At 43.7% G+C, this 288,358-nt stretch overlaps 3 protein-coding genes across 7 annotated transcripts in view; 2 read left to right on the top strand and 1 right to left on the bottom strand.

Annotated features, from left to right (window-relative positions):
* The window catches only part of cabcoco1 (ciliary associated calcium binding coiled-coil 1), a 106,794-nt gene extending 94,413 nt beyond the window's left edge, over window positions 1–12,381 (top strand). For all 3 annotated transcript variants that reach the window (XM_068053314.1, XM_068053315.1, XM_068053316.1), the window contains exon 8: window positions 9,654–12,381. In XM_068053314.1, the coding sequence (XP_067909415.1) occupies window positions 9,654–9,728 (75 nt within the window). In that variant the 3' untranslated portion in view covers window positions 9,729–12,381. The remainder of the gene's footprint in view (window positions 1–9,653) is intronic.
* A 99,088-nt stretch (window positions 12,382–111,469) lies between these two features.
* On the top strand, window positions 111,470–243,705 carry arid5b (AT-rich interaction domain 5B). The gene is made up of 10 exons (XM_068052444.1): window positions 111,470–111,651; window positions 111,914–112,168; window positions 120,443–120,677; window positions 150,842–151,093; window positions 197,032–197,150; window positions 197,942–198,146; window positions 208,395–208,447; window positions 212,734–212,831; window positions 226,336–226,534; window positions 239,413–243,705. The coding sequence occupies exons 1-10, from the start codon at window positions 111,631–111,633 to the stop codon at window positions 241,603–241,605; spliced, it is 3,630 nt and encodes a 1,209-aa protein (XP_067908545.1). The 5' UTR covers window positions 111,470–111,630; the 3' UTR covers window positions 241,606–243,705.
* Window positions 243,706–254,117: 10,412 nt separating this feature from the next.
* Window positions 254,118–288,358, bottom strand: part of rtkn2 (rhotekin 2) — an 80,200-nt gene continuing 45,959 nt past the window's right edge. For 2 of the 3 annotated variants that reach the window (XM_068052443.1, XM_068052442.1), the window contains exons 2-11: window positions 285,715–285,773; window positions 284,506–284,559; window positions 284,303–284,420; window positions 282,481–282,681; window positions 281,287–281,381; window positions 278,565–278,671; window positions 272,090–272,221; window positions 267,332–267,497; window positions 265,509–265,616; window positions 254,118–259,088 (exon numbers count right to left, since the gene is read on the bottom strand). In XM_068052443.1, the coding sequence (XP_067908544.1) occupies window positions 258,532–259,088; window positions 265,509–265,616; window positions 267,332–267,497; window positions 272,090–272,221; window positions 278,565–278,671; window positions 281,287–281,381; window positions 282,481–282,681; window positions 284,303–284,420; window positions 284,506–284,559; window positions 285,715–285,757 (1,581 nt within the window). In that variant the 5' untranslated portion in view covers window positions 285,758–285,773 and the 3' untranslated portion in view covers window positions 254,118–258,531. Of the gene's footprint in view, window positions 259,089–265,508; window positions 265,617–267,331; window positions 267,498–272,089; window positions 272,222–278,564; window positions 278,672–281,286; window positions 281,382–282,480; window positions 282,682–284,302; window positions 284,421–284,505; window positions 284,560–285,714; window positions 285,774–286,409; window positions 286,610–288,358 lie in introns of all 3 variants that reach the window. The other variant, XM_068052441.1, reaches the window with a different exon arrangement.

Raw genomic sequence — 288,358 nt, 5'->3', positions numbered from 1 at the left:
ATAGAACTTAATTCTAGGTGGCTGCATGCCTCTAAATTTTTCCAAGCAGCGTGCTCCCCGCCCCTTAGTGACACTCTACATGCAAGCCCTCAGTAGCACCTCTAGTGTGTTTAAATGAGATTGATGAGCTGACTTGCAGCATCCAAAAAGGCCATCGCTTCACAAGTCTGTGCCTTGGGCCTTGCATTGGGCTGTTTCTACATCGCTGAATCAGGCATTAGTAGACAGGCCATGTTTCCTAATTGTACTTTTTTTTAAATGCTCCTTCAGCTCACAGCTGCAGAAAACAGTTAGTTGGAGGACTGCTGCCCTCCTTGGAAAGCTTATACTCTCTTTCACTCTGGATCACTACCTAAAGAAACAGAACATAATACCATTTTCAATTTGTGTGTCTTTGAACAACTCTTTGGATCATTGCCTAGAATGTAGTAGATTTATCCAAAGCTGACTAGTTACTGTAACTCAGCTGTAGTTTTTCTTTTTATTAACCTGTCCATCAGCCCCTTCCTAATATTGAGCCTCTCATTTAAAATTATTTTCCTTTTGTTCAAATCCCTCCATGGCTTCACCCTTCTATATCTTTGTAACCTCTTCAAATCCAATAAACTCCTCACCCCTCCCCCATTCCCTCTCTCCATCCTGTCCTCAACCTCTTGTGCATTTCCTCTCCCATAGCCCTAGCTACCTAAGCCCCATGCTCTGGAATTTCCTCTCTATCATCTCCATTGGGTATGCTATATAAATGCGAGCCGCTCTGAAGATCTGTTACAATAAAATGTTTGTGTGCTAAATAAGGCTTCACCATCAAAGGGTTCCATTCAAGACATGTACACGTACATACTAATTATGACAAAGATTAAAGATTTGCTTTCCATGAACTTCAGTTTTATTTCACAATATGGTATTTGCAAAGGAAGAAAAAGAAACATAGGTTTTACTTGAAAATTTGGCAGCCGGCAATGTATTTTGGGTATATGCTGTATAGCCAAAATAAATTGAAATGGGTTTTTATTGGATACTGTGCAAAGCTACAAATTAAATAAGCTGCCAATTAGTTGCAACTCTTAGCATATTTACTAAATGTAGTTGTATTATCTGCCAAAGTATTTCCTAATCTATTTAACCCATCCAACTTCCATGTTCATTTCATTTCTCATGCACTGTGAAGTAGCAAAAGTTTCTACTTGTTAGATGAGGTTAAATTAGCCAAGTCTTCTGCTCTCAGTCGCGAGCTGCATTCAAAGGGGCACAGGTTGGAGAATTGGTGCTACAATGTTGTAGTTCCATCTCTGACCTACAGCATGGCTCCCTGTTGCAAGCAAGGATTGTGGATTTACCCAATAGGATTTTTTTTTCACAAGTGTTGCCAACTGACTTGCGTTTATAAAGTGCCTTTAACATAGAAAAGCATCCCGAGGTACTTCACAGAATTATAAGCAAAAAAATGGATGCCCAGCCTAAGAAGTGGAGATGAGGAGGGATAACCCATAGTTTGATTAAAGTGGTGGGTTTTGAGGAGATGCCTAAATGAGGATTGGAAGGAGAAGAGCCAGAGGAGGTTTAGCGAAGGAATTTTAGAGTGTGGGTTCTTGGGCTGAAAACATGGCTGTCAATGGTGGGTTGTAAGGAGGGGTTGATTGCACAAGAGTCAGGAGTACAAGAAAGGGAGAGTTGCATGGGAGGTGACGTGCTCAAGGAGGTTACAGGGTTAGAGAGGCCATGGAGCAATTTAACCACAAATTTGAAATTGAAATTAATAGTTACTCTGCACATTTCATTAGTATTTTTCATGTTCAGTCACATCCAACTCCAGCTCCATTGGTTGTACTGCATTTTTACTTCTGCGGATCTACAGTTCCAGCAGTTATCACTCCTCCGATCTCCACTTTATTTATTCTCAATTGATTACCTTAATCTGCACTAAGTAAAGAAGGGCACAGGCATGTTCTTTATGTGCTTATCTCCAACACCATAGTTAAAGTCACTTGAGTCACTTCATGCCCAGCTTGTTCTTCTAAGTCTTAAGAAGCATATGGTTCATGTTGAAACAAATAAGAATTGGTCTCTGAAACTGGTCTATGGACATTGTGGAGGCCCCTCAGTCGACAGCAGGTATGGTAACAAGCGTGAGTGGATCTCTGAAAACTGCCAGGTGGCTATATTTGTGCCTATTTCTTATGTTCTTATTAACATGTGGTCAGGACCCCTCATATTGTCCACTCCTAAAATTGTCCAAACTCATTTGTTTCACGCAACACCTTACACAAAGGAAGTATTAACCACCAAATATAGTCTCTATTTTAGACTCCAAACCAAGAAAGAATTAACTTGCATTTATGTAGTGCGCATCCTCAGAACATCCCAAAAGATTTTCAAAGCCAATGGATCACTTTGAAAGTGTAGTCACTATTATGTAGCAGATGCAGTAGCCAATGATTGGCCAGTAAAACATTTTTGGTGGTGTTGCTTGAGGGATGAATGTTGGCCAGCCTGGATTATGTGATCAAACTGAACTGTCCTTACCCAGATACTGTCCAATTTTTCTTATTTCTACACTGCGTTTAATGATCGGACTGCACTCCTCTCTATTCAGCAATGCCCTCATACCCATGTAATAGGGGCACAGTTGGACCCAAAGCCTCTTAAGCCATTATATCCTTGTGTCTCTGTGGCAACAAGGATGGTCTTTCCTTCTCTTTTTGTTGAAAGTTCAGCTTCATGACTTTTACACTGACCGATCTCACTCAGCCTTAGCAAAGAACCACCTCTGGGTATTGGCCGTGGTACTCTTAACACAGTAGGTTAGTGCTCCAAAACAGCCTGCTGCTCAATGCAGTTGCTAACTGAAGTGCCCACAAACTTCACAAATGTAATTGGGCCTCCGAACTCTCATTGTTATTTTTAAACAGATGTTATTTCTTACCTTTGTAGTCAGTAGAAGATGGGAGCCTTGTAAGGGATGACCTGATTTCGTTGAATTTGGTTTTATATCACAGTATCCCTGAAAACACATGAACTCATTTCAGTAATTTCAAGATCCTATTCAATGGGCTCCTCAGCAATTATATCAGAAGACTTGGTATATCAAATATTAGTTCTGTACTTGTACTTCCACTTGCCTTTCCACCTGTGGCTGGTGTCAAAGAGTAGCTAAGTCCAGTCTCCCTCCATCTCGAAAGCTGTGCCACAGAATCCACTCGGTTTCCTGTTCTGCCAGAGCCAGTTTTTCACAAACCAGGCTACTTCCTCTGAAACGAGCCACTCCCTCCGCTATTCGTATTGTGACTGACCCAAGCTAAAACGGAACATAGAATCACTAGGAACAGGAGGAGGCCATTCAGTGCCTGGAACAGTTAGAACATGGTTTTACAGCTACAACACTGGCATCTACCCTGTAATATGGAAAATTGCCCAGGTATGTCCTGTACACAAAAAGCAGGACAAGTCCAACCCGGCCAATTACCGCCCCATCAGCCTATTCTCAATCATCAGTAAAGTGATGCAAGGCGTCATCAACAGTGCCATCAAGCTGCACTTGCTTAGCAATAACCTGCTCAGTGACGCTCAGTTTGGGTTGCGCCAGGGCCACTCAGCTCCTGACCTCATTACAGCCTTGGTTCAAACATGGACAAAAGAGCTGAACTCAAGAGGTGAGGTAAGAGTGACTTCCCTTGACATCAAGGCAGCATTTGACCGAGTATGGCATCAAGGAGCCCTAGCAAAACTGAAGTCAATGGGAATCAGGGGGAAAATTCTTCGCTGGTTGGAATCATACTTAGCGCAAAGGAAGATGGTTGTGGTTGTTGGAGGTCAATCATCTGAGCTCAGGGCATCACTGCAGGAGTTCCTCAGGGTAGTGTCCTAGGCCCAACCATCTTCAGCTGCTTCAACAATGACCTTCCGTCAATCATAAGGTCAGAAGTAGGGATGTTCGCAGATGATTGCACAATGTTCAGCACCATTCGCGACTCCTCAGATCCTGAAGCAGTCCCTGTAGAAATGCAGCAAGACCTGGACAATATTCAGGCTTGGGCTGACAAGTGGCAAGCAACAGTCGTGCCACACAAGTGCCAGGCAATGACCATCTCCAACAAGAGAGAACCTAACCATCTCCCCTTGACATTCAATGGCATTACCATCACTGAATCTCCCACTATCAACATCCTAGGGGCTACCACTGACCAGAAACTGAACTGGAGTAGCCATATAAATACCGTGGCTACAAGAGCAGGTCAGAGGCTAGGAATCCTGCAGCGAGTAACTCACCTCCTGACTCCCCAAAGCCTGTCCACCATCTACAAGGCACAAGTCAGGAGTGTGATGGAATACTGAAACACAAACAAGAAATGCTGCACAGTGGCGCAGTGGTTAGCACCGCAGCCTCACAGCTCCAGCGACCCGGGTTCAATTCTGGGTACTGCCTGTGTGGAGTTTGCAAGTTCTCCCTGTGTCTGCGTGGGTTTTCTCTGGGTGCTCCGGCTTCCTCCCACATGCCAAAGACTTGCAGGTTGATAGGTTAATTGGCCATTATAAATTGCCCCTAGTATAGGTAGGTGGTAGGGAAATATAGGGACAGGTGGGGATGTGGTAGGAATATGGAATTAGTGTAGGATTAGCATAAATGGGTGGTTGATGGTCGGCACAGACTCGGTGGGCCGAAGGGCCTGCTTCAGTGCTGTATCTCTAAACTAAACTAAACTAAACTACTCAGCAGGTCTGGCAGCAGCTGTGGAGAGCGAAGCAGAGTTAACGTTTCAGGTCAGTGACCCTTCATCAGAACTGGCAGATATTAGTTCACTTGCCTGGATGGGTGCAGCTTCAACAACACTCATGAAGCTCAACACCATCCAGGACAAAGCAGCCTGCTTGATTGGCACCCAGTCCACAAACATTCACTCCTTTCACCACCGACGCACTGTGGCACCATCTACATGATGCACTGTAGCAACGCAGCAAGGCTTCCTCGACAGCACCTTCCAAACCCACGCCCTCTACCAACTAGAAGGACAAGGGCAGAAAATACATGGGAATACCACCACCTGCAAGTTCCCCTCCAAGTCACTCACCATCCTGACTTGGAACGATATCGCCGGTCCTTTACTATCGCTAGGTCAAAATTCTGGAACTCCCTTCCTAACAGCACTGTGGGTGTACCTACCTCCCGTGGACTGCAGCGGTTCAAGAAGGCAGTTCACCACCACCTTCTCGAGGACAACTAGGGATGGGCAGTAAATGCTGGCCTCGCCAGCAATGCCCACATCCTATGAATGAATTTTTAAAAAACATTTTAAACTCATTTATCAGCCTTTGCTGCATATCCCTTGATACTCTTGCCTAACAAAAATCTATCAATCTCAGTCTTGAAAGCTCCAGTTGTTCCCCTATGCTCATAACCTTTTGGAGGAGAGAATTCCAAATTCAGATGGAAAAGTGATTCCTGATTTCACTCCTGACCTAGCTCTAATTTTACAATTATGCACCCTCGTTCTTGATTTCCCACCAGAGCAAATATTTTCTCTGTATCGACTTGAATCATTTTAACATTTTAAACACCTCAATTGGATCATCCCTTAATGTTGTGAACTCAAGGAAATGCAAGCCTAATCTATGGAAGCTGTTGCCATAATTTAACCTCCAAGCCCCAGTATAAATCTAGTGAATCTGCACTCTATCCCCTCCAAGGCCAACTTTTCTTTCCTGACATGCAGTTGCTAGAATTTGAATGTTGCCTGACAAAGACAATAACTTTCCAACATTGCATTGATGGCGCACTTTCAATTTAACACTGGAGTACCAGCTAACTTCACCAGCCCAATCTCCCTAAGTTGATGCCAATTCAGGAGAAGACATTTGGGTATAACGTTGAGCAGAATGAAGTAGTAACTCCTGTTACGCACTGAAATTTGCAGAATAAATATGCTGCTAAGAGCAAAGCTGGAATTCTTGTCAGTGGGAAAACAGAGAACAGAAATATTTTGCAATAATAACTAGCAATAGTATATTGTGAGATAGCTGTTAATGATTTTAGTAAATAATGCCCCATCTATGATCTCAGTGAGGGATACTGAGCTAATCAGAGAATCTGACAGCTGCATTTTGTATGAATTCACTTGACCCTGACTCCAGTATAAAATCTGTTGTATTAGTCACTACTCACATTATCTTAAGAAATTTGTGAAATAAATATTGGCCTGGAGTTTGTGGTGGTAATGATGGCAAAAACTGTCAGCACTTACTCACCGTTGCTACGCCACTGAAACTGACAGCAACTTCTGACAGCAACCACACATGCGCAAAATAATCTTGAATTCCAGAAGTTGCTGTCAGTGATTCTATGCTTCTCCGGAGGGTGCGATGTTGAGGTACCCCCAGACTGTATTCAAATGGGAAATCAGTTGAATTGATGTGAATTTCCACTCTTAAACTGTTAGTACACCGTTTTAAAACTTTTTAAATGGTGTACTAAATTCACAATTACTGCTAAACATTATCTATGGCCCTGAGAAACTAACTATATTTATGAAATGTCAAACTTCTCCTCAATAAAAAAAATCCTTTCAAAAATATATTTCTATTAAAGTTTGTTTATCTTCACTTTAGCTTCCATCTTAATCCAATCATCATCATTTATTTCGCTCTCTGAAAATTTAAATTAAAAGTGAAGGGTTTCATTACTTTTAACTTCTTGATTGCTGACTGTGAGAATACTTCAATGTAATTGGCTGCTAACCCTGATTGCTGACATCACTATTGTTGGGCCCCTGGTACTTCCATTGATTTGGTACTAGATTTAAACTGCCACTGGGAAAGGGGGAATGCACCCAACAGCAATCACTAGATCTTGTGGGCAGCTTTCTTCGATGAGCATTGGTGCTTCACCGCTGATGACAAAATCCACTTCACAAAGTCAGGCAAGTGAAATCAGCAACCATTGTTGGAGTCTGAGATATATTTATTGAAAATATATGTGCTTAAGAAACAGTATGAAGAACATCAAAACCACCACTTCCACCGAGCACATACAAACCTACTTATCAGGTACTCTATACAGTTTGACCTTACCTGGTACAACAACAACAGCTTGCATTTATATATCACCTTTAATGTAGTAAAACGTCCTAAGGAACTTTACAAGTGTCATCTTGTAAACAAACTTTGACACCAAGCCACATAGGAGATATTGGGGCAGATGACAAAATGCTTGGACAATGAGTTATGTTTTAAGGAAGGTCATAAAGGCGGAAAGAAAGGTGGAGAGATTTAGGGAGGGAATTCCAGAGCTTAGGGCCCAGGCAGCTGAAGGCACAGCCACCAGTGGTGAACCAAATAAAATTGGGGATGCTCAAGAAGCCAGAATTGGTGAAGCACAGAGATCTCAGGGAGCTGTAAGGCTGGAGGGGATCACAGGGATAGGCAACAGCCCCTGGCCACAGTCTAAGATTAAACCAGTCAGTTTGCAACCTTGGTGTCACATTTGACCCTGAGGTGAGCTTCCGACCTCATATTTGTCTGTTGCGCACAAGAAGTGTGATGATACAAATTATGGACAAAATCTGAAGAGTTATAAAAACGAACTTTGTCTTTAAAAGAATCGACCTTTCTATTAAAAAATGAACACTGCTCCAAAATGGCCACAGAAGATTCAAACTGTCTGACAAAGACAAAGAAAAATCTTCAAACTAAGAGGTGTCAATTGCATCCATCCTACACCCATCCTAAAATATTCCAGAATTGAATGGGTTCTTCTGAAACAGAGAAGGTGTGAAGTAACCACGTCCTGGGCCATTGTGTGATCACTATGGGGGAGAGACCAAAGTGTCTCCTAACCAGAGGCGAGAGGTAACACAGCTTTACCTTAAAAAGCAGCCCAGAGAGGGACACCAAAAAAGAAAACAGCATCCAGAAGCTTGTTTCCAGCAAACCAGAAGGCACGTGCCCTGCTGTAGAGTTCTGTATTTACTCAGCAGTGAACTAGAAGTTATCTACTAACATCAACTGAAGTCCTGATTAAGAGAGAAATCTACAAATCTACATCAGGCCTGAAATCAATGAGAACTTGATTTCCAGGAGAATTCAGCAGGTTTACGATGACCTCCCCTGAAACCTACTTGCCATTTATAGTCGCTTACCCCTTTTTTCCTCTCTATCTGTCTGTGTGTGTGTGTGTGTGTGTGAGAGAGCAAGCGAATGTATAAGTGGATGTGGTTGTGACAATTTCGGGATAAGGTGTATTGATCAATAAAGAATTGATTTTCTGTTTTAAACTTACGAGAAAACCTGTCATGGTCTGTTTATTTGACCAGTATAACACCAAGGGGCTAAACCCTAATAACAAAACATACTTGCTGCAGTCAGGTGGGAGTTGAACAGTGGGAACCACCCAAATCTCACCATGTGGCCGTAATACATGCCATCACTTAGACCACCTATTTCCACCTCTGTAACATCGTCCGACCACCCCTGTCTCAGCTCATCTCCTGCTGAAGCCCTCCTTCGTGCCTTCATTATCTCTAGATTTGACTTTTCCAACGTACTGCTGGCTGGTCTCCCACATTCTACCGTAAACTTGAGGTCATCCAAAACTCAGCTTCCTGTGTTTTAACTTGCACCAAGTCCCGTTCACCTATCACCCTGTGCTCACTAACTTACATTGGCTCCTGATCAAACAACGTCTTGATTTTAAATTCTCACCCTTTTCAAATCCCTCCATGGCCTCAGCTCTCCCTATCTCTGTAATCTCCTCCTACCCCACAACCCTCCAAAATATCTGCGCTCCTCTAATTCTGGCCTCTTGTACATCCCTGATTTTAATCATTCCACCAATTGCCTAGGCCGTAAGTTCTAGAGTACTTTCCGTCTAGCACTCCACCTCAATTTCCTTCTTTATAACACTCCAAACCCCAAAGACACATAAGCATAGTTTGAGAATCCAATCAGTACAACCAGCAGTTTTACTTTAGCAGCTGTCAATTTATAATTGTGCTGTGCTCATGTGTCTTTGGGGTTTGTCGGAGTTTAATAGCTGAGCACAGTACAGTCTACCCCTGTTAATTCAAAGTGTTTTTTGATCACTAAAAAATTAAATTTAACAGTAGCTTAAATTAAGTGATTTGAATAAAACAACACAGGTGGAGTTTGTTTTGCACTATTTTGATTCAAATTAACAGATCAGTTGAATTAAGCAACTTTGAATTAAACTGAGTAGGCTGCATGGCTACTATCATATATTTGAAGGGCATGCACTCAGAACATAACATTCACATGCTTTTCTTTCAAACCCTATTGTGCTTGGACATGTAATCTCTGACTATTTGCAGTGATTTGTTGTCTTTGAGTTGCCAGACCCAGCCTGAATATCAGTTAGCACATGCATATCTCTCCTTTAAAGTATATGAGTAATAGTTAATCTGAACATTCACTTCCTTGTACCGCCTGCTCATAATAGATATAATATACATTCGGGGGGTGTAAACTGTAAGATAAACGGTTATCACATACATAGAGACAGGGCCACCTCCTCCAAGAGTGAAAAACAGGAAGCTGGAAGGGGAAAGGCTGTCAACTGCTGTAAGCCTATGACTCAACCCAAATGTAAATGAAACGGTGCGATATATGGTGGTCTCTTTATTAACCCTTTCCTGTCGTCTCCACAGAGTGAGATAAATGAAAAGCTTCAAAAACAGGAAGAGGCATACAGTGCGAGAATCAGCAAACTGATAAAGCAATGAGCTGTGTGACAGGAGAAGCTGTCGGCATTTCCCTGAAGACTGCTGGCCAACAAGACATGCTGCTTGTTGAGCCGATTATTTGTTTTGAATGTAGGTGATAGCGAGGGTCTTCATTTTGTTCAGGAAAAAGTGTTTGGCACTTTGGGGAGGATCAGGAGCCATGCATCATGCTTTTTGAGTTTGTGTCATGTGATGTGTTCTTATTTTGTGTATGTAAACAAACTATGGCTTATTTTCTGAAGATGGTGTCCTTGTCCTGTTAGAACATTTCGGTATGTTAAAGGAACTATATAAATGCAAGTTGTTCTTTTGTTCATAGTTCAGGTATAAATATTAAAATCATTTTCATAGTTCCGCAGCACTTCCTGTGCAAAGAGTTATTTTGTTGTTTTGCTCTTCCTGATATCTCCGCACCATCTCCAAGCGAGAGGACAAGATGCAGCCCTGCTCACCAGGCTCTGCCAATATCACTCTATATAGTGCTCCTCATGCGAAGGACAAAGATTCAGACTGGTTTACAATGAGGAGGAAAGAATTGAATGCAAAACATGAGAGCTGGAAATGGGCAGGGATGACTGCATTGGAAAACTCACAGGCTGAGGAAACCTGGGTAGAAATCCATTTTTAAAATTCACTCTCAGGATGTGGGTGTCAGTGGCAAGGCCTGCATTTAGTGCCCATCCTGTTTGATACAACTGAGTAGCTAGCTTGGCCAGAGGGCAGCTCAGAGTCAACCAATATGGAGTCACATATAGACCAGACCATGTGAGAACAGAATATTTCCTTCCCTAAAGACCTGGACAACATCCAGGCTTGCGCTGATAAGAGGCAATTAACAATCGCACCACACAAGTGTCAGGCAATGACCATCTCCAACAGGAGAGAATCTAACCATCTCCCCTTGATGTTAAATGACATTACCGTCGCTGAATTCCCCGCTATCAACATCCTGGGGGTTACCGTCGAGCAGAAATTGAATTGCACCAGTCACATAAATACTGTGGCTACAACAGCAGGTCAGAGGCTGGGAATTCTGTGGCGAGTAACTCACCTCCTCTCCCCAAAGCCTGTCCACCATCTACAAGGCACAAATCAGGAGTGTTGGAATACTCTCCACCTGCCTGGATGGGTGCAGCTCCAACAGCAGTTAAGAAGCTCAGCACCATCCAGGACAAAGCAGTCTGATTGATTGGCACCCCATCCACCATCTTCAACATTCATTTCCTTCACCACTGATGCACAGTGGCAGCAGGGTGTACCATCTACAAGATGCTCCTTAGATAGCACCTTCCAAACCCACAACCTCTACCACCTGGAAGGACAAGGGCAGCAGACGCATGGGAGCACCACCTCCTGCAACTTCCCCTCCAAGTCACACACTATCCTGACTTGGAACTTTATCGCCGTTCCTTCACTGTCACTGGGTCAAAATCCTGGAACTCCCTTCCTAACAGCACTGTTGGTGTACCCACACCCCAAGGACTGCAGTGGTTCAAGAAGGGAGCTCATAACCACCTTCTCAGTGGCGCAGTGGTTAGCACCGCAGCCTCACAGCTCCAGCGACCCGGGTTCGGTTCTGGGTACTGCCTGTGCGGAGTTTGCAAGTTCTCCCTGTGACCGCGTAGGTTTCCGCTGGGTACTCTGGTTTCCTCCCACAGCCAAAGACTTGCAGGTTGATAGGTAAATTGCACTTAGTGTAGGTAGGTGGTAGGAGAATTGTGGGGATGTTGTAAGGAGTATGGGATTAATGTAGGATTAGTATAAATGGGTGGTTGATGGTTGGCACAGACTCGGTGGGCTGAAGGGCCTATTTCAGTGCTGTATATCTCTCTCTCTCTATATATATATATAATTAAGGATCGGCACTAAATGCTGGCCTAACCAGCAATGCCCTTATCCCATGAATGAACCAACTCCCCATTGCCATAAGCAATTGATCACTTTTACTGGTAGATTTTTTTTAAGGGAATTTAAATTCTTGAACTACCATTGTGAGATCACATTATCCAGACTATTAGTCCAAGGCTCTGTATTACCAGCCTAGTAACATTACAGCTATACTAGTGTCTTTTGAATGTTGGCTGCAAGGGTGCCTGCATTTTGTGTGTAATTTTTGACATACGAATCTGTCAACATTTAACGAAACTAGAGATTTTCCATCATGGCATGGGTCAGGGGCACTTGGGAAATTGCATGACCTCCAGTCCTCGATATTTTGTCTGTTTATCTTAGGGACACCCGCAAGCAGTGCTCAAGCAGAAACTCTCCCCTTATACCGTGGCTAAAGACATGAGGGTCATATTGTTCCAGCTTTAAGTGATTTATCATAGAAATATTTATTTTTTTCTACACATTTTGCAGGTTTCAATGGTTAATTTGGTTTGATAAACACAGAATAGACAGTTATAATTTAACAGCATCTAATCATGGGTTTCAACTGATGGAGGGTGAATTTTCCATGTTCGCACTCCCAGCTGAGATCCTTGCCCAGCTTGACCACACACTGGGAAATCACACCCTCTGTGACTTTGTTTATTGCTGTGCCTGTGATTTGCTGATGTGCAATTCCACATGGGAAACCTCAAGCAAAAAATTCACTCATAATTCAAACCAAGATTATTTTACAAGCTTGAAAATTACGACCAGTGTTCTGTTAAATCTACCAAGATGCTCCATTGTAGGCATATAATTATACAAGTTTACTTTCTTTAACATGAATTCTGTAAAATACTTTTTTAATGTATGTAGCTAAAATTTAGCTCAATAAACTTCATATGAAACCAAGTCTTAATGAAATTAAAATTCATCTTGTGTAAATTGCCAGGCGCACGATTCAACTTTAAATCATCATGAGTACATCTCAGAGGTAACCGGACTGAGAATGGGGGTTCTTCATATCTCATATCCTACGATGCACATTAGCACACTTGCACAATGGATACCTTGTATTAACCACAACAAAATAATTTTACAAATCAACAACAATAATTTCTATTTATACAGCACCTCTAACATAGTAAAACGTCCCAAGGAGTTGCACAGGCGTGTTATCAGAATTTGATACCAAGGCACATAAGAGATATTGAGACAGGTGACAAAGTTTGGTCAAAGAGATAGGTTTGGTTTTCAGAAGTGTCTTAAAGGAGGAGGGGGAGGCAGAGAGCAGTACAAGTAAATTGCCATTTCAGGTGGAAGGAGTGTTAGAGAGGGAATTCCAGAACTTAGGGCCTAGGCAGCTAAAGCATGGCTAACAATGGTGGTGCAACAGAAATCAGAGATTCACAAGAGGTCGGAGTTGGAGGAGTGCAGATATTTCAGAGGGTTGTAGGGATAGAAGATGTTACAGAGATAGGGAGGGGCAAGGCCTTGGAGGGATTTGAACATATACATGAGAATTTTAAATATAGATCAGCAAGCACGTGGGTGATGGATGAACAGGGCTTGGTGCGAGTTAGGATGTAGGCAGCAGAGTTTCAGATGTGTTTAGTTTACGGAAGGTGGAAGAGGGAATCAGTGTGATGAGTAGGTCAGCATCACAGCATGTGGGTGCACCTATTTACTCCACCCATAGAGTACAGGGTAGCAGCTCTATATCAACATGATAAATTCCCATGTCCCTCCCGCTCATATCTCCATCAGCAGTTAGTGGGGTCAAAAACATCACCTGAAATGTCCCAGGAGTCATTCACTTTTCTGTCAGCTGCTAAACCCTGCAGTCGTATTGGTTATACTTACACTGTGCCTCCACTTGACAGAATAACTGATGAAAGAGGAGGAATTAAGGAAATGTAGTTCCAAGCTCACACTACAGATGGCTAGAACATTTGCGTCCCGACTGCGCCCAAGCAACTCTGAACGTTATGTGTCAAATCATCTATCATTCGAGATATGACTGGATTGTCCAGGGCTGCATCACCATTCCTGCAGTGAAGGTGCTGTAATGGTGCCATCTGCTGCTCATTTTGATGATTGCAGTGAAAAAATGAAATTGATTAAATATTTGGGACGCGATCATTTATTTACAATTGAGGCTTTAGTTTTAAATTGAATCCACTTACACATGGCAACTTCCTTTGCAAACGCAAGAGATGCAACACCTGCTCTTTTACCTCCTCTCTTCCTACCATCTAGGGCCAAAACCAGGGCCTTCCAGGTGAAACAGCAATTTACTTGTACTTCTTCAAATTTACAACAACTTGCATTTATTTGGCACCTTTAACATAGTAAAACATCCCAAGGTGCTTCACAGGACATAAGAATATAAGAAATAGGAGCTGGAGTAGGCCATTTGGCCCTTCAAAAAGACCATGGCTAACCTTCCACCTGAATTCCACCTTCCTGTACTATCCCCATATCCATTATTTCCTTTAGTACCCAAAATTCTACCAACTTCTGTCTCGAATATACTCAACAACTGAGCATCCACAGCTCTCTGGGGTAGAGAATCCAAAGATTGTTAGTGGCCTGCATGGTACCTTACGAGTTGCTGAACATCCACTGGTGGATATTACAGAAATATGGAGGGGAGAGGCCATAGAGGTTTTGAAAACACGAATGAGTATTTTAAAATCGAGGCATTGCTTAACCAGGAGCCCATGTAGGTCAGTGCACACAGGGATGATGGCTGAACGGGTCTTGGTGCAAGTAAGGATTCGGGGCAGCAGTTTTAGATGACCTCAAGTTTACAGAGGGTAGAATGTGGGAAGCTGGCCAAGAGCACATTGGAATAGTCAATTCTGGAGGTAATAAAAGCATGGATGAGGGTTTCAGCAGCAGAAGAACTAAGGCAAGAGCCGAGTCAGGCATTGTTACAGAGGTGAAAATAGGTGCTTTTAGCAATGGGGTGGATATGTGGTTGGGAGTTCATCTCGGGGTCAAATATTTAGTAATATTAATTTGGAGCAAATTTCTGTTTATCCAGTACTGGATGTCAGACAAGCAGTCTGATCATTTAGAGACAGTGGAGGAGTCGAGAGAGGTGGTGGTGAGGTAGAGCTGGGTGTTGTCAATGTACATGTGGAAACTAAGTTTTTGGATGATGTCGCCGAGGGGCAGCATGCAGAGAAATAGGAGGGGCCAAGGATAAATCCTTGGGGGACACCAGAGATAATGGTGTGGAGGTAGGAAGAGAAGTCATTGCAGGTGATTCTATGGCTAAGGTTCAATAGACAAGAATGGAACCAAGCAAGAATAATTCCACCCAGCTGGAAGACGGAGAGGCGTTGAAGGAGGATGGTGTGGTCAACTGTATATTGTATCAGTATACTGTAGTCGCTGCTCACGATGTGGTCTCATTTACATTGGGAGACGAAATACAGACTGGATGATTCCTTTGTGATCTCCAATCAGTCTGCAAGCATGACCCTGAACTTCTGGTCGCCTGTCACTTTAATTCTCTGTCCCACTACCACTCTGGCCTTTCTGTCCTTGATCTCCTACACTTCTTCTAATGAAGCTCAACATAAGCTTGAGGAATAGCACCTCATCTTTTGATTAGGCACTTTACAGCCTTCCAGGCGTAACATTGAGTTCAACTAGAAGGACAAATCTAGCAGCAAATACATGGGTACACCACCACCTGCAAGTTCCCCTCCAAGTCACACACCATCCTGACTTGGAACTATATCGCCGTTCCTTCACTGTCGCTGGGTCAAAATCCTGGAACTCCCTTCCTAACAGCACTGTGGGTATACCTACCCCAACTGGACTGCAGCGGTTCAAGAAGACAGCTCACCACCACCTTCTCAAGGGCAATTAGGGATGGGCAATAAATGCTGGCCTGGCCAGCGACGCCCACATCCCATGAATGAATAAAAAAAAATTCAGATAATAATCACCACTCCTATATTTTTGGACAGAAGATGCTGTAATAATTCTGCTGTTGCCATTTACACCTCCTCTCGACCCAACTTTTGATTTTTTTTACTTGTCCCATTATCATCTTTTGCCTTACACTATCGTCCCTTTTCTCATTTAATCTGTCTTACCTTCCACCCTATCACAGACCTTCCCTTTTGTTCCTTCCTCCCCTACCCCCTTTCCCTGACTCTGTACTTACTTAAAAGCTGATGCATCTCTAAATTTTTCCAATTCTGATGAAAGGTCATCGACCTGAAGCGTTAACTCTGTTTCTCTCTCCAAAGATGATGCCTAACCTACTGAATATTTCCAGCATTTTCTGTTTTTATTTCAGGTATCTAGTGTCCATAGGCTTTTACTATTGTGCTGAAATTATTTAATGTGTTTTTATATATATTTGATTTGAATGTTGCACATTTTAATTAAACCAGTAATATAAAAGCAAAATACTGCAAATCAAAACAGAGTGCTGGAAATGCACAGCAGTTCTGGCAGCATCTGTGGTGAGAAACAGTTAATGTTTCAGGTCTGTGTCTTTTTATCAAAGACATAGAGAGATACAGCACTGAAACAGGCCCTTCAACCCACTGAGTCTGTGCTGACCAACAACCACCCATTTATGCTAATCCTACATTAACCCCATATTCCCTACCACATCCCCACAATTCTCCTACCACTTACCTACACTAGGGGCAATTTACAATGGTCAATTTACCTATCAACCTGCAAGTCTTTGGCTGTGGGAGAAAACCAGAGCACCCGGCAGAAACCCACACGGTCACAGGGAGAACTTGCAAACTCCGCACAGACAGTACCCAGGACGCTGGAGCTGTGAGGCTGCGGTGCTAACCACTGCGCTGCTGTGCCACCCCAGAACCAATATTGATTTAGATTATATAGTGAATGTAATTTTGGGGAGAGGGTCTTTATACATTATTTCCCTATTATTTATCCTATGTTTTCCCCTCTGTTTAGTCCCCCACAATAGTTCTGTATTTTGGTTGAAAAGCCTTGATGGTTTGCTCTGAAGTCTTTGTAGCTGGGGTCCATGCCGCTCCTTGGTCTAGCCACCAAGAGGCATGCTAGAGCAATGCAGGATATCAGATTTGCCGTTCACTCTTCCACAGACCAGACAGACATATTATCTTATTCCCTGGGAACAGCTGAATGGGAAGTCAGTCTAGACTGGGACTCAGACACAGATCTCCTTATATTAATTACATTGTAGATTAGTAAAATATTGTGTAATGTAAAAGTGTTTTTTTTTCTTGCATTGCGCTGTTTTGTGGTTAGCAAATGCTGCATTGTAAATCTATATGGTAAATTAGAATGTGAGATTATGACCAGATGGTGAATGTGTAATATTTAATGGGATGCAATGTGAGAGGAGGGAACATGTGTGAAGACAAGCCACCTCCCAGTTCTCATATTGAGCCCAATACTCAGCTGTGGGGCAGTAGGAGCACTCTTGCCTCACAAGGTTGAGAGTTCAAATCCTGCTTCAGAGCTTGAGCGCATAATCAGGGCTGACACTGCCAGTATAGTATTGAGGGAAGAGCCATGTTTTAGGTGAGATGTTAAACCGAGGCCCAGTCTTCCTTCTTGGCTGGATGTTAAAGATCATACAGAATTATTTTGAAGAAGAGCAGGGGCATTCTTCCCAGTGTACTGGCCAATATTAATCCCTCAACCAACATCACTAAAATAAATAATCTGGTCGTTATCATATAGCTGTTTGTGGGATCTTGCTGTGTGCAAATTGGCTAACAGGATTCTCATATTACAACAGTGATGACACTTTAAAGGTACTTCATTGGCTGTAAAGCACTTTGGGATGTCCTAAGGTTGTGAAAGGCACTACATAAATGCAGGTCTTTATTTTTCTTTATAGGACATCTCAGTGCTGTGTATCCCTTATCACTAGTTAAAGAGCTACTGAGGCAAGACACCTCGTCTCCATTTGCCAAAGAAGCATGGGTGGTTTAAGTAGGAATTTGGATTGGATAGCCTAGTGGTTATGGCACTGGGCTAGCACCTTAGAAGTCATGAGTTCAAATCTCAGCATGGAAAGTGGATTTGAACCCATGACCTCTGTGCTATTGCAGTCTATAAATCTGGTACTTTGTGAGCTGGCACCAGATAATATAACCACAAAAACTACTGGAATGCTATAAGAATCCAACCAGTTCACTTCTGTCCTGCAGGGAAGGGAGCCAGTCACCTCTACCTAGTCTGGCCTACACTTGACTCCATTCTCGCCCTATGTGGTTGGCTCTTGACACCCTGAACTAGGAACTGGCAGTAAACACTGCCTGGTCACTGTTGCTCAAGTTCCAAGATCAAATAAAAAATTTGTAAAATGGGTTGTGTTTCAACTCAACTGAGAAATGCAACCTTCAGAATAAGCTTGTATGTTATGGTTTGGTGGATCTATGAAATGAATCATAATTGTGACCACACAAAATAACTTGAGAATCCTTCTCGATATGGACTCTAACTTTTTCTGTGGTTAATTGGTGGTCACTGACCACATGGGTCTTTCACTACCAGATAAACATTTTACTAAAATTTACAGGGTTTTTTTTTAGATTATCTTGTTTTCATTCATTAACAATGGGCGGGAAACACAAGAAAATGGTGCTCTGGGACTAAAAGAAGACTTTGAAGTATCGCTGATGTTTGAGGAAGAAACGTTGGAAGATCTCATTCAGAATCTTAGCACCCAGTTGAAAAAGGGATATTTTAGAAAACATTGTAAATCAAACAGCAATTTTACTGTGATGTTGAGGAGATGCAAATGATTTTGAGGCTGCATTACTGAGTGTCAGTTTAATGCAGAAAAGGAAATAAATTTTATACAGTGCCTTTCCCAACCTGCAATTTTAGTCTGCGAGATGGATAAAATCAGTGGCAAAGAAGCAAAGTTTGTGGCAAGACCCAAAGATAATAGCTTTGGTATTTCCGTAGTTAAACTTGAGGTAATTAAGTCTTACCCAAGACTGAATGTTGGGCACGTAGTTTGGCACTTGGAGGCAGCTGAGGGATCAGAAGAGGTAGAGGTAGAGGTCAGCTGCATAACGTGGGAACTGATTTCATGTGTGTGGGTGATGTTGTCAAGGATCAGCATGTTGATGACGAGGAGACAGCCTAGGTTAAATTTTTGAGGGACTTTATAATTGATACGGTGGGGTGGGAAGAGGTTGCCATTTTTTGAGATGCTCTGGTTCCTTTTGGATAGAGGTGTCGCCTTGCAAAGATATTCCCAGAGAGATGACAATGGATAGAGGCAGCAGAAGAAAATAACATGGTCAATTATACTAAATGTGCTGGAGAAATGAAGGAGCATTACGGCATGCCGCTCGACTAGTCATCTAGGTGTCCAAGAGAAGTAGCCAGCCTGGAAAAGTGTGGAGCTTGACCGAGTATATCTTGGCATCCAGAATCATCATCTACTGCAGTACTGATGTAGGGTTTGAAGCTCAGCTCAGGACGAAATAGTCAACTAAATTGGGGAGTTGCTGGCAAAATTAGAACATTTTGTCAAACATTTTTAAGTAAGTTGAGTTCATGGATTGGCAGGCCCACATCCACACAGATTGTCAGACAGACATCCACAGAGACCGAGCAACCCACATCCACACAGACATAGAGACGCACAATCACACAGATTGACAGATCCACATCCACAAGGATTGACAGACCCACATCTAAAAGGATTCACTGACCCACATCCATGCAGATCAACAGGCCCACAAGCATTCAGATCGACAGACCCACATCCACATAGATTGACAGACCCACATCCACACAGATCGACAGACTCACATCCACACAGATTGGCAGACCCACATCCACTCAGATTGATAGACCCACATCCACTCAGATTGACAGACCCACATCCACACAGATTGACAGACCAACATCCATATAGTTGACAGACCAACATCCACACAGATTGACAGACCTACATCCAAAAAGTTGACAGACCCACATCCATTCAGATTGACAGACCCACATCCACACAGATTGACAGACTCACATCCATATAGTTGACAGACCCACATCCACACAGATTGACAGACCCACATCCATGTAGTTGACAGACCCACATCCACACAGATTGGCAGACCCACATCCACTCAGATTGACAGACCCACATCCACACAGATTGACAGACCCACATCCATATAGTTGACAGACCAACATCCACACAGATTGACAGACCTACATCCAAAAAGTTGACAGACCCACATCCATTCAGATTGACAGACCCACATCCACACAGATTGACAGACCCACACCCATATAGTTGACAGACCCACATCAACACAGACTGACAGACCCACATCCACTCAGATTGATAGACCCACATCCATTCAGATAGACAGACCCACATTCACACAGATTGACAGACCCGCATCCATATAGTTGACAGACCCACATCCACACGGATTGACAGACCCACATCCACTCAGATTGATAGACCCACATCCACTCAGATTGACAGACCCACATCCACACAGATTGACAGACCCACATCCATATCGTTGACAGACCCACATCCACACAGATTGACAGACCTACATCCAAAAAGTTGACAGATCCACATCCACACAGATTGACAGACCCACATCCACACAGATTGGCAGACCCACATCCACTCAGATTGATAGACCCACATCCACTCAGATTGACAGACCCACATCCACACAGATTGACAGACCCACATTCATATCGTTGACAGACCAACATCCACACAGATTGACAGACCTACATCCAAAAAGTTGACAGACCCACATCCATTCAGATTGACAGACCCACATCCACACAGATTGACAGACCCACATCCATATAGTTGACAGACCCACATCCACACAGATTGACAGACCCACATCCACTCAGATTGCTGGACCCACATCCATTCAGATTGACAGACCCACATCCACACAGATTGACAGACCTACATCCATATAGTTGACAGACCCACATCCACACAGATTGACAGACCTACATCCATATAGTTGATAGACCCACATCCACACGGATTGACAGACTCACATCCACTCAGATTGATAGACCCACATCCACTCAGATTGAGAGACCCACATCCACACAGATTGACAGACCCACATCCATATAGTTGACAGACCCACATCCACACAGATTGACAGACCCACATCCATATAGTTGACAGACCCACATCCACAGAGATTGACAGACCCACATCCACTCAGATTGACAGACCGACATCCACTCAGATTGACAGACCCACATCCACACATATTGACAGACCCACATCCAAATAGTTGACAGACCCACATCCACACAGATTGACACACCCACATCCACTTAGATTGATAGACCCACATCCACCCAGATTGACAGACACACATCCACACAGATTGACAGTCACCCACATCCATACAGTTGACAGACCCACATCCACCCAGATTGACAGACACACATCCACACAGATTGACAGTCACCCACATCCATACAGTTGACAGACCCACATCCACACAGATTGACAGACCCACATCCATATAGTTGACAGACCCACATCCACACAGATAGGAAGACCCACATCCACTCAGATTGATAGACCCACATCCACTCAGATTGACAGACCCACATCCACACAGATTCACAGACCCACATCCATATAGTTGACGGACCCACATCCACTCAGATTGACAGACCCACATCCATATATTTCACAGACCCACATCCACACAGAATGACAGACCCACATCCACACAGATTGACAGACCCACATCCACACAGAATGAGACCCACATCCATATATTTCACAGACCCACATCCACACAGAATGACAGACCCACATCCACACAGATTGACAGACCCACATCCACTCAGATTGACAGACTCACATCCACACAGATTGACAGACCCACATCCATATTATTGACAGACCCACATCCACACAGATAGGAAGACCCACATCCACTCAGATTGATAGACCCACATCCACTCAGATTGACAGACCCACATCCACACAGATTGACAGACCCACATCCATATAGTTGACAGACCCACATCCACTCAGATTGACAGACCCACATCCATATATTTCACAGACCCACATCCACACAGAATGACAGACCCACATCCACACAGATTGACAGACCCACATCCACACAGAATGAGAGACCCACATCCACACAGATTGACAGACCAACATCCATATAGTTGACTGACCTACTTCCACACAGATTGACAGACCCACATCCACACAGATTGACAGACCCACATCCACTCAGATTGACACACCCACATCCATATAGTTGACAGACCCAAATCCACTCAGATTGCTAGACACACATCCACACATATTGACAGATCCTCATCCAAATAGTTGACAGACCCACATCCACTCTGATTGACAGACCCACAACCATATAGTTGACAGACCCACATCCATATAGTTGACAGACCCACATCCACACAGATTGACAGACCTACATCCAATCAGATTGACAGACCTACATCCAAAAAGTTGACAGACCCACATCCATTCAGATTGACAGACCTACATCCAAAAAGTTGACAGACCCACATCCACTCAGATTGGTTGACTCACATCCACTCAGATTGACAGACCCACATCCAATCAGATTGACAGACCTACATCCAAAAAGTTGACAGACCCACATCCATTCAGATTGACAGACCCACATCCACACAGATTGACAGAACTACCTCCATTCAAATTGACAGACCCACATCCACATAGATTGACAGACCCACATCCATATAGTTGACAGACCCACTTCCACACAGATTGATAGACCCACATCCACTCAGATTGATAGACCCACATCCACTCAGATTGACAGACCCACATCCACACAGATTGACAGACCTACATCCAAAAAGTTGACAGACCCACATCCACACAGATTGACAGACCCACATCCACACAGAATGACAGACCCACATCCACACAGATTGACAGACTGACATCCATCTAGTTGACAAACCCACATCCACACAGATTGACAGACCCACATCCACACAGAATGACAGACCCACATCCACACAGATTGACAGACCCACATCCACACAGATTGACAGACCTACATCCACACAGATTGACAGACCCATATCCACTCAGATTGGTTGACCCACATCCACTCAGATTGACAGACCCACATCCACACAGATTGACAGACCCACATCCTCACAGATTGACAGACCCACATCCATGTAGTTGACAGACCCACATTCACACAGATTCGCAGACCCACATCCACTCAAATTGACAGACCCACATCCACACAGATTGACAGACCCACATCCACTCAGACTGGTTGACCCATATCCACTCAGATTGACAGACCCACATCCACTCAGATTGACAGACCCACATCCACACAGATTGACAGACCTACATCCAAAAAGTTGACAGACCCACATCCACACAGATTGACAGACCCACATCCACACAGAATGACAGACCCACATCCACACAGATTGACAGACTGACATCCATCTAGTTGACAAACCCACATCCACACAGATTGACAGACCCACATCCACACAGAATGACAGACCCACATCCACACAGATTGACAGACCCACATCCACACAGATTGACAGACCTACATCCACACAGATTGACAGACCCATATCCACTCAGATTGGTTGACCCACATCCACTCAGATTGACAGACCCACATCCACACAGATTGACAGACCCACATCCTCACAGATTGACAGACCCACATCCATGTAGTTGACAGACCCACATTCACACAGATTCGCAGACCCACATCCACTCAAATTGACAGACCCACATCCACACAGATTGACAGACCCACATCCACTCAGACTGGTTGACCCATATCCACTCAGATTGACAGACCCACATCCACACAGATTGACAGACCTGCATCCAAAAAGTTGACAGATCCACAACCATTCAGATTGACAGACCCACATCCATATAGTTGACAGACCCACATCCACACAGATTGACAGACGCACATCCACTCAGATTGATAGACCCACTTCCACTCTGATTGACAGACCCACATCAACACAGATTGACAGACCCACATCCATATTGTTGACAGACCCACATCCACACAGATTGACAGACGCACATCCACACAGATTGACAGACCCACATCCACACAGATTGACAGACCCACATCCATATCTTTGACAAACCCACATCCAAATAGTTGACAGACCCAAATCCATTCAGATTGACAGACCCACATCCACTCAGATTGATAGACCCACATCCACTCAGATTGACAGACACACATCCACACAGATTGACAGACACACATCCACACAGATTGACAGACCTACATCCAAAAAGTTGACAGACCCACATCCATTCAGATTGACAGACCCACATCCACACAGATTGACAGAATTACATCCGTTCAGGTTGACAGACCCACATCCACATAGGTTGACAGACCCACATCCATACAGATTGACAGACCCACATCCACTCAGACTGATAGACCCACATCCACTCAGATTGACAGACACACATCCACACAGATTGACAGACCCACATCCACACAGAATGAGAGACCCACATCCACACAGATTGACAGACCCACATCCATATAGTTGACTGACCTACTTCCACACAGATTGACAGACCCACATCCACACAGATTGACAGACCCACATCCACTCAGATTGACACACCCACATCCATATAGTTGACAGACCCAAATCCACTCAGATTGCTAGACACACATCCACACATATTGACAGATCCTCATCCAAATAGTTGACAGACCCACATCCACTCTGATTGACAGACCCACAACCATATAGTTGACAGACCCACATCCATATAGTTGACAGACCCACATCCACACAGATTGACAGACCTACATCCAATCAGATTGACAGACCTACATCCAAAAGGTTGACAGACCCACATCCATTCAGATTGACAGACCTACATCCAAAAAGTTGACAGACCCACATCCACTCAGATTGGTTGACTCACATCCACTCAGATTGACAGACCCACATCCAATCAGATTGACAGACCTACATCCAAAAAGTTGACAGACCCACATCCATTCAGATTGACAGACCCACATCCACACAGATTGACAGAACTACATCCATTCAAATTGACAGACCCACATCCACATAGATTGACAGACCCACATCCATATAGTTGACAGACCCACTTCCACACAGATTGATAGACCCACATCCACTCAGATTGATAGACCCACATCCACTCAGATTGACAGACCCACATCCACACAGATTGACAGACCTACATCCAAAAAGTTGACAGACCCACATCCACACAGATTGACAGACCCACATCCACACAGAATGACAGACCCACATCCACACAGATTGACAGACTGACATCCATCTAGTTGACAAACCCACATCCACACAGATTGACAGACCCACATCCACACAGAATGACAGACCCACATCCACACAGATTGACAGACCGACATCCATATTGTTGACAGACCCACATCCACACAGATTGACAGACCTACATCCACACAGATTGACAGACCCATATCCACTCAGATTGGTTGACCCACATCCACTCAGATTGACAGACCCACATCCACACAGATTGACAGACCCACATCCTCACAGATTGACAGACCCACATCCATGTAGTTGACAGACCCACATTCACACAGATTCGCAGACCCACATCCACTCAAATTGACAGACCCACATCCACACAGATTGACAGACCCACATCCACTCAGACTGGTTGACCCATATCCACTCAGATTGACAGACCCACATCCACACAGATTGACAGACCTGCATCCAAAAAGTTGACAGATCCACAACCATTCAGATCGACAGACCCACATCCATATAGTTGACAGACCCACATCCACACAGATTGACAGACGCACATCCACTCAGATTGATAGACCCACTTCCACTCTGATTGACAGACCCACATCAACACAGATTGACAGACCCACATCCATATTGTTGACAGACCCACATCCACACAGATTGACAGACGCACATCCACACAGATTGACAGACCCACATCCACACAGATTGACAGACCCACATCCATATCTTTGACAAACCCACATCCAAATAGTTGACAGACCCAAATCCATTCAGATTGACAGACCCACATCCACTCAGATTGATAGACCCACATCCACTCAGATTGACAGACACACATCCACACAGATTGACAGACACACATCCACACAGATTGACAGACCTACATCCAAAAAGTTGACAGACCCACATCCATTCAGATTGACAGACCCACATCCACACAGATTGACAGAATTACATCCGTTCAGATTGACAGACCCACATCCACATAGGTTGACAGACCCACATCCATACAGATTGACAGACCCACATCCACTCTGATTGATAGACCCACATCCACTCAGATTGACAGACACACATCCACACAGATTGACAGACACACATCCACACAGATTGATAGACCTACATCCAAAAAGCTGACAGACCCACATCCATTCAGATTGACAGACCCACATCCACACAGATTGACAGAATTACATCCATTCAGATTGACAGACCCACATCCATATAGTTGACAGACCCACTTCCACACAGATTGATAGACCCACATCCACTCAGATTGATAGACCCACATGCACTCTTTTTGACAGACCCACATCAACACAGATTGACAGACCCACATCCATACAGTTGACAGACCCACATGCACACAGATTGACAGACCTACATCCAAATAGTTGACAGACCCACATGCACACATATTGACAGACTGACATCCAAATAGTTGACAGACCCACATCCATATAGTTGACAGACCCACATCCACACAGATTGACAGACGCACATCCACTCAGATTGATAGACACACGTCCACACAGATTGACAGACCCACATCCATATAGTTGACAGACCCACATCCACACAGATTGACAGACCTACATCCAAAAAGTTGACAGACCCTCATCCATTCAGATTGACGGACCCACATCCACACAGATTGACAGACCCACATCCACACAGATTGACAGACGCACATCCACTCAGATTGATAGACCCACTTCCACTCTGATTGACAGACCCACATCAACACAGATTTACAGACCCACATCCATATTGTTGACAGACCCACATCCACACAGATTGACAGACCAACATCCACACAGATTGACAGACCCACATCCACACAGATTGACAGACCCACATCCATATCTTTGACAAACCCACATCCAAATAGTTGACAGACCCAAATCCATTCAGATTGACAGACCCACATTGACACAGATTGACAGACGCACATCCACACATATTGACAGACCCACATCCACTCAGATTGACAGACACACATCCACTCAGATTGACAGACACACATCCACACAGATTGACAGACCTACATCCAAAAAGTTGACAGACCCACATCCATTCAGATTGACAGACCCACATCCACACAGATTGACAGAATTACATCCATTCAGATTGACAGACCCACATCCACATAGATTGACAGACCCACATCCATATAGTTGACAGACCCACTTCCACACAGATTGATAGACCCACATCCACTCAGATTGATAGACCCACATGCACTCTTTTTGACAGACCCACATCAACACAGATTGACAGACCCACATCCATACAGTTGACAGACCCACATGCACACAGATTGACAGACCTACATCCAAATAGTTGACAGACCCACATGCACACATATTGACAGACCTACATCCAAATAGTTGACAGACCCACATCCATATAGTTGACAGACCCACATCCACACAGATTGACAGACGCACATCCACTCAGATTGATAGACCCACGTCCACTCAGATTGACAGACCCACATCCATATAGATGACAGACCCACATCCACACAGATTGACAGACCTACATCCAAAAAGTTGACAGACCCTCATCCATTCAGATTGACAGACCCACATCCACAAAGATTGACAGACCCACATCCATATAGTTGACAGACCCACATCCACACAGATTGACAGACGCACATCCACTCAGATTGACAGACCCACATCCACACAGATTGACAGACCCATATCCACTCAGACTGGTTGACCCATATCCACTCAGATTGACAGACCCACATCCACACAGATTGACAGACCCACATCCATATAGTTGACAGACCAACATCCACACAGATTGACAGACCTACATCCAAAAAGTTGACAGACCCACAACCATTCAGATTGACAGCCCCACATCCACATAGTTGACAGTCCCACATCCACCCAGATTGACAGACCCACATCCACACAGATTGACAGACCCACATCCATATAGTTGACAGACCAACATCCACACAGATTGACAGACCTACATCCAAAAAGTTGACAGACCCACATCCATTCAGATTGACAGACCCACATCCACACAGATTGACAGACCCACATCCATATAGTTGACAGTCCCACATCAACACAGATTGACAGACCCACATCCACTCAGATTGATAGACCCACATCCATTCAGATAGACAGACCCACATTCACACAGATTGACAGACCCGCATCCATATAGTTGACAGACCCACATCCACACGGATTGACAGACCCACATCCACTCAGATTGATAGACCCACATCCACTCAGATTGACAGACCCACATCCACACAGATTGACAGACCCACATCCATATCGTTGACAGACCCACATCCACACAGATTGACAGACCTACATCCAAAAAGTTGACAGATCCACATCCACACAGATTGACAGACCCACATCCACACAGATTGGCAGACCCACATCCACTCAGATTGATAGACCCACATCCACTCAGATTGACAGACCCACATCCACACAGATTGACAGACCCACATTCATATCGTTGACAGACCAACATCCACACAGATTGACAGACCTACATCCAAAAAGTTGACAGACCCACATCCATTCAGATTGACAGACCCACATCCACACAGATTGACAGACCCACATCCATATAGTTGACAGACCCACATCCACACAGATTGACAGACCCACATCCACTCAGATTGCTGGACCCACATCCATTCAGATTGACAGACCCACATCCACACAGATTGACAGACCTACATCCATATAGTTGACAGACCCACATCCACACAGATTGACAGACCTACATCCATATAGTTGATAGACCCACATCCACACGGATTGACAGACTCACATCCACTCAGATTGATAGACCCACATCCACTCAGATTGAGAGACCCACATCCACACAGATTGACAGACCCACATCCATATAGTTGACAGACCCACATCCACACAGATTGACAGACCCACATCCATATAGTTGACAGACCCACATCCACAGAGATTGACAGACCCACATCCACTCAGATTGACAGACCGACATCCACTCAGATTGACAGACCCACATCCACACATATTGACAGACCCACATCCAAATAGTTGACAGACCCACATCCACACAGATTGACACACCCACATCCACTTAGATTGATAGACCCACATCCACCCAGATTGACAGAAACACATCCACACAGATTGACAGTCACCCACATCCATACAGTTGACAGACCCACATCCACCCAGATTGACAGACACACATCCACACAGATTGACAGTCACCCACATCCATACAGTTGACAGACCCACATCCACACAGATTGACAGACACACATCCATATAGTTGACAGACCCACATCCACAGAGATAGGAAGACCCACATCCACTCAGATTGATAGACCCACATCCACTCAGATTGACAGACCCACATCCACACAGATTGACAGACCCACATCCATATAGTTCACAGACCCACATCCACTCAGATTGACAGACCCACATCCATATATTTCACAGACCCACATCCACACAGAATGACAGACCCACATCCACACAGATTGACAGACCCACATCCACACAGAATGAGAGACCCACATCCATATATTTCACAGACCCACATCCACACAGAATGACAGACCCACATCCACACAGATTGACAGACCCACATCCACTCAGATTGACAGACTCACATCCACACAGATTGACAGACCCACATCCATATAGTTGACAGACCCACATCCACTCAGATTGACAGACCCACATCCATATATTTCACAGACCCACATCCACACAGAATGGCAGACCCACATCCACACAGATTGACAGACCCACATCCACACAGAATGAGAGACCCACAGCCACACAGATTGACAGACCAACATCCATATAGTTGACTGACCTACTTCCACACAGATTGACAGACCCACATCCACACAGATTGACAGACCCACATCCACTCAGATTGACACACCCACATCCATATAGTTGACAGACCCAAATCCACTCAGATTGCTAGACACACATCCACACATATTGACAGATCCTCATCCAAATAGTTGACAGACCCACATCCACTCTGATTGACAGACCCACAACCATATAGTTGACAGACCCACATCCAACTAGTTGACAGACCCACATCCACACAGATTGACAGACCTACATCCAATCAGATTGACAGACCTACATCCAAAAAGTTGACAGACCCACATCCATTCAGATTGACAGACCTACATCCAAAAAGTTGACAGACCCACATCCACTCAGATTGGTTGACTCACATCCACTCAGATTGACAGACCCACATCCAATCAGATTGACAGACCTACATCCAAAAAGTTGACAGACCCACATCCATTCAGATTGACAGACCCACATCCACACAGATTGACAGAACTACATCCATTCAAATTGACAGACCCACATCCACATAGATTGACAGACCCACATCCATATAGTTGACAGACCCACTTCCACACAGATTGATAGACCCACATCCACTCAGATTGACAGACCAACATCCACTCAGATTGACAGACCCACATCCACACAGATTGACAGACCTACATCCAAAAAGTTGACAGACCCACATCCAAACAGCTTGACAGACCCACATCCACACAGAATGACAGACCCACATCCACACAGATTGACAGACTGACATCCATCTAGTTGACAAACCCACATCCACACAGATTGACAGACCCACATCCACACAGAATGACAGACCCACATCCACACAGATTGACAAACCGACATCCATATTGTTGACAGACCCACATCCACACAGATTGACAGACCTACATCCACACAGATTGACAGACCCATATCCACTCAGATTGGTTGACCCACATCCACTCAGATTGACAGACCCACATCCACACAGATTGACAGAATTACATCCATTCAGATTGACAGACCCACATCCACATAGATTGACAGACCCACATCCATATAGTTGACAGACCCACTTCCACACAGATTGATAGACCCACATCCACTCAGATTGATAGACCCACATGCACTCTTTTTGACAGACCCACATCAACACAGATTGACAGACCCACATCCATACAGTTGACAGACCCACATGCACACAGATTGACAGACCTACATCCAAATAGTTGACAGACCCACATGCACACATATTGACAGACCTACATCCAAATAGTTGACAGACCCACATCCATATAGTTGACAGACCCACATCCACACAGATTGACAGACGCACATCCACTCAGATTGATAGACCCACGTCCACTCAGATTGACAGACCCACATCCATTCAGATTGACAGACCCACATCCACACAGATTGACAGACGCACATCCACTCAGATTGATAGACCCATTTCCACTCTGATTGACAGACCCACATCCACACAGATTGACAGACCCACATCCATATAGTTGACAGACCCACATCCACACAGATTGACAGACGCACATCCACTCAGATTGACAGACCCACATCCACACAGATTGACAGACCTGCATCCAAAAAGTTGACAGACACACAACCATTCAGATTGACAGCCCCACATCCACATAGTTGACAGTCCCACATCCACCCAGATTGACAGACCCACATCCACTCAGATTGATAGACCCACATCCACTCAGATTGACAGACTCACATCAACACAGATTGACAGACCCACATCCATATAGTTGACAGACCCACACCAAACAGATTGATAGACCCACATCCACTCAGATTGACAGACACACATCCACACAGATTGACAGACCCACATCCACACAGATTGACAGAATTACATCCATTCAGATTGACAGACCCACATCCACATAGATTGACAGACCCACATCCATATAGTTGACAGACCCACTTCCACACAGATTGATAGACCCACATCCACTCAGATTGATAGACCCACATGCACTCTTTTTGACAGACCCACATCAACACAGATTGACAGACCCACATCCATACAGTTGACAGACCCACATGCACACAGATTGACAGACCTACATCCAAACAGTTGACAGACCCACATGCACACATATTGACAGACCTACATCCAAAAAGTTGACAGACCCACATCCATTCAGATTGACAGACCCACATCCACATAGATTGACAGAATTACATCCATTCAGATTGACAGACCCACATCCACATAGATTGACAGACCCACATCCATATAGTTGACAGACCCACTTCCACACAGATTGATAGACCCACATCCACTCAGATTGATAGACCCACATGCACTCTTTTTGACAGACCCACATCAACACAGATTGACAGACCCACATCCATACAGTTGACAGACCCACATGCACACATATTGACAGACCTACATCCAAAGAGTTGACAGACCCACATCCATATAGTTGACAGACCCACATCCACACAGATTGATAGACCCACATCCACTCAGATTGATAGACCCACGTCCACTCAGATTGACAGACCTACATCCAAAAAGTTGACAGACCCACATCCATTCAGATTGACAGACCCACATCCACACAGATTGACAGACGCACATCCACTCAGATTGATAGACCCATTTCCACTCTGATTGACAGACCCACATCCACACAGATTGACAGAATTACATCCATTCAGATTGACAGACCCACATCCACATAGATTGACAGACCCACATCCACTCAGATTGATAGACCCACATGCACTCTTTTTGACAGACCCACATCAACACAGATTGACAGACCCACATCCATACAGTTGACAGACCCACATGCACACAGATTGACAGACCTACATCCAAATAGTTGACAGACCCACATGCACACATATTGACAGACCTACATCCAAATAGTTGACAGACCCACATCCATATAGTTGACAGACCCACATCCACACAGATTGACAGACGCACATCCACTCAGATTGATAGACCCACGTCCACTCAGATTGACAGACCCACATCCATTCAGATTGACAGACCCACATCCACACAGATTGACAGACGCACATCCACTCAGATTGATAGACCCATTTCCACTCTGATTGACAGACCCACATCCACACAGATTGACAGACCCACATCCATATAGTTGACAGACCCACATCCACACAGATTGACAGACGCACATCCACTCAGATTGACAGACCCACATCCACACAGATTGACAGACCCATATCCACTCAGACTAGTTGACCCATATCCACTCAGATTGACAGACCCACATCCACACAGATTGACAGACCTGCATCCAAAAAGTTGACAGACACACAACCATTCAGATTGACAGCCCCACATCCACATAGTTGGCAGTCCCACATCCACCCAGATTGACAGACCCACATCCACTCAGATTGATAGACCCACATCCACTCAGATTGACAGACCCACATCAACACAGATTGACAGACCCACATCCATACAGTTGACAGACCCACATCCACACAGATTGACAGACCTACATCCAAACAGTTGACAGACCCACATGCACACATATTGACAGACCTACATCCAAAAAGTTGACAGACCCACATCCATTCAGATTGACAGACCCACATCCACACAGATTGACAGAATTACATCCATTCAGATTGACAGACCCACATCCACATAGATTGACAGACCCACATCCATATAGTTGACAGACCCACTTCCACACAGATTGATAGACCCACATCCACTCAGATTGATAGACCCACATGCACTCTTTTTGACAGACCCACATCAACACAGATTGACAGACCCACATCCATACAGTTGACAGACCCACATGCACACAGATTGACAGACCTACATCCAAATAGTTGACAGACCCACATGCACACATATTGACAGACCTACATCCAAAGAGTTGACAGACCCACATCCATATAGTTGACAGACCCACATCCACACAGATTGATAGACCCACATCCACTCAGATTGATAGACCCACGTCCACTCAGATTGACAGACCTACATCCAAAAAGTTGACAGACCCACATCCATTCAGATTGACAGACCCACATCCACACAGATTGACAGACGCACATCCACTCAGATTGATAGACCCATTTCCACTCTGATTGACAGAGCCACATCCACACAGATTGACAGACCCACATCCATATAGTTGACAGACCCACATCCACACAGATTGACAGACCCACATCCACTCAGATTGACGGACCCACATCCACTCAGATTGACAGACCCACATCCACACAGATTGACAGACCCACATCCATATCGTTGACAAACCCACATCCACACAGATTGACAGACCCACATTGACACAGATTGACAGAACAACATCCATATAGTTGACAGACCCACATCCACACAGATTGACAGACCCACATCCACTCAGATTGATAGACCCACATCCACTCAGATTGACAGACCCACATCCACATAGATTGACAGACCCACATCCATATAGTTGACAGACCCACTTCCACACAGATTGATAGACCCACATCAACACAGATTGACAGACCCACATCCATATAGTTGACAGACCCACATGCAAACATATTGACAGACCTACATCCAAATTGTTGACAGACCCACATCCATATAGTTGACAGACCCACATCCACACAGATTGACAGACCCACATCCACTCAGATTGATAGACCCACATCCACTCAGATTGACAGACTCACATCAACACAGATTGACAGACGCACATCCATACAGTTGACAGACCCACATGCACACAGATTGACAGACCTACATCCAAATAGTTGACAGACCCACATGCACACATATTGACAGACCTACATCCAAATAGTTGACAGACCCACATCCATATAGTTGACAGACCCACATCCACACAGATTGACAGACCCACATCCACTCAGATTGATAGACCCACGTCCACTCAGATTGACAGACCCACATCCATATAGTTGACAGACCCACATCCACACAGATTGACAGACCTACATCCAAAAAGTTGACAGACCCACATCCATTCAGATTGGCAGACCTACATCCACACAGATTGACAGACCCACATCCATATAGTTGACAGACCCACATCCACACAGATTGACAGACGCACATCCACTCAGATTGATAGACCCACTTCCACTCTGATTGACAGACCCACATCCACACAGATTGACATACCCACATCCATATAGTTGACAGACCCACATCCACACAGATTGACAGACCGACATCCACACAGATTGACAGACCCACATCCATATAGTTGACAGACCCACATCCACACAGATTGACAGAACTACATCCATTCAGATTGGCAGACCCACATCCACGTAGATTGACAGACCAACATCCATATAGTTGACAGACCCACTTCCACACAGATTGATAGACCCACATCCACTCAGATTGATCGACCCACATGCACTCAGATTGACAGACCCACATCAACACAGATTGACAGACCCACATCCATACAGTTGACAGACCCACATGCACACAGATTGACAGACCTACATCCAAATAGTTGACAGACCCACATCCATATAGTTGACAGACCCACATCCACACAGATTGACAGACCCACATCCACTCAGATTGATAGACCCACATCCACTCAGATTGACAGACCCACATCCACACAGATTGACAGACCCACATCCATATAGTTGACAGACCCACATCCACACAGATTGACAGACCTACATCCAAAAAGTTGACAGACCCACATCCATTCAGATTGACAGACCCAAATCCACACAGATTGACAGACCCACATCCATATAGTTGACAAACCCACATCCACACAAATTGACAGACCCACATCCACACAGATTGACAGACCCACATCCACACAGAATGACAGACCCACATCCACACAGATTGACAGACCGACATCCATATAGTTGACAGAACCACATCCACACAGATTGACAGATCTGCATCCAAAAAGTTGACAGACCCACATCCACACAGATTGACAGACCGACATCCATATAGTTGACAGACCCACATCCACACAGATTGACAGACGCACATCCACTCAGATTGATAGACCCACTTCCATTCTGATTGACAGACCCACATCCTCACAGATTGACAGACCCACATTCATGTAGTTGACAGACCCACATTCACACAGATTCGCAGACCCACATCCACACAGATTGACAGACCCATATCCACTCAGACTGGTTGACCCATATCCACTCAGATTGACAGACCCACATCCACACAGATTGACAGACCTGCATCCAAAAAGTTGACAGACCCACAACCATTCAGATTGACAGCCCCACATCCACATAGTTGACAGTGCCACATCCACCCAGATTGACAGACCCACATCCACTCCGATTGATAGACCCACATCCACTCAGATTGACAGACTCACATCAACACAGATTGACAGACCCACATCCATATAGTTGACAGACCCACACCAAACAGATTGATAGACCCACATCCACTCAGATTGACAGACACACATCCACACAGATTGACAGACCCACATCCACACAGATTGACAGAATTACATCCATTCAGATTGACAGACCCACATCCACATAGATTGACAGACCCACATCCATATAGTTGACAGACTCACTTCCACACAGATTGATAGACCCACATCCACTCAGATTGATAGACCCACATGCACTCTTTTTCACAGACCCACATCAACACAGATTGACAGACCCACATCCATACAGTTGACAGACCCACATGCACACAGATTGACAGACCTACATCCAAAAAGTTGACAGACCCACATCCATTCAGATTGACAGACCCACATCCACACAGATTGACAGAACTACATCCATTCAAATTGACAGACCCACATCCACATAGATTGACAGACCCACATCCATATAGTTGACAGACCCACTTCCACACAGATTGATAGACCCACATCCACTCAGATTGATAGACCCACATCCACTCAGATTGACAGACCCACATCCACACAGATTGACAGACCTACATCCAAAAAGTTGACAGACCCACATCCAAACAGATTGACAGACCCACATCCACACAGAATGACAGACCCACATCCACACAGATTGACAGACTGACATCCATCTAGTTGACAAACCCACATCCACACAGATTGACAGACCCACATCAACACAGAATGACAGACCCACATCCACACAGATTGACAGACCGACATCCATATTGTTGACAGACCCACATCCACACAGATTGACAGACCTACATCCACACAGATTGACAGACCCATATCCACTCAGATTGGTTGACCCACATCCACTCAGATTGACAGACCCACATCCACACAGATTGACAGAATTACATCCATTCAGATTGACAGACCCACATCCACATAGATTGACAGACCCACATCCATATAGTTGACAGACCCACTTCCACACAGATTGATAGACCCACATCCACTCAGATTGATAGACCCACATGCACTCTTTTTGACAGACCCACATCAACACAGATTGACAGACCCACATCCATACAGTTGACAGACCCACATGCACACAGATTGACAGACCTACATCCAAATAGTTGACAGACCCACATGCACACATATTGACAGACCTACATCCAAATAGTTGACAGACCCACATCCATACAGTTGACAGACCCACATCCACACAGATTGACAGACGCACATCCACTCAGATTGATAGACCCACGTCCACTCAGATTGACAGACCCACATCCATATAGTTGACAGACCCACATCCACACAGATTGATAGACCTACATCCAAAAAGTTGACAGACCCTCATCCATTCAGATTGACGGACCCACATCCACACAGATTGACAGACCCACATCCATATAGTTGACAGACCCACATCCACACAGATTGACAGACGCACATCCACTCAGATTGACAGACCCACATCCACACAGATTGACAGACCCATATCCACTCAGACTAGTTGACCCATATCCACTCAGATTGACAGACCCACATCCACACAGATTGACAGACCTGCATCCAAAAAGTTGACAGACACACAACCATTCAGATTGACAGCCCCACATCCACATAGTTGACAGTCCCACATCCACCCAGATTGACAGACCCACATCCACTCAGATTGATAGACCCACATCCACTCAGATTGACAGACTCACATCAACACAGATTGACAGACCCACATCCATATAGTTGACAGACCCACATCCACACAGATTGATAGACCCACATCCACTCAGATTGACAGACACACATCCACACAGATTGACAGACCCACATCCACACAGATTGACAGAATTACATCCATTCAGATTGACAGACCCACATCCACATAGATTGACAGACCCACATCCATATAGTTGACAGACCCACTTCCACACAGATTGATAGACCCACATCCACTCAGATTGATAGACCCACATGCACTCTTTTTGACAGACCCACATCAACACAGATTGACAGACCCACATCCATACAGTTGACAGACCCACATGCACACAGATTGACAGACCTACATCCAAACAGTTGACAGACCCACATGCACACATATTGACAGACCTACATCCAAAAAGTTGACAGACCCACATCCATTCAGATTGACAGACCCACATCCACACAGATTGACAGAATTACATCCATTCAGATTAACAGACCCACATCCACATAGATTGACAGACCCACATCCATATAGTTGACAGACCCACTTCCACACAGATTGATAGACCCACATCCACTCAGATTGATTGACCCACATGCACTCTTTTTGACAGACCCACATCAACACAGATTGACAGACCCACATCCATACAGTTGACAGACCCACATGCACACAGATTGACAGACCTACATCCAAATAGTTGACAGACCCACATGCACACATATTGACAGACCTACATCCAAAGAGTTGACAGACCCACATCCATATAGTTGACAGACCCACATCAACACAGATTGATAGACCCACATCCACTCAGATTGATAGACCCACGTCCACTCAGATTGACAGACCTACATCCAAAAAGTTGACAGACCCACATCCATTCAGATTGACAGACCCACATCCACACAGATTGACAGACGCACATCCACTCAGATTGATAGACCCATTTCCACTCTGATTGACAGACCCACATCCACACAGATTGACAGACCCACATCCATATAGTTGACAGACCCACATCCACACAGATTGACAGACCCACATCCACTCAGATTGACGGACCCACATCCACTCAGATTGACAGACCCACATCCACACAGATTGACAGACCCACATCCATATCGTTGACAAACCCACATCCACACAGATTGACAGACCCACATTGACACAGATTGACAGAACAACATCCATATAGTTGACAGACCCACATCCACACAGATTGACAGACCCACATCCACTCAGATTGATAGACCCACATCCACTCAGATTGACAGACACACATCCACACAGATTGACAGACCCACATCCATACAGTTGACAGACCCACATCCACACAGATTGACAGAACTACATCCATTCAGATTGACAGACCCACATCCACATAGATTGACAGACCCACATCCATATAGTTGACAGACCCACTTCCACACAGATTGATAGACCCACATCAACACAGATTGACAGACCCACATCCAGACAGTTGACAGACCCACATGCAAACATATTGACAGACCTACATCCAAATTGTTGACAGACCCACATCCATATAGTTGACAGACCCACATCCACACAGATTGACAGACCCACATCCACTCAGATTGATAGACCCACATCCACTCAGATTGACAGACTCACATCAACACAGATTGACAGACGCACATCCATACAGTTGACAGACCCACATGCACACAGATTGACAGACCTACATCCAAATAGTTGACAGACCCACATGCACACATATTGACAGACCTACATCCAAATAGTTGACAGACCCACATCCATATAGTTGACAGACCCACATCCACACAGATTGACAGACCCACATCCACTCAGATTGATAGACCCACGTCCACTCAGATTGACAGACCCACATCCATATAGTTGACAGACCCACATCCACACAGATTGACAGACCTACATCCAAAAAGTTGACAGACCCACATCCATTCAGATTGACAGACCTACATCCACACAGATTGACAGACCCACATCCATATAGTTGACAGACCCACATCCACACAGATTGACAGACGCACATCCACTCAGATTGATAGACCCACTTCCACTCTGATTGACAGACCCACATCCACACAGATTGACATACCCACATCCATATAGTTGACAGACCCACATCCACACAGATTGACAGACCGACATCCACACAGATTGACAGACCCACATCCATATAGTTGACAGACCCACATCCACACAGATTGACAGAACTACATCCATTCAGATTGGCAGACCCACATCCACGTAGATTGACAGACCAACATCCATATAGTTGACAGACCCACTTCCACACAGATTGATAGACCCACATCCACTCAGATTGATCGACCCACATGCACTCAGATTGACAGACCCACATCAACACAGATTGACAGACCCACATCCATACAGTTGACAGACCCACATGCACACAGATTGACAGACCTACATCCAAACAGTTGACAGACCCACATCCATATAGTTGACAGACCCACATCCACACAGATTGACAGACCCACATCCACTCAGATTGATAGACCCACATCCACTCAGATTGACAGACCCACATCCACACAGATTGACAGACCCACATCCATATAGTTGACAGACCCACATCCACACAGATTGACAGACCGACATCCAAAAAGTTGACAGACCCACATCCATTCAGATTGACAGACCCAAATCCACACAGATTGACAGACCCACATCCATATAGTTGACAAACCCACATCCACACAAATTGACAGACCCACATCCACACAGATTGACAGACCCACATCCACACAGAATGACAGACCCACATCCACACAGATTGACAGACCGACATCCATATAGTTGACAGAACCACATCCACACAGATTGACAGATCTGCATCCAAAAAGTTGACAGACCCACATCCACACAGATTGACAGACCGACATCCATATAGTTGACAGACCCACATCCACACAGATTGACAGACGCACATCCACTCAGATTGATAGACCCACTTCCATTCTGATTGACAGACCCACATCCTCACAGATTGACAGACCCACATTCATGTAGTTGACAGACCCACATTCACACAGATTCGCAGACCCACATCCACACAGATTGACAGACCCATATCCATTCAGACTGGTTGACCTATATCCACTCAGATTGACAGACCCACATCCACACAGATTGACAGACCTGCATCCATATAGTTGACAGACCCACATCCACACAGATTGACAGACCGACATCCAAAAAGTTGACAGACCCACATCCATTCAGATTGACAGACCCAAATCCACACAGATTGACAGACCCACATCCATATAGTTGACAAACCCACATCCACACAAATTGACAGACCCACATCCACACAGATTGACAGACCCACATCCACACAGAATGACAGACCCACATCCACACAGATTGACAGACCGACATCCATATAGTTGACAGAACCACATCCACACAGATTGACAGATCTGCATCCAAAAAGTTGACAGACCCACATCCACACAGATTGACAGACCGACATCCATATAGTTGACAGACCCACATCCACACAGATTGACAGACGCACATCCACTCAGATTGATAGACCCACTTCCATTCTGATTGACAGACCCACATCCTCACAGATTGACAGACCCACATTCATGTAGTTGACAGACCCACATTCACACAGATTCGCAGACCCACATCCACACAGATTGACAGACCCATATCCATTCAGACTGGTTGACCTATATCCACTCAGATTGACAGACCCACATCCACACAGATTGACAGACCTGCATCCAAAAAGTTGACAGACCCACAACCATTCAGATTGATAGACCCACATCCATATCGTTGACAAACCCACATCCACACAGATTGACAGACCCACATTGACACAGATTGACAGAACAACATCCATATAGTTGACAGACCCACATCCACACAGATTGACAGACCCACATCCACTCAGATTGATAGACCCACATCCACTCAGATTGACAGACCCACATCCACATAGATTGACAGACCCACATCCATATAGTTGACAGACCCACTTCCACACAGATTGATAGACCCACATCAACACAGATTGACAGACCCACATCCAGACAGTTGACAGACCCACATGCAAACATATTGACAGACCTACATCCAAATTGTTGACAGACCCACATCCATATAGTTGACAGACCCACATCCACTCAGATTGATAGACCCACATCCACTCAGATTGACAGACTCACATCAACACAGATTGACAGACGCACATCCATACAGTTGACAGACCCACATGCACACAGATTGACAGACCTACATCCAAATAGTTGACAGACCCACATGCACACATATTGACAGACCTACATCCAAATAGTTGACAGACCCACATCCATATAGTTGACAGACCCACATCCACACAGATTGACAGACCCACATCCACTCAGATTGATAGACCCACGTCCACTCAGATTGACAGACCCACATCCATATAGTTGACAGACCCACATCCACACAGATTGACAGACCTACATCCAAAAAGTTGACAGACCCACATCCATTCAGATTGACAGACCTACATCCACACAGATTGACAGACCCACATCCATATAGTTGACAGACCCACATCCACACAGATTGACAGACGCACATCCACTCAGATTGATAGACCCACTTCCACTCTGATTGACAGACCCACATCCACACAGATTGACATACCCACATCCATATAGTTGACAGACCCACATCCACACAGATTGACAGACCGACATCCACACAGATTGACAGACCCACATCCATATAGTTGACAGACCCACATCCACACAGATTGACAGAACTACATCCATTCAGATTGGCAGACCCACATCCACGTAGATTGACAGACCAACATCCATATAGTTGACAGACCCACTTCCACACAGATTGATAGACCCACATCCACTCAGATTGATCGACCCACATGCACTCAGATTGACAGACCCACATCAACACAGATTGACAGACCCACATCCATACAGTTGACAGACCCACATGCACACAGATTGACAGACCTACATCCAAATAGTTGACAGACCCACATCCATATAGTTGACAGACCCACATCCACACAGATTGACAGACCCACATCCACTCAGATTGATAGACCCACATCCACTCAGATTGACAGACCCACATCCACACAGATTGACAGACCCACATCCATATAGTTGACAGACCCACATCCACACAGATTGACAGACCTACATCCAAAAAGTTGACAGACCCACATCCATTCAGATTGACAGACCCAAATCCACACAGATTGACAGACCCACATCCATATAGTTGACAAACCCACATCCACACAAATTGACAGACCCACATCCACACAGATTGACAGACCCACATCCACACAGAATGACAGACCCACATCCACACAGATTGACAGACCGACATCCATATAGTTGACAGAACCACATCCACACAGATTGACAGATCTGCATCCAAAAAGTTGACAGACCCACATCCACACAGATTGACAGACCGACATCCATATAGTTGACAGACCCACATCCACACAGATTGACAGACGCACATCCACTCAGATTGATAGACCCACTTCCATTCTGATTGACAGACCCACATCCTCACAGATTGACAGACCCACATTCATGTAGTTGACAGACCCACATTCACACAGATTCGCAGACCCACATCCACACAGATTGACAGACCCATATCCACTCAGACTGGTTGACCCATATCCACTCAGATTGACAGACCCACATCCACACAGATTGACAGACCTGCATCCAAAAAGTTGACAGACCCACAACCATTCAGATTGACAGCCCCACATCCACATAGTTGACAGTCCCACATCCACCCAGATTGACAGACCCACATCCACTCCGATTGATAGACCCACATCCACTCAGATTGACAGACTCACATCAACACAGATTGACAGACCCACATCCATATAGTTGACAGACCCACACCAAACAGATTGATAGACCCACATCCACTCAGATTGACAGACACACATCCACACAGATTGACAGACCCACATCCACACAGATTGACAGAATTACATCCATTCAGATTGACAGACCCACATCCACATAGATTGACAGACCCACATCCATATAGTTGACAGACCCACTTCCACACAGATTGATAGACCCACATCCACTCAGATTGAAAGACCCACATGCACTCTTTTTCACAGACCCACATCAACACAGATTGACAGACCCACATCCATACAGTTGACAGACCCACATGCACACAGATTGACAGACCTACATCCAAAAAGTTGACAGACCCACATCCATTCAGATTGACAGACCCACATCCACACAGATTGACAGAACTACATCCATTCAAATTGACAGACCCACATCCACATAGATTGACAGACCCACATCCATATAGTTGACAGACCCACTTCCACACAGATTGATAGACCCACATCCACTCAGATTGATAGACCCACATCCACTCAGATTGACAGACCCACATCCACACAGATTGACAGACCTACATCCAAAAAGTTGACAGACCCACATCCAAACAGATTGACAGACCCACATCCACACAGATTGACAGACTGACATCCATCTAGTTGACAAACCCACATCCACACAGATTGACAGACCCACATCAACACAGAATGACAGACCCACATCCACACAGATTGACAAACCGACATCCATATTGTTGACAGACCCACATCCACACAGATTGACAGACCTACATCCACACAGATTGACAGACCCATATCCACTCAGATTGGTTGACCCACATCCACTCAGATTGACAGACCCACATCCACACAGATTGACAGAATTACATCCATTCAGATTGACAGACCCACATCCACATAGATTGACAGACCCACATCCATATAGTTGACAGACCCACTTCCACACAGATTGATAGACCCACATCCACTCAGATTGATAGACCCACATGCACTCTTTTTGACAGACCCACATCAACACAGATTGACAGACCCACATCCATACAGTTGACAGACCCACATGCACACAGATTGACAGACCTACATCCAAATAGTTGACAGACCCACATGCACACATATTGACAGACCTACATCCAAATAGTTGACAGACCCACATCCATACAGTTGACAGACCCACATCCACACAGATTGACAGACGCACATCCACTCAGATTGATAGACCCACGTCCACTCAGATTGACAGACCCACATCCATATAGTTGACAGACCCACATCCACACAGATTGATAGACCTACATCCAAAAAGTTGACAGACCCTCATCCATTCAGATTGACGGACCCACATCCACACAGATTGACAGACCCACATCCATATAGTTGACAGACCCACATCCACACAGATTGACAGACGCACATCCACTCAGATTGACAGACCCACATCCACACAGATTGACAGACCCATATCCACTCAGACTAGTTGACCCATATCCACTCAGATTGACAGACCCACATCCACACAGATTGACAGACCTGCATCCAAAAAGTTGACAGACACACAACCATTCAGATTGACAGCCCCACATCCACATAGTTGACAGTCCCACATCCACCCAGATTGACAGACCCACATCCACTCAGATTGATAGACCCACATCCACTCAGATTGACAGACTCACATCAACACAGATTGACAGACCCACATCCATATAGTTGACAGACCCACATCCACACAGATTGATAGACCCACATCCACTCAGATTGACAGACACACATCCACACAGATTGACAGACCCACATCCACACAGATTGACAGAATTACATCCATTCAGATTGACAGACCCACATCCACATAGATTGACAGACCCACATCCATATAGTTGACAGACCCACTTCCACACAGATTGATAGACCCACATCCACTCAGATTGATAGACCCACATGCACTCTTTTTGACAGACCCACATCAACACAGATTGACAGACCCACATCCATACAGTTGACAGACCCACATGCACACAGATTGACAGACCTACATCCAAACAGTTGACAGACCCACATGCACACATATTGACAGACCTACATCCAAAAAGTTGACAGACCCACATCCATTCAGATTGACAGACCCACATCCACACAGATTGACAGAATTACATCCATTCAGATTGACAGACCCACATCCACATAGATTGACAGACCCACATCCATATAGTTGACAGACCCACTTCCACACAGATTGATAGACCCACATCCACTCAGATTGATTGACCCACATGCACTCTTTTTGACAGACCCACATCAACACAGATTGACAGACCCACATCCATACAGTTGACAGACCCACATGCACACAGATTGACAGACCTACATCCAAATAGTTGACAGACCCACATGCACACATATTGACAGACCTACATCCAAAGAGTTGACAGACCCACATCCATATAGTTGACAGACCCACATCAACACAGATTGATAGACCCACATCCACTCAGATTGATAGACCCACGTCCACTCAGATTGACAGACCTACATCCAAAAAGTTGACAGACCCACATCCATTCAGATTGACAGACCCACATCCACACAGATTGACAGACGCACATCCACTCAGATTGATAGACCCATTTCCACTCTGATTGACAGACCCACATCCACACAGATTGACAGACCCACATCCATATAGTTGACAGACCCACATCCACACAGATTGACAGACCCACATCCACTCAGATTGACGGACCCACATCCACTCAGATTGACAGACCCACATCCACACAGATTGACAGACCCACATCCATATCGTTGACAAACCCACATCCACACAGATTGACAGACCCACATTGACACAGATTGACAGAACAACATCCATATAGTTGACAGACCCACATCCACACAGATTGACAGACCCACATCCACTCAGATTGATAGACCCACATCCACTCAGATTGACAGACACACATCCACACAGATTGACAGACCCACATCCATACAGTTGACAGACCCACATCCACACAGATTGACAGAACTACATCCATTCAGATTGACAGACCCACATCCACATAGATTGACAGACCCACATCCATATAGTTGACAGACCCACTTCCACACAGATTGATAGACCCACATCAACACAGATTGACAGACCCACATCCAGACAGTTGACAGACCCACATGCAAACATATTGACAGACCTACATCCAAATTGTTGACAGACCCACATCCATATAGTTGACAGACCCACATCCACACAGATTGACAGACCCACATCCACTCAGATTGATAGACCCACATCCACTCAGATTGACAGACTCACATCAACACAGATTGACAGACGCACATCCATACAGTTGACAGACCCACATGCACACAGATTGACAGACCTACATCCAAATAGTTGACAGACCCACATGCACACATATTGACAGACCTACATCCAAATAGTTGACAGACCCACATCCATATAGTTGACAGACCCACATCCACACAGATTGACAGACCCACATCCACTCAGATTGATAGACCCACGTCCACTCAGATTGACAGACCCACATCCATATAGTTGACAGACCCACATCCACACAGATTGACAGACCTACATCCAAAAAGTTGACAGACCCACATCCATTCAGATTGACAGACCTACATCCACACAGATTGACAGACCCACATCCATATAGTTGACAGACCCACATCCACACAGATTGACAGACGCACATCCACTCAGATTGATAGACCCACTTCCACTCTGATTGACAGACCCACATCCACACAGATTGACATACCCACATCCATATAGTTGACAGACCCACATCCACACAGATTGACAGACCGACATCCACACAGATTGACAGACCCACATCCATATAGTTGACAGACCCACATCCACACAGATTGACAGAACTACATCCATTCAGATTGGCAGACCCACATCCACGTAGATTGACAGACCACCATCCATATAGTTGACAGACCCACTTCCACACAGATTGATAGACCCACATCCACTCAGATTGATCGACCCACATGCACTCAGATTGACAGACCCACATCAACACAGATTGACAGACCCACATCCATACAGTTGACAGACCCACATGCACACAGATTGACAGACCTACATCCAAATAGTTGACAGACCCACATCCATATAGTTGACAGACCCACATCCACACAGATTGACAGACCCACATCCACTCAGATTGATAGACCCACATCCACTCAGATTGACAGACCCACATCCACACAGATTGACAGACCCACATCCATATAGTTGACAGACCCACATCCACACAGATTGACAGACCTACATCCAAAAAGTTGACAGACCCACATCCATTCAGATTGACAGACCCAAATCCACACAGATTGACAGACCCACATCCATATAGTTGACAAACCCACATCCACACAAATTGACAGACCCACATCCACACAGATTGACAGACCCACATCCACACAGAATGACAGACCCACATCCACACAGATTGACAGACCGACATCCATATAGTTGACAGAACCACATCCACACAGATTGACAGATCTGCATCCAAAAAGTTGACAGACCCACATCCACACAGATTGACAGACCGACATCCATATAGTTGACAGACCCACATCCACACAGATTGACAGACGCACATCCACTCAGATTGATAGACCCACTTCCATTCTGATTGACAGACCCACATCCTCACAGATTGACAGACCCACATTCATGTAGTTGACAGACCCACATTCACACAGATTCGCAGACCCACATCCACACAGATTGACAGACCCATATCCACTCAGACTGGTTGACCCATATCCACTCAGATTGACAGACCCACATCCACACAGATTGACAGACCTGCATCCAAAAAGTTGACAGACCCACAACCATTCAGATTGACAGCCCCACATCCACATAGTTGACAGTCCCACATCCACCCAGATTGACAGACCCACATCCACTCCGATTGATAGACCCACATCCACTCAGATTGACAGACTCACATCAACACAGATTGACAGACCCACATCCATATAGTTGACAGACCCACACCAAACAGATTGATAGACCCACATCCACTCAGATTGACAGACACACATCCACACAGATTGACAGACCCACATCCACACAGATTGACAGAATTACATCCATTCAGATTGACAGACCCACATCCACATAGATTGACAGACCCACATCCATATAGTTGACAGACCCACTTCCACACAGATTGATAGACCCACATCCACTCAGATTGATAGACCCACATGCACTCTTTTTCACAGACCCACATCAACACAGATTGACAGACCCACATCCATACAGTTGACAGACCCACATGCACACAGATTGACAGACCTACATCCAAAAAGTTGACAGACCCACATCCATTCAGATTGACAGACCCACATCCACACAGATTGACAGAACTACATCCATTCAAATTGACAGACCCACATCCACATAGATTGACAGACCCACATCCATATAGTTGACAGACCCACTTCCACACAGATTGATAGACCCACATCCACTCAGATTGATAGACCCACATCCACTCAGATTGACAGACCCACATCCACACAGATTGACAGACCTACATCCAAAAAGTTGACAGACCCACATCCAAACAGATTGACAGACCCACATCCACACAGAATGACAGACCCACATCCACACAGATTGACAGACTGACATCCATCTAGTTGACAAACCCACATCCACACAGATTGACAGACCCACATCAACACAGAATGACAGACCCACATCCACACAGATTGACAGACCGACATCCATATTGTTGACAGACCCACATCCACACAGATTGACAGACCTACATCCACACAGATTGACAGACCCATATCCACTCAGATTGGTTGACCCACATCCACTCAGATTGACAGACCCACATCCACACAGATTGACAGAATTACATCCATTCAGATTGACAGACCCACATCCACATAGATTGACAGACCCACATCCATATAGTTGACAGACCCACTTCCACACAGATTGATAGACCCACATCCACTCAGATTGATAGACCCACATGCACTCTTTTTGACAGACCCACATCAACACAGATTGACAGACCCACATCCATACAGTTGACAGACCCACATGCACACAGATTGACAGACCTACATCCAAATAGTTGACAGACCCACATCCATACAGTTGACAGACCCACATCCACACAGATTGACAGACGCACATCCACTCAGATTGATAGACCCACGTCCACTCAGATTGACAGACCCACATCCATATAGTTGACAGACCCACATCCACACAGATTGATAGACCTACATCCAAAAAGTTGACAGACCCTCATCCATTCAGATTGACGGACCCACATCCACACAGATTGACAGACCCACATCCATATAGTTGACAGACCCACATCCACACAGATTGACAGACGCACATCCACTCAGATTGACAGACCCACATCCACACAGATTGACAGACCCATATCCACTCAGACTAGTTGACCCATATCCACTCAGATTGACAGACCCACATCCACACAGATTGACAGACCTGCATCCAAAAAGTTGACAGACACACAACCATTCAGATTGACAGCCCCACATCCACATAGTTGACAGTCCCACATCCACCCAGATTGACAGACCCACATCCACTCAGATTGATAGACCCACATCCACTCAGATTGACAGACTCACATCAACACAGATTGACAGACCCACATCCATATAGTTGACAGACCCACATCCACACAGATTGATAGACCCACATCCACTCAGATTGACAGACACACATCCACACAGATTGACAGACCCACATCCACACAGATTGACAGAATTACATCCATTCAGATTGACAGACCCACATCCACATAGATTGACAGACCCACATCCATATAGTTGACAGACCCACTTCCACACAGATTGATAGACCCACATCCACTCAGATTGATAGACCCACATGCACTCTTTTTGACAGACCCACATCAACACAGATTGACAGACCCACATCCATACAGTTGACAGACCCACATGCACACAGATTGACAGACCTACATCCAAACAGTTGACAGACCCACATCCACACATATTGACAGACCTACATCCAAAAAGTTGACAGACCCACATCCATTCAGATTGACAGACCCACATCCACACAGATTGACAGAATTACATCCATTCAGATTGACAGACCCACATCCACATAGATTGACAGACCCACATCCATATAGTTGACAGACCCACTTCCACACAGATTGATAGACCCACATCCACTCAGATTGATTGACCCACATGCACTCTTTTTGACAGACCCACATCAACACAGATTGACAGACCCACATCCATACAGTTGACAGACCCACATGCACACAGATTGACAGACCTACATCCAAATAGTTGACAGACCCACATGCACACATATTGACAGACCTACATCCAAAGAGTTGACAGACCCACATCCATATAGTTGACAGACCCACATCAACACAGATTGATAGACCCACATCCACTCAGATTGATAGACCCACGTCCACTCAGATTGACAGACCTACATCCAAAAAGTTGACAGACCCACATCCATTCAGATTGACAGACCCACATCCACACAGATTGACAGACCCACATCCACTCAGATTGATAGACCCATTTCCACTCTGATTGACAGACCCACATCCACACAGATTGACAGACCCACATCCATATAGTTGACAGACCCACATCCACACAGATTGACAGACCCACATCCACTCAGATTGACGGACCCACATCCACTCAGATTGACAGACCCACATCCACACAGATTGACAGACCCACATCCATATCGTTGACAAACCCACATCCACACAGATTGACAGACCCACATTGACACAGATTGACAGAACAACATCCATATAGTTGACAGACCCACATCCACACAGATTGACAGACCCACATCCACTCAGATTGATAGACCCACATCCACTCAGATTGACAGACACACATCCACACAGATTGACAGACCCACATCCATACAGTTGACAGACCCACATCCACACAGATTGACAGAACTACATCCATTCAGATTGACAGACCCACATCCACATAGATTGACAGACCCACATCCATATAGTTGACAGACCCACTTCCACACAGATTGATAGACCCACATCAACACAGATTGACAGACCCACATCCAGACAGTTGACAGACCCACATGCAAACATATTGACAGACCTACATCCAAATTGTTGACAGACCCACATCCATATAGTTGACAGACCCACATCCACACAGATTGACAGACCCACATCCACTCAGATTGATAGACCCACATCCACTCAGATTGACAGACTCACATCAACACAGATTGACAGACGCACATCCATACAGTTGACAGACCCACATGCACACAGATTGACAGACCTACATCCAAATAGTTGACAGACCCACATGCACACATATTGACAGACCTACATCCAAATAGTTGACAGACCCACATCCATATAGTTGACAGACCCACATCCACACAGATTGACAGACCCACATCCACTCAGATTGATAGACCCACGTCCACTCAGATTGACAGACCCACATCCATATAGTTGACAGACCCACATCCACACAGATTGACAGACCTACATCCAAAAAGTTGACAGACCCACATCCATTCAGATTGACAGACCTACATCCACACAGATTGACAGACCCACATCCATATAGTTGACAGACCCACATCCACACAGATTGACAGACGCACATCCACTCAGATTGATAGACCCACTTCCACTCTGATTGACAGACCCACATCCACACAGATTGACATACCCACATCCATATAGTTGACAGACACACATCCACACAGATTGACAGACCGACATCCACACAGATTGACAGACCCACATCCATATAGTTGACAGACCCACATCCACACAGATTGACAGAACTACATCCATTCAGATTGGCAGACCCACATCCACGTAGATTGACAGACCCACATCCATATAGTTGACAGACCCACTTCCACACAGATTGATAGACCCACATCCACTCAGATTGATCGACCCACATGCACTCAGATTGGCAGACCCACATCAACACAGATTGACAGACCCACATCCATACAGTTGACAGACCCACATGCACACAGATTGACAGACCTACATCCAAATAGTTGACAGACCCACATCCATATAGTTGACAGACCCACATCCACACAGATTGACAGACCCACATCCACTCAGATTGATAGACCCACATCCACTCAGATTGACAGACCCACATCCACACAGATTGACAGACCCACATCCATATAGTTGACAGACCCACATCCACACAGATTGACAGACCTACATCCAAAAAGTTGACAGACCCACATCCATTCAGATTGACAGACCCAAATCCACACAGATTGACAGACCCACATCCATATAGTTGACAAACCCACATCCACACAAATTGACAGACCCACATCCACACAGATTGACAGACCCACATCCACACAGAATGACAGACCCACATCCACACAGATTGACAGATCTGCATCCAAAAAGTTGACAGACCCACATCCACACAGATTGACAGACCGACATCCATATAGTTGACAGACCCACATCCACACAGATTGACAGACGCACATCCACTCAGATTGATAGACCCACTTCCATTCTGATTGACTGACCCACATCCTCACAGATTGACAGACCCACATTCATGTAGTTGACAGACCCACATTCACACAGATTCGCAGACCCACATCCACACAGATTGACAGACCCATATCCACTCAGACTGGTTGACCCATAACCACTCAGATTGACAGACCCACATCCACACAGATTGACAGACCTGCATCCAAAAAGTTGACAGACACACAACCATTCAGATTGACAGCCCCACATCCACATAGTTGTCAGTCCCACATCCACCCAGATTGACAGACCCACATCCACTCCGATTGATAGACCCACATCCACTCAGATTGACAGACTCACATCAACACAGGTTGACAGACCCACATCCATATAGTTGACAGACCCACACCAAACAGATTGATAGACCCACATCCACTCAGATTGACAGACACACATCCACACAGATTGACAGACCCACATCCACACAGATTGACAGAATTACATCCATTCAGATTGACAGACCCACATCCACATAGATTGACAGACCCACATCCATATAGTTGACAGACCCACTTCCACACAGATTGATAGACCCACATCCACTCAGATTGATAGACCCACATGCACTCTTTTTGACAGACCCACATCAACACAGATTGACAGACCCACATCCATACAGTTGACAGACCCACATGCACACAGATTGACAGACCTACATCCAAACAGTTGACAGACCCACATGCACACATTTTGACAGACCTACATCCAAACAGTTGACAGACCCACATCCATTCAGATTGACAGACCCACATCCACACAGATTGACAGAATTACATCCATTCAGATTGACAGACCCACATCCACATAGATTGACAGACCCACATCCATATAGTTGACAGACCCACTTCCACAAAGATTGATAGACCCACATCCACTCAGATTGATAGACCCACATGCACTCTTTTTGACAGACCCACATCAACACAGATTGACAGACCCACATCCATACAGTTGACAGACCCACATGCACACAGATTGACAGACCTACATCCAAATAGTTGACAGACCCACATGCACACATATTGACAGACCCACATCCATATTGTTGACAGACCCACATCCACACAGATTGATAGACCCACATCCACTCAGATTGATAGACCCACGTCCACTCAGATTGACAGACCCACATCCATATAGTTGACAGACCCACATGCACACATATTGACAGACCTACATCCAAAGAGTTGACAGACCCACATCCATATAGTTGACAGACCCACATCCACACAGATTGATAGACCCACATCCACTCAGATTGATAGACCCACATCCACTCAGATTGACAGACCTACATCCAAAAAGTTGACAGACCCACATCCATTCAGATTGACAGACCCACATCCACACAGATTGACAGACCCACATCCACACAGATTGACAGACGCACATCCACTCAGATTGATAGACCCACTTCCACTCTGATTGACAGACCCACATCCACACAGATTGACAGACCCACATCCATATAGTTGACAGACCCACATCCACACAGATTGACAGACCCACATCCACTCAGATTGACGGACCCACATCCACTCAGATTGACAGACCCACATCCACACAGATTGACAGACCTACATCCAAATAGTTGACAGACCCAAATCCATTCAGATTGACTGACCCACTTTGACACAGATTGACAGAACAACATCCATATAGTTGACAGACCCACATCCACACAGATTGACAGACCCACATCCACTCAGATTGATAGACCCACATTCACTCAGATTGACAGACACACATCCACACAGATTGACAGACCCACATCCATATAGTTGACAGACCCACATCCACACAGATTGACAGAACTACATCCATTCAGATTGACAGACCCACATCCACATAGATTGACAGACCCACATCCATATAGTTGACAGACCCACTTCCACACAGATTGATAGACCCACATCAACACAGATTGACAGACCCACATCCATACAGTTGACAGACCCACATGCAAACATATTGACAGACCTACATCCAAATTGTTGACAGACCCACATCCATATAGTTGACAGACCCACATCCACACAGATTGACAGACCCACATCCACTCAGATTGATAGACCCACATCCACTCAGATTGACAGTCCCACATCAACACAGATTGACAGACCCACATCCATACAGTTGACAGACCCACATGCACACAGATTGACAGACCTACATCCAAATAGTTGACAGACCCACATGCACACATTTTGACAGACCTACATCCAAATAGTTGACAGACCCACATCCATATAGTTGACAGACCCACATCCACACAGATTGACAGACCCACATCCACTCAGATTGATAGACCCACGTCCACTCAGATTGACAGACCCACATCCATATAGTTGACAGACCCACATCCACACAGATTGACAGACCTACATCCAAAAAGTTGACAGACCCACATCCATTCAGATTGACAGACCTACATCCACACAGATTGACAGACCCACATCCATATAGTTGACAGTCCCACATCCACACAGATTGACAGACGCACATCCACTCAGATTGATAGACCCACTTCCCCTCTGATTGACAGACCCACATCCACACAGATTGACAGACCAACATCAACTCAGATTGACGGACCCACATCCACTCAGATTGACAGACCCACATCCACACAGATTGACAGACCCACATCCATATCGTTGACAAACCCACATCCACACAGATTGACAGACCTGCATCCAAATAGTTGACAGACCCAAATCCATTCAGATTGACAGACCCACATTGACACAGATTGACAGAACAACATCCATATAGTTGACAGACCCACATCCACATAGATTGACAGACCCACATCCAGATAGTTGACAGACCCACTTCCACACAGATTGATAGACCCACATCCACTCAGATTGATAGACCCACATGCACTCAGATTGACAGACCCACATCAACACAGATTGACAGACCCACATCCATACAGTTGACAGACCCACATGCAAACATATTGACAGACCTACATCCAAATTGTTGACAGACCCACATCCATATAGTTGACAGACCCACATCCACACAGATTGATAGACCCACATCCACTCAGATTGACAGACCCACATCCACACAGATTGACAGACCCACATCCATATAGTTGACAGACCCACATCCACACAGATTGACAGACCTACATCCAAAAAGTTGACAGACCCACATCCATTCAGATTGACAGACCCACATCCACACAGATTGACAGACCCACATCCATATAGTTGACAGACCCACATCCACACAGATTGACAGACGCACATCCACTCAGATTGATAGACCCACTTCCACTCTGATTGACAGACCCATATCCACTCAGATTGACAGACCCACATCCAGACAGATTGACAGACCTGCATCCAAACAGTTGACAGACCCACAACCATTCAGATTGACAGCCCCACATCCACATAGTTGACAGTCCCACATCCACCCAGATTGACAGACCCACATCCACTCAGATTGATAGACCCACATCCACTCAGATTGACAGACTCACATCAACACAGATTGACAGACCCACATCCATATAGTTGACAGACCCACATCCACACAGATTGATAGACCCACATCCACTCAGATTGACAGACACACATCCACACAGATTGACAGACCCACATCCACACAGATTGACAGAATTACATCCATTCAGATTGACAGACCCACATCCACATAGATTGACAGACCCACATCCATATAGTTGACAGACCCACTTCCACACAGATTGATAGACCCACATCCACTCAGATTGATAGACCCACATGCACTCTTTTTGACAGACCCACATCAACACAGATTGACAGACCCACATCCATACAGTTGACAGACCCACATGCACACAGATTGACAGACCTACATCCAAACAGTTGACAGACCCACATGCACACATATTGACAGACCTACATTCAAAAAGTTGACAGACCCACATCCATTCAGATTGACAGACCCACATCCACACAGATTGACAGAATTACATCCATTCAGATTGACAGACCCACATCCACATAGATTGACAGACCCACATCCATATAGATGACAGACCCACTTCCACACAGATTGATAGACCCACATCCACTCAGATTGATAGACCCACATCCACTCAGATTGACAGACCCACATCAACACAGATTGACAGACCCACATCCATACAGTTGACAGACCCACATGCACACAGATTGACAGACCCACATCCACACAGATTGACAGACCCACATCCATATAGTTGACAGACCCACATCCACACAGATTGACAGACCCACATCCACACAGAATGACAGACCCACATCCACACAGATTGACAGACCGACATCCATATAGTTGACAGAACCACATCCACACAGGTTGACAGATCTGCATCCAAAAAGTTGACAGCCCCACATCCATTCAGATTGACAGACCCACATCCACACAGATTGACAGACTTACATCCAAAAAGTTGACAGACCCACATCCATTCAGATTGACAGACCCACATCCACTCAGATTGACAGACCCACATCCACACAGATTGACAGACCCACATCCTCACACATTGACAGACCCACATCCATATAGTTGACAGACCCACATCCACACAGATTGACAGACCCACATCCACTCAGATTGATAGACCCACATCCACTCAGATTGACAGACCCACATCCACACAGATTGACAGACCCACATCCATATAGTTGACAGACCCACATCCACACAGATTGATAGACCCACATCCAAAAAGTTGACAGACCCACATCCATTCAGATTGACAGACCCACATCCACACAGATTGACAGACCCACATCCATATAGTTGACAGACCCACATCCACACAGATTGACAGACCCACATCCACACAGAATGACAGACCCACATCCACACAGATTGACAGACCGACATCCATATAGTTGACAGAACCACATCCACACAGGTTGACAGATCTGCATCCAAAAAGTTGACAGCCCCACATCCATTCAGATTGACAGACCCACATCCACACAGATTGACAGACTTACATCCAAAAAGTTGACAGACCCACATCCATTCAGATTGACAGACCCACATCCACTCAGATTGACAGACCCACATCCACACAGATTGACAGACCCACATCCTCACACATTGACAGACCCACATCCATATAGTTGACAGACCCACATCCACACAGATTGACAGACCCACATCCACTCAGATTGATAGACCCACATCCACTCAGATTGACAGACCCACATCCACACAGATTGACAGACCCACATCCATATAGTTGACAGACCCACATCCACACAGATTGACAGACCCACATCCAAAAAGTTGACAGACCCACATCCATTCAGATTGACAGACCCACATCCACACAGATTGACAGACCCACATCCATATAGTTGACAGACCCACATCCACACAGATTGACAGACCGAAATCCACACAGATTGACAGACCCACATCCATATAGTTGACAGACCCACATCCACACAGATTGACAGAACTACATCCATTCTGATTGACAGACCCACATCCACATAGATTGACAGACCCACATCCATATAGTTGACAGACCCACTTCCACGCAGATTGATAGACCCACATCCACTCAGATTGACAGACCCACATCAACACAGATTGCCAGACCCACATCCATACAGTTGACAGACCCACATGCACACAGATTGACAGACCTACATCCAAATAGTTGACAGACCCACATCCATATGGTTGACAGACCCACATCCACACAGATTGACAGACCCACATCCACTCAGATTGATAGACCCACATCCACTCAGATTGACAGACCCACATCCACACAGATTGACAGACCTACATCCAAAAAGTTGACAGACCCACATCCACACAGATTGATAGACCCACATCCACACAGAATGACAGACCCACATCCACACAGATTGCCAGACCGACATCCACACAGATTGACAGACCCACATCCACTCAGATTGGTTGTCCCACATCCACTCAGATTGACAGACCCACATCCACACAGATTGACAGACCCACATCCTCACAGATTGACAGACCCACATCCATGTAGTTGACAGACCCACATTCACACAGATTCGCAGACCCACATCCACTCAGATTGACAGACCCACATCCACACAGATTGACAGACCCACATCCACTCAGATGGGTTGACCCATATCCACTCAGATTGACAGACCCACATCCACACAGATTGACAGACCTGCATCCAAAAAGTTGACAGACCCACAACCATTCAGATTGACAGACCCACATCCACACAGATTGACAGACCCACATCCATAAAGTTGACAGACCCACATCCACACAGATTGACAGACGCACATCCACTCAGATTGATAGACCCACTTCCACTCTGATTGACAGACCCACATCCACACAGATTGACAGACCGACATCCATATAGTTGACAGACCCACATCCACACAGATTGACAGACCCACATCCACTCAGATTGACGGACCCACATCCACTCAGATTGACAGACCCACATCCACACAGATTGACAGACCCACATCCATATCGTTGACAAACCCACATCCACACAGATTGACAGACCTCCATCCAAATAGTTGACAGACCCAAATCCATTCAGATTGACAGACCCACATTGACACAGATTGACAGAACAACATCCATATAGTTGACAGACCCACATCCACTCAGATTGACAGACCCACATCCACTCAGATTGATAGACCCACATCCACTCAGTTTGACAGACACACATCCACACAGATTGACAGACCCACATCCACTCAGATTGACAGACCCACATCCACACAGATTGACAGACCCACATCCACTCAGATTGATTGACCCACATCCCCTCAGATTGACAGACCCACATCCACACAGATTGACAGACCCACATCCATAAAGTTGACAGACCCACATCCACTCAGATTGACAGAACCACATCCACACAGATTGACAGACCCACAACCATATATTTCACAGACCCACATCCACTCAGATTGACAGACCCACATCCATATAGTTGACAGACCCACATCCACACAGATTGACAGACGCACCTCCACTCAGATTGATAGACCCACTTCCACTCTGATTGACAGACCCACATCCACACAGATTGACAGACCCACATCCATATAGTTGGCAGACCCACATCCACACAGATTGACAGACCGAAATCCACACAGATTGACAGACCCACATCCATATAGTTGACAGACCCACATCCACACAGATTGACAGAACTACATCCATTCTGATTGACAGACCCACATCCACATAGATTGACAGACCCACATCCATATAGTTGACAGACCCACTTCCACGCAGATTGATAGACCCACATCCACTCAGATTGACAGACCCACATCAACACAGATTGCCAGACCCACATCCATACAGTTGACAGACCCACATGCACACAGATTGACAGACCTACATCCAAATAGTTGACAGACCCACATCCATATGGTTGACAGACCCACATCCACACAGATTGACAGACCCACATCCACTCAGATTGATAGTCCCACATCCACTCAGATTGACAGACCCACATCCACACAGATTGACAGACCTACATCCAAAAAGTTGACAGACCCACATCCACACAGATTGATAGACCCACATCCACACAGATTGACAGACCGACATCCACACAGATTGACAGACCCACATCCACTCAGATTGGTTGACCCACATCCACTCAGATTGACAGACCCACATCCACACAGATTGACAGACCCACATCCTCACAGATTGACAGACCCACATCCATGTAGTTGACAGACCCACATTCACACAGATTCGCAGACCCACATCCACTCAGATTGACAGACCCACATCCACACAGATTGACAGACCCACATCCACTCAGATGGGTTGACCCATATCCACTCAGATTGACAGACCCACATCCACACAGATTGACAGACCTGCATCCAAAAAGTTGACAGACCCACAACCATTCAGATTGACAGACCCACATCCACACAGATTGACAGACCCACATCCATAAAGTTGACAGACCCACATCCACACAGATTGACAGACGCACATCCACTCAGATTGATAGACCCACTTCCACTCTGATTGACAGACCCACATCCACACAGATTGACAGACCGACATCCATATAGTTGACAGACCCACATCCACACAGATTGACAGACCCACATCCACTCAGATTGACGGACCCACATCCACTCAGATTGACAGACCCACATCCACACAGATTGACAGACCCACATCCATATCGTTGACAAACCCACATCCACACAGATTGACAGACCTACATCCAAATAGTTGACAGACCCAAATCCATTCAGATTGACAGACCCACATTGACACAGATTGACAGAACAACATCCATATAGTTGACAGACCCACATCCACACAGATTGACAGACCCACATCCACTCAGATTGATAGACCCACATCCACTCAGTTTGACAGACACACATCCACACAGATTGACAGACCCACATCCACTCAGATTGACAGACCCACATCCACACAGATTGACAGACCCACATCCACTCAGATTGATTGACCCACATCCCCTCAGATTGACAGACCCACATCCACACAGATTGACAGACCCACATCCATATAGTTGTCAGACCCACATCCACTCAGATTGACAGAACCACATCCACACAGATTGACAGACCCACAACCATATATTTCACAGACCCACATCCACTCAGATTGACAGACCCACATCCACATAGATTGACAGACTGACATCCACACAGATTGACAGACCCACATCCATGTTGTTTGACAGACTCACATCCATACAGATTGACAGACCCACATCCACATAGATTGACAGACCAACATCCACACAGTATTACAGACCCACATCCATGTAGATTGACAGACCCACATCCACACATATTATCAGACCCACAACCAAACAGATTGACAGTCACACATCCACATAGACTGACAGACCCACATCCATATGATTGGCATACCCACATCCACACAGACCGACCGACCCACTAACACACAGATTGACACACCCACATTCAGACAGATTGACAGACCCACATCCACTCAGATTGACAGACCCAAACCCACATTCACACAGATTGACAGACCCACATCCACTCAGATTGACAGACCCACATCCACACAGACTGACCAGCCCACAACCACACAGATTGACAGACCCACATCCATACAGACTGACAGAGCCACATCCACAATGACCGACAGAGCCACATTCACACAGATTGACAGACCCACATCTGCACAGACATGCGGGGAAGGGGACATGCAAGGAGCAACAACTGAGCCCTGGACCCATCCACCACCCTGAGCCACTAACTGCATGATGAGTTCTATTCGAACTTGCGATAGCTGATGGGCATTCTCATCCAGGTAAAAATTTCACATTCGATTGTTTTTTAGGGACATGCCCTTCCGTCCAAGTATTCAGGTCGAGCCATGTGCTACCAGCATCTTTATTGTCTATGTTTAGATTAGAGATACAGCACTGAAACAGGCCCTGCGGCCCACCGAGTCTGTGACGACCATCAACCACCCATTTATACTAATCCTCCACTAATCCCATATTCCTACCAAACATCCCCACCTGTCCCTATATTTCCCTACCACCTACCTACACTAGTGACAATTTATAATGGCCAATTTACCTACCAACCTGCAAGTCTTTTGGCTTGTGGGAGGAAACCGGAGCACCCGGAGAAAACCCACGCAGACACAGGGAGAACTTGCAAACTCCACACAGGCAGTACCCGGAATCGAACCCGGGTCCCTGGAGCTGTGAGGCTGCGGTGCTAACCACTGCGCCACTGTAAGAATAGTCGCATTTGCGCGGTTTTCTTTTTCTGTCCCACACTTTGGCCCTTAGTTTCCTGGAACTGTTCAGTGTAATAATGCCATCAGAGTGGTGCAGCATCTTGTTTTGTGAGGAAATTTGCCAAGGTGCGTGTACTACCACTGAGCCTAGCCTCACAGCTTTGAGGGATTATGGGGTTGCAGCAATTGCAGTCAAATACTGTGTGGAAAGGAAACTTTATCCAAATACTACATTGATTAAAGAAAATCAATACTGCTGACAAAACCTGACCTAGCTGTCTTCTCCTTCACAATGTGACAAGACATTACCGTGTAACAGACCACACTGTTCGTCTACCTTATTGGAACTCAAACCAAATTGGAAACAAAGCCCATGGTGGAACCAGGTGACAAATGTGTCATTCACAAGTATCTTTTATAGCAATAACAATGTAAACCCTGGATTCTGTAACGGTTGAATTCTGCACAACAGAAAGCAAGAAAACATAATGAGGCCGATAATACATCCCCTCCCAAGCCACAAACACCTGTGCACAAGACTTCACTGACTAAAGCAAGCTTATCTCATTTGCATAATTTTGTACCTGTCTCTCATGGTTGGCTATGCTTAGGGTAGATAAGTCACCTAGTCCAGATGACTTGTATCCCAGGTTGCTAAAGGAAGTGGGGATGGAGATAACAGAAAGGCTTGCCATAATCTTCCAATCTTCCCTAGATACAGTGGGGAGCTGCCAGAGGATTGGAGAGTGGCAAATGTGACAACCTTATTCAAGAAAGGTCATTCCTATCAACTACAGGCCCGTTAGTTTAACGTCAGTGGTGGGTAAGGTTTAGAAACAATAATAAGGGGAAAAAATCAACAGGCATATGGAGAGGTTTGAGTTAATTAAGGATAGCCAGCTCGGAATTGTAAAAGACAGAGGATGCTTGACTAATCTAATTAAATATTTTGATGAAGTAACAGAGAAAGTTGATGAAGGGAATATGGTGGTGTTGTCTATATGGATTTTAAGAAAGTGATTTACAAGGTACCACATAAAAGTCTGATTACAAATCTGAGGCTCATGGAATAGCAGGGTCTGTGTCCAACTGGTTATAAATTGGCTTAAGGAGAGAAAACAGCGAGTTGTGGTAAATGGTTGTTTTTCAGACTGGAAGATGGTAGACAGTGGTGTTTCCCAAGGGTCAGTGCTTTTTTTTGCTATATATAAATGTCTTGGATCTTGGAATACAGAGTATAATTTCAAAATTTGCCGATGAAACCAAACTTGGAGGTGTGACAAACAGTGAGGATGATACGAACCACCTGCAACAGGACACAGATAGGCTATATGGGCAGGCAAGTGGCAGATGGAATTTAATACAGACAAGTGCGAGGTTGATGCATTTTTGCAGAAGGGATAGGGAGAGGCAATATAGATTTAATGGCACAGTTCTAAAGAGTGTGTTGGAATAGAGGGACCTGGGGGTGCATGTACATTGATCTTTGAAATGGCAGGACATTTTGAGAGTGGTTAGTAAAGCATATGGGATCTTGGGCTCCATAAATAGAGGCATAGAGTGTAAAAGCAGGGAAGTTATGTGGCACAGTGGCGCAGTGGTTAGCACCGCAGCCTCACAGCTCCAGCGACCTGGGTTCAATTCTGGGTACTGCCTGTGTGGAGTTTGCAAGTTCTCCCTGTGTCTGCGTGGGTTTCCTCCGGGTGCTCCGGTTTCCTCCCACATGCCAAAGACTTGCTGGTTGATAGGTTAATTGGTCATTATAAATTGCCCCTAGTATAGGTAGGTGGTAGGGAAATATAGGGACAGGTGGGGATGTGGTAGGAATATGGAATTAGTGTAGGATTAGTATAAATGGGTGGTTGATGTTCGGCATAGACTTGGTGGGCCGAAGGGCCTGTTTCAGTGCTGTATCTCAAACTAAACTAAACTAAACTAAGCTCTTATTCGGCCCCAATTAGTGTATTGTGTCCAGTTCTGATCACCACACTTTAGGAAGGATGTGAGCGTCCTTGAGAGGCTGCAGTGGAGATTTATCAGAATAGTTTCAGAGATGGGGTTTTAGTTACAAAGTTAACTTGGAAAAGCTGGGGTTTTCTCCTTAGAACAAAGGAAATTGAGGGGAGATTTGATAGCGGTGTGCAAGATTATGACAGGTTTAGATAAGTTAAACAAGGAAATACTGCTCCCATTAACTAATGGTACAAGGACTAGGGGGCACAGATTGAAGGATTTGGGCAAGAGATACAAGGGGAATGTGAGGAAGAACATTTTTATGCAGCGGTTGGTATTGACCTAGAACTTGCTGCCCCGAAGTGTGGTGGATGTGGAGATAATCAATGATTTCAAAAGGAAATTGGATGGGTACTTGAAGGAAATAAGCTTGCAGGACCATGTGGATCGAATGGGATAGGGACTGACTGGATTGCTCTGCAGAGAGCCAGCATGGACTCAATAGGCTGATCAGCCTCCTTCTGTGCTGTGACTCACGACAATTTTTTTTTTTATTTCCAAAACATACTTTATTCATAAAAATCTGTGAAAAATATATTACCGAACAGTTTCAAACAGCACCAAGTCAAAAAATACAAACAGTGCAAGGGTGATCAGTTTCCTTCAGTACAATCATGTGTTGCCTCACAACCCTTCCATTTCATTTGTCATGCCATCGACATTTTTACATTTTACAGCAAACAAAAATTTTCCCGATACAGTTCAAGGGGTTTCCCATGGATCCAGCCCCTCAGTTCAGCTTGGTGGGGGGACCTTACACAGTGGTCTTTCCCCATTGAGCCTTTGCTGCGGCTGCCCCAAGCTTTAGTGCGTCCCTCAGCACGTAGTCCTGGACCTTGGAATGTGCCAGTCTGCAACATTCAGTCGTGGACAACACTTTGTGCGGAAGACCAGCAAGTTTCGAGCAGACCAAATGGCGTCTTTCACCGAATTGATAGTCCTCCAGCAGCAGTTGATGTTTATCTCGGTGTGTGTCCCTGGGAACAGCCCGTAGAGCACAGACTCCTGTGCTACAGAGCTGCTTGAGATGAACCTTGACAAAAGACCACTGCATCTCTTTCCACATCTTTGCAAAGACACATTCCAGAAGGAGGTGGGCAGCCGTCTCTTCCTCACCACAGCCACCGCGAGGGCATTGTGCGGAGGTGGTGAGACTTCGGGTGTGCAGGAAGGATCTGACGGGGAGGGCTCTTCTCACCACCAGCCAAGCTACATCTTTGTGCTTGTTTCAAAGTTCTGGTGATGAGGCATTCAGCCAAATGACTTTGGCGGTCTGCTCGGGGAACCATCCGACAGGATCCACCGTCTCCTTTTCTCGTAGGGCCTTGAGGACATTTCGTGCAGACCACTGCCTGATAGATCGGTGGTCGAAGGTGTTTTTCTGCAGAAACTGCTCCACGAAGGATAGGTGGTACGGCACAGTCCAACTGCATGGAGCGTTCCGCGGCAATGTGACCAGGCCCATCCTTCGCAACTCCGGGGACAGATAGAACCTCAGCACGTAGTGACACTTGGAGTTTGCGTACTGGAGGTCTACACACAGCTTGATGCAGCCGCACACGAAGGTACTCATCAGGATGAGGGCGACATTGGGTACATTTTTCCCGCCCTTAGCCAGAGGTTTGAACATCGTGTCCTTCCGGACCCGGTCCATTTTAGATCCCCAGATGAAGCGGAAAATGGCTCGGGTGACCACCACAGCACAGGAGTGGGGTATGGGCCAGACCTGCCCCACGTACAGCAACAACATGAGCGCCTCGCACCTGATGACCAGGTTATTACCCACAATGGAGAGAGATCGCTGCTCCCACATGCTCAGCTTGTGTTGTACCTTGGCTACTCGCTTGGTTGAGGGAAGGGCATGATTGGCAACTAAATATCCCAGGATATCGATGCTTCAGGCGGGATAGAGAGGGAGGTAAAAGGGGTGGAGGAGTTGCATTACTGGTCAAAGAGGATATCACAGCTGTGCTGAAGGAGGGCACTATGGAGGACTCGAGCAGTGAGGCAATATGGACAGAACTCAGAAATAGGAAGGGTGCGGTAACAATGTTGGGGCTGTACTACAGGCCTCCCAACAGCGAGCGTGAGATAGAGGTACAAATATGTAAACAGATTATGGAAAGATGTAGGAGCAACAGGGTGGTGGTGATAGGAGATTTTAATTTTCCCAACATTGACTGGGATTCGCTTAGTGTTAGAGGTCCAGATGGAGCAGAATTTGTAAGGAGCATCCAGGAGGGTTTTCTAGAGCAGTATGTAAATAGTCCAACTCGGGAAGGGGCCATACTGGACCTGGTGTTGGGGAATGAGCCCGGCCAGGTTGTTGAAGTTTCAGTAGGGGACTACTTTGGGAATAGTGATCACAATTCCGTAAGCTTTAAAATACTCATGGACAAAGACGAGAGTGGTCCAAAAGGGAGAGTGCTAAATTGGGGGAAGGCCAACTACACCAAAATTCGGCAGGAGCTGGGAAATGTAGATTGGGAGCAGCTGTTTGAAGGTAAATCCACATGTGATATGTGGGAGGCTTTTAAAGAGAGGTTGATTAGCGTGCAGGAGAGACATGTTCCTGTGAAAATGAGGGATAGAAATGGCAAGATTAGGGAACCATGGATGACAGGTGAAATTGTGAGACTAGCTAAGAGGAAAAAGGAAGCATACATAAGGTCTAGGCGGCTGATGAAAGACGAAGCTTTGAAAGAATATCGGGAATGTAGGACCAATCTGAAACGAGGAATTAAGAGGGCTAAAAGGGGTCATGAAATATCTTTAGCAAACAGGGTTAAGGAAAATCCCAAAGCCTTTTATTCATATATAAGGAGAAAGAGGGTAACTAGAGAAAGGATTGGCCCACTAAAGGACAAAGGAGGAATGTTATGCTTGGACTCAGAGAAAATGGGTGAGATTCTAAACGAGTACTTTGCATCGGTATTCACCGAGGAGAGGGACATGACGGATGTTGAGGTTAGGAACAGATGTTTGATTACTCTAGGTCAAGTCGGCATAAGGAGGGAGGAAGTGTTGGGTATTCTAAAGGGCATTAAGGTGGACAAGTCCCCAGGTCCGGATGGGATCTATCCCAGGTTACTGAGGGAAGCGAGAGAGGAAATAGCTGGGACCTTAACAGATATCTTTGCAGCATCCTTAAACACGGGTGAGGTCCCGGAGGACTGGAGAATTGCTAATGTTGTCCCCTTGTTTAAGAAGGGTAGCAGGGATAATCCAGGTAATTATAGACCGGTGAGCCTGACGTCAGTGGTAGGGAAGCTGCTGGAGAAGATACTGAGGGATAGGATCTATTCCCATTTGGAAGAAAATGGGCTGATCAGTGATAGGCAACATGGTTTTGTGCAGGGAAGGTCATGTCTTACCAACTTAATAGAATTCTTTGAGGAAGTGACAAAGTTGATTGATGAGGGAAGGGCTGTCGATGTCATATACATGGACTTCAGTAAGGCGTTTGATAAGGTTCCCCATGGCAGGCTGATGGAGAAAGTGAAGGCGCTTGGGGTCCAAGGTGTACTAGCTAGATGGATAAAGAACTGGCTGGGCAACAGGAGACAGAGAGTGGCAGTAGAAGGGAGTTTCTCAAAATGGAGGCGTGTGACCAGTGGTGTTCCACAGGGATCCGTGCTGGGACCACTGTTGTTTGTGATATACATTAATGATTTGGAGGAAAGTATAGGTGGACTGATTAGCAAATTTGCAGACGACACTAAGATTGGTGGAGTAGCAGATAGTGAAGGGGACTGTCAGAGAATACAGCAGAATATAGATAGATTGGAGAGTTGGGCAGAGAAATGGCAGATGGAGTTCAATCAGGGCAAATGCGAGGTGATGCATTTTGGAAGATCCAATTCAAGAGTGAACTATACAGTAAATGGAAAAGTCCTGGGGAAAATTGATGTCCAGAGAGATTTGGGTGTACAGGTCCACTGTTCCCTGAAGGTGGCAACGCAGGTAAATAGAGTGGTCAAGAAGGCATACGGCATGCTTTCCTTCATCGGACGGGGCATTGAGTACAAGAGTTGGCAGGTCATGTTACAGTTGTATAGGACTTTGGTTCGGCCACATTTGGAATACTGCGTACAGTTCTGGTCGCCACATTATCAAAAGGATGTGGATGCTTTGGAGAGGGTGCAGAGGAGGTTCACCAGGATGTTGCCTGGTATGGAGGGTGCTAGCTATGAAGAGAGGTTGAGCAGATTAGGATTATTTTCATTAGAAAGACGGAGGTTGAGGGGGGACCTGATTGAGGTGTACAAAATCATGAGAGGTATAGACAGGGTGGATAGCAAGAGGCTTTTTCCCAGAGTGGGGGTTTCAATTACTAGAGGACACGAGTTCAAAGTGAAAGGGGAAAAGTTTAGGGGGGATATGCGTGGAAAGTTCTTTACGCAGAGGGTGGTGGGCACCTGGAATGCATTGCCAGCGGAGGTGGTAGATGCGGGCACGATGGAGTCTTTTAAGATGTATCTAGACAGATACATGAATGGGCAGGAAGAAAAGAGATACAGAACCTTAGAAAATAGGCGACATGTTTAGAGAGAGGATCTGGATCGACGCAGGCTTGGAGGGCCGAAGGGCCTGTTCCTGTGCTGTAATTATCTTTGTTCTTTGTTCTTTGTTCCTCCCAGGTTTTGGTGCACACCCCGGCCCTTCCGAACCATATCCCCAGCACCTTCAGGTAGTCTGACCTGATGGTGAAGGGGACAAAGGATCGGTCAGTACAGTTGCCAAAGAACATGGCCTCGCTCTTGCTGTGGTTACCTTTGGCTCCTGAGGCCAGTTCGAACTGGTCGCAGATGCTCATCAGTCTGCGCACGGACAGAGGATCCGAGCAGAAGACGGCGACGTCATCCATGTACAGGGAGGTTTTAACCTGAGTGCCTCCGCTGCCTGGGATTGTCACCCCTCTTATGCTCGCATCCTTCCTAGTAGACTCAGCAAAGGGTTCAATACAGCAAACAAACAAGACCGGGGAGAGAGGACAGCCCTGTCAGACTCCAGATTGGATCGGGAAACTTTCCGATTCCTACCCATTGATTGAGACTGTGCTACTGATGTTTGTGTAGAGCAGTTTGATCCAATTGCAAATTCCCTCCCCAAACCCCATTTTGGAAAGCACGTCCATCATGTAGGTGTGCGATATCCTGTCAAAAGCCTTCTCCTGGTCCAGGCTGATGAGGCAGGTGTCCACCCTCCTGTCCCGTACATAGATGATCGTATCCCTGAGTAGCGCGAGGCTATCAGAGATCTTCCTGCCGGGTACAGTACAGGTCTGATCAGGGTGAATCACCAACTCCAGAGCAGACTTGACTTGACTGGCTATGACTTTGGACAGAATCTTGTAGTCAGCATTAAGCAGTGAGATGGGCCCCCAATTTCTGATTTCTGCCCTCTCCCCCTTCCGCTTGTAGATGAGGGTGATGATGCCTTTCCTCATGGATTCTGACATGCTGCCAACCAGGAGCATACTCTAGTATACTTCCAGCAGGTCCGGGCCGACTCAGTCCCACAGCGCCAAATACAACTCAACCGATAAGCCATCGCTGCCAGGAGTTTTACTTGTCTCGAAGGACTCAACGGCCTTTGTCAGCTGGTCCAGAGTTTGCGGTTTGTCCAGTCTCTCCCTCGTGCTGTCATCTAAGACCTCTGTGATAGATGACAGGAAGGACTGGGAGGCTGTGCTCTCTGTGGACTTCGCGTCATACAGCCCAGCATAAAAGATTTGCTGATCCTTAGTATGTCGGACTGCGAAGATGTTACCGAGCCATCCTCTTCCTTCAGGCTGCTGATCACAGAGTTCTCTCTGTTCACCTTTTGGATGAAGTAACGCGAGCACATCTCATTCTGCTCAATGGAGCGGACTCTGGACCGGAAGATGATCTTGGAGGCCTCCGTGGCAAAGAGCGAGGCCTGCTGGCTCTTCACCTCTTGGAGGTCCTCCTTGACCTCGACCTGCATCGACTGCAGCCGGAGCAGATTTTGCATTCTTTTCTGGAGTCAGGACATTTCCCTCTGTTCCTCTCTCTCGCCCTCTGAACACCTTTGAGGATAAAGAACCTCTTGATTTCCTCCTTGATCGCTTCCCACCAGTGAACTGGAAACTCAAAGAGGGGTTTCACAGTCCTCCAACCTATGTAATCCCTTTTGAGTTCCTCAATGTTCTCTGTGGTTAGCAGTGTAGCATTGAGCTTCCACGTCCCCCTGCCAACCCGCTGGTCATCCTGTAAGTGACAGTCGGCCAGTAAGAGGCAGTGGTCGGAGAAGACCACCGGCTTGACGTCGGTGGATCTGACCATGACAGCACGGGACACAAACAGGAAGTCAATCCTGGAACGGGCAGACCCGTCCGATCTTTACCATGTGTATCTACGCTGCACTCCGTCTGCAGGTTTGCTGAAGACGTCGTGCAGTTTGGCATCTTTAACCTTTTCTATTAGGAATCTGGATGTAGTGTCCAGTTTGCTGTTGTCTCTGCCGGATCGTCCAGCTGCATCAATGATGCAGTTGAAGTCACTGCCTAGGATGACTAGCCTGGACATCAGGATTTCCCCAGCACTGGATATTCCGACGTGACGTTCAAGAATGTGGCGGGATGCATCAAGTTCCTGAAGGCGTTCAAGGAGAAAGGCGCCGCTGTCGATCCTCACAGTGGAGCCGCTCTTCACGCTTCCGTCACAACGTGACCGGGTGGTGACAATTCACCTCTACAACCCCCCATGTTCCTGTGGTGGATGTACTCACCTTTCTCGCCAGGTACGTTGAGGTGGCCGGCAGCAGCACTGATGTCAAGGACCTCTTTGAGATTTGGACCAGCAAGCGGTAGGTCAAGGTGACCTCGAAGGTCGATGCCAATGGAGCCATTATCCATCCTCCCTCCAGCTTCGCTATCGGGGGGAAGTCGAGGCTTCTTAGTCTACGCTGGGCAGCCCAGAGTTTGTCGCACCTGTGGCAAATCTGGTCACGTGGCAGCTAACTGTAGCACGGTTGTCTGCAAGAACTGCAAGGACTGTAAGCAGACTAAGTGTTGCAACTTGTGCGGTGCGGCAGGCCATCTCTACAAAACCTGCCCCAAACGCTTCCTCAGTTATGCTCAGGCGGCAAGGTCCAAGGAAAGGCCGGGAGAAGGTACGACGAAGGCGTCTGGTGCTGGAAAGGAGACAAGCAACCCTCTCCGCAGCGAGGAAAGTATACCTGAGAAGGAGAAGAAAGGGGAGGCAGCTGAAACAAAGAAAAGACCTCCAAAAGCAGAACAGGCCACCACCCAAACCAGTGGCAAGAGGAGGTTACCGTCTGAGACAGACTACAGCAGCTCCTCATCACTAGACGAGGAAGTGCTGGAACGACGGCCCCTTCAAAAGAGGCGGCAGAACTCAAAGGAGCTGGAAGATAAAGCCCCCCAGCCCCCGGGCACTGGAAGCTGTGATGGGCCCAGCGTGCCCCAACCCCAAAGCACCAAACCTAACGACATGGCCAGCGCATCCCAGCTCCGGGACACCGAGAGCAAAGACACATCTGGCGCACCTCAGCTGCGGGAAGCCAAGAGCAGTGACGTTTTCGAGGAGGAACGGAGGGGAACAGCAGAGGACAACCCAATCCTTGCTGCCTACAAGACCCCCCTGATGTCATCCCAGCGGAACAAACCCTGCATGAAAAACCAGGAGGGGTTTCTGAGCCCAACGAACGTGAAACAGCTTGCGCACACTATGGGTATGCAGGAACATCCCGAAGGACTGGGGCTAGCAAGGACAAATGGTATGGGAAGCAACAAATAACTTTTAAAAAATGAGTATAAGGATTGCTTCAATTAATGTGCGTAGCATTAAATCCACTACGCGATGTGTTTCAACCTTGGACCGCCTCGCCAAGGTCAAAGCCGACCTACTGTTTCTGCAGGAGTGTGGAATACCACACCTCAGCACCTACAGGCCATCAATCTGGTCAGGGGGTAATGATTGCCGTTCCTCCAGCCTGGGTATTCTGCTGCGGGGAGGTAACTTCACCATCTCCAAAGTTAAGGAGGTGGTGGGCGGTCGCCACCTCGTAGCAGATGTAATGTACAACAACGCTCCGCTCCGGTTGATCAACGTGTACGCCCCGGTTCAATGCTGTGACTCATGACATGCTCGGAATGCCGGTGCTGTACTTTTCGGCATCAGCAACTGGTAAGGGGCTGGCTACCCATAGTGTACCAAGCACTTTCCTGGTATGGAAGGAATGGATTCCAGCACAGCAAAAGAGCATTGGCGAATGGTGGGGGGTGGGGTGAACCAGGCATAAAAAAGAGGATCAGAGATACTGTGCGCAGGAGGGACAAAGAGCCCTGGTGCTTAAATGGAAGTTCATTATTTCAGGTGCATCAGTGTATTATGGATCAGGTGTCTAATTTGCATGTAATTTGCATGCTACACTTCCAAATTACTCATACACTTAATCACGTAGAATTTACAGCACCACAGCAGGCTATTCAGCCCAACTGGTCCATGCCGGTGTTTATGTCCACACCAGCCTCATCCCACCCTTCTTCTTCTCACCCTATTGGTATACTCTCCTATTCCTTTCTCCCTCATGTGTTTATTTAGTTTTCCCTTAAATACTCTAAAATGCTATTCACCACAACTACTCCTTGTGGTAGCAGATTCCACATTCTCACCACTCTCTGAGTAAAGAAGTTTCTCCTGAATTCTAGATTGGATTTATTGGTAACTATCTTGTATGTATCCCAAATTATTATTTTCTCATGCACCTCCTGCTTTTATCAGGTTTTAGGATATTCTTCTTCACATACGAACATACAAACTAGGAGCAGGAATAGGCCATTCAGCCCCTCGAGCCTGCTACCCCGATACCCTTTGACTCCCTTGTTTGTCAAGAATCTGTCTACCTCTGCCTTAAAAACATTCAATGACTCTGCCTCCACTGTTCTCCAGGGAAAAGAGTTCCACAGACTCATGATCCTCTGAGAGAAAAAATTTCTCCTCATTTCTGTCCTAAATGGGTGACCCTTATTTTAAACTATGTCCCCTAGTTTTACTCCCCCTACAAGGGGAAGCATCCTTTCCACATCCACCCTGTCAAGTCCCCTCAGGATCTTATATGTTTCATAAGATCACCTCTCATCCTTCTAAACACCAATGAATACAGACCCAACCTGTCCAACCTTTCCTCATAAGATAACCCTCTCATCGCAGGAATCAGTCAAATGAACCTTCTCTGAACTGCTTCCAATGCATTAATATCCTTTCTTAAGTAAGGAGACCAAAACTGTACATAGTATTCTGGATGTGGTCTCACGAATGCTCTGTACAACTTTTATATCCCATTCCCCTTGCAATAAACGACAACATTGCATTTGCCTTCTTAATCACTTGCTGTACCTGCATATTAACTTTTTGTGTTTTGTGTACTGGGACCCAGATCCCTCCGCATCCAGAGTTCTGTAACCTCTCTCCATTTAAATAATATATTGTTTTTCTATTCTTCTGGCCAAAGTGGACAAGTTCACACTTTCCCACATTTATACTTTATCTGCCAAATCTTTGTCCACTCACTTAACCTATGTATATCCCTTTGCAGATTCCTTATGGCCTCTTCTCAACTTACTCTCCATCTGCCATTTTTTGCCCACTCACCTAACCTATCTATATCTCTTTGTAGACTCTTTACCTCCTCTTGACAAATTACTTTCCTTCCTATCTTGGTGTCATCAGCAAATTTAGCAACCATACATTCTGCCCCTTCATCCAAGTCATTGATATAGATTGTAAATAGTTGAGGCCCCAGCACTGATCCCTGTGGCACTCCACTAGTTACAGCTTGCCAACATGAAAACGACCCACTCTCTGTTTCCTGTTAGCTAACCAATCCTCTATTCATGCTAATATGTTACACCCTATACCATGAGCTCTTATTTTGTTTAGTAACCTTTGATGCAGCACCTTGTCAAATATCTTCTGGAAATCCAAGTACCCTTTATCCATGTTGCTTTTACTTCCTCAAAGAACTCTAATAAATTAGTCAAACATGATTTCCCTTTCACAAGACATAGGGAGTTATCAACACGTGGAATAGACTTCCAGATGGAAAAGTGCAGGCAAAATCCTGGAACCTTTTAAGAAACAACTGGTTGGTACAATGTTGGGTGATTTAGGATCTCTCTGCATGGGTTAGTCAAGCTGGACCGAAAGACCTTCCTTATCCGTAATTATCTTGTCATCTCAAAAACCTTGTATTCTGGAATTATTTCAACATTTAAGATTTAAATTGCAACCATTTGTAAAATTGGTTAATAAAATGGTGTACTGTTCTTGCAACCAGACCTGACAGCAGTTGAATGTTACCCTAGAAACCAGATTGAATCAGCTCTGCATTTTCTTGTTCTCTTGTTGGATAATGCCCTGCTATGAATGCTGGGAACTGTAGAGTAATTAAGCAAAATAGGAGACTTTACTACAGCAATTGTATGATGTAACTATTGATGTGATATTTTAATTTTGTCTTTCCTATAGTTCACCACTCAACCCTCTGAGTAACTGAGGCCACACGCGTTAGTTGATTTTGAACAAAAATGCTATGCAATTCTTTTAAAAGGCCAATGTACTGTTCTGGGCATAAATTATTGTCATGACCGCAGTAAGTGAGCAGGCACACTTCTCTATTCAGATTCCAACTACTTGGCTAGAAGCTCTGCTCTTCACACAGTGGTTTGAATTGACTTGCAATATTTAATATACTGAAATAATTTCACAGCAACAAAAAGACAGGTGACAGACAGATCCTGAGTAAAACTTGTTTAATATGAAAGGACAAGAGTTAAGGCAAATTTTCCTAATGGGATAGATTTTAGCATTGAGAAGTGCAAAGGTTTAGAAACTGTCAATACGTCAGAAAGCCAGCTCCAACCCTCCGACATCTGGGCACTTGTTCTGACTAGTATCATCACAGACAAAGTGGATGAGATTGCGGCTCTGGTTGGTTGTGTGCACCTGACCCCCGCTCTGGAGAGGCAGTGATACTTTAACAGGCATTTAAATTTAACGGTTCTTCCAGCTTCCTGAAACGTGCCATTGAAACCAAGATGAGAAGTGAACAGAAATTCGTAGGGTTCATTAAAAATCAGGAATACGGACATCAATAAACACTCAATGCTCACAGCTTCTTTCTTAAGGATAGGGTGACTGAATTAAAGAGAGGGTGACTGAACACCTTGAAAATCTTCAGCTGATCAGAGAGAGCCAGGATGGATTTGTACCTGACTGAATTTTTTGAAGAAGTGACTAAAGACAGGGAAATATATATGAATGCTATTTATAGGGACTTCCAGAGGCGTTTGATGAAGTCCTTCATAGCAGACAGTTAGCTAAAGTTGACATTCAATGGCATTTTGATTGCTGAATGCCCCACTATCAACATCCTGGGGGCTTACCATTGACCAGAAACTGAACTGGAGTAGCCATGTAAATACCGTGGCTACAAGAGCAGGTCAGAGGCTAGGAATCCTGCGGCAAGTAACTCAGTTCCTGTCTCCTCAATACCTGTCCACCATCTACAAGGCACAAGTCAGGAGTGTAATGGAATACTCTCCACTTGCCTGGATGGGTGTAGTTCCAACAACACTCAAGAAGCTCGACACCATTCAAGACAAAGCAGCACGCTTGATTGGCACCCCATCCACCACCTTCAGCATTCACTCCCTCCACCACCGAGGCACAGTGGCAGCAGTGTGTACCATCTACAAGAAGCACTGCAGCAACGCACCAAGGCTTCTTAGACAGCACCTTCCAAACCCGCGACCTCTACCACCTAGAAAGACAAGGGCAGCCAATGCATGGGAACACCACCACCTGCAATTTCCCCCCCAAGCCACACACCATCCTGACTTGGAACTATATCGCCGTTCCTTCACTGTCGCTGGGTCAAAATCCTGGAAACTCCCTTCCTAACAGCACTGTGGGTGTACCTACCCTACATGGGCTGCGGCGGTTCAAGAAGGCAGCTCACCACCACCTTCTCAAGGGCAATTAGGGATGGGCAATAAATGCTGACCTGGCCTGAGACGCCCACATGCCATGAACGAATTTTTAAAAAGCTAATGGAATTGAATGCAAATTATTGGAAATTGGCTAAGCAGTAGGAGATAGGTAGGTACACAGATCATTAAAATGTCTTTTTTTTTAAATTGCCCCTAGTATAGGTAGGTGGTAGGGGAATATAGGGACAGGTGGGGATGTGGTAGGAATATGGGATTAGTGTAGGGTTAGTATAAATGGGTGGTTGATGGTCGGCACTGACTCGGTGGGCCGAAGGGCCTGTTTCAGTGCTGTATCTCTAAATAAATAAATACAGCACTGAAACAGGCCCTTCGGCCCACCGAGTCTGTGCCGACCAACAACCACTCATTTATACTAACCCTACATTAATCCCATATTCTTTACCACATCCTCACCATTCTTCTACCACTTACCTACACTAGGGGCAATTTACAAAGGCCAATTTACCTATCAACCTGCAAGTCTTTTGGAGGTGAGAGGAAACCGGAGCATCCGGCAGAAACCCACGCAGACACAGGGAGAACTTGCAAACTCCGCACAGGCAGTACCCAGAACTGAACCTGGGTTGCTGGAGCTGTGAGGCTGCGGTGCTAACCACTGCGCCACTGTGCCACCCATAGCAGAACAAGAAATAATCAAAAAGGCTAATCGAATGCTGGCCTTTGTATCTCGAGGACTGGATTACAAGTGGGTAGGAGTCATGCTTCAGCTATACAAAGCCCTGGTTAGACTACACTGATAGGACTGTGAGCAGAACTGGGCACCACATCTTAGGAAAGGGAGTGCCTTGGAGGGAGTGCAGCATAGATTTACCAGAATGATACCTGGACTCCAAGGGTTAAATTACAAAGAGAGATTATGCAAACTAGGGTTGTACTCTGTGGAATTTAGAAGGGCAGATAGAGATAAACAATTTCCTCAGGTTGGGGAATCTAGGACTAGGGGGCATAGTCTAAAAATTAGAGCCAGACTTTTCAGACGTGAAATTAGGAAGCACTTCTACACACAAAGGGGGGAATTTTATTCTCCCACCCATGTCAACTTTGGAGGCAAGGAGAGCATATAATCAGTGGGATGGTGGCCGAGAGGGACCCAGCCACCTTCTCAATTCCACCCAAATTGAGTATGGGTCGGGAACGCCGATGGACAGCCTTCCTGCCCCTCCACCAATTGAGGCCCTTAAGTGGGCAACTAATACCCAATTAAGGGCCTCATCCCATTGCTGCCACAATTAATCTAGCGGTGGGCGGTTCTGTCACTGCGTGGTCAGCACGCCAAGCAAACCCCTGTGTGTTGCTTGCCGGCTTCAGCGTGGTTGGTGGGGTGGGGGGGGGGGGGGGGGTGGGTGTCTCATTAAAAGGCACTTAGTGCCTGATTAAGGGACCCAGCATCGGGAAGGAGGGGTCCACTGAGAGCCAAACCCCACCCTTGCTGCCGACCCTACTACACCCCTCCCCTGCGACCCCTACCCCGCGGAACCGCTCCTGCCTTGTCTCACCAGTGGCCTGGGTCCAGCGCCTCCAGTGAGTCCAATACCTGCAGCAGCCACCGCCTCCATGGTGGCACTGCTCAGTAAAACAGCTGCCAGCCTTTAATTGGTCAGCAGCTCTCAGCAGGCGGGATTTCCATCACCAGGGTCCTCAATCTTGGGTAAGGCCCGCCGCTGCCCACTTAAGTGCCTAATTGGTATGTAATGCAGAGGGTCTTTCCCAGAGGAGGCGGCACATTGCTCTCGCCAGTGCTTTAGCCAGTGGCCAAGACCCTCGTCGCACAGATAAAATCGCGGCCAAAGGTTAGTAGAAGTTTGGAATTCTCTTCTGCAAATGGCAATTGATGCTAGATCAATTGTTAATTTTAAATCTGAGATTGTTCGATTCTTGTTATTTAAAGGTATTAAATGATAGTGAGGCAAAAGCCCATATGGAATTCAGTTGCAGATCAGCCATGATCTCATCGAATGGCAGAACAGGCTCAAGGGGCTGAATGGCCCATGTCTGTTCCTATGTTCCTACCTCCCACTGGGAAAGGGTTTGTTGAGATTCCTTGTTTTGACAGGTTTGTAGGTATTGAAATTTGGAGCAGAAACCATGGTTGCCATAGATTGGACCTGGGACAAGGAGCAAGATGGCCATCAGCAACAGCAACAACAACAACAGCAACAGCAGCTGTCTGCTGTGGAGAGAACTGTATCTGATCAGCAGAGAGGGAAACAGCAGAGAGAGGGGAGCAGAGAGGGGGGCAGCAGAGAGGGGGTAGCAGAGAGGGGGGGCAACAGAGAGGGGGTAGCAGAGAGAGGGTAACAGAGAGGGGGCAGCAAGGACGGGGGAGCAGAGGGGGGAGCAGTGACGGGAGCTGCAGAGAGCAGGGCAGCGGAGATGGGGCAGCAGAGAGGGGGACAGCAGAAAGGGGAGCTGCAGAGAGGGGAGTTGTAGAGAGGGGAGTTGCAGAGAGGGGAGCTGCAGAGAGGGGAGTTACAGAGGGATTAAGGTCGCAGGTGGCACTACTCACAACGCTGGCTGTACAGGCAGCGGGTTCAGCTACCTTGACCTCTCAGTACATCCGGAGGTTGAGGTTGGCATGTCAGGTGGTGACAGACATTTGCAGTCTGCTGCAGGCAGAACTGCTCACTGCTGGACCTGGTGGCCTCTGCATCCTTCCAGGGTGCTGACAGTGACATATCCAGGTGCTCCCAGTCGGATGCACATAAATGCATTAGACAGGTCACTGATAGATTGACAGAATTATGAATGGCTCCAATGGTTTGTGTTCACCCAATGGATAGATGCATTTGATGAGGGGACTATCACGGAGAGACATGAAATTGCATAAGGATGAGGCTAAGTGGCAATGGTGAATGGATAGATGGGGATGTGAGGAAGTGCATAGAAAGAGAACGAATGCAAGGTAAGTGGGTGTGAGCAGTCAAGTGATAAGAGTAGACTTGACAAGGCAGACTGACATGAGGAGGGTGACGTGCACAACAGGATGTAGCTAAATGTGCAACTTTCCTGATCTGGTTAGGCCTTTTTTTTTTCAAAAATGTACTTTATTCATAAAAAATTGCAAAAATACATTACAAAATGGTTCAAAACAGTTCAAATTTCACATTTAAAAAAGTACAATAGAGATTAGATTTATTCGATACAGAAACATGAAGTGCCTCACAATTCTTGCCATTCCATTTTAAATGCAATGTACATTGGCAATACACAGTAAATAAAACATTTTGGTGTATACAGCCCAAGGGGTTTCACAGGAGTTCCGGTCCCTCTGTTCACTACGGTGGGAGGACCTTACACAGTGGCCTTTTCCCATTGAGCTTTTGCAGCGGCTGCCCCAAACTTTAGTGCGCCCCCCACATAGTGCTTTCGGGCAGACCAAAGTGCATTGTTCACCAAATTGATGGTCGTCCAGCAGCAGTTGATGTTTATCTCAGTGTGCGTCCCTGGGAACAGCCCGTAGAGCACAGACTCCTGTGCTACGGAGCTGCTTGGGATGAACTTTGACAAAAACCACTGCATCTCTTTCCAGACCTGCTTTGCAAAGACACATTCCAGGAGGAGGTGGGTAACAGTCTCTTCCCCACCACAGCCACCTCGAGGGCAGCGTGCAGAGGCAGAGAGACTCCGGTCATGCAGGAAGGCTCTGACGGGGAGGGCCCTTCTCACCATCAGACAAGCTATGTCTTGGTGCGTGTTTGAAAGCTCTGGTGATGAGGCATTCTGCCAAATGACTTTGGCAGTCTGCTCGGGGAACCATCCGACAGGATCCACCATCTCCTTTTCCCGCAGGGCCTTGAGGACATTACGTGTAGACCACTCCCTGATGGATTGTGGTCAAAGGTGTTGTTCTGCACAAACCTTTCCACGAAGGATAGATGGTACAGCACGCTCCAACTGAATGGAGCGTTTCACGGCAATGTGGCCAGACCCATCCTTCGCAACACTGGCGACAGATAGAAACCCAGCACATAGTGACACTTGGTTAGGTCTTTAAAGAGCTTCCTTCACTGAATACAGGAGGATGACACAATGCTCCTGCTGCTGACCTCCTGAGCCACCTCCAGCCATGTCTTCTTTGTGGCAGCAGCAGGTTTCTCCCTCCCACAGATGGGGAAGAGAATCTCTCTCCGAGTCCTCATTGGCAGTACATCAAGCGAGACGTTGATAAAGTGGGCTGTAGCCTATGAGTGTTCTGAGTCCATCTTGAACAATTGCTGTCTATATGCAAAACCTCCACATTTCATTTTTGGATTGATCCTTTAAATAATCCAGTGGAGATTGCACCATGTGGGGCTGCACCACTGCTGTTACCAGACGTTTGAAGCCAAACCCAGAAGTAATACTGGAACTGGTAGTAATAAATGTAATGCCATTCTGATTTCAGAGATACCCCCCTCCAGATTTCAGTAACAGTACCCCTCCCAATTTCAGAGCTGCACCCTCCGCCCCCGCCTCGATTCCCACTGGTTGCTGCAGGTGAAGTCACCGAACTGGGTGGAGGATGATAGAGACACTGCAGTGGTAAATTTAAATTGCTTATTTCACGGGCGGCTGGAGCCAGCGCTCGGGTTAGGAATCACCGATTGCGGGAGAATCCTGATCATTCCAGGAGGGTAGGGAACCCAAACCATGAAAGCAAGAAGCTTGGACATCTCTTCCTGTTTTAGAGACTGCAAAGAAAAAAAAATAAGCTTGAAAAGAAATGGATTTAAAGAAATGATTTTGCAGTTTTATTTCAATTTTGCAGTTCTTTTCTTGGTATTGACAAAGACAAACAGCTTTTATTATGGAAAAAGCATATAATCTTATGACCTGTAATAAAGGATGCTTTATATTCCAACCAAATAAAGGCAGTGCACTGTAAAAGTGATATTCTATTGAGCACATTCACCGATCCCATGCTCCCAGCGGGGAAACACAATCAAAGGGAGGTGGAGGAACAATCCTTTCTCACTGATTCTTCTAACCCATTGCCTTGGGAGTGTGGGATCGGTGAATTTATACTATAGTTTTACTTTCTAATTCCACAAGATTTGATTTAACCTGCCCTGTAAACCATTCATAGAACCATACAGCACAGAAAGAGGCCATTCAGCCCATCATGCCTGTGCCAGCTCTTTCAAAAAGCTGTCCCAGCTCTTTTCTCATAGCCTTGCAAGTTTTTTCCCTTCCAAGAATTTATTCAATTCCCTTCTGAAGGCTACTATTGAATCTGCTTCCATCACCCTTTGAGGCAGTGCATGCCAGATCCCAACAACTCGCTGTATAAAAACATTTCTCCTCATCTTCCCTCTGCTTCTTTTGCCAATTATTTTAAATCTGCGTCCTCTGGTTACCAACCCTCCTGCTAACAGAAGGGTTTTCCCTATTTACTCAATCAAAAACACCTCTATTCAACCTCCCCTTAACTTTCTCTCCTCTAAGAACAATCCCAGCTTCTCTCGTCTCTCAACATAACTAAATCCCCTCATTTCAAGTACCATTCTAGTAAATCTCCTCTTTCTCCAAGGTCTTCACATCATTCCTATAGTGTAATACCAATAATTGCACACAATATTCCAGCTGAGGCCTAAATAGTGATTTATAAAGGTTTAGCACTAAATTCTAATTGAAAATCATATTGCTGTGCCTCATTCTTATTTTATTCTTTTTGACCAGTCAGTCCTTAATGGGAACGAATTTGTTCTTTTCGTAACACATGTTGCAAAAAATGTTGTGGAATCTCGTCATTGACTGGGAGACAGCTCACAGATTAGATTGTCTGCTGCTTATTGAAGTCATTGTAGCTGAAATGTTTTAGTGTGTTAAAGTCACATTAATGTAAAAAATATGTTTGATCACCATGACAGCAATTCTAATTTAAAATACATTGGAACTGCTTTAAATAAAAAACAGACGACACCCTAATAGCCATTGTCTTGCCTCTGGCTGGGGATGATTAAGCAGTCAATTCTGGGCTGTACATGCCTGTACGACATAGGCCTGAATGCTTTCATGGGATTTGATAAAAATTTCCTGATATAATTGATTTGATCAAATTCTTGCTTCCTTTTGAATCTTCATTAAAAGGAAGATTCAAGGAAACAGCTCGTAGTAAAATTTCTATCTCACCATCCAGACTAGGGCAACCAACTTTGTTTGGGTCGATTTGTGGAGGTTTCATCATTTGATCTCCTGCCCCAACAGCCCAACCAATCAAACTGACCTTTACCTATTTCGAATAATTAATCAATAAGACAGTTCATAGAAAGTGAAAAAACATCCCTTTTCTAATGCCCCATGGACTTTTCTCCTAGGCTGCTTGCAGCAGTGTCCTGGAGATTAAGCCTTTAATTCCTGGAGGCTGCAGGATAATCCTGAAAGATTGGCAGGCCATGTCTAGAGAGCCCTTAGTGGTGATGTGGTTTGTCTGCTCAGAGATGTCCTGGATGCCAATATTCTGTTTGGATGCCAGGAGCTGGGGTTGAGGATCATGAGATGCTTCTTTCCTTTTCTGGAACAGGCACGCACCATGTGTGAATAGAAGTTACGACAAGGGAGCAGGTCTTGACTTGACAAGTCCATGTTGGTGTTTTCCCTCCATGCAGGCAGTAGTTTGAATTCCATGTATCCGCCTTGTGCCCATATCCCTCTGTACCACTGATCTAACTCATTCCTAAACAAGAATATAAAGAACATCTCTCTAGACCTCAGGACACTCCCAAAGCATTTTACAGCCACTATGTACTTTTTGAAGTTGGTCACTGTTGTAATGTAGGAATCACAGCAGTGAATTTTCATATAGCAATATGGTAATGACCAGATCATCTACGTTACTGATACAAATAAATATTGGCCAGGACAATGCAGAGAGCTCCCCTGCTATTTTGTGAAATAGCAACAGGGCATCTTTTCTGACTCTGGAGAGGGCAAACAGGACCCCATCTTAATGTCTCATCCGAAAGCTGGCACCTCCAACAGTGCAGCACTCCCCCAGTACTGCACTGAATTGTCAGCCTAAATTACGTACTTAAGTGTCTCCACTGGGATCTGAATCCACTACCTGCTGGTTCAGAGATAAGAGTGCTAGCCACCGAACTAGAACTGACAGGGTTTCTGCTTTAATCATTAACTCCGGCCCTGTATTCTGCAGCCTTGTGACTCCCCCCACCACACCCCCACCCCCTGCACTTTTGTCAGGCGGATGGAGATGAGGTAGCAGCAGTTTCTGAATTTGAGCTGAGTGTGTCAGGGAACCAGGTAAGAATAGGCCAAGAGCCTGGGGACTATGGTGCCTGCTCAGTGTGAACAGCCAGGACTTCACCGTTTCACAAACTGCCCTGCAGAAACCCAGCCGACTGGAGGTTGGGGGAGCTAGCTGAAGCACAGGAAGGCTGACAGGTGGGAGAGGTGATGGCACATGGAGGAAAAGAGAGAACAAAGCAGTGTCAGGCATGGCTCAGTTGTAGCACTCTTACCTCTGAGTCAGATGGTTGTGGGTTCAAGCTACACTCCACAGACTTCAGGACAAAATCCTGCCTGATATACCCAGAGCAGCACTGAGGGAGTGCTGCACTGTCAGAAATGCTGTATTTTAGATGACTCATTAAATCAAGGCTCCATTCGTCCTCTCAGATGGATGTAAAAGATCCCCTGGTGCTATTTGAAGACATTTTTTATTCATTCGGGGGATGTGGGCGTCGCTGGCCAGGCCAGCATTTATTGCCCATCCCAAATTGCCCTTGAACAAGTGGTGGTGAGCTGCCTTCTTGAACCGCTGCAGTCCCTGTGGTGTAGGTACACCCACAGTGCTGTCAGGGAGGGAGTTCCAGGATTTTGACCCAACGACAATGAAGGAACGGCGATACAATTCCAAGTCAGAATGGTATGCTGTTTGGAGGGAACTTGCAAGTGGTGGTGTTCCCATGCCTCTGCTGCCCTTGTCCTTCTAGGTGGTGGAGTTTGTGGGTTTGGAAGGTGCTGTCAAAGGAGCCTCAGTGAGTTACTGCAGTATATCTGGTAGATGGTACTGCTGCCACTTTGCGTCGGTGGTGAAGGGAGTGAATGTTTAAGGTGGTGGATGGGGTGCCAATCAAGTGGGTTGCTTTGTCCTGGATGGTGTTGAACTTCTTGAGTGTTGTTGGAGCTGCACCCATCCAGGCAAGAGGGTAGTATTACATCACACTCCTGACTTGTGCCTTGCAGATGGTGGACAGGTTTTGGGGAGTCAGGAGGTGAGTTACTCGCCACAGAATTCCCAGCCTCTGACCTAGTCTTGTAGTCACAGTATTTATGTGGCTGCTCCACTTCAGTTTCCGGTCAATGGTAACCTCCCAGGATGTTGATTATAGAGGATTCAGTGATAGCGATGCAGTTGAACATCAAGGGGAGATGGTTAGATGCTCTCTTGTTTGAGATGGTCATTGCCTGGCACGTGTGATGCAAATGTTACTTTTCACTTATCAGCCCAAGCCTGAATATTGTCCCGGTCTTGTCCAGTGCAGGCATGAACTGCTTCAGTATCTGAGGAGTTGCGAATGGTACTGAACATCGTAAATCATCAGCGAACATCCCCACTTCTGACCTTATGATGGAGGGAAGGCCATTGATGAAGCAGCTGAAGATGTTTGGGCCTCGGACACAACCCTGAGGAATTCCTGCAGTGATGTCCTGGAGCTGAGATGATTGGCCTCCAACAACCACAACCATCTTCCTTTATGCTAGGTATGACTCCAACCAGTGGAGATTTTCCCCCTGGGTTCCTATGAGTTCAGTTTTGCTAGGGCTCCTTGATGCCACACTCAGTCAAATGCTGTCTTGGTGTCAAGGGCAGTCATTCTGACCTCACCTCTTGAGTTCAGCTCTTTTGTTCATGTTTGGATCAAGGCTGTAATGAGGTCAGGAGCTGAGTGGCCCTGGCAGAACCTAAACTGAGCATCAGTGAGCAGGTTATTTGCTGAGTAAGTGCCATTTGATAGCACTGTCGATGACACATTCCATCTCTTTGCTAATGATTGAGAGTAGACTGATGGGGTGGTAATTGGCCGGGTTGGATTTGTCCCGCTTTTTGTGGATAGGACATACCTAGAATTAGAATTAGAATTAGAATATTACAGCGCAGTACAGGCCCTTCGGCCCTCGATGTTGCGCCGATCATCTGACCTACACTATTCCATTTACATCCATATGTCTATCCAATGACCACTTAAATGCCCTTAAAGTTGGCGAGTCTACTACTGTTGCAGGCAGGGCGTTCCACGCCCCTACTACTCTCTGCGTAAAGAAACTACCTCTGACATCTGTCCTATATCTTTCACCCCTCAACTTAAAGCTATGTCCCCTTGTGTTTGCCATCCTCATCCAAGGAAAAAGACTCTCACTATCCACCCTATCTAACCCTCTGATTATCTTGTATGTCTCTATTAAGTCACCTCTCCTCCTCCTTCTCTCTAACGAAAACAACCCCAAGTCCCTCAGCCTTTCCTCGTAAGACCTTCCTTCCATACCAGGCAACATCCTAGTAAATCTCCTCTGCACCCTTTCCAAAGCTTCGACATCCTTCCTATAATGCGGTGACCAGAACTGCACGCAATACTCCAGGTGCGGCCTCACCAGAGTTTTGTACAGCTGCATCATGACCCCGTGGCTCTGAAACTCGATCCCCCTACTAATAAAGGCTAACACACCATATGCCTTCTTAACAGCCCTATTAACCTGGGTAGCAACTTTCAGGGATTTATGTACCTGGATACCAAGATCTCTCTGCTCATCTACACTACCAAGAATCTTCCCATTAGCCCAGTACTCTGCATTGCTGTTACTCCTTCCAAAGTGAATCACCTCACACTTCTCCGCATTAAACTCCATTTGCCATCTCTCAGCCCAGCTCTGCAGCCTATCTATGTCCCTCTGTACCCTACAACACCCTTCGACACTATCCACAACTCCACCGACCTTCGTGTCATCCGCAAATTTACTAACCCACCCTTCTACACCTGGGCTGTTTTCTACATTGTTGGGTAGATGCCAGTGTTGTAACAGTACCGGAACAGCTTGGCTACGGACATGGCTAGTTCTGGAGCACAAGTCTTCAGTACTGCAGCTGGGGTGTTGTCAGGGCCCATAGCCTTTGCAGTATTCCATGTGCTCAGCCATTTCTTGATATCACGTAGAGTGAATCAAATTGGTTGAAGACTGGCATCTATGATGGTGGGGACCTCAGGAGGAGGCCGAGATGGATCATCCACTCGACACTGCTGGCTGAAGATGGTTGTGAATGCTTCAGCCTTGTCTTTTGCACTGATGTGCTGGGATCCCCCATCATTGAGGATGGGGATATTCATGCAGCCTCCTCCTCTTCCACTTAAGTTGTTTAATTTTGCACCACCATTCACAACTGGATGTGGCAGGACTGCAGAGCTTAGATTTGATCTGTTGGTTGTAGGATACCTTAGCTCTATCTGTAACATTTTGCTTCTGCTGTTTAGCATGCATGTATCCGCGTGTTGTAGCTTCATTCGGTTGGCACCTAATTTTTAGGTATGCTTGGTGCTGCTCCTGGCATGCTCTTCTGCACTCCTCATTGAACTAGGGTTGGTCCACTGGCTTAATGGTAATGGTAGAGTGATGGATATGCCAGGCCATGCTGAATACAGTCCTGCTGCCCACAGTGCCACATGGATTCCCATTTTTGAGCTGCTAGGTCTGTTCTGAATCTATCCCATTTAGCATGGTGGCAGCGCCACACAACATGGTAGAGGATATCCTCAGTGTGAAGACGGGACTTTGTCTCTACAAACACTCTGCGGTGGTCACTCTTGTGGTAGGTGGCAATCAGCAGAAGGTTTCCTTGGACATGCTTGACCTGATCCCATAAGACTGTGTGGGGTCTGGAGTCAATGTTGAGGACTCCTAGGGGCAGTTCCTTCTGACTTTATACCACTGTGCCGCCACCTCTGGTGGGTCTGTCCTGCCGATGGGACAGAACATATCCAGGATGGTGTTGGAGAAGTCTAGGACATTGTCTGTAAGGTATGATTTGATGAGAATGACTATGTCAGGCTATGGGACAGCTCTCCCAAATTCCCCAGAAGTTAGTGAGGAGGACTTTGCAGGGTCAACTGGGCTGGGTGTGCCATTGTTGTCTCCAGTGCCTAGGTCAACGCCAAGTGGTCCATCTGGTTTTATTCTTATTTGACCTTTCCGTAGAGTTTGATATAACTAAATGGCTCGCTAAGCCATTTCGTAGGGCAGTTAAGAGTCAACCACATTGCTGCGTGTCTGGAGTCACATGTAGACCAGATCAGGTAAAGGACATTATTGTTTTTACAACAATCTGGTAGTTTCATGATCATCATTACTGAGACTAGCTTTTAAATCCAGATTTATCAATAAATTGAATTTAAATTCCCCCAGCTGTCATGGTGGGATTTAAATTCATGTCTCCAGAGCATTAGTCCAGGCCTCTGGAGTACTAGTCCACTAAGCTACCATCCCCGATGGTGTCCTGGCCAATACTTATCCCTCAACCGACATCAATAAAACAAATTATCTAGGCAAGTGGGACTAAATGGATTGTTCTTTGAAAGAGCCAGCACAGACTCAGTGGGTTGAATGGCCTGTTTCTGTGGTGTACTATTTAGTGGTTCCAGTTATCTCATTACTGTTGTGGGATCTTGCTGTACGCAAATTGGTCACTCTGTTTTCTACATTGCAACAGTGACTACACTTCAAAAGAACTCCATTGTCTGTAAAGTACTTTGGGACGTCCTGAGATCATAAAAGGCACCATATAAATGTAAGTCTTACTTTAATAGGTCTCTGCCTCCACCTCTTTGCAGCACCAGGGAACTGAGTGTTCCCTAAGCATCTCCTCTGTTCTTCTAATTTCCCCTTGGTTCTCCTGGTGATAATCAAGAGTCCTGTTTCCATCCCCTTATTACTGACTTGCCAATCGATGGAAAATCACTTCTCATTGTGTAACCTCTTGACATTTGCTATTGTCTTAAAGTTTGAAGATCCCATAAAATTATCAGGAACAGCTGAAGCATTTTTCAAGCTATTTTTCATATTGTTATATGCAAGGCTGACAATTCACACATGAATTTGTGAGGTCTGTGGTATTTTGAAGTTCTGAAATTAGCCAACTGTATAGTATTGAGGAGTTGTGTATGTCTCATAGACTTCTGTTAAAAGATAACCATCTCCTCAGCATCGTTTAAAGAATTACATTGTTCTGGGGTTATTACAGAATTACTAAACATTCATGTGCTTTATTGCAACATACTTCACTTCTGCCTTTTTTATAATTGACAAAACTACCCTAGTTATATGGATATATAACCATGATGTACTCAATTTCCTAGGGTTTGCATGTGTTAATAATCGCTCCACTTAAATAAAAGTCTGTTTTGTTTGTGGCATAATTGTTCATTCATGAAATTTCACATTTTATGCAGTGAACAATCGACTGGTTGTAAAGTCTGACCTTTGCCTTCACATCCCCCACGCGCATTAGCCCAGCTCTCCCTCAGTCTGCACTGCTAATTAATATAACATACATCGAACCAACTCCTTCCTGGACATACAAGATTACATTTGTACTGAAACCGCGGTGAATTTGCTGCATTTGTCAATTAAAATGTTACGTGTTTGGAAGACAATTCCCTGTTGTTCAGTGGCAGTCACGTGAATTTTGAGGCAGTCTTTTAAGTGGCATTTCTGTTGTGGTTGCCTCACTTTCTTTTTAAATGCCAAGTCCGAGAATCTGATCAATGTGAGGACATTAGTCAGGAGTTTTTCTTTCAGGACTCAGTATGTCATAGGTTTCTATTCTTTTTAGATTTTATTACCAAAACTTCTGGGAACCAGCAGCTTCCTTTTTGTGAAAAGTACCTGAAGCATTTCATTCAGTATGAGAAGCAATATTTTTATATTATAGGCCTTGCAGTTGATTGTTTCTCAATTTTCCCAGACATTAACAAAACTGAAAGTCAAGACAAAAGTAAAAATTAAGTCATGATAAGCACTGTTCTGACAAAATAAAACTGTTGCACTACCACAAATACAGCAAATTCTGAGCAATAGAGGTAGAAAGCGTAATGCCCTATATCCCAAGACACATCAGCTCTGGATGTCAGCAATATATTTGGGAAGCAATTCAACATTAATATGAGTTCATCCATCTCCTTCGGGCTGCAGAAAAATACTTGGTGTGTCAGTCAGGCTTTGATTTAGAGTCAAACTAGTTTCATTAATAATAGAAACTTCGAAATGGCAGCGATTTTGCTAATTCTCTGACTGGTTGGCAGTAGGGTTGCCATTTCTGGAGGTTTCATCAGCGGCCTCCTGCCTCCAATCGCACCCTCTTATTCAAACAGCCTTTTTCCTCAGTACCAGTACTTTTCTAACTGATAAATGAACGTGTTCAAAGGAAACGAAAAAAAAAACTTTTTTTAGCCTCCCTATATTCCAACCTAATTTCCTTCGCTCCGTCATTGGCGGCCGTGCCTTCGGCTGCCTGGGCCCTAAGCCTATGGATTTCCCTTCCTAAACCTTTCTACCTCTCTAACTATCTCTCATTCATTTAAGACACATTTTAAATACTCTTTGACCAAGACTTTGGTCACTTGTCCTAATATCTCCTTATGTGGCTCAGTGTCAAACTTTGTTTGATAACGCTCCTGTGAAGCGCCTTGGGACGTTTTACTATGTTGAAGGTGCTATATAAGTGCAAGTTGTTGTTGCTGTTGCTTGCAGCAGTGTCCAGGAGATCAATCTTTAATTCCTGGAGATACCAGGTCAATCCTGGAGGGTTGGCAACCACAGTTCGCAGCGATTCATTTTGTGTTTTCTTAGTTTTCCCTGCAGCCAATGAACTCTCGTTGTTTCGACACTGCCTGACCCCAGTTAGACCCAAAGACAAACATTCCTTACGAGTTCAGTCTGCCTCGGGTGTGCCGTTCACAGATTTATGGCCTTGGTTTCGGCAACCAAACACTGCACATGAAGAAAGGATACCTATAAATTAATACAAAAGCAAAATACTGTGGGTGCTCAAAATCTAAAATAAAAACATCAAATGCTGTAACCACTCAGCAGGTCAGATGGCATCTGTGGAGAGAGAAACAGAGTTAACGTTTCAGGTCAGCAAATCATCAAATCAGCTTCCACTACCTGCTCAGGTAGAGAGCTCCAGATCTCAACAACTCTGAGTGAAAAAACATTCTCCTCATCTCCCCTCTAGATCTTTTACCAATGATCTGGTATTGACCCACTCACCAGAGGGAATAGTTTTTTCTCTATCTACTCTATTAAAACTTCTCATCATCTTGAAAACCTCTATTAGGTCACTGCTTGATCTTCTCTGTTCCAAGGAGAAAAGCCCTAACTTTTCCAACCTCTCCTCATAAATAAATTCCTTCATCTCTGGTAACATCATGGTAAATCTCCTCTATACTCTTTCTAAGGCCTATATATCTTTCCTGAAGTGTGGTGCCCAGCCGAGGCCTAACCAAAGATTTATAAAGTTGTAGCATAATCTCTCTACTTTTATATTCTATTCCTCTAGTTATAAACCCAAGTAACCCATTTGCTTTTTTAACCACCTTATCAACTTGCCCTGCCACCTTTAAGCATTTCAGTGTAAGGACACCAAGGTTCTCTGCTTATATACACTTTTCAAAACAAGCCATTTACAGTAAACTGTCTTTCCATATTAGTCCTTCCAAAGTGCCTCACTTCACATGGAAATCCATCTGCCATGCTTCTGACCATTTCACCATCCTGTCTGTGTCATCCTGAAGTCTGTAACTATCCTCATCACTATACACTACATCGTCAAGTTTTATATCATCTGCAAATTTTATAATGCTGCGCCTCGCATCCAAGTCTAGGTCAGTTATAAAAATTGAAAGAAGAGTAATGGACGCAAAACCGAGCTCAATGCCTACTGTTTTATTTCAGACTCTGTTTACATGAGGAATTTTGAAATTTAATTGGCCGATGTATAACATTTCTGCAGAGTTATACCCATCCTTCATTCATTTACCCAGATTACTCTTGAATAAAAAAAATATTGATGTTTATTGCTTCTGTTGATGGTTTAATTACTGGGCAGCTCAACTATAATATGACTACACATTGATAAAGGAACTAGCTCAGGGCAGGATATACTATGTTCTCATTCTATTGATGTGCGTTACAGAGAATTATATCAAGTTTACAGCACCAGAAACAGGCCATTTGGCCAAACTGGTCTGTACCAGTGTTCATACTGCTCAAAAGTCTCTTCCCAGAACTTCATCTCATCCTATCGATACCAGGCACTTTGCTACAAAAAAAAACAATTCCCTCACAATTCCACTTCCAACAACCTCTCCCATCCATAATACTGAGCCAAATGAACCCAAACTCACCTTGTACATTAAGACAGTCAGGACTGGCAGGGTGCAGTTTGCCCCAAGACTGGAACAATTCTACCAGTGATCTCAGGGCAGATGCATGACAGAGTGGAGATTTGTCCCATTTAATATAGTAAGAATTCCTGCATTAAATATTTTAATAAGGATTCTGTGACTTGCCCTCATGATAACAACTTCAAAATGGCATCTCCAACTGCATGCTGGGAGAGAGTACACACCATCTTCAGTTTTTTTGTGCTGAATTGCTTCACTGCTCTGTTGAAGCCACGACAATGGCCAAGGAATCACCTCATTTAGCTGGACTGCCTAATAAATGGCAATCGCAGCATTTCCTCAAGGGCTAGAAATAATTAATATTAATGGTTGTGGTTGTTGGAGGTCAATCATCTGAGCTCCAGGACATCACTGCAGGAGTTCCTCAGGGTAGTGTCCTAGGCCCAACCATCTTCAGCTGCTTCATCAATGACCTTCCTTCAATCATAAGGTCAGAAGTGGGGATGTTCGCTGATGATTGCGCAATGTCCAGCACCATTCACGACTCCTCAGATACTGAAGCAGTCCATGTAGAAATGCAGCAAGACCTGGACAATATCCAGGCTTGGGCTGATAAGTGACATGTAACATTCGCGCCACACAAGTGCCAGGCAATGAACATCTCCAACAAGAGAGAATGTAACCATCTCCCCTTGACATTCAACGGCATTACCATCACTGAATTCCCCACTATCAACATCCTGGGGGCTACCATTGACCAGAAACTGAACTGGAGTAGCCATATAAATACCGTGGCTACAAGCGCAGGTCAGAGGCTAGGAATCCTGCGGCGAGTAACTCACCTCCTGACTCCCCAAAGCCTGTCCACCACCTACAAGGCACAAGTCAGCAGTATGATGGAATACTCTCCACTTGCCTGGATGGGTGCAGCTCCAACAACACTCAAGAAGCTCGACACCATCCAGAACAAAGCAGCCTGCTTAATTGGCACCCCATCTACAAACATTCACTCCTTCTACCATCGAGGCACAGTGGAAGCAGTGTCTACCATCTACAAGATGCACTGCAGCAACGCACCAAGGATCCTTAGACAGCACCTTCCAAACCCGCGACCTCTACCACCTCGAAGGACAACAGCAGTAGATGCATGGGAACATCACCACCTTCAAGTTCCTCTCCAAGTCACACACCATCCTGGCTTGGAACTATATCACTGTTCCTTCACTGTCCCTGGGTCAAGATCCTGGAACTCCCTTCCTAACAGCACTGTGGGTGTACCTACCCCACATGGACTGCAGTGATTCAAGAAGGCAGCTCACCACCACCTTCTCAAGGGCAATTAGGGATGGGCGATAAATGCTGGCAAAGCCAGCGATGCCCACATCCCATGAATAAATGTTTAAAAAGCACTGGTAGCATCAATTGCTTACAGCTATAATGGCCTTTTTTTCTCCATGGCCTTTACAGTAGTTCCACCTGGGATACTTGGCTGGATCTGGTTTCTGCAAGGCTGCCCCAAATCCTTTGATCCTTACTTTGATTGGTCTTATCGAGATTAAGCTCGGTTTGTGGCGATGGGGGTGGGACGGGATGCCGAAAATCAGAGAATCTGGCTAAATACCGGGATGTTCCCACTGGTGACCTCCACCATTGACCACCAGAGTCCACCGAGTCAGGATGAGGTCACCTTACAGAATTACAGAATTGTCACAGCGCAGAAGGAAGCCATTCGGTCCATCGTGTCTGCACCAGCTCTCCGAATGAGCATTTCACCTTGTGTCACTCTCCCAACTTCTCCCCGTAATCCTGCACATTCTTCTTTTTCATATAACTGTCTAATTCCCTTTTGAATGCTTCAATTGAACCTGCCTCCACCACGTTCTCAGGCAGTGCATTCCAGACCTTAACCACTCGCTGTGTGAAAAAGTTTTTGCTCAAGTCATTTTTGTTTCTCTTACCAATTACTTTAAATTTGTGCCCTCTCGTTCTTGATCCTTTCACGGGTGGGAACAGTTTATCTCTATCTACTCTGCCCAGATCACTCATGATTTTGAATACCTCTATCAAATCACCTCTCAGCCTTCTCTTCTCCAAGGAAAACAGTCCTAACTTCTCCAATCTATCTTCATAACTGAAGTTCCTCATCCCTGGAACCATTATCGTAAATCTTTTCTGTACCCTCTCTAATGCCTTCCTATCCTTCCTAGAGTGTGGTGCCCAGAACTGGATGCTGAGGCTGAACTAGTGTTTTATACAAGTTCAACGTAACCTCCTTGCTCTTGTACTCTATCCCCCTATTAATAAAGCCCAGGATACTACATGCTTTATTAACTGCTCTCTCACCTGTCCTACCACCTTCAATGACTTATGCACATAAATACCCAGGTCCCTCTGCTCCTGCACCCCCTTTAGAATTGTACCCTTTATTTTATATTGTCTCTCTATGTTCTTCCTAACAAAATGTATCAATTCACATTTCTCTGCATTGAACTTCATCTGCCACCTGTCTGCCCATTCCACCAACTTGTCTATGTCCTTTTGAAGTTCTGCACTATCTTCCTCACAGTTCACAATGCTTCCAAGTTTCGTATCATCCACAAGTTTTGAAATTGTGCCCTGTACACCAAGGTCTAGGTCATTAATATATATCAGGAAAAGCAAGGGTCTCAACACTGACCTCTGGGGAACTCCACTACAAACCTTCTTCCAGCCCAAAAAACATCCAGGAACCACTACTCTTTCTTTCCTGTCACTCAGCCAATTCCATTGCTGGCGGGCAACGACCAGAAGGGGGAGGCCGCAAAATGGAATGGTAGCCTGCTCGCTGTTGGGGAGGGGTGACGAGGTGCCCTGGAAAATCACTGTAAGGTTTTCCCATTAGTCCCATTAATAAGATGGCAAAAAATATCACAGAAGGGAAGGGCTACAGCTTTCTGATCCAGGGGACTGGCATCATTTTCCCAGTTTAAGAAATTTAGTGTGGATGGCACAGTGGCACAGTGGTTAGCACCACAGCCTCACAGCTCCAGCAACCCGGGTTCAATTCTGGGTACTGCCTGTGTGGAGTTTGCAAGTTCTCCCTGTGACTGTGTGGGTTTTCACTGGGTGCTCTGTTTCCTCCCACAGCCAAAGACTTGCAGGTTGATAGGTAAATTGTCCATTATAAATTGCCCCTAGTGTAGGTAGGTGGTAGGGGAATATAGGGAAGGTGGGGATGTGGTAGGAAAATGGGATTAGCATAAAGGGGTGGTTGATGGTTGGCATAGACTTGGTGGGCCGAAAGGCCTGTTTCAGTGCTGTATCAATAAATAAATCAAAGTTTTTTGTCTATATTTGCGCTGTCTTTTAGGACGCAATTAACAGGAAAAAAGCAGGAATTGTTATTTTTTTCATTCTCGGGATTAATTGGCACTGCAGAAGCATGTTGCCAGGACTCGTCAATGGCACTGATCGGGCATTAAGACCATTTTCCAGAGAGCTAAGAAAACCAACCTGCACTAAGATTAGAATCATTGAATGTTTCAGGACAGCAATGGCCATTTGGTTCACCAAGTCTATGCCAGTATTCTCTCCATATGAACCACTTACTTTAAACCAACTCTTCTGCTCATTGCCCATCCCCTTTTATATTTTTCAAGCATCTAATTACACTTTTAAAAGAATTTGTGGGCTTTGCTTCAACAATGGTTTGTTGTAGTGCCAATCGTTGTATAAAATATTTCTTCTAACCTCACTTAAATTTTTTTTGTGTTTATCTTAAATTTGGACCCATTTTGCCATCCAGTGGAAGAAATTTAGCACTATTTTCCTCTATTATAACTCTTTGTAATGTTGCAAACATCAATCAATCACTCTTAGCCTCCCCAGATCTTAAAAAGAAAGCTCTAACTTCACAAGCTTCTCTTGACAAATGCACCCCCTTGTCCCTGCTACCATCCTAAAGGAATCTAACCTTTTCCAATGCTTGCACATGCCTTTGTTACCTCAATATTTGATTATTCCAACATACTTCTGGCTAGTCTTCCACATTCTGCCCTCCATTTCAAAATTCTGCTGTCCATGTTGTCACAAATATGTGCTATGCTGAATGATGCTTTTTTAATCCACTGGCTGGAAACCTGAATTAAATTTTTTTTTAAAAGAAAAAAGGAACAGATAAAAGGTGGATGCTAGCAGTTAAGATGGCAACTGCAATTTGCATCAATATACTCTACATTCCAATGCATTGAGGTAGAATGGATTCTCTGGCCAGTCCCCTCCAGAGCAATGACTTGGGGAATTTTGAGTGAATTACCTGTCCTGCTCACATTAACAAGACATTAAGGAATCACTTGGGACATTAAACTGGTGGAGACAAACCACTCAAATGTAATCACTTGAACAATGGGACCCTGATTGAGAGAAGGGAACTCCTAGACATGAACTAATTAGGTTACAAGAGGAAATACACACTGAGCCATCATGTTGAATCACTGCGCAATTGTCATGTGACAGGCCCATCATTGGTGTGTTTCAGCTGGTGTTTTCTCTGCAGCAACAGAGACAAGCAACTGGACACGGACCGGAGAAGACCCAAGTGGTCCCTTCTCCCTCTCTCTCTCTCCAGTCTACCTTGTAACTTTTGAACCCTGCCTGCTGGCCGTAACCACCTAGGCCTATCACTGCTGCAGACAGAGACCCTGTGAAAGAAATCAGCTGCCTCACTGTTCTCCAGGAGAGCCACCAAACCACTGGCCACATTTGCAAGCTGGAAGCCTCATGACCTCTGAGTTCAGCTGGAAACCAGCAGATTCACCAAACTCCACAGAATGTATACCCCTTTTTATTGTTCCAGACTTTAATCCGACCAACCTATCCTTCCCCACTCTGTAACCTATTTGTGTGCATGTGTGAACCTCGAGTGTGTGTGTGTTTGTGTGTGTGTGTTTGTGTGTGTGTGTGTGTGTGTGTGTGTGTGTGTGTGTGTGTGTGTGTGTGTGAAAGTTGGAGCGTAGTTTATTATTTTACTTAGATCGGTTTAAGTACAATAAAGCTAACACCTTTCTTTGTTAAACTCAAGAAAACCTGTCCAATTGGTTATTTTATGATCATAGCATGTAAATAGATAAATACTCACTGAATTGGCAAGTACACTTAAGTTATATTTCCTTCCTATTCTTTTTCCAAAATGCATTGTTTCATATTTCCCCATATTGAAATTAACACAGCACATTCATTCCTATCCTATGTCCTTTAAGAAATCTGTACTGACTGGCTCTCAACTCATATTTCTCCAAGTATTTGGTAACATCATCTCATATTACAGAATCTAATGGTTTATCCAATACTGAAGAAGGTGTTAGGACCAACCGCTCAAGTCAAAGTCCCCAATCAAAATGTATGTTTCTGATTGCGATGGGAGAAACACACTGTTGATTCAGTCCCATCCCTCCACAGATCGCCTAACATATCATTTTAAACTTTCCAAATTAAATAAAGACCCAGCTAAATTGTACTATCTGTTAACCCCCGAATGAGGCTAACCAAACCAGGTGTCTTTAGATCAACAAATTAACTGTTTAATTAGAAAAACTAAATGCTTAAACACTACTAAGATATAAACAACATTTAAAATAGAAAACATTAGTGTCCTTGCATATTTATGCTCCTGCCAAAGTGAAATCTTCCAATGTGGAATAGTCCAAGTTTGCTTGAAGTCCTCACAGCCGTCCGATGGGGGGGAAAAAGGTTCTTCAACAGTTGGACAGTCCGTAGTCTGGTTCTGCAGTTGAATTGATTCTCTTCTTTTCCAGCGATCAATTTCAACAATTACAGTTCAGTAGGTAAAGGAATTTGGTTATTTTCTTTTAAGAAATTAATCTGGCTTGACATCAGAATTCTGAAAGTATAATAAATAGGGTTTAAATAAACCAAGAGAGAGCTCTCATTTCCTTCAGTATATGCTGGCTGACAGTCTGTCTGTGTCTCTGTTAACTGTGTCTCAAAAGCTAGTTTTGCAACTAGTTTCAAACATCAGTGGGCAACAATGTATCTTGGGTCTTTGGCCCTGAGTGGCTGTATCCCAGGGCAACGAGAATGCATTCTTTGACTCAGTCTCTGGAGCTTGTTGCCTTAAAGCAGTACTGCTCCTTTTCCAGCCTTTTCCAGCCTTAAAGGCACACCGCATTCTTTCCAGAAAAAAAACGACAAGATCATAACAAAGGAAAGAACTTACATTTATCTAGTGCCTTTCATGATCTCCAGATGTCCTAAATGAAGGCTAATATAATGTCCTACCTTATTCCTGTCTCCTTTTTGAAGAGGGTAACTACATTTGCCAAAGTCTTGTCCTCTGGCCCAATTTTCCTTTCCAAAGAATCAACTCAATGGAGCGCAGGGCATGATCAATGAATCTCCCTGAATAACTTGTGACATGGTGATATCAATAAATGCCACCTTCCCATCCATAGACTGGAACACAGCTGCCTTTTTATATAATATTACCTTCTATCTTTAGGTGACAGAGAACAAGACTGTCCTGAGGGGACAGGGAGAAGCAAGGTGTTGGCAAATTACCCAATTACCCAAAGGATACATGGTTAGATCAAAGCTGAAAACGCACTGAGGTGTTTAATGCAAATGTCATCCCAAGTCTTCAGATTTATATTGTGCTGGTGCCACATGCTAAAACTGGGAGCTCCCAACATACCATCATAGCAAGTCCAGGCAGTTTTATGTTTGACATGCAGCCAGGTGTCTGGGACCTACACCTCAGGAACTCAAAGTACCCGACAGAGGTGGAATTGGGCACTGTACAGTGACGTGAGAGGAATTATAGCAGGTGACCAAAAGTATGGCCAAAGGAGGCATTTGGATGAAGAGATAGGGAATCATAGAATCATACAGCACAGGAAAAGGCCATTTGGCCCATCATGCCTGTGTCAACTCTTTGAAAGAGCTACCCAATTAGTCTCACTCCTGCTGCTTTTTCGCCATGCCCCTGCAATTATATCCCATTCATGTATTTACTCAACTCTCTTTTGAAAGTTACATTTCAATCTTCCATCACCCGATCAGGCAGTGCATTCCAGATCACAACAACTTGCTGTGTAAATGTTTTTTCTCCGCATCTCTGCTCTGGATCTTTTTGTCAATTATCTCATTACCGGCCCTCCTGCTGCTGGAAATAGTTTCTCCTGATTTGGCCTCCCTTCAGAGAGCTAGCAAGACACAGAGATTTAGGGAAAGCATTACAGAGTGTGGAGCCAAGACAGCTGAAGACTGTCCAGCTCAGAGTGCAGTCAAGGGAGGGAATGCAGAGGAGGTCAGAGTCTGAGAGCACATGTCAGCGTAATACAGGGCTGGAGGAGGTTGCTAAGATAGGGTGGTGCAAAGCAATGGAGGAATTTATTGATGGGGCGAAGATTTTGCATTTAATATATTGGGGAGCCAGTGGCAGTCAACGAGGATGGGGCTGGTGGACAAGTGGGATGGGACGTATGTGGCTGTGTCTTGGACAAGTTGGAGTTTATTGAGGGCAGAGGATGGGACAGCATTGCAGTAGTCAAGTGTGGAGGTGACAAAAGCATAGATAAGATGACTGTGCAAGAGAGGGAAGTGAAGCCATTGCTGGAGATACGCTGGCTGTGTTTGGATATATAGTATTCTGGCTTCAGCTGGCTTCAAACTCCTCATGTATAGTGAGTGGATTTAAAAGGGACAGCCACCAACCCAAAATAGGCAACAATTTGTTTTTCTCACAGGGCCCTTTTTTTTTTAAAAACTGCTACTTCAAGTGAGATGGCTGTGAAGATTGAAAGTCTAACACATTGTACAAATAACTCAGCCCTAACACTTGCTTTGTACTCAAGCTTCCAAAATGTATTTTTGCACATTATTGTCTTTACATTCTGTTTATATATAAATGTTGCAGATTTAGGAAGACAGAACAATGTGAATGATAAATGTTCAGTAACTCCAGTGTACAACACTAGAGGGAGCTAGAAGTAACATTAATTTACTCTGAGCTGATAATGCTGGACTATGGAACATCGGATCAGACAGGAAAGGACCACTATCCCAGTCTCCATGAAACTGATCACTGGGAATCTCAGTGTCCCCCTCCCATCAGTAGTCATGCAATCTCCTGTGAAAGTGAAAAAAAAGATTTAAAAGATCCTAGTCTAATTCGGGGCAGAGGAGGTGGTAGGTGGGGGAGGGGATGGGTGGAGTCTAAAATCTGAGAAATTCCTCTCTGGCAAAAAATTAAACAGGTTCCAGGAGATCACAGTGGCCACGAGATACAAACTCAAGTCACACCTAACCTTCTGCATGCCCTGATATTACCCACTGCAGGGAATTTATCCAGCTCTGGCCTACATTATCACATTGCTGTCTTGTGGGATCATGCTATGCACGAATTGGCTGCTCCATTTTCTTACATTACAACAGAGAATACACTTTAAAAATGCTTCATCGGCTGTAAAGGGCTTTGGGACATTCTGAGGTTGTTAAAAGGCGCTATACAAATGCAAGCCTTTCTTATTTTTTTGATCTGTGCTGTGGTTGTAGGATAAATTCTCTGGATCCCATGCTCCCAGTGAGGAGCCACGCTTGACGGGAGCTCAGGTCAGAGAATTGGTACTGTGGTATTTGCAGATCTATCTAAGAAATATTCCACGTGCATACAATGAAATTCCTAATTGGCTTCAATTCTTCCTACGTGATGTGATGATTTTTCCTTTTCAAAACTTCAACTGTGGTTTTGCATGCCTGTAGAAATAGTTTTGTAATCACATCTGGTAACAATACATCTGATGCTCTGCAGACCTGGTACTTCAAATAACTAAGTTAAGTGAGTAAGAGAATGAAATGAATTGAAACTGGTTGCTGAAATTTCCTATGAATAACCTATTTGGGGTGAAATTACTCACATTCGTTAAATGAATTACAAAGCACATTATCTCATATACAGAAAATTTACTACTTTGGAATATGGTTTAAAAGCTACCTTATTTTCCCATCAGTTAATATTGTGCATTGATGCATGAGTACGTGCGTAATTTTTGAAAATTTCAACAACAACTTGCATTAATATCCATGCTTTTGTTACCCGCAGACTTTTCTGGCCTGTCTCCCATCTTCCACCCTCTGTAAGTTTGAGGCCATCCAAAACTCTGCTGTCTGTGTCCTAACTTGCACCAAGTTCATTTCACCCATCACCCCCCCCCCCCCCCCCCCACCCGCCCAGCACTTGTTGACCTACATTGGCTCCCATTACACCCAGGCATCAATTTTAAAATTCTTATCCTTATTTTAAATCCTTCCATGGTATCATCCCTCCCTCCCTATCTTTTCAGTCTCTTCCAGCCCTACAATCCTCCTCCTCAACATTGTGTTTCTCCAACTCTGGCCTCTTCTGAACCCCCACTTCATTCGCCCCACCAATGGTGGCCATATCTTCAGCTGTCTACGCTCTAAGCTCTGGAATTCCTTCCCCAAACCCTCTTTGCCTTTCTACCTCTCTTTCCTCCCTTAAGATGCTGTGCAAAACCTACCTCTTTGACCAAATATTTGGTCACCTGTCCTAAAGTCTCCTACTTTGTCTCGGTGTCAACTTTTGTCTGATTACGTGCAGTGGCTTGGTTAATATTTCATTATGTTAAAGGTGCTATACAAATGAAAGTTGATGTTCTTCTTAGATAGTGTCTTTAACATAGTACAACATCCCAAGGCACTTCACAGGAGCATAGTCAAACAAAAATTATCACCAAGCCAAAGAAGGAGACATTCGGACAAGTGAGCAAACACCTGGCCAAAGAGGCAGCTTTTAAGCAACGTCTTCGAGAGAGGTGAAAAGACAGACAGGCTTATGGAGAGAATTCCAGAGCTTAGGGCCCAAGCAGCTGTAGGTATGGCTGTCAATGGAAGGGTGAAAGGAGTGGAGGATATGTGTAATGTTTACACACATAAACGGGGATTTTCACAACACTTCCAGTGATGTTAGTGTGAAGGAGCAGGAGATGCTCCAAGGAAATTCTGGGCCTTTATCTTCTGCTGGTATTATCTGTTGCTTATATTTTATCCAACTTCTTATCCAGTGACACATCCACCCAGGATTCCCATGGATCTTAGTTATAGTAACAGTCTTTTATATGGAAAGTTGTCAAAAGCGTTCTGAAAATCCAAACAAACTGGGGAGTTCAACCATTTACTTTACTTGTAGTGCCTTCAAAGAAAGCGAGAAGGTTTGTCAAACAGGACATTCCCCTTCTAAATTCAAACTATTTCCATTACAGAGTCCACAGATTAACTGGTGATTAACCAGTAGTAATTACTAGTTATACTCCTCTTAACGTTCATCACTTTGAGATAGCTTTCTTCACCAGGGGATCACTACAGTAATGCAAGTTGTTGTTGCAGTCCTAAAACAGGTGATCTGTTCATTATCACATTGCTGTTTGTGGGAGCTTGCTGTGTGAAAATTGGCTGGTGAGTTTCCTACATTACAACAGTGAGTTCACTTCAAAAGTACCTCATTGGCCATGAAGTGCTTTTGGACATGCTGAAGATGGGTGCTATACAAATGCAAGGCTTCCTTTAGTTCATTAGATTACCAACTGGTTTGGCATTTTGCGTTTGTATAAGGCTGTTCTGAAATGGACTGCAGCATCTACTCCTGTTACACAGGTTATTGAATTTCCACTTTATGCAAGACCTTAGCAATACTGTATTGGAAACTGTTGAATTCAGGTCAGAGAAACAGACTAATTTTCTAACTGTTACTTCCTTTTCTTTTAAATGTAATATAAACTCTTGTTTGGACATAATGGAAAGTACCCAGAGGGGATTATACAGCTCTATCTATTTACTTTCACATTTTCAATTTAGTTTTATTGTACAGAAATGATTGTTCCAAAGAGAAAAAGAACCCAGAATTATTTCCAGCAAGGCTGCAGATACTTATCTTCAGTAATTATATGAAAATTACTTCTGGACAAACAGCCCATTGGTTGAGTATTATTGCCTTCTTGCTGTTGTGTGAGAAGCAGACATTTTTTTTTCTTGGTTTAATACTTCCGCAATGAATATACCCCGCAAATTATTTTCACATGTACAATGTTGACTTTGTGAGCACTTCAATATTGCAGTGGCAGAACTGAATGTTTGTGGTTTGATAAGGAATTTGTTGACTTGGGTTTTGAACCCCCAAGCCAAGCTCCCCATTTGGACCAACTCATGGAGGAAGGGAAGAGTGGTGATTTTAACCCTACCAGCCTGGCACAAACTGGGCAGAAAGGAATTTAAAATCGCCCTCGTTACTTACCGCCCTGGATTGCCAAGAGCTGACAGGTCCACAATGTAACCTGCACTCCTGAGCAGGCAGCAAAGACACCCACCCAAAAGGATACCATTGGGGGTCTGACTGCAACGTTAACTCAGTGAGCTTAGATTGAAGCAGCAGGAGTTTCCTGCCAGGCCGACCCAGTGGTAAAGCAGGTTGGCCTAAGGTTTTCGACTCTGGTTGGACGTATTCATGGAGATTTGATCACATGACCGCCAGTCCCCATCCACCCTGCACCCACACTCCCACCATTGGTCACCTGACAGGTCCATTTTCATGGGGCATGGCCTTCCCAAGTAATCAGAAAGGGAACAGACTCCTCATTAACCGATTGGATGATTATTAACTGTCAGTCAAACAGCCTTTTACTCATCTCCAATATTTTTAAATTTAATAAACAAACTTCATCAAAGAAAATGAAAGAAATACAATTATTTTAATTCTCCAATGTGTTTTCTCCTTGCAGCAGTGTCCCAGAGCTTAATCTTTAAATTCTCGAGTTTCCATGACAATGCTGGGCAGCCCTCCAGAATAGGCCCAGAAAAGTTACGTTTTACAATTTTTATTTTGCTTGCTGCGTGGGGCTGGGAGGAGCAGGTGTGCTCCCATGTGCTCCATAAAGAAGGCGTAAGCCTCCCCTGTCATGATCTATCCACCACCCCACCACCCCTTCCATGGTCAATCGCAGAACCCCCACAGGGTGGGCTGGCCATCGAAACCCTTCTTGCCTGCTGTCCAGCCGATGAAATTTTCTGCCACTTCCCGCCGGTGATTCACTAGTATAAAATAATTAAAAACCTGATGTCGGCACACACTTCCTGTCAACTTTTTAAATTATAAATTCCTACTGTGCCACCACACACAGGAGGAAGTATTACATTATGATAAGTTTGTATGGTAGTTTACATTATAAAGATGGACACAGGAATGATAATGGGGAAATATAAGAATAAGGACAGGATGTAAGCCTAGAAAATGAGCGCTGAAATACATCTATGCATCCTGGTGCAATAATCCTGCCTCACCGAACACTAGATTTGGTCTTGACTTCTATTGTTCTATGGCACATGAGATTTATATATATTTAGTTACTGCCTTCGGTATTGAGTTATTTGAGTGCTGAGTTCTTGAATTCCAATCATTGCAGTTGAATAATCAATAAACATACGCAATATTATTTAACACTGCAGTTAGAGTAACAAGAATCATAGAATCATACAGCACAGAAGGACATTCAGCCCATCGTGCCTGTGGCTGGCTCTTTTAAAGAGTTATCCAATTAGTCCCATTCACGTGCTCTTTCCCCGTAGCCCTGCAATTTTTTCCACTTCAGGTATTCATCCAATTCCCTTTTGAATGTTATTCTTGAATTTGCTTCCACCACATTTTTAGGCAGAGCATTCCAGATCATAACAAATCACTATTTAAGTTTTTTTTCCCCCCTCAAGCTGCCTTTGTTTCTTTTGCCAATTACCTTAAAACTGTGTTCTGCCACTGGAAACAGTTTCTCCTCATTTACTCTTATTAAAACCCTTCATAATTTCGAACACCTCTATTAAATCTCACCTTAACCTTTTCTGCTCCAAGGAGAACAAACCCAGTTTCTCTAGTTTCTCCACATAACTGAAGTCCCTCACTTCTGGTACCATTCTAGCAAATCTCCTTTGACCCACCTCCAAGGCCTTGACATCCTTCCTAAAGTGTGGTGCCAAGAATAGGCCACACTACTCCAGCTGGGGCCTAACCAGTGGTTTATAAATGTTTAGCATGGCTATGAAGATTTAACATAACTAGAAGGATCTTCTTCTTGAGAATAAAGATTGCCATTAACGCTTGGTGACTCGTTATGATGCTGCTTCACACTTGCAGAGCAAGAGCAGAATTTGCCTGTTTAACACAGATGGGAGCCAGTACTTCATCCTTGTCATAACCTGTAAGTACAAATCTTGAGTGGTTTGTGAATGGCAGCAATGCTTTGGGACTGAATTAGATTCCTATTCTCATTGCCAACTTTTTCATATTATCATATTCATATTAATGCAACATTACCCTCCCCACCCATTTTTCCAAATGACATTTATACTAGTCATCAAAATGGTACATTGATTGGATAAAGACAATGAACATGGTAATGATATGGGAGGTGAAGGCAGGTGCCATTATGTAATGTTGTACCTTCAGATCCACTTGTTTTTCTAGTTTTTCTTTTTTTTTGTTTGGTTTCCCAGCAGCTCATTATAAAATAGTAAACTCAATATACCAACAAATTTCCTAGAGCAATGCTAGGAAATGCTGAGTCAGAGGATTTGGTTGTATTCTTGGGGCTACAGGTTTATGGAGACTGAGTAAGTAGGGAAAGAAAACTTGCATTTATACAGTGCCGTTCATGAGCTCAGGATGTCCCAAATGGCCTCACAGCCAATGAAGTACTTTTAAAGTGTAGTCACTGTTGTAATGTAGGAAATCCGGCAGACCATTTTCACACAGCAAGATCCCATAATAATCTCTTTTCAATGGTGTAGGTTGAGGGACAAGGTCAGAGGAGTTCTCGTGGTGCCCTGGCCAATATTTATCCTTCAACCAATATCACTAAAACAAATTATCTGGTCATGATCTCATTGCTGTTTGTGGGAGCTTGCTGTGCGCAAATTGTCTGATGTGTTTCCTGCATTACAACAGGGACTACACTTCAAAAGTATTTAATTGGCTGTAAAGTGTTTTGTGATACCGTAGGTCATGAAAAATGCTATCTAAATGCAAGGACTTTATTTCTTGAGCAAATAGAGGTGGGCTTTCTTCTTGAACCACTGCAGTCCATGTGGTGAAGGTGCTCCCACACTGCTGCTAGCTAGTGGGTTCCTGGGTTTTCACCCAGCAACAATGAAGGAATGGTAATATAAGTTGAGTCAGAATGGTGTGTGACTTGAAGGAGAACTGGGAGGTGATGGTGTTCCCATGCACCCGCTGATCTTGACCTTCTAGGTGGTGGAAGTTGCATGTTTGGAAGGTACCGCTGAAGAGGCCTTGGCAAGGTTTTAAAACTGAATCACGGGGTCACGCCAATATGGCTTTGCTCACGTGCGTGGGTTTCCAGCAACAACTCACCAATCACTGAGCTGAGAGCCATAAATTAATTCAAAGTGCATTACTCGCTTCAAGTAACTAAAACGTGCTGGAATTTAGTTGAGGGTGCATTGGGGGAGGGGTGGGGGTGAGTGGAGGATTACACAAGCCCTTTGCCTCTGTGCACTCTGCCTCCTGGGACACCAAGGGAAATCTCTGCTGTTCTTTGAAAAGGGTCGTATTTAATCTCCATTAAATGTGGGCATAGGGATTTATAATGAAATGTAAAAATAGGGACGGAACGTCTGACTTTAAATTGGGGACGGAATTACATCTGCGTGCCCTGGTCTTATTATCCCTCATCCTTATACACTACTTCCCTGAAAGACAACATCTGGTCATGACTGACTCCCAGTGTGCAACGTCACAAGATCAATCAGTGTATGCAATATATATAACTCTATGCATGGTGATGCTGGTGCATTTAACATAATTTATGTGCCTGTATGTTTATTATATACAGGGTAAGGGGAAGCCATTTTGAAAATAAATTAATTAATAAAGCAGTACTGCTGGTTGCAGTGGACGAGCAGGCCCGGGAGAGCCCTAACAATGAGAGTAGTGCAATAAAAAAAAGAGCATGGAAGGGCCTAGGCCACAAGGCTCAAAGGAACCAACAGTAAATTAGACTGGGATAAAGGCCCAAGGGCAGCAGTAAAAATGCAAAGGAGTCTGGGACAGGGCTGGAACCACAGTATATAAGTCCCAAAATGGAGAAAATATTGGAGTAGGTCCAGCCTGAAAGGTGAGTGCCAACAAATTATTACAGCAGAGCCTGAGGTGCAATCTCCAATGGAAATTAGAGCATGACTGGTACCAGTGACCTGTGGAGAACATTCAGAGAATGGGAATGGGCCAAAGTCCCGAGGGAAGAATAAAATTCAGAACAAGCACAATTTAAAGCAGAGAAATTGATAAATCTTAATTAAAATGTATAATTAATGCCAAAATTTTGAGCTGCATGCCAGTTTGAACTTAAATGGACTTCCAAAACAGAGGCCTAAGGGTGAGGGAGAAGATTTAGCAGTGAAACCAGTAAAAAGCAGTAGGTGGAAAATGGAAACAGGATGCTCTCCAGTGCCACTTACTGGACAATGGCCTAGAACTACACTGTGACTGCCCATTGTTGACAGAAGGAATTGTCCATAATAAATGTTTATACAGCTGTAAATGCTGACACATTATGTATACTCAAAAGTTGTGACAATTGGAAGATTTGTGGACAGGAAGTGTATACAAGATGCACGATTTTTAATATAAGTATCAGCTGGTAGATCAAGTTTTTTGTATATATATATACACAAGATAGCAACAGACTTGAGACTTTAGAAACTAGCTCCAGAGTTGCCCCTACTGGCAGAATCTGCAACTCCCTTTCTACTATTCTAACTGGCTACATTAGCCATTTCAATGTTAAGTGTAGACAAGACACGAATAAAATTAGTGACAACGTGACGTTTTTAGATAGGAAGCTTTTAATAATATATAATACTAAAATACACACGCATATATCAGAAATAAAATGCGTAACGGGAGTGTTAGAGGCGTAATAGCTTCATAGTATGTACTCCACCCGCAGGACAAGTTTAAATCATTGTTAATTCTGTAATACACATCACTGGTCACGAGGGCACTTTGTAATTGCTTGCACATTGCTCAGAAGACGTACTTTTTGAAGTTTCAACAGCAGTACGAGAAATTCAACTGTGGCTAAATTCTGTACCTGATAACTAGCCGATTGCCATCACATGCTGCAATCAGCAATCAAACACTGCTCCAACTGATCTAAAAATAGCCAGCAGTTAAACATCTTGTTATTTAATGATTTTCCAAAAGGCGGCTGAGATGTACTTTGCCAGATCCAGCCATCGGTTCGTTTTTGTCTTTGCAATAATATGCTTCAGTTTGTGTACCTATCATTTTGAAAGTTGAATTTTTTTGAGCCCAAGCACATTCAAAGCCCTCCCCACCCCCGCCATGCCTAGTAGCAGTACAGTGCGAGCAGTAAAACACTATTTTACTTTCGATCTAACTGAACTCATGTAATTAACAAACGCGAAAGAGCATTACTTGAAATGCTCAAGCTATTTTTGTTTTGTAAATTCCAGTTCCTCAGTCCCACTTACAACACGAGATCAAATTTGCATTTTGTCTGAATCGAATGAAAGGAGCAAATTTATTACACGTCTTTTGCATATATTTTTCTACGTGTTTTGTGTGGATGTTTGAAATTGGACACTTATGAAAAATTTAAATAAGCTTCTCATTACCGCCCCCTTACTGTCTAAATTCGCTCCAGGATGGGTCTCTGCACTGAGCACTGATTATTGCTGTAAAAAAAAAACGTGAAATAGGTTTTATGCAAGTCCAGAGCAGTGCAAAATTTCCCTTCCACCAAAAGCACGCACATACTCAAATTTGAAGGTCACCACTTTATGTTGCTATATGGAGCCGCATTCAAATATCACTCGAGTTGTTTTCTGTATCAAGACGCAGCTTAAAAGAAACATGAAATTAAATAACCAGTTTGCAGGGGGGAGGGAGATGCACATGCTTGCGAAAGCTTTTCCGTTCGCGCTGTGTATCTGTATTAATATCACTGCTTTCGCGGTACAGAAATAGATTGCAACATGAACAAGTTATTTACGCTGCGGGCATCAAGTTGTTTTACTGCAGTTGCAGTACAGTAACGCAGACATACAGTGTGCACACATCTACTACTTCAAGGACCCCCAGCCCTGCTCCGCGCTCCTGTTTTCTGTTATGTGCCCTAGCTCGAGGAAAAATTGAAATTAATTATTAACCACATGCTCCATTGATTCAGGTTACGCAAATCCAACAGATGCACCCAGACTTTTAGTGTTGTGAATATTAAAAACAAGGGCTGGGGAGGGCAAACGTGCTGCCCAGCAATGGGCGAGGGGGCAGCCTCGGGTGGACACCGGGTATCGATATCCACACCACCAATGCAATACATGCAGCCCAGAGCTCGCAACGCCCGGAGTCATACAATGTAATTCGGTGCAATGCATGCACATTAGGGTTGGCAGCAGCTGAGCAATGCAGTGCAACGCATGCACATTAGGGTTGGCAGCAGCTGAGCAATGCAGTGCAATGCATGCACATTAGGGTTGGCAGCAGCTGAGCAATGCAGTGCAACGCATGCACATTAGGGTTGGCAGCAGCTGAGCAATGCAGTGCAATGCATGCACATTAGGGTTGGCAGCAGCTGAGCAGTGCAGTGCCATGCATGCACCCCAGGGTTGGCAGCAGCTGAGCAATGCAATGCATGCACCCCAGGGTTGGCAGCAGCTGAGCAATGCATGCACCCAGGGTTGGCAGCAGCTGAGCAATGCAGTGCCATGCATGCACATTAGGGTTGGCAGCAGCTGAGCAATGCAGTGCAATGCATGCACATTAGGGTTGGCAGCAGCTGAGCAATGCAGTGCAACGCATGCACATTAGGGTTGGCAGCAGCTGAGCAATGCAGTGCAATGCATGCACATTAGGGTTGGCAGCAGCTGAGCAGTGCAGTGCCATGCATGCACCCCAGGGTTGGCAGCAGCTGAGCAATGCAATGCATGCACCCCAGGGTTGGCAGCAGCTGAGCAATGCATGCACCCAGGGTTGGCAGCAGCTGAGCAATGCAGTGCCATGCATGCACATTAGGGTTGGCAGCAGCTGAGCAATGCAATGCATGCACCCAGGGTTGGCAGCAGAGTAAAAGCAATGTAGGATCCCACGGCAGCACCCCGGTGGCAGGGAGACTCCAACTTCCTGACGCTTCGCCTGTGTTTTCACTTTCACCGTTTCTCACAAATCGTCTTTGGGAGATGAGATGAGGGTGCGCGCTCATGTGCGTGCGCGTTCCCGCCAGCGAGCGAGCGCACCCCCGCGGCTCTGGAGCCGCTGCATGAACACCTCCCCTCCCCGGGCACGCGCTGACGTCAGGCGCAGGTCCTGGCAGGGCGGTAGAGCCCCGGAGCCTGGTAAAGCCGCGCTGAAACCCACTCACCCACCCCACTGGCACCCACTGTCAGCTATCCCGCTGGGTGCAGTCCGCCAGCTGCATTGCACTCCCGAGCATGGCTGGCTTGGCAAGCCAGAGTGGCAACTCACTTTGCAAAATGAAATAAAACAATGTGACTTTCAGAGTTTTGGTGCAGTTTCCAAAGGGAGGTAACCAAACCTTGGGGTTGGGGTTGTTGGGGGTCAGGGGGAGTGGTGGGGTTGGAATAATGAACTGCAGACAGCGGGGTAGTGGAGCTGGCAGGGCGGAGAGAGATGAATTGGATATCGCAGCATCTCTGCACCTTCCTGTGAAAGCTTCTTGCAGCTGCCAGGACCTGGCACATTCATTCAAGCCAAGTTTGGGAGCAGAATGTACATTTCAATCAATTGAGCAGGCGATATGGAGCCGGACTCTGTCAAGGTATTACACTGCTTTCTGCTATTACTGTCCCACTGCTTTCCAAAGTACTCCACCGCCTCACTTATCATTACTTGTCAGTAAGGTGTAAAAGTTATTTTTTTAAAAAAAAAATTTAAAAAGCTGACCTAAAACTTCAGAAATTGTTCCAAACATATTTTGGTTGCTTAAAGCAATCTTTCTGAGTCACTTTTTTTTTTCTCTAAAGGTTTATTTTAAAAAAATATTTATTAATTGTGTTTTTTAAAAATTTCTCTTCACGCAGTGGGTTGGTTCTCCGTGCGGTTTACACGGAGCCTACATTTTCTACAAAGCTTTCAAATTCAGTCTTGAAGGCAGACCAAGAATCCTCTCCCTCGGAGACTTTTTCTTTGTAAGATGTAAGCCAGGAGCTCCGATTTGCATAGCAGAACTCCAGCTGTTGTGGGAAGAGAGAAACAACAAGCAACTTCTGTCGAGTTCCAAGCTCTACTTTCTCCCAGAAGATACACCCGAAGGAAGGTCGATCGGCCACGGAGAGGTGATGACCCCCACCCCCTTCTTTTGATTCACTTTTAATTTGACTTCATAATATTTCTTGGTATTACTTGTTTTATGAAATATGAGCTGTCCACTTTGTCTTTGAGAGATCAGCATTTGCTGGGCATGGGCTTCAAAGCCTAAAGTAAATATTTATAGGATCTGTTTGCACACTGTAAAACCAAGGGAGGGGGATATCTTGGCATTTTCCCCCCTCCCCTTGTAGTTTGGGCTATGTTCAGCTCTTTCCGTGGACTTGAGAGGGAGGAGAGGGGAGGGGCGGGGGGGGGGCACAGAATGTGATTAAAAATATTTAGCATGTACTAAAGGGCGGAAATTACGAAACGGTTTTGAGATCAAAGCCATTCTATGAAAGCGTGTAACTGGGTGAAAAGGGACAGGTAGAATAATACATTGAAAACCCGGCACTCTGTCTGGATGTTTTTACACAAGGCATGTTATTGCAGCAAGGCAGATGGATTTTTTTTTTTTTGGATTGTCAGCATGTTATGTGCCTTTTACAGTGTGTAATGAAAACCGATTCTTTCCATGTAAACATCCAAACGGCAGATTCAGAAGAGAGAAAAAAAAAATTGCTGGCGTGCCAAGGAAACCAGCCTCTCTCAATTTTCCATGCAATGACGCAAATCTTTAAATAACTTTTTATTATTTAAAAAAAAAATCGAGATCTGATTCAGTTACCATATAAATATATGAAAAGGGCAGTGGCGCTGGATTAGTCTCTGCTCTGTAATTTTCGTACTGATGTGTGTGAAAATCGATGATGAATAGTTACGCATTGGAAGTGCTGGTTTAACATGACGTGTAAATAGTCCTGCGTTTTTTAACTGCATTTTACAGTATCCTGATAGAGCAGCCGATCCCTGTATTGCATTGTAAACACTACAGGCGACTCGTTGTGCTCCTGAAAACAGCTCTTGTCTGCACGCTGGAGTTTAATTGTGCATTCTGAAAGGCTGGCGTGTCAAATTACCTTTTCATATCTGCAACAGGTTTAGAAGCTGTTAAAACCTCATATCGTCTTTTTGTTTTCGTTTCATATTAGGAAAAAGTCTTAACTGCACTATTACTGTTTAAGTCCAGTATGGTTATATTCAGCCCCCTCGATCTCCCTCTCCCGGACAATTATTAAATACGTTGTTACCAGTCTTTTAAAAAAAAAATTAAACATTTTAGTGACTTTTCTCCAGTTCTGTTACCCCTCCCCCTGTCTAACTTTTCCTGTGCAGCTGTGTCTCCCTCCTCCTCCCCTGCCTTATTATTTGCTTTTGAAATTCATTACTTGACGCGGTTTACTGATCTGGAAAGCAGAATCAAATAAATAACCATCACAGATCCCATGACACTTCTCGGCAAATCTCTTCCCCCCCCCGCGCAAAAAAAACACTGGATTAAGCAGCTGAAAACTATTAGTTTATGAGGCAGAGTGGAATATCTTTGCAAATGCCACAATTGAATAAACTAATTTTTAGCATGCATTTGTCCTCTGCACCTTCCTCGCAGAAGGCAGTGGACGAAGCCCGCGAGTTTATGCATAGTTGTCTCAACGCGAACCTGTTGGATGATAATTACGTTTATTCAGCTAAATAAACTCGAGGAAGTCGCACTGTGACCTTTAGTAGATTGGAAACATTGCATAACTGTTTCATTTACATAAAATGTAACTGGACATTTGTGTATTGATATGAAAATATATACGTTTATATATGTGATATACACACACATTTGATTTATATATAAAATTGTGGTTAAAATTGTGCTGATCTGCTATTGCTGATATCTGAGTCAAGGAGCAAAGTGTTGCTGTTAATGATTAGCTTCGAGTTAATATTGCCCGGAAACCTCATTATCATGTGCTGAGGTGCTGTGTGAGCTGGAAGTTTTACTCCCACGGACAGACCTTAAGTTTATGCAAATGCCTTGTGTACTCCACAATAACACGATGAGGGTTGCAGCAGGTTGTAGTTTCCAGATGCTGTCTTACTTCACGCTCGCTGATGTCATTTCCCTTCTGGCCAGAGTTAGTCATTCATTAGCAAAGAGAACAGCAGCAGAAACAGCAACAAGCGCATACACACTGATCCTGAACCTGGCAGAGTGCCCAGAGAAACTCACACCAAGATCCAGTGAGCCCAATACGAGACTTCCATTAATAAATATGCTAACGCAGTTGTCACACATTTAATAGGTGTACTATCTACATACGGATTCTTGTCAGGGTTGAAAGCTATCGCCAATCTCACGTTGTATCCTTCTTCATATTACACCATCTCTCTACCCGGGAACGGGAATTACGAGTTAATTGACTAATCATTGCAAGTTCATCTCAAAATTTAGAAATCCCAAAGGAACTCAATTGTTCCTTTTAAAAGTGTGGATACAAATTGCAAAAACGTATGTTGCCACATTTGTGTTGACTTAATACCACAAAACCGCTTTAATGCTAGAACATAAATAGATGCAGTCCCATTAAATCTGTAACGGATTAAATATAATTTATGCAAATACTGACATTTTTCAAAAACGATCAACTATTTTCTCCATTATTATAAGCACAGGTGTATGTACTGCATGTGTTGCTTTTTGTGTTTTTGTGCAATACAATTTCAATAGTAAATGTAAGTAAAATTAACACGATTCAACATTCTGGCTTTTTAATTCATTGGCGATCCTTTTTTTAACCTTTTCAGTTATGATTTAAAGACATGCGTAAATCAAACATGGGTCAAACCATGGTATCTTTATAAGTTATTCTACCGCCATCCCAGAATGTATTGCCAAGTCCCTCCGAGGCAAACGCTGCAGGATGTGATCTCACATTAAATTTGGGAAGATGAAAGGTTATGGTGATGGTCAAATTTTGAGAAATTGATGAACCAGAGGGAGAGATGAGAAATATATTTTTACACAGTGAGGTGCATACTGCCTGAAAGGATGTCTGAAGCACATTCAATAGTCGATTTCAAATGGCAATGCGTTATATACTTGAAAAAGTAAACATTTGTAGGGCTTTGAAAAAAGAGCAGGTAGAGTGATATTAAATGGATCATTGTTTCACAGAGCTGGCACAAAAACAACAAGCCAAATTGACTCCTGCACTGCAAGATTCTACCGTACATTATGCTTGTATGCTCCTCAGGTTTTCTTAATCAGACAATTTGTTGCAGAAAAATTGCCTTCTGTCTAAACTCTAATCTACCTTTTTAATGCTGTGCTGTGAATCATAAGATGCTAATTGTGCCTGCATATTAAATCTGGTATAAATATGCAGTATTAATAAAGGCAAACTATTCCAGCAAAGCTGAATAAATTTTAGTTCATCTTCACTGTACAGTATATTAATGTCGCACTCCCCAGAGGGGATCAGATATAATGAATACAGTTATGCAAATTCGAAATACAGTACCATATATTTTTGGCAACATTTTTTTTTCCAAATTTTTCTTGTATTCATAAGCACTGTTCTGATACTGAGAGCGTTATCGCTTTTTCATTTTAAGTGCCAATTATTTGAATAATGTCAGCTGTTTTGAATATAGTAATAGGAAAACTGCAATATCCTTTTTCCCCAAGCGTCACTTGTCTATTTCAAAATTCAAATTTAGCAAGCAGTATTGCCTGCACAATAAGGCTGATTTAAAACGGGTCAGTCACAGTTTCGGCAGTAACTGAAGATCTGTTTAAACAACTTTTAAATAAAATATAGGGAAAATAATAACATAAATTTAAATAGCGTTTAATGTTGTGATGTTTTATAGTTATAAACAGCCCTGTAGAAAGGACCTGGAATGAAATTTAACATTTGTTAAAATGCACTCCCAATCCTAATGCTGGCATGTGTAATTTAAAGAGGTTTTAAAACTTGCTTTCAGAAAGAAATTTAAAATGATTGTTTGTTCAGGGAAAAAGAACTTGACTTCGGTGCCAAACATCGGACTGTTTTAAGTTAGGTTCCAGTTACCAAATACTCATAAACCATTCTGCCCTCAAATAGTATTGTGAATTGACTAGTAGGCTGTAATTACTTTTTGCAGTTCATTGCTAACTTTAACTGTGAAATGACTGGGTTGCAAAGGTTACATAGTGTTCTCTTAAGAGTACAAGATTTTATAGAAGAGCAGTTCAAGTTTCCCTTGGCATTGATCCAGAGTGTATTGAGTGTTCTGGCATGTTTGTGTGTAAAGGTGCAAGGATTATATAGGTGACCAGTGTGAGTTTTTTATTTTCTAGTTTTTAATTCCTTGGAACTGTACAGGCCAAAATTCCAGGGAGAAATACAACACTGTGCTGCAGTGATGAGTTGCTAAGCTAATCAAAATAGGTTGTAAACATGGATCCACATGACATAAATACCAAGCACTAACATGAATCTGTTGCAAAATGGTGCATGGACATGATGAAAGGCTGCCAATAGAGGGGGTTTCCAAATCTCATGACCTGCATGCGAGTCCTGTGCCCCAGAACTCCTCCCCTCGAAGTCCAGGCAACTCAGTGCTGCATCTCCTAATATTTTGCTGGTTTGAACATTGTGGGCCTGGAGGTTTGGAAAGGGCTGGTGGAGAAATCTTCAATCAAAAACATCAAGATCTATTAGTATCAGCAAGCTGAGATAGATGTAGATTAACGAGGATAGGGATTGAAACTTTACATATGGGTCCCTGAGGTTCCCTGGCATGCACCAATGCAGCGCAGTAAGACCAGAGATCCGATCCCTCTGCTCTTGAGTGCTGCCAGCTTGAATTGCAAGAAGTAAAGACACCACATTGACTACATGTGTAAAAGCATAGTGAGGAGCACCATGGGCTGAATGACGTCCGTCTGTGCTGCAAGATACTATTGTCTGTGTAGTCAAATAGCACTGAAAATATGACAGTTTCCCAGTTTCTAGTGGTGTAGAGGGTAAAGGTACTGTCTGATAGTCAATCGCAGTTGGGGACCGACTAATGGCTTTGACACTGTGGAGGGGAAAAACTGTTCAGGGCTCTCATCTCCAACGATTATCCAATGACGTCTGTTGAAAAGCATGCGCAGGGACCATTGGGCATGAACAGGGGCGGGCTTGGTGCTGATGCTTCCTTCAGTCGAATAGTGCACTGCCACTCATTTCCCAACTTCACACATGATAAGATAAAAGGGGCTTGCATTTACATAGCACCTTCCACAACCTCAAGATGTCACAAACTGCTTGACAGCCAATTAAGTACTTTTGAAGTGTAGTCACCATTGTAAGGTAGAAAATGAAGAACTGTAATTTGAATAGAAGGGTAGCTAGTGCCGTCAGGAGAGGGCCATGGACAAGAAAAGAAAAAGAGACGATGAATATATTTTAATACAGTTTTTTTAACGTTTTTAATTTTGCCGTGCTTCCAGATGTAGCAATTTATAGATACTATTGTGCAGTCTGGTGTTAGGACTTATCAGGCAATTATGGTTTTATGATTAAAGCTAGTGCAAATCATTTGTGGCAATGATAGCACATTGTAGGATTGCTCATAAAATGAGTAATATAATTTACAGTTCAAAATGCAAAAGCCATTCATGCTTAATATAACATTTACTGGGCTTTATAAGGTTAAATCTAAAGTTTAATGTGTATTTATACCACCTCATCATTGAGCTTTTTGTTAACTGAATTTAGAACAAGAACAAAATTGAAAATCTGTAAGTCTATTTTTTGAGAACATGAATTACTAGATAGTCACTTTACATAAAGGCTTTTCTCATTCCTGTAGGCATAATTTCTCATGTTGCTAGGTCAGTAATTCAATAGACAGCAAAGCAGGTGTACTAATCTGTTTTGACCTGAGGAATTCTTTCTTTGACCTCATGAGGCAACAGACTGAAACATTCTCAGCATGACAGATTTTCTTTCTTTTGGGAACTGGTTTATCAAAGGGTTGAACAGACCAAACCATACATTAACTAGCATTATTATATGGATGGGTGCATACAATTTCACTGTTAACTGTAAGCGACATTTTATTATAAAGTTTACTGGCATTTTGTGACATGCAAAATTTCCTGATTGCCTGGAAATTATACACTGTGCCAAACTATTACTCCTTTTCTATCTTTTAAGGTGGATCTAAGATGTTTTCGCTAAATAAAGGAAAATGCATTTTGGTGAACCTTGATTCTGCTTTTGTACAGTTTGTTATATCAAGCAATCTCTTTAACCTTTGTTCTTATGATTTACAGGCACTAATAAATCTTTAGGCTCTGTTACATTTGCTTCCTCTTTGTATCCAGGGACTTTTTTTTATACTAAGACATTTAAATTTAATTAATATTAAAAAAGGAATGTTGGCTTTAGGCATAAGGTACTATACAGATAGAAGCTTTTACTGAGTATATTGTTAAAAATTGTATTTGGCCAAGCATCTGGAAACTATGGCATTGATTTGATGAACTTCGGGAAGTGACTGTTTTCACGTTCTCATATTACAAGCTTACACGGTTAGCAGATGTGTTCATCAAGGCAATAAGTATGAAACAATTCAAACATATCAGCCAACAACAAAAGATTCAAAATGGATTACAAAACCTGTATTGAATGCCTTTTAAGTTTGATATGTGTCCTGCAGTTGGGCTTTATGTCGCAATTCTTATTTCTACAAACTAATGTAAGCACTGTGTTTCCTCATCAATAAAGCTTTTGAAAAAAAATTTAAAGTATTAATTGTGTTAATGGTGTGAGGTTCCCATTCAATTTATGACATGTTTAATTGGGATCTTCAACTGTAAATGTCACTATTAGAAAGCAAGAACTTTGGTTATTTGGGGAAGAAAGCTGGTTAGAATTTGAGGAAGTTTTAGATTTTAAATGGTTTGGTATGAATCCATTAGTGCATTTTAAGTATAATCTACTCTGCTGTTTGGGATGGCAGCATTTAAACAACAGTCAGAATAGTCTCGATTATTCCAATGATGAAATGGTACATTCGTACTTCTTGCTAGATCAGCTTTATAATCATTGATATTCTGTAAATTTCTAACATGATTCTTTCATGCAGCATGAAAGCGTGTCACGAGACTAGAAGGAATCTCGAAGGCTTAAATAAAAATAACGCTGGAAATGAGATCTAAGATTCTGTAGAACTGTATGTAGAACATTTGGTACCTTTCAAAAGTACTCCTGTACCATGACTTTTAAATCTTTTCCAATGACCTTCTGGATACAATATGCAAGCTATCGCACTAACAATTGATATTAGGATTACAGAGCTCTTGTTTACACTAATTATTTGAACCTGCCTTAACCAAATGTTTACATTTAATTCTTATTCTGCCAGTAGAATTTTGTGCTACTGATTCTATTTGCAAATGGTGAGCGAAATATTAGTTTGTGACCATTTTTCTGCTCAAATGTTGTTGGTTGGTTTTGCTGAGCTCATTTGCATGCTGTTCCTGACAGATAGATATACTCAGTAAAGAGGTAATGTGGAAAGAAAAATTTAATCTAAATTGATCAGGCAGCAGAGTGGCACAGAGTTGGTTAAGCAACAGATTGTGCTCCAAAGTGATGGGATGCTGTCTCAGTTCTGCGATCAGTCATGCTGTCTGGCAGCGATGTAACATAGAGGGCATATGGCTGTCTAGAAGGAGGGAGGAAAAACTGGAAGGAAGGTCACCCCGCACTGCTTACGTGCACTTTTGAATGGTTTACTACCGATGTGAAAATCAAATATCTGATAGCAGGTTACCTGCTTATCCTCTCAAGCTGGAGACTGATACAGGAGGGCCAGTAACCAAAGATCACGGATTTAATATAATTGGCAAGAGAACCAGGGCAGAGATGGGAATTATTTTACGCAGCAAGTTGTTGTGATTTGGAATGCACTGCCTGAAAGGGCGGTGGAAGCAGAATTAATAGTAACATTCAAAAGGGAATTTGATAAATACTTGAAGGTGAAAAATTGCAGGGCTATGGGGGAAGAGAGGGGTCTGGGGCTAATTGGATAGTTCTTTTAAAGCACAGGCATGATGGTCAAATGGCCTCCTTTTGTGCCGTATGATTCTATATTTCGATCTAAAGATGCGGAGAGAAAATAAGTTAAAATTGGCCAGTAATTTAAGAAATCTATCATTCCGTCATCAACAGAATTAATTTTGAAACCCAAAATATTCTATTTGTGATATTCATGACTAAGTAAATATATAACTGGTAGTAAATTGAAAATTTGGATTGTCTGAAATGTAAAGATCAGCAAGGTCATGTTACTGTTCCTTCTTTTGTCTTTGGTATTGTTTACAGGATGAAGTTGTAGCTGTTTCGGAGAAAGTAGTCGTGAAGCTGGATGACCTGATGAAATGGGCGTGCTCAGATTTCGGCACATGGACACGGGGCCTCGGGGCTGTGTCACTGAAACCCTCAAAGAGAAAGGAGCTGGGGATGAATGGACAAAAGGAAGCCTTGCATCAATATAGGCAATGCACCCTCAACAGTGGCCTCAATTTCAAGGATGTTTTAAAAGAAAAGGCTGACCTTGGTAATTATTTTATTTACTTTCTTTACTTTTTTATTTGAGCTCAAAATTCTAATTTGAAAGCTGTTCTTTCCCATTATCTTTCGATTCAATTTAAGGCTCAGTTGATATTGAGCAGATGTTTATATTCTCATTGAAGTTACTGGGTCTCTGGTGGAATTTAATTGCTTGCAATTTGGCCTTTGCTGTTTTCAGCCATTATGACATTTATGATGTTTTTGTGTCATTGATGTGCCTCCATAGAGAGTTCTAAGTTTAGTGTTATTAGATATGCAAGCAAAAAAAAGTTTGTTATTTAAAATGTTTGATTTTCTTGTTTCATATTTGATAGCAGCCTACGATTTATATGTAATCCATCTGAAACTTGACCAATCTGCATGTCTGTCTCTGTCTCTTAATTTCCACAAAATCCAAGTTTTTGGTGTCACAATTTTTGATCATGCTTTTGTCAACATTTTTATTCGCTTTTGCTATGTCAACTCACAATGTAATGCAAGCTTTGGTCACTAGGTGGCTTCATGGAGCACATTTCTGAATTTCTCTCTCCCTACTCTGTTGCCATCTTGTATTAGGAAAAATATCAAGTGAACTTGGACAACATTGTGGGCAAATTACTAGTATATAAAAACATTCTGACCTTTTCTGCCATTTTTTTTTTACTTTGCTGAGTTTTTTTATTCGTTCATGGGAGGCAGGCGTCACTGGCACAACCAGCATTTGTTTCCCATCCTTAATTAACCCTTGAGAAAGTGGTAATGAGCACCTTCTTGAACTAGTGCAGTCTGTCTGGTGTAGGTATACACACAGTGCTGTTTGGGAGGGATTTTGACCCAACGACGTTGAAGGATTGACCATATATTTCCAAGTCATGATGATGTGTGACTTGGAGGGGAATTCGCAGGTGGTGGTGTTCCCATGTGTCTGGTGCCCTTGTCCATATGGGTGGTAGAGATTGTGGGCTTGGAAGATATTGTTAAAGAGGCCTTGGGAGTCGCTGCAGTGCATCTTGCAGATAGTACACACTACTGCAACTGTGTGCCAGTGGTGGAGGGCGTGAATGTTTATGCTGGTGGATGGGGTGCAATCAAGCAGACTGCTTTGTTCTGGATAGTGTTGAACTTCTTGAGTGTTGGAGCTGCACTCATCCAGGCAAGTGGGGAGTATTCCATTACATGCCTGACTTGTGCCTGACAGACTCTAGGGAGTCAGGAAGTGAGAGACACTTGTTGCAGAATACCCAAACTCTGACACCTTTTGTAACCACAATATTTATGTGGCTGGTGCAGCTAAGTTTGTAGTCAATAGTGACCCTCGGGATGTTGATGCAGGGGGAATTGGCAATGTCGTTGAATGCCAAGAGAAGATGATGGTTGGATTCTTTCTTGTTGGAGATATGTCATTGCCTGGCACCTGTGTTGCACAAATGTTACTTGCCTCTTATCAGCCCAAGCCTGAATATTGTTCAGGTCTTGCTGCATGTGGACAGAGACTACTTCATTATCTGAGGAGCTGCGAATAGTACTGATCACAGTGCAATCATCAGCGAGTATCCCCACCTCTGACCCTCTAATGGAGGGAAGGCCATGATGAAGCAGCTGAAGATGGTTGGGCCTAGGACACTACCCTGAGCAACTCCTACAGTGATGTCCTGGGATTGAGATATTGGCTTCCAACAACCACAACCATCTTCCTTTGTGCTAGGTACGACTCCAACCAGCAGAGAGTTTTCCCCCAATTCCCATTGACTTCAATTTTGCTAGGGCTTTTTGATGCCACGTTCAGTCAAATGCTGCCTTGATGTCAAGGGCAGTCACTCTTACCTCACCTCTGGTATTCAGCTCTTTTGTCCATATTTGGACCAAGGCTGTAATGAGGTCTGGAGCCGAGCGGCCCTGGTGGAACCCAAGCTGAGTATTGGTGAGTAAGTGCGGCTTGGTAGCACTGTTGACGACACCTTCCATCACTTTGCTGATGATTGAGAATAGACTGATGGGGCAGTATTTTGGCGGAATTGGATTTGTCCTGCTTTTTGTGGACAGGACATAACCTGGAATATTTTTCACTCTGTCGGGTAGATGCCAGTGTTGTAGCTGTACTGGAGCAGCTTGGCTAGGGGCATGGCCAGTTCTGAAGCACAAGTCTTCAGTACTACAACTGGGATGTTATCAGGGCCCATAGACTTTTCTGCATCCAGTGCGCTCAGCCATTTCTTAATATCGCATGGAATGAATTGAATTGGCTGAAGTCTGGCTTCTACAAAGGTGGAGACCTTACGAGGAGGCCAAGTTGGATTATCCACTTAGCACCTTTGACTGAAGATTGTTGCGAATGTTGCAGCCTTGTCTTTTGCATTCACGTGCTGGGTTCTGCCATCATTGAGGATGGGGGTGTTCATGGAGCCGCCTTCTCCCTATAGTTGTTTAATTGCCCAGTATTATTCATGACTTGATGTAGCAGGACTGCAGAGCCTTGATCTGATCTGTTGGTTATGGGATTGCTTAGCTCGGTCTATCTCATGCTGCTTCTGCTGTTTAGCATGCATGTAGTCCTGTGTTGTAGCTTCACCAGGTTGGCACCTCATTTTTAGGTGTGCTTGTCTGCTGCTCCTCCTTATTGAACAAGAGCCTGATAGTGGTGGAGTGAGGGATATGCCAAGCCATGAGGTTAGAGATTGTAGTGGAAGATGATTCTGCTGATGGCCCACAGCACCTCATGGATGGCAAGTTTTGAGTTGCTAGATTTGTTTTGAATTTGTCCCATTTAGCACGGTGGTCGTGCCACACAACCTATTTGGAATAGGTGGCCTATTTGGAAGAATATCATATCGATGTGTTTACAGCATATATCATTTAAGGTGTTAACTGATTCCCCTTTCCTTGATGTCAGTGCAGTTTTAAAGAATATGATAAAACCATCAAAATTGTAGTAAATGTGGAATCAAAGGATCTAATGCATCTGGGCAATATAAATATGATCAGTTGTGCTGTAATGATTTTGCAGGTAACCCATTTTATCAGCACAATATTGAAGGTAGTTTTGTCTAAGGCTGCTGAACACAGATTTTTCAGGTGCTTTTTTTTTTCGCAGGTTATGACCTAGGCTATTTTATTTATTTATTTAGAGATACAGCGCTGAAACAGGCCCTTCGGCCCACCGAGTCTGTGCCGACCAACAACCACCTAATACCGCAGTAGGAAGCCGTTCAGATCACTAGCAGTACTGAAGAGGGATTTAAGGGTTTGGCAGATTGGTTTCTATCCATGCACATCAGAAATCTACATGACCAAATATCATGTTGCCTGAAGCAAGTAAACAGTTGGGCATGTAGAACTTGGAGCTGGTAGCCTGAATGGGCATGTCTGAGGCCTTTGTTTTGATCCAGAATAGTTCACAATGTTTGGATGTTTAAGGATAGCCTGCTCAATACATTTTTAAAACAATCTTTTCTCTCTATTTGTTCCATCGTCCTTCCTTTCACATTGCGCTCTATACATCTCCGCAGTAGCTATCGTGAAGCATGTTCTTTTGGACACAATCCATGTCTCTGATGCTTTCTTCTTGACCCCTACTTCCCATCTCTCCAAGGTGGAGACTGATGCTGCCGGAAGCCCCAGACAAGAATGAGCAAAAGCCTGTCCAAGGAGTGCAGCTGAGCTCAAAATGCCAATTCAGAGTGGGATATCAGCCCAGATTCCGCTTCTGCAGCTACTAATCTAATTACGTTAGGATTCAGGGTCCATCTCTTAAATTAAGCTGCTAATTTGATCTGCTGCAGAAGCAAGCATACATTTGCTAAATATACAAATGAGCCTTTACGTACTAGCTAGTTTTGAGCATGCACCAATCAATTAATTGCACTAACAAGACCAGTATTGAAATTTGCAACACCGTAAACCAATTTTGGACTGGAATGCATGTCAATTATCCATTCAGTTTATCAGTTGCTGAATAAGTTTTGTTTTGGAAGTTTAGATGACCAGCTGTTGGATCAGACATGTTAAGGATCAGTTTTAAATTCAGTTTACGGGTTGTTTCAATAGTTGGAAGTCATATGATTGGCGGTGTAATATATTGGATCTAGTATTAAACCATTGAAACTACAGGTTAATGTGTTCATAACTGCAAGTCTGTAAAAGGTCAGTCTTGTGCTATCTATCAGTTTTGAGAGGCATCTATTGCATTTTGCCAAGGAGCAAGTAGCAGTTTTTTTGTACTAAAAAATAAGAGGGTCAGTTATTTCCAGTTTTTGTCTGACCTGAAGCCAGGGTTTATAGGCAGGTGAACTTCCATAGCGAATGAACTTCCCATAGAAGCAGCAGGTGTTGCACTGTCACGTGGGTTACTAAGTGTGTCATGCTTCAGAAAAAGAAGTATAAAGTAAAGGTTGAGCCAATATTCTCCAATATACAGAAAAGCTATTCAGCAGAAAATATGTTCTACTTCAGGGGTTGCACTTATTATGAAAGGAAAGCAAGATGAGGATATGCTTTGCGCATTGAGTCTCCAGCTGACTTGAGGAAGGCAGAGAATTTACATCTTGCAGCTTTAAAGGGATGCTGATGCCCATTAGCAGCAGAATAATACTTGCCGCGTGATGTAATATCCCTGCACCTTATAAACAGCATATTTTCCAATAGACTGTGAGCAAACCCAGTGGCTAATATTACTAGAAAACTTCCTGTAGCACTGCTAACAAAGAGTCAGAGGATGCACTACTTTATAAGGTCAGGAACATTATACCATGTAAAATTTAGGTGTGTTCCTTAACGCGACAAGGTTAATTGCTGTCATGTAAACACTGGGTTTTGTATGGAGGTTAATTTGGGGAAGGCAGGCATCCTGCATCTGCTGTTTGTATTCATGGAAAGTTATACATTTTTTTTCTTTAAAGGTGCATGTAATACCTAGATGTGATAAAGTAGTGTGATGGACAGGGAATGCGTGACAGGCAAATCTCCCATGGATGTGCCGTTTTGAGAGTGTGGGAATATTATACGGTGTAAAACAGAATGGGGGTAATTTGAACCTAAACTTTCTGGCAGGAAGCTGAAGGGAGAGGGTAAATTTTCCCTCAGCCCCCCCCGCCTCAACAATTTTATACCCATTCAATTGAATCGTCATGCATTGGTGGAGAGGAGCCTGAACTTGGTACCTTGTGCTTCCAATAGACTCTATGAAAATGCTTTTTGGAGAATGCAATCCATCCCACTTGGAATCAATTGCCAATCCCTAGTAAAAATTTGGGGCTTCTTAAACCTCTTAGCTGGCAAATTCTGCTAAGGATTACAAGCCCCCTTGATTTAGCAGGTCGGATAGAAGATGGGCCCACAACCACCCTACCATCAGAATTTAAAAAGCCACAGCAAATGGGGAATGAGTCCTGGAGTAAGCAGGTACTGCCCTAAATTCCTGTTTCCTTTCCCTCCCCGCAAAAAAATTTAGTTCCATATTATCAGGCTTTGTAGCAAAACAATCTCGGTAAAATAAAGCAAGTCAGTGATTAACGCAGACTGAAATTTCCAAACAGTTTACTAACCTCTAATTGACCTCAGCAATTTATAACCAGCTGCAGTAACCAGAACTTGCAGAGAGTAATTGAGCCTTAAATGCACAGACCTGATTAACGGCTGAACAGAATAACCATACTTCAGATCCCAGACTACCTATGAGCAACACCAACACCACAGGAGATCTGCTAGTGTTGATGAAAGTGCTGCATCTACTGTGTCTGTTGCACTTGAAAGTATCACACTTGCACCTGATTATTTATCTCAAATATCATATTGGCAAAACATTTTTAACTGAGCAATTTTGAATAAGTGCATACAACCTTGTTAAACACTGCACTTCTTTTACACCAGTAATTTTGTCTACACTTAAAACTCCAAGTATACCCATTTAACAAGCAAATCTCCTGTCTGTTTCACTGCTCTATTCAGTTATATTCACCCTCTACAAGCAGGAGCAGAATTTTTTTCACGTGCACGAGATATCATAACATTTTCATTCTGGACAGCTAGAAGTCCAGCTATCTCCACTGTCACACTGAGAATTTGAAATTGGGAAGTGACAGTCTCACATGGTGTATGTAAATTCCCTCTCAAATTAAGCTCAGATGGTGTAGAATTGGGAAAATCATAATGTTAAGATTCAATGCCACTTGATAATAGGAGCTGCAACGAAGGTTGAAACTTTACAATTCCTGACCCCAGCCACCTCATTGTCGACTGCTTGTCTATCGCTTCACCATTTTCTACTTCCCTCCCAAAATAAATTTTAACCAGACCTTTAAATAGTTAACAACTTGTTGGCAAGCAACCTTTTTTTTATTCTTTCATGGGATGTGGGCATCGCTGGCAAGGCCAGCATTTGTTGCCCGTCCCTAATTACTTGACAACTGCATGGCTTGCTAGGCCATTTCAGAGGGCAGTTAAGAGTCAACCACATTGCTGTGGATCTGGAGTCATATGTCGGCCAGACCAGGTAAGGATGGCAGATTTCCTCCCTTAAAGGACTCTGGTGAATCAGATGGGTTTTTATGACAATCAATGATAGTCATAGTGTCGTGAAACTGAGACCAGCTTTTAATTCCAGATTTTTTTTAAATTAATTATTTGAATTTATTAGTTGAGTTTAAATTGCACCAGCTGCCATGGTGGGATTTGAACCAGTGTCCCCAGGACATTAGCCTGGGTCTCTGGATTACCAGTCCAGTGACATTACCACTACCCACCGTCTCCCTTGAGGGGGAGGGGATCCTGATTGGCCAACGCAATTTTGTCAGGAGATCAAGGGAGTCTCTGGGTAGACGGGTGGCCGAAAGAGAGAGCTTACCCTCCACCAACCTGAGGAAATAATCCCAACGATTATTTCATCAGCAGCTTGCATTTATATAGTGCCTTAGAACATCCAGTTAAGATATGGGTAGCAGAGCTTTGTATGAGCTCAGTTTTACAGAGGGTGGAAGGTGCGCTAATTCAGATATACCTATGATTTAATTAACTAATAGTCATTTTTGTGTGGCGTTTCTCACAGGGAGTCGAGTGTAATCTTTAGTTGCTGTGGGGTTAGAGGGTGAGTTGGAGAGTGTGGAAGTTTATATAGGCTGTCTTCATCATAGATGTGAACATTAAAATGCAAAAAGTTGACAGTATTGAGGGCAGCATTGTAAGCAGTGGAAGTTAACATTATAAAGATATATTGATAGATTAAATGAATGGGCAAAACTGTAGCATAGGGATTTCAATGTGAGGATAGAACAGAGTATTTTTGAAATGATGAAAAGCTAGAAACAGTGGCGGTCCAAAGAGATTTGGGGGTCTGGGTACATAGGTCATTAAAATGTCATGAACAGGTACGGAAAATAATTAAAAAGGCTAATGGAATGCTGGCCTTTATATCCAGAGGAATAGAATACAAGTGGGTAGAAGCCACGCTTTAGCTATACAAAGCCCTGGTTAGATCACACCTGGAGTCCTGTGAGCAGTTCTAGGCACCACACTTTAGGAAGGATATATTGGCCTTGGAGTAGGGTGCAGCGTAGATTTACCAGAGTGATATCTGGACGCCAAGGGTTAAATTATACAAACTAGAGTTGTAGTCCCTGGAATTTAGAATTGAGCAGTGAGTTGATTGAAGTTTTTAAGATATTGAGGGGAACTGATCGAGAGAAACAATTTTTGCTGGTTGGGGAGTCTAGACTAAAAATTAGAGCCAGACCTTTCAGGAGTGAAATTAAGAAACACTTCTGCACACCAAGGTTGGTAGAAGTTCGGAACTCTCTGCAAATGGCAGTTGATGCTAGAGCAATTTTTAATTTTAAATCTAAGATTAATTTTTGTTAACCAGAAGCATTAAGGGGTATGGGCAAAGGTGGGCATGCACAAGAAATAGGAGCAGGAGTAGACCGTATGGCCCATCGACCTGCTCAGCCATTCAATACGATCATGCTGATCTTAGACTTCAATTCCACTTTCCTGCCCGCTCATCATAAATCTATCTCGGCCTTAAATGTATTTAATGATGGAGCATCCACACCCTCTGGAATAGAGAATTCCAAAGATTCACAACCCTTTGAGCAAAGTAATTTCTCCTTATCTCAGTCCACATCCTGTGTCCCCGTGTTTTAGATTCCCCAACCAGCAGAAACAGTCTCTATGTCTACCCTTTCCAGCCCTTTCAGAATATTGTATGTTTCAATGAGATCACCTCTCGTTCTACTAAACTCCAGAGAATACAGGCCCAATTTACTCAGCCCCTCATGATAGGACAACCCGCTCATCCCAGGAGTCAATCTAGTGAACCTTCGCTGCACTGCCTCCAATGTAAATATATCCTTTCTTAAATGTGGAGACCAAAACTGCACACAGTATTCCAGATGTGGTCTCAGCAAAACCTTGTACAATTGTTGAAAGACTTCTTTATTCCTGTACTCCAATCCCCTTGTAATAAAGGCCAACATGCCATTTGCCTTCCTAATTGCTTGCTGTACCTGCATGTTAACTTTCTGCGTTCTTTGTACAAGCAAACCCAAGTCTCTCTGAACATTGACATTTTCAAGTTTCACATCTTTTTTTTTAAAAAAAATTCTGCTTTTCTATTCTTATGATCAGAGTGAGTAACTTCACACTTTCCCACATTATACTCCATTTGCCATCTTGTTGCCCACTCACTTAATCTGTCTATATCTCTTTGCAGCCTCTCTGTGTCCTCCCCACAGCTTACTACCTATCTTTGTGTCATCAGCAAACTTAGATACATTACTCTGTGTCTCTTCATCTAAGTCATTAATATAGAGTGTATATAGATGCAGCCCCAGCACTGATTCTTGTGGAACTCCAGTATTTGTATGGAGTTAGGTCACAGATCAGCCATGATCTCATTGAATGGCGGAACAGGCTTGAGGGGCTAAATGACTTCCTCCTGTTCCTATGAAGTATGGGCAGATGTTATTTTTTTGGCATGATAGATAATCAGCGATGGCATTAACATTGCAATCAGGGTGACGTTTTTGAAATGTTAAAAAGCAAGACAGAATTAATATTAAATGTGATAAAGCACTTTCGAACATGTGCTTTAAGGACAATCCCAGATTTGAAGGTTTTTTTTTTTTGCTCGCTTCTAATTTCTTGAATTGTACAATGCAATCACTAAGCAAACTCTGTGTTGTTACTGCTCATTTTTCTATGTTTTTTTTCAGTTATGGCATTTGACAAAATGAATGGGGAATGTAATTAAAATTTGAAATTCCTGTACTGCCAGTCGCTAAACCTTGGGTCTCATTATTAAGTCATCTTCGAGAAAATACCTTGAAATTCTAACAAAGGCAAAAAAAAAATGGAAACATTGGTTTCCAATTTGACCGTATTGTTCCCTAAAAGGGAAGTATGAATTCTATTTTAGCACAGCCCTAAAACCTCCGGTCATTTCTTTGCACAGCAATTAGCTTCTATGTGTGAAAGCTGCTTTCAGTTTCCATAGCGCTTTAGGATAATTGCCTTATTGTATGTTATTAGTATATTTTTTATTCTGAATGCCTTTTCTTATCTTAGTGTTTGAATGGAACCTGTGATACTGACTGTGATTAATAGCTTTCAGGCCAGCTTGCTGAAAACAATAGTTCACCCAAGTCTCTCAGTCGAAATGTGTCACAAGTACGTCAAAACTATTCCTAATCGTATTGTGTTTTTCTTTGAGATGGTACAGTAACTGCATACATAAGGATGCATGTAATAAATTATTATATTAACTCAGTCAAACAAAAGGTGCCCTGTAATTTGTGAAATAAGTTCCTGTCTTTTCAGCTGTCTTGTTGCCTCAGGACAAAATAGAACTTACGAAATGCTGTTGGCGTCATTACTTTCGCATACTATAAGGAAGAGGAGATATTGCAAAATGAACCTATTTTTCTCTCTGAAGCACCAAATATATCAGTACACTAGTTTAAAAATAGGGACATAGCAAGGAACATTGGAACAAGAGAAGGCCATTCAGCCCCTCGAGTCTATTCTGCCATTCTATTCGATAATTTTTTAAAAGCCTGCCAGAAAACCCCGAATCTGTCTGAAGTTCAGAAACTGCTGTTCATGATGTCAGAATCTGTCAGCTGTGAAACTGACTTGAGATTATAAAAAGAACTGATCAACCATCTGCTGAGCATTCCCACTCTCTGCAACTGTCAAAGAGCGAGAGAGGGGGGAGCGCGGGAGAGAGGGGGGAGCGCGGGAGAGAGGGGGACAGAGAGCGGGAGAGAGGGGGACAGAGAGCGGGAGAGAGGGGGACAGAGAGCGGGAGAGAGGGGGACAGAGAGCGGGAGAGAGGGGGACAGAGAGCGGGCGAGAGAAAGGGGGACGGAGAGCGGGCGAGAGAAAGGGGGACGGAGAGCGGGCGAGAGAAAGGGGGACGGAGAGCGGGCGAGAGAAAGGGGGACGGAGAGCGGGCGAGAGAAAGGGGGACGGAGAGCGGGCGAGAGAAAGGGGGACGGAGAGCGGGCGAGAGAAAGGGGGACGGAGAGCGGGCGAGAGAAAGGGGGACGGAGAGCGGGCGAGAGAAAGGGGGACGGAGAGCGGGCGAGAGAAAGGGGGACGGAGAGCGGGCGAGAGAAAGGGGGACGGAGAGCGGGCGAGAGAAAGGGGGACGGAGAGCGGGCGAGAGCGAGCGGGGGAAAGGGGGACGGAGAGCGGGCGAGAGAAAGGGGGACGGAGAGCGGGCGAGAGAAAGGGGGACGGAGAGCGGGCGAGAGCGAGCGGGGGAAAGGGGGACGGAGAGCGGGAGAGAGCGAGCGGGGGAAAGGGGGACGGAGAGCGGGAGAGAGCGAGCGGGGGAAAGGGGGACGGAGAGAGGGAGAGAGCGAGCGGGGGAAAGGGGGACGGAGAGAGGGAGAGAGCGAGCGGGGGAAAGGGGGACGGAGAGCGGGAGAGAGCGAGCGGGGGAAAGGGGGACGGAGAGAGGGAGAGAGCGAGCGGGGGAAAGGGGGACGGAGAGAGGGAGAGAGCGAGCGGGGGAAAGGGGGAGAGAGAGCGCGAGTGGAAAGAGGCACAGAGAGGGGGCAGAGACAGAGGGAAAGGGGGACAGAGAGAGAGTGATCAAGATCACTCCTGACAGAATGACATCTATCCGGTATCCTCCGCATTGCTACAAGAAGCGTGCAGGCAAACATTGACTACTTGTGCAAGCAAAAAAATGCCAGTTATCTGACTAAATCGGTGTCCAACATAGTGACCAGAAAGTAATTTAATAAATCTTCTCATTGAAAACTTCTTCACAAAAATGCACCTTTGTTGTTTTGATTAATAGCAAGATAAATTTTAATGCTTTTATCTTTCTGAAATTGTCTCACCGGCCCCCATGTAAGATAAAAATTGTGGCCCCCCACGTGAAAAGGTTGGACAACCCTGTTCTAGACACTCCTATCAAAGGAAATAGCTATTGCTAGCTTATTAACTCCTTTAATCATCTTAAACACCTCAATTAAATCACACCTTGATCAATACTTCAGAGGGCAGCTTAAAAAATGCATTGAAATGGTGCTGCCAAAATGTGCCCTCAAGACTAAAAGTAACGTTGGGGGAGAAAAAGCAAAAGCATTTACTGAAAAGAACAAAGGTGCAACAAGTATTTAATGCTGCTTGGGAGTGAAAGGATGCTTTAGTAGCACATTCTAGTTGCTTGTGTGAGAGCATTAAATATTTCCCATTTTCTTGCTAGCCTTTCTGGGGCTGAATTTACATTTGAGCAGATAGTCAAATGGGGAGTGAGGACAGTATAATTGTGCTGTCTACCTGCAGTCCTTGCCAAGAGGCTGGGGACCATTTTAATGGTCGAGTCTTATTCCTATTCACATGCCAACCTGGTCACTGCTGGCTTAGTGCTCGCATGCTGTTATGTGGTCCAGGTGGGGGTGGGTGCAGCTGGTGGCAATGAGAACTTCTTTCAAAAAGTATACTTTAGTCATAGGGCATGAGGTGCCTCACAACAGTTGCCATTTCAGGTTATATTTACAATGTACATTTGCATTACATGTCAAACATTCTCTGAGAATACAGGTGGCAGTGAGAAATCTGCCAGCTCCTACAGGAGTCGAGGTGCAAGAAAAGACTTTGATTGTCGGCAGCACGCCAGCATGAGTCAGCCTGGTACTCTAAGTCCTGGCGGGGGCCAGAGGCTTGTCTGCCCATCGGTTCCTCAAAATTGCCTTGGGGTCCTATATAGTCAAAGTAGTCCGATTTACATATCTTAGGTGGTCCAAGAGCTCTGAATTCCTGAGTCTGGCTTCTTGCGTATTCCCCGCTTCCTTCACCCAATCATTGGCAGCTGTGCTTTCTGTTGTCTAGGCCTCGCTCTCTGGAATTCCCTCCCTAAACCTCTTCAACTCATCCTTAAAGACCTTCCTTCAAACCTATCTCTTTGACCAAACATTGTCAGCCTCCCAATATCTCTTCCCTTGGCTCAGTGTCAATTTTATCTGATTTTATTCCTCAGTGGGCGTTTTACTACATTTAAAAGTGGTATATAAATGCAAGTTGTTGTTGCTCACATACTTTACACCGACTCTTTTGACCCAACCTCTCAAAAACACCTCCTCTTCCTCCAGTGTGATGCTTCCACTATGACCACAGATCTCCTGACCTATCTGTGTGACACTGCCACTTTTAGTGCTGACCACTTGTGACCACGAGGTTAAGACTGCCTCCGATCCATTTCATTTTGCCTTGCAGACAACCAGAGCGAGGAGACTTATCTTGTTGCTCTTAAGTTGAATTGAAACCCATGAAAGGAAGGCATGCAAACCCACTGACTCATTGAAAACATGGGGGAAAAAAACTGTTGCAATATTCCCATCGCAGAAATTTTCCTCCAAGGCTTTTAAAATGCATTGCACAATGTTATTTGCATATCATAAAATCAGACAAAATATGTCAGGACGGATTTGAAAATCAGGATTGCAATACACTCCTTTTAAGATACAAGCTTTCTCACTAGTAAATCTATGATTGTGGATATTCTGCTCCGATATTCTGAAACAAACAGCATCGTATCTTAATTGAATCACATTAAAGAGGGTTGGATTATGTTGTCATTTTTAGAACAGATTGAAAACTGCTGGGGGAAAAAAGCCTGGACTAATTATGCAGTATCTATAGATTTTACTTTGCAAGCTGAAACAGGAAACCACTAAATCTTCCAGTCTTCTGATTCGAAAGTAATTTGGAAATGAAACCTATTATTCTTTTCTGTTTTGAAGTTGCCATCTCATTTTACAAGGAAATAATAAGTGATTGGACCGTATGTTTGTTTCTAGTTGAATAGTTAAAGGCCAGGGATGCAATCAATTTTATTTTGGCTGGAAACTTAATTTTCTGTGTCCGGACTGGGTTATAGTCACCTCAGCTACATGGGTCCAAATTTTTTTGCCCTTTTTGTTTCATCCCCAAATGATTGATAGCACTTGTAGTGGGTATCCTATGTGCTTGCAGCAAGCTTGTTGTCGAGCAGAAAGGAATGAACAGTGATTAATCTGTTAACTCTGTTTGGCGCAGTGCCCTTTTGGCTTTTGCTGTTTTGCAAGGGTACACAAGAGCCATGGTTTTTTTTAAAAAATGGATTAACAAATTAAAAACTTCACCATAGAGAGAGAGAGAAGAACAAATATCACTTACAAGAAGCAGTGGAAAGTTGTGATTGTATTTGGAGCAACTTCATTCTGCCCTTGAGCAGACTTGTTTTAAATTGTTTTGTATGCAGTCTGTGTGCCATGATTCTTTATTTGCTGACATACTGAAAATTTACATGTTCCTTTATCCATTATGAAACACTGAATCTGTTCATGTGCAGTTAGTTTCCTCATGACTGCAACTTGGCACAGTGCCAGCAATCTGAGTCTGTATGATGTAAATTGTGAGCTGGGGCATAAAAAATGCATTTGTAGTTGGAAAAGTGTAAACAGATTGGAAAATTAAGTAAAACAAGCGGGTGATTAATTGTCTTCAGATTTCCCTCTGCAAATTGTTTCTTTTTCTCTGGTCTCCCTAATGAATCCATCAGTACATTTCAAAGTACTTGTTATAATATTTTATTCCTTGCGCTGAATAATAGTTTCACAGATAGGCTACGAAACAATATGTGCTTCTCCCAGGGTGACCTTTTAGGAAATGAATAGTTTTATTGTCTGTCCTGTTTCTGTGACTGAAACAACAGTGTGGTTTATTAATATGACTCATGGTACAAATGAAATAGGCCTCAAAAGATTTTATTTGTTTTTATCCTTTCTAATCAGTTGTTTGCAGTCATGTTCCTGCTTTTCTGATGAGCTGCCTGGTGTGGTATCTCGATTAACTATGCTGCTTGCACAGAGTTCTGAATGGGTTTCTCTTTGAACGCCACAAAGTGTTAATTGAGAGGAGAGTGGCTGCATCAGCGGTGTCGGACTGGGGTGTGTCTTTTCCCGTCTGCGATGTTGGAAGGATAACACTTTGTGTGTGAGTGTGTGTGCCTGCACCGTCCTGCTTTCACTACCTGCCTTTCCTCGCTGCATCCGAAGACACAAAGTGGCCAGATTCGGAGGAGTAGCAGTTGGAGCTGAGTTTTTGGACACCGGGATTTATCAGGGTAAGTTTTTCAAATAAATGCCCGTCAGAGCATGGACGGCCAGTCAGCAGTGTAAAGATTCTACGCTTCAACACTTGATGAGATGAGGTGTAAATTCTTTTACTTAAGATAAGTGAGATTGAGAAATGAAGATCTGCACTTGCAGTGTTGTGTTAATAGGCTGTGTTGTATTCTCACACATGACTGCAGGACGATTTTTTTAAATTGGAAGTGTGTGATTGGCTTCAATTGTCAGAAAGACTCTCCTCAGACCAGGGTGCGAGTCCCTCCCTTTCGTCCTTCTCAGCAGGTGGCACACCAGTAATGGAGAGGTGGTCTTGTAACTTAGTCTTGGGGATCTGCCAGTGCTGTGCTTCAGCTGGTCACAAGGGGGCACATAAAGGTGGCCCTGTTTAATTGGAACTCCCTCACGGGACGATACCTGTGGTCGGGTGGGGATGGGGGGTTGAAATTGGTCTTTGGCCAATGGGTGGCAGTGAATCAGCACTCTGTTTTTCATCCAGCCCGACTTCAATATCACTACTGTCTGGGATTAATTTCTCCCCATATCCAGTCTCTGCTTGTGTCCCTGCACCCCAGGATCGACATGCACTCCCAATGTGGGGGTGCCACCTTGCGGAGAATGGAAAAGTTGACCATTTAGAAATCTTAGTCCTACTTGTAGCCCTTGTGAAGTTTTCCTTTAACAACTGGATGTGCTTGAAGCCTTAACAATTCACCAGTCTGAAGGGGAGAAGAGGGAGAGAATGAGGAAAAGAAAAAGACTGGGAGAAATGCATAAAGATACTTTAAATATTTAATTGTAATATTTTTAGTGTTGACCCTGAGTTGAGTTTTAAATCCCACATCCAGTCCATTACCTACTTCCACCTTCATATAATTGCTTACCAGTGGATCATTGTGTACCACTAGAAATCATAGAAAGTTTAAGGCACAGAAAGAGGCCACTTGACCCATTGTGTCTGCTGGCTGAAAAACGATCCACCTATTCTAATCCCACCTTTCAGCATTTGGTCCGTAGCCCTGCAGCTTACGGCACTTGAGATGCATATCCAGACTCCTTTTGAATGAGTTGATGGTCTCTGCCTCAACTACCCTTTCAGGCAGTGAGTTCCAGACCATCACCACCCTCTGGGTGAAAAAGATTTTCCTCATCTCCCCTCTAATTTTTCTACCAATCTCTTTAAATCTATGCCCCCTCGTCACTGACCTCTCTGCTAAGGTGAATAGACCCTTCACTTCCACTCTATCCAGGCCCCTCAAAATGTTGTACACTTCAATCAGATCTCCCCTCAGCCTTCTCTGTTCCAAGGAGAACAACCCCAGCCTATCCAATCTTTCCTCATAGCTGCATTTTTCCAGTCCTGGCAACATCCTCGTAAATCTCCGCTGTACCCTCTCCAGTGCAATTACATCCTTTCTGTAATGAGGTGACCAGAACTGCACACAGTACTCAAGTGGAGGCCTAATCAATGAGTTATACAGTTCCAGCATAACCTCCCTGCTATTGTATTCTATACCTTGACTAATAAAGGAAAGGATTCCATCTGCCTTCTTAACCACCTTATTGACCTGTCCTGCTACCTTCAGGGATCTGTGGACATTCACTCTAAGGCCCCTCACTTCCTCTACACTTCTCAGTATTTTCTCATTAATCATGTATTCCTTTGCCTTATTTGACCTACCCAAATGCATCACCTCACACTGCTCCAAGTTGAATTCCATTTGTCACTTTTCTGCCCATCTGACCAGACCAACAATATCTTCCTACAGCTATCCTCTTCGCTATCTACCACACGACCAATCTTTGTATCATCTGCAAACTTCTTGATCATGCTCCCTACATTTACGTCCAAATTGTTAATATATACCACAAAAAGCAGGGGACCCAGTACTGAGCCCCGCGGAATGCCACTGGAAACAGCCCTGCAGTTGCTAAAACTGCTGTCAACAATTACCCTTTGCTTCCTGCCACTGAGCCAATTTTGTATCCACTTTGCTGCATTTCCCTGGATTCCATGGGATTTTATTTTAGTAAACCATTCTGCCATGTGGGACCTTGTCAAAAGCCTTGCTAAAATCTATGTAGATCATATCAATGCACTACCCTCATTCGTCCTCCTTCTTACAACTTAAAAAAAATTCAATCAAGTTGGTCAGACAAGATCTTCCCTTAACAAATCCATGCTGACTATCCTTGATTAACCTGTGCCTTTCTAAGTGACAGTTTATCCTGTCTATCAGAATAGATTCCAATAATTTGCCCACTACTAAGGTTACACTGACTGACCTGTAATTATTCGGTCTATCCTTCACTGCCTTTTTAAACAGAGGTACAGCGTTAGTAATTCTCCAATCCTCCAGCACCACACCTGTATCCAGTGAGGACTGGAAAATGATGGTCAGACCCCCTGCTATTTCCTCTCTTGCTTCTTTTAACAGCCGAGGATACATTTCATCTGGCCCTGGTGATTTATCAACTTTCAAGGATGCTAATCCCATTAATACTTCCTCTCTCCCTATGTTTATGACATTCAATACTTCACACTCTCCTTCCTTAACTACAATATCTGCATCGTCCCCCTCTTCTGTGAAGACAGATGCAAAGTATTCATTAAAAACCGTACCAATATCTTGCGCTCCTGCACAAAGGTTACCTTTTTGGTCTTTTATGGGCCCTACTCTCTCCTTAGTTATCCTCGCGCCTCTGAGTTGAAGGTTCTGGGTTCAAATCCCAATCTAGGACCTGAACGCAAAAATCTATCTGACACTCCAGTGCAGTTCTGAGGGCGTGCCGTCTTTTGGATGAGACATTAAACCCTGTCTATCCTCTCAAATGGACCTAAAAGATCCACGGCAAAGAAGAGCAGGGGCATTCTTCCAGGTATCCTGTCCAATATTTATCTCTGTCGAGATCGCTAAAACAGATTATCGGGTCATTCTCGCATTGCTGTTTGTGGCAGCTTATTGTACACAAATTGGCAGCCATGTTTCCTACTTTACAACAGTGGCTATGCTTCAAGAATACTTCATTGGCGGTAAGCACTTTGGGATGTCCTGAGGTCATGAAAGGTGCTATATAAATGCAATTCTTTCTTTCGTTCTTTCTTTCATTCTTACTCTGTCCTACAACCCTATCTCACCCGTATTTAAAAAAAATAATTTTGTTGGGATTTGGGCATCGCTGGCAAGGCCAGCATTTTTTGCTCATCCCTAATTGCCCTTACTGGCTTGCTAGCCCATTTCAGAGAGCAGTTAAGAGTCAACCACATTGCTGTGGGTCTGTAGTCACATGTAGACCAGACCAGGTAAGGATAGCAGATTTCCTTCCCTAAAGGACATTAGTGGACCAAATGGGTTTTTACGACAATCGATGATAGTTTCAAGGCACCATTACTGTGACTAGTTTTCAATTCCAGATTTTTAATTCATTTTTGCTGCATTGGTGGGATTTGAACCCAGGCCCCCAGGGCATTAGCCCTGGCCTCTGGATTACAAGTCCAGTGACATTACCACTGACACCTCCTCCCCATTATTGTCAGTGAATCTCTCATCTGTGCCTTTATGATCTCCAAGCTCAACCTCTCCAGCAGTCAGCCTTCTGGCTCCTCTTATACAAGGTCCTAGCTCATGCTTCACGCCCACCCAATCCCACACTGGATAGTACTCACCCATCAGCCCTCTCTTCACCAACCCATACTAAATTCCTTGTACCCAGGGTGTTAAGTTTAAAATCTTTCACTTTGTTGACCATTTACATTTACTTCACTCCATTACCTTGTGCCATTCAGTTTCTCTAATCTCTTCCAACCCTACACTTGGGTCTGGTCATCTACCCTCATCTCCATCCCCACAGCTACCTTGCCATTCCTTCCCCTCTCCCCCAATCCACTATTGGTGGCACCCAGTGTAATCTGGCGCAATATTCACAAACTCATTAAAATTGTCCCCAGTTAGGGTTGCCAACTCTAACTGAGAGTATTCCTGGAGATTTGGTCACGTGACATTTGATAGTCACACTCGATCACATGACTCTCACTGCAATTTCCAAATGTCATTGCAGTTACTATGTAAAGGTTGGGTTCCCGGTAGCTGATTGCGGTGAACCTCAGTTGCAATGGCGAGGTCAGAAGCTGATTAGCTGCAAGCGATGCCAGTCTAGATGGTATGCATATGCACTTTGAACAATCTTTTCTCCCATGTTGCTGGCAGCAACATCCAGGAGGTGTGAGTTTGGCCACCCATGGCTATGTTGAGATGTCAGGTCTTGGAAAATATAGAGAAGGTGAGCAGGAACTGTAATTGTTGAACAAAGTCTGCCAAGTATGTAAACAACGTGTGATGGCATGACATGGCATGAAATTGCAAAAGATTTATTCCTTTAAATGGGGCAGCATTTCTTGAAGTGCCGACATAGACTAAGGGCGGTGTTGATTTTTTTTTTTAATATGAGCATCGCTGGCATTTGTTGGCCATCTTTAATTGCCCTTGAGAAGGTAGTGGTGAATAGCCTTCTTGAACTGCTGCAATCCGTATGGTGTGGGTACACCCACAGTGTTTTTCTTCTGTAGTGGTTTGATATAACTGAGAGGCTTGCTCGGCCATTTCAAAGAGCAGTTAAGAGTCAACCACATTGCTGTCGGTCTGGAGTCACGTGGAGGCCAGACCAGGTAAGGACAGCGGATTTCCTTCCCTGAAGGGCATTAGTGAACCAGACTGGTTTTTAATGACAGTCAGGTAGTTTCATGATCATTATTAATGAGACTGGCAATTTTTAATTCCAGATTTATTAATTAATTGAATTTAAATTCACCAGCGGCTGTGGAGGAATTTGGATTCCTGTCTCGTGCATTAGTCCAGGCCTCTGGATTACTAGTCCAGTGACATTACCACTACGCTCCCGTCCGCACCGTGATGTACCATATATCCACTAGAATTGCCTTGAGTTTGAATGTAGCCACCTACCCTGCTGCCAGGCATTGGCTTTCTGCCTTTGTTTCATTTCATTTCCTGCATCCACAACCATTCAGATCCCATAATCTTCAAGGTAATGGAGAAGTAATCGACAACACCCATTGATCTGTCATGTCCGTTACATAGGGCTGAATTTTAAAGCCGCTCCGCTGTTGGGACCATTGGCGGGCGAGCAATGAAGATCGGCGCGGTGGAGGTCTGCCACTGACCCCGCCTGCGACAGGCCCTGTGCCGATCTTGGCGGCTGCGAGGCCTCGTGGCAGCCACTGCTCGGTGATGGGACCCCTATTTAAATATGGAAAGTACTTTACATACCTGAATTAATGAAGGGGTAAAGGGCAAAGTTCCCGAACTTTGGAGGGGGGAACGGGCAAATTCTAAATATTCGCATCCTGGTGGGGGGAAAGGGCACGAATGGCCGAAAATGCCATTGGGAGGCTAGGAAAATGCATTCAAACATCGTGCAATTATGTTTTGGTGCAACGTGACTAACCTGGCCCTTTAATTTTTAAATGTCCATGAAGGGTTGTAAGCCCTTTAAAAATGGCGCCAGTGCATTGACGACGGACACAGTTGCCTGCGATGGCTCGCCCGTCCTCTCCACGTGATCGCGGGGGGTGGGCGCTGCGGCTATGCAAATGAGCCGCCACATTTGAAATTGCGGTGACCGTGTGGGCGGGGTGCACTTTTTTTTTTACGTCTGCTGCCTACGTCGACTCTTAAAATGCAGCCCATAGCGTCAGCTGATGAAAACCAACATCCCAGGATCTCTTCCTGTTTGCTTTTTACATACATAAGAGGAGATTTAGAAAGGGTTGGAGGTTATTATATATCTGGGGGTTAACCTCTAGATAGTTTTCACAGGTTTGGTGTCTTGGGCTACAAACTGTAAGTGAGCCCTTGCATCTGATGATCAGGAGTGTGCCATTTACCTGCTCAATATGTAGGTAATTTGTGACGTGCCCAGGGATTGAGCAGATAAAGCTCCCACTCTATATTTCAGCTTACTCGTTATATCAAAATGGTTGAATAAACTTTCCTCTTAACCAGACCTTACTCTATAAATAACCAAACAAGCTTATTAAATGGATATGTTAAATGGATAATTGAAGAGTAGAATTGCCACATTGTCGATTTACAGTAGTTACGGGTTTCTTGGAGGATAAACGTAACAGTTATATCTGCTGTGCTAAGCATCTATGAGTACTGGATGTAGCACAAGTTCCTTGAATGCAATCTTACGGTGGACAGAGGAAGAGCATACGAGTGCGTTCAGCACTAATATCACCAGTAGTAACTATTATGTTGATGTATTGTAACTGTTTGTGCTAATATAGTTCGACAGTCTCATTCTCTGTTCCATCACACTGTCTGAAGCTTTGCACCATGCCTTATTCAGCTGGATAGTCTTGGCTGCAGGTTTCTCCATGGTTAAAGCTACATGCCACCCTCTGTCCCACTGGTGGTTTGTTTACACAGGGCAAGGCTCATCTTCAATCTGAGACAGAAGAGGAATCAGGTTATTGAAAGACCATTGAGAGCAACATCAGAACTTGGGGTCCCTGAACTATGTCCAATGCTCAGTTGGTTAATATTCTTGTAGCCTAGTTGTTTTTGCTGTCATTATTTTGAGCAGTGGCAGAATCCCTAACATCCTGCATCTGAAGGCGCTACACATGACTAATAATAATCTAGAGTGGTATCTTGACACAGATACTGGTGATAGCAAAAAAATAAAGATTTATTCAACTTATAGTTCACAGGGGTTCTTAACAAACTTCAAGTAAAAAAAAAACTTTATAAATGATGTAGTCGCAAAATGTACATAATGCCACTTTAACACAACTTTAAGACGTATACGAAGTAGCCAGAAATGCTTTAAAGTAATAACTTACATCTGTGCATGTCTTATCCTTCGCATATTAATATGAAATAAGAATATAAGTGCAATTTGTAAAGGTATGGGTGGGGATAGGTGAACCCGCAGCTCGCTCTCTCTCTCTCTCTCTCTCTCTCTCTCTCTCATAATATATATACAGTATTTTTAAAGTTGTGATCTCCTAATCTCTTGTTGTGACTCTTCCATTTGCTTTGACTTTTTTCATAATGTACCAGACTTTTCAATGCTGCTGCTCACTTCTTTAGTTTGTGAGGCAGATTTTAATTCGGCCTCCAGTTGTTTTTTTGTACAGCTTTCTAGAGAGAGAGATAAAAAAAACTGCAACAAATCGGCCAGCTGATTTATATTGCTTTCAAATATTTTTGTAAGTTTTGTGGCAACAGTTGTTTTGAAAGCAGAACAATTTTGTTTTCCATGTTACTCCATCTGTCAGTTGTATGTAATTTAAAAATATTTTGATGGATTATCATTAATAAGTGATTTCCCTCCATTAGACTTTTTGAAAGTATGCATGTTGGACTAATCCTTGCACTGAAAACACTCAATTGTCACCATAATAACCCAGAAATGATTTAGTAGGCTTTCACCAAATTTAATAAGTTCATTTTATAGCGATATGCTAGAAGCCATCCATCAATCTGACTTGTGAATTTGTTGCATATTCCAGCAGTACCCACTGACTTGTCACCTCTGTAGATGCTAAGTGAGACTGGTTTGGAACATGATCTTGCTGAGCACGGGGGATGCGTCTTGTCTGTCCTTCTGAGGTTACTGATGTGACATCTCAATTATTCAAGTTCCTTCGCCTCACCAGACCTGCTCGAACTGTGTTAACATCAAACTGTTACTTCATTAAAACCCACAGGCCCCGAAAATCCAGAACGGGCTGGGACAGGAATGCATCAGGGGACCTCCATCACTGACTCTCAGGATCAGGTTAGGGGGGGGGGAGGGGGGGTTGGGGTGGAAGGAGGTTCTCTCAAATATGGACGCCTCACAAAGAGACTGGAAAGTTTGGCTGAAGATTGCCAAGCGCTAATTGCCCCTCCCCCCCCCACTACCAGATGCAACTTACAACTGCCTCCCTCTTTGAAAGGGGTCTCTTTTTATATTGAGCAACGCTTGCCGTTTGGGCCTGGGCCCCCCGCAAGGTGGGCTGCACAACCCCTGGTTGCCGGCAAGGTAAACTCTTCTCCGAGCTTTGGCTTCGTCTCTGGTCGATCCAGCAGCCTTTTAGCAAAGATACAGTGTCATTATGCTGAAAGGGACACAGATTTTCGGTGTGAGAGTTTAACCAAACTTGATCAGTTATGCTATGCTATCCTGCTCGGTATTCATTGTGTAATTAGATGCACTGGGCTGTTATTAATTTACATCATTTCTTAGTATGAAACCAAATTTATTTCCCAAGAAACTCAATCGGTTTAGCAATACTTTAGCCAGAAATGTTTAATTGACTCCTGCTGCTGCTGTACCTCAACAGTTAGCCATAAATCCGTCTGTGCAAAACAGTTTTTATTTACTCGATCTTCAGATGTGGGCAGTGCTGGCAGAACAATATTGTCAATCTCTGCTTCCCCAGACAGGGTGGTGGCAGGCCTTTTCCTTGAACTGCTGTAATCCGTGTGGTGATGGCACTTCTATGGTGTTCGGGAGGGAATCTTGGAATATTAACCCAGCGATGATGATAAATGACCAAATCTGATTGGTATGTGACTTGGAGGCGATGGTGTTTCTGTGAATGCCATTTCTCAGATGAAGACATTTTGACATCTATTTTGTCTTCCCATTACATTTAGTGAGCAAGCTCCCAATATGTTGGCATCCACACATTTTTCTTTAAGCAGGGGAGTATTTTATCACTCTACTGGTTGATTGAATAAAATTTATTTTTTTAGGCCAAGAAACAAAGTCCAGTTGTATTTAACATCCCTAAAAGATCAACAGAGAATGTAAACAGTCACTGTATTTTTCATATGCTTAGGTTAGCTGTTATGAGAAAAGTTTGAATCTAGATCTGCTCGGTTGCTTTTAAATACTGACTAATATAAATGGGAGATTGAATAAAGGTATTCAGATTGATGAGGGGTTTTGATAGAGTAAATAGGAAGAAACTGTTTCCACTGGCAAGAGTGTCGGTAACCAGAGGGTAGGGATTTAAGGTAAAAGAGGGGAGATGAGAAATTTTAATATAACAAATTACGATCTGAAATGCACTGACTGAAAGGGTGATGGAAGCAAATTCAGTAGTAACTTTCAAAAGGGTATTGGGTAACTACTTGAAGAGGAAACATTTGTAGGGCTATGGGGAAAGAGTAGGGGAGTGGGACTGATTAGATAGCTGTTTCAAAGAGTCAGCACAGGCACGATGGGCTGAATGGCCTCCGTCTGTGCTGCATGATTCTATATGGAACTTACTATATAATTCATGCAGCATTTAAAACTTATGGTAGTGCATGCCTCATGTTGACTTACCCCAGAAATGTCAGCTAACATTTTTGCTTGACTTGACATCAACACAGTGGAAAATGAGTTGAATTTCTAATTGTTCCCTAAACTGGTCAATTTCTGCTCGGGAGAGCAGGAATCACGTGGAGGGAGACCTGCGCTTCCCAGAATAAATGAACAGAAAAATTTCAGGTGAACAAACAGACACCATTGTAATGCGTGCTGCATGAATTAGGAATTCAAAGAGCTGGATTAATGTTCCATGATGCCAAGTAGGACCTCTGGCCCCATTATTGAGGAAATGGCACCAAGTGAATTTCTCAAACTAATTTGCAATCCTGCAGGCAAAATGATGATGTGTGCGTGGTGGGGCGGTGGAGGTGGGGTGTGAATGAATGCCCAGGATAATCTTATGATGGCCGCAGGTGATTTGAAGAGAAACTGGACATTTAAAAGGGATATGAAGATAAGCAGTCTCCAGCTGAACAAGGGACCAAATACCTTCATCTGCCTGCAGAATGATGGGGATGCATGGGAGCAGCAAAGTGTGGGGTTCCCACATGAAGAACAGCAGCATAATGGTAAGTGCTGCACCAAGATATTGCAGGAATGTGGGCCTACATTTGATTTGAGCTTGTTAGCTCCCATTCTTCGATCGAAATAGGTCAAAAAATGAATAAGCAATTTGGGATGGGTGATTTTTTTTTTTATTGGGATGTATCAGTGAACAGGCCAGCATTTATTGCCCATCCCTGATTTCCCTTGAGCAGGTGGTCATGAGCCACCTACCACTGAGTGTAGGTTATATCAAAGGGCAGTTAAGAGCCTGGAGTCACATGTAGGCCAGACCGGGTAAGGATGGCAGATTTCCTTGTTGAAGGACATTAGTGAACCAGATGGGTTTTTGTGACAATCCAGTGGTTTCATGATCATTATTAATTAATTGAATTTAAATTTCCCTAGCTGCCGTGGTGGGATTTGGATTCATGCCTCCAGTGCACTAGTCCAGGTTTCTGGATTACTAGTCCAGTGATACCACTATGATACTATCCCCCTTGATAAATGTGGCCAACAATCCAAAAACAAATTAACATGAAAAGGAAGAATGTGCAGGGTTATGGGGAGAAAGCAGGGGAATGGAATTGATCTTTCAGTGGGTGGTGCGGACACGATGGGCCGAATGGCCTCCTGCACTGTATCAATTCTGTGAAGAGGTAGGGATGAGAAAGGGGAAATACTTCAATCTTCTCATTCTATGTCTGATTGTCATTTTCTACTTATGGCCACACTAGGCCAAGCAAATGTTACAGGGAACAATGGGAGCAATTACAAAAAAACATCTCTGACATATTCTCATGAAGTGATATCACCCAAGAGCAAATCTTGGTTAGTTTATCACCTGAAGCTTGAGATGAGATTATTGTCACTGTGATCGCTCTGATGCATCCTTTATTGTATTTATTAACTTCAGAACTACTGTTTGCCATATTAGCATGTCACATTCTTTCATCTGATGTTTTAAAATGGGGCAGAATAAATAGGCTAGTACTGAAACAGGGCCAAGGGGAAATTTATGCAAACACATTGCTTGTACGTTCATACTGCAGCAATCGTTTGTAGGTCTGTTGAGGAGCTGCCTGTGAGGTTAGGAGGATTTTGTTTTGGCAGTGGGTGTTGTCAGTGAACATGCCGAATTTGCTGCAGTTCAAACATTCATGAAGTGGCCATCTGCCAAAAAAATTACTTATTTTAATCAAATTTTAAAAAAATATTTATGAGCACACGGGGTTGATGCTGGAATCGTGCTATTGTGCATGTCGGAGTTAACCCTTAAGTAGGTAGTAAAGTGTACAAGGTATTTATTGCTGACAATAGAATTTTGAGTGAACATGTAAGTGGCGACATTCATTATTTGTTCCTGATTTCAGTGGAAGTGAATCACCCTTTTAACGCTTGCGGTTTAATTGAATTGCCTTTTTGGTGTGGATAGATTCAGTGGGGTTGGAATTGGTGTCAGGCTTTAGTCCATAACAGGGGGATAGTGAATCAGCTACCTGTTTTACACCCACTGTGAAACAGTAAATCAGGAAGGATGTAAAGCGAGCTGTCAATTCACAATTGCCCCATAATGTTCTTGCCTCCCCAAGATGAATTTCTGCCTCTTGCTGAATTTGGTATTTTTGCCTTACAGAAACATTACAAGCGTAGTACCTTGATATTGTATTGCAGAGTACCTCTGATTAGTGATCTGATCTTGTTCATTATCATGACACCTGATGATTGGATCCATGACAGTTTCTGCTTTTCAGGTGTATTTACAGTGCAGAGTCCATTGGCTAGAGTTGGTTGTTAATTAAACCTCTTCCAGACATGTACAGTGCCTTCCGCCAAATTCAAGTGTCTTACATTAATTTCAAAAATGTTTCCATGAGATCCAGCAGACTTTCCTCCCTGGATTCACACTCAAGGAATACGAGGTGTCCACCTTTGTTCAGTGTGTCACGCTCTTGTTTCTGAGTCAGAAGATTTTGAATTCAATTTGCTGTGTTCAAATTGACTGCTGCGATTCGTATGTTACAACAGTGATTTCACTTCAAAAGTACCTCATTGGCTATAAAATACTTCGTGAGGTTCTGTGACCGTGAAAGGCGCTACATAAATGCAAGTCTTTGTTTACCTTTTTACAAAACTCCCTGCGTCTATGATTCTCACTGTGGCTTACCCCAGGATCAGTGGGTCCCAGCTCTGCATTGACGCTGCAAGTTTAATGTTGATGTGAAACAAAAACTGGCTTGACCAATGCCAAACTTGTAGTGTAAATGTCCCCTTGGAGAACATCATAATACTGTCGATCAATGAAAGATACATTTCAGCTAACAGATGCAAAGTTTTACATCTGGCATCCTTGCAATGTATTAGATTATGATTGAATTTATCCAAAAATGGATTTGAAGCTGTGGTCCTTTAATAACAATATTAAAGTTTATATAGCAGCACAAGATGTACACTGTTGCATCCTAAACCAGCACCTTTCCACCCCACCCCAGCATCCCCCCCAACTCTGCTCTCCCAGCCAACCCAGCACTTTGTCAAAACTGTTAATTGAACTACGACAAGACAGTGAACATTGGTCCCATGACTTAATATCTGCTTAAGTGTCAGTTCCTGGCTGATGATGCTCCAGTGAAACGCCTTGGGGTGTTTTGCTACATTTAAAGGGGCTATATAAATTTTAGTTGTTGTTACAATGCTGCATTTAAAGATGGTAGGTGGAACGGTGGGAGTCATTAAGCAGTAGTAGAAATTAATTTGTGTTCCAGTCTTGCACAAATATCATTATGATCATAACGTTGCTATTTAATCTTCAAATAGTTCATTGTTACAAGTTGAGGAACTAAAAGTTCCATTTTGCCATTTCTTTTGTGCTCTGCATGTTGACTGACAATATTGTACAAATGCAAAGATACTCAGCCCATTTTACTCGAGCCTTAACTTTAACACTTTTTTATTCAAGGTTATCAACAGTGCTCCACTTTCAAGGCAACAAATGGATCATCATTGTCCATCTGGAGAAATGCCAAGTTCTGTTCATTGTATAGCCACGGGTCATTTTAACCTTAATCCATGTCTGTAGGAAACTGACGGGATGGGATTGGCTGCCCGACAGATGGTAAAAAGGGGTGTAAAATGACAGCAGTCCCCTCAATTTCTGCCTCGGTGGGTGAGGTCAAAATTCTCCCGTCGTGTAATTCTGCCCTCAAACTGTTGCATTTCACTCGTTACCTGTTCACCAAACAGAGCTGAAGACTACAATTCAAAGTGGAGTGAGACTCTCCTGCCAGGGAGTCTCTCTCCAGTGTCCGGTCAGGTCCCAATCCAGGCTGCATTTACACTGTCGCTCCAGTGCGAAACAATAGCAGCAGAGACAAAGAAGCCATCACCGCCCTGCGCTGTTCTTTTAAAGCCATGATCCAGTTGAACTTGCTGGAAACAGCCGCGATTGTTATTTGGGCTCAGTTCTTGTGTCAAATGATCCTTCAAATAAGCACATAATAATTCCCGCGAGGCTGGAAATAATACGTTTTGAGTTGAGCCCTTTACACTTAGGAGCATAGGAACAGGAGTAGACCAATTAGCCCCTTGAGCCTGTTTTGCCCCACAGTTACATTGTGGGCTGATCTGTACCGAAGCTCTATTTACCTGTCTTTGCTCCATAATCCCTCAATGCCTTTACCCAACAAAAAATTATCAATCTCAGTTTTGAAATTATCAATTGACACCCTCCCCCCACACAGCTTCAACAGTTTTTTGTTGGGGGAGTGGGGGGGGGGTGGGGTGGTGAAGAGTTCCAGATTTCCGCTAACCTTTGTGTGAAGAAGAGCATTCTGACATCACCCCTGAATGACCTAACTGCAGTTTTACGATTGTGCCCTCTTGCTCTGGACTCCCCCACCCCCATGAGAAGCCATATTTGTGCCCTCTTTGACCAAGCTCTGCTTCTTTTACAAGGAAGCAAGTTTGTTTAAACGGGATCGATGTCATAATTTGTGTCTAATTGTGCAGATTAATTTCTGAACTCTTTGGATGCGGAGCCAATTCCACTAACCTTCCACATGCCGTGTGAGCCTAACTCGTTTGGATGTTTACTTGGTATTGTAAGAAAGTAGCAATTGTACAGTGAAAAGAAAACAGTGTTTATTTAAGAAACTGCCTTCAGAAGTACAAAGTGCTGTATGCTTTGCAGCTCTCCATTTAGAGAAAAGGATATATTGGTGTAATTCAGGGTGGGGTTGAAATTAAATCTTTGCTGCAGGAACCAAATGTTTGTCTTTGTCCTGGTAAACACCAAGTTCATCCACCATGTGACCTTTCAGTTCAGCTGTATATAGAACAGATAAATGAGCTAACTGTACTCGACAGAATGGGATTGCACACATTGCCCATCAAAACCCTTTGAAAGCTGAGTGTTATGTTGGCTGATTGAGGGGAAATTTGCCAAAATCGTGATCAAATTTTCCAAGAAAAATCCTTTAATTTCCAGTTTGTGCTAAGGAACAAAACAAGACACTTCCTTATGCTAGGTTCAGTTAATTACCAGCCTTTACAAATAAATATTGATCATGGAAAAGTAACTTTGTGTCAAATTCCATCCCACCCCTACCCAAAATCCATAGACCCTCACGTAGCTTTAGCATGCATCACTAGGAATCAAAGAAGAGTGGGATTTGGTCCGTTTTCTTGCTCTGTATCTTGGGGACTTTGAACTGCTGCAATGTGTTGCAGCTGAGTTCATCCAACTCTGCATAGAACGGGGCTTGGCACTTTATCTTGTTGGTCTGTACAACTTCAAACCATATGGTGCATTTACCCACCAAAGCATGAGGAGGTGGGGCGATGTCCTAAGTTGCATCTTCTGATCAAAATTTGAGCAGAATCCTTAAATGTTGTCCTGCTAGATTCTCCCAAATTCTGTCTCCAGCTGCTCGTCCTTCCATGTTGCTGTTGAAGAAATCACAGCCTCTTGAATTATAGAACAGTTTTGTATTATTGCTTAGTCAGTGTGCCAGGGATTTAGAATATCTGGTGAGCTTGTGAATCTAGCTACTACACAAGTTTAGCCCATAATATTTTGTAATGTAGATATATTGTTACACATCTATCATTAGTCTAGGTGTGGTATCTGTCAGCCTGAGTTAGAGCAGGATAATGAGTCCATTAGCCATTATTGTGCCATTTCCTGTTTAGGTTGCCATAGGCCAAGTTAACTGCCAGTATATAGCAAAATACTTTTAAAATCCTGTTTCAAACACATGTTTCTTATGCATTAAGTATATGTGTGTGTTTTTGCCCGAACGTCCTTTTCAAATAAATATTTAAGCAGTTAACCGAGCTTCCATCTTCCCAGATGCTTCACGATGGGGTTTATTATATTCATGTGTAAATTTTTAACGCATTGTATTTCAATAATTCATATTAATGAACCTTCAAGGCTATTTCTTGCATTATGCCATAACTGGATTGTGATATTTCCCTTGCTACATTAGGATGATAAAGGGAACAAATATTTAATATTACCAATGATCTCCTGTTTCCCAGTGATTTGAAATGTATTCAGTATAACCGGCAATGTGAGGCTGAGGCAGCTGAAATATATTGTCCATGGCAACAGGCCAGCTCCACATTCCATTCTGAGTAATTATTTTCTGCCAAAACGTGTAACACGCATGTTTCTCTGCAGATGCTGATGATGATGATGGCGGCAATGACGTTGATGACACCAAAATCATTGTCCTCAGTTACCCACAGTACTGCCGCTATCGCACAATGCTGAAGAGGATTCAAAACCGATCGTCCTCCTGGCTGGTCGACCAGTTTGTGATGGCATTGGGTGGTATTGCGATACTAAACGGAAGCACCCGGATCCTGTACTGCCGCGATACCTTTGACCATCCAACTCTGATTGAAAATGAGAGTGTCTGCGATGAGTTTGGTAAGTACCTTCCCTTGTGTTGTCACTCAGCAATGTGGTTGAAACAGAGGACGTTGTAAAAGTTTGAAATTCTAACTGATAGACTGTGTAACTCTTTAAGCAGACTTTAAAGATGCCAAAACATGTTGCAATCCAAGGACTGTTTAATTTTTACATTACTAAACAGTGAAGAAATCTCAAAGAAACATTGTTTTCTTGTGGTGGCTCCCCACTAAATTGTTGTTAACTGCTTCAGAATTTGAGTTTGGCTTTGTTGTAAAAGAAGAGCTTGCTTGTACTATTAAGCTGTGCTCTTTGGGAAATAGACTGAAAACAGGAGAAAATAAAAACAATGTTCAGGTTTTATGTGTTATTCGAATCAAATAATTAATTGAAAATAAGTTTGAATTATTTTGTGGTACAAAATGTTTTATGAATGAACATTGAACAAAGCAGCAAAAGCCAGGCAGAATGATTTCACTGAAGGTGCATTTATGCTACAGCTGTATTGTCAGTACGATAAGGTCTCGCTTTGTACCGATGTGGAAGTTTTGCTGTGAGCCTGTGAAAGCAGCTTGAAACCAGACCAACCTGACGCTGCAACGAAGTGAAATGAGACTTGCTTCAGACTCTGTTTCCACCCAGTTCACACTACACAAGTTTAGCATCAGTGTGAAACCAAGAGCACTTCACACCCACGCCAAACCTGTGTTGTAAAATCAGTGGAAAGGATACAGAGGTGTAAACCTCTCTCCACCAAGTGACCAGCAAACCAAGCCAATGGTGGTTTGCAGTAAACCAACAAATCAACGGTGAATTGTCTTCTGCAACTCCTATTGATTCTGATCATCTTGCACAAGGGGTGCTTATTGCAAGCACAAAAGGCTACTGCGGATATTTTGGAAAAGCTGGAATATGCACGACAGCAAAATGTACGTTTGTTTAAAAATGCCCATTTAGGTCATCAAAATTGTTTCTTTAATTATTATCATTCATCTTTCTCTTTCTTGCGCTGAAATCAGTTTATAAAAACAGATTAGGTGTAAGTTCCTAAACCATTTTGGAATGTCAAAGGAAACAGCCTGAGGTGCTGAATGTTAGTAACAGCCAGTGCTTGTAGGGCTCAAAGTTTGGACATGTACAACACATTACAAAATTTTGCATTTAAATTTACGTTTTTTTTTAAAGAACTACTTGCATTTATATGGCACCTTTTAATGTAGTAAAATATACTAAAGAGCTTTGCAGAAGCATAATCAGACACAAATTGGCGCCAAAGAAGGATGATGACCAAGAGCTTGGTCAAAGAGGTCAGTTTTAAGGAGTGCCTTGAAGAGGTAGAGAAGTGGAGAGATTTAGGGAGGGAATTCCAAAGCTTTGGGCCTAGAAGGCACGGCCGCCAATGGCCAGGCAAAGGAAAACGGAGTCAGAGTTGGAGGAGCACAGAGATCGCGGAGGGTTGAGTTAGATGGTGGTGAAGGAGAGACAAGTTTCTTGAAAAAAAAAACACTGCAACTGTGAATTAGCTTTTCCTTGCTTTACAACCTGGACACCTGACACAGAGTAGCCGAAGTCTTGGACTAGCCTAAAACATTCATTGTTCAAAGGAGAAGTGGTCTCATCTCTTAAATATTAAACTCAGGGGAGGGCTGGGGCAAGGACTGGGGTCCTATTGGATTACCACAATTATGGCTGCGCTGGTTAACCATTTTCCCTTCGAGCCGGGAAGATGGGATGAGTGCGCGTTCTGCTTTGGTTAAACAACAGAAGCCGGTCAGGTCCAATTTGGAGTTTACAACATTCCACTGTTTTTATGAGACCAAAGTAAACATGATATCAGTCTTGAGAAGGGCTGGGTTGTTGATGTAGAGCAGGTATTTCTGCTGAAAAATCACATTCTGTTGGACTGTTGCCAGAAATGAGTAAAACTGACAAAATGCAGTTGGCAATATTGGCTGTGTTTCCTTTATTTGGAAATATTAACCTTGAACTGTGGAGTTCTGGAATTCTCTCTCTCCAGCTGCCATTAGGTTATCAAATTACTTTACTTAGTTTCTGTGCAGATTGTTATCAGTCAATGTAACTATAAATTCAAACTGGCTTCCTTTCCACTTAGATTTTTGCCCTATAGAAAACTGAATGGCAAGTTTAAAAATTTTTTAAAAAGCAATGAATAACTGTCCATTCTGGGCAGACTGAGTGGAAAAATACACAATGGGTTGACTCATTTGTCCAGATAATGTGTTTATGACCACATTATACAAGTAACCATCGATAGAATTATTAACGTCAGTTATTATTGTACATGCTTCAAAGTATGTCTGATTTTCAGTGAATAATAAATAGGTTTAATATTTTACTATAATATATTTTATATATATATATATATATATATATCTGTGTGTATGTATATATGAATATATAGTAAATGGAATTTTCCTAACGTCTGCTGGATTCCTTTCTAATGTAGTAATCACATAACATGATGAGTGCCATTTTGCATTACATTGAGATTGCGAAAAACTCTCAAATCCTGGCACTGTGACAAAAACACTTCAGTGTTGTAATGTAAAATTGCATTCACAGTATACGTTATAGAAATAATAGATAAATACCAGGGCACCAGTTGATGGTTGTAACCTAACCTCTGGTATGGTTGGCTAATTGTGTATGACTGAGCTTCATTTTTGTAGCTTATAATATCATATGACTCCTTCATGTAGCTTATAGCCTTATCTGTCTGCCTGTCTGTCTATTTCAGTATCTAACTACATTTATCTTTCTTTGTACTAAAAAGGGTACAAGGCCACACCCCAGACATCGCATGCAAGGTTATCACACTTGACATTACACGCCAGGCATTGCGCTATTTTACCGGTGCAAAATAACCTTAAAAATAGCCAGTTACTAATGCTGAATGCTTCTGACTACAGTTAACCGAAACACTTTGCAATTTACAAACTTCCCTGACCAACCAACAATAAAACTCTGACCTGAGCTTAAGTTTACTTCAAAACATTTACACTTTGTTGCCTAAAAAAAGGCAGAAGTAAAAATTGTGCATTGCAAGGTATCAGACCATATATCCCCTGACTCACTGTGAGCAAATATACATAATTAACAAGTAGTCCTTCCTTTTACATAATATTTATTATATTACGTCACAGCTGTGTCAGTATATTAAATGCTAAAGCAGGACAGGATATGTTAGTGTCTAATAAGTTCTGTTAATGGATTTTAAATACCTAGTAGTTGAAGGTAATAGGGTGAACAGGTGTTGGGTGTTGGAAGTTTCTCGAACAGGATATACGACAAAAAAAAGTCAAAAATATAACCAGAATTTTTTTAAGCAGAAGTATAATTAAAGTGATGAAGAATGAGTGACAGCTATACAATGAGAATGGACTAGAGTGAAAAAGTACACTGCTTATTACAAGTTACCATGGTAAAACTGTCGTGGATAATATTCTTAATATGGACAATCCCTCATCAGCAAACAGTTTTAGCAATTAATACATTTGTTAATATAAATAATTAACTAGCTGATTCTTGTTCTGAATGCATTAAATGATTTATTATAATTTTACAATGCAAACATTAACAGTATCACTTAGCTCCCTTTACATATATCTCCAACTTGAGTACTAAATATCTTGTCATTTTGTCTGTCTCTCCTTCCACTTTAGAGAATTTGCTTTCAGAATAGCTTCAGCAAACAAGCCTGTAGGTTTCAAAAGTGAATGGTGCAGCCCATTGAATCTTGAACACTCTCAGTATTTAGAGTTCCAGTAGAAATGTTCATCCTTCAATGTGTTTCCTAGATGTTTCCTTTGTATCTAATCAGGTATTAGAACCTGTAATGTCAGCAGACAGTATTAGCTGCGACTGGTCAACAGTGTGAACTGGGCACTGATTAAGTAACCAGGACACCTCCAGTGGCTTTGGGCAGAGGAGTCCTTGGAGCGAGGAAGTGGAACACTTGGTGTCAAAAGACAGATGAGCTTATCCTTGAATTAGCCAATGGTGTGCACAACCTGCAGCCACAGTGTGGAACATGCCAATGAAAGAGCAACTGAGCCCTGATGATGGTCATTCAATGAAATGTTGGGGGTGATATGTTTCTGTGCAGGCAAGGAGCCTGCCATTTACGCTGCGCCTTTTCTTTTGGGGGGAAATGTGATGCATTTTCTGTCACCATTTTTCTACTGTCCAGTTTTGCAGCTGTTAAGCCTTTAACATTATAAAGCGTTGGTAGCAATTATAATTTGTTAGTATAATACATGGCCCTAAACTATGTCAACAACCATTTATGTGACACATTGCTTAGAAAAAGAGTATGCGCTGTCTGTAGATGTCTACACAGATATATAGCGTAGCAGATGGTGGGGGATGGGCCACCTGCATGTACTTCCACGGCACAGAGCCAAAGCTATATAAACTTGGAGTGCCTTCCTGATCATCCATTATTTGAAATGTATTCTAGGACTAGGACTTGGACTTGTAAAATGGATATGACTTTATACAGAGATGAGTCGCACTGCTGTTGCTTCAGTTAAAATGTTCTTCCTCTTCTCAAATGCCATCAGTAGAATTAGGAGTTTGACTGTTGGTGCTATCACTCTGTAAAATTAATTTGTCACTTTGTTTTAAAAAATCGTTTTTTAAATTTAACTTAAGAAATAACTTCCTGTTATTTGACACTGCCTTTTGAAATTGGTTCTGCTATAGATTGTTTTTGTTCTGTCTGTAATTACCAACGTGGCCACTTTCAGCTGCCTCTGGTTAACTTTTTAAAATGGGCATGCAGGGAACAATAAGCACCCCACCACTAACCAAACATCCCAAAACATTTCCTTAAACATTCATTTGTCTCCTGTTATCAGATTTATAAAATGTGTAACCATTTCATTGGATTTATTTCAACAGCTGTGATAAGGCACTTAATGTTATCAGCGTTGGTTTCTTTCCAGATTGGGTATGTGACCTAATCATGTTGTTAATGATCAAGTGGAAACATGAGCTCGAGGCAGTGCAACACTTGCACTTTCCAACAACAAGCAGAGTCGATGTGCGTTCACATTGATTCAAATGTGCTGTGTAGATAATGATAGTTATCTTTGTGTTCTGATTGTGACTTTATTCTGCCTACAATACATTAATGCCTTTAGTATTTGTAATTGAAAATACTAGGCAGCAAGTTTTAGCTGATCGCTCTGTCAATTACCAACTTGGTACTTCAGTTTCGCTGCACTTTACATAGCAGCTTTCGTTCCTGTATCTGTTTGTTTTCCATCCTCACCCGACTCCTTGTTGCAGGATAGCTCCATGGTACCTCACACCAAGTATTCATCTTAGAGTGAATGTCAACAGCCTATTTGTCTGCAGGGGCATCACAGCTCGGCTCAATCCTGTCCTCGTCCAGGCATCCACACACTTGCACATCCAGCAGGTGTCATTGGATATTGATTTGGAGTGACAGTCCCTTACTCCTGTCTCAGATCAGCCATCCCAGCACCTTGGGGACTGACCTGGGACCATGCAGGTTTGGATCACAGAGCTACTTACAGGATACACTTACTGAGACATCAGGGGATCTATACACAATATAACAGAGAAAACAACTACAAAAGACCATTCTAACTGCTTCATGCATTGCCGCAACATGGCTCTTTTGGTACATTTATTATTTTTTTCTCTTGTATCAATGGTGTCAGCCTTGGCTCAGTGAATAACGCTGTCGCCTCTGAGTCCGAAGGTTTTGGGTTGAAGCCCTAATCCAGGACTTGAACCCGTACTGGTGCTGCACTGTCGTAGGTGCCTTCTTATGAATGAGACATTAAACTGCTGCCCTGTCTGCCCTTTCAGGTGGATGTAAAAGATCCCACTGAATTATTTTGAAAAAGAGCAGGGGAATTCACCCGGAGTCCTGCCCAACATTTATCCCTCAACCAACATCACTAAAACAGAAGATGTGGTCATCATGGCTTTGCTGTTTGTGGCAGCTTGCTGTGCACAAATTGGCTGCCACAATTCCCACATTGCCACACTTCAAAAATATCTCAGTGGTTGTAGAGCATTTTGGGACATCTGAGGTCACAGAAGGTGCGATATAATTGCAAGTCTTTCCTATGTTTCTTTTTTCAATTTCCCTGAATCCAGCTGCAGATTATTTCTCTCTATGTCAAAGTCGCTATTCTCCTCATTGTCTGCACTGCCAGATTCTGCGGCAGGGAAGCCAAGCCAACTATGAATGAGAAGCATCACATTAAATTGAAACCTTGCAAGTCTTACTAAAAGCATTTCTAGCCTGTTATTTAATCACAGATTTGTTCTAATTCCTTGAGTTTCCCTCATGGGTTTGTGACATTATTTGAACACCTCAAATGGATTTAGTGCCTTGTAATCGCTGCCAAGCATCCGTTATTCTGTCAGGTTTATTCAGCAATCCTGAGCATTGTAGTCAGTCAATGGGAGTCTGGATTGGAGAGTTGGGACTACAGTGTTATATAAAGTAGGCCACGATGAGCTATTTCACCTGGTCCAGAACAGTAAATCCAGAGGACACAGCCTGTGCTTGAAACGGGGCTGAAATTAAACTGAGGCGTCGGAAATAATATTTTGGTGAATGAGTGGTCAGTCTATGGGAGAGAATGAAAACAGTGTTGATTCATTCAAGTGCAAATTCTAAAGATTTCTTTCAGAAAGCATTGTTTTGGGATACAGTATGTGAGTAATTTGAGACATGGTATGGTAAGTGTAGTGTGCTTCGGAGGAGCAGATGACTTTGGGCTTGTGGTTCCCAAAGCTGTCCACCACTGGGGTTTTCCTCACCTCTTGTCTGGGTCTGTTGTAGACTAATTGATTGAGATCGATTGCTGCGATTAGTCAACAACTCCATTACTGTTGTATCATGTGACTACCAGGATGGTAAAAGGTGAACGAGGTGGACTGTGGTATTTTTTTCATGCAGCAGTTCTGTTTCTATGTCCTCTAGTATAGCTGCCGTAGAGGGAGCCTCAATGTTAGCAGTGAAGAATCACTGGACTTCAAGTTATTTAATAAGAGGGACAGTGGTGTAGTGGTAATGTCACTGAACTAGTACTCCCTGATGCTCAGGGGACATGAGTTTAAATCCCACCATGGCAGCTAGTGGAATTTAAATTCAATTAATTAATAAATCTGGATTTACAAGCTGGTCTCAGTAATGGTGCCATGAAGCTACTGCATTGTTGTAAAAACCCATTTGGTCCATCAGGGGAGGAAATCTGCTCTCCTTACCTGGTCTGGCCTACATGTGACTCCAGACCCACAGCAACGTGGCTGACTCTTAACTGTCCTCTGAAATGGCCTAGCAAGCCACTCAGTTGTATCCCCCACTTGAGTCGAAAAAGATTAAAACTGAACCGACCACCCAGCATCGACCCTGGCACCGGAAACAACATCCTGCCCTGTCGTCTCTGCAAAGTCCTCCTTACTGACATCTGGGAACTTGTGCCAAAATTGGGAGAGCTGTCCCACAGACTAGTCAAACAACAGCCTGACATAGTCATACTCACAGAAACCTAACTTACAGCCAATGCCCCAGACAACTCCATCACCATCCCTCGATATGTCCTCACCCAACAGTGGTGGCAGCACAGTGGTATACAGTCGAGAGGGAGTTGCCCTGGGAGTCCTCAACATTGACTCTGGACCCCATGAAGTCTCATGGCATCAGATCAAACATGGGCAAGGAAACTTCCTGCTGATTACCATCTACCGCCCCCGCTCAGCTGATGAATCAGTACTCCTCTATGTTGAGCATCATTTGGAAGAAGCACTGAGGGAGCAAGTGCCGACAGAATGTACACTGGGTGGGGGGCTTCTATTTCTATCACCAAGAGTGGCTCGGTAGCACCACTACTGACCGAGCTGGCTGAGCCCTGAAGGACATAGCTGCTAGGCTGGGCCTGCAGCAGGTGGTGAGAGAACCAACAAGAGGGAAAAACCTACTAAATCTTGTCCTCACCAATCTACTTATCGCAGATGCATCTGCCAATGATAGTATTGGTAGGAGTGACCACCGCACAGTCCTTGTGGAGACAAACTCGCAACTTCACACTGAGGATATCCTCCATCATATTGTATGGCACTATCACTGTGCTAAATGGGATGAATTTCAAACAGAAGTAGCAGCTCAAAACTGGGCATCCATGAGGCGCTGTGGACCATCAGCAGCAGCAGAATTGCGTTCAACACAATCTGTAACTTAATTGCCCGGCATATCCCCCACTCTACCATTACCATCAAGCTGCGGAACCAACCCTGGTTCAATGAAGAGTGTAGGAAGGCATGCCAGGAGCAGCACCAGGTATACCTAAAAATGAGGTGTCAACCTGGTGAAGCTACAACATAGGACTACATGCATGTGAAACAGCAGAAGCAGCATGCGATAGAGCTGCGCAATCACACAACCAGTGGATCAGATCAAAGCTCTGCAGCTTTGTCACATCCAGCCATGAATGGTGGTGGACAGTTAAACAACTAAAAGGAGGTGGCTCCACAAACATCCCCATCCTCAATGATGGGGGATCTCAGCACATCAGTGCAAAAGATAAGGCTGAAGCATTTGCAACAATCTTCAGCCAGAAGTGCCGAGTAGATAATCCATCTCGGCCTGCATTTGAAGTCCTCAGCATCACAGATGCCAGTCTTCAGCCAATTCGTGATATCAAGAAACGGCTGAAGGCACTGGATACTGCAAAGGTTATGGGCCCGGACAACATCCCAGTTGTAGTACTGAAAATTTGTGCTCCAGAACTAGCTTCACCCCTAGCCAAGCTGTTCCAGTGCAGCTACAATACTAGCATCTACCCGACAATGTGGAAAATTACCCAGGTATGTCCTGTCTACAAAAAGCGGGACAAATTCAGTCTGGTCAGTTACTGCCCCATCAGTCTACTCTTGATCATCAGCAAAGTGGTGGAAGGTGTTGTCAACAGTGCTATCAAGCGGCACTTACACAGCAATAACCTGCTCAGTTTGGGTTCCGCCGGGCCACTCAGCTCCTGACCTCATTACGGCCTTGGTCCAAACATGAACAAAAGAGCTGAACTCGAGGTGAGGTGAGAGTGACTGCCCTTGACATCAAGGCAGCATTTGACCGAGTACGGCACCAAGGAGCCCGAGCAAAATTGAAGTCAATGGGAATCAGGAGGGGAATCACTCGACTGGTTGGAGTCATACCTAGCACAAAGGAAGATGGTTGTGGTTGTTGGAGGTCAGTTATCTCAGTCCCAAGACATTGCTGCAGGAATTCCTTGGGAATGTGTCCTTGGCTCAACCATCTTCAGCTGCCTCATCGATCACCTTAACTTCTTCTTAAGGTCAGAAGTGGGGATGATTGCACAATGTTCAGCACCATTCATGACTCCCCAGATACTGAAGTAGTCCATGTCCACATGTAGCAAGACCTGAACAACATTCAGGCTTGGGCTGATGAGAGGCAAGTAACATACGCGCCACACAAGTGCCAGGCAATGACCATCTCAAAAAAGGAAGGATCTAAACATCTCCCCATTACATTCACTGAATTTCCCACCATCTACATCCTGGGGGTTACCATTGACCAGAAACTGAACTGGACCAGCCACATAAATACCGTGGCTACAAGAGCAGGTCAAGGCTGGGAATTCTGCAGAGAGTAACTCATCTCCTGATTCCCCAAATCTTATCCGCCATCTACAGGGCACAAGTCAGGAGTGTGATAGAATACTCTCCACTTGCCTGGATGAGTGCAGCTTCAAAAACACTCGAAGCTTGACACCATCCAGGACAAAGCAGCCCGCATGATCGGCACCCCCATCCACCACCGTAAACATTTACTCCTCCTCTGACGCACAGTGGCAGCAGCGTGTACCATCTACAATATGCAGTGCAGTAACTCGCTGGAACTGGAAAAACCTGGAACTCCTTCCTAACAGCACTGTGGGTGTACCTACACCATATGGACTGCAGCAGTTCCAGAATGCAGCTCACCACCATCTTCTCGAGCGCAATTAGGGGTGGGCAAAAAATTCTGGCCTTGCCAGCGACACCCACATTCCATGAAAGGGTAAAAAGAAAGGCCTTGGTCTCCATTTATCAAAAGCTTGTGATTTGCTGCAATAAGTTTTACTGTTAGCGGCATTTCCATCTTTGTGTTTTTGTGTCCTTATTTTAACACCGTCCCCTTTTTTCTCCTGAACGCTTTGACAACTTGCTGAGTTGTAATTCTAGATGCAAACTGCTTCCTCTGCATGAACCCTGACTATTTGACTATGAGGGCATCATAACTGTACGCCATCATGTCTATGTCAGTAGTCCACACATTGGAGTTCCAGGTTAATTTTCCTCTCTCTAACCCGGGGGGCACTGAGCCAAATATAGCCATCGATTCAACTAACTCTGCACTGAGATATGATTAAACCTGAAACCTTCCTGGTGTGTTTTGCTCAACTGCTTTCTGGCCAACTGGCTAAGCCATTGATGCAGGGTATATGCATTAACAATATTACATTCTTATAATGATTTCCACATCTCTCTCCTTGGGCCAGTCTGTAAGCTTGTCCACTTTGCTAGATTGCATCAACAATTGATGTATGGCTTATTGGCTCGACGGTTTGTGAAATATATCACAGAGTTTCACATAAATATGGTGCAAGGTTAAACACACAGACCCTTTTGAATGTATTGTGAAATATCAGACAGAACAGTATTTTGTAAGCAAATCTTGTATACAGTTGGTTGTGCAATATCAGATGACTGAACAATCTTTTATGAGCACAACGCATTTTTCCTTCGAGGCAACACTGATTACCTTCCTAAAGAAAGGCAACAATTGGCCCTGCATTGTTTAAAAAAAAAAGGCACTTTTAGTGTTTTTATGCGGCAAGCGTGCACACTGTGTGTTGTGGAACAAAATATGAAGCATTGAGGCAGTTCGTGAATATGCTCAGCTCAAAATGGTTCACACAAGCTTCAACTATACCAAGGGCTTTCCCTGCAGGCATCACTCTGTTTAGAAGCCACTTATTGATCAGCCATGATCTAACTGAGGGGCTGAATGGCCTACTCCAGCTCCTAGTGTCCTATTATCTTATGCCGGCAGTGCATCACAATATCAAATGTGATTTAAAAAAAAAAATAGTAAATTACGCATTCTGCATGGACGCTGTTCCTCAACACTGGTAAGATCTTTCTGTAAGTGTCTTGCAAATGACTCCTGAATACACTGAGCTATATTGCCTCCATTTTAAAATTCTCATCCTTGTGTTCAAATCCCTCCATGGCCTCGCCTCACCCCTTCCTATCTCCTGTTATCTCCTCCAGCCCTACAATCTTCCAAAAACGCTATGTTCCTCTAACTCTGACCTCTTGTGCATTCTCCACTTCCTCACCCCACCAATGGCGGTCACTCCTGTCTAGGTGTTGAGCTGTGGAATTCCCTCCTGAAACCTCTCCAGCTGTCCATCCCTATCTCTCCTATAAGACATTCATTAAAGCCTACCTCTTTGCCCAAGCTTTTGGTCACCTCTCCTAAAATCTCCTTATTTGATTTCTTTTGTCGAATTACACTTCTGTGAAGCACCTGGGGACCTTTCCCTACGCTAAAGGGGATCGGGTGGGAAAGTGGAATTGAGATCAGCCATCAACCATGATCTTGTTGAATGGCAGAGCTGGTTCAAGGGTCCGTATGGCCTACTCCTGCTCCTAATTCTTCCATTCATATAAATGCAAGTTGCTGTGCAGTGACTTCAGTGGGGATTATGGGCTGTGTTTGTCTACCCTGCATTTGCGAAGTGGTTAGTTTTTAGTTGGCTTGATGACGTTCATGCTTTGAAATTGAAATTGCTTTGAGTAGCTACTGCCTCCAACTTAATGAACTGCACGTCAACCTCCGGGGTTGTTCTAGTCTCTTCAGGTTCATTTTTGGCAGGGCCTTTGTGGGTCTCATTAACCAGCATCAAGTATTTCTACATTCCCTGAGGTGTCTAGCTCTTGGGTACAGCCAACACTCCTAAGCAAAGGCATAAGTTGAAAGAAACCACAAAGTGCCAGTGATTCCAGCATTCCGGAAGCCAGCTCCTAGTATTAGCAATTAAAGCCGTTTCTGCTTTCAATTGATCATTCCTTCAAATTATGCATATGCTTCAGAAAAAGGAAAAACATTTTAATATTTTCCATGTACTGTTTATCTAGCTCTGCATCGCAGTCGCTCCCCAATGACGTTGATTTATTCAGCATGATAATTAGTGCCTGTATAATTTATAGTGCAGGATAAATATGCTGGCAATTTTGTGCAATAAATTTGCCTATTGTGCAATTAAGATTTGGATAAGGAATCGAACTAATTGTGTAATTCATTGTTATCTTCTGCAAGTATTACACACCTGTTTTTTTTTAATGTGGGTGAGTTTTCACTGTGAATTATATTTTGCAATAATATATTCATCTAAACACAATACCCATGAATTTGTATTTCCTTTTAAATCACTGATGTGAACTAACCCTGACCTGCTCCCATTTTGTGCCAGGAGGCTAGGCAGATTGTATCTCTGGAGCTAGGTTTTACCACTTCCTGCACAGTCTATCAAATGCCCCTTGGCAAAACGCTGCTCGGCAAAATAAATTTGGTGGAAAAGTGCTCGCTAAACCTGAGCTAGTTGAAATCTTCCCTCCAAATGGGCAAATGTAGTTTGCTTGGTAGGCAAATGTCTATCACTTACTACAACCTTTCTGAATTGACCTGTCTGAATTTATCATAAGCAAATGTTTTGTGCAGAGAGAGTATGCATAATTATAAAATGATTTCAATACAAGGACAAAAGTTTTCATTTGTGGCATTGGGAAACTTGGAGTTATTGTAGGCCAGCCAGAATATTGGTTAGCATCATTGACCACTGAGCCCAATTGGATGTCATCCATAAACTTGGACATCTTGGACAATATTCCACTGGATAAAGTTTATAAACATCAAGGGCCCCAACACTGACCTCTGTGGGCTTCTACTGGCACTTGGTTTCCACTCTGACAGTGGCACATACCTTTGCCTACCTTTTGGCCACTCCAAAACTGACTGGGCGTTCCTGGCTTATGGACTGAAGCAGAAATCAAGCTTCAGGCCGTAGGGTGAGGTGGCAGGTCTTTGGGGTGTTAATCTCTTGGAGGTCATTCTGATATATTAATTTTATACATGGGTTTAATTTCAATGCAGAATATTTTGAAAGTGTATGTGTTTCTGTGAATATGTGTGTTTTGTACAGATACATATTCAGGTGGTTCAGAAATCAGGCTGGTGATTGGAACCATATTGAAAAAATAAATTGACGTGATTGGTTCATCATTTGCATTGGTCGCTTTTCTGTGGGATCTTTTCTGATATGCAATCAGCCAATCAGAAAAGAGTGACACCCCCAACCCCCCCACCCCAAGGCTATAGGCAAATTTAATGTCACCTACATGGTTAACTTGTGAAGATCTGCATGTTATTAAATTTATATACAGCATTGATAAATTACAGTTAAGTTGAAGTTATTTATAGTGCTACCCATGCAAGTCTCACCGTGCTCGTTGTGCCCCTACATCTCAAATACATTTCTCTCGCTGACAGTTTTAGAAATCCCATTTTTCTTATTTGTGGAAAAGTTGGGGGGAGTGAAAGGGAAATGGATTTGAATCAGACTATCAATTGCATTCCTTTCTGGCATCGCAAAACTAATAAAAATTCCATTTGGGCAGCAGCAATTGGGTTACTTTATAAGGAAAAACCTTGCTTTTGGCTACATCGTCCTCTGAACATATGATACATTCGTTTTGCCTCGGGGAATATTAATGACAATGATGCTGTAGTGTGTGATATTATTTATTCAGACACATAGACTGACTCATGGTAGCCTGCGTGTCATTACTTGTTCTGAAAGAGGAGCATTCTGCCATGGATTTGTTTTGTGAAGAAAATAAATTATTTTTCGGAAGAATTCTTTTGTTCAGACTTGCTTTCACTGTCGCAGCAAAGCTTGTGTGTCTGTTTTTTTTCTCTCCCCCCATTGGTAGTGATGGATGGCTACCTTAAATCAAGTAGCAAAAAAACCGACACTGTCATTTCTGCTCCCGAGGAATATTCCGAGCAGAACCTGTTAGTTTTATATGCATTGGAAATTCATTAAAAAGAAATTGTGGCGTGTGAGCCAATTGAACAATGAATTGATTGTCTACAAGTGGCTGGTTGATATAATAAATGAATACAAATGAAGAATTCTTGGCATCAAACAAACATGCGTATATATAATTTTTGCAACAAGGGGCAAAGCTGTGGTTTTATGTTTAATAATTCATTAAAATACTATTAACATATAAATCAATTTTATAAGAAATATCATCTATAACACCTTATTAAATTGAACTGTACAGTGAACTAGTCTGCGTTATATACCGCCAAAATACCTTTTACATTTACTGCTTGTGTCTCGTTGCACAAACCAAGTCTGTACTTGATGTTACTAAATTGGAATATGTATTGTTTGCTGACCCATTTTAACGTCACATCAATTACCATTGTTCAGTTGGAATTAGAGCAGTTTATTCAGAAATCTGAAGAAAATATTTTGAAATGCTTATTGAAGACAGATAAAACCTGGGGTAGGTGGGAAATTAGGAATGGGGACGGGGTGGGGAGTTCCCAGATGGACATGCTTGCCTCCCCCCGTCCAAATATCCCATATTTGCTATGCTTATCCGGTCCTATACACTGACAGAACAGCAAGACCTGCCCCTTGCACTTTAATCTGCTCGAGTCGGCCCACCAGTCCCGTTCCAGTGTAAGAAAGAAACTGTTTAATAGACTTGGTGCACATTCTGACCTTGTTTACGAACATACCAATTAGGAGCAGAAGTAGGCCATTCAGCCCCTCTAGCCTGCTCAGCCATTCAATAAGATGATGGCTGATCTGTTTGTGTCTTGAATTCCACACTACCATCTACCCCCTTTGATTTCCTTGCTAACAAGAAACTATCTACCCCCGCCTTAAAATTATTCAATGACCCTGCCTCCGCACCTTCTAAGGCAGAGAGTTCCAAAGTCCCACAACCCACTGAGAGAAAAAAATTCTCCTCATCCCCATCCTAAAAGGGCGACTCCTAATTTTAAAATAGTGCCCCCTAGTTCTGGACTCCCCCCACAAGAAGAAACATCCTCTCCACATCCACCTTATCAAGACCATTCAGGATCTTATATACTTCAATCAAGTCTCCCCTCACTCTTCGAAATTCCAGTGAAAACAAACCCAGTGTGTCCAACCTTTCCTCAAAAGACAACCCGCTCATTCCAGGTATCAATCTAGTAAACCTCCTCTGAACCACCTCCAACACATTCACATCCTCCCTTAAATAAGGAGACCAAAACTGCACACAGTATTCGAGATGTGGTCTCACCAATGCCCTGCAGAACTGAAGCATAACATCCTTACTTTTATTTTCAATTCCTCTCGTAATAAAGGATAGCATTCCATTAGCCGCCTTTACTGCTTGCTGTACCTATTTACTAACTTATTGTGACTCATGCACTAGAACACCTAGATCCCTCTGCATGTCGGAGTTCTGCAGTCATTCTCCATTTAAGTAATACTCTGCTTTTTACTTCTATTTTGTTTTTTATTTTTGCCCAAAAGGACTGGATTTAATCATTAATTTTCAGAATGGAAGTCCAAAACATTTCTAGTGCAGACGTCTTTCTTTCTTTTGCTATGTTTAGGCATCAGCCTTTTGCTTAGTCTGTTGTGCACTCGCCTTTGAACCAACTACTCATAGGTTTCCATCCTATCTAGAGACCTCAGCACAAAATGCGGGCTGATGCTCTGGTGCAGTACTGAGGGAGTGCTGCACTGTTGGAGGTGCCAGCTTTTGGATCGATGTTGAACCAAGCCCCATTTGCTGTCTCAGGTGGACGTAAAAGATTCCATAGCACTATTTCAAAGAGGAGCAGCGGAGTTCTCCCTGGTCTTTATCCCTCAAACAACATCACTTCAAAAAACATTATCTGCTCATAATCAGATTGCTGTTTGTGGGAGCTTGCTGTGCAAATATTGGCTGCCATGATTCCTACATTACAACAGTGGGCTGCACTTAAAAAGTACTTCATTGGCTGTAAAGTGCTTTGGGACATCCTGAGGTCATGAAAGACGCTGTACAAATAAATGCAAGTTATTTCTAAATGAACGTAAACATGGAATGAAATACTATGTGTTTGAAAAATCCCCATAGATTTTATTTTTGAAACATTGCCTTTCTGGTGAATATATTTGGGCACAATTTAGTGTAACCAGTGCTTGGCAAACTAAATAGCATATTTCTAAGTATTCTGAGTTTGTTTGGGTGAAAGCATTTGAAGACCTCTGGAGCTTTCCTTTCACTGATGGCTTGGCTGCCACGCTGAACAAGGTTAGAAGTTCTTTGCTGTGTGAGCACATTACTTGGGCAAAAAACCATGTGCTCTCCAGCCCCTTCTGGTGGAGTTCTGGCACAAGTTGTGGTTTGTAGCTCGCAAATTGCAGAATCAATGAAAGAAAAGAAGTAAGCATTTGGTTTATTGTAGCCTGTGACTGACAAGATCTGATGGAACCATCCGCTTATCTCTTCAATACAAAGCAGTTCATTCTTTACAAATATCAACTTGGGGTTAGTTATCTGGCTGTCACATTGTGTGATTTCTATAACTACATCATTCAGATCTCATTATTGGGAATGTTATTCATCATAACGCCCATGATTAAGTGCTGCGATGCTGGGTGACAGACTGAGCTTTGGACTACAAACACACCCTAGGTTTTTTAATTAAGGGGTGAGGTATTTAGATAGAAGGTCAAGCTCGCGTCTGCTCAATTCTTTCTTCTGGCGCAGCACTCGGATCATGGGATTGTCACATGGTTCAGACATAAGTTCAAAGAAGCAAAATGTGAACTTTTCCAGCAGTTCTAAGAATTCCTCTGGAAGTTAACTCGCATATAGAGTTATTTGCACAATTCTGTCAGGAAATCCATCTTGCAGAAATATTGACAATGTAAAGAATGATATGGATTTGATGCTGCAGGCACTGATTATATTTATGATAGGATGGTATTTATAAAGTTCACCTTTTAGTCCAGAGGTTGTGGGGAGGAGGGGTGGGGGTTGGTCGGGGAGGCCTTACCTCTGGAATTTAATAAGTGATTTCTTAAAAGAAAAATTTTATAAATCCAATTTGTGCACGTACTTATTGTTCAGTACTTTGTGTCTTATTTCCTTTGCACAGAAGGAAGAATGTATTATTCTGTTATTAGTTAGTGCAGTTTTAATCAAAAAAGATCATTTTTTTACTGTTTTATGTTACATGCAGCAATAAAAGTGCCATATGTTGTAAATTTTCTTTGAATAGTTATTTGGCATTCAGCTATAACAGCGGAGCACAAACATTGATTTAGGCTTTGATACAAAGCTATTCAGTTCTCAGAAAATAATACAAGATCTTTTCTTTGTGGTACAATACAGAAACGCATTATAAAGAGATTACTGTGTTATTTATAGAAAAGCAAAAAAACACACAGAACATAACCCATTTATAACAATGTTTGTCCAGGTCCTTGGGGGAGAAAAATCAATCCTGTTTGAGAATAATGGCACTGGTACTTAAAAAGAAATTAGCGGCTCCGAATGAAACTTTTTGTAATTAATTTTGGCGCAATGTATAATTGATTTAGCGTGTTTATAGGATGGGAGTAGCTTCGCCAGATATTTAAGCAACCTCTTTACAATATTTTAAAGCAGAGAAACAAGCTTTCTTTCTCAGTAATCTGGGGACAGTGGAATAAAGGTTAGAGAGGAATTTCAGTGGGGTAAGAGGTGCTCGGTCAGTCACATTGACTGCTACAGGGGTTCAGTACATTTTTTTTCCAACCAGATAATTCACTGCAGAATTGCACCCAGGTACTTTGTCACAAAGCGGTCGAGACTTTTGTTTAAAAATAGATCAGCAGCTTAAAGCGTTTGAAATACAACATCTGTCAACTCTTCATCTTAGCCTTTGTAGACGCCAAGGAGGGTGTGTTTATCTTTTGCTTGTGTAAGGTGTTAAATTGTACTTTTACACACCGCTACAAAGATTAAGAGAATAGTCCCTGAAAATAGCTTGCATTGAAATATTTGTCTGGGTTCATTTGTAACATGAATATTTTATTTCAAGATTAATATGTGATTAATTTGTATGCAGCTTAATTCAATTAAATTTTTTGTGCTTGCTGGTTAGCACGTGTTAAAAGTTGCTCGGCGATCGAATTAGGTTAGAGTTTTAGTCACAGGGTTGCTAGCCTTGTTGATTCAGTGTGCCACAATGGTATTCAAACAGAAATAATAGACCATTGTTTGACATTCTGTGTCCCTGCTATCTTAATAGTCCTTCAGCTCGTGTTCCACAATTAGTCCCTACCTCTTACCACATAGCCACTAATAATCCAGACAAAGATTGGAAGTGGGGGTGGGGGCAGAAGGACAGAATCTAAAACCATTAAATTCTGAATGAAACACAAAAATGAAAAAGATTCAGAAGTTTTGTCCTTTTTGAAATGTGACCCTGGCCTGATCATTGAGTAGTTTACTGTAAACACATTTTAACAGTGCAGTATCAGCTGTGGTTCAGTGGGTAGCACTCTTGCCCCTGAGTCAGAAGGTTCCCAGTTCAAGACCTACTCTAGGACTTGAGCACAAAAATCAAAGCTGACACTCCAGTGCAGTACTGAGGGGGTGTGGACTTTAGGATGAGCCATTAAACCAAGGGCCCCATCTGCCCTCTCAGGTGGATGTAAAAGATCCCATGCATGGCACTGTTTCGAAGAAGAGCAGGGGTCCTGGCCAATATTTATTTCTCAATCAACCTCACATAAAGAAAATAGATTTTCTGGTCATTATCACATTGCTTTCTGTGGGAGCTTGCTGTGCACAGATTTGCTGCTGCATTTCTTACTTTACAACAGTGTCTACACTTCAAAAAGTCACAGACCTGAAACGTTAACTCTGCTTCTCTCTCCACGCCTGCTGAGTATTTCCAGCACTTTCTGTTTTTACTTCAGAAGTACTTCATTGGCTGTAAAGCGCTTTGAGACTTCTGGTGGTTGTGAAAGGCGCTATATAAATGCAATTCTTTCTGTTTAACATCCTGGAGTCTGTCTGGCTTTTGTACGGTCTATCTGTCTCTCGTCCTCCTCCCTATTACACTATCAGAACAAATGGTGTAAAGTTAGGACCATAGGAACAGGAGTAGGCCATTCAGTCCATCAAGCCTGCTTCACCATTCTATTTCGCTCATGGATGATCTTGACCTCAACTTCATTTACCCGCCTTTGCTCCATATCTCTTAACTAATAACATTCCATCAATCTCAATCTTGAAAGTTCCAATTGGCCCCCAGCATCTGCAGCTTTTAGGAGAGAGAGTTCCAGATTTCCACTACCCTTTGAAAAATTGCTTCCTTATTTCCCTACTGAATGACCTCGTTCTTGATTTTTTCCCCCATCATTTTAAACACTTCGATCAAATCACCCCTCAAGCTTCTAAACGCAATGCTTATTGTATTATCACTTATTGTATTATGTAAGACAGTTCACCATGTAGAGAGGAGGGTGTGTATGTGAGAGAGTGCCTGTGAGCATATGCACGTGTATGATGATTAGGGTATTGAGTACAATGCAAAAAGGTCTATCTCTAAACATTCATAGATGCTGAAATATTTTATGATTAATTTTTACTGGTTTTTGGGGCTTGTGCGACAATAGCTTAGTCTTTTCATTCAGAAGATTACTAGTTCAAGCCCGGCCCTAGGCGTACAATGCTGATTGACACTCCAACACATTATCGAGGAAGTGCTTGACTGTCAGAGTGCCATTCCTTACGTGAGATTATAAACCAAGGCCCTGTTTTCTTGTTCCTGTGGTGCATGAGGACAACAGCCTGCATTTATATAGCACCTTTAATGGAGAAAAGAATTCCAAGGTGCTTCACAGCTGTAATCAAAATAAGCATGGATGCTGAATTGAAGAAGGGGATATCAGAAGCTTGGTCAATAAAAAAAAAAGGTTTTACAAAGGGTTTTTAAAGAGGAGATGGAGATGGAGAGACAGAGTTTAGAAGGGAATTCCAGGGTGTGGCTGGGGTTTGGCGGCTGTTAATAATCCTTCACTGCTTGGGCAAGAGCAGGAAATCTTCCTAGTGTCCAGTCCAACACCTGAAAAGTTAACTGGTCATTCATCTTATTGCTGTTTTGTGGGATCCTGCTGTGCACAAAATGGCTGCAGCATTTTCCTACATGATTGCAATTCATTAATATAAGTATTTTGTTAATATTCAAGATGGCAGACAGACTCCACAAATTTGCCATGCAGTGATACCTAGTGGCCAGAGCCTGCAACTAAACTGACAGTTGACATAGCAGTAATATCATAACAGAAAGTAAGGTTTGTGTTCAATTATGAGTTTTCTGATACACAATCTGATGACGCTGCTAATTATAATGGGAAACCTTCTTAAATGTAAAGGCAGTAGCTGCACGCGTTCTCTGTAGGTGCTGAGCCTAGTCCTCAGCTGATGCGAGTGGAGGTTGGAGTTAAGGTTACAGCTTTGTAGCTCTGATTTGTTCCCACATGTGTGCCTTCCAAGGCATCCCCCGCAGCCGCAGAGCCTTGCAACGTATGCACTGGATCGCGGGATGTGGGCGTCTTTGGCTAGGCCAGCATTTATTACCCATCCCTAATTGCCCTTGAGAAGGTGATGGTGAGCTGCCTTCTTGAACCGCCACAGTCCTTAGGGTGTAGGCACACCCACTGTGCTGTTAGGAAGGGAATTCCAGGATTTTGACCCAGCGGCAGTGAAGGAACGGCGATAGAGTTCCAAGTCAGGATGATGTGTGACTTGGAGGTGAACTTGCTGGAGGTGGCATTCCCATGCATCTGCTGCCCTTGTCCTTCTAGGTGGTAGAGGTCGCAGGTTTGGAAGATGCTGTCGAAGGAGCCTTGGTGAGTTACTTTAGTGCATCTTGTAGATGGTACACACTGCTGCTACTGTGTGTCAGTGGTTGAGGGTGGTGGATGGGTGCCAGTCAAGCGGGCTGCTTTATCCTGGATGGTGTCAAGCTTCTTGAGTGTTGTTGGAGCTACAGCCATCCAGGCAAGTGGAGAGTATTTCATCACACTCCTGACTTCTGCCTTGTAGATGGTGGACAGGCTTTGGGGAGACAGGAGGTGAGTTACTCGCCACAAAAGTTCCAGCCTCTGACCTGCTCTTGTAGCCGCAGTATTTATGTGGCTACTCCAGTTCAGTTTCTGTTCATTGGTAACCTCTTTGGATGTTGATGGTGGGGATTCAGTGATCGTATTGCCATTGAATGTCATGGGGAGATGGTCAGATTCTCTCTTGTTGGAGATGGTCATTGCCTGGCACTAGTGTGGTGTGAATGTTACTTGCCAATTATCAGCCCAAGCCTGGATGTTGTCCAGGTCTTGCTGCATATGGACATGGACTGCTTCAGTACCTGAGGAGTCGCGAATGGTGCTGAACATTGTGCTATCATCAGCGAACATCCCCCATTCTGACCTTGTGATGGAGGGAAGGTCAATGATGAAGCAGCTGAAGATGGTTGCGCCTAGGATCCTACCTTGAGGAACTCCTGCAGTGATGTCCTGGGACTGAGATGATTGACCTACAACAACCACAACCATCTTCCTTTGTGCTAGGTATGACTCCAATCAGTGGAGAGTTTTCCCCCTGATTCCCATTGACCTCAGTTTTGCTAGGGCTCCTTGATGCCATACTCGGTCAAATGCTGCCTTGATGTCAAGGGCAGTCACTCTCACCTCACCACTTGAGTCCAGCTCTTTTGTCCATGTTTGGACCAAGGCTGTAATGAGGTCGAGAGCCGAGTGGCCCTGGCGGAACCCAAACTGAGCGTCCGTGAGCAGGTTATTGCTGAGCAATGTCACTTGATGGCACTGTCGACTAAAGGCCTGCTCGGGTCTGCAAATGAAACCGACCCAAGCCCGACAGAACCACATCTGATCCAAGCCCGACCCGGCCTGAGTCCTGTGATTTTTTTTTTTCCCATGCCTGACCCGACCCGACCACCACAATAAAGATGATTATATTAACGAGGTTGTGCTCTACCTTGGATGGAGTCACTCACTGCAGACTAGTGCGGATTCCAAATGCATGTTTCCTGCCTTGGCATCCTGGCTGTCACTGTATCCGACCCGAGCCCGAATGCCGGACCCGGAAGAGTGACCCGCCCCCGACACATGTCGCCGGGCCTGGTCAGGTTCGGGTCGGGTAGCCAGGCTCTACTGTCGACAATCCCTTCCATCAAGTCAATGTGAAGTTAATGTTGTGATGGTAGATATGTGACAGCTAGTTTAAGTACAGCAAGGACCCAACAACAATGAGATAATGACCAGATAATCTGCTTTAGTGATGTTGGTTGAGCAATAAATATTGTCCAGGACACCGGGGCAAACTTCCCTGCTCCTCTTTGAAATAGTGCCATGGAATCTGTTACATCTACCTGAGAGGGCAGACAGTTTAGCATCTTAACCTGAAAGACAGCACCTCCTACAGTGCAGCACCTCTTGGTACTGCACTTGGAGTATTAGTCTAGATTATGTCTTCGGATTTGGAGCTACCAACTGAGCCATAGCTAACAGTGGGCTTTTTCTAATTATACATCTAGTTGGGGGTTTTTTTTTTCTGTTTCTTGTATATGATCTCATCTTTCATTTTAACAATGCTTACTACATCAGTGCTCATAGTGCCAGAAGTATTGATATTGTTGCATCACCGTTTAACGCTGCATTTGCCACGAGACTATAACAGCACAGCCAGAGTTGGATGAGTCACAATGTCATATGAATGAGAACTTTTGCAATCTGAGATGTCTTTTAGCCATTTTTATTTTGCTACATTATTCATTTGACAGTTGTAGGGTTGAAAAGAATTTTAGACTGTCAATTTGCAGAAATGTTCACATCCAATATTCACATTAAAAGTGGAGGCAAAGTCAGTTGTACCATTTTTTTGACAAATGGATGGAAGTTTTAAAATATATTCCCCTTGTAAACAGTATGTGTGCAGGCAAGAATTTAGTACCCGGCTAAAATGTAACTTTTACTGGGAGTTTGGAGCCAGCGTGGCTCCAGGGAACAAACATCACTTGCAATAAAAATTCTATTTCAGCTTTTTTAAACAAAAACTAAATTACGTTGAGTCCCGCCTGTACAGGATTCTTGTCCTTTTGTGATTAATGCTGTACAGGTACCCAGAAGGCAGTATAAATCGAGACCACTGCTTGGTTACTTGAAGGAGATTATTTTTTTATTTATTTAGAGATACAGCACTGAAACAGGCCCTTCGGCCCACCGAGTCTGTGCCGACCAACAACTACCCATTTATACTAACCCGACAGCAATCCCATATTCCCTACCACCTACCTACACTAGGGGCAATTTATCCTCCTTCCTAGAAGCCCCGTGCTTCAAGTCCTAGTTACATGATCTGGTAGGCTAGGAATTCAGCGAAATAGTTCATGCTGTGGATTAATTAAGAATGTTATTAGAATGTGAAGCGTTATCTTTTTAGTAACCACGTTTATAACCATGCTTCTGATAAAAGTATCCTGATGTCCCCACCTTTGTTCCCTCGGGGGTGGGGGGGGGTCATTTCTTGGTATCTCTTGCCACTTAATCACAAGAGACCAGAATAACATCTGAATCATATGTAACTTGTGCCCTGCTTTTTGTGTTGGTGGTAGCGGTGGAAGGGAACCAAAAGTGAACTTGAGGCGATGTAATTAGTGGCATTTATTCAAAAGAACGCAGTGCATCTGATGTGGGAACTGAAATCATTCATTGAAGATGGGCAAAAGGTTTCCTGTTCAACGATAAAAGGCACGTGATTTGTTCCAGACTGGGGAAAAAAACAAGGCTTTTAAACAATTATTTCAGCGCTTTTTGCAAAACATTATCATATTTTTGCTGACACTGCGATAATGCGGATTGTCAAAGTGACTCCTTTTTAGCTAACCTGACCAGTCTTTATATTTTTTTAAAAATCCGACCGCTTTGGAGCTTTTCATATTTTGAGTCGAAATTGTGTTTTTCTGGGCAGTTTGAATCCAGTCATAGTGAATATTTTGTGAATGTTTTCAATGTAATATTTGCAGTGCCTCTTTATACTTTTCTTTCAACAATTTATCAGAGAGAACTAGACAAGACATTCTTCAAGATGGACAACAGATACTGTGCCCAGGACTAGATCAAACTGAATACTCCAGCCCTGGCATGCTTGTAGGACTGCTCCTGTAACTTGTTTAAGAGAGAAACTGGGGGAGAAGGGAGGGGCTACTCAAACTGCACTGCATTTTTTTTTGCTATATAAGTAATGTTTGAATTGCATTTAATTATAGTCTCGCTACAAAGCTGTACAGACTTGAAGGAAAGCTTACACTCCAAAGATATTTAGTCTTCGCAGCATCAAGTTAAACTTGGGATTCTAGCCAAGCGAAATACATTACAAAGGGTTCTGTGTGTTTTTGAAGCATTTCCATAATTACTTAGAAAATGAGTATTCTGCTTTTTCTAATTATACATCTAGTTGGGGGTTTTTTTCTGTTTCTCTGTATATGATCTCATCTTTGTTTTAACAGTGCTTACTACATCAGTGCTCATAATGCCAGTAGTATTGAATAGTTGCATCACCTTTTAACGCTGCATTTGCCACAAGACTACAACAGCACAGCCAGAGTTGGGTGAGTTTACAAAAGAGCCAGTAGAGAGTCTGCATATTACTTTAAATAAATCCTTTAAATGTTTTGTTTGGAATACAAGTTTGTTTCCCCCTCCAAGCTCACTTAGCTTTCTTCGGGTGCACAGTTTGTTTTGTACACTGTTACAAAATAACTGTTAAAAAAAAAGAAATGAATTTCTCCCGCCCTTTTTGACAGCTGGAGTCTGCTTTCGAACAGACCTGATGCCAGCCTGGTCACAATCTGGCCTAGTGCTTACTTTGGTCAAGACGCAGCGGATTGGGACTCGCTCGTCATGCCAATGTCCTCTTGACCCCCGTTGAATTTTGAGCCATCCACATTGCGCCACCAGCGTCTGCCAGATGGATGTGGTGGTTGGGAGGGGGGCTGGTTTGCGGGCACGGAGTTTTGCTATGGCATGCTGGTATCCTTTAAGCCCAGTGCAAGTCTATGCTCTGTGTGTGCTCACGAAAGACACCCTCCGCTGACCTTTGAATGCTGGGTTACTGACCCTCCCAGACCTTTCCAGAGTCAAGAATCTGAGGTTTATATCTCAGATGCTGCTGTGAGCAAGCAGTCAGTCAAATAGGGAATTCTCAAAATGAATATTGAACAGTGAATCTGATTTATCTTATTAGCTTCTCATTACAGTCCCTTGAGACTCTATAGTCTGACTGAGGCAACCTGTGCTTTCCCCCTCTCTACCACTTGTGCTGTGAGTAACAAAGTTTTAAGTAGCTCAGCACTTAATGCCATTATATCCTGTGATGACAGCTCCTAGACACTAAGCCTAGGCCTATTGGGCACCCCTTGCACCCAACATTCAAATCGCAGTAGTGTAGTTGTTATGCTACTGGATTAGTAATCCGGAGGCCTGGACTAATATTCCAGGGAGCATGAGACGGCTGGTATCGGTAAAAGTGATGGTGAAACTGTCGGACCGTCATACAAATCCAACTAGTTCACTAATGTCCTTTAGGAATGAAAACCTACCAACCTTACCTGGTCTGGCTCCAGTCTCACACCAAAGTGGTTGACTCTTAACTGTCTTCTGAAGTGGCTTAGTAAGCCACTCAGTTGTACACCATCTTGTTGGGGAAACTAGGGATGGACAATAAATGCTGGCCTTGCCAGCAACGCCCCCACAGCCAGGAATGAATAATGAGTAATAAAACCTTCCGCGAAATTGATCAGTGCTCATATTTACCTCATTCGATTCTTTGTTCTATATACCTACCAACATCTGCACAGAAATCGAAGGGGGAAAGACAGAACATATAGACCTATGTAATTGGACTCAAATGCAGTTTGAAAAGCAATAAAGTTCCGTTTTAAATCACTTAAAGAATCAAAAATCTGAAAATCAAACATACCAAGTTTAGAAACTTCAAATGCTGTACAGGCACTGTTAAGATTTAAGACAGATGAAATTAAAGAAAGTTTTGTTTTGCGATGAAATAGAAATAGCATCTGGCCTTCAGCTGCAAGGTTTAGAGTATATTGCAATAAATGAGTTGTTGTGACCTAATGCAGGGTCAGTGCAAAAACCCTCCTTTTCACGTGTTTTTTTCAAGATAGCTCAGCAGCTGAATTCCTAAAGTGTAACCTGAAACCTATTTGAAAAGATATTAATCACGGCATCTGGTATTTTACTTTTTGTGAGTTAAAACTGAACTTTTTGTAAGCAAATGTTAGTTCAAGTGTTATATACTTAACTGAGTCAACAGTGTGATTGGCCTGCCCACTCCAATCACACGTAACCCAAAAAGGGGAACAAGCAAAAAACAATAGAATGGAAGACGAGAGAGACTCTCGTTAATGTCACCTTACTAGTGGGCCAAACAAGCTGAGCGAGAACTTGCAGGCATTCCTGTACTCTTGAAATCTTTGCCTTGTGATGCAAGGATGTTTAATAATCATTTCTTTGTGAGATGCCAAATGTGACATAACATCTGTAAAATATGTTACTGAATCAAAGGAAGTCATTTGAAACCCTGAAACCTTTTACAAAGTTTCATTGGCATTTCTCAAATCAAACTGCAGATGCTTGTAATGGGTGCTTAACCTAGCCAGCAGGAATACAGTATATGGCTTGATCAAGCACCTATTGCAATGAGCGGATTGTAGTTGTAATAGATATTTAATCCAGCCGATTCGCAGAATGTACTTGTAATGGGTATGTTACCCGGCCAATGAACAGATTGCCCTTGTAATGGGTATGTTATCCAGCTAATGAACAGATTGCACTTGTCCAGGTAACGCTAGCTGAAAGATATTCAAAACCTTTTTATGGATGTGATCATTAAATATTGAATTTTGAAGCCAGCCGGGCTCTTTTTCTTGTCTAGAGTGGATTTAAGTGAAAACTACGGTAACTCTGAGCAGTTTGATAGCATTTGCAATGGGCACATTTTATAAACGATAAGAAATTAGTCTTGTTTGATTTATTGACACATTGAGATAGAAACTTGACTTTCTTTGATGGCTGGAGTAGGGTAGGAATTCAGTTTGGCAACAAGTAATTTCCCAGAACATTGTTGACATAAGCAAATTTTGTCTAACTTTGACTTGTTTGTGACGTGATAATGGTAGCTTTGTTCCATTTTTATGCAAGTTTGGTCAGAAACAACTCACAACTCTCATGTCCATTTGTAGAAGAAGAGAGTAGCAGTTTACTGGAAAATACACCACTGAGTGACATCAGGGACAGATCACCCACAGAGTGCTGATGTCAAGAGATAGTTTATTTTCCAGTAAGCCAGTGTATATAAGTCATTCATTGGTTTTTTACCACACACTCCATTGACCTTGATCATTGCCAACAGTGATTCTTCAGAGAATGAAACGAGTGGAATAACTTGGTGTGATGTCGCTTTCAAGTACAACTGGGTTTTGTATATGCTTTGTGTAAAAGGTGTGGTGTAATTTTGAATGCACTTTAAGATTCCCTTTGCTTCTTGGATATAAAATTGCATTTACTAGTTAAGTCCTGAAAGTTCCAGTGCAAGTTGCCATCTTGTTAAAGTTCTCTATGGTCGGTGTTCTGTGCGGTGTTGCGTAACATATTAGTGAAGCATTAATTTTTTTTGCATAGATCTGCTGTGACTCCAAGAGCTTTGAAGTTTGCAGTCTGTAATCTAGAATGGGATTAGAAATATCAAGCAGAGGGGGGAGAGTGAGACTGTTTTTGGACAGCAAGAAACTGCGATGTGAGCAAAAGGCAGTTTTTGGTTTTTTTCATTGAAAAATGTAAGAATAGCAAGAAACAGTGATTCCACTCATGTTCAACAAGCCTGGTCGTTACTCTTGCCTCTCCCAAAATGATTTTGGCACTTTCATTATTTCAAAGGGACTTTCGGCTATTTCACTTCTGCTGATTTACTTGGGATAAAGGTCAAGAGGTTCAGGGGGTCAATAGAAGGGGGTATTGCCCTTGATACAGTAATTGAGGAAAAAACCTTGGCCGTAGAACTGCAGTTGAGTGAAGCCGCAGCCACAGTGTTTGTGAAATAGAGCCTGTTGTTAAATACTAAGACCTGTTAAAGATTAGAGCCATGTTTTTTACTGACTGTATTGCAGAATTGAGTGAATGAACTTTGTTCCAAGTGATAAAAGCTTTATGTTAAATTAAATTAATATTTGTTAATCAGTTAGTAAGGAAATGGACCCTTTTTTTGTAAACGATTTTGACCAGACACTGAGCTCTGTTCTTTGTTCACTGTGTACATGCCTGAGGCAGATTTTCCTCACTTGTACTTTTTAACAGAGAATCCAAGTGTTATAATACTCGAATAATAGAGATAAACCACCAGTTATTTGGTTTTTGGGTACACAAGATGAAAGGCTGACACTAGAGGGCAATTGAGAGCTTTGGTGAACAAACACAAGCTGAACTAATTTAGATTTTTTTTCCTCCAAAAATATACTTTATTCATAAAAAATCTGTTTAAAAAAATTACAAAACAGTTCAAAACAGCACCAAGTTGACATTCCAAAAAGTGCAAAGGAAATATAGGAGTGAGTTGCCACACAACCCTTCCATTCCATTTTACATGCCATATACATTTTACAGCCAAACCATATTCGGTGTATACAGCCCGAAGGGTTTCCCATGAGTCCAGCCCCTCAGTTCACTATGGTGGGAGGACCTTACACTGTGGTCTTTCCCCATTGAACCTTTGCGGCGGCTGCCCCAAGCTTCAGCACGTAGTCCTGGACCTTGGAATGTGCCAATCTGCAACACTTGGTTATGGACAACTCTTTGCGCTGGAAGACCAGCAAGTTTCAGGTAGACCAAAGAGCGTCTTTCACCGAATTCATGGTCCTCCAGCAGCAGTTGATCTTACAGTCACTATAGTGGAGATAAAGACTGATGTAAGATGTTTATCTCTGTGTGCGTCCCTGGGAACAGCCCATAGAACACAGACTCCTGTGTTACAGAGCTGCTTGGGATGAACCTCGACAAAAACCGCTGCATCTCTTTCTACACCATCTACAAGGCACAAGTCAGGAGTGTGATGGAATACTCTCCACTTGCCTGGATGGGTGCAGCTCCAACAACACTCGAGAAGCTCGACACCATCCAGGACAAAGCAGCCCGCTTGACTGGCACCCTATCCACAAACATTCACTCCCTCTACCACCGTCACACAGTGGCAGCAGTGTGTACCATCTACAAGATGCACTGCAGCAATGCACCAAGGCCCCTTAGACAGCACCTTCCAAACCTACGACCTCTACCAACTAGAAGGACAAGGGCAGCAAATGCATGGGAACACCACCACCTGCAAAGTTCCCCTCCAAGTCACACACCATCCTGACTTGGAACTATATCTCCGTTCCTTCACTGTCACTGGGTCAAAATCCTGGAACTCCCTTACTAACAGTGCTGTGGGTGTACCTACCTCACATAGATTGCAGAGGTTCAAGAAGGCAGCTCACCACCACCTTCTCAGGGGCAATTAGGGATGGGCGAGAAATGCTAGCCTAGCCAGTGATGCCCACATCCCATGAATGAATAATAAAAAAAAAACGCTAATTCTGGACGAGCTGACAAAAGCCGGCAGGTTCTTCGATACGAGCAAAAGTCCCGGAAGCGACGGCTTACCAGTTGAGTTGTATTCGGCTCTGAGAGACCTGCTGGAAGTATATGAGGGTATGCTTCTGGCTGGCAGCATGTCAGAATCCGTGAGGAAAGGCATCATCACCCTCATCTACAAGCATAAGGGGGAAGAGAGTGGAAATCAGAAATTGGCGGCCCTTCTCACTGCATAATGTTGACTACAAGATCCTGACCAAAGTCATCGCCTGTCGGGACAAGTCTGCTCTGGAGTTGGTGATCCACCCTGACCAGACCTGTACTGTACCCGGCAGGAAGATCTCTGATAGTCTTGCGCTGCTCAGGGATACGATCGCCTATGTACGGGACAGGAGGGTGGACACCTGCCTCATCAGCCTGGACCAGGAGAAGGCTTTTGACAGGATATTGCACACCTACATGATGGACGTGATCTCCAAAATGGACTGGTGTAAGAGTTTGAGAGGACCTGGCAGGGTAGATGCTGAGAGGCCGTTTCTCCTGGCTTGGGAGAGTAGAGCTAGAGGTCAGGTGATGTTGAAGTTCAGCCATGATCTTATTGAATGATGCAGCAGATGGAGGGACTGAACGGTCTATCTTTTATGTTTCTATGGTGCAAGTGGGAAAGTTACAGGCTGTATTGAAAATTAAAAAGAAGGACTTGCACTTATATAGCACCTTTCATGACCTCGGGAGGTTCCAAAGTACTTTACAGCCAGTTAAGTACTTTAGAGGTGTAGTCACTGTTGTAATGGAGGAACTGCAGCAGCCAATTTGCGCGCAGCAAGCTCCTATAAACAGCTGTGAAAGAAATTACCGGGTCATCTGTTTTAGTAATGTCTATTGCGGAATAGCTATTGCCTGGATACTGGGGAGAACAACCCCTGCTATGCTTTGAAATAGTGCTGTAGGGTCTTTCAAGTCCACTCGAGAGGGCAGACAGGTGCCTTGGTTTAACGTCTCGTCCAAAAGATAGCACCTCTGAATGCATTACGCCTTCAATACTGGCATTTGAGTGTCCTTTTGGATTATTTTCTTAAATCTCTGAGAAAAAATAACTCTCTTTCTCTCTCTCCCTGGCACCTCCTTATGTTATAAGTGGATTTCAACAATAAATGTTCCATGAAGGCCACATGACAACAGTTGCTGGTTACTTAATTGTGTTGGATGCTGAGGTATGTGGACTATTTGATATAAAATGGATCTTCTGACTCAACCACAGCAGCTTAGTCATAATACAGACCTATATTTTAATATTGAAGCCTCATGTGGCCAATTATGATCTAATGGATGAGAAATTGAGTCTAGGAAATCTTTTCTCCAAAATTAACTCCAGATTTGTTGTACATAACATATCTTCAGCCAATATCATTAAACTTTAAATTAAAGTAATGATTTGACATTAGATTACATATGATAGGAACGAGTCACTGCCTCTACCTGGAGGCCAGTGTTCAGCATTCGTTTTCTTTCTAAAGCGTTGTCAATCGTCCAGGGTTGCCCTGGAGTCTCCTGGAATTAAAGATGATCTCCGGGACACTGCTGCGAGCAACTCCGGAGAAAAATGATAGCATTAAAAACAATTGTTTGTTTTCTTCATTTTCTTTGAACACTTTTGCTTCTTAGTTATAGAATCATAGAATGGTTATGCACAGAAGGAGGCTATTCAGCCTATTGTGTCCATGCTAGCTCTCTGCAAGAGCAACTCCTCTAGTCAAACTCCCCCACCCTTTCCCCGTAGCCCAGCAATTTCTTTCCCATCAGGTGCTTATCCAATTCCCTTTTGAAAGCCCCAATTGAACCTGCTTTCATCACACTCTCAGGCAGTGCATTCCAGATCCTAACCACTCGCTGCATTTAAAGAAAAATGTTTTTTCCTCACATTGCCTCTGGTTCTTTTGCTAATCGCCTTAAATCTAAAACCTTCATGTCCTTCCTAAAGTGCGGTGCCCAGAATTGGACGCAATACTCCGAACCAGTGTTTTATAAAAGTTCATCATAACTTTTGTAGTCTATGCCCCTGTTTGTAAAGCCCAGGATCTCATATGCCTTTTTAACCACGTTCTCAACCTGCCCTGCTGCCTTCAACAATTTCTGCGCATGTACCCCCAGGTTTCTGCTTCTACACCCCCCTTTTAGAATTGTATCCTATATTTTATCTTGCCTCTCCTCTTCTTACCAAAATGAATCACTTCACACTTCTTTACATTAAATTTCATCTGCCGCATGTCCGCCCACTCCACCAGCCTTGTCTGTGTCCTCTTGAAATCTATCACTATCCTCCTCATAGTTCACAATACCTCCAAGTTTTGTGTCATCTGCACATTTTAAAATTGTGCCCTGTACACCCAAGTTCAGGTCATTAATATATGTCAAGAAAAGCAGAAATCCCAATACCAACCCCTGGGGTACCGTCCTCCAGGCTGAAAAACAACTGTTCACCACTACTCTGTTACCTGTTGCTCAACCAACTTTGGGTCCACTGTCCCTTTTAATCCATGGGCAAATATTGGAGTTGGGGGAAAAGGTGCTGCTTGATTGGGTTGGGGGGGGGGGGGGGGGTGGGCAGGAGGTCATGTGATGAAATCTCTGTCAAACCAGAATTGGCAACCCTATCTTTCTGCCTCCATTTAATTGAGGTTAGATTCACTGCTCCGAGTGGAGACAGGGCTACAGCAGTGTCATGCCAATTCCCCGATCTGTGCTCCCTGCCAGTGTGGCTCCCAGCTGGGAGCACACCAATCGTGAATTTGCCCGGTGATGATGTGAAATGGGAGTTCAGGTGGCAACAGCTGTTGAAGGGAACCTAAGCACAGCCAGGGCTACAAATCCCAGGCCAACAAAAGACAGCTGGATCCTTGAGATATTAACTCTGATAGACTGAACAAAAGCTGTGACCTTTTAGTCACCTCTGAGACAGAAGGTCGTAGGTTCAAACTCCCTACGCCCCACTCCAGGATCTGTGCACATACACTTGAGTGCCAATCAAGACTAATAATGAGGTAGCGTCACACTATCAGGGGGGCTATCTTTTTAAGCCAGCGTGAAAAATCCCTTGGCACTATTTGAAGAAGAGCTGGGAGTTCTCTGGTTTCCTGATCAACATTTCTCCCTCGCACCAACCAGATTATCGAGTGGTCATTCATCCTGTTTCCTGATTGTGGGATCTTGCTGTGTGCGGTTTTATACATAACAATAGTCACTGCATTTCAAAAATCAGTTCATTGGTTGCAGAGTGCTCTGAGGTAACCTCAGGATGTGTTAAGACACTGCCCTCTCTCTTCTAGCCTCTGCGATTCAAAGTGAATATTAAAACAATTTTCAATTAATATTTTCTGAGTCTGGTTGCATCTTGTGAAATGGGGTTTCCGCATTCAGAAGACTCCACTCTTCCAGTACCTGACCCCCCCTCCATAAACTTGAACTCATCCAAAATTCAGTTGCCCGTATCCTTACTCACGCCAAGTCCCGCTCACCTATCACCCCTGTGTTCACTGACTTAGGTTGGCTCCCAGTGCACCAACGCCTCAAAATTAAAATTCTTCTTGTGTTCATGATCTTTCATGGACTCTCCCCTCCCTATCTCCATAACCTCTTCCAGCCCTACAAGCCTCCAAGAACTGTTCATTCCTCTAACTCTGGCCTTCTGCACATCTCCCACCATTCGTCCCATCATTGGCAGTCGTGCCTTCAGCTACCAAGAAGCTGTGGAACCCCTCCTTGCTTCTCCGTCCCTTTCTCTCCTCTAAGACGCTGCTTAAATTCTACCTCTTTGACCAAGCTTCTCATTGGTTTTCATTTTAGAGACGGGTTGGGAGGCAGGTGGGCTGGCAGTATGGCGGGAGAAGAGCCCGACATCTTCCTCCGCTGTAGCATATTGGCAACGGCAGGAACCTCAGCAGGGTGGCCATTCCAGTCGGCAGCCAATTAAGGGTTACCTCCTGCCCCTGCCAGTACTTTACCAGTGCCAGAAGGGGCTGGTGGCTTCCCAGTGGGTTCCTGAGGGAGCCCTCCTTTATGGGCACTCCATGGCTCATGGAGGGGTTCCCCCGCAGAAATGGTAGCCCCTGCACCCAAGGCGCCGCTGCCAGAACAACGCCACCCCACCCCAACCCCAATTGCTAGAGCCTGCCTGGCTCCGGCTTCCCCCAGAAAACTCACTGGTATTGAACATATCAGCATTGAGGTGCCCTCTTCTTTGTCATGCAGCCTCAGAAGTGGCCACCACCATTGCTAGCAGTGACATGGCTGGCAGCTCTGGGGCTGGGCAGCTGTCCTTAACTGGCAGCCTGTTAATTAGCTGCCGTTGGTAAAATGCCACCTCGGGGTCCAGCTGCCTGCCAGTGAGGATTACTCCTGCTTTCAGCCCTGGCGGCGGCACTGGACCCTCTCTGACAAAATTCGGCCCTACATCGCCTTATTTGCCGCAGTGTCAATTTTTGTCTGATTGTTATTCTATGAAGCACCTTGGGAACTTTTACTATGTTAAAGGTAATATGTAAATGCATGTTGCTAATTTAGTATCTGTCTTTATTATTCTTGTCTCCAGCTGCATTGTATTGTTATGCAGTTAATAGATCAATAAATATCAGAAAAGAACTTGGCTGTTTTGTGCTCCTGCCAAGTTTGATTTTCTCTCCCTAGGGGAGGTTGGTGAAACATGTGACTTTTTATTTTTACAGAACCACCTATTTGTAAACTTGCGCTTAAATCTAGCGTAACCAAGTGTTCAGTTTGTACTTCCTCATCTTGGATGTAATTTGAGTTAGATTTTCCTACTCTCAGATCATTCATCCATTGGGTAAACTGCAGGAATCTACACACAGAAGGACGCCCAATTTCTTTAGCAGGCCTGGAGGTGCTGAGTTGCAGCTAGCATCATATCAGGACTCTTACATAAATGCAGCTTTCTGAAATCTGTCGACCAGTTCATGCTTTCTTTAAAGCATTGTTTTGCTGGGATTATTAAGAATCAGTTGTTGGTTTGAGACTTCGGTGTGCACAAGCAGTGCTCTGTGCTAGAACAACATCTAAATTCTAAATTATGTTTTAGATTCCTTTTGAATATATGCTTGTTTTAAATACGCTCCTGTGAAACGCATGGGGACCTTTTTCTACATTGAAGGCACTATAGAAATGCAAGTTGTTTTTAACATATCTGAGATGCAGTTTAAATGTTTTAGATATGTTTGAGGTACATTTTTGGTATTTCTCTGATATAGGAACATAGGATCAGGAGTAGGCCATTCAGCCCATTCATTACAATAATGGCTGATCATCCACTTCAATGCCTTTTTCCCACACTATCCCCACATCTCTTTATGTCATCAGTATTTAGAAATCTGTCAATCTCTACTTTAAACATACTCCGTGACTGAGCTTCCACAGCCCTCTGGGGTAGAGATTTCCAAAGATTCACAACTCTCTGAAGAAAGAAATTGCTCCTCATCTCAGTCCTATGTGGCTTCCCCTTTATTTTGAAATTGTGTCCCCTGGTTCTCAACTCCCCACCCAGGGGAAACATCTTAGCTGCATCTACCCTGTCTATCCCTTTAAGTATTTTGTAGGTTTCAATGAGATCACTTCTCATTCTTCGAAACTCTAGAGAATACAGGCCCAGTTTCCCCAGTCTCTCTTCATAGGACAGTCCCGCCATCCTGGGAACAAGTCTGGTGAACCTTCATTGCACTCCCTCTAAGGCAATAATATCCTTCCTAAGGTAAGGGGACCAAAACTACACACAGTACTCCAGGTGGGTCTAACCAAGGTTCTATACTATTGAAGCAAGACTTCGCTACTCCTGTACTCAATTCCTCTTGTGATAAAGGCTAACATACCATTAGCCTTCCTAATTGGTTGCTGCACCTGCATGTTAGCTTTCAGTGACTTATTGATGAGGACACCGGTCCCTTTGTACATCTACGCTTTCCTATCTCTTACCATTCAAGAAATACTCTGCACATCTGTTCCTCATAAAAAAAGTGGATAACCTCACATTTTTTCCACATTATATTCCATCTGCCATGTTCTTGCCCACTCACTAAGTCTGTCCAAATCTCCTTGAAGCCGCTTTGCATCTTCCTCACAACACACATTTCCACCTAGCTTTGTGTCAACGGCGAACTTGGAAATATTACATTTGGTCCCCACATTCAAATCATAATATTTTGTGAACAGCTGGGGCCCAAGTACCAATTCCTGTGGTACACCACTAGTCACAGCCTGCCAATGCGAGAATCAGCCGTTTATTCCTATTCTCTGCTTTCTGCCTGTTAACCAATCCTTAACCCGTGCCATTATATTACCTCCTATCCCATGTGCTTTAATTTTTCTAACCAACCTCCTTTGGGGGACTTTTGATTATCAAAAGCCTTTTGAAAATCCAAGTATACCACGTCCACCGACTCCCCTTTATCGATTCTGTTAGTAACATCTTCAAAAAAACTCCATATGTTTCAAAATATGTTTTAGACATGTAATTCAATCATTGCTTTGGTGATGGATAGATCAGCCTACAGGTGCAGAGCTGTCTCATGAGCATTATTTATTTATTTTATTTAGAGATACAGCACTGAAACAGGCCCACCGAGTCTGTGCCGACCAACAACCACCCATTTATACTAATCCTACATTAACGCCATATTCCCTACCACGTCCCCACCATTCTCCTACCACCTACCTACACTAGGGGCAATTTACAATGACCAATTTACCTATCAACCTGCAAGTCTTTGGCTGTGGGAGGAAACCGGAACACCCGGCGGAAACCCACGCAGTCACGGAGAACTTACAAACTCTGCACAGGCAGTACCCAGAATTGAACCCAGGTCACTGGAGCTGTGAGGCTGCAGTGCTAACCATTGCGCCACTGTGTTGCCCTATCTGATTATATTTGACCCAAAAGGAACAATAAATCTCTTGGCCTCCTCAATCTTGACCCAGGATATCAAACCCTTTAAGGTTATAAGTGCTGCTGTTAGAAGCGTACAACCCACCAACACCTGCACTGGTAAGTCTTGTTCACTCTCGAATGCAGACTACTTGTTAATACCTGTTAGGACTTACGATCCTCTTTATTATGTTTGCCCTGTACTGGAGATTCTGGTGGTTATGTGCTTGGGTTACTTTAGGCCCTCAGGATAATTTTGACCCAAATGTAGGGTTCCCACTAGAGGCCATAGTCCCTTCTTGTAGGTTTGTTATAACTGGAGTTAGTTGGTGTACCCTGGCACTGTGAGTGTGGCAGCAAAACACTGGGACATTCAAAGCAAAATTTGAATATTCCTTAAAAAGCAAGGCATCTGATGATTTTGAGGTGCTCCTGGGAATGTCAAGTCTCAACATTTCAACCCCCTCCCCCACAAGTGCTTAAATACCACATATTTGTGCTGCCTCTAAAGTCGATAACATAATTAATTCTTTTGCTCCAGTGCATTTAATGAGCACTTGACCCACTTACATGATGCAAAAGCAGCCTCACATCAATACAAGCAGCACAAAATGTGTGGTTTAAATTGCGTATGCTGTGATTACTGAGATGTTTTATTCACTGAGATGAATAAGATACCAATTTGAGCCAAAATTAGAAATGTCATATTTATCGTGCGCAATAACTTCAACCATCTGTAAGACAACCACTATTGGGAAATATTCCGTAGGGCTGTCATTTGGTGAAACTGCTTTAAATCATTAAGCTGCCTTAAAAATAACGCTGGCAGGTATTTTGTTTGGGGAGTCTTAAGTACTCTTTTAATAAGCTTAGGTTTCTTCAACTTAGTTCAAAAGAGGCAATAATCTAAGCATACAGTATTTGTATAAATAACATTTGGAAATATTGAATATTCTAAATTAAAAGTGGCTTAATTGTTCATTCCAGTCCAGTATCCAGTCATCAACTATTTATTTCAGATGAGACCAAATATGCAAAGGGAAACACCAGCTATACTTGAACTAAATGCCAGCTCGTGTGGAGTCTCTGTAAGCATCTTCTGAGTTGGGTGACCTAAGCATTGAATTCTCTGTCATCTCTTGCCACTTGAATGGGGAAGACTTGCAAATAGGCTCTGTTGTTATTTTTGTGACACTTCATCAGTTTTTATTTGTTACTGAAATCGAATGGTGCACTATAACGTCCATAAAGAATGGACATGCATTTGTACAGCACCTCAGGATGTCCCAGAGCACTTTACAGCCAATGAAGCACTTTTGAAGTGTAGTCATTGTTGTAATGTAGGGAAACTCGGCAGCGAATTTGTGCACAGCATGCTCCACAAACAGCAAGGTGATAATAACCAGAAAGTCTGTTTTAGTGATGTTGGTTGAGGGATAAATATTGGCCAGGCCACCGGTGAGAATTCTCCTGCGTTTCGAATAGTGCCGTGGGTTCTTTTACATCCACTTGAGAAGGCAGATGGGACCTCAGTATAATATAAAACCTGAAAGATGGTATCCCTGATTGTACTGTCCCTCAGTACTGTACTGCCCCTCAGTACTGTTCTGTTAGTCTAGATTATGTGCATCAGTCCCTCAAGTGGGGGGCTCGAACCCATGACCACCTGATTCAGAGGTGAGAGTGCTACCAACTGAGCCATGGCTGATACTTAAATTGTAAGAATGGTTCACTCTGATTAAAAGCCTGGCTGAATTAATAATTGACTTAACATATTGCATTAATGTTATGATAGATAAATGTAAACTGAATTAAACTGGAGTTGCAAATCTTCAGTTCGCCATCACTGGACAAACTTCAGATCTGAATGGGATCAAGTTTAGCCTATTTAATTTGGAAATTCAATAAAGAAGCTGGATTAGTTCTTTTGCACGAGAAGGGCCACCTTTGGTGGTATGGCACATATTGTATAATTTCCCTGGACTCAGACTTCACATGAAGTGGCCTTTTAACTGACTGTAGCAAAGTACTATGTCATGGAGAGTCCATATTTTTTGCTAAAACTTGAGAATCTGTATTTTTTTAAAACTGAAAAGGATTTCAGTGGGCATTGAAACATCAGGAGATAGCTGAACTTTATAGATGCTTTTTTTTTAAAAAAAAAAAGCAGGGTCAACGAGAGGTTTTTGGTTTTGACCAGTAAACAAATACTGGAAACCAGATAATTTCAAGGAAACCAGCAGGGGGTTTGACCTTAGAACTATGCTTTGTATGACAAGAGAGAATTTATGACTTGGCATGTGTCTTGTTTCTGGAAAATTTTCGTTTCATTTTGAACTTTAAAAGCCAGTGGGTTTGGACTAAAGGAGGCAATTGGAATTTGATTTGGACCTGCCAGGAAATCAGAAGAAGAACCAAGACAAGTATTACCTCTCTGTAAAGAATCCTTGCTCTTGAAAGGCAAAATCTTGTATGAAGTGGTACTGTTGCCTCCTGCATTTTTTGAAGAAACCCTGAATTTGCAGAAACCTTGCATTTTCAAAATGACATTTGCATCGACTGTGAGAACTGACATCTGTTGCTACACCCCTGATGGAAGACCTATGTGAAGCCTTCTACAGTTGAATTTCTTTGAATGCCTACCCAACACGACTGTTCATCAACCTCGCCTGGAAAAACTTTGAGTGGCCTCCAACTATTTGACTTTGGGGCACCTCACCAAACCAAAGAACTTCCTTCCAGATCACTGCAGTCTAACATTTTTTTTATTCCTTTGAAACAAAAATCCCTTTTTTCCCGGTTAACCGGTTTTTGGATGTGTGTGCGTGAAGGCTAGGGAAAAATAAGGAACTTTAATATCTCAATTTGTATATATATTTACTTCATTATTGCTTAAGACTTGATTTATAATAAATAGATAATTTTGTTGTGAAAGAAACCTGGTTGGTGTGCTTTATTCTGGGGACAAATTAGTTGGATTTTTCAGTAAGTGGGAAAATTTATTGATATGCTGTGACCTGTGGAGAAGTGGGACTGAATTAACAGTGCACTCCTCCCACCTCGGTCGTAACAATTATTTAAGCTGTACTGCTAAAGGTGATTTAACTAATATGATAAAATATAGACAGATTCTTGTGCACCAAAGGAAAGTTCAAAAAGTGAGATTTTTCTGTGGACAAACTTTGGAGATGGCAGGAAAAGTCGATAAGTTTAGTTTAGTTTAGTTTAGAGATACTGCGCCACTGTGCCGCCCTAAGGCTAATTTAAAAAAAGCATATGGGATCCTGGACTTTAAAAATAGAGGTGTAGAGTACAAAATCAAGGAAACTATGCTAAACCTTTAGAAATCACTGGTTAGTCTCAGCTGGAGTATTCAGTCCAACCTTGGGCACCACACTTAAGTAACGATGCCAAGGCCTTCGAGAGGGTGTAAAGGGGATTTACTAGAATGGTACCAGGGATGAGGGATTTCAGTTACGTAGAGAGACTGGGGAAGCTGGGATTGTTCTCCTCAACAGAGAAGATTACGGGGAAACTTAGTAGAGGTGCTCAAAATCATGAAGGCTTTTGGTAGAGTAAAGTAAGAGAAACTGTTTCCACTGGTATAATGGTCAGTAACCAGAAGAGACAATTTTAAGATAATTGGCTAAAGAACCAGAGGGCGGCACAGTGGCGCAGTGGTTAGCACCGCAGCCTCACAGCTCCAGTGACCCGGGTTCAATTCTGGATACTGCCTGTGTGGAGTTTGCAAGTTCTCCCTGTGACCGCGTGGGTTTCTGCCGGGTGCTCCGGTTTCCTCCCACAGCCAAAGACTTGCAGGTTGATAGGTTAATTGGCCATTATAAATTGCCCCTAGTATAGGTAGGTGGTAGGGGAATATAGGGAAGGTGGGGATGTGGTAGGAGTATGGGATTAGTGTAGGATTAGTATAAAATGGGTGGTTGATGGTCGGCACAGACTCGGTGGGCCGAAGGGCCTGTTTCAGTGCTGTATCTCTAAATAAATAAATAAATGAGGAGAAATATTTTTACGCATTGAGCTGTTATGACTTGGAATGCACTGCCTAAAAGGACAGTGGAAGCAGATTTTTTTATTATTCGTTCATGGGATATGGGCGTCACTGGCTAGGACAGCACTTATTGCCCATCCCTAATTGCCTAAAGGTGGTGGTGAGCTGCCTTCTTGAACCGCTGCAGTCCATCTCAGGTGGGTACACCCATTGTAATAACTTTGGAAAGGCATTTGGATAAATACTGCAGGGCTATGGGGAAAAAAGCAGAGGGAGAACTAGGACCAACAGGACAGCTGTTCAAAGGGGCTGGCACTGGCTTGATGGCCTGAACAGCCTCCTTCTGTGCTGCATGATTCTGTGATTCGAGCTTCAGTACTTTGTGCACAATAGAGGGAAGTTAGCTGTCTCCTTAATGTGGACCAAAGCTAAGTAGAACAGCTTAGAAGTAAAAAGGGTTATTCATAGACAGTGCAAATAAAAGAATACCGACTGAGAAATGGTAGATTGTTATACTATTTTGGGACTTCTGTGCCTCGGAATATCTGGCCTTATTACTTTAATCATCGACATAATGAGACAGGATGTCCGATCCCAAAAGGGAGATAGTTGCAAACTGACTGAACTGTTTATACTTTGTGTGTTTTGGTCTGTGAAAAGAATTATGGAAGGAATATAATAACTGAAGTAATGGGATCATGTTCCAGTGATGCTAAATTGGATTTTCATTTGCAGTAATTAAGAGGTTGTTTTGTTCACATTCTGGCACCAGCACATGAAATCTAATAGTTAAAGAGTATATTCATGTCAGGCTGCAAGATAATCCTTTGTTTAGTTTGCTGCAGTACTTGATTTACATGCCCTGCTATTTAAACACGGGGTTTTATGTTCATTAATATCATGAGGGGATATTGCCCAATAAATTTATGATTTAATTTTGTGGATTGATGCTCCTTTTTATAGTCAGAAAATTAAAGGACACTTAAACATTTTATACCAGCTTGCCTGACTTCCAAATAAAACGAAGAATAACTCGTAAGAGTCTTAACAACATTCTTATTGAAATTGCAGCTTGACTCGGAAGTGATGGCGTCAGCTGTTTGCATGACAAAGCAATAGTGCCTTCCTCACAAAACCTGGAGCCGCCTTTTGGACTTTGAAATTGTCCGCCCTCATTTTTACATTCGAGCTGCAAATGCTTTTAACAGAGGGACTTTTTTCTTCTTGTGTTTGGGAGTAAACTATCCACAGGCATTAGCACGTAAGCATTCCGCAGTTCTGTTAATAATACTCGCAGAGTTAATTACAAAGCAGTGACATTCATTTATTGATGATAACATTTACCAGTTAGCAGAGGAGGTAGCAGTTGATCTTGAAGGGCAGAATTGCCTTTTAGTAATTTACTACCTAAACACTAATAGGTTACCTTTATCCTGCTTTTTAATAATTCTGCCACCGGCCAATTTATATGCAGGGCTGCTATTGTGTTACCTTACGGTTCTGTGCACTTGAAAAGTATCTGCAAACTCTGCTAATCCATCTGTGTTGACCTTTTACAGTGTATGGGCAATTTTGTTCGCAGTGCACTTGTTTACAAACACTAATATATCTAATATATATAATCATCCAGCGCCTGAAAAGCAGAGCCAGGGCCTCCGAAAGTCTCATAAATATCGAATTACACAAAACTGCGAGCCAGCAGATCTTTTGAGTGCCACATTCTTGGACATGAGTAACTGGGCCCTGAGCTGTACACCAGCACAGTGCCTTTCAGACGGGCTGCTGATTAGACCCAGCAAAGCAACTGAAATCATTGTTACTGTGAAAGAGGTGGGACGAGAGATGACAGCAAATGGGCCGTGAGCAGTTAAAACTCGCAAGTGTGTTTTTTTTTTCACCAGGCAGTCCATCCCACTTTTTTTTTTTTTGTTTTGTGCTGTCGGTGATCTGTTACATGAGTAATCGTCGTTTTGAGCAGGAGCAAAATAAGTTGTGGGCACACAGAGAGGAAACGCTGCGATCATTGGCAAGTGGTTGAACTGACCGGGCATCAGAGTGGCAGAGATGGTGCATATTGCCACATGCTGCAGTACTGATGTCTGAGGCTGTTAGGACCAGGTTAATTCAACCAAAATGGGTAACGATGTTTTTTCACCCTCTTTCTATGTTTGGTCTGTTTCTCCTTTTGTATTTCTTCGACTGGCTGTGTTAGTCATCCTGACAGTACGACATTAAATGTTCTTTGTGTGGTTAGTGTATTACGCGACTTCACTGCAGACCGAGTGTTTCGTCAGGGGATAAGGTGGTCCAAATATTTTCCACAGTAGCTTTCAATGAACTAAATTAAGAATTAGCCAGTGCTCAGCTCTTAGCGATCAGCCTTTCTAATGTGGTGTGTCCCTGTCTCTCTGTCCCTGCCTGTGTTCATGCGTCTGTCTGTCTGTCTCTGTCTGTGTGTGGTGGGGGGTAATGGTGGTGACTTCACTTTTGTTGTAATCTGTACAGAATGTCATCACACTTCAACAATGCTATGATTGAATTCCAAACCCAAACCATTTTTGGACATACTCAACTGAGCTGCAGTTTGTCTAATATTTCTGAATCAGCTCAAATTAGATCATTTCCTCAGTCAGTGCTATTTAAAGTTCACTTTCACATTTGTTATGCATGCTTCAAATAATTAGCAACGTGCACTGGCAAGTCTTTACTTAATTAACACAGCAATGTTTCTAGGGTGCTGTCTACACAATAAAACCTAATTGACTGAAGACTAATATGTCACTTGTATGTTTTGGCTACAGACTCAAATACAGATAATAAACACCGTGCAAGGTATCCTAAGGCATTCTGGTTGAAGGCAAATGCTTGAAAGCACTGAATAAAGCTAGCTTTACAGTGTTACGCACATATATTTGTTTTATTCTCAATTAAAATATAAATGTAAGTTAAGTTTCCCTTTTAAAAATTCCAATGCAACACATAGTATCAAGGTTGGATTATGTTATTCTGCCATATCTTCAATGACTCCTCTGTTTTGGAGACACTTCACTGAGTCCCATTGCTCATTACAGTTTATGACTGAACCCTGTCATTAAATCAGTCCTCAGCTACTGAACAAATATACAGTAATTAAATGGGAATTGTTGCTTATTTCATGTAGCTTTTGATGTCTTGGCTGCTCTTTATAGTACGATATGAAAGAAAGTATGAGCTTAGCTTTTGAGTTGTCAAACACTGTGCTTAATGATTACTAATCTCTCTGATCTTTGGTAACCAAGCATTTCAGCAAAGTGAAATCTCAAATAGTCATGTTCCAAGCAGTTTTACTTATTTTCGGAATATCCCACGGCATTGAGAAAGGTGCTTGAATTCCTTTGAATATAGAATTGGTCTGTGACTGATGCGAGTTGTATTCCCTGGGGCATTGCTGGCTTGGTATGAACATGCCATTCTCATTGCAATCAACAGACATGTAATAGAGTGAGATTTATGGTGCTCTGAGCTCTTTGAGGCAACGATGTGCTAAATATTGAAGTGTGGCGGCACTGAGGTGTGTTTGCTGATATCGACTGATGTAACTCTGTTATAGGCTCGCTTTTGGAGGAGTGCTGTACATTCGGCCTGATTTATAACTAGTGTTTCAGCTTTTACTGCCTCTGGTGTGTGTGTGTATGAGAGATCAGAAACCCCTACAAACATAAACCTGATCATCGCTGCTCTGCGTACTGTACCATAACTATCACTTTGCAAGCAGAATAACCTCCGAAGTATTTATAGTTTTTTTTTGTTGCAATTGCAAAAGTGTAACAATTGCAGGAGAGATAGATGGAAGAGTAGAATGTTAGATAAAGATCGCCCGTCTAAAGGCATTAGAATCTAGCAAGGTCCACTTTGATCCACAATAATGAAATCCAGCTGCAGCTGACACCTGTGAAACAGTAACTCTGCTACCTGTTTAGATCTATTCTTCAGCTGCCTGTTACCTGCCTCTCCCCTTTTCAGATCCATTGAAGTCAACAGGTGGCTAATCTGATATTGCCTGTTTCACATTCACTCCGTCAAAATTAGCCCCCAAGATCGCCACTGTTGAGAATGAGTTGTGGTTGATCGGAACACGTTAATGATGCCCGGTCAAGGCAGGAGCAGTGTTTTTTTTTGAGGGGCGCACAATGCAGAGGTTTAGTTTGGGACCCACTGTATTTTACTGGCAATGTTACTAAGTACCGCTTACTTATTCTGGTGTCCCTGCCAATATAACGGTGTAAAGGCCGGTTTGCAATAAGTGATGTACAAATAGTTAACACAGTGATCTGGGATTAGCTGTTACCATTGCATAGCTGTTGTCCTTGCATGGGATGCCGCATGCTAGCTCGGGGTCCCGTTCAGTCGGCGCTGTTTGAGCCTTGACCCTTTATGTCAAGGGATGGCCAAAGATGAGCAATGATTCCAGACAGCTGTGGGGTAAAAGTGACTGAAGAACGTGAAATGGGAATTTCTTGCTACATGTGACATTACAGTGACAATCTAAACACGATGCTGCAGTGATTGAGCTGCTCTGCACAGCGATTTTAATTCACAGCCAAGTGGCAGGGCTGCTGTTGTGCAAAGCGAATGGGTTGCTGCTGCGAGCACTTCTTTTTTTGCTGTGGGTGAATTTTTGAGAATTTAAAAAATGAATCTCATTTTGGAAGCAAAACAAAATGTCGTCGATGTGAAAACTCTCTTTTTGCGATTTCAGCTGGAGAAAAAGTGCTTGGTTAAATATTTTGCAATGCAGTTATTTATAGCACTGAAGTAGTGCAGCTGCACAGAATGTACACACTGGATACATGGCGTGCTGTTCGCTGTCATTTGTGCCGGTCTTTCTGGAATCTGCAGTTTTTATGGAAATTGGAATGTCAGCAAGGTCACACTGGGAATGGGCATTGAGGGCTCCCGCACCCTAAGTAGCAAGGTGACTGTTCATTAAGCAATGCGCCTTGTATACGGATGGCACAGTTGAGGAATGTTTAAAAAAAAACCAGCTGTTTGATATTGGGTTGGTTTGACCAATGTGAGCATTTCAGTAATATCGACACTGAATTGTACATGCAATCAATGTTGCTGCTAACTGTTGCTTTTGGCTTCTTAAAATGGTTCTCCGTTCTTTCAATTTCAGCACCTAATCTCAAAGGCCGACCTCGGAAGAAGAAGTCCTACTCCCAGAAGCGGGACGCGCAAGCTCTAAATGGCCTGAGAGATTCCAATGAGGATTCAGATGGGAAAGGCAATGCCAAAGTACGGTCCAGTTCATCACTTTAACTCATCATACCTTTTGGCGGGTAGCTTTTTTTTTTAACTGTTTTTAGTCTTGCATACAAACAGCAAGGTGTCAGCCACTGCTCAGTGGTAGCACTCTTGCCTCTGAGACAGAAGCTTGTGGGTTCAAGTCCCAGGCCAAGGACTTGACTGGAAGATCCAGGCTGCCATTCCAGTGCAGGGAGGGCTGCACTCAGAGCTGCTGTCTCGGTCCCATCTGCCCTCTCTGGCTAACTCTCGTATTTAGTCAGAAGATTATAGGCTCAAGTCCCACTCCAGAAATTTGAACACATAATCCAGCCCAACATTGTCACCGGTGCTGTCTTGTGGATGATTCATTAAACCGAGGCCCCTTCTGCCCTCTCGGATGGAAGTTAAAGATGCAATGACACCATTTTGAAGGACAGCATGGGGGTTCTCCGCAGTATTCTGGTCAATATTTATCCTTCACTCAATCAACATCACTAAAAACTGATGGTTATCTCATTGCTGTTTGTGGGAGCTTGCTGTGTACAAATTAGCTGCTGCGTTTCCGACAGTACAAAAGTGACTACGTTTCAAAAGTACTTCATTTGTTGTAAAGCACTCTGGGACATCCTGAAGTTGGGAAAGGCTCTAAATAAAACAAGTTTTTCTTTTGAACTAGCGTAAGAGCTACTTGTAGCAACCTTTAGGGGATAATAATATGGGGTTCCGTACAAACCTCGTATTTGTGTGTGAAATGTCAGTCACTGCGCTGTTGCAAATTCTGTGCTTATTTTCTGTCTCAGGCGAAATGTGAGCCCAAAACCACGATGGCAAAACCCAAGAATAACAACAGCAATTGCAAAAATATCGCAGCTGATGAAAAATCCAAGGTAGCAGCAGGTGAAGAATGCAGAGCAGAAGAACAGGCATTCCTCGTCACTCTTTACAAGTACATGAAAGAAAGAAATACCCCAATAGAAAGGATACCGTACCTCGGATTTAAACAAAGTAAGTGCCGCCTTTCTCCTTTTATGGCATTTTGAAAGTTAAGAATTCTTGACATTTCAAAAGGGCAGGAAAATCTAATTCATATTGAATGTCCTGACATCCTACTGACTGGGGAAAAGAAGGTGACAAACGGATCTGCTCTGCATTACATAATTAATTTAAAGATTACTTTGAACCAGGAGCAGGCGATTATCAGCCAGGATGACATTGCAGTGAATGTAGTGTGATGAACTCATATTCTGGGTTTGCATCAGTTGTTTTGTTCGGCCCAGAATTTCCGCTGAGTTTGTCCCCATCTCCAACCATAAACTGTTGATTACATCATCATCTCTGGGGGTGGGTTGGGGGAGCGGTCCGGTGATCCAAACCTTTCTTCATTCTTCCGCCAGTCGATGTTCTAAAATGTGTGGTGTTGCTGATATCGATGAGCTGACTATAAGTCGCTGGCAGAGAAGAGTTTAGGGGGACGAGATTCCCCCGGCAATAAGTTCATTGAAAAAGTAGAAAAATGTTTACCAAAAAGGAGTGAGAGTGCGGTATAAAGCACTAACAGGATTGTTCCCTGTGTTTAGTTCTTGTCCAACAATTCCTACCCCATCAGTGAAGAAGGAAGAAACCTCAGTGAAAGCCTGGGGTGATTGCTGTGGATGTCTCTCCACTTTGAAAAATGTTGTTTAGTGCTCATTAAGACCCTGTTAAAGGCCAGTCATGGGAAGTACATGCAGAATTATACAGCTGTTCCCAAAGTGCTTCTGTCCAACAAGTGTAAAAATAATCAGCCCAGCCGCTATAGTAATGCATAAGGCAGGGACACCATCTGTCTCACTGTGGTCATTGCTGGCTCTCTTAAGTAGAGGAGGGAGGTGAGGATAGTCTAGGAGTGCAGAGGCCTTTCCCAGCCTCACCACGAGCACCAGGCATTTCACTAGGCAGTAGGTTCACAACAACAGAATCAGCTCTCTGGGTGTTTTGCATGCTGTGTGTCACCTGCTCTTAAAAGATACCCCCCCCCCCAACAAGAGGGCAAGCAACCATTCACACAGTGACATGGCAGTGAAGGTCACCAGTGCCCTCAGCTTTTACACCACAGTAACCTTTGTGACCCCGACTGGGAAGGTCATAGGAGCTGGGCAGTTTGCTGCATGCCCTTTCATCAATAGTAAGCCACTGAAGCTCTGTCGTGCTCTGGGCCTGGCTACCTCAGGATTGTGTAACAGCAGAGACAATGGCTGAGGCAGATAAAAGTTTAGCAAGCTGTTAGCTTCCCTAAGGTATGGGGTGTAAATGACTGCGTGCACACTTCCCGACAACCCTGTGGCACGCGTTAAATAACAAGGGCTGTTAGTCCATCACATGCACATCTTGCTTACTGTCGTGTCCTGCATTTGTACATGCTCCCCTGGATGAAGGAATGGCTGGTCAGATGATCAGCTGCGTGAGCCGCAGAAGGTCATGTCTCTGCAATTAATCCTTTTCCAAAGGCTACATGATGGCAGCGAGCTGGAGTGCCCACTGACTGCTGCTGTACCATGGCACACATGCCAGTCTTCAAGGTGGTCTCTTCAGGAGGTCCACTGATCTGTCTTAGTACAGGATGTTTGGCTTGTCTGAAGTCACTGATCTGACCCAGAAGACTTCCTGAATCCTTACTTCCAGGAGAGTTAAAGCTGGCTGTAACTGGCTCTTCTGGGTTTTGGACCTCAAGTCCATGATCGAACAAATAGGAGCATTCATAACCGGCATAACTATGATCCCCACACTGAAACGTCACTGGTGTTTCCCCCTTGTGCTATCAGACTGCAGGCCACTCCTCTATAACATCACTCAGGTGAGAGATAACATTACATACATGAATGTTTGTTTGACTCCTCCACTTACCCCAACTCCTTTCTGCTGTCAAATGCGAGGAGTCAATTTGTTCTTGTTGCTGTGCCATTCTCCAATTCAGCGAAGACTGATTGAGTTTTGTAATCTCAGCATGTATTAATAGATCTTTGATACGTAAGGGTATTGAGGGATATGGAGCAAAGTTGGGCAAATGGAGTTGAGGAACAGATCAGCCATGATCTAATTAAATGGTGGATAAGGCTGGAGGGGCTGAATGGCCTGTTCCTGGGTACATAGCATCAGTGCTCCTTTGGAATCAACCTGCACTGTTGTCCCAGTGCTTTGTGATTCCACAAAAACATTACTAATTCTTCGGCAGCAGTTGCATCTGTGCTGCAGCTTGGTGCTAGTATGGTGAGGATAGTTGGTTGCTGAGGTGGCTCCTGACTGTTAAGGTTCATTGGAGGAAGCCTCTCTTCACTCCTCTGTATGAGGAGCAGCGAGCAGCTGTAAGTTACTGGTCAGAACATTGGGCTGCTCCCTGTCTGGCCTGCGTTCCACCTCACTCGATTTTCCTCTACACTCTGGAGATCTGGTGCTCAGGATTTGAGAGTATTTCTCCAAATGAGTGCTTGCATATACTGTATCTGCACAATCACTGTCATATAACATATTGTAACAACCCTAAAATAACTCATAATATAATACATTCCTCAAGTTGTGTGTTGTCCTCCAACCTCTGAATTTCCACGCCTTCAAGACTCTCTCTGCCAAAGTCCTTTAATTGGAGCCCCTGTTGTATTGGCAGTGGGAGGTAGTGCTGTTGACATCATCTCCAAGAGTAAAACTACCCCATGAGTAGCAATGCGAGAGATTTAAAAAAAAAATCTTCATTCAATATTGAGATATGAAGGTCTCTTGGACAGGCTGGCACTTATTGCTCATCCCTAGTTTACTTTGTATCAGATTGCTCGCTTGGCCATTTCACAGGGCAGTTAAGAGTTGTGCTGCATTTGCTGACAGCACAACGACTAGGTGGCGTAGTACTGGCACATGCGCAGATGCAGCCTAATCCACTGAAATATCACTGTCTGCAAGGTCTCAGACAGCTGCCAGTATTAAAAATGGTGTTGCTCAATTTGACAGGGAAAATGAATAAAACTCAAACCCCCTTAAAGGCTGCGATCGCCAGCTCCATCCCATCCCTAACAGTAACCTGCTGCCTCCCGCCATTGCTGCTTCTCTTCGACGCTCCCTCCTGCGCCTGTCTGCTTGCCACTTGCCCCCCTCGGCCGTTCGCTGCCCGCTGCACAGCTTGGAGAAGCGGCGGGGGTGGCGGGACATGGGAGCGAGCGGCCGAAGGTGGGGAGCAAGTGTCCAAGGAGGGGGGAAGCAGCAATGCAGGATGGAGCGGTGAGTAGTTGGGAGCGGGAAACTGAAAGCGGCGATTGAGACAGAGATGGCAAGAGGGAGCAGGGTACTGTTGGGATGAATGGAGCTGGTGATCGCAGCCATTGAGGGATGAGGCAATGCTTGGACATTATTACATCTAACGTTGTTGCGTGATGAAGTCATCACGCACATGCACGCATTCATACTGACAAGCTGGCAAATGTTCGGACGCAGTCATGACATCGGTGATCGCTGTGCACATGCTCTGCATTGTCAGGACATGCTGCGTAAGAGTTAACCACTTTGGAGTGATTCTGGAGTCTCATACAGGCCGGACTGGGTAAGGATGGCAGGTTTCCTTCCCTGAAGGATATTGGTTGTTTTTTTTGCAGATTTTTAAAACTGAATTCAAATTCTCAAACTGCCACTGTGGGATTTGAACCCACAGGGCAGAATTTTCATTTGGCTGTGGGGGAGAGACCGGAGGCAGACAGGCCCTCAGTATCCTACAACCAGCCTACCTGCCAGTCTCCCACCATGGCCCCACCTCCGGGCAATTATCATGGAGGCAGGATGGGGGGGCGGGGGGTGAGGTGCTGTTGGCTATCCGTCCGCAAGCGACAGATAGACAATTTGGCCAATTGGAGAGCCTATTAAGGCCACTCTCCAGATGCTGACTGATGGCAGACTGGAGTGTTGGGGAGAGGGTAAGGGTGGTGCAGGGGATTGGGGGCACCAGTGCTCCATCCAGCTAGGAAACCCCCTCCCCTGGACCCGCCATAGCCATCGAGCCACAGCTGTGGCCCAAGCCATCCAGTGAAGGGGTTGCCCCTCCACCATGACGGCCTGGCAGCTGTCGCCTCTTTGATGTTAAAAAATTTGTTAAAGCTCTTCAGAGGGCACCTCCATCTTGAGTCGCTCTCTGTCTCTCTCCCCCTCTGTCTCTCCTCCCTCTTCCCCTCTGTCTCTCCCTCTCCCCCTCTCTCTCTCTCTCTCTCTCTCTCCCTCTCCCCTACGTGCATTGGCAGCTCCTACCTCTGACAGTGGGGCTGCTGATCTTTCAGTGCAGGAGGGGCTGCTATTGGCCCTCCAGCCTTAGGACCCTGCCCGCCATCCTATATGGGACAGGGCTGCCAGAGGCAGCATTTTAATTGGCTACCTCCTTGAAAAATCGGCCCCCGAGTTCCAACAACGGCATGTGTAAGTTCCCTACCCACATTTCCTCCTGATAACAGGATTGGCACCAACAAACGAGAAACCAGCCCACAGTCTGTGGATTCCTCATCCAGTTACATAACCACTGCACTCATTATGCTATCATTCCGTCGGTAACATCTTGTACATACCTTTCAGTACAATTGGTGAGTCAGTACTGGATTCACTTCAGAATGGAATTTCTTTTACTTTACAGTATAAATGGGTTGTTAACCCGAGCTGTGTAATTGGCTGTGGAAATTACTTTTGTGCAGATTTTTTTTTTAGATCACCCCTGAATGCCCCCTTTAAACTGACGTGAGGACGTAAAGTGCGATTTGTTTTATCTTGGATCTGTGGCGCCTCTGAATGGTGTTACAAGATAACCTTGTACCATTACAGCTTCCTGTGAGTTGCCTCAGGGTACTCCCTAACTGCCGGCACACTCATATCATGTTTACTCGAGGCCATACTGAAGCTGTTATATAATGAGAATCAAGTGGGTCTTAAGTTCATAAGTATAATAAAAATCATCTATGTGTAACTAACTCCTTCAGAGCTGCTTTATGTTCTCTAAAATTACATGTACATCCTTTTTTATTTAACAGCCGGGAATATAATCTATAAGACAAGTGCTTTGTAATATGCAGGAACTGCTAAAAACGCTTTAATAATTATCTGCTCATATCTGTATTTCTGCTTTTCTTGCCCCAGTGCCTTGCTGACATTTTAAGGGTCTCATTCACTCAGGCACTATTCCCTTTCCCTTGAACATTGCAAATCCCCATTAAGTCAGGCCCCTCGTCAAAAAGCCCACACTCGACCTCTCCAATTGCTGTCCATGTTTAATCTTCTTTTCCTCTTTATTATCCTTGAACATCTTTCCACTATCCAGCTCCTCATTCGTCCCTCTCTCAATTCCCTGGTCAAATCCCCTCAGTCTGGCTTTTGCTCCCTGTGCAGCATTGAGAGGGCCCACATCAAAGTTACCAAAAATGCTCTTGTGACTCAGACTGCAGCACATTATCATTCCTTGTTCTTCTCAGCCTGCCCACAACTTTCAGCAAAGTTAACTTCTCCTTTTTCCCTGCCCACCACACCACTCACCCCCCCACCATCTCTATGGTTAGTGTCCTTGGTGCTGTCCTCACACACTTCCTCCCCAACTTGCCCCAAAGCAGCCAGCACATTTCCCCGCAGTGATCTTCTGCTCTCGTCCCGGATAGTTAACGTGTGAACTACCTGAAAGTTTCATCCTTTGCCCCGTCCTTTTATTTTTATTTATTTCATGGGATGTGGGCCTCACTGACAAGGTCAGCATTTGTTGTCCATCCCTAATTGCCCTTGAAGGTGGTGGTGAGCTGCCTTCTTGAACCGTTGCAGTCCATCTGGTGTAGGTACACCCACAGTGCTGTTAGGGAGGGAGTTCCAAGATCTTGATCCAGCGACAGTGAAAGAATGACTATATATTTCCAAGTCAGGATGGTGTGTGGCTTGGAGGGGAACTTGCAGATGGTGGTGTTCCCATGCGGCTGCTGCCTTTGTCCTTTTCGGTGGAAGAGGTCGCAGGTTTGTAAGGTGCTGTCAAAGGAGACATGGTGAGTTGCTGCAGTGCATTTTGTATATAGTGCACACTGCTGCTACTGTGCGCTGGTGGTGGAGAGCGTGAATGTTGAAGGTGGTGAATGGGGTGACAATCAAGAGGGCTGCTTTGTCCTGGATGGCGTCATGCTTCCTGAGTGTTGTTGGCGCTGCACACATCCAGGCAGTGGAGAGTATTCCATCACACTCCTGACTTGTGCCTTGTAGATGGTGGACAGGCTTTGGGGAGTCAGGAGGTGAGTTACTCGCTGCAGGATTCCAAGCCTCTGACCTGCACTTGTAGCTACATTATTTAAATGGCTGGTCCAGATCAGTTTCTGGTCAATGGTAACCCTCAGGATGTTGATAGTGGAAGACTCAGCAATGGTAATGCCATTGAATGTCAAGGGAAGATGGTTGGATTCTGTCTTGTTGGAGATGGTCATTGCCTGGCACTTCTGTGTGTGGCACGAATGTTACTTGCCACTTATCAGTCCAAGCCTGAATGTTGTCCAGGTCTTACTGCATGTGGACACAGACTGCTTCAGTATCTGAGGAGTCGTGAATGGTACTGAATATCATACAAACATCAGCAAACATCCCCGCTTCTGACCTTAGATGGAGGGAAGGTCATTGATGAAGCAGCTCAAGGTAGTTGAACGTGGGACACTACCTTAAGGAACTCCTGCAGCAATATCCTGGAACTGAGATGATTGGCCTCCCACAACCATCTTCCTTTGTTCTAGGTGTGACTCCAGCGGAGAGTTTTCCCACTGACTTCAATTTTGCTAGGGCTCCTTGATGCCACACTCGGTCAAATGCTGCTTTGATATCAAGGGGAGTCACTCTCGCCTCACTTAGAGTTCAGCTCTTTTTTCCATATTTGTACCAAGCCTGCAATGAGGTCTGGAGCCGAGTGGCCCTGACGGAACCCAAACTGAGTATCAGTGAGCAGGTTATTGCTGTGTAAGTGCCATTTGATAGCGCTGTCGACAACACCTTCCATCACTTTGCTAATGATGGAGAGTAGACTTATGGGACGGTCATTGGCTGGGTTGGATTTGACCTGCTTTTTATAGAAAGGGCATACCTGGGCAATTTTCCACATTGTTGGATTGATGCCCTTGTTGTAGCTGTACTGGAACAGCTTGGCTAAGGGCACAGCTAGTTCTAGAGCACAGATCTTCAGTACTGTTGCTGGAATATTGTCAGGGCTCATAATCTTTGCAGTATTCAGTGCCTTCAGTCGTTTCTTGATATCACTTTGGGTGAATCGAATTGGCTGAAGACTGGTATCTGTGATGTTGGGGATTTCAGGAGGAGGCCGAGATGGATCATCCACTTGGTACTTCTGGCTGAAGATGGTTGCAAATGCTTCAGCATTGTCTTTTGCACTGATGTGCTGGGCTCCCCCATCATTGAGGATGGGGATATTTTTGGAGCCACCTCCTCCAGTTAGTTGTTTAATGCCCAGCACCATTCACGACTGGATGTGGCAGAACTGCAGAGCTTTGATCTGATCTGTTGGTTGTGGGATCACTTAGCCCTGTCTATTGCAGGCTGCTTCCACTGTTTGGCATGCATGTAGTTCTGGGTTGTAGCTTCACCAGGTTGACACCTCATTTTTAGATATGCCTTGTGCTGCTCCCAGCATGTCCTCCTGCACTCTTCATTGAACCAGGGTTGATCCCTTGGCTTGATGGTAATGGTAGAGTGGGGGATATGCTGGGCCGTAAGGTTACAGTTTGTGGTTGAATATAATTCTTTTGCTGCTGATGGTCCACAGCACCTCATGGATACCCAATTTTGAGCTGTCTGTCCCATCATTCCATGCCAAATCATCCCCAACTAAATCAGATTTAAATGCCGCCACCTTGTTTACAAATCCACCGTGGCCTCTGCCCACCGAACCACTGCAATGCTCCTGCCACCACCCTTGGCCCAATATCTCAACCCAAGCCCTTTGGGCCTTAGATCCTGGCATCCTGTATCCCTTCCCTGAAGTTTGATGGGAGAGTTTTCTGCTATTTTGACTTCAATTTGTGGAGCCCCTTCCCTGTACCCAATTTGGGTTTTTTAACATCAGATCTTGGAATGCAGATCTGGCTTTCACCTACACTTGATTCAAAGGGAAGAGCAGGATTCTGCACCTCATGGTGTAAAACACAGAGCCGGCAGCACCCTGTCCCAAGCTTTCCCATCTGATCATCTCCTGTATCTTATCAGGTAGCCAGGAATTGGATTACCACCAGACAAATGATGCATTTACACAACAATAAAGCCAAGCACACACACATTGCTGGCAATTTGATTCATAAGTGGTTCTAACAGAGTAGGTGAAGCATATAAGAGCAAAATACTGCGGATGCTGGAATTCTGAAATGAGTATAGAAAGTGCTGGAAATACTCAGCAGGTCTGGCAGCATCTGTGGAAAGAGAAACAGAGTTAACGTTTCAGGTCAGTGACTCTTCATCAGAACACAGGGTTCTGATGAAGGGTCACAGACCTGAAACGTTAACTCTGTTTCTCTCTTCACAGATGCTGCCAGACCTGCTGAGTATTTCCAGCACTTTCTGTTCTCATTTCAGGTGAAGCGTATAGACTGGCTCAAAGAGTGTGGAGAGAATCAGGCAATAGATGATGAGGGATTGTCACCATAAGACAACAAAGCCAGTAGGGGACAGTGTAGCTGTGATAATGGGATGAACCAGATATTGTTATTCGAATATTAGCTGGTTTATCTTTATTAGTGTTTGCCAAACACTCCGAAGCCTTCTCTCCTGTAGTTGGCTGGTTTGAGTTTGCAATAAGTATTACATTCAAAAGTGTGACTTGCTCAATGCCTTTTAGTTTTGACCACAATAATGCAGTACAGCTAATGGATATTATTCATTGTGATGGAATGATTTAATTCCTAGTTACACCCTCCTTCTAGCAGCCTGGTACCAGTGATGTGGTGCCTGGTGCTGCGGGCACTGACGGGTGCCAGCTGCCCGTTCCCCATAATGCCATATTCTTTACCAGTGAATGCTGGGAGAGTGCCAAGGTCAAGGGGGAGGGTTATTGGATGACGGCAGCTATTAAAGGGCTGCTGGCACTTCTTGAAAGCAATGTCCGAATTTTGTTTTTGGTGGGACTTGCGCTGATCAGCCATGGAGAGGCAGAAAATCCTGCAATGCGTGGTAGCTCGACCATTGAGCTGAGGGCCACCCAACAAGGCAGAAGATCTACGTTGCCATGGGCCATTATGAGCAGGGCCTGAGGTTCTGAAGCTATGCTAAGCATTTGACTCCCACACGTTGGATGCAGAGCTGTTTATGGACTGCACTGTCTGCTCCTCTGGGAAGAAAATGAAAGCCAGTTTTGTTTGGTTAAAGTGCCATATTTCATGTAGTAAAAACTTCTTCAAAATCAAAGTTGTACTGAATAACTATGCTGACTCGCTACACCATTGACATGTGTGAAACCTCTCCCCCTGGTATACTGGTTTGGATAAGGATCCTTAATGCACCATTGGTCGATAGATCCTAAATCTGAACCTTGTTAGTATCGACAGCTTGAGGTAGATGTCACCTGTGGTTCAGTTGGTAGCACGCTTGCCTCCGTGACAGATGATTGCAGGTTTGAACCCCACTCCAGAGACTTGAGCACATATCCAGTGCAGTAGTAAGGAAGAGCTACACTATTGGCAGTGTCGTCTTTGGATACGATGTTAAACTGAGGCCCAAGATGGACGTAAAAGATCCCATGATTCTATTTCGAATAAAGAGCAGGGGCGATCTCCCCAGTGTTCTGGCCAATATTTATCGCTCAACCAACATCACAAAGGAAGATTATCTGCTCATCTCATTGCTGCTTGTGGGAGCTTACTGTGTGCAAATTGGCTGCTGCGTTTCCTAAATTACCACAGTGACACTTCAAAAATACTGTAAAGGGATGTCCTGAGGCGGTGAAATGTGTGCTACAAATCCATGTCTTTGTTTAATGGAAGCTCTGCCTCTGAGGATCCATGATGTTTACCTCTGCTGCTGACAAAGGCAAAATCTTGGACACCCCTATACGAGGACTTATTAAACCTCCAAGGGCAGCTGTTTTTTTAGCACAGCACATTATACTTAAAGCATTTATATCTGATTTTTTAAAAATATAAAACAAATAGTTTAGTAATGCTCGCTCTTCTTGAGCTACGTAAATGTGTGATTGCTATTATTTCTCCATAATCCTTATTTTTGTACTTATTGTCCTTCTAACAGTTAACCTTTGGACTATGTTTCAAGCAGCCCAAAATCTAGGAGGATATGAAGTGGTAAGTCCAACACTGCCTCGCTAACGATTATGCTCTTTAACTTTACCCCTTTCAGCCTTGTCATTCAGCACTTTGTATAAATAAACAGCAGCTCTGACAAGTTCTTAGAATGGCTGTAGCCATTCTGCGTGTGTTTATAGAATCATTTTTTTTTATTTGCACAGTCTTGAGATTAGATCCAGATTTAGAATGGAGCAGATTTATTGTAAAAAGCTATAAGTGGAAAACACATGTAACAGCTCCTCTGTCAAGGAAAGAAGTGAGCTCTGTAATTTTTTCCCATGTTGCCTCTCAAAGGGGGCAATTATAAAACCAAGCCAAGACTGGAGAAAGGAATTTTTTACTTGGCTGCTTACTTGGCATCTGTTCGTTTGTAATATGGGAAAGTATTAATGGCTGCAAAGTGAGTCAGTAATGGTTGTTAAAGAATTGTAAAGGCCATTTGTCAATGGTTTCTTTGACAAGCTAATGTGGAATATTAAAAACCATCAGTATAATGAAGAAAGAAGTCTACATCTTTTACATGTCTGGTTAGTCAATATAAGGCTAATATGATTGAGTTATATAGCATGGCCTACATTTTTTAGCCAAACTGTTTAAAGTACAAATATAATTATTTTTACAGGAAGAAAATAACTAAAAAAAAATTGATTGCTAAATGCATTAGTCTTGGTCGGCAACCTTGGCTTAGCCTGAGTCTGAAGGTTGTTAATTCAAGTCCCACTCCAGAAATGTAAGCACAAAACCCAGGTTGGCACTTCAGTGCAGTACTGAGGGAGTGCTGCACGGTCAGAGGTGTCGTCTTTTAAGTGAGACTTTAAACCCAGGCCCTGTGTGTCTGTTTTAGAGAAGGTAAAAGAGTGTAGAAGATTAAGAGGTGATCTAATTGAAGTGTTTAAAATGATTAAAGGATTCAATAGGTTAGATAGAGAGAAACTATTTCCTCTGGTGCAGGGTCCAGAACAAGGGGGCACACCCTTAAAATTAGAGCTGGGCTGTTCAGCGGTGATGTCAGGAAACACTTCTTTACGCAAAGGGTAGTGGAAATCTAGAACTCTCTCCCCTGAAAAACTGTAGAGGCTCAGTTGAATGAAAATTTCTAAACTGTGATTGATTGATAGATTATTGTTCGGTTAGGGTATTGAGAGATATGAAACCAAAACAGGTAAATGGAGTTAAGATACTGATCAAACATAATCTAACTAAATGGCAGAACAGGCTTGAGGGGCTGAATGGCCACCTCCTGTGCCTATGTTCTTAAAACAATTAACTAGCTTTTTATCTTATTTCCTGTTAGTGTGGGGCCTTGCTGTGTACAAACTGGCTGCCATGTCTTCCCACAGACCAAAAGTGACGACACTCCAAAAGTCAACAGTTGGTTGTGGAACGCTTTGGGACATTCTGAAAGTGTGATGATATTAAATATTAATGCAAATTCTATCTTTATTGTAATCTCACCACATACTGCAGAACTCTGAGTCAGTTATTATGGTTTTAGTTCTGCTGGTAATTATCTAGAAAAGAGATCTCATCCGTTGGCGTAGGATAACTAACATTTTTGATAACTGAAGGACTTGTTTCATTTTTGGAGAGGCCAATTTCTTACATATGTTCCTAGAGGGAGATTTTCAGTAAAGATCACAGGACATGACATCAGCAGAGTGTCATATTAGTCTCTGTTTGCATCAACAGATACGAGTGGAAATTTCTATCCTGCATTGTTTTGGAATGTGTTGCAATAATGCTGTCTCTCTCTCATGCTTTCTTGCCCTATTTTCCACTGTGGGCTGCATTTTACAATGCCACTGCCGAAATCGACAGTGGACGTAAACAATGGTGGTCCGCCCGTGTGGACCACACGTCAGTTCATTTAAATGGCCTTGGCGGACCGCCCACCCCATTCACGTGGAGGGGGGGGCAGTCCGTCCCCGGCAATGGCGTCAGCAGCCTTTGTGCAGGCGCTGACGCCATTTTTAAAGGGCTTTGAGCCCTTCCATTTAATTTCAATATTTAAAGAAATAGGTTTAAAAAAAAATGCCCTTCTCCCGCCGCGCCCCCCCCCAATAATCATACAATGCATTACTTGCCCTGTTCCCCCCCACCCCCAGAAACACTTCCCCTGCCCACCTGACCACCTTCCCTACCACCCCCCCAGTACATAAACTTTAAACTCTAACTCTTCCCACCGTCCCCTAAACCAATGAGATTAGTTTGACCCCGCTCCCCGCTATCCTGCACTGAAAAGCTAACCTGCTCCCCCCCTCCCCACCAGGGTTACACCTTGGTTCCCTGGACAGGGATCTGAAGGCACGGGAGTGCCGGCCACCAGCACCAGTATCGCAGCTGGGTGGAAGATGGAGGCGAGGAGGTATTTATTTCCTTTATTTAACTTTATTTACATATGTAAATTTTGCTCCCGGCACTGAGCGACAGGGGGGCCGCCATGAGGCCTTGCCACCGGCGGCAATATTAGGCCGAGCCTTCGTGGGCCTCTGCTGGAGGCATTTTCCAGCCCACCACCCCCCCACCCCTGCCATGACCCGCGATGTCAGGAGGGCTATAAAATCCAGCCCTGTGTCTCTCTTCACCCTTTTGTTATCTCTCTGCCTCTCTCTCTGTCTGCCTCTCTGCCACTCTTTTTCTCACTCTCATTCCTTCTCACTGGTTTTGTTTGGCTCTCCTCGCTCACACTTTCTTATCTCTCTGTCTCTCCCTCCCACTTTGTCTCTCTCTCTCCCTCTTCTACTCTCTTCCACCCTCTCTCTCCTCGCTACCCCTCTCTCCACTTTTCAAAATGTTTATCCAATAGTGAATAGAATGTTACAATATTTAGCAACAGTATGGCACACAAGGAAAATTATGTCTGCTTTATGCACAACCAGTCGAGAATTTATAATTAAATTAATACACTTTAATTCACCACCAGTTTATTAACAAAACCTATTTCATAATAGTGAGTTATAAATATTATTTACAGAAAGTGGAAAGCAAGCGAACAGATGCAAGAAGCAGCATTGTTTCTGAAAACAAACTCTTTTGTTTATTTTAATAATAGCAGTCCCTGTTGCCTAGGTTTTCCATTACAGCTTTTAGTAATGAAATTCCATTGAAGGTTGCACTGTGCAAAAGCCCATTTTCTCAACATGATGCACTGTTCTCATACAGGTCTTTTATGCAAATCCAACTGCAGTGGAGCTGGGTTTCACCCTTTGTGTGAGGCCTTTCTGAATATGTAACTGAAGTGTACTTTGGTTGTCTTGCAAAAATGCAATAAGTAAGTTAACTAGCAACAGTGCGCAATGTAACTGAAATATAAAGATAATGCCTTATAATGATCCTGACAGAATATCAAAGTACTGTTAGTGGTCAATCATTTCAAACATTCTAGCGTTACCAAAGCTTGTATGATTCACCATGTGGTTCACACTCCAGGTTTACTGTTGGTCCAGAACAGTTGTGGCTTTGCACTCACAATAAGTGAGTGGTTTGTGAATTGGGTGTCAATGCCCAAAGTGACCCGGAAGTGAAGCACGTTGAGTCTGTCCCTCCACCAGGGAGAATTGGGTCACTTTGCTCTGATCAGTTTAGGCTGTGAGCAAAACCACTTCACATCAACACTACTGCCGTTTGCATGTAAATGGGAGCCTTTGTCACCTTCACTGCATGAGGGACTAAACCAGCGAAAGCAGGTTACATCAACACTGGGATGGTGCGGGGAGCGGATAGACTTTGGAACAGAATAGCTTTTTTTACAACAGATTTTAGAAATCAAGGATTGAAAAGAACTGGGGGAAAAAATCTTGAATAAACCCCAGATTTTTTATATATAAATGTGTGACTCCCCATTTCACTCCCTTGATTCAGGGTCTTTGGGATAGTCCAGACTGCTGGTTTCTACATGACGTCTGTCAGGGCAGTCCGACTTCGTGAGCAGGAGGTGGTCTTGGAATGGGGAGAGGAGGATCTTGCTGGTTTCTCCAATATCCAGTGAGGGTATTATATGGACCAGCACGCCTTGGTAACTGGCAAAATGCCCCCAAAGTGGAGGGGGGAGGTCGCGTTCAAATGATAGTGGAGGTTGGCTTTTAACTTCAAGAACCCCAGACTATTCCATTCATGTCCTACTGAGGCTGCACCAAACGCAGGATTTTAAAAGAATATTTTGAGAAAATTGGGCGAATGCATGTTAAATGAGGGCTGGTTCCTCACACACTGGTTACTGTCTGGGATAGGAGTGTAAGTCCCAGATTGCCAACTAACACCAGCTTTCATTGTGATTGTGACAGATAACTGCACGTCGACAGTGGAAGCAGATTTATGATGAATTAGGCGGCAACCCTGGAAGTACCAGTGCAGCAACGTGTACTCGCAGGCATTACGAGAGGTAAGAGGCTGATCATTATGATGAAAAAGCATGCCCTCGCAGGCCTTTCTGTTTGTGTCTTTCTGCACTGATCGTTATAGAGTGATAGATTTCAGAAATACTCTCGCACCAACTTTGAAAAGATTTCTGCATTGTTAACTTGAAGATGGGGTTACTTTAATCATAAAACCACTGGAGGGAACTTTCAATTTGCTGCCGGGAATTAACTGGTTCTAAAAAATGTCTGATCTTCATTCCAACAGATTCCAATGAAAGTGACAGTCGGGCGGTTTCTATAACAGCTGGTCCGCAGCGCTGGTTAGTCCCGGGCGGCCGGTCCGCAGCGCTGGTTAGTCCCGGGCGGCCGGTCCGCAGCGCTGGTTAGTCCCGGGCGGCCGGTCCGCAGCGCTGGTTAGTCCCGCGCGGCCGGTCCGCAGCGCTGGTTAGTCCCGCGCGGCCGGTCCGCAGCGCTGGTTAGTCCCGGGCGGCCGGTCCGCAGCGCTGGTTAGTCCCGGGCGGCCGGTCCGCAGCGCTGGTTAGTCCCACGCGGCCGGTCCGCAGCGCTGGTTAGTCCCGCGCGGCCGGTCCGCAGCGCTGGTTAGTCCCGGGCAGCAATTTGAAAGTGTACTCCCGTTATGTTCTTTGAAAGCTTTCTGCATCACTAATCATTCCGAGTGCATCTTCAGTGTTCGATACAGGCCTGAGTTAACATCAGCTACCTCTTTGATTGTATTAAGAGATTTTGTGCATGTGTTTCTTTCTGGCAAGCTGCCCGTGGTGAAAACTGATAGATTGGCCTGATTTAGAGATTTTTTTGCCCCAGAAAAGCAGTGGCTAAATATGTGAAAGCTGCAGAATTCAGGCTTTGCTGTGGCATTTTAAAATGATTAAATGGGGCAGTGGATTGTCGGGATGAATTGTGCTCTGTTTCAGAAAATGCACCGAGCACTCACTTTATTTTCACAGGGCTTATTTTGCATTCATTGCAGAATAAATTCATTTGGTTTTTCTTTCGTGTGATGTGGTCTTAGATGCTGGATGGAAGCTTTTATTTTAAACAAAGCAGGAATAATTTAATGCTGATGATTTCAGTAATGTCCCTTAGGCTTTAACTGGTCCAAGCCTGCCTCCAGTTTGTTTTAATTCAAATCAGCTCAGATTCTCTATGAGCAAATGTCTTAGTCAGCCTTAATTTGCTCAGAAACTATCCATCATTGTCAGAATTTATTACAAATTACCAGCCACTTGGCTAAAGTTCTTCACTGCTCCAAATTTAATTAGTTGGATTACTGATGATTAACTGTAAATCAGCATTGATGAGGCTGTCTCTGTGAGGTTGTGCTAAGAGTGTGTTTAAAGTTAATTTTATTCGGCTCTGTAATTAGGTTGTAAACAAGGATCTGTTTGAGTTAATTTAAAAGACACAAACAGTATCTGCAAACTATTCAAGGGATCTGTAATCAGCAAGTGGACTGTGAAGCCTAGCAGGATTTAAAAAAAAATCTCCTTTATTTAGAACATTAAGAGAACCTTTAGAGTATGAGGATTCAGTGCTATGCACCGTGAATAAATTAGCAGATGGGATAATTCTCCATGCGTGTTTAGAAGTTGGCGCATTAATTGTATAGTTCTTCCTCTGTGTTGTCCAATCTTTCTATCCCCCCATCTGGGCAATATAACGAGTAGTTAGGTTTTCAACTTGTCATCCGGGCCTTAAACATGTCATAGTGTATCAGAGAATTAACCCGAAAGATTAGGTGGCCAGATTCTAGTAGTAAGATGGAGCCTGCCTCAGAGAGTCACTAGGAGCTCTCTTGATGTACAAGATCTGTTGTAATAAAACAAGAGTGAACCTTCCTGACTGGCAGGCAGTTATGTGCTTCATTGCCAATTAGTAATGCAAGATCTGAATTTATAAAATTATGTAGAAGTTAGAACACAGAGACGGGCCATTAAACCCAACTAACTTTGGTAAAACAAGGCTGGATACAAATTATTAAGAGGCTTTATTTTGCAGACAGCAAGTGAATGTACAGAGTGACTATTATGCACTCAATTCAATCAGTCTAACTTATCTTCAGGTAATAATACAAATTAATGAACCCGTCACATTTCCCCACAGTGGTTAGTTGTCGTACATGACTGAAATGAGGTAGTCTCTTAACTACCTTCCTGCATTCTAACTTCCTGAGCCTTGGTGAAAGCCTGCAGTAGTGGCTTTCTGGTGGTCAGTGTGTGTTCCTGCCCCTGTGTGCACAATCTGAGGAGAGAACCAATATCAGATAGCCTCCGCCAAGTGCCTGGGACACTAGCGGGGGAGGTGTTTTATTACATAGAATAGACAGCACAGAAACAGATTGTTTGGCCAAACCAATCCAATTTATCCTCTACGTTTGAGTTACTGAGACAGGCTGGCCAATTGTATATTGATTATAGCCTTTGGGGAAACTACTTCATGGTCTAGCTCATTAGCATTCTAACCAGCTTTAGTCTTCGTGCCTTATTAAAAACAAAGTTATGTGAATAAATCTTGCTTTAAATCGCAACCCTGGATATAACTTTCTCTTCCCCCCGCCAAAACCTTCCTGTGGAAAAATGGTCAAAGAATCCCTAACCATGATCGATGAATGTTTACACGTTATAACACAAGAGGTCGTGAGTTCAAAACTCACTATGACAAGTCATGAAACTGGGTTGAATAAAACCTGGTGTTTTGTGCATTGGCACCTGGAATGATGGTCTTGGGGCTATTGGGTTGTCATAGAAAACCAACTGGTTCATTAATGTCCTTCAGGGAAGAGAATCTGCTGTTGTCACCCACTTGGGCCGACAAGTGACTCCAGTTCTCCGTTATGTAGTTAACTCTTAATGCTCTTCTGAGGTGTCCTATCAAATGACTTGTTTGTAAAACAACTGCCCCCCACCTTCTTGAGGGCAGCTGGGGATGGACAATAAATACCAGCTTTGCCAGTGACACCCACATCCAGAGAACATATTTAAAAAAAAAAAGTGTTCATGTCAGTCTGTTTAGAAATGAAATCTGGAATTGCCCAGTAATTAAGTTTTCACTTGTAGAAAATAATTAACTAAATGAAGAGACAAAACTGGTACTGCAATTTCTGCACTAAGTAGGTGACTTTTTGAAACGGCGCAACTGTCTGTTGCTTTTGCTGAGCCAGCATCATTTTTAAGTACTGGCACTTGGGACAAATTAGTTACAAAACCTGCAAATATTCTCCCCAGTGCTTTAACTTTTTCGCCCTCTTATCCTGTCAGAAGCTTTCACTGAGGAGAATAATCTTGTTTCCACACTGTAATCTTTAAGATCTGGCAATGGTATTTAAAGATCATACTAATGATTTCCTCCAGAAACTTCATCAGCACAGATTGACAAAGATATTTTTCTTGGAAAGGATACCAATGTTGACTTAAACAGGGGAAGAAAGCTAATTAATTCTCAAAGTTAGTTGACTTTCTCATCAATGTGTTATGTTAATGGATTAAATAAAAGAATGACCTGCGCTTATTATTTTTCAAAAGAAAGTATCCATAGGGCAAAATCATGAGAATTAGTGACCACAACAGACCTTTTGTTTTTGACTCACTGTGGAGACTCCTTACCACTAATCATCAATGTTAATTCATCTTTAGTGCATGGATTCAGATCCAGTGTAGACAGATGGAACATAAGTGCTTTATCTTTGCAAGGTGTGAGCTGTGCCTCAGTGGTAGTACACTTACCTCTGAGTTATAGGTTTGAGAGTTCAAGACCGACTCGAGAACTTTAACCCATGATCTATGCTGGCACTCCAGCACAGTGCCTGGCTGTTCTTTGTGCAGCGCTTCTGGCTACTTTAAGTGCTACGGATGTTAACTCGCTGGGGGCTTCCTTGTAGTTCAACAGTGCTGTGCGCTTAATGGCAATGATAGGTTCCAGCTCTTCAAAGTGAGATTGACACCAGTCTGCACTCTGCTTCTCACGTTTGCCATAGGTGGTCATTGCTGAGTCACAGATGGCGTCTCTGATGTGGGCCCACTTCGTCTCTGTATCCCCTGCAGGAGTGTTTTGAAGGGCTTTTTCAAGTGAATTTAGAAACTTATGTAACAGCTGTGGATAAGAAATTCTGTTAGTGTTGATGCGCGGGCGGCCCTTCTGCTTGGAGTGATGTAGCTTCTTTGGTTTGAGTCTAACTTTGCTGCACACTAGGGAGTGGTTGGTGTCGTAGTCCGCACTGTGGAAGCTGCGTGTGATTTGGACACTGTTTATAGAGGCTCGCCTTGTGACGATGAGGTCCAGCTGGTGCCAACAACGTGATGGTGATGCAGAGGTTGTGATAGGTACACAACTCCAGCAGTCTCTGTCCATTCTCATTCATCCTTCCAATGCCATAGCGCCCAAGGCAGGAGGGCCATGAGTCATGGTCGGCCCCAACCCTGGCGTTAAAGTCCCTCAGCAGGAACAAATGTTCAGTATTGGGGATGCTACTAATGATATTATGGAGTTCCTCATAGAACTGGCCTTTAACTTCAGGTGGGGAGCAGATTGTTGGAGCATAGATGCTGAGTAGGTGTACTGGACCAGAGGCGGTGAGCAGACGGATGGACAGTATGCGTTCCGAGCCATTTGAGGGAGGCTCTATCATGCTGAGCAAAGAGTTTCTGATGGCGAAGCCCTCTCCATGCTGTCTTGGTTCTTTAGGATCCCTACCCTATGTGGTGACTGCAACGACTACCGTGGAATCTCCCTACTCAGTACAGTGTGGAAAGTCTTCGCTCGAGTCATTTTAAACAGACTCCGGAAGCTGGCTGAGCATGTCTACCCTGAAGCACAGTTCGGCTTTCGAGCAGAGAGATCCACCATTGACATTATGTTCTCCCTTCACCAGCTACAGGAGAAATGCTGCGAACAACAGATGCCCCTCTACATTGCTTTCATAGATCTCATCAAAGCTTTTGACCTCGTCAGCAGACGTGGTCTCTTCAGACTACTAGCAAATATCGGATGTCCACCAAAGCTACTGAGTATCATCACCTCATTCCATGACAATATGAAAGGCACAATTCAGCATTGCGGTGCCTCATCAGACTCCTTTCCTATCCTGAGTGGCATGAAACAGGGCTGTGTTCTCGCACCCACACTGTTTGGGATCTTCTCACTGCTGCTCTCACATGCTTTCAAGTCTTCAGAAGAAAGAATTTTCCTCCACACTAGATCAGATGGCAGGATGTTCAGCCTTGCCCGTCTTAGAGCGAAGACCAAAGTGCGCAAAGTCCTCATCAGGGAACTCCTCTTTGCTGATGATGCTGCATTAACATCCCACACAGAAGAGTGTCTCCAGACACTCATCGACAGGATTGCGGCTGCCTGCAATGAATTTGGCCTAAACATTAGCTTCAAGAAAACGAACATCATGGGACAGGATGTCAGAAATGCTCCATCCATCAATATTGGCGACCACGCTCTGGAAGTGGTTCAAGAGTTCACCTACCTAGGCTCAACTGTCACCGGGTAACCTATCTCTCGTGCAGAAATCAACAAGCGCATGGGAAAGGCATCTGCTGCTATGTCCAGACTGGCCAAGAGGGTGTGGGAAAATATCACACTGAAACGGAACACAAAAGTCCGAGTGTTTCAAGCCTGTATCTAGTACCTTGCTCTACGGCAGCGAGGCGTGGACAACGTATGTCAGCCAAGAGCGACGTCTCAACTCTTTGCATCTTCACTGCCTCTGGAGAATCCTTGGCATCAGGTGGCAGGACCGTATCTCCAATGCAGAAGTCCTCGAGGCGGCCAATATCCCCAGCATATACACCCTACTGAGCCAGCAGCACTTTTGAGATGGCTTAGCCATGTGAGCCGCATGGAAGATGGCAGGATCCCCAAGGACGCATTGTACAGCGAGCTCGTCACTGGTATCAAACCCACCGGCCGTCCATGTCTCCACTTTAAAGATGTCTGCAAACGCGACATGAAGTCCTGTGACATTGATCACAAGTCGTGGGAGTCAGTTGCCAGTGATCGCCAGAGCTGGCGGACAGCCATAAAGGCGGGGCTAAAGAGTGGCGAGTCAAAGAGACTTAGCAGTTGGCAGGAAAAAAGACAGAAGTGCAAGGAGAGAGCCAACTGTGTAACAGCCCCGACAACCAATTTTATCTGCAGCGCCTGTGGAAGAGTCTGTCACTCTAGAATTGGCCTTTATAGCTACTCCAAGCGCTGCTCCACAAACCACTGACCACCTCTAGGTGCTTACCCATTGTCTCTCGAGAAAAGGAGGCCAAAGAAGACTCCAGCACAGAACTGAGGGAGTGCTGCATTGTTGGAGGTGCCATCTTTTGGATGAGACATTAAAGTTACTCTCTGAGGTGGATGTAAAAGATCCCGTGGGATTGTTCAAAAAAGAGCAGGGGAGTTCTCCCCAGTGTCTTAGCCAATATTTATGCCTTGTCCAACACCCCTTAAAATCCATTGTCTGTTCAATTAATATATTGTTTGTTGGATCTTGCTGTGCACAAATTGGCTGCCTCATTTCGCTGCATTGTGACAGCAACTGCGCTTCAAAAGTACTTCATTGGCTGTAAAGTACTTTGGACTTGAAGTCGTGAAAGGCGCTATATAAATGAAAGTTCTTTCCATTCTAAATGATCTGAAAATCAGTTCTTCCTGAATTAAGTTATTTTTAATCTGCTGCATAGGAAAATACACCGATGGAGGGTTAATAAGTAACAGAGAAGAAGCTACTCATTGTCATCTGCTGCTTTTTTTTAACAGTTGGCAGAATGCCAAGCTACATGTAGTAATGTATTTTGTTGATCTTTGGTCCAGTCCTGCAGTAAACAATCCAACAAGAAATAATTTGGATTGCTGACTATGACGATTCCAGTATTTTGCAGTGTCTGAATCCCAAAATGATATAAGTTGCTTCAATAAACAATTCCTCCAACTAATTTAAATCAGAGCCTGCACTCTATCCAGCACTGCTCATATTACTGTAACCTTACCCCAGTAAGGAGTCAGGACAAAATGTAGCTCAGCAACATCTCTCTGAATCTCCTCATCACCAAAGTCATAACACTCAAAGTCACAAATCTGACCAAATATGAGCTTCATCCTGTAGCTTTTTAATTATTAAAGGCGACTTGGCTGTGTTTTCACAAGTCAGGAGTATGCTGGAATACTCTCCACTTGCCTGGATGGGTGCAACTCCAACAACACTCAAGAAGCTCGACACCATCCAGGACAAAGCAGCCCGCTTGATTGGCACCCTATCCACCACCTTAAACATTCACACCCTCCTCCAGTAGTGCACCCTGGCTGCAGTGTGCACCAGATACAAGATGCACTGCAGCAACTCGCCAAGGCTCCTTTGACAGCACCTTCCAAACCAGCGAACTCTACCACCTAGAAGGACAAGGGTAGCAAATGCATGGGAACACCACCACCTGCAAGTTCCCCTCCAAGTCACGCACCATCCTGACTTGGAACTATCTCGCCGTTCCTTCACTGTCGCTGAGTCAAAATCCTGGAACTCCCTTCCTAACAGCAGTATGGGTGTACCTACCCCACATGGACTGCAGTGATTCAAGGGCAATTATTCCTGTGAATAAATAAAAAGTTGTGTGTATTTTCAAGAGGTTTTGAGGATGGTCAGAGTTTTGTTGAAAGTTTCCCAAAATTCTCATTAAGAGGATAGTTGATAGATACCCTTGCGGTGCAGTAGTTTAAAGAGCATTGATGTGACCAATGATGAGTGTCCTAAGTCCAGGTGGATTCACCAATTGTCAAAGCAAATGGCACCATCATAGTCAGATTTCCCATTCAAGCAATGTTTTCATTTCACAAGTTTTTTTTCACCCCCAAGTCCAATTGACCACTGTTCCTTTTTAAGCTCAACTCTTGCCCCCAAGGCAGATCAATGCCTGACACATCCCATGCTGTTCCGATGGTATGTCATTGCACTTCTAATGAAGATGTAGCACTCTTCACACTGCAAATTGGGTCCTTTGAGTGCAGTCTAAACTTTACTAAAAACATTTAATAATGATACTTTTATATCGCAATCAGCAGCACTTCACATTTTACCTGAGGACTTGCTTATTTTGCACCTTGGTGAATTAAAGCATTGTTTAGAAATGGGTCAAGTATCAGAGTACTTTATAGATTTGAGCTATTGTGCATTTCCACTAAGCCAGGCTGTCATTAGATATGGTGTTCCTGTGATTAATCTCCGTTCCATCTCACCCTAGGAACTATGCTACTTTCATATCTGCACAATGTTTAAGATATAAATCAGTTTAACCAGCTGTAACAGTACTTGAAAATGTGGGATGTTATACACCTCAATTCTTTGAACCCCTTTTTGTAATTCTAGTTGAGTATATTTAACCTAAAGTACTATTTTTTTCTCCAACTAAAATATTTTTTAAATGTGTTCAGTTTTCATGTATTTTCCAATTTTGTTCATTTTTAAAAAGGTACTTCCAGTTTGGCAGGAGCTTTCAAACAATGTGGGTATGAATGTGATTCTGCCCATTGGAAGTTTCATTTTGGTTTTAAACTGCAACGTAGCATTGGGCAGGTTGCACTGAACCAGGTGCTGATCAGTGAAAACTGCAGAACCTAACACCGTAACTAGGTGTAAGGGTACATTTCTGATAACTCCCACCGAGTTAACATTTAAACAGCATTAAAATCTCTCTCTCAATGTTTTTCCTTTTGAAATATTTAGTCTGGGTACAACATTGTGTGTTTTGTTTTTATTTGTTCATGACACATTGCTGGCAAAACTGGCATTCATTGTCCATCTCTGGCTGACCTCGAGAAGATGATGGTGAGCCACCTTCTTGAACTATTGCAGTCCTTATGGTGAAAGTGCTTTCACAATGTTAGGAATATGCTAATTTACACACTTGCACTTGTGCTTTCTAGCAAACAGTTGGTGATCAAAGTCGTAACTAGAATTGTTTGAAAGCTGCACAATGTCTAAAAATGAGGGCGTGTTAGAAATTCCAATTTTTTCCCCCTATGCATCACAAGCAGAGGATCTCTTTCCTACGCTTTATGGTGCTGTCCTGATTAACATTATATTTTTGGCCAGAACATCATTTCAGAAAGAATGTTTGAGGACAGCAGGCTTATTTCCTGGGAAAAGAGACATTATTTGAGTCTGTCCTGTAAGGGGCCAGTTACCTCAGCGGTTACGTGGAGAGCGAGGTTGGGAGTGAGTTACTGCACTGTTAATTCACTTGTAGGGATCAGATTACATAATAAAACAGGAGAACCAAGCTCCATCAGTTTACATCATAATTTTTTGAACTCCAGACGATCCTTTGTCCGCGACTATGTTCTGGAGCTCCGCTTCTTAATAGAGCCCAGTTTCATTTACCTTTTCAGAGTTTCACCATTAACCTCATCCCTGATTTTAATCATTGCAGCTTTTAACAGCCCATGTATATTTTTATAGACCTGTGTATCACATGACAGGAAGGGGTGTTTTATGACGTAGTGCAGGGCTAATAATGCTATTAGATGACAGGAAAAAGGAGAGCTGTATGGACACTTTTTTTTATTAAACAGAGAGTCAGGCAACTATTAGAAAATAACGATTTAAGTTTGCACAGTGCTGAAGACTGAGTAGACTGGGGCTCTTTTCTCCAGAAAAGAGTGACTGAGAGGTGACCTGATAAAGGTCTTTATAATGATGGAGGGGTTCGAGTGTGGAGAAGATTCCACTTGGGGAGTCCAGAACTAGGAGCCATAAAGATAATATAGTCACTAATAAATCCAACAAGGAATTCAGGAGAAGCTTTTTTCCTCCAAATGGTTTGAGTGTGGAACTTACTACCGCAAGGAGTAGTTGAGGTGAATAGCATAGATGCATTTAAGTGGATGCTAGATAAACACATGAGGGAGAAAGGAATAGAAGGATGTATTAATAAGGATAGATGAAGTAAGATGGGAGGAGGCTCATGTGGAGCATAAACAGCAGCATTGCCCTGTTGGGCCAAATGGCCTATTTCTGTGCTGTAAAATTCTGTGTACAATATATAATGCTCTTTCCTCCATTTTGCCCAGACCGGCAGTACCATTTCTACCTGGATTATGTGGCACTGTGTCACTTTGCATCATTCTACTCAGTCCCTTAAATATTTGTTTCCCTGTACTCTGTTACATAAAGTGAGGCTATTGATTTTGTCAAAGTTTTGGAAAAAAAACTCCAGAAAACAATGGAGCCTCACTAAAAACAACGACCAAATCAATTTTGATCCATTCCTGTCTTTTTGGATCTGTTGTTCTTTGAGTTTTTTTTTTAGAAGCTTGAATTGATTGATTTCACAGCCAACAATGATTTATTTCTATCCAATTTTATAGCTGTCGTAATATGTGCTGAACCTGTTACTGTTGCTATTCATGAACTGTCAATGCAAAAAGAGAATTATAGTGCAACGTGACAAGGACACAGCTGTTGCTGTGTAATAAGTTCAGGCAGCAACAAAATAACAATTGCAAGGACCAGTAGAACAGTAATTTTCACCAAATGGAGAGCTCTGTTCCTGATATTCAGCAGGAGCTGAAAAACAAAATAATGATATGATGTGTACTGTCAGCATTCTTAGTCTAATGGCTGGTAGAGCGAAAGTTTACGACTGTGGAGAATTTAATGAGTGTTTGTGCTATTTCTGTGAAGTAATATATCATGTTTGTTCAGCTGCTGTCACGGTTAGCTGCACAACCGGAAAAATTGATGTTTTGTTTATTCCCCCACACCAACCCCCCGCCCCCCCCCCCCCCCACTCCAAATTCCATCACCACTCTGCGTATTCTAAAATAAAACATCATGTCTGCATGAAGCAAATATCAGCATTTGAAATCAATCCAGATTCTATGTTTGCACCTCAGAAGGATGTCGCCTTTCGATTCCTTGCAGTTCTGCAGTTGGAATGTAAGGCTGTGGCAAATTCTTAAAATCAGAGCTGTAGAAAAGGCACATGCATAAAGCGAATATCGACCTTTTTGGAATTGTGTTCAGCTGTTGTTTTCATTGTAACCTTGCCAGTAAGTGTTTAGACTGTTTCCTGCAGTTTCCAGATAAAATGTTTAGCAGAAGGAAAAGAAATTATGTTCACATTCACTTAAAAATCTAAACAAAATTTATCTTTTAAAAGCTCAGATGTAGAATGTGTCTCGAGTTATAGGTTGGAATGCCCTTTGAACCTCAGACAGATCCTCTTCCCCCTGCCCCTCCCCATCCAAAACATTATATACATTATTTTCCAGAGGCAAACCACCTTAAGAGGTCGAGTGGATTCATAAGTCCTGATATTTGAAGAAAATTAGCCATCTTTACCGAATCTAATAAATACAGGGAGGCAATTTGTCAAATGGCCCATTTATATTGCTGTAGACTATATTCTGAGTCTAGTGCAGAGGCAAATAGTCAGGATTAACAGTAAACGGAAGTTTGTGCATTTAAGAGCCAGTGATTCAGGGATGGTTTTTTAAGCTTAAGTCAAATCCCAGGAGCATTCTGCTGTTTGTACTTTGAGACTTTCCCCTTTGCCTGTTGTTTTTTTCTGCTGGTGAATTTTATGATCTGACCTGTCTCAGAAGCAGCAGCAGATTAGTCTGGATATCAAAAACAAAACTGATCGCCTGGAACAAGCAAATCTTGTGTTTTGATTCCGAATTTACCTTAGTCATGACTCTACAGATACAAGGAACATTTAATTCTAGATTTCCTGCAGCTGGCAGAAGGTCTCCAGCCCAGCTGTGTTAAATGTATTTTTACCCTTGTCTCACTGCCAGCTTCTGAGCTCTGTGAAAAATAAAATAAAATAAAATGTTTCACATCCCAGCTGAACTGTTAAGAGATTTAAAAGGGAAGGTCCAACCATAGGCACCTAATTTGCTAACCAACACAATGAGCTTTCTTTTATTTTGAAGATGGCCTTGTATTTCAAAAGGAGGAGAGAGAGACATTTTCAGAAATCTCCATAGATGGAAAAGAATGTTGGGTCATTAATCTTGTCGAGTCTCATCTCATCTCACTGAATTTAAGGTTTCCATTCTGGTCCAGACTCGGCTCAGTGTAAGAATGTTCACACGATACAAGCATTTTTATTATATGAACTCAAATCGATTAAATCGCAAGTAGATTACGAGCGTAGAGCATCATTATTTCCAAGAGGCTGGTAATTCTGTGATACTAAGGGAAGAGGAGATTGAAAGGCATTGTACATGGTGTCTGTACAGAGAGGGTAAAAGTATCATCCCTGCAGGAAACAGATGAACAGTTTGGTCGCTGCCAGTTTGCAGCTTTGCTGACTATTAATTCTATCAATGAGGTGGAGGTTCGGTCAGTGGTCTCCTGGGTTTATTTGTGATATTCTCTTAACATCCTCAGAGCTGGAAAAAAGAGGCATTCTAACTTCTGCACTTAGCTATTCAGTGTTGTTTCTCATTGTTCTTCCTCCACTTTTCAGTCATTAGATTTTCCTCGTACACTGTGTGAGCAAGAGATTGCACAGGATGGAGAATACTGCAAGAAATATTTTTCTTTTTTTGCCTCTCACATTTACTGGAACTTAATGTGAGCCAAATTACTATCCAATGCAATAATGTGTTATTCATTATGTAAATGTTACTATAACATTACTGCAGGGACCAGGAATTTAGCTGATGCTCATTATTTTGGTATCAGTGTGTGTTTCCAGTGCGCAGAGAACTTTTTCCAGTTTTAGCAGCTGTAACATATTTGAACATTCCTTGTAATGGCATCTAATGATAAATATACCCTGTGGTCTTGAACTGAAGCATTATCGCTGGCAAATTGCCATTTCACTGGCAGTGAGAGCTTGTTCATGTCCCCTTCTACATGGGGAATGTGAACTAATATCCACTTCTGATGATATCTGTGCTCTGAAAATAAAATATTTGCAGGATGCCATGGTTAGCTTTCACAGGTTCGTGAAGAACAATACTTACTCAGATGCAGTGCTGTTATGTTTCATTATATTGCTATTTAAAGCCAAACACTCTTTAATGTCAAAATAGATTTCTGAGTGACTTGTTGGAACACAAGCTAATACTTATAATTGCTTCAGTCAAACTTTAATGCCCACTAAGACCCATTAATGATTGCAATCCTTGGGATACCAAGCAGAAATTCTGCCGTATCCCCATCCCCCTTCTCTTTATTACGTATTCCTCCCTTCTCCAGGGTTGAGAAAAAACAAAGAAGAATCTGTCTTGTGGTCTCAAATATTGATTTTTTTTTTTTACCATCACTTTGCCTCCCAGTGACCAAAAGCAGGAAAACCACAGAGAATGCAAAGTATTTTCCAAGGCCCGCGTAGTCGATGCAGTCTGGTGTGTTTCTCTGAAAGACAGCAGCATCTTCTCCCCACTACCCCAACATTGGGATTCGTTTTGTTTTTACAGTAAGGGGCGTGGAGTTAATAGTAACGGTGGGCTGGCTGGCTTGTGTGCACTGAGTTTCTCACCGTGTGTGTTTTACGGCTGTTGCAGACTGATCCTGCCCTACGAAAGATATATCAAAGGGGAGGAAGACAAGCCTCTACCTCCAGTCAAGCCTCGAAAGCAGGAGAGCAGCCCCCAAGAGAGTGAGAGCAAGATGAGGGCAGCTGGAACCAAACGGAAGACTGAACAAAACAGAAAAGTGAAGAGAGAAAGGGACACCGTTCAGAAAGTGAAAGAGTATTCTGAGGTTAGTGCTGCTCCCTCTAAATCTGGTTCGCAGGTCCGGGTAATAAACTCATTATTAAGTGTAAGTTACATTCCTCCAAAAAGCCGAATACTTCATCGCGCCAAGACCTTCCGGCTGTGGGAAATTAAAGTTAACTTGATGGAACTTTCCCATTCATTTCATTTCCATGGTTGGCTGGCTAACTGCACAATACAAGCATCGCTAAGCTACAACTACCTTATATCAGCACTTCTGCAAATGTTTCTTCACATCAAGCGCTCAACAAAATTCTAGTTTGATCATAGCACTGAGCAATGTAATCGCAGCATAATATTTAGCTCCTCTTCTCGTTGGTTTTCAGAATATATACCAAAAAGAGCTTCTATATTTGCTCAACTGCAAAGATAGAGTGATTCCTACAATCCAGTGTTGTGTTTTGATGCATATTATCGCCATGTAGTTCAGTGCATACTATTGCTGTGTGGTGTGGGGTGCACTGCTGCTGTGCGTTATGGGGCATGGTGCTGGCACGTGGTGTGGTGCGCGGTGCCGGCACCTGATGTGATGTGCGCTGGTTAGTGCGTTGTTGTGCAATTTAACACATGCAATCGTGAGTTTACCTTTGTACCAGCTCTGTGCAGTTTGGAGCATACAGTCGCTAGGTAGCACGACACATACCATCGTGCTTGGTTTGGTCTTTGCCTCTGCTGCTTTTGTTGGTGCATGCCAGTGCCGTACATTTTGGTAACTGCCTTTACTGTACAGCTTGTCACACAGCATTGTCATGAGGTTTGGTCCCTGCTGGTGGTGGTGTAAAGTTTCAATCAGCCCCCATGCCATGCTTGTGGGTCACAATTCCTGGGCTATTTCCAGAAAGTTTAGTTTAATACCAGACGAGTGGGTAGTTATCTGAATTAGTGTTGATGATTTTACTTCATCCTGAAATAGTTCTGAGTTTATACAGTGCACGCAGTATAATGAACTAAATTATTATGAATTTTCCTTTGATATTTGACCACACTGATAACCTTCTCTAACCACAAAGGTGGATTAGGAGGCTGCAGTTTCCACTCAAATGTTTCTGGCAGGGAGGACTGGATTCATACTTGTCGGGAAAAAACGCAAAAGGAATGTCTTTTTATTTGTCTCTAAGCAGTGGAATGCTCCCACCTAGTGGCTTGGTCGAGAGCTGACCAAAAAAAAGAACTCACTGCTGGCGTTGAACATGGTAACAACTTCCATCCATCTCTGGATTTGGATGCTTTGAATCCAGATAGTGAATTGTGAAATGGAACTGTCTTGTGTATAGTCAAAGATCATTCCCATTGGTACTTTGACCAGGCACAGGGACAAATACCTAACATCAAACCAGCAGAGGGATAGAAAACTCTACACTCCTTCCACATTCCCTCCACCCTACTGGGGAGGACTTGAGGTACACTTCTATCACTGGGTTCAGAGGTCAGCTGCCTTTCCTCCTCCAGTTAGATGGCCGATGAACATTCCAGAAAACAGTAGCTCGGTGTGCAAATACTACCAGAGAACCCAAACAATTTGGTATTTCTTATGCTGAGGATGGAGGCCTGTAAATGTCAGGCTGCTGAGCAGCCCTCGGGAGGGACTTGAGAAAGGAGCCCGCTATCAGACAATCATTCAGCACGAGGGGAATATTATCACATCGGCCGAGAGATTTAGCCTCCACCCAAAATGGGCACAGTCTGTGTGGCCTGAACCAGATTGGAGTTACGCACGTGGTTAAATGGCGTCAGTGCTGGATGGGGAAGTAGCCATCACCGACGCTGGGCCGGCCGGCAGAGCTGCTCTGGTGGTTTGGGGGGGTTGTTATAGACTGTTCCAGGGGAGGTGGGGGGAGGCCTCAAACGGGCTGGCAGCCTCAAACGGGCTGGCAGCGAACTAGAGTTTATTTTCTGGGCCCAGGAGGAGCATTTCCACAAAGGTAAACTCACAACTGCCTTGGCCATTTATTGAGCAGGCTCAAGCCGTTACTTTAAAGACAGTTAGTCAGGCTTCTCAACCCCTGTTGTAACTGGCACACCACAAACTCCGCCTGTCTACACCTGAATCTTGCAGTTGGGGTCCTACAATTAGCATGAGGCCCCCGACTCGCACATTTAATCAGTCTTCCGGATGTTTCCGGCAAGCAGGCTGCTCGCCTGTTACAAAAGATTATATCAGCTGCGATTTGGGTATGAAAAGGGACCATGAGCTTCTCTGCCTGCATCCCACCCCCACCCCAACTTCCAACAGCTGCCCACCCATTTTTCAGGGCAAAATGGCGGCCATGGATTTCGACCTCGTTGTTCTCCCTGTGACAACCCCTGGTTATAATTAACGTGGTGCTCTTTACCCAGCTTCTGTACAGTGCCACCAGTAGATGCCTAGGGGTTTTCCAGCTTGTCGGCAAACTCCTGCTCTCTCCTGTTGAGCTGCTAGGAATTGAATTGTAAAGTTTTATTTTTCTCCTCCTCCCGGACGGACCACCTGGCATCGGCCCAGGCACTGGAAACGACAACGGCAAACCCAGCCCTGTCGACCCTGCAAAGTCCTCCTTACTAACATCTGGGGGCTTGTGCCAAAGTTGGGAGAGCTGTCCCACAGACTAGTCAAGCAACAGCCTGACATAGTCATACTCACGGAATCATACCTTACTGACAATGTCCCAGACACTGCCATAACCATCCCCGGGTATGTCCTGTCCCACCGGCAGGACAGACCCACCAGAGGTGGCGGGACAGTGGTATACAGTAGGGAGGGAGTTGCCCTGGGAGTCCTCAACATCGACTCCGGACCCCATGAAGTCTCACGGCATCAGGTCAAACATGGGCAAGGTAACCTCCTACTGATTACCACCTACTGCCCTCCCTCAGCTGATGACTCAGTACTCCTCCATGTTGAACACCACTTGGAGGAAGCACTGTGGGTGGCAAAGGCACAAAATGTACTCTGGGTGGGGGACTTCAATGTCCATCACCAAGAGTGGCTCGGTAGCGCCACTACTGACCGAGCGTTCAGAGTCCTAAAAGACTGGGTCTGCGGCAGATGGTGGGGGAACCAACATGAGGGAAAAACATACTTGACCTCATCCTCACCAATCTGCCTGCTGCAGGTGCTTCTGTCCATGACTATATTGGTAGGAGTGACCACCGCATAGTCCTTTTGGAGATGAAGTCCCGCCTTCACATTGAGGATACCCTCCATCATGTTGTGTGGCACTATCACCGTGCTAAATGGGATAGATTTCGAACAGATCTAGCAATGCAAAACTGGGCATCCATGAGGCGCTGTGGGCCATCAGCAGCAGCAGAATTGTACTCAACCACAATCTGTAACCTCATGGCCCGGCATATCCCCCACTCTACCATTACCATCAAGCCAGGAGACCAATCCTGGTTCAATGAAGAGTGCAGGAGGGCATGCCAGGAGCAGCACCAGGCATACCTCAAAATGTGGTGTCAACCTGGTGAAGCTACAACACAGGATTATCTGCGTGCCAAACTGCGAAAGCAGCATGCGATAGACAGAGCAAAGCGATCCCACAACCAACGGATCAGATCTAAGCTCTGCAGTCCTGCCACATCCAGCCGTGAATGGTGATGGACAATTAAACAACTAACTGGAGGAGGTGGCTCCACAAATATCCCCATTCTCAATGATGGGGGAGCCCAGCACATCAGTGCGAAAGATAAGGCTGAAGCATTTTCACCCATCTTCAGCTAGAAGTGCCGAGTTGATGATCCATCTTGGCCTCCTCCTGAAGTCCCCAGTATCACAGATGCCAGAATTCAGCCAATTCGATTCACTCCGCGTGATATCAAGAAACGACTGAAGGCTTTGGATACTGCAAAAGCTATGGGCCCTGACAATATTCCGGCAATAGTACTGAAGACCTGTGCTCCAGAACTTGCCGCGTCCCTAGCCAAGCTGTTCCAGTACAGCTACAACACTGGCATCTACCCTGCAATGTGGAAAATTACCAGGTATGTCCTGTACACAAAAAGCAGGACAAGTCCAACCCGAACAATTACCGTCCCATCAGCCTACTCAATCATCAGTTAAGTGATGGAAGGTGTCATCAACGGTGCCATCAAGCAGCACTTGCTTAGCAATAACCTGCTCAGTGATGCTCAGTTTGGGTTCCGCCAGGGCCACTCAGCTCCTGACCTCATTACAGCCTTGGTTCAAACATGGACAAAAGAACTGAACTCAAGAGGTGAGGTGAGAGTGACTGCCCTTGACATCAAGGCAGCATTTGACCGCGTATGGCATGAAGGAGCCCTAGCAAAACTGAGGTCAATGGGAATCAGGGGAAAACCCTCCGCTGGCTGGAGTCATAGCTAGCGCAAAGGAAGATGGTTGTGGTTGTTGGAGGTCAATCAGCTGAGCTCCAGGACATCACTGCAGGAGTTCCTCAGGGTAGTGGCCTGGGCCCAAGCTGCTTCATCAATGACCTTCCTTCAATCATAAGGGCAGAAGTGGGGATGTTCGCTGATGATTGCACAATGTTCAGCACCATTCGTGACTCCTCAGATACTGAAGCAGTCCGTGTAGAAATGCAGCAAGACCTGGACAATATCCAGGCTTGGGCTGATAAGTGGCAAGTAACATTCGCGCCACACAAGTGCCAGGCAATGACCATCTCCAACAAGTGAGAATCTAACCATCTCCCCTTGACATTCAACAGCATTACCATTGCTGAATCCCCCATTATCAACATCCTATGGGCTACCATTGACCAGAAACTGAACTGGAGTAGCCATATAAATACCGTGGCTACAAGAGCAGGTCAGAGGCTAGGAATCCTGAGGCGAGTAACTCACCTCCTGACTCCCCAAAGCTTGTCCACCATCTACAAGGCACAAGTCAGGAGTGCGATAGAATACTTTCCACATGCCTGGATGGGTGCAGCTCCAACAACACTCAAGAAGCTCGACACCATCCAGGACCTGGCACCCCATCTACAAACATTCAATCTCTCTGCCACCGACGCACAGTGGCAGCAGTGTGTACCATCTACAAGATGCACTGCGGCAATGCACCAAAGCTCCTCAGACAGCACCTTCCAAACCCGCGACCTCCACCAACTAGAAGGATGAGGGCTGCAAATACATGGGAACACCACCACCTGCAAGTTCCCCTCAAAGTCACACACCATCCTGACTTGGAACTATATCGCCGTTCCTTCACTGTCACTGGGTCAAAATCCTGGAACTCCCTTCCTAACAGCACTGTGGGTATACCTACTCCAAATGGACTGCAGCGGTTCAAGAAGGCAGCTCACCACCACCTTCTCGAGGGCAATTAGGGATGGGCAATAAATGCTGGCCTGGCCAGCGTCGCCCAGATCCCATGAATGAATTAAAAAAAAAATAGGAAAATGTGGAAACGTTTTGAACAAACGTAGCAATTTCTCCAAATGCCCTAGGCTGCCATGGCAATGGTAGGATCGTTAGGGGCTTGAATGTAAATGTACCATCACCTGCATGCGGAGGCATCATTACTAACTTGGCTGCAAGTACTCACCATTTGAAAGCGGCAAAACATTAAATCATTCTGTGAGATCTCCTACCAGTATTTGCGATGTGATGTTTGTTCCTATGTTAGAGAGCTGGAGATCAGTTCACTGCAGGAAATAATCACAGTACCGCATCAATACAAATAAAATTCATTGGTATGCTGCTTACTACATGGAACGGTTCTGAGAATGTAAAATACATGCGTTTAGCGTGCCCAGATTTATGCACTGCACGCATACATTACTGATCAGTCTGGACTTCCTCACGCTAAACATTAGCTCCTGTTTAAACATAGTTGAACATTGTATCACTTTCAGTTAATTCATATCAGATCTAGAGAGTTGTTTTCCAGGCAGAAACAGAGGTGACTGTTTAACATTGCAGAATATACTTCAGTCTTCCATAGTTTGCTCATCTGTCTGGTATTTTTCATGCAATTCCATAGGCCCCTGAGAGACTGAACAATACTCAATCGAAAAGCAGAGTAATCACAACTTGACCCTTTCATGCCATTTAAACTTGGCAGAAAAGAACAAGGCCTGAAATCTGTGCAAAGTCGAAAGCTGTAATAATATTTGTTACATTACCATTGCTTTATATTTCCCTTCAACACTTTTTTGCAGCTTATGAAAGAAAGTGGTGCTTTACAATAGGTTTACTGCTTTTTAAAAAAATTCGTCATTCCTTGCATTTGACACATATTTCTGACATAGCAGACCTTTAAGAAGAGCAAATAAAAGCTATATTCAGGTCAAGCAGTTTCTGAAGAGAGAAACAGAGTTAACGTTTCAGGTCTGTGACCTTTCGTCAGAACATCGGCTTATTGACCTGAAACGTTAACTCTGCTTCTCTCCCTGCACAGATGCTGCCTGACCTGCTGAGTATTTCCAACACTTTGTTTTTATTTCAGATTTCCAGCATCCTCAGCATTTTGCTTTAGTTTTAATAAGAGCAACTTGATCTTGTCAAAGGGAATACTGTCATAAAGGTTTAATCCTGTCAGGAGGATAAACTAGGTTAAAAAATAAATCTTGTCCAAATCCTGCCTCTTGTTTTCCCCAAATATCGACTTGCTGATTAAATCGAGATCTTCAGTGTTTCCATTCCAGTATTCTCCAGCAAAGAACCATTTCATGGAATTAAGTTACTGTTAAAGGGATCATGGAGCACTTTCAGCCTCGTGCAGTACTGTGGAAACCGAAGTCTGCTGGCACAGTGAGTTAGGCTGCGAGCACATGGCACCTAAGATTGACGGGATGGAGTTGTGCCTCATCTCCTCCATCCCTGTAACACTCTGAGAACTCTTGAGCATCCCCGATTTTCTTTGCCCCTCTAGAGGCAGCCTGTGCCTTTAGCCGTCTAAGCCCTAAGCTCTGGAATTGCCTCCTTAAACCTCTCCCTTCCCTTAAGACGTTGCTTAAAAAGAATGTTTTTAACCAAGTCCTGTCTTAATATCTCCTTTTGTGGCTCGGTGTCAAATTTTGTCTGATCTTTGTTGCTGTGAAGTGCCTAGAGGTGCTACACAAATGCATGTTGTTGTTAAGTCTTTGCCTATCTCCACCCACCTGGTGCGTTTTGAGTATCAAGTCAAGCCTGCCTTGGGCAGACAGCGAGAGGTGGTCAGGAGGTAACCGGGAAAGTGCTCCCGCCTTAAACTCACAGTGAGTGCTTGAACGCTGGATGATAATCTGGTCCAAGGGAGGTTAAGAAACAAGCAGTACACAAATTAGAGTTTAAAAAAATACTCAAGGGTAAAATGAAGTTCAAATGCATGTCAGTGAAACTATTAAGTGGATTTCTGGCTGAGTAGATTTATAGCTAAAAGGGCCGTCTTAACACGCTGCTTATCTTGACAGTTTACTCAGCAGAAAATGAAACCCTTAGACAATGCTGCCATTTAGAGTGCACAAAGGCACGTTGCAACAGAGTGACAAGAAGCTCAAAAAGGCCTGTCAGTCAGCACTGGTGCAGGTAGCACCTTGAGCTGGCCCTGGGAGTCAGAGTTCATTATTCTACATAATGCTATAAATAGGGGAAATTATGTTCACAAGTCACATTGCAGGAAATTTGAATTACAATCTCCACAGTGGCAGCATTGTGGGAAATGCTATATACACATGCAGTGACGTAACTTTAATTACAAGTCCATGGATTAGCACCATGTGATGTTAAAACCATTCACAATATTTTTAATTTTGGAGCTATTGTGTAATAAAACAATCCCATTTCCTCCTTGCCCACCTCAAGTTCTGCTAGTTTTGCGTGTATGTTTTCTTAATAGCTTAAAATCACGCTTCGAATTCAGGCCCAGGCTTGTAACAGTGAGTGAGAATCATCAGTTTATTTTTGTAACTTCACTTGGAGAACAGTGAGAAGTAGTGGGAGGATTTACAGGCTGATTAACGGTCTGACAACGTGAATGCTCCTTGCCCGGCTGTAACCATTTTTATACCAGCTAAGAGTGTGGTTAGTCCTGTATGGTGGGAGAGTTTAATAGGCTCACAACCCGTAGCATACAAGGGCGTTGTCACTGGAACCCACTGGACACTCCAGGACTGTCGAGCAGGGTTCAAATACTGTCCCTTCTGATTCAGTGGTGGGAAGGCTGCCATGATGCCAAAGCCTCGCTCAGAGTGGTTGGTAAGAAGTAACAGAGGGGAGGGGTTTTAATGACATGCTAAATCACAAAGGCGGAGTTCAAGCAGAACCTGGAGGTTGCGTTGCAATCGGACAGCTCTCCCCAGGACATCATTTTAAACACAAAGTATGTCTGCCCTGCTTTTTTTTTTACCCCTTTGTTGCGCTTTCCTCCTCTAAATTTGTATCTGCTGTTACCATCGCCAACTGCTGTTGTGGTTTCTATGAAACATGACAGTGGGAGGAAAAGGATTTTACAAGAAAGGAAAATGTGTGGTTTTATCACGTGACTGAAACAGCTTCACTAACCAAAAAAAAACAGTGGCTTTTATTGGGATCCTCACAACCATGAATGAGAGATCGTTTTAGGATGCTTAGTTTGTCATATCAGAACAGTGGAGGAGTTTTCAAATATCGATTTTTGAATATGTTAATTTAAGTGCACAAGTGAATCTAGCCTTGTTGTACAATGCCAACCTTGAATTTTATTTTGAATCACAGTGATAACCTCCTAACATTACTCTAACAGCCTGTGCTGTTCTTTTCCTATTTAAAATACAGCCTGAATCATATTCTTTCTGTTTTCTATAATCGTACTTCAAGCGATTAACTGAGGAGCTGGAAATTGGGCCAGGATTCCTAATGTCTTTGTGTGGTTTCACTTCTTGGATCATCTACCATTCTCCTGCAGTATCTCTGACTATCTTACTATCAGGAAGGACTGAACAGGCTAGGGGCTCTTTTCTCTAGAAAAGAGAAGGCTGAGAGGTGATTTGATAGAGGCCTTTAAGATTATAAAAGGGTTTGATAGGTTAGACATAGAGAAAATGTTTCCATTTGTGAAGGGGTCCAACTAGGGGCCTTAAATAATAAGATGGTCACTAATAAATCCAATACTCAGAGTTCTTAGGACATGGAACTCGCTAAAACAAGGAGCAGTTGAGGTGAATCGCATAGATGCATTTAAGGGGAAGCGAGATAAACACATGAAGGAGAAAGGAATAGAAGGATATGTTGATAGCGTTAGATGAAGATGGGTGGGAGCAGACTCAAGTGGAGTATAAACACTGGCATGGACTAGTTGGGCAGAATGTAAATTCTGTGCAATTCTATATAACGTCACAGTGGATAGCGAAATTAGGATCTCTTAATTTTCCCTTTAATGCTTGCTTAATACTTGCTAATTTGAATATCTTGTTGATGAATTTTTAGCCTCAGTGAGACAGGTCCATCTGTTTAACTGTCCATTACAATAGACGTTGGGCTCCACGATTTCTCCATAACTTCAGCCGACAGGTAAACTTGTCAACATGTAAACTTGTCAACAGTAGCATACGTTTGGAAAATTGCCCTATATTATTTGTACATGCAAATATTTAGGACAATGGAAGTGATTGGTAAGGCAGCAGTCTAACTAAGTGGATTAGAAAATGTCATATAAACCATGGAAACACAGTTCAAGTGGCTTTGAAATGTCTTTTGGATGAGATCTTAAACTGAGGCCCTGTCTGTCACCTCTGTGGGCGTGAAAGAGTTCATGGCATTCTTTGAAGAAGAGCAGAGGCAGTCTTCCTGGTCCTGGCCAACATTTATCCCTCAACCAACATCATTAAAAAGAAATTGTCTGGTCATTATCACACTGTGTACAGCAGGATCCTACAAACAGCAAAATGGCTACCGTGCTTTGTACATTGCAACTCTGACTACACTTTAGAAGTATTCCATACAATGCAAAGCACTTTGGGATATCCTGAGGTCATGAAAGGCGCTTCATAAATGCAGGTGCCTTCTTTCATTCTTTAGTTAATTCTTGTAATGGGAAAGGGGTCTTTGAGAACATTTCTGGCTAGCAGTTTTTAAAAATTAACCTCATGGCTTCAGTGCTATGTTTGGTTTTGAGGGTGGGGGTTGGGTAGTGGGGGGTGTTGTTCAGCTGCGAGTCTATCTTTTGAGCTGGCAGTGGCTGTCAGTATCAACACATCAGGGGTTAATTCCTCAAGTGATGGTGGGCTGTTGGGTGGTTCTCCTGATCAGCTGCTGTAACTTTGGAAACTTTTGAAGTACAGATCAACCATGATTTAATTAGATGGCAGAATGGGCTTGAAGGGCTGAATGGCCTCCTTCTGTGCTAGAGTTCGTTATGGAAACCCAGCATCCACTGATCTTGCATTGAGTTACAGCAGCCGACTGGAAGAACCCGCCATACTGCGGAAGTTCCTGGTGGTGATGTACATTCTGCGACACTGATGTTCACACTGAGGGACTGAAGGCTGCGGAATCATTGACTGAAAATTTTAGCAAGAAAGAATTCACATTTGTTTACCAGGAAGTGATATAGCCAGTGCATATCATGTTCCAGCAAGGGCTTTGTTCTAAAATAATCATACAAAATGCCAAAGAAAGTAGGTTATTGTTGTCATGGTAACCCTTTCATTATAAATTCAGCAATTATTTACAATGCAATGCTCCATTATGTTAAAAATGCAACTGGAGATAATGGATTGTGGAGAATATAGATGACTAGGAAAATAAAACATATTAGTAATGTCTAAACATTAAAAGTTTTGATTTATGCTTGAATGTGATCCAATGTTATTGTACAGAAATATCAATGTATATTATTTTTGTTGCTCTGGTTTTTGTTCCCTGGTTTCTTCAGACCACACACAATGGCTTGTGCTAGTACCATTCTGAACTGGCTATTAGGAAGTATACTGGAAGCCTGGGCAAATAAATACATCTTTTTCTCTTCTCTCTCTCTCCAACCCAATTTGAGTCCCTGGCCTCTGTTCACTATCCCCAAAGCAGCACGACCGAGATAGGGAACTCAGCGAAACGCATCTGACGTCACACCATCTGTTCTCAAACGAGTCACTTTGACTGGAGCATGGACTTCTCGAACATCAGACTTTTTAATGATATTTTAAAAATGGCAGTGATTTAAAAACAAACTTGCTGATTTTTACTTTAAAATCTGCTTCCACTTTAAGTGACTGCAGCAGTAGAGCTATTAAAGCTGAAAGAGACAGCTTCTGTCAGGCACAAAGAGCAGTTGCAATCACTATCAAAAAGTGAAACAGGCAGATGAATACAGTTTAAAGTTTTGTAATTAAACTAGAGATTCAAAAGTAGAAGTCTCCATTGTTTCAGGGAGGGTCCCCCCCCCCCCAATTTAGCCTATGATTCTTTCTCCCCCTTTCCCAGGAGATTACATTTTTTTATTTGTTCCTGAGATGTGGGTGTCACTAGCAAGACCAGTATTTATTGTCAATACCTAATTGCCCTTGAGAAGGTGGTGGTGAGCTGCCGCCTTGAACTGCTGCAGTCCATGTGGTGTAGGTACACCCAGTGTTGTTAGGGAGGGAGTTCCAGACTTTTGATCCAGTGACAGTGAAGGAACAGCGATACAGTTCCAAGTCAGCATGGTGAGTGACTTGGAGGGAAACTTGCAGGTGGTGGCGTTTCCATTTGTCTGCTGCCCTTGTCCTTCTAGGTGATAGAGGTCGCGGGTTTGGACGGTGCTGTCAAAGGAGCCTTGGTGAGTTGCTGCAGTCCATCTTGTAGACGGTATACACTACTGCCACTGTGCATCGGTGAAGGGAGTGAATGTTGAAGGTGGTAGATGGGGTGCCAATCAAGCGGGCTGCTTTGTCCTGGCGTTGAGCTGCTTGAGTGTTGTTGGAGTTGAGCCCATCCAGGCAAGTGGAAAGTGTTCCATCACACTCGAGACTTGTGCCTTGTAAATGATGGACAGGGTTTGGTGAGTTGGGAGATGAGTTACTTGCTGCAGATTGTCCTGTCTCTGACCTGTTGTAGCCACAGTATTTATATGGTTGATCCAGTTCAGTTTCTGGTCAGTCGTAACCCCAGGATGTTGATAGTTGGGGATTCAGCGATGGTAATACTACTGAATGTCATGGGTAGATGGTTAGATTCTCTCTTGTTGGAGATGATCATTGCCTACCACCTGTGTGGCGTGAATATTACTTCCCAGTAATCAGCCCAAGCCTGAATGCTGACCAGGTCTTGCTGCATGCGGGCACGGCTGTTTCGGTATCTGAGGAGTTGAAAATGGTACTAAACATTATGCAATTATCAGCAAACATTCCTACTTTTGACCTTATGATGGAGGGAAGGTCATTGATGAAGCAGCTGAAGACGCTTAAGCCTAGGACTCGATCCTGCCTTAAGCAACCAGAACCATCTTTCTTTGTGCTAAGTATGACTTTAACCAGTGGAGAGTTTTCCCCCTATTCCCATTGACTTCAGTTTTGCTAGGGCTCCTTGATGCCATACTTGGTCAAATGCTGCCTTGATATCAAGGTTGATTGTGGGAGGTGGGGGGGGAGAGGGATGGGCTGGGGGTATTAATGTGAGCCTTACAAACCTCTCGGAATGCTGTGTTTCTTTAACTCTGGTCCCTTGTCCATCCCCCACCATTGGTGGCTGTGCTTTCAGCTGTCTTGGTCCTAAGCTCCAGAATTCCCTCTCGAAATCTCTAAACCTCTCAACCTCTCTTTTCTCCTTTAAGTAGCTCCTTAAAACCTACTTCTTTGACCAAGCTTTTGATTACCTGCCCTAATTTCTCTCTGTGTGTCAACACTTAGCGGATTTTGCTCCTGCTGTTATAACCTGGGATGGCAAAGTATCTCTAGGCTCATGGTCTATGTCTGTGCTCCTTTTTAGTGAATTTTGGATTGTTAATTGTATTTTTTTTTTATTAAATAGGCACTTGCAGCCACAGAGGGCAACCAGGAGATGGAGGAATGGAGAGGAACCTCGGCCTTGTCAAGGGAAGGGGCGGTGACGCAGATTGAGAATGGAGAGGAGGAACAGAACTGCTGTGACCTTGCTGAGGGCTCAGATGGCAAAGGAGCCCAACCCAAGGAGCAAGTCAGCAAAGCCAACAGTGATCAATCAAATGGAAAGGAGGCCGAGCCACTGTCTTTGCACCAGGGCCTCATGGCCCATTCAAGAGATGCGACAGCACAAAGCCCGGTGGATGAACAGCCTCAGGCAGAAAGCATGTCTGTCTCAGCATCCTGCCAGGATCCTGATTCGCCACAACACCCGCCAGACGTGCTGGCTAACGATCTCCAGGAGAAAGCTGCCGGTGAGGTAACCGCAGCAGAGAAAGGTGCAGAAAGAGATGCTCCTGATCAGGGACCGAGCGTAGCATCGTCAGATGCTGCAAACAGCTCCATTCATGTCGATCAGTCGCCGAAGGAGGAGGTTGAGAATTGGCCAGGAAGCAAAGGGCCGCATAGCGTGCAGAGACAGCCGCTAGGGCAAGCGGGGAATGGTAACCTGAACTCATCACCTGGCCCTCACAAAGAGGAGGAGCTCCTTGTTACGCCAAAAACTGAAGCTTGCCCCAGCTACATGTCTTTGGTGTACTCCAGGGGACACCCAGGCATTCTGTCACCACTCGCCAAGAAGAAGTTCTTATCACAGGTCAGTGGCACTTTGCCTAATAACTATCCAATCGGAGCCCCACCCCTGTTACTTAGCAGTAGAAGATTTGGTGAGAATGGAGAGGAAATTGTTACGACTGAGAGTAGTTTTTTACAAGGCTCCACGCCAGACCAGTTGGCTATTAATAGACCTTCTGTGATTCAACATGCACATAGTTTTCAGAAGAGAAATACTGATGAGCGAGAGGAGGCATTTAAACACGATGGTTTGAATAAATTATCAGATTCTGAGGCTGCTTATCTTTCCAAGCATCACCTCAATTGCTCAGACTCATTTAAAAGCTGCGCTCCTTACCCTTTCACCTCTGACCTTGTAGACAATGAAAATAAAGGTTCTGAGAAGAAAGGTTGCCCACCATCACAAGTGTCAAATTTTCTAGCAGACTTCTACTCCTCCCCTCACCTGCATAATCTTTACAGACATACAGAGCATCACCTTAATAATGACCACACATCAAAGTACCTGAGCAGTATCACAAAGGATAAAAGTTCTTCATTTGCACAACATAAAAACCAGGATACGGTCTATTTAAGTTATCTTTCAACTTTGCATCGACCGGAAAAGAAATGTGCAGTGAAGTCTCCCACAGAGGAGCAGCCCACTGACTTAAGTCTTCCAAAGTTAAAGAAAACACTACCCAAGAGCTCAGCAAACAATGCCATTCATTTACCGCTGCAGGTAGAGAACAAGAGCACGATAGCAAGTACACAGCCGGCCCACAGTGATTGCAACCCCAAAGCTTGCCGTGTCCCTCCAATGCCAATACTTACCAACAACAAGAGCGGGGAAGCCATCCCAACACCCTCGGCAAAGCTGGAGGAAGTGGTCAGACCCACGATGAGCTCCAAAGGCGGTTCGCAGGTCATTGGGAGCTCCAAACCCATCAAGAGAAACCGCGAGGGAGCAGACAATGGAAGCAGTCAGAGCCCAGAGAAAAAGCTACGGGCTGTGTCTCCTATGCTGCTGTCAAAGGACTTGGCAATGAAAGAAAAACCGTCTGACTTGGAAGGGGAAAGTAGCAAAAATCGGGCCCCAGGGATCATTTTGGAGGGCCACAAGTTCCCACTGCCGACTCCGATATTCCCGGGTGTGTATCCTGGAGCTTTCGTATCTCAGGTTCAAGATATGTGCGATGGCCTGGGCTCAGGGTTTCCGGTTGACTATGCCCATCCCTTACAATACTTGAAAAATCAGGCTGTGTTGTCTCCACTCATGCAACCACTTGCCATCCATTCCTTCATGATACCGGCGATGCAGAGACAAATCCTTGCTTCGACTGGTGCCTCCCCACAACTGTATAGACATCTGTCTGCAGCTGCTACTCCAGTCGCAGCCTCTTACGGGGACCTTTTGCACCATAGCCTTTATCCTCTAACTTCTCTGAACCCACAAGTTGCATACTCCACCTCACCAATCTCTCCTCTACATCCCAGCACGAAACTATAAACGTTTTATTTTGTGAACATTTGATGAAATCACGAGTTGTAGCGTAACAGCCTGACATTCCACGCTACATTGTAAGACTTTGTGATTGCAAGCTACCGGCAACCGGTTTATGTCCCTCTTGCATTCACTTTAGGTGTTCTTATCATCTGCAGATTGTAAGATTTGTGTGTGTGTTTTAGTACATTGAATGCGTAGTAATATTTTTTTGTACATAGAATTTTTTCTTGTCTGCAACCTAACACTATTACAATATCAACACATTAAATGGCTGTAAATATTCACTACAAACATTTACATCTTAATTAATTTATGCAACTGTAGTCAGGTTTTACTTTCAGCTGTTTTGTTGTGCATTTCTCATAGTGTCAGTTGATGGATGTGTTGAGTATTGTGTTCTTGTTCCAGAACAGGATAGAAATAATAACTACAGGAAGTCCTCTGCAGCTGTAAATGTCTGTTTGGATTCTTTTGAATTCTTTCTGTAGAACCCATATGTGGTGGTTAATTTCTGTACTATGTAATAGTGCACCACTAGTTTTATTTTCCACTGATTTTTTTTTTTGGATATAATTGCCATTCTTGCAGTTGTTAGCAATTTGACTTTCACAATGACAAAAGCAGAAGTTTACAAAGAATAAAATAACTGTAACTTGAGAAACGTTTGCCAAGTTTTAATATTTCAAAAGAAATGTAAATATTCAAATTCAATTTTCATATTTTCAATGCCATCCCTGGCAAGCTTTCAAACCGCTACCAATCATACGAGATAAAAATTTGTATATAAAATATGCTAGCTGTAGTTTGCAATTGCTACATTGCAGGGGAAAAAGATAATTTTATATTTAGATCCTGCCTTTCTTGCATTTAAGGTCACAAAAGTATAGCTGCAAGGGTTCTTTCTGTGGTTCTGCATAATGTTTTGTCAATCAAATGTTTGAACCGTAAATCTCTCTAATGTAAACAGGGCAGATTTTGAAAAGAGGCAGGAGTGAAGCTGAATAATAATAATAAGAAAAACAAGATTCCACTTTGGCATTGGGGAGAATTCTGCTGGTTATATAATAAAGCCCCTTCAGTCAATTCCCCTTGTCTCAGCAGCTGTTGGTGAAGCTTTAATAAGATTTGTGTTGAAATGCAGTTCTGGCTCTTTGTTCAACTCCTGGGCTTGGCTCAAATCTGGCAGCCTTTTGGAGTTTGGAAAATTTCACTTTACGTTTGAAAGTGCCCTCATGCTAAGCAAATTAAACATAGGCAAAATACTTTCAAAGAAAGTCTTAAACTTATTAGAACATTTGCTTCTAGAGAACTTGACATTTGGTTACAATAATTTCCTTTCAGTTCCACACTAAATATGTTTAACTGATGCCTCAGTATTGCATGTGGCCTTCTGGCAACTCCACTGCTACATCAAGAACTAACTGTGCCTTTTCATTTCAACAACACATTAAAACTTCAGTACTTAACCGCACATGTTTGTCAATGGTATACCGTGGTCACATCTGGTCTAGCTTTGCAAAGAGCATTATGATCATAAGTATTGTGAAATCAGGATATATTATTTTTGTTGGTTTCCATGCTCGTAATGATTATAATGGGCACTTAAGAGATTGTTTGTCTGATTGTGGCTATATTAGTTACAGAGAATGTTGTTCTAAAATGGTTGTTTTATTCACCAAGACACTGCTTAAATATTTTCAATCTGTATCTTATCAGCAAGATGTTTATACTGACATGTTCTTATTATAAAACTTGTATTTTGTAAATAACGAACACATTTCTTTTTGCATTTTTGTTTTGGATCTATAGCACATTTTCATGTATGGTGATTTGTACATAGTTAAAAGTGAAGACTAGTAACATTAAGATGGGTCCTGATAGTTTAAGGTTATTGAGTAACCTTACATTAGGTTCAAACTTTAAAGCTAATGTTGCTGAGCCAAATGTAAACACTAAAGTTTTGTTTTTGTATGTTCTCAAAGTGTACTTCTTGGTAAATGCTTTTGATACTTTGTGCCAATAGTTTATCAATCACATAGCTGGCAAAATATTTTGTACTTTCTGATCCACTGTTATATTTAATAAAAGTTTTACTACTTAAAATGTATGTTTTTTTTTTAAATGACTAATTTAAACTAAAGGTTAGGAGTCTTTCTCAAAGCTTAAGTTTAGTCACAAAATGAGTTCACTAATTTAAGTAACAGCCCAGCCACTTACTCTCAATAATGGAATTACTGTTAAGCAATTGATATACAAGTAGGATATGAAGAGGTACAAGTTGAAATGATACCTTAAAATAAATGTTTGTAGACAATTAAAATTCAAACATGTTATCTTAATGTACAAAATGTGACATTTTGTAGACTTTTTGAAAACTCACTTGTGACAATACCATTCTGCACTGGCTATTCAGAAATATGCCAGCAGCCATTTGAAACACCTGACCTTTGCTCACTGTATCCCCATAGCAGCATGACTGAGATAGGGACTTCATCAAAATGTGCCTGACCTTTCATCATCTCTTCTCAAACAAATCACTGACTGTAGCCCGGATTTTTCGAACATTGGACTTTTTCACAATATTTTTAAAAATGGCAGTGATAAATAACTTGATTTTATGTTAAAATCTGTTTCCACTAATCTTGAAGCCTTTGGCTTTTGTAAACTAGATTTCCGCAGGTCCCCAGCTCAGCGAACTTTGCTAATGAAAGAGGCATGATATTGTGCAGCAACCTGTGAACAGTAAAAGGGCTTTAAATAACCGTAGCATTACAAAGAATCATCAGATCCTAGTAAGTCATCAGAATGTAACATGAGGGCTTGTCTGAGAAAACAAAAGCTGATATCCTAAGTAAATTTAATTGGAATTAAATACACAATTTTCTTGTTGTAAGTCCACTTTCAGTTTTGTTAATTCAGTAGAAGGCTCTGTCATTGACAAGACTGAAACCTGAAACTAGCACTGAAAGGGGATTTGGGTTTTACCACCTGTTTCAACTCTAGATATGCAAAGGAAGGGCAAAGTGGGTGTGAATTCACAATTTAAAAGAAAGACTTGTATTTATATATGTTTCTTTTACAATCTCAGGATGTGCCAAAGTGCTTTACAGCCAATAAATTACTTTTCAGCTGTATTCACTATTGTTTTGTAGGCAAACATGGCAGTCAATTGGTGTCCAACAACATAACGAGATAAATGATTTACTGGTTAATCTGTTCTTTGTACTATTAGTTGAGGGATGAATGTTGGCACAGGAGTGACTGTACAGATCAAACTACAATTAAGCACAAATTGTGCTCAGAGGCAGTAAGATATAGTGCTATTGAAAATGGGGGGAAAAAAGCATTGGCTGATGATCTTCTGAAATTGGGGTTAAATCTGATACTTTGCTTTGCATCTCATCTGTCCTATACTTGATTCAAGATTACTTGGGCTGGATTTTATATAGCCAGCAGGGGGAGGGGAGACCTGACTTTGGCAGGCAGTGGGACCCAGGGCCGCATTTTGCCGGTGGCAGCCAATTAAGTGGCTGCTTTCTCTATTAAGGATGACGGCCCGCCCGCAAGAGCTGCTGGCCCATCAGAGGGCTGGCAGCTCAACAGCGCCACCACTAGTGGTGACTACTGGTGGGACTGCACCTGGAGGATGAGGGTGCATCAAAGGCTATATGCCCTTGAAGACAGGTAAGTGGGGTCTGGGGATGCTGGGGCCAGGCAGGTAGGCCCCGGCGAGGGGGAGGCGTGGAGGGAAGGCTGCATGTTGCCGTGGGGGTGACTATTGCCACCGGAAAGCCCCTCCGTGGGTAACAGAGTTCCCAAAAAGGAGGCCCCTGGAGCCTGCTGGGAGGCCGCCAGGGTTCACCTGGCAGTCTCCCCAGGCAGCGGTGGGCCCCCCAGCAGCTTGTAAAATGCTAGTGGAGGTAGGAAAAGGCTTTTAATTATCTACTTAAGTGGCTCAATTGTACTCTAGGCGGGCAGGCCACCTTTCCTGCCACTGGCAAAATGGCATGGCGGCAGGAAGACAATGGGGATACTACCCAATGCCTTTCTGCACCATTTTTCCTGCCTCCAAGTACATCCCCAAAGGGCTGGTAAAATTCAGCCCCTTGATTCTGTCAGGAGAGTAAAATTGGCCAAGTGTTCCATTATATGTCACTGGCATTCCTCACCCTGATGAAGGGAATTTAACAAAAAATATTTTTAATGGGAAGTAATAGTGATTTTATAAGAGTGAAACCTCCTGATTGATTCATCTGCAGAATCACAGTTCAATCAATCCTTCGATTGTATATATTCTGAAGGACCTGAGGGATATTCACTTGCGTCATTGGAACATGCTCCACTTAACACTCAAAGTGAATGAGTGAGATACGCATGAATATATCCCCTCATATACCATCTATGGATAGAAAGTAAAAATGTCATAAGTGTTCATATTAAAAAAGGTAAAGGCTATCATTTTGTGCTGATATATTGTGTGTTATATGGTACAATACATTGTGTATGATTATAGTGTGTTGCCAAGAGAATAGCATGTGTTGCTTACTATAACATCTTGCGTGTTACATAATATAATGTGTAATACATGGTGATGTGTGTTAAATATGTCAGATGGTATGATACACTGTTACATGGTATAAAATGTTACGTGGTTTAAAACACATTACATGGCATAATCATGGCATATCATAATACATGATATGCATTTAAGCTGATAATACACTGTTATTGACGTAATGCGCGTTACATGTATGGTGTGTTGCATGGTTATAGCATGTGTATTACATAGTGGGCTATAAATTGGTCCCTGCAGTACCCATTGCTCAGTCACTACTCTAGACTACTAAAGCTCAAATATGGCAGATAGGGAATGTGTGCACATTTCCAGCTGAAAGGGCACCACCTACAATGTTGGGTAAGGACAAACAAGAGGCGTCTTTTACCTATGTCTGAAGCCAGTGTTAGGCCCTTTATTTGGATATGTAAAGGTCCCAGTGCCTGTTTGAAGTCCTCGCTGCAACATTGGTTTGCCCTGAGCCATCATGGAAAATCAGCCCTTGGAATTGGCTGCAACAAAGAAGGTAAATAACATGAATGTGGGGCTAAGAGGGGCAGGAGTGCTCATTCCAACCACGCATCAACGATTGCTGTAGACACCAACAATTGGCTCAGACCCAATTTCTAGGCTGCTGTGTTACACAATATTATAATGTGTTATTAAGTGTAACTTAGAGTAAGGTTTTTAGTGGTCAGAACTAATTCAGTGCAGTAACATGTATTTCTGTAGCCCTCCCCACATGCAGGAAGATGTCTGAAATCACACTTAAGATTGAAGCGGTGAGGAACTAGAATGTAATAATTTCCTGCTCCTTCCATTCAAATTCGTTCTGCAAAGCTTCCCATTTCAATGTTGCTCAGAGCTCGGTTGATATCAATGTAAAAGAATGCTGGGTGGGTGGTAAAAACGGGCTGCTGACTTGCTAGAGTACACTTTGCTTGGGTTACTGCTAATAATTTTGAGCCCCAGAATATCTAGTCATTCATTCATTTTGCTGTTCGTGGGCCCTTGTTTGCCTGAGTAACTGGTACTTCAAAATTAAGGTGTTATGTGAATGTAAGTTCTTTCTTATCTGAGCTACCTCTCTCCGGCAATAACTGTGATCTTAAGTATCCCGTGTACAGAGCAAAAATATGAAGCACTTTGAGGAACTGGGCACACCAATCAAATAAAACTAAGAATCTGAGAGGGAGGGCGAAGGGTGAACTTAACTTACTGCCCACAGATTACTGTGTGATTTTAATGTCTCTTTTTTTGAATAATGAAATGGCTTTATTTTCGGGGTATGATATTTGTTACAGCCACGTGGTGTGATGTGGGTGCCTCCCCCTCTTCAACTCCCCACCTGACCACAGCAAGTGTATTTGTATAGAGTTTAGACCCTTGGGTGATTAATTTTTCAAATAACCAGATAGCAACAGGTTTTCTTGTACGTTTTAAGAAACAGAAAATCAATTGTTTATTGACGAAAAAGCCTTATCCTGAAATTGTTGCAACCACATCTACTCTCACATTCGCTCGCTCGCACACACAGAACCAGAGAGACGGGGAAAAGGAAGGTGGCTTATTAGTGGGAGGAAAGGTTATGATAAATCTGCTGAATTCTCTTGGAAATCAAGTTCTAGATGGATGCAGGCCTGATATGAGTGTAGATGTCTCTCTTGATTGAAGGTTTAAATGAAGATGGTGGGCTACTTCCAGCTCTCACTGCAGTATACGGTAGATGTTGGATTTTTTCAGCAGGGCACATGCTTCCTGTCTTGGTTGGAACTCAGGTTGTTAGATGTTGCTTCTCACCTAGGTGAGTTTCTCTCTCTGGCTGTCTTTTTTAAGGTAAAACTGTGTCACCTCTGCCCTATGGCGATTGCACAACGGCCCAAACTGTGGCGACTTCACTCCTACTTTGTTTCGAAGACGACATTCAATTCTGGAATTTTTTTCAGGATGGGTCCCATTGACACCTTTTAACTTTGAAGCTTTGTCCTTTGTGTCAGACAGTTTGAATATGGAAAAAGCCAAACCCTTTTTTCTTCGGTGGCCATTTTGGACCATTGTTTGTCTTTAAAAAAGAACCTTTATTATAAAATGCAAAGTCTGTTTTTCATAACTCTTCAGGGTTAGTGCATGATTGTTGTATCATCACACGTCTGGTGTGCGTGACACTGTGCTCTATAAATATCAGCCATTACGGAAGTGCCAAGGTGAGGGAGATGTACAATGGAATAGTATGTGTTGCACTGTAAAAATGTAGGATATCAATATGAAATACATCACTGGTTTGGAAAAAAACATTCAAATAGGGTACAGTGTCACTAAATGCTTCAAACCTATGCCTCTTGCTAAAAGGTTAATGAAAAGCAAGAGGTACATGTTTGCAATATTCATCATTGAATTAACGGAAAACTTAATATCTGCTGTAAAATTTCTTCAAACAGCCCTTTGAACATGCAGCAAGTTTCATACATATCACCTGGGAAAATGTTTTTATATTCTGGAAGTTAAAAAGAAGCCATGTGGTTTTTTTTTCCTGCTGTTATGCTTAAATTAGTTGTACACACTCTCCAGTTGTGCTGCATCTTGGGGGCTACTAATTGAGGCAGTTTGATTCCGTGACCAACGTAGGAGGAGCCTGCACATGGCTGCCAGCTACTGTGGAGAGAGAAGCAGAATTAACATTTCAGGTCTTTGAAAGGATGAGTAGTTCCAGCACTTTGTTTTTATTTCAGATTTCCTGCATCTGCAATATTTTGCTTTTATTATTGCCAGTTACTATCCTCTCCTGAAGAATCACTGGGGTGTCATCTTTGGGAAATGTCCAACACGATGTCAGCCATGGTTCAGTGGTTGCAGTCTCGCCTTGGAGTCTGAGGGTGTGGGTTCAAGTCTCACTGAGATTCAAGCACAAAACTCAAGACTGACACTCCAGTGCAGTACTGCGGGAGTGCTGCACTGTCAGAGGTGCCATCTTTTGGATGAGACGTTTAACCCAAGGCCCCATCTGCTTGCTTGGGTGGACTCAAAAAATCCCATGGCATTATTGCGAAGAAGAGCAGGGGAGTTCACCCTAATGGCCTGGGCCAACATTCACTCTCAACCAACATCATTGAAAACAAATTATCTTGTCATTATCACATTGCTGTCACGTTTTCTACATTCCAGCAATGACTACACTTTCTTGGACTGTTGAGCACTTTGAGATGTCCTGAGGTCGTGAACGGTGCTATAGAAATGTGAATCTTTCTTTTTACTGAAAAATTTCCTTGCACCTTCCAGTTACAAATGTATTGATATAATTAAGGCCTTCCTCCTGTTAAGCTACTGCCACAGATGACTATAACGTTGCTATTAGGTGCAGTCCCAGGAGATTTGTATTTGAACAAAATAGACTGCCAAGACAGGCCTAGATACTAGCCACTCACGATCTGTGCTTTAACATCTCAATGTACCTCCTCTTTAGATTGAGTGATGTCTTTCACTGATGAAAAGTCTTTCCAAACTACTCCTTTTCTTTGTCTTTATTGACTCGTTAAGCTGCAAAATAAAACAAACAAAATGACTTTGCAATTGGTTGTAAGACTTTTCACATGTTCAAAGGATGATTGTTTTTCTAAACTAAGGATTTACAGGGCATACTGGAAACGAGACTGTTTACTCATTAACTACTGATTAGTTATATTTGGCCTCTTCAGAAGTCATAGCTTTCATTATACTGATGAACAATTGCTCACTGGCGAGCTCACACCCTGCCCCCAGATGGTGTTCACACTGTATTATTGAACAGGTATGGACTGTGTGTTACTGATGAGTAGGTTGGGGTGAATGAAAGGAGATGATATGCAGACAAAAGCCCTTCCCCAGCACAAGGCAACAGTCCCAGAGGTTTGAGTCAGTATTAATTGTGAAACAGATGTTGCTGAATTAAATTAAGTTTTACACTAAACATGCAAGCTCATTAATGCCCTGTTTTTAGTATTTATCTATTTTGGTACATTCCATCTCTAAAGTTTAACTAATCGTAAATGCTTTAAAATGCTATGCATTTTAAATAATTGGGTCAACTATTTAAGATCGACTTACTCAGATGAAAGGATATACATAGACACTTGTAAGTTATTATAACCTAGATGGCAGAAGAAATAAACAATGATTTAAGTCCATCACAAATTAAAAATATAGTAATGAATCATACAAACAAAACAATTTGTATTTATATAATGCCTTTAATGTAGTAACATATTCCAAAGTGCTTCATAGCAGCATAATCAGACAAAAATTGAGTGTCAAGGAAGGAGATATTCGAACAGGTGCCCAAAAGCTTGGTCAGAGAGGTAGATTTTTGAGGAGGGAGAGGGAGGCGCCGACAGGTTTAGGGAGGGAATGCCAGAGATTAGGGCTTAGATGGGTAAAGGCACAGCTATCAATACAGGCATAACTAAATATTAAATAATGATTAGATCCTGGGTTTATAGAAAGTTTAACTGATCTCAGCTGGGTGACAGTACAGGTGCTAAAACTAGATTTATGCCTCAAGGTTAGGGAGGGGCAGTGGGTAAGGGCATTGGTGATGCCTTCCAATGTTAAATAGTTTGCCAACACTCACCACTTAGGCAGTACAAGTTTGATCACAAAGGATACAATTCTAAAGGGGGTACAGCAGCAGAGGGACCTGATTATACAAGAAGGAGGCCATTCGTTCCATTGTGTCTGTGCCAGCTGTCTGCAAGAGCAACTCAGCTGGTCCTACTTCCCTATGCTTTCCCTGTAGCCCTGCAAATTTTCTCTCTTCAGGTGCTTATCCAATTCCTTTTTGAAAGCCATGATTGAGTCTGCCTCCATCACATTCTCAGGTAGTACATTCCAAATCCTAACCATTCATACGAACATACGAATTAGGAGCAGGAGTAGGCCCCTCGAATCTGTTCCGCCATTTAATAAGATCATGGCTGATCTGATTGTAACCTTGACTCCATATTCCCACCTACCCCCAATAAATTTTCACCCTTTTGCTGATCAAGAATCTACCTACCTCTGCCTTGTCCCATAGCCTTGTATGCTATGGCGTTTCAAGTGCTCATCTAAATACTTCTTAAATGTTCTGAGGGCTCCTGCCTCTACCACCTCTTCAGGCAGTTCAAATTCCAACCAGCCTCTGGGTGGAAAAAAAATTCCTCAATTCCCCTTGAAGCCTCCTGCCTCTGACCTTAAATCTATGCCCCCTAGCTATTGACACCTCCACTAAGGGAAAAAGTTTCTTCCTATCTATGCCCCTCATAATTTTGTATACCTCAATCAGGTCCCCCCTCAGCCTTCTCTGCTCTCAGGAAAACAACCCTAGCCTATCCAGTCTCTCTTCATTGCTGAAATGCTCCAGCCCGGGCAACTTCCTAGAGAATCTCTTCTGCAACCTCTCCAGTGCAATCACATCCTTCCTATAGTGTGGCAACCAGAACTGTACACAGTACTCCAGCTGTGGCCTAACTAGTGTTTCATACAGCTCCATCATAACCTCCCTGCTGTTATATTCTATGCCTCGGCTAATAAAGGCAAGTAACCCAGCTGCCTTCAAAGCCATCTTATCTACCTGTGCTGCTGCCTTCAGTGAGCTATGTACAAGTACACCAAGGTCCTTCTGACTGTCTGTCCTTCCTAGGGTCCTACCATCCATTGTATATTCCCTTGCCTTGTTAGTCCTCCCAAAATGCACCACCTCATATTTGTCAGGATTAAATTCCATTTGCCACTGCTCTACCCATCTATATTGTCTTGTAATCCAAGGCTTTCCTCCTCACTATTTACGACACCAACTTTCGTGTCATCTGCGAACTTACTGATCATACCTCCTATATTCATGTCTAAATTATTAATGTACACTACAAACAGCAAGGGTCCCAGCGGTACACCACTGGTCACAGGCTTCCAATCGCAAAAACAATCCTCGACCATCACCCTCTGCCTCCTGTCACTAAGCCAACTTTGGATCCAATTTGCCAAATTGCCCTGGATCCCATGGGCTCTTACCTTCTTCACCAATCTCCCATGTGGGACCTTTTCAAAAGCCTTACTGAAATCCATGTAGACTACATCAACTGTTTTATCCTTATCTGCTCACCTAGTCACCTCCTCGAAAAATTCAATCAAGCTTGTCAGGCATGATGTCCCCCTGACAAAGCTATGCTGACTATCCTTGATTAATCCCTGCCTCTCCAAGTGGAGATTAATCCTGTCCCTCAGAATTTTTTCCAGTAGTTCCTTTACCACTGATGTTAGACTCACTGGCCTGTAATTACCTGCTTTATCCCTGCTACCGTTCTTGAATAATGGTACCACATTTGGCTCTCTGCCGAGCAATCCGGTCAGTCCCACTACCTCGCTGGATCCCCAAATTACATAAGAGAAACAGGCTATTTGGCCCAACGGGTCTACATCAGTGTTTATGTGGAACACAATCCTCCTACCAACACTTTATCTAACGCGAATCCTTCTATTCCTTTCTTCATTTTTATCTAGCTTCTTTTTAAATGCATTTAATGCAGTCGCCTCAACCATGCCAAGCGTGAAGCTTATGTTTAAAATGCACTTCCAAATTTACCAGCACATGGCAGACCACTAGGTGAAAGAAACACTAAAGTTTTATGACCTAAATTAATCCTGCAAAGTTTCATCCTGTTTAAACATTATGGTAAAGCAGCAAGTTCAACAAATTAGAATACTTTTAAAAGATTACTTTGGTGAGATCAGTACTCTTGTTCTCAGAGGCTCAAGCAGGTAAATAACAACCACTGAATCCAAGAATGTTGTTGCATCAAAAATGACAACAACTTGAGTTTGGGGAAAAGTGCAGTGGAATGTAAGTGAAGATGGTTCTGGAGTCGGTTATTATTAATACCCAGTGCCTGAAGGCGGAGGAAGTATCTTAATTATTTTCATCTGTTTCTAAATATGATACATTGAGAAATCTTTTGCAGATTGCAATAGACTTCATACCCAAGTTCATGGGGTTGCTGACTCGGGCAATAATCTATGTTGCCCTTACAGTACAGCTTGCTTTTCAAAATAAAGAAAATTGCTGATGTAACTACAAGAGGAACTAGGGCACTCTTCCTAGTATAATATTTCGCAGCATGTTAAAGAACAGTAGACAGAGATGTATGGGAGTTTGCTTTTAGTAAGAAAGCCATGATCAATTTATGAAGGATATATACTGATTTTAGCCAGAAATGCTAGCATTCACTAACTATTTTAAAGCCTATATCTATATTGTAGCTACCACGGAGACTAGTAGCAACAATATGCACCCTTCTCAGTCATGCAGTTCCCTGCCTGATTCCCTGATTTGGAATCTCTCAGAAAGGAGGCAGTTCATCACACAAGTGCTCTACCCCTGACCAAAGCCTCACTCCCTGCTTTTAAAAGTTTCACGTGTAAGGGAAGAGCTCGCATTCTGAATACGTTTAAATTTGTGCTGAATTGAAGTAGTATGAGATTGTAATTTCCCCAGAGCGAGGCCAGGGCTTGAGTCACTTCAGAGCAGTTTACATACACCCCAAAGCTACCTTTCTTTAAGATGAATTCATTCTCCATTCCCCTTCAATTTTTTTGTGGTTGTTAAGGTGAGGAATGTTAATGCTGGGGAAAATTAATCCTTCGCATTTGACCCATCCGGCGTCAGCCCCAAACACTCCCTGGCATGGTATAGCAAGGCAGATGCAGAGTATTGTTCCCTCTACTCTGGCCCAACTATGTGCCTTTAGTTCCAACAGGCACTCCTCACTGTAGCCAGTGTGAAATGTTTCCACTTGCCACATCATTCATCCTGTACCTTTTCAAGCAACATAACCAGTTAGGGCTGAATTAGGGACAGCCGTTAGGTCGGAGACTGAAACTTATTTCATTGTGATGGGAATAGGCAAGGAAAGGAACAAAGAAACATTTTCAAAAACGAATCACCACATTCAACTTCAAGGCTAAAAATTTATTTTTGAAGGCCAGAGAGAAAAAGAAAAACAGCAGCATTAGAAAAGGAATGGTGTTAATTCATTATATGCACTACTACCATCTACTTTCCTAACAACTACATTTTCTGCTATTCATCAACGTGTACAATTGCAGTTCCTCATGTACCTTTCAATACCATGGCTCAGAATTTGCTGTCAAAATAAGAGTGTGGCAAATGACGCTCACCCTTATTAAAGTGTAAATAGTGCAAATGCACAGTTAAACTCAAATATCCAAGTCTGTCTGAGTTGCCCCACTTGCCATTAGCTTTGTGTAAACAGGATCTCACTGTCAGGCTCACCATTGACGAGCACTGAACATCATAAAGCTGCTGGATTTGCATGGTAGATCCAAACCAATACAGATATTTAGATCTTTTAGGGAGGTGATATTTATTAATTGCTGCCCATCAATCTGTCTGATATTGAAAAGTAACTGAGCGTTTCATTCCTTCAGGTTTGAATTTTTGGGAGGATATTTTAAAAGATGTCCAATTTTTTATTTAAAATATTTTTTTGTTGTCTTTTTCTTTTTTCTTTCTCTACTTCTCTTTCTGTACCTGATTCGACATTGAGTTCACCCTGTTCACTCAGGTCCCAGAGGCCCTCTTCCACCGCTGTGCATCATCAGCTCACCCTTTCAGCAACCTTGTGGGCAAACTTTTTTTTTTGAGCTGAAGGGTAAAGGAGCAACTTGAACATGTGGCAGATGCCTCTAGATGCCCAACTACAGCAAATTCTAGCCCAATGATTATTTCATCATAGCAGTAGGCCACATTCACATTGGTTGAAAATAGGAACCCATTTTCTGAATGCAGTTGTTAAGATCCCACATCAGATTTGAGCTTTTCAAACATACAGCAAAGCTTTAAACTATTTATTCGATAAATAGTAATGCCAGAAATTGAACTATTAGTAAAAATTGTTGCTGTTAAAAAGAGTCTGAAAAATATATGATACTAAATTAGTCAAACATGACTAACGCAGATCGACAGAGGGGCAGCAAGCTGATTTGTTTTGAAAATGCAGTTCAACACAAATAAATGTTAACTGGCGTATTTTGGGGAAAATGTTCCCAAAGTGCCTCTGGATCAGGGTAGGATACCCAGGTTCCCATTGGATTATCAGGAATGGCAACCTATATATTCCTCTCTACCTCAGAGTCACTGTGGAAGAATGAATTCACAGCCAAATCCAAGCTGTTTAAGAGGCTGGGATTAGATTTGACTGCCTTATCATATTCCCACAAATCGAATAGCTTGCCGATAATCACCATTGAACAATCGGATGAGGGAACGGGAGGGCGATGGTCACTGGTGAGGACAGAACTATTGGCAGCTAAAATACTCTTCTCCCCACCCCTCACACTAAAGAAACAAATCTTTGGAGCTCTGCCAACACCATAAATTGTGACCATTAAATGCTCTGAAACTGGCGCAGCAAAACCATGGCGAATCATTGAGCTTCAGATTGCTGGAAAACATGACTTTCGAACTGGATTTTCAGCCAAAAGGAAAGCAAACTATACATGATATAGATCCCACCTCTAGGATGGAGAGCAGCACCCAGAAGCTGAGGGCAGCAGATGGGTGAGTGCAGCACTTCAATACACAAACAGGTATAGGTGTCAGCTGTGGCTCAGTGAGTATCACTCACTTCTCCAACAGCACCTTGCAAACCTGCGACCTCTACCACCTAGAAGGACAAGGGCAGCAGACGCATGGAAACACCATCTGCAAGCTCCCCTCCAAGTAACACATCATCCTGACTTGGAACTATAATCCTTCATTGTCACTGCATCAAAATCCTGGAACTCCCTCCCTAACTGTGGGTGTACCTACACAATATGGACTGCAGCGGTTCAAGAAGGCAGTTCACCACCACCGTCACAAGGGCAATTAGAATCTATTCTAAAGGATGTGATAAAAGGACACTTAGATAATAATGACCTGATTGGGCATAGTCAACATGAATTTATAAATGGGAAATCATGTTTGACGAACCTGGAGTTTTTTGGAGGATGTTACTAACAGAATTGATAAAGGGGAGTTGGTGAACGTAGCATACTTGGATTTTCAGAAGGTTTTTTGATATAGTCCCCCACAGGAGGTTGGTTAGAAATATTAAAGCACTTGGGATAGTAGGTAATATACTGGCATGGATTAAGGATTGGTTAACAAGCAGAAAACAGAGGGTAGGAATAAACATGTCATTCTCGTGTTGGCAGGCTGTGACTAGTGGGGTACCGCAAGGATCAGTACTTGGGCCCCAGCTCTTCACAATATCTATCAATCATTTGGATGTGGGGACCAAATGTTATATTTCCAGGTTTGCGGATGACACAAAACTAGGTGGGAATGTGTGTTTGTGAGGAAGATGCAAAGCAGCTTCACAGGCATTTGGATAGACTTAGTGAGTGGGTAAAACATGTCAGATGGAAAATAATGTAGAAAAATGTGAGGTTATCCACATTGATATGAGGAACTGATGTGAAGTGTATTTCTTAAATGGCAAGAGATTAGAAAGTGTAGATGTACAAAGAGCCCTGGGTGCCTTTGTCAACAAGTCACTGAAAGCTAACATGCAGGTGCAGCAAGCAATTAAGGCGGCTAAAAATATGTCAGCGTTTATCGCAAGAGCATTTGAGTACAGGAGTGGCGAAGTCTTGCTTCACTTGTATAGAACCTTGGTTATCCCACACTTGGAGTAGTGTGCGCAGTTTTGGCCCCCTCACCTTAGGAAGGATATTATTGTCATAGACAGAGTGCAACAAAGGTTCACCAGACTTATTCCCAGGATTGCAGGACTGTCCTATGAAGAGAGATTGGGGAAACTGGGCCTGTATTCTCTAGAGTTTCGAAGAATGAAAGGTGATCTCATTGAAACCTACAAAATACTTAAAGGAATAGACAGGGTTGGTGCAGGTAAGATGTTTCCCCTTGGTTGGGGAGTCTAGAACCAGAGGACAATTTCAAAATAAGGAGGGAGCGACTTAGGACCGAGATGAGGAGAACTTGCTTTACTCAGAGGGTTGTGAATCTTTAGAATTCTCTACCCCAGAGGGCTGTGGAAGCTCAGTTATTGAATATGTTTAAAGCAGAGGTTGACAGATTTCTAAATACCAATGACAAAGGGATATGGGGATCGTGTGGAAAAAAGGCATTGAATCATACTGAATGGCAGAGCAGGCTCGATGGGCTGAATGGCCTACTCCTGCTCCTATGTAATTAGGGATGGGCAATAAACATTGGCCTTGCCAGTAACACCATTATCATGAATGAATGAAAAAAAAAGTCATGGGCTCAAGTTCCACTCCAGAAATTTGAGCACATAACCCAAGCCAACACTCCAGTACAGCACTGAGGGCGTGCTGCACTCAGACGTGGCATCTTTTGGATAAGATGTTAAACTAAGCCTCCTTCTGCTCTCTCAAATGGAAGTAGAAAATCCCATGAGACTACTTTGAAGAGCAGGGGAGTTCTCCCCAGTGTCCTGGTCAATGTTTATCCCTCAACCAACACCACTAAAACAGAGTATCTTGTCATCATATTGTTGTTTGAGAGAGCTTGCTGTGCGCAAATTGGCTGCTGTGTTTCCTACATTACAATAATGCTTCATTGACTGAAAAGCACTTTGGGTCATCCTGAGGATGGGAGAGGTACTAAATAAATGCAAGTCTTTCAAAAGAGTTGGATGAAGAAAAAGAAAAAGAATTGGGAACGGAAGGAGGGGGTAGAGGAGAAATAGTGCTTCATTTTGTAAAGTTTTCATTTAAACGTTAGTTATGGATTAATAATTGCAGTAATAAAACTGCTCCTGCCATCAGAGCTGCTTTATTACTTTAATAATCTTGCCCTTCACTCGAAATAAAAGAACATAACTGGCCTAACAAATCTGGGATCCCCAGGAGCTGCCGGCAGTTTCTGAAAGTTAAATGGAGACAAAATACAATCTTCTAAATTCCCTCTACTAACATTCTTCACAGTTAACATCGCAAGGTTAAGAAAACAAAGCAACTATTTAAATTTGTTTTCTTTTTGCACTAATTTTCATCTAGATTAACACTATTTTCACTGCAACAAACTTTATTTTCTCATCCTAACTTTGTAAATGAGCAAAAAGGTGGACAAAAATTCACTGAAGTAGAATTATTCTCGTGCAGGGAAAAACAGTGTTGTTGAGAGTTCTGTGAAAATTTCTGGCACAGATTTTGAAAGTATAACAACTGGCATAAATATCCACAAATAGATCTGGCCAATGACTGGCCCCTTGAAGGACACATTAAACCCAAATGATCATGTTTATCCAAGAAATCCCAAAGAAACACTTTGTAAAACTACAGAAGAGGAACTAGCTGCATTTCTCAGTTTCCAGGTATTAGGGATCCACCTCTAACTGTCCTACATGAGATGGAATCCAGGTTCTGGGGTCAAACTTTGCCCTGATGGACCTCTTCTGACGGGGAGCAGGTATAGGCCTATGAGGCAGGCCCAGCATGGCCGCTACCTGGGCCGTGTCTTCACCCGGGGCCTGGCTGGCTGACCGGTGTTCCAGAAGAACTGGGACTGGTGCACGGCCCAGTGACAAGGGCAGCTCCGACCCCATGTTGGAGGAACGTGGGGCACTCCAGGAGTTCTCTTTCTGTTCATGGTCCAGGCAGGGGTCCCCCAGCTGGAACGGCTGCTTTCCCACCGGTGGAGGGGGAGCTGGCCTCTTCTTTGCTCTCCCTAGTGATGTCAGGGCAGGTTTGCCTGTGCCACCCGGTGTCAGGAGATTTTTCTGGATGACCATGTTGTGGCTGCCATCAAACAGAGCTGCCCATCGTGGGGGGTCGGACTGTTCCTGCTGACCCAGCAGGAATTCTCCGTCCGTCTCCTGGATTCTGTTCCGGATAATGTCCATCAGGCTCTCGTCCTTCTGAGGAGACTCCACGTCTGTAAAACACGGAACACAGCCAATTAAGGTGCCATTTAGCAGTGTTAGGAGGGAGTCGCAATTCACCTCCTGTTCTGATTATCTAAACAAACACTCCCCCTAAAAAGATTCTCTGCAGTGGTGGAGATAAAGAGAGACACAGAGCAGTGGTAGGAAGAGAGACAAAAGAGAGAAATGGGTGGGGTTGGGGAAGAGAGAGAGGGGGGGGAGGGGGAGACAAAGGCAGGCAGAGAGGGGGGGTAGAGGCGGGGGGCGGGAGAAGAGGGAGACACAGAGTCAGAGAAGGGGGACTTCATAGGTAGAGAGGCAGGGGGACAGAGGCAAAGAGGGAGGGACAGAGGGAGGGGATGGAGGCAGAGAGATTTTGGAGGAACACTGAGGTAGAGGGGGGGGGGGGGGGGCTGGGGGGAAAGAGAGAGGGGTGAAAGAGGAAACAAAAAAAGCTGATTTTTCGACTCTTAACCACAAGCAAAACCAGATCTGGCCAACTCATTAATTATAATTTTTGTGTATGCTCAGTCTGCTGATGTCACCATTTTAAACTCCCAAAGGATCTCAACTGTGTAAAGATCCGATTTCCAGACCTATTGAGCAGTCATCACATATGGCAGAAATTGCTTTAATTGTGTGAAATAACTTCCATTAAGTATTTGAGCATGTGGTCACAACAAAGTTGTGAAAGTATTTTTCTGACGTTTCATTTCCTTTCTGTGATTCAGGTAAACTACTGGACAGAGCATAGACAGATTGTGACTCACCAGCAATGCTGGGAATTATGATTAGCTACCGCATAGCATCAAATATCGCATGGTGGAAATCAGACCATATATGGTAAAAGCTGCAGGAAGATGTGGATTATTCATGGTACTCTATTTCTTCTCCTCAAGCTAAGTGCTCATAGTGGTCTTTTATACAGACACAATATGTGGGAAATAGCATTGCAAATATTTTCTATTAATAAGGTAAATTATAATTTACAAATGTTTGCAAACACTAACATCTTAACTGCCCTTCACAGCATCTGGACCTCCTCAGTACATGTGGTATTAAACAATGGTACACACCTCCACCTAGTGTTGAGACTGTAAATAACAGAAAATCATTTACAAAAAACACTTTCCACTTATTGGAAAGTCTCTGATTATTGATAGGGCTGTCTGTGGTTAAGGGAAGGATATGCAAATATCTGCTGGACAATAAGCATGTTCAAGAGCATAGGATTTATTCATATAGTAAAGTATATATATATATTATATATATATATATCCACTAATAGATTTGCCAGTGTTTACTGACATCAGTCATCCAATGAACGGAGGCACACGGAGCTGAAGTTTACAAGCCCGCCGCCGATGCGAAAAAAATGTCGGCCCGCCCGCATACCAAAGAGCCCCCACGATTCCAAGTGCAGCGGCTCATTTACCACCTCCCAATCACGGGGAGGGGGCGGGCTGTCCGTCCCCGGCAATGGCATCAGCTGCCTGCGCTCAGGCGCTGACGCCTTTTTAAAGGGTTATTAGCCCTACCAGCATATTTAAAGAATAAATGAAATTAAATAAATACATCTCTTTTGCCCCTCTCCCAACCCCCCCAAATAACAAATTAATTATTTGCCATTCCCCCCCAAAACGCTTACCTTTATCATCTGACTGTTCCCCCCCTCAACCCCCACCCCCCCCCCCCACCCAACAAACCATTCCCACCATCCCCTACACCCATGACGTTAATTTGACTCCATTTCCCCCCCCCACCACCTGCACCGGAAACCTACCTCTCCCTGCATTCTCCCTTCCCTCCCTCCCAAACCGGAAACCTACCTCTCCCTGCATTCTCCCTTCCCTCCCTCCCAAACCGGAAACCTACCTCTCCCTGCATTCTCCCTTCCCTCCCTCCCAAACCGGAAACCTACCTCTCCCTGCATTCTCCTCTCCATCCGAAACCGGAAACCTACCTCTCCCTGCATTCGCCCCTCCCTCCCAAACCGGAAACCTACCTCTCCCTGCATTCTCCCCCCCCCCCCCCCCACCCCAAACCGGAAACCTACCTCTCCCTGCATTCTCTCTCCCCTCCCCCCCAAACCAGAAACCTACCTCTCCCTGCATTCTCCCCCCCCCCCCTCCCCCAAACCAGAAACCTACCTCTCCCTGCATTCTCCCCCCCCCTCCCCCAAACCAGAAACCTACCTCTCCCTGCAGTCTCCCCACCCCCCTCCCCCAAACCAGAAACCTACCTCTCCCTGCATTCTCTTCCCCCCCCTCCCCCAAACCAGAAACCTACCTCTCCCTGCATTCTCCCCCCACCCCCAAACCAGAAACCTACCTCTCCCTGCATTGTTCCCCCCCCACCCCCCCCAAACCGGAAACCTACCTCTCCCCGCATTCTCCCCCCCCCCCCCCCCCCCCTCCCCCAAACCGGAAACCTACCTCTCCCTGCATTCTCCCCCCAACCCCCCCTCCCCCAAACCAGAAACCTACCTCTCCCTGCATTCTCCCCCCACCCCCCCTCCCCCAAACCAGAAACCTACCTCTCCCTGCATTCTCCACCACCCCCCTCCCCCAAACCAGAAACCTACCTCTCCCTGCATTCTCCCCCCACCCCCCCCCCTACCGGAAACCTACCTCTCCCTGCATTCTCCCCCGCCTCCCCCAAACCAGAAACCTACCTCTCCCAGCATTCTCCCCCCCTCCCCCAAACCAGAAACCTACCTCTCCCTGCATTCTCCCCCCCCTCCCCCAAACCAGAAACCTACCTCTCCCTGCATTCTCCCCCCACTCCCCCAAACCAGAAACCTACCTCTCCCTGCATTCTCCGCCCCTCCCCCCCCAAACCAGTGTTGCGCCTTGTTTCCCTGGACGGGGATCCGAAGGCCCAGGAGTGCAGGCCGCTGGGCTGAAGATCACAGCAGGACCTTGGGAGGCGACACAAGTTTTGTTAAATTAATTATAATTGATTTACATATTCAAATTATGGTCTCCTTGCCAAGCAGCGGCGGGCTGCCACGAGGCCTCGCCACCACCGGTAAAATTGGGCCGGACCCTGCTGGCGTCGAGATCCATGGCGGGCCTCACCTAGGGCCATCTTCAGGCTCCCCCCACCCCCCAACTCCCCCGCACCCCCCAACCAACCACAGATCCCGATGTTGAGGGCTCCATAAAATCCAGCCCACAGAACATGAGACAGAAATCAATCTAATCGAGGACTGACGTAGGGAACAGAAGCTGGTTCCTTCAGAGACCTTTATGTAGGCATATTGTGCATAGTGATGGTGGAAGAGTCATCCACTCTCCCACAGTCTGTTACAATCAATTAGGTGCTCCAAATCTGGCCTTTTGCTTATCCTCGACTTTTAATCAGTCCACCACCGGCAGCTGTGCTTTCAGCTGCCTAGACCCTAAGCTCTGAAATTCCCCCCCTAAACATCTCTATCACTACCTCTCTCTTCTCCTTTGGAACCTACCTCTATGACCTCATCCTTTGGTTCACACCAATCTATCTGTTGCAGATGCATCCCTGTCCCTGATAGTATTGGTAGGAGTAACCACCGCACTTGTGAAGACGAAGTCTTACCTTCATTTTGAGGGCACCCTCCATTATGTTGTGTGGCATTACCATCGTGCTAAATGGGATAGATTTCGAACAGATCCAGCAACTCAAAACTGGGCATCCATGAGGCGCTGTGGGTCATCAACAGCAGCAGAATTGTATTCAACCACAATCAGTAACCTCATTTCCCGGCATATCTCTCAATCATTACCATCAAGCCAGCAGACTATTCCAGGTTCAATGAGAAGTGCAGGACAGCATTCCAGGAGCAACAGGTGCACCTAAAAATGAGGTACCAACCTAGTGAAGCTACAACACAGGATTACATGCATGCTAAACAGCAGAAGCTGCATGCAATAGGCAGAACTAAGCAATCACACAACCAACCGATCTGCCGTCGTCTTACATCCAGCTGTGAACGATGCTGGACAATGAAATAACTAAAATGAGGAGGTTGTTCCGTGAACATTTTCCATTCTCATTGATGGTCGAGCCCAGCACGTCAGTTCAGAAGACAGGGCTAAAGCATTTGCAACCCTCTTCAGCTAGAAGCGCTGAGTGGATGATCTATCTCGGTCTCCTCTGGAGGTCCCCAAAGAAACCAATCTTCAGCCAATTTGATTCACTCCACATGATATCAAGAAACTGCCGAGTACACTGGATACAGCAAAGGCTTTGGGCCCTGACAATATCCCAGCTGTGGCACTGAAGACTTGTGCTCCAGAACTAGCTGTGCTCTTAGACAAGCTACAACACTGGCCCCTACCTGAAAACATGGAAACTTGCCCAGTTACACCTGTCTGTAAAAAGCAGAGTAAATCCAATCTGCCCCATCAGTCTACCCTCTCATCAGCAAAGTGATGCGAATTATTCACCAACAATGCTCACCAATTTGGGATCCACCAGGGCACTTGGCTCCAGACCAGATTACAGCTTGGTCCAAATATGGACTAAAGAGCTGAATTCCAGAGGTGAGGTGAGTGACTGCCCTTGACATCAAGACACCATTTGACTGAGTGTGGCATCAAGGAACCCTAACAAAATTCAAGTCAATGGGAATCAAGGGAAAAACTCTTCACTGGCTGAAGTCATAGTTTAGTTTAGTTTAGAGATACAGCACTGAAACAGGCCCTTCGGCCCACCTAGTCTGTGCCGACCATCAACCACCCATTTATACTAATCCTACACTAATCCCATATTCCTACCACATCCCCACCTGTCCCTATATATTTCCCTACCACCTACCTATACTAGGGGCAATTTATAATGGCCAATTAACCTATCAACCTGCAAGTCTTTGGCATGTGGGAGGAAACTGGAGCAGCCGGAGGAAACCCATGCAGACACAGGGAGAACTTGCAAACTCCGCACAGGCAGTACCCAGAATCGAACCTGGGTCCCTGGAGCTGTGAGGCTGCGGTGCTAACCACTGCGCCACTGTGCCGCCCAAAGGAAGATCACTGTAGTTGTTGGAGGTCAATCATCTCAGCCCCAAGACATCGCTGCAGGAGTTCCACAGGGCAGTGTCCTAGGCCCAACCATATTCAGCTGCTTCATCAATGTCCTTCCCTCCATCATAAGGTCAGAAGTGGGAATGTTTGCGGATGATTGCTGTGCATTCAGTTCCAGTCGCAGCTCCTCAGATACTGAAGCAGTCTGTGCCCGTATGCAGCAAGACCTGGACCACATTCAGGCTTGGGCTGATAAGTGGCAAGAAACATTTGTGCCACACAAGTGCCAGGCAATGACCATCTCCCCTCATCATGCCATGGCATTACCATCACTGAGTCCCCCACTATCAACATTCTGGGGGTCACCATTGATCAGAAACTTAACAGGACCAGCCATATAAATACTGTGGCTACAAGAGAAGGTCAAAGGCTGGGAAATCTACAGGGAGTAACTCACGTCCTGACTCTCCAAAGCCTGGCCACCATCTACAAGACACAAAGTTAGGAGTGTAATAGAATACTATCCACTTGCCTAGATGAATGCAGCTCCAACACTCAAGAAGCTCGTCATCATCCAGGTCAAAGCAGCCCCCTTAATCGGCATCCCATCCACCACCTTAAACATCTCTCCAGCACTGGTGCACAGTGTGTACCATCTACAGGATGCCAAGGGTCCATCCACAGCACCTTCCAAACCCACAATCTCTACCACCTAGAAGAATAATGACAGCAGACACATGGGATTCCCACCACCTACAAGTTCTCCAAGTCACACAACATCCTGACTTGGAATTATATTACCATTCCTTCACTATCGCTGGGTCAAAATTCTGGAACTCCCATCCCAACAGCACTACATCAGATGGACTGCAGAGGTTCAAGGACAATTAGAGATGGGCAACAAATGCTGACCTTGCCAGTGAAGCTCACATCCCATGAACGAATGAACGAGAACTGTGCCAAGTATCGTATTTGTGCTATGCTTGGGGCGGGACAATTAAGAACTTAATCTAAAAGAATACTGAGGACAAACAAGGAGTTAAGAAACAATGTAGTATACAAAATCACAATAAGTACAATTTTCACTCTGGCACATTTCAAAGAATGTGACTTGCATTTGATAGGCAATAAAAGGAAATACAGAACAGTCATACACAGAACATATTAATAAAACTGAAAGCAATGTACAAACCCAAGAAGTGTATTCAAAAATGCTGACATTTCCCAGCAGTTTGCAGTCATAAATTTTAGTATCCTGACCCATTTTAAAATTCACTTCACTGGATTCCATCATTGCTGGTTAAATCATGCAGCTCCAAATTATGCATGAAGTAGCATTTTTGTTTTATATATGGGAACTATTTGAATTTCAAACAATGATTCTTTTATAACAAGACCACATTTAGAAAGGCAAGGTTCACTTACTCATATCGTGGTAGACTGAAGTCGCTTGTTTTGTGAGGAATAAAGGTGGTTTCCGTGGTGACATAATCTCAATTTTCATAAGCTCTTTGCAACAATGCTTCCACTGGCCTGAAAGTTAAAACACAGCCATTACTGAAATTTTAAAGAATTAAAACAGTCCCTCTCTTAATGGGAATCTGGGAAATTTCCAGTACTACAGCATTTATTGAGCAAGGAATTACTTTCAGCGAGCAGAGACCATAAACTATTCTCAAGCATTTTAAATGAGCTTTTCAGAATGACCTGCCTGTTAAGATCTGTAAATTGAATTATGTTGATCGGACCATTACGAGGCTTTTGTTGCAATGAAAATAAAGAAAATGTTGCTCAGGAAGTTAGTCCTGCTCATTGTTTAATGAGTAAAACTAGGATTATGGAAATCAAAGGACAGAACGTAACCATTCTGTCCACTGTGCCCGTGTTGCGACTTCCTTTTGAACAGCAGATGTCTAGCAATATAGGAACGGGAGGAAGTCATTCAGCCCCTTGAGCCTGCTCAGCCATTTGATCACGGCTGATCAATACCTTAACTCCATTGTCTCACCTTTTTTCCACATCCCTGGATACCATTACCTTACAAAAATCTATCAATCTTAACCTTAAAAGCTCTCTTACTTCCTCGTCCTTTCCACGTATTATTTTTATATTCTTACTTGCCAATCTTTGCTCACATGGTGTCAGGGTAGTATTGCAGCTAATATTGAGACCATGACACCACCTAAACGATGCAGCCTACAAATATGTTGTCACCAGTATCTGTTTACATAAAAAATTCCCATTACAACTCATTTCATTACCATTTTGTTAACATAAAAGGCTTGATCAAAAATCCTGAAAGGAAGGTTATGCATGGACAAGATTTCAAGTACAATACTAGTTGATCTTGTGTGGTGTTTGGAGAGAAAAAAGGTTGTGTGTCTTCAGATGAGGTGGGGGATAATTGGCTCATATACACAGATATAATTCAGACCTCATTTTAAATTCATACATTCTGTCCTCATTTTTATATTTCCATTATAATATTTCTCAGGTAATTTTAGTTTTGAGCGATGGTGTAATTCGGAAACCTCAATGTATTGGAAAATTGGGCGGAGTGCATATGGGCAGCTCATTTGCTATTGCCTTTTCACCATTGCGGAAAGCCAACATTAACCCTTTGGGAAACACAGGTCTGACGTCCAAGGTCTTAAAATCACCTGTTCCTCCCAAGCATGCGACACTTACCACGCCAAATCTCAAATTAGTCATATCCCAAAAAAGTTTCATTTTTTGTTTAAAGACCAAATTTGCATTTGAATGAAACAATACTATCTGCTTCCATTGCCTCCCTCGGGAGCCTGTTCCATGGATTGCCCACTCTCTCACTGAAATATTGCTTAGGCAGATTTGTTTAGAACTCTGCCCCTTCCAGATCCAGCCATGTTAAAAGAACCTGGGACTGGACACTGAAGGTCAACATCTTCATGCCAATGAAGAGACCACCAAGCCCGATCCCATTAGCTGATACAAGAGGATCAAGATGGCTGACAATCGTTTAAGGTTTTTAAAAAAAAAAGCCAGTCAATTAAAAGTAAAAATGAGTGACACTCAAATTCTAATAGTACACAACTGAGGAGATCACTCAGTGATCGGCTCAGGAAGGCCACTGCAGCCTTCGACAAGAGAAGTGCATTGTTGGTGATTAACATGCAGGGCAGCAGCATTTGGATTTTTGTTTATAGGATAGCTACACACTGTGGATCCACTGACATTCAACAGCTTTCGGCACATCTCTGCCAACTCACTCATATCACCAAAGTGCTGCCAAAAAGCCTCCATCCACCGTTGTAGATCATCTTTACAGTCTGCAGCAAATATCCGGCTTGTTGTCTCACCGCTGTAGGGGTTGATGATGGAGAAACTGTGCGTGCTTATCTTTGAACCTTTCTCCACAGTGCGGATTCTCGTTTCCTGCATGTTTAAATGACAATAGGTTAGGTGCCATTGGTGCTTTTGCTATCCACTAGGCCCAGTAGATGAACAACTTGTTCTTATAGATTGCCTTTATAGTAGCTAGAAAACTTCACAGGCACGTTATTAGACAAAATTTGACAGAGCCAAGGAAGGAGACATTAGGACAGGTGATCAAAAACATGGTTGGGACATAGGCTTTAAGAAGGAGAGGCGTGGAGCAGTTGAGAGAGGGAATTCCAGAGCTCAGAACTCAGGCAACTGAAAGCACGGTTGCCAATGCTGGAGCAATGAAAAATCATGGATTCACAAGAGGCCAGCATTAGAGGAATGCACAAACTTTAAAACACACTGACTTAGATAGAAGTTACAACTGGGAAACCTGCCATTTGGCACAATCCACATCAACATTTTCCCGCCACACAACATTTACACTCTCTTCCCATTGACTCTTTAAATTTCCAAACAAAAAAAAAGCAAAGTGGCAATATCAGAACTTCACTTTAACGGGCTGCTCTGCTCACACCAAAATGCTCAGTCTAGCGAAACAGGATGGCAAACTCTTCCATCATTCCTTCCAGTTATTAAACATACTCCATTCTATATACATAATACACTCTCACCACCCAGGATAATACACTCTCACCACCCAGGATAATACACTCTCACCACCCAGATAATACACTCTCACCACCCAGATAATACACTCTCACCACCCAGATAATACACTCTCACCACCCAGGATAATACACTCTCACCACCCAAGATAATACACTCTCACCACCCAGATAATACACTCTCACCACCCAGGATAATACACTCTCACCACCCAGGATAATACACTCTCACCACCCAGGATAATACACTCTCACCACCCAGATAATACACTCTCACCACCCAGATAATACACTCTCACCACCCAGATAATACACTCTCACCACCCAGATAATACACTCTCACCACCCAGGATAATACACTCTCACCACCCAGATAATACACTCTCACCACCCAGATAATACACTCTCACCACCCAGATAATACACTCTCACCACCCAGATAATACACTCTCACCACCCAGATAATACACTCTCACCACCCAGATAATACACTCTCACCACCAAGGATAATACACTCTCACCACCCAGGATAATACACTCTCACCACCCAGGATAATACACTCTCACCACCCAGGATAATACACTCTCACCACCCAGGATAATACACTCTCACCACCCAGGATAATACACTCTCACCACCCAGGATAATACACTCTCACCACCCAGGATAATACACTCTCACCACCCAGGATAATACACTCTCACCACCCAGGATAATACACTCTCACCACCCAGGATAATACACTCTCACCACCCAGGATAATACACTCTCACCACCCAGGATAATACACTCTCACCACCCAGGATAATACACTCTCACCACCCAGGATAATACACTCTCACCACCCAGGATAATACACTCTCACCACCCAGGATAATACACTCTCACCACCAAGATAATACACTCTCACCACCAAGATAATACACTCTCACCACCAAGATAATACACTCTCACCACCAAGATAATACACTCTCACCACCAAGATAATACACTCTCACCACCAAGATAATACACTCTCACCACCAAGATAATACACTCTCACCACCAAGATAATACACTCTCACCACCAAGATAATACACTCTCACCACCAAGATAATACACTCTCACCACCAAGATAATACACTCTCACCACCAAGATAATACACTCTCACCACCAAGATAATACACTCTCACCACCAAGATAATACACTCTCACCACCAAGATAATACACTCTCACCACCAAGATAATACACTCTCACCACCAGGGATAATACACTCTCACCACCAGGGATAATACACTCTCACCACCAAGATAATACACTCTCACCACCAAGATAATACACTCTCACCACCAAGATAATACACTCTCACCACCAAGATAATACACTCTCACCACCAAGATAATACACTCTCACCACCAAGATAATACACTCTCACCACCAAGATAATACACTCTCACCACCAAGATAATACACTCTCACCACCAAGATAATACACTCTCACCACCAAGATAATACACTCTCACCACCAAGATAATACACTCTCACCACCAAGATAATACACTCTCACCACCAAGATAATACACTCTCACCACCAAGATAATACACTCTCACCACCAAGATAATACACTCTCACCACCAAGATAATACACTCTCACCACCAAGATAATACACTCTCACCACCAAGATAATACACTCTCACCACCAAGATAATACACTCTCACCACCAAGATAATACACTCTCACCACCAAGATAATACACTCTCACCACCAAGATAATACACTCTCACCACCAAGATAATACACTCTCACCACCAAGATAATACACTCTCACCACCAAGATAATACACTCTCACCACCAAGATAATACACTCTCACCACCAAGATAATACACTCTCACCACCAAGATAATACACTCTCACCACCAAGATAATACACTCTCACCACCAAGATAATACACTCGATATAATATAATACACAAGATTGCGACACGTTTGACTAGGGTTGACAAAGAAAAACTTTTCTTATTAGTTGATGGTACAAGGACTGGGGACACAGATTTAAGGTTTAGTTCAAGTGATGCAGGGGGGATGTGAGGAAGAACTTTTTTTATGCAGCGTGTGGTACTGGCCTGGAACTCGCTGCCAACCAGGGTCGTGGAAGGGGAAATGGTGAATGATTTCAAAAGGAAATCGGGCTTGAAGGAAACAAAGTATTATGGTGGTGTGGTGGAAAACAGGAGACACATGACAAAAGTAGTCTCTATGTGCCAGTGCGGGTGTTCCTATTCCCTACTATCATCCAGTGACCTCCTGTTAGAGGTTGTGCACATGTGTGTGCATCCTGGATGACAAAAGGATCAGGTTTGGAAGTGAACAGCCTGACGACATTCACCAACTAGATTTGCACGTGAAGAATGCCCACATGGGAACGGAAGAAGATAACCAGCATTAATGTCCAATAAACATGACACTGTGCAGTCATAAAAAATGGGGGTGGGGTGGATCATAGGAAAAAAACTCAACAAAGTGAACCCAGTGATCTCCTAGTCATATTTATAGATGCAGAGGCACATTCAAATTATGAGAAGTAGGCCATTCAGCCCCTCGAGCCTGCTCCACCATTCAATAAGACCATGGCTGATCTGTTTACATTTCGAATTCCACACTCCCATCTACCCCCGATAATCCTGGATTCCCTTGCCTAATAAGAATCTATCTACTTCTGTCTTAAAAATATTCAATGACCCGCCTCCACCACCTTCTGAGGCAGTGCTCCAAAGTCACACAACCCTCAGAAAAAATTTCGTCTCATCTCTGTCCTAAAAGGACGATCCCTAATTTTCAAACAGTGCCCCCAGTTCTGGGCTCACCCACAAGAGGATCATATAAACTTAACCAAGTCTCCCCACACTCTTCTAAACTCCAGTAAAAACAAGCCCAGTTTGTCCGACCTTTCCTCATAAGACAACCCGCTGATTCCAGGTATCAACCTAGTAAACTGCCTCTGAACCACCTCCAACGCATTTACATAATTCCTTAAATAAGGAGACCAAAACTGCACAGTATTCGAGATGTGGTCTCACCAATGCCCTGTTTAACTGAAGCAGAACATCCTTACTTTTATTTTCAATTCTCTTGTAATAAAGGATAGCATTCCATTAGCCTTCTTTATTAATTGCTGTACCGGCATACTAACTTTTTGTGACTCATGCACTCGAACACCTCTGCACCTCGGAATTCTGCACTCGTTTTCTGACATTAAACTACATTTAGAAGAAAAACTTGAATGAGATTGGCAAAACGATTTTCATACTCGGGTCCCACAACCATCAGGAATTAGGGTAAATAGCAAAATGTCAACTTCTTACTGACAGTAGAAAGAGGAAGATTTGATGTCTCTCAGTCTGAGTGAGAATCAAACCCAAGCTCCAGAGTGCTAATAAACTCAATGCACCACTCAGTCTTCAGAGTAGCCCCCATTGAGCAATTACTCAACCCTATCACACTTCAGAGAGTAGCTGGTGTCCTGGCCAACATTCCTTCCTGATGTACCACCAATATCTAACTGACTGACTATTTATCTCATTCATCATTTGTGGGAGCTTGCTGTGTGCAGACTGACTGCTGTGTCTGTTTACATAATTGTAACTATTCTTTAAACCGTTTTGGGATGCTCTGAGCACTCAATAAAAGCTGGTACATAAATACAAGTACATTTTTAAAAAATCAATTTAAATACATTGGAAATTGATTAATTCTGGGCAAAATCCCTTGCTCTAATCAGGAAATTTGCCAATTTATGTAGATTCTTGCCAATAGGTTAACACATTATTGCTTCAAATGGGGTGAGTTACTTATTTACTTCTGAGCAGCCCAGGCTTTATTGTAACACGTGGGACAATAGCTCTCCTCTTTACCTCCCCTCCAAGTGTTGCTTCACACAGCCAAATGTAACAAGAAGCTTTCTCACAACCTGTGGGATAATACTGCACCTCATCAATGGCTATTTTTAATGTGGGATCCACTCCCGCCTCGATTTCTTCAGGAGAATAATACGCCATGAGATAGCCACTTCTCAGGACACAGTACAGCCTCATCCAGTTAAGCAGGCCTCCGACAGTTTGCTAGAAGAAATAGAGACATGCAGACCTTGATTGACCATTTCACAAATAGTCTGCCCACCCCCCCCACCACCACGGCTGATAGGTTTACACTAATTAAAAATAAAGGTGATTGGTTCCGATTTCTGTTTGACCCTGAAAATCATCACTGCGCTGAGAGGGGCGCATGTATGAATTTGTTCAGCCTGCAGAGTGCAGCAAGCTCCACGATTCTAACAGCCTTTCTGGCTCCCTTTTAATCTTGCCATAATATCAGAAAGGATGTCTTAATTGCTCCTGCTGTATTAGCAGATGAGAAGTGACACACAAAAGGTCTCAATTAACATGTGTTGTTTGTTGTGATCGGGGCAAAGTGAACCAGGGGCGGAAACAGCTAGTGAAAGCATTCAATAACTTTTATTCTTTGTGTGGTAGTATTTACTTACAGAAGAGACCCATTGTGACTGCACTTACTTGGGATGCTTTACAGCAAGACAGCTTTCCTAATATGACTAATAAAACGTGAAACTGATATCCTGAAAGATTTCAAAACATTAAAAACTTTCTTTGCCAGTACAAAATGCTTCACTCCTCATCAGTGTAAACTTTTCCCCACACCAGTGAATACTCTGACAAGCTATTTAATATTTGCATTCTTTGCCAGTGCAAGTGGAATATCTGAGGGCTGACAAACAATAGACTCATTCAATATTTTTAGGTTGCCTGAAATTGCTTTTTACACTAACTTCACCTACACCAGGGATGGAGGAGCTGGCCAAAAGCACTGAAAATCCAGTTGGACATGGTGAGTAAAATAATTGATCAAATGGATGGAGACCTTCACTTTGAAATTTGGCTTTATTGAGTAGATAAAACAACATGGAAAATAAATTAGTTCTGGAACCAGATAACGGAGGAGCGCTCAGTATTTTAAAATTCAATATCGCAAAAGTGGTTACCTACTGGAAAGCAGCTTCTGTTTCTCGCACAGCAGCTAATCTACTCCCGTTTTATTCCTTTTGTCACAATAAAATCCTAAACTGACTAAGAGGTCAGTGCCTCAGACACCACGGACGCTTTTCGCTGCAGCCGTGGTGCGGTCAAGACAGGAGCAGCAACATCTGACCAGGGAAAGGTGTTGGGAGCAGCACATCATCCCCTCAAACACTGCTGGTAGCTCACAGTGCGCATAACTCCTAAGGGGGGAAATTTTATGTTCTCCCCACAGTGGCAAAGTGCCTGAACGAGGGACCTGGAAGAGACCCATCAGGAAAGAGGGCAGGGGGAGGGGGGGGGAGGGAGGGGTCACTCACAGCCAACCCCAGCCATTGCTAGTGACCCCCCTACACTCCCTCCTCCGTGACCCCTCCCATCCTGACCTACCTGTGGCCTAAGTCCAGCACCGCTTCTGGGCCTCTGGTAGGTGCTCCTCCGGCAGCAGCCACCGCCTCTGCAGTGGCACTGCTCAGTGGAAGAGCTGCTAGCCTCCGATTGGCTGGCAACTCTCCAAGGGCGGGCCTTCCAGTGACAGGGTTCTCGATCCAGTGGAAGGCACGCTGCTGTCCACTTAAATGCCTGATTGGCACTAAATTTGGCAGGCCTTCCGGAGAAGAGGCAACGCGGGGTTCTCAGTGTCCCCTTTTCCGGACGTCAAGACCCCTGTCGCCAGCATAAAATCCCAACTTTAATAACTGCCAGCAGATCAAGGGCAGTAGTCAGTCACAGATGGCACCAATGATCCAACACCACGCATCCATCAGCTGCCTTCCCATTCAAAGTGCCATTCAACCGGATAACCTGGTAACTGCACACACTGGGACAATGGAAAGAGCTCAAGATTTCTTTAGGTGACTATTTGATGAAAGGAAAAATTCCCCAACTCTCCTGTTGGATCCAAGAATTCCTGCAGACACTGGAACCCTGTCCTTAAATGGAATGACTGCATATATGGAGCGACTATACAGTCATTGAACTCAACCAAAGTTTCGACTGACAAGTCCATTGAATTTTTCCAAGTGTTACATCCGACTACGTGTCGGGTCTGGGTCGGGTTGAAATTCCGCGTCCGGCATTCGGGCTTGGGTCAGGTCGGGGTGGACGCTGCTTCTGGGAAGTCATGGGATCAGGCTTACCCATGATTCCCCACAACTCCAGCTGCAGGAATAGCCTGCTGTCGGAACAGATGAAGGAGATTTGGGTCTGATACAAAAAAAAATTAAAGGGCTCGGGTTGGTCGGGCTGTGGTCAGGTCGGGCCCGGGTCGTGTTTTAACTTTATATCCGAGCTGGGCTTTGGTGTCACATGCTGGCAGCAATCACTCCGATCCATGAGGGTTGGAGATAGGTAAGAATGAAATCTTTCACTGCATGTTCTGGTGGCAATAGGATCATTTGCAAGCACTTAAAAGTGAAATAGAGTCTACTTCAATAATAAGAATGCATTATCTGTACAGGCAATTAGAGTAGGATTTACAATTTGCTTCAGAAAATAAACCAGCAATTCACAAGTGCACATTTGGCACATGCCGGATTAGTTGATCGTTTTAAATACACTCTAAGATTTCAATCAGACCCAGCTGTTAGTAGTTTAGATGAAGGCTGTTGTTATGCTGGCTGGAGATGTGCTTAGTGTAACAAGATGGAAACAGTATGCAAATACTCCCCAGTAATCGCATCTAACCATCTGTACACACAATTTTTCCTTAATCAGGCCTGTATTTTCTGGTGCTGGTTTGCAGAATGTGTAGATTCAAAATGCTGATATGCAAAACCGAAATGATAGCTTTTTGTGTTTAAATTTTCTTTAGTCTATTACAGGAGTTGTTGAGGTTGCTCCAGCATTTCCCATTATCTACACGATGAAAGCAACATGTTTAAACAGGCGCAACCCAAGCTGCTATTAAGGAGCAGGGTGACCTCTCCCTGACCTACCTAAATAACTACTGCAATACTCCAAAATCAAATCCCCATAATTCACCTACATTCTCAGCTTCAATGCAAATGACTTCAACACACAAAATAGTGACAGCAGCTAGCACTGGGACTCCAATCTGAAGGCTTCTTTACCAGGTCTCGCCAATGATTAGACAGTCAATCGGTCAGGCGTAAAGCTGGGGTATCCTGGCTGAGCTGAGACCCACCTTTGGGAACCAATTGCACAAACTCCCATCAACACCCATAGAAGATCAGCTCAAGCATCAAGAAGGACACCAGCAAGCGCACAAAGTGATCTACGGATGCGTGTGAAATGACTGACGGAGTGACGCCACAGGAAGTGTGAAGTGATTGATGCAGTGATCACCATTGAAAGAGATTATCTGCTCATTTATTTCATTGCTGTTGGTGGCATCTTGCTATGTGCAAATTGGCTGCCGTGTTTCCCTACATTACAATACTGACTATATTTCAAACATGCTTTCTTCGCTGTGAAATGTTCAGACATCCTAAGGAAATGAAATCCATTATAGAACTGCATGTCTGTCCAATATATAATAGATGGTTAATCTCTCTAAAGTCTAGTTTCTGTTTTGTTTACATTTAGCAGTTAAGATGAAAAGTAAGTTTCTTAACAGTTTTAAACAAGGGTAGACAAGCTCTCTAAGAGTAGCTGTAGCTAGTTAATTAGGTAGCTAGCTTAAACTGGTTTCTGAGCTCTAGCAAAGCTGACATTATTGTTTTCAGAGTATAAATTCAGGGGACTCTCAATGCTGCTTCAGTGCACAGAGTGTGAAGAAGGGAGTTTGGTAAGTGAGGGAGGTCAGTAAGGAGGGGAACTATAAAATTAATTAATTTTAATTAAAATAACACAATAAAGATGGCAGGATAGGTGTTGTGTTGCAGCTGTAGTATTTAGGAGCTCCTAGCTGCCATGGCAATCCATAGCAAGTCTATAGTAAGTGTCAGCTCAGAGTCGTTGAGCTATAGGCCGAGCTGCAGCCACAACAATGCATCAGGGAGAGGGAAAATTACCTGGATGCTTTGTTCCAGAAGACAGTCACATCCCTTAGGATGGGGTTGTCGGTTTTGCTCAGGGACAGGAGGGTGTGACTGCGAGTCAGGCAGGTAAAGGGATCAAGAAGATGGGAGTGGGGGAGTCTCAGCCCTTGCAATTGAGCAACAACTTCGAGGTTCTTGCAGTTTGTATGGACGAGGACTGTGGTGTGGATGAGCAAACTGATCATGGCTCCATGGTACAGTAAGCCGTTCGGAGGGGGGCGGAGCAAAAAGGAAAGTAGTGGTAGTAGGGGACAATATAGTGAAGGGGATTGACACTGTTCTCTGCAGCAAAGAGCGAGAGTCCAGACAGCTGTGTTGCCTGCCTGATGCCAGGGTTCAGGACTTCTGATCAGGGCTGGAGAGGAACTTACAGTGGGAGGGGGAGGATCCAGTCGTCGTGGTCCATGTAGGTACCAACGACATAGGCAGGACAAGGAAAGAAGTTCTACATTGTCAGTACAAGGAGCTTGGCACCAAATTAAGCAGAATCTCAAAAGTAATAATCTCTGGATTATTACTTGAGCCACATGCAAATTGTTGTAGGGCAAATAAGATTAGAGAAATGAATGCATGGCTCAAAGACTGGTGTGGTAGAAGTGGGTTCCGGTTCATGGGGCACTGGCACCAGTACTGGGGAAAGTGGGGTCTGTACCGTTGTGACGGTCTACACCTGAACCGTGCTGGGCCCAGTGATCTAGCGAGCCGTATAACTAGGGAAGCAGATAGTGTTTTAAACTAAATAGTGGGGGCAAGGGATCAAATTTGGGAAGATGTGGTAAATCAAAGAGTAGAGACAAGGCAAGAGAGAAAGGTATTAATATGGGGAAAGATAAACAGACTGTGACAGGATGGAACAGTGATTACAAATCTAAGAGTAAATCAGTAGACAAGGCTAGAGGTTACAAAATAATAAAAAGGACAAAACTAAAGGCTCTGTATCTGAATGCATGTAGCATTCAAAACAAAACAGATGAACTGAAAGCGCAAATAGAAATAAATAAGTACGATCTGATAGGCATGAGAGAGACATGGCTGCAGGATGATATAGATTGGGACCTGAATATTGAAGGGTACATGACATTTAGAAAGGACAGGAAGCTAGGAAACGGTGGAGGGGTGGCTCTGTTAATTAATGATGGTATTACCACAATAGAGAAGGGATGACCCAAGTTCAGGAAACCAGGATGTAGAAGCAGTTTGGGTCGAAATGAGAAATGATAAAAGCAAGAAGTCACCTGTGGGAGTGGTGTACATGCCCCCTAACAGTAACCACATGGTAGGATGGCGCATGAAGGAAGAAATAATGGGAGCTTGTCAGAAAGGTACAGCGATAATCATGGGGAATTTTAATCTGCATATAGACTGAAAAAAATCAGATAGGCAAAGATGAGGAGTTCATAGAAGCACGTTCTGGATCCAACCAAAGAGCAGGCTATACTAGAGCTGGTATTGTGCAACGTGATAGGATTAATTCATGACCTCAGTGAAGGCTCCCCTAGGCAGCAGTGATCATAACATGATTGAATTTTACATTCAGTTTGAAGGAGAGAAGCGTGGGTCTAAGACTAGCATTTTAAACTTAAATAACGGCAATTATGAGGGTATTAAAGCAGAGCTGGCAAAAGCAAACTAGGTTAAGGGATAGGTCAATAGAGATGCAGTGGCAGACATTTAAGGGAGGATTTCAGAATACACAGAATAGATACATTTCAATGAGAAAGATACATATGAGTCGTAAGTCTTTGTAGCTCTCTTCCTCAAGAGGCGGTGGAAGCAGAGTTTTTAAATATTTAAGGCAGAGATAGATAGATTCTTGATAAGCAAGAGGGTGAAAGGTTATTGGAGGTAGGCGGGAATGTGAAATTGAGGTTACAATCAGATCAGCCATAATCTTGTTGAATTGCAGAGCAGGCTCGAAAGGCTGAGTGGCCTACTCCTGCTCCTAATTCGTATGTATAGACCAAGAGCTGGAAAGTGGGATTAGGCTGGATAGCTCTTTTTTGGCTGGCATAGACACGATGAGCTGAATGGCCTTCTGTGCCGTGAATTTTCCATATACCAACAAATAATGTTGGTACAGGGACTAGGGAGGCAGAAAGAGGAAAGGAGGAAGTGTTTTGTGAAAATAGTGTGCAGTAAAAACTGAGTCTTTATTTTAATTGAAGGCAAGCCAACTGCTTTGCATTTCTTATAACTCCTGGAGTGAAACATAGTAATAGATTGTAAGAACCCAAGAACACTGAGGAGCTGGTGCAACCAGAACAAAGGGGTATGTTTGGAAAGTGTATGGATGAAATACTACTTCAGTGTGCACACATAGGATGGCTCGGAATGGTACAAGAAAGCCAAGCTATGCACGGAGTGAATCTTACCTGTAGATTGAGATACCCAGTCATCATATCCGTGGTCATACATGCAGGCTGAGCTACTAATCGGCAGCACAGGTTCCCATATAAGGGCAGCCAGAAGGAAGATTCCTCTGGAGAGTGAAACATGATATGGAAAATTAAACAACGGCTACACTTCAATTGCACAGCTTAAATCTACTGGAGAAACCGCTGGAATATTAGTCATTGAACGGTTAATCAGAACATTTAAATAAGATCTGACTGGAATTATCCAATTAATAATTTAACAAACATAAGCCCCATCACATCCAGAAGTTCATTTTACATAACATGGACATCTCCCATGGCATTGCTCAAGGTGAGCCAGAGGACATGCTACTTTATAACAATACTAGATGTTACCAGGTATACTTAGGCAGCCAGCATTCCCACAGGAGATACAGTCAGGAGCGGAGTGCATTTAAATCAGAGACCTATAATATACACAGGACACCAACACCACGTCAGAGTGAGTCAGCACCTCTCGTCCTTATACCCAACCATCTTTCATGGGTGGTACAGGGGCAGAAATGGCCAGTTTTACCGCAACTTAAAAGGGGTCAGTAAGGGAAAGCTGGAAAGAATTCTGTAACTTATTTTTCCTAGACAGAAAACTCAAGAGTGTTTGTGCCTTCACTTGCACTCCTTGCTTCCGACTGAACAGTTAAAATTTCTTGGATACTGAAGTCCGCTGCTCCATTAACCATTCATTACCCAGTCACCACTATGGTTCCACAGAGTATATTCAATAATCCCTACATGCCTGTATAATGATCCCAAATGGCAGTGAATTCTACACACATAAAACAAACAGGCTCATTATCACATACGATTTTGTACATGTCTACAAGGACAGGATTACATGAATTGAGCATATGCTAATTTAAATACTGTGAATAAACTCAAGCAGTTTCAGAAGGATAAGGGTGAGTGAATATCATTGAAATTAAACCCACTTTCAGATGCTGAAAGAAGCTCAGCTTATTTTTCGAATGTATAAAAGAAACTTACCAATGAAAGAATTTAAACCTTGATGTTCAAAGGCATTACCATCAACATTCTGTGGGTCACCATTAACCAGAAACTTACCTGGACCAGCCATATAAATATTGTGGCTACAAGAGCCAGACAGTAGCTGGGAATTCTGCAGTGAGTAACTCACCTCCCGACTCCCCAAAGCCTGTCCACCATCAAGAAGGCACAAATCAGGAGTGTGATGGAATACTTTCCACTTGCCTGGATGAGTGCAGCTCCAACAACACTCAGGAAGCTCGACACCATCCAGGACAAAGCAGCACGCCTGACTGGCACCCCATCCACTACTGGCATATAGTGGCAGCAGTGTATACCAGCTACAAGATGCACTGCAGCAACTCACCAAGGCTCCAGCGACAGCACCTTCCAAATCCGTGACCTCTACCACTTAGAAGAACAAAGGCAGCAGGTGCATGGGAACAGCACCATCAGCAAGTTGCCCTCCAAGCCACACACCACCTTGACTTGGAACTATACCGTCGTTCCTTCACTTTCACGGCATCAAAATCCTGGAACCCCCTCCCTAACAGCAATATGGGTGTACCTACACCAGATGGACTGCAGCATTTCAAGAAGGCAGCTCACCACTACCTTTTCATGGCAATTAGGCATGTGATAAATGCTGGCCTAGCCAGCGCTATTCACATCCCGTGAACAAATTAAAGAAAGAAAATGTGACTATTTAAAATAAATGGCGTGTCATCTTTCAATAAAAGCAGAGAACAGAGAAACTTAATTCAATTGTGTTAAACAATCATCTTATTACTCATCCTGTACTGGAAATAAAAACCATTTCACATAACATTGAAAAAACCTAAGTGCCCAAGAATATGGTTTGCAGGAATGGGAAGCTGAATGTTGTGCACGCCAACTGACCTGACTGCCTGTAATCTATTAATACCTTATAAACTATTAACGCCAGCCCTCGCATTTCTCTGTGAATCTTGAAATGGTTTCAAAAGAAATAAAGTGTACTTAGATAAGATTGCCAACCTTCCAGAATTATTCTGGAATCACCAGGGATTAAGGATTAATCTGTTACAAGCAACCCAGAAGGAAAAGAAAAACATTGGGAGGTGGGGGTGTGGTGGTTAAAAATCATGAGCTTCTTTCATTTTCTTTGAACATTTTTGTTTATTAATTATAAACATATTAGAGATGAGACAGCGGGCTGTTTGACTGACAGTTAAGAATCATCCAATCGGGTAACAGAGAGCCTGCTCACTGTTGGGAGTAGGAAGGCAGAGTGCCATGAGGATTACATAGAATTTACAACACAGAAACAGGCCATTCAGTCCAACAGATTCATACCAGTGTTTATACTCCAGGCAAGATTCCTCGCACCCTACTTCATCTGAACCCTATCACAATACCCTCCTATTCCTTTCCATCTCATGTACTTATTTAGCTTCCCCTTAAATGCATCTATGCTATTTGTCTCAACTACTTCACCTGGTAGAAAGTTCCATATTCTAACCACTCTCCGGGTGAAGAAGGATGGACACGTTGGGCAACCAATAGCAGGAGATGGCAGACCAGTTGGAGTCGGGAGGTAATGTGACGAATCTTCCCAGAGTTCGACCAACCATTGGTGGTGACCTTGGGCTGAGATGACATCACATAGTAACATGGATAATAAAGAGCTTAGAACTGTAAAGAGAGACCCACTCACCGTTTGCTGCGATCGTGAGACTATGAGTTCGGAAGCTGGCTTCAGCATCATCAAGTTTTAGCGTGGCTTCAGCAAGCAGATGATATTTGGCGCCACTTGTGGGAGGGGGAAAGAGCACAATGTTACTTTGCTGCAATGTCTACCAAGCACACAAGCCAAATACTGCAAACATGTATGTACTCTGATACATCTAGTGGACTCAGTTAGTTCCAGAAGATAGAGATTGCTAGGCCAAAAAAAAAGACCAGGGTCCATCTAGTTTGCCTTCTATCATCCTAGTACTTGGATGTTACAGTAATGGAGTTGTTGACTAATCACAGCAATCAATCTCTATCTATTAGTCTACAACAGACCCAGACACGAGGTGAGGAAATCCCCAATGGGAGAACTTTGGGAAAAAGTCACCTGTTCCTCCCAATCATGTTACACTCACCATGTGTCATGTTTCAAATTAGTTATTCTGATATGTAATTTATGCACTTAGGACTAAGATGTGCTCCCAATCTGAGTTAGGGGTGCAGTATCTAGCCCAAGTTAAAGTTGCAGCCTTTGTTCCCCCTCCATCCCATCGCCACTGTGCACCAATAACCCGATTACATCGGGCTAACTAATGATGTCACAGGGGCGAGAAAAAAATGGGAGGAAGTTATTGTCTACACAGACTTGGTCAATCTCTGAGATAATGGTAGCATTTTACAAGAATGGGGCCATTTCAACAAATAAACCCATGGAGGGTTAGTTTTTAATAAGATATTATTCCAAATATAACACCAGAAAACTACAAGTGTGATTTTACAAGAAAATCCACTAGCTGAAGAACCTTTCATTTCAAGGTCTTGAAACTTAGGATCAGTTTGAGAGTTAACATTTCAAGTCTATGACCTTTCATCAGAGTTCTGACGAAAGCTCATTGACCCAAAATGTTAACTCTGCTTCTCTCTCCATAGATGCTGCCAGACCTGCTGGGTATTTCCAGTATTTTCTGTTTTTATTTCAGATTTCCAGCATCCGCAGTATTTTGCTTTTGTACAGGATCTGTTTGTTCATTTTAACATCCTTGCTTAAAGCTAAAAGTTGTATTAAGATTCGTTGGGATGCCTATTTTGCAGATTTAACAAAATTAAAACATTCTCAAAAGCAGTATTAAAGTACAATTGCATAGAAAAAGCATGCTGAATTTTGCGAAGGACTCACACTGCGACTGGGTTCGTCAGTAGGAGCGAGTCAAGGTCTCCAGTCTCCAGTGCAGATGTAAGCTTCTTTCCTGTTGACCTGCTGAGTGAGGTGCTGATTCTTCGGGCCAGTCTTTTAGGAGTGTTAGTGACGGAAGGTCCCTCCTCCACGCAGCAACTGTACACCTCCAACTTCAACTCAAAATCCGGCTTCACATCATCACTGCATAGAAACCGAGTCGGCAGAAATAAGTGAGTGATGTCATCATGGTTTAATTGCGATACAAATTAGAACTTGCTGGAAAAATAGCATGTTATCGACGAACCCCATTTTTAATACACAAAACAGCCAGCAACTCCAGGCGATTAAAAGATACGTTTTGAGGTGCGAATCTACAGAACTTGCTGGTCGATTTACGCTGCTCTGCTATTTACTTCAAACAAACAGCATCCCACCTTTAGCCTCCCTGTTATTTTGAGGAACTTGCTGGAATTGCACACTAATTGCCCATTAAGCTTGCTACAGAATATTAAGTCTAGTAATTAACATGATAATTGCTAATGACTGTCAATCAAAAACATCTTTGAATTAAAGGGTACAAGTAAAAGTCTAACAGTGCATGCTGCAACATGCCCTGCTCCAATGAGATCTTGGTCATTATATTTTAGAGGTAATATTAAATATTAACAAGGGTTAAGAAATGTCGATTCTTTAGCAGATAGACTCATTGTAAGAAGAAATGTTTCATTGTTCAGAGTTTAAGATTCCTGGTTTCAACAGCGAAGGAAGGCTGATCGATTCCTTCCTCACCATTCATGCTGGGATCGTATACATGATCAGTACAGGAAAACACAGCAATCCAACAGCGGTATTTTAGTCACTGAACAGGAGCAGGCCTTCGACCTCTTGAGCCTGTTCTGCCATTCAATGAGCTCATGCCCGATCTGCATCTTAACTTCATTTACCTGCCTTGCTTCTGTATCCCTCAATACCCTTACCTAACAAAGTTCTCTCAGTCTCGGTTTTGAAATTTTTAATTAACACCCAGACTCAATGGCTTTTTGGGCTAAGAGCATACCAGATTTCCATTTCTCAATAAATGCTTTCCTGAACAGCTAGATGTAATTTTAAGGTTATGCTCCCTTGTTCTGGATCCTCCCACCAGATTAAATTGTTTCTCTTTATCTAACCCATCAAATCCTTTAATCATCTTATGCACAGGAATTGGATTACCCCTTAAACTTTTAAACTCAAGGGAACAAAAGCCTAATCTATGCATTCTGTCCTCATAATTTAATCTCACTATCATTCTGGTGAATCTGCACTGCACCCCTTCCAAAGCAGATATATCCTTTCTGAAATATGGTGCCCTACTCCAGCATTTGAGAAATCCCTTGCTTTTACAAAAAGACTTTTAAAGAATCTGGAAATTGAATTCTCAAAGTTTTCACATGAGATGTTAAACTAAGGCCCCATTTGCCCTCCTGGGTGAACATAAAAGACCCCATGGCACTATCGAAGAGCAGGGGAGTGCTCCCCAGTGTCCTAGCCAATATTTATCTTTCAAAATGCACCGAACACAAACGATTGGTCATTTGCGTCATTACTATTTGTGGGACCTTGCTATACATAAATTGCCTGCCGTGTACAACAGTGACTACACTTCAAAAGCATTTCAATGACAGTAAAACAATTTGAGACGTCCCGAGGTCATGAAGAGTGATATAAATTCAAGTCTCCTTTGTTAAAAAGTACAAAAACTCACTAGGAATTATTTTCCTTATCTCATTTATGGCTCATGGACAGAAGAGAATGCAATGCAAAACAGTTTCAAAATACTTACAATATTATCAAATTCTCAAAGCAGATGTCAGTGAGAGTCTTATCTACGGTGATCATCCTGGTGTCAAAAATCTGAGCTCCAATCTTCACCAGGCAAAACACGGCATAATGCTGGCTCTCTAACACAAGGAGACAGCGTTAACACCACAAAATGAGGGATCAGGAAAGGAGAGTCAAAAACAAACAATGCTTTTGAGTACTTACTGCCCCGGTTGTTGAAGTGATCAGAGCCTTTCCACATTAATGGAATTCGAATGTCTGCAATGATACGAATATAATCACCTTTATACAATCATACAGCACAACAACTCTGCAAACAAAAAATATGCAGACCAGCTTCAAAAATAAATGTTACATAGTTGAGGAGGAATATATGACTTATTGCTCACACAGCTGAGACACTACAGCACCACCACAGGTGGGAGGGTGCAATTACAGCATGACAAATTGACAGACAGTGGCCATTATAAATGCGAACGAGGGTGGCCAATGGTGGCAGCGTGGGGACCGGAGGTATGAAACCTCTCGAATACATCTGACTAGGGCTGGCTAGAAGGTGGAATCATGTAAGGGTGCATGAATCTCAATGCCCAACTTAGTATTCAGGTTTGCTTGTTTGACTCCCAGCATAACCAAGGAGCTAAACTCTGTCGACTTAAAGCCGGGCATTACCAGGTTAAGGATATTATGAAATAAAAAGACAAAATAAAATTAGTACTGAAGAGTACCAGAGTTACAAACATGCACCTATATAGCATCTTTAACATAGTAAATGCTCCAAGGCACTTCGCAGGAGCATCAGACAAACATTGACACCAAACCACACAAGGAGATATCAGGATATTCAGTGACCAAAAACTTGGTCAAAGAAGTAGATTGTATGCAGCGCCTAAGAGGTGGAGAGTTTTAGGGAGGGAATTCCAGAGCTTAGGGCCCAGGCAACTGAAGGCACAGCCACCAATGGTACAGCAAAGGGAATGGGGGTGCACAAGAGGCCAGAATTGGATGAATGCAGAGTTCTCAGAGATTTGTAAGTCTGGGTGAGGTTACAGAGAATGGGAGGAGCAAGACTGTGGAGGGATTTGAACTCAAGGATGAGAATTTAAAAACCAAGTCATTGGCGAACCGAAAGTTAACGTAGGTTAGCAAACGGAGAGGTAATAGGTGAACGGGACTTGGTGCGAGTCAGGAAATGGACAGCAGAGTTTGGATGAGGTTATGGAGGGTGGAGATGGAAGGCCGGTCTGGAAAGCATTGGAACACTCATACCTGGAGACAACAAAAGCATGGATGAGGGTTTCAGTAGCAGATGGACTGAGGTAGAGAGAAGATGGGCAATATTATGATGGTGGAAGTAGGCAGTCTTTGTAACTGGAGAAATAAACACAAAGTAGACGGCACAAAAGGTAATACCGGATATTGCAACTTTTCCAGAACATGCCGAATGCTCTTTCATCTCAGTGTCTGACGACCTGTGGAATAGAGAGAATAAATATTAAACACAGCCTCAAGAATATTGACTCAAAAAGGGCGAGTTACTGACACACAGTTCACACAGGCAACATGCCTGTAACATGCTACACTGTAGATGCGTTTCTCTAATCTACATTATTCCTAACAAGTCCCATATTGAAGTACAATAGCACCATTACAGAAAGCCTTTTTCAATTCTTCATCCAGAATAAAGGGTGAATTGTTTCTGTGGCATTAAAAGGAGTCAGCCCCTTCAGGCACATTTTAACAAAGTTTTCTGTAAGTAGTATTCCTTTCTAAAACACCAAACAGCTGGCACTTTGCGCAGATATATTACACGATTTTTAGTAATATATATTTTTAAACAGGGGCCTTTAATTGCTGTACTTAATATGATCCAGGCGAACTCGGGTATGTTCACAAGTCCAGCGAAAAATGTGAGAACCTCTTTACTGTATAAAAATATTCAGCAGGATGGTACAATGTGATCATGTTTTAGGGAGGCTGTCTTATGGTTTCTTAATTATGAGGGAGTTATGAACAATCAATACATCAGAGTAGGTTGAAATGGCAACAGTCAAGGAGCAAAATGGAAAAGGAGAAATAAATCCTACCACCGTTCAGTTCCAGCCTACCTCCTTGCCACTTTGTGCAGGATCTGTTCCTCCGTGCGCCTCTGTAACTCAGCCACGTAGCAGAGGATGCGGGCATTACAGGTCAGCAGGTTTTTGGCAGCATGCAGCACCTGATCCCGCTGGGTGGAGGCAGCAAGAAGTTTGCAGGTCCCTTCCCGCATCCGAGTTTCAAAGTTGATTTTTTCCTGGATATCAGAGCCCTACGAGGCATTAACGAGAAAGTAGCAGAATACTAACGAAAGCCTTTGCATTTATATAGTGCTTTTCACAGCTCCAGGACATACCAAAGTACAGTCAATGAAGTATTTTTTGAAGTGTAGTCACTGTTGTAATATAGGAAATGTGGTAGCCAAATTCAGCAGAGCAAACTACAGTGAAGATTTCCACAGAGCCCTGCTAGAAATGATATGAAAAGTGCACTCTGCACTTTTTCAGAGACATTAAATACAAAATTTTTATGTCCAATATGCAACACCAGACTCCACATTTCAAAGCGTCACATTTTACTGAAGTACCAAATATTCATAAAACAAAAACCTGCAGCCTGAAATTTACAAGCAGATGGTCAATCTGACCGTGGCAAATTATAAGTTGGTGCAGTTGTCTGGATTGGTCCACTCAGAGCAATGGTCTTAAAGGGACAGACCCAGATTAGCAGCTGGAATTAAAGCTATATACAATAAATAGGAGCAGGAGTAGGCCAATCAGCCCTTCAAGCCTGCCCCACCATTCAATAAGATCATGGCTGATCTGTCCCAGGCCTCAACTTCTCTTTTGGGCCTGCTCTGTATAACCCTCGACTCCGAGATTTTAAAAATCTATCTACCTCCTCCTTAAATACATTTAGTGACCTAGCCTCCACAACTCTGAGGTAGAGAATTCCAGAGATTCACCACCCTCTGAGAGAAGAAATTCCTTTACATCTCAGTTTTAAATGTGTGACCCCTTATTCTGTAACTATGTCCCCTAGTTTGAGATTCCCCCACCAGTGGGAACATATTCTCAACATCGGCCCTGTCAAACCTCCTTAGAATCTTATATGCTTCAATAAGATCACCTCTCATTCTTCTAAACTCCAATGAATAAAGGCCTAACCTGTTTAGCCATTTTTGATAAGCAAGCCCTTCATCCCAGGAATCAGCCTAGTGAACCTTTTCTGAACAGACTTCAATGCTAGTATATCCTTCCTTAAATATGGGGACCAAAGCTATACGCAGTACTCCAGGTGTGGCCTCACCAACACCTTGTACAGTTGTAACAAGACTTCCCTATTTTTATACTCTAACCCCCTAGCAATAAAGGCTAAAATTCCATTTGCCTTCCTAATTACTTGCTGCACCTGCATGCTAACTTTTTGTTTCATGTACAAGAACACCAGGATCCCTCTGTCCTGCAGTATTTTGTAGTCTTTCTCCATCTAAATAAAAATCTGCCTTTTTATCCTTCCTACTAAAGTGGATGACCTCACACTTTCCCACATTGAACACCATCTGCCAAGTTTTTGCCCACTCACTTAACCTATCTATATCTGTTTGCAGATTCTTTGTGTCCTCATCACAACATGCCTTCCCACCTATTTTTGTATTGTCAGCAAATTTGGATACACTACACTCTGTCCCTTCCTCCAAGTCATTAATGAAGATAGTAAATAGTTGAGGCCCTTGGACCCATCCTTGTGGCACCCCACTAGTTACGGCTTTCCAAACGGAAAAAGACCCATTAATCCAGACTCTCTTCCTTCTGTGTGTTCGCCAATCTTCAATCCATGCCAACACATTACCCCAATACCCTGAACTCTTATTTTGCGCAATAATCTTTTATGTGGCACCTTATCGAAAACCTTCTGAAAATCCTAATACACTACATCTACCGGTTCCCCTTTATCCACTCTGCTGGTTATATCCTCAAAGAACTCTAACAAATTTGTCAAAAAATGATTTCCCTTTCAT

This window comes from Heterodontus francisci, chromosome 20 (genome assembly GCF_036365525.1).
Source record: "Heterodontus francisci isolate sHetFra1 chromosome 20, sHetFra1.hap1, whole genome shotgun sequence".
In the NCBI taxonomy this organism is placed as follows: Eukaryota; Metazoa; Chordata; class Chondrichthyes; order Heterodontiformes; family Heterodontidae; genus Heterodontus; species Heterodontus francisci.
Note: the sequence above shows the minus strand (reverse complement) of the source record. Positions and strands in the feature narration are given on the sequence as shown.

Bases quoted from the DNA above. Each gene is read 5' to 3' on its own strand.
- arid5b (XM_068052444.1), top strand. From the start codon at position 111,631: ATGGAGCCGGACTCTGTCAAG. The intron at 111,652-111,913 runs GTATTACACTGC...CTCTTCACGCAG, and splicing joins TGGAGCCGGACTCTGTCAAG to TGGGTTGGTTCTCCGTGCGG. The intron at 151,094-197,031 runs GTAAGTACCTTC...TTTCAATTTCAG, and splicing joins GAGTGTCTGCGATGAGTTTG to CACCTAATCTCAAAGGCCGA.